Source organism: Oenanthe melanoleuca, chromosome 5, assembly GCF_029582105.1.
Source record: "Oenanthe melanoleuca isolate GR-GAL-2019-014 chromosome 5, OMel1.0, whole genome shotgun sequence".
Classification (NCBI taxonomy): Eukaryota; Metazoa; Chordata; class Aves; order Passeriformes; family Muscicapidae; genus Oenanthe; species Oenanthe melanoleuca.
The window spans coordinates 39,693,789-39,955,908 of record NC_079339.1 but is presented as its reverse complement, the minus strand read 5'-3'; the positions used below and the strand labels follow the sequence as shown (position 1 = coordinate 39,955,908).

The 262,120-nt window shown below is 42.8% G+C and overlaps 12 protein-coding genes, 1 long non-coding RNA gene and 1 pseudogene across 26 annotated transcripts; 9 read left to right on the top strand and 5 right to left on the bottom strand.

Annotated features, from left to right (window-relative positions):
- The first annotated feature begins 7,800 nt into the window (after positions 1-7,800).
- SNW1 (SNW domain containing 1) lies at positions 7,801-25,865 on the top strand. The gene is made up of 14 exons (XM_056493814.1): positions 7,801-7,905; positions 8,911-9,064; positions 11,360-11,521; positions 17,212-17,307; positions 17,398-17,504; positions 18,189-18,293; positions 18,393-18,462; positions 19,268-19,333; positions 20,594-20,710; positions 21,059-21,200; positions 22,860-22,956; positions 23,755-23,872; positions 24,881-25,044; positions 25,114-25,865. The coding sequence occupies exons 1-14, from the start codon at positions 7,892-7,894 to the stop codon at positions 25,316-25,318; spliced, it is 1,617 nt and encodes a 538-aa protein (XP_056349789.1). The 5' UTR covers positions 7,801-7,891; the 3' UTR covers positions 25,319-25,865.
- SLIRP (SRA stem-loop interacting RNA binding protein) lies at positions 25,802-29,521 on the bottom strand. The gene is made up of 4 exons (XM_056493816.1): positions 29,428-29,521; positions 29,213-29,271; positions 27,526-27,633; positions 25,802-25,930 (listed from the first exon to the last, which is right to left on the bottom strand). The coding sequence occupies exons 1-4, from the start codon at positions 29,519-29,521 to the stop codon at positions 25,871-25,873; spliced, it is 321 nt and encodes a 106-aa protein (XP_056349791.1). The 3' UTR covers positions 25,802-25,870.
- A 55-nt stretch (positions 29,522-29,576) lies between these two features.
- ALKBH1 (alkB homolog 1, histone H2A dioxygenase) lies at positions 29,577-43,844 on the top strand. Its single transcript, XM_056493815.1, has 6 exons — positions 29,577-29,710; positions 32,379-32,487; positions 36,756-36,918; positions 40,411-40,501; positions 41,615-41,808; positions 42,309-43,844. Exons 1-6 carry the CDS (start codon positions 29,588-29,590, stop codon positions 42,727-42,729), a joined length of 1,101 nt encoding a protein of 366 aa, XP_056349790.1. The 5' UTR covers positions 29,577-29,587; the 3' UTR covers positions 42,730-43,844.
- Positions 43,845-53,922: 10,078 nt separating this feature from the next.
- LOC130254369 (uncharacterized) lies at positions 53,923-58,481 on the bottom strand. The gene is made up of 3 exons (XR_008840692.1): positions 57,841-58,481; positions 57,539-57,661; positions 53,923-54,816 (listed from the first exon to the last, which is right to left on the bottom strand). It is a non-coding gene; the product is annotated as an uncharacterized LOC130254369 (long non-coding RNA).
- A 567-nt stretch (positions 58,482-59,048) lies between these two features.
- Positions 59,049-136,843, top strand: SPTLC2 (serine palmitoyltransferase long chain base subunit 2). Of its 8 annotated transcripts, none has more exons than XM_056493810.1 (14): positions 59,049-59,197; positions 70,122-70,316; positions 77,606-77,760; positions 78,804-78,952; positions 79,279-79,403; positions 83,865-83,958; positions 86,558-86,663; positions 87,496-87,715; positions 89,563-89,689; positions 123,560-123,695; positions 125,670-125,799; positions 130,825-131,690; positions 132,665-132,714; positions 134,054-136,843. In XM_056493810.1, the coding sequence occupies exons 1-12, from the start codon at positions 59,099-59,101 to the stop codon at positions 130,942-130,944; spliced, it is 1,656 nt and encodes a 551-aa protein (XP_056349785.1). In that variant the 5' UTR covers positions 59,049-59,098; the 3' UTR covers positions 130,945-131,690; positions 132,665-132,714; positions 134,054-136,843. The 8 variants fall into 8 exon arrangements, with proteins under 8 accessions (XP_056349785.1, XP_056349784.1, XP_056349781.1 ...); XM_056493809.1 differs by having other exon boundaries at positions 134,051-136,843; XM_056493806.1 differs by having other exon boundaries at positions 132,665-133,796; positions 133,841-136,843.
- A 1,549-nt stretch (positions 136,844-138,392) lies between these two features.
- On the top strand, positions 138,393-158,361 carry ISM2 (isthmin 2). 2 transcript variants are annotated; one of them, XM_056492978.1, is made up of 6 exons: positions 138,393-139,141; positions 152,228-152,464; positions 152,964-153,339; positions 154,100-154,240; positions 154,737-154,808; positions 155,258-158,361. In XM_056492978.1, the coding sequence occupies exons 1-6, from the start codon at positions 139,001-139,003 to the stop codon at positions 155,773-155,775; spliced, it is 1,485 nt and encodes a 494-aa protein (XP_056348953.1). In that variant the 5' UTR covers positions 138,393-139,000; the 3' UTR covers positions 155,776-158,361. The 2 variants fall into 2 exon arrangements, with proteins under 2 accessions (XP_056348953.1, XP_056348952.1); XM_056492977.1 differs by having other exon boundaries at positions 138,888-139,141; positions 154,731-154,808.
- Positions 158,362-162,765: 4,404 nt separating this feature from the next.
- Positions 162,766-169,182, bottom strand: AHSA1 (activator of HSP90 ATPase activity 1). The gene is made up of 9 exons (XM_056492969.1): positions 168,762-169,182; positions 168,259-168,449; positions 167,993-168,075; positions 167,207-167,324; positions 165,513-165,601; positions 165,051-165,185; positions 164,189-164,290; positions 163,588-163,639; positions 162,766-163,174 (listed from the first exon to the last, which is right to left on the bottom strand). Exons 1-9 carry the CDS (start codon positions 168,839-168,841, stop codon positions 163,002-163,004), a joined length of 1,023 nt encoding a protein of 340 aa, XP_056348944.1. The 5' UTR covers positions 168,842-169,182; the 3' UTR covers positions 162,766-163,001.
- Positions 169,183-169,201: 19 nt separating this feature from the next.
- VIPAS39 (VPS33B interacting protein, apical-basolateral polarity regulator, spe-39 homolog) lies at positions 169,202-184,279 on the top strand. The gene is made up of 20 exons (XM_056492968.1): positions 169,202-169,331; positions 169,442-169,534; positions 169,999-170,098; positions 171,357-171,500; positions 172,468-172,506; positions 172,850-172,914; positions 174,935-174,991; positions 175,912-176,004; positions 176,655-176,688; positions 177,130-177,232; positions 177,321-177,348; positions 177,492-177,565; positions 178,121-178,196; positions 178,484-178,618; positions 179,103-179,144; positions 179,539-179,628; positions 180,020-180,106; positions 182,653-182,742; positions 183,048-183,152; positions 183,401-184,279. Exons 2-20 carry the CDS (start codon positions 169,442-169,444, stop codon positions 183,419-183,421), a joined length of 1,476 nt encoding a protein of 491 aa, XP_056348943.1. The 5' UTR covers positions 169,202-169,331; the 3' UTR covers positions 183,422-184,279.
- A 1,095-nt stretch (positions 184,280-185,374) lies between these two features.
- Positions 185,375-188,268, top strand: LOC130254097 (uncharacterized; annotated as a pseudogene).
- SAMD15 (sterile alpha motif domain containing 15) lies at positions 187,946-192,127 on the bottom strand. Its single transcript, XM_056492975.1, has 3 exons — positions 191,672-192,127; positions 191,418-191,516; positions 187,946-189,106 (listed from the first exon to the last, which is right to left on the bottom strand). The coding sequence occupies exons 1-3, from the start codon at positions 191,810-191,812 to the stop codon at positions 188,840-188,842; spliced, it is 507 nt and encodes a 168-aa protein (XP_056348950.1). The 5' UTR covers positions 191,813-192,127; the 3' UTR covers positions 187,946-188,839.
- TMED8 (transmembrane p24 trafficking protein family member 8) lies at positions 191,513-207,889 on the top strand. The gene is made up of 6 exons (XM_056492970.1): positions 191,513-192,228; positions 193,261-193,339; positions 195,815-195,947; positions 196,820-196,958; positions 197,211-197,510; positions 199,118-207,889. Exons 1-6 carry the CDS (start codon positions 192,150-192,152, stop codon positions 199,333-199,335), a joined length of 948 nt encoding a protein of 315 aa, XP_056348945.1. The 5' UTR covers positions 191,513-192,149; the 3' UTR covers positions 199,336-207,889.
- A 1,064-nt stretch (positions 207,890-208,953) lies between these two features.
- LOC130253926 (uncharacterized) lies at positions 208,954-218,607 on the top strand. Of its 3 annotated transcripts, none has more exons than XM_056492967.1 (12): positions 208,954-210,260; positions 210,993-211,098; positions 211,586-211,708; positions 212,219-212,459; positions 213,437-213,460; positions 214,250-214,372; positions 214,898-215,085; positions 215,813-216,012; positions 216,305-216,396; positions 216,715-216,769; positions 217,452-217,549; positions 217,691-218,607. In XM_056492967.1, exons 1-12 carry the CDS (start codon positions 210,148-210,150, stop codon positions 217,903-217,905), a joined length of 1,578 nt encoding a protein of 525 aa, XP_056348942.1. In that variant the 5' UTR covers positions 208,954-210,147; the 3' UTR covers positions 217,906-218,607. The 3 variants fall into 3 exon arrangements, with proteins under 3 accessions (XP_056348942.1, XP_056348941.1, XP_056348940.1); XM_056492966.1 differs by lacking the exon at positions 208,954-210,260 and adding an exon at positions 210,313-210,735; XM_056492965.1 differs by lacking the exon at positions 208,954-210,260 and adding an exon at positions 210,313-210,846.
- Positions 218,608-218,611: 4 nt separating this feature from the next.
- On the bottom strand, positions 218,612-227,544 carry GSTZ1 (glutathione S-transferase zeta 1). 3 transcript variants are annotated; one of them, XM_056492972.1, is made up of 9 exons: positions 227,468-227,544; positions 224,237-224,288; positions 223,580-223,647; positions 222,695-222,775; positions 222,113-222,238; positions 221,521-221,596; positions 220,949-221,001; positions 219,651-219,700; positions 218,612-218,949 (listed from the first exon to the last, which is right to left on the bottom strand). In XM_056492972.1, exons 1-9 carry the CDS (start codon positions 227,483-227,485, stop codon positions 218,823-218,825), a joined length of 651 nt encoding a protein of 216 aa, XP_056348947.1. In that variant the 5' UTR covers positions 227,486-227,544; the 3' UTR covers positions 218,612-218,822. The 3 variants fall into 3 exon arrangements, with proteins under 3 accessions (XP_056348947.1, XP_056348948.1, XP_056348949.1); XM_056492973.1 differs by lacking the exon at positions 227,468-227,544 and adding an exon at positions 224,807-224,909; XM_056492974.1 differs by lacking the exon at positions 227,468-227,544 and adding an exon at positions 223,930-224,138 and having other exon boundaries at positions 224,237-224,262.
- On the top strand, positions 227,494-254,758 carry POMT2 (protein O-mannosyltransferase 2). 2 transcript variants are annotated; one of them, XM_056492964.1, is made up of 21 exons: positions 227,494-227,774; positions 228,443-228,527; positions 229,290-229,394; positions 230,549-230,657; positions 231,552-231,660; positions 233,028-233,187; positions 235,728-235,834; positions 236,742-236,824; positions 237,388-237,497; positions 239,456-239,522; positions 240,292-240,361; positions 241,793-241,871; positions 242,634-242,785; positions 244,406-244,497; positions 245,583-245,659; positions 246,791-246,862; positions 247,073-247,132; positions 247,311-247,416; positions 248,394-248,534; positions 249,152-249,266; positions 249,781-254,758. In XM_056492964.1, exons 1-21 carry the CDS (start codon positions 227,575-227,577, stop codon positions 249,884-249,886), a joined length of 2,205 nt encoding a protein of 734 aa, XP_056348939.1. In that variant the 5' UTR covers positions 227,494-227,574; the 3' UTR covers positions 249,887-254,758. The 2 variants fall into 2 exon arrangements, with proteins under 2 accessions (XP_056348939.1, XP_056348938.1); XM_056492963.1 differs by having other exon boundaries at positions 240,289-240,361.
- Positions 254,759-262,120: the final 7,362 nt, after the last annotated feature.

Below are 262,120 nucleotides of genomic sequence, written 5' to 3'. Positions count from 1 at the left end.
CTTCCTAAAAGATCAACATAATATTGGGAACATTTATTTGATGGGTACCTGTACTGGATTTCCTTGGCATGTGGTGGAGGGGGCTACAGGGTGGATTTTGTGACAACCTGATAGAAGCATCCCCCATGTCTGACAAGGCCAACACTATATGGCTCCAAGACAGACCTACCACTGGCCAAGGCTGAGCCTCTCAGTGACAGTGGTAGCACCTCTGCAATAGCATAGTTGAAAAAAAAAATTATTGTGCAGAAGTAATTGCAGTCAGAGAAAAAAAGAGATGAAATATGAGAGAAACAGCTCTTGCAGACACCGAGATCAATGGAGAAGGAGAGGCAGAAGGAGGCTATTTTTGGATCACAGAATGTCTTAAGGCATCCAGAAGGAACATCAAGTCCAGCTCACATTGGGATCAATGCCACAACCTCGGTGTTGTTAACACCATTCTCTAACCGCTGAGCTAAACTCAGGGTCATAAAACTCCAGTGCCAGAGCTGAGATTCCCCTGCAGCCCATGGAGGGCCATGGTGTATCAGATGTCCACACTGCAGCAAAGGAGGCTGTGACCCTGTGACCCCCTAGAGCAGGACCTGGCAGGACCTGTGGATCTATGAAAAGAGGAGCCCACACTGGAGCAGATTTGCTAACAAGACTTGTGACCCTGCAGAGGGGCCATGCTGGAGAAATTCATGAGGAACTGGAGGTCATGGGAAGGACTAACATGGGAGAAATTGCTGGAGAACTCTCCAGGGGAGGGACCCCACAACTAGTAGTAGGGGAAGAGTGTGAGCAGTTCTACCCCTGTGATAGAAGGACCAGCAACATCCATTCACATGTGATGAACTGACTACAACTCCATTCCCTGTCACCCTGCTCTTCTGGTGGAGAAGAAATAGAGAAAATTGGGAGTGAAGTTGAACCCAGGAAGAAGGGAGAGCTGGGAAAGGTGTTTTTTAAAATTTGGGGTTATTTCTCACTATCCTACTCTGATCTGATTGATAATAAATTAAAAATAAATTCATTTCATTTTCCTTAGTCCCCATGTTTTGCCCCTGACGGTAATTAGTGAGTGATCTCTCTCTGCCTTTATCTCAACCCATGAGGATTTTGTTATTGTCTCTCCCTGTCCAGCTGAGGAGGGGAGTGACAGAGCAGCATTGGTTGGCACACACCATCCAGATAGAGTCAAGCTGCCACAGTACCCCTTTTGTTTCCATCTGGCTTCACTTCATTTGTGTTTTCCTCACTTGTGCTCTGTGGCAGACCTTTATGGCAATGCCTGCACAGTGAGGGCTTCCTGCTAAGTATTATCTCTAAGAAACAAAGCAGAGACAAATTATGAAGGGCAGAGATAAGGGTGATTGCCCTCCTAGCACACTGAGGATACAGGGCCCACATGGCCAGTTGCTGCATCAGCCATATGAAGGCTAAACTGGCTGCAATCCCATAAGTTTCTTTCCCTTCTAGGACAGATGGGAGCTTTTGAACTGATGGGGGGGCAGTGAAGCATCACAGCTTAGTCTTGGACCATTACAAATTATGTAGGAAAGACTATTTGTTGGAAGGAAGCTTCACGGTTTGGAGGGAAAAGAGGAAGAAAATAAAAAGTCAGGGAGATGAGCACCTGATGTACTGCTGGGAAATGAGAGAAATAAATACAGATTGAACGTGAAATAACAACTCTGAATCTCATAATTTAAAAAGCTTGAAAATACAGGGAAAAGGTCTACTGTTCTTGTGTCTAATAAAGCATTTTTGTGTTTGCAATTCACAATCTCCATTTCTCAGGCTGATTGTGGTCTTAATAGTGGGGTGTCCATTTAAAGCTACTGTGCTATTTCATATAAAGATCAAAAATAGCAACTCTAGCCTCAGCACAACCACTGATTCCTGACCACAGCCCACTGCTTCTACCCGGGATGCTCAGCAGACTGCTGCCCGGGCTATCAGTGCCCTGCTTTAACAGCTGGATCCCACAGGCTGGCAGTGCTCCCAGCGCAGGGGGCAGGTCAGCATCCGATTTTTGCTGGCCTCTCCTGGGAAAGCTATGGCAGCTTTCTTCAGAATTATTTTGTTCCTTGCAGCTTTCTGTTAAACAGGCTGACACTGGCTCTGCTGCAGAGAGGGGAATAGAAAAGAGGCTTTTGTAGCATAACAATGCCGTGTGCTGATGTGCAGTGGGCAATTATGTAACCAACGCTAAATCTTTCTATAATTAGAACAAGCACCTAGTTAGAGTGATCAGAGCTCTTTTGTGTGCGCCTGCACGGGGCTGTGCAAGAAAAACCTTGGCTTGAAAGAAAGATGCTGGCTTGATTTCCCTTCTCTTTTCAACTGGTGAATAAATTAAATCTCAGATTACCCCAAATTGCTGTGAAAGACAAACTGTGAAAAGAGTTTCCTTTTCACTCCTATTGAAGACATTTGCATCCCAGGTGTGAATCTCATGAAATGCAGATGCAAACCCAAAGACTCAGCCTCTCTGTCCCAAGATTTGGAGGAACAAAAGCAGACAGACTGCCTGAAGAGAGGACAGAAGGTCAGCATCAGCCCTCCCTATTGAGAATGTCTTTTTTAGATTCACTTGGATGAAGAACTTGACAAGATGTCCACAAAGGCTCACTTATACTAGATATTCTTCGTGTATGGAGAGGAGGCATGGGAAAAGAGAGCAAAACAGTCCCAGAAATCAGGTGATCCTATGATTTTGTGGATCCAGAGGACCATCTTAGAGGAGCTATGAAAATGTATGGTGAGAAATTGCTACCAGAACACCTTGACCCTTGACTCTTCTAATCTCCATCCTGTGGATGGTCAGCAACACAAATATTGAGGCAGATCTATCTTCTACACCTATAAAAAAGTTCAACTCTAAAAATCACTGTAGCAATGCTAATTTCTACAAGTTAAAGATGTGGCTAGTGGGATCTCTACTGCTAGAAATCTGTACTTCTCAAATATTTTCCGGTTCTTTTCTGATTTGGTCAGGTCACCCGATGAAATATTACAAATACCTCTGTATAATGGTTGACAGATGTGCAAAGCAACATGGAAGATAGGAAATGCATCAGCCTCCTACCTGGAGGTAATTCCAGAAGATAACATACTCACAGAGGTCTTCTGATAGGTCACCCCATTCTTGGTCTAATTTAAATGGATATTGGCAGGTCTTGCCTTTATATCAGCAATAGAAAGTTCAGAGCTGACTGTGGAAGCCATGAAATTTTAAAACAGCACCTTCTAACCAATCATGCTGTACAGAGCCATGATTTGGATAAAACATCTCTTGACAAAAACATGCCCATTGCCCAAGGTCATTCAGTCCCTGTGACTCAGTAGTCACCAAAGTCTGAAAGTGGCAATGGAAAGTGATGTGCTCCTTGGAGAGCAGGGCTTTACACGATCAGCAAATTCCACTTCTACCAGTATTTTGTTCCTTCAAGGCCTTTGCTCAACCTTGTTGTGTGGCATCAGTTTAGACAATTGCATGCCACCTCCATACCTCTCTCTCATAATTTCTGTTGGCAAAAAAAATTCCCCTTACTTTGTTTGCTAAAGCTGTTGGTGCCTAAAGGGCACTCCACTTCCTCAGGTTGTTGGGAAGGGTCAGTGGGCCAACATGTCCTGTGGGAAATGATCTTATTACTTGGAAGTGGAATGTTTCCAAGGCCTTTGCAAAACACCTCCAGAGTCTGTGGTTTTTACAGAAATATGTGAGAACATTTTTGCCTGAGAAAGTTTATTTTTCTACAATATGCAACAAATAACAGAAATTAAACCAGCCTTCATTTCAGTCATTCCAGAGAACACAGACACGGCTTGAAGAATTTAAAGATTTTTTACAAAAGCACTAATAAACCTTGTGATCTTTTTCCCCCAGCTATAATTATTCCTTTTAAATGCTGCCTATAACCCCTAAGGGAATATGAAGTACAGGGGTTGTTGATGTGGTTGAACCTTTCCATCTAGTTAAATTTCTTCTCTTTCACTGTTTAGCATCCTATCTGTCCATAATTTATCCCTTGAATTAAGAAAAGTCGTTTATTTTGATCATTTTTATCCGACTATGTGCAGCAACTGGTAGGCATACAGATATCTGATATTAACAATAGCTTATTCCATTACTTTGTATCATCAGCTTCATTTGTTACAAGATATTTCATGAACCATTTAATTCTGGATTTGCAAATGTGAAAAGTGCTGAAGTAGATAAAAAAGGTGCAGAGGATTTAACAGCCTAAATCTACCCCAAAAGACTCCTCAGAATGCATCAGAAATATGTTCTTAAAACCAGCTGTGATATTCTCATTAAACTAAAAATGTCCCTCTTTCCCACCATGCCAAGACCTGCACAGAGCCTGAATTCCTTATTCACCATACCAAGGTTCATTTTGTGAATAGAGATGCATGTGGAAACCTGATATCATTATTGCCCAGAAAGATATTGTCCAAAAAAATATCCTAAAACAGATAGGATAAAACAGATAAAAACAGAAAGAAATTAATACCTTTTGTCTTAGAGAGAGATTTATATTTGTGGAAAATGCGTTTCAGATTCTCAGAACCGTTCCTTGTCTAATGTTTCTTTTGACAGAAGCACATAATAAGCTAAGTTGAAAGAGACACACAAGATCATTGAGTCAAACTCCTGGCCCTGCACAGGACACCCCAAGAATCACATCATGTACCTGAGAGCATTGTCCTGATGCTTCTTGAACCCTGTCAGCCTTGGTGCTGTGAGCACTTTCCTGGGGATCCTGTTCCAGTGCCCAGCCACCCTCTGGGGGAAGAACCTCTTCCTGATAGCCAACCTAAACCTCCCCTGACTCAGCTTCAGGCTGTTCCCTAGGGTCCTGTCACTGTCACCACAGAGAAGAGATCAGCACCTGTGTCTCCTCTTCCTCTCATGAGGAAGCTGAAACTGCAGTGAGGTCTCCCCTCAGTCTTTTCTTCTCCAGGCTGAACAGACCAAGAGACCTCAGTCACTCCTCAGAAGGCTTCCCTCAAGTCCCTTCAGGAACTTCTTAGCTCTCCTTTGAACATTCTTTAATAGCTTTATGTCCTTCTTACATTGTGGTGCCCAAAACCACACAGAGCACTCGAGAGGAGGCCACACCAGTGCAGAGCAGAGCATAGCTCTGCCATTTGAACAACTACCAGTCTGGTTCAGAAAAAGTCCAGACCTGGGAGTTACATGAAGATGCACAGAGATCATAAATTCAGAAGGGGATATTAACTTTTCTTGTCCCTCTGTGGTTGTGGAACATTAAGTTTCATCTGAATGTTCCTGTATGGACTCTGGTTGCTCAGGCTTGCCTAAAGCAGATCTGGTAATAATGAAACTGTCTCTTCCCAGAAGATTTCAGCTTTGATTAAAAGAAATCAAGGGATCAAAAAAGTGAGCATCTCCCACAGTTTTTCAAAGGTTAATCACTCTCATTGTTAAATATTCCAACCTAATTTCTCATTTGAATTTCCCTAATTTCCACTTCCAGTCACTAATTATTGTTTTGCCTTCCTCTGTGAGATTATGGCGTGGCTTAATATCTTGCATTTCTAATTTGTACAGGTACATATACAAGATGGTCAAATCTCCTCTCAATGTTTTGTAATGAACAAAATATACTAAATGTTTTCATTTGCTCCCTCAGGTAATTCTTCCTTGTAATGTAATGGTCAAACTCCATTGATAAATGGAGTTAACCTCATTCTAATCTGGCAATAGTAATGCTTACCTCTTAAACTTCACTACAAAACAAATTTACTTATTGTATTTCCCCTATACCTCCAACTAATTATAGCCTTATAATACATTTGTCATCTTTTAACCGTCTTCTACCTTCCAGCATTGTTTTAGAAACTTGAAGATCAAGACAAGAGTCCTTCTAGAGTTCACCATACCCCTACTTCTACATCCATGGCCTGCATGAGACGTTTTGTTACTTCATAGCACAAGAAATTTGTTCTAAACTGCTTGTCACTTGTAACGCTCATGGGGCCTTTTCAGAGTCACTGGTTCCTAGCACAGCCAGTACTTAACCCCACATTTCTTACAGATATATGTTTGCACAATGGCATGTTGAAACACAGCTCATTTAAATGGATTCTACTTACCAAGTAATCTAGCTCACACTGTATGACTTTCCTCACAGTACCCCTGAACATTTTGCCATTCATTTTGAAACACATAGACTTTATGAATAGCAATTTCATATTGATGAATATGGAAGCAAGCTGGTGAGAATGGTGACTAGTATAAATCCTAGTGTATCCCTTCCTCCCTAAGTTCCTCAGAAATATCTTATGCAGCATTGATCCACTGCTGACAATTCCTTTTTATGCTGAAATGCCAGCCACTTCCTGACCCCAGTGGCACACCTCTTCACATGTTGCACAGTGCTAATTCTTTCATCAAAATATCAGAAGCAGAAGATAGAAATAATTGTGTGGTAGCGCATTCCCCCCATACAGCATTAAATAATGTTCCACAGCAAAGGAAGAAGGAGAAATGTCAGAGTAGGGGGGATAAAACATAGTTTTTTCACTGAGACTAGTATAACAGCCTTGGCAACTTCTAAGGAGGAAAGAAGGCTCCTGAGCCAGGTGGCAATATTGCCAGATATGGCAACAGCAATACTGTTACTTAATGAGTGACAGAAATGGGTAGAAGGGATGACAGATGAGTTTTGCTTAGGAAAATTATTGATAAATGGTGGGTGACAAAGTCTTGTATCTTTAGCTTTGTCTGAAGTGCTCATAAGACAGCAGCTATCTCAGAGTGAAGGGGAAATATCTGTCATTCACAGAGGTGGTGACAGAGCTGCTGTCATCACAATGTTAAGCCAAAAGATGATCTCACTACAGATGACAAGTTTGGACATAGAGAGACTGCACAGGATTGCCCTTACTTTCTTCCAAATCTCCCCTGTCCTAGAAGTTGCAGCAGATTAATTTAGCCTGCAGGAGTAGTTCACCCTTCAGATTAGAAGATGATAAGTCAGACAAAATTATTAGAGGACTGCAAGACAGTTACTCTGCCATATCATATTCCTGCCTCTTATGGTATGATTTTTAATCTCTGATAGACCATGTTTGTTTTTTTTAGACATTCTACCATTTTCTTCCCTTTCTGGCTTCTGTTTCTCTTCTAGATGAACCGTGCCTGGCTCAGTGGGATTCTTCTGCCTTTGATTCACTAGATGCAATGTAACAATAGCAACCACTATTTAATAACAGGTTTTAGTTATATATGGTGCTATATATTGCGACTTTAAGTCAAATTGTGATTTTCCTGTGCCAAGTTCCACCCAGCTCCCATGTATTACAACTCCCTGAGAAGTATTTTTCCATGTTCCAAAGTTTAATTATACTCTAAAAGGTGCGCCTCTTGATTTCAAGAACTCCCATGTAATACATGGATGCCCATTTAACATAGATAGTACAACTCCTTTTTAATGCAGAAGTTTTTCTATTTTAAATCAATATTTTTGTGCTGCTTTAATTGTATCTTCTTCCCTTCACTTCCATGTACCAGTTCAACGATTTCTAAGCAGCAGGTATCACAATAAATGTTATTCCAATCCATTTGCTCTATATTTTCTGCCTTTTTACTTGAATATTTTCAGCTGGATGAACTGTGAAGTTACGGAACTTGTTGGAGACTGTGTGACTAGTGCAGGGGAGCAGAATAGGATTGAAGAAATGAACGGTGATACTGTAAAACTGCAACTCCCAGGACACCTTGCGGCCTATCCGCATGCGCAGCCATACCGCGAGTGGCGCTACGGAGACTACAACTCCCAGGACCCGCTGTGGGTGTGGCGCATGCGCAGCTGTCGCCACCTTCCCCCTCCTCGGCGGCCCGGCTGCCGAGCGAGCGGAGTACGCGGTCAAGATGGCGCTCACCAGGTGGGTCGAGCGGGCCCGGCCGAGCCGTGAGGGCGCTGCGGGCCCCTCGGCGGGCCCGGGGATTCCCCGCCGCGCTGCGGGGCTCCGCCGACGGCAGCGGCCGCGGTTAGGGAGCGCGCTGAGGGGCCGCGGCCTCTCCTGGGCCATGGGCCCGCAGGCCGGGCCGCGGCCGCAAGCGGGGGCCGGGCGGGCCCGAGGGAGCCCTGGCGGGAGCGGATGTTTGGCCACTGATCACGGCTCTGTCTCTTTTGCCTGTTCACTGCGGGTGGAAGGAGCTCCTCCGTCTCCGTTGGGTCCATGGGGTTTTGTCGAGGTTTCTTCTCCGTCAGAGAGGGCGAGCGGTCTTTGTTACGAGTTGTGGTGCCTCTCGCAGGGCATGGGAGTGCAGTTCCGGTGGCTGCCCCGGAATCCCGAGTTGCTCTGGGTGTTTTCTTAGTAAATGCACAAAAAGCTCTGTAGACAAGAAGAGCTGAAAAAGGGAAAGTGGAGAAATAGGGGTTCGATTTGCCCTTGGCAGGGAGGTGTCAGGCGTTGAGAGGGGAGGTTGTTGTCAGATCTGTCTGTGGGTGTTTGCCTTGAGAGAAAGGAAGAGCGAATCATTGAGACTAGAGACATGGGAACATACTATTTCTTTCTTACTCGTAGTAGTAAAGAAAACCAGTGACATTCCTGTTGGAAAACGGGCATTGTCACTCTTCTGTTCAAACACGATGTGAATGTGGGTGAATTTAGCATTAGTTTTTTTAGGAATCTTCCAGAATGCTGAGAAAGCACACATTGCCTTTGCCACTCTAATCTCAGAAGCTACTGAATCTCAGAAGTTGCTCTCACATTTATGAGTGCAATGCTCAAGTTTCATAAATAGTTTCTTAATCTGTAGATAATGATTGTAAAGAAAGTATTAACTTAGTAGTTGACTCAAGCATAGTTGAGTGTCCGTGAGTGAAGTTACCAGAATGAACTTTTTATGTCATTCTCTTTTGGTTGCTGTCTATGGATGTCCAGTTTTTTGCCAGCTCCAACCCAGCTGTCCCAAGATCAGCTAGAATTAGAAGAAAGAGCAAGAGCTCAGAGATCCAGGCAGACTGCTCTGGTCTCATCACGAAGGGAGCCTCCCCCATATGGTTACCGGAAAGGATGGATACCACGGGTGCTGGAGGTAAATATTTAAATTGATACAGTAGTAGTGTGTCTGCTAAAGGGGGAAAAAAAAAAACCTGGAGTGGAAATAAACTCTGGGCACCTTGAATGTTGCTGAGAATTGTGCAAAGCCTTGCAATGTGCATCACCCACTAGATTTCTTAAAACATTTGATGGTAAAAAGGATGGTCTGTGTCTACTTCTCTTCAGAGATTGCTGTGTTGTAATTTGGAAATATGCCTGTTGTCCTGTGGGTTTACAGTCTGTGAACACGAGGCTCCCCTGAGAAAGACATCCATATTGTTCCTCTGTTAGTGCTAAATATGCATTCTGGATTATAGCTGAAATAAGTGAAGTGTGTGTATCAGAGAAGAGAACATTCGTGTGTTCTGTTCAAAAAGATAGCTGCTATTTTGGGGGACAAAATTACTAGTTGGAAGGAAGCTTAAAAATTAGTCAAATATTTGTTGTTTAAGTATGTTACTGGCTGAAGGGTTTTGGACAATGTTGTGTTTCATTAGTTGTGGTCCTTGCCATTTTAATGTAATCTAAACTGGAACTGCTAAAGGTAGAAAGAAAATACAGATGTGTAGCTCTGATTACAAAACTGTTTCAGTACAGTCTCTCACTGTGAGCTGGAAAAATCGTGAAGTTTGAAGTGATCCTTGACAATAACTTCTGAGACCTGCTCTGATGAGGCACAAGCCAGTGCTCTTGGGAACAAGCATGCTGTTGAAGTTTTATTACAGTTTTTCATGTACAATCCTACATTGTTTCCAAATACCATAATTTCATCAGCTTGTAACAATGTTGCCCTCATTGATGTTTGAGTGCCATTTTTGTAAATCCAACACTGTTCTGTGGTGATCCATGTACTTCAAATAAGAAAACATTCCTATGTGGGTTCACCATTTAGTCATATGGTGCATATGTATGATGTTGAAAATTATGCTTTCATTATACCCAGTGTGGGTTTCCCTTCCTACACTGTTGAGTGCTGAAGTTAATATTTTAGAATGCTTATTCTTTCTTAATAAAGATATTTTTTAAGAAGCCAGGTGCTGAAGGTTTGCAAAGAGTTTCCAGCACTACTTATCCACAAATTAATATACATCTCAAAAAGCCTGTTAAGGGCTCCTTTGTGCTTCATAAACAAGTGCAAATTGCAGTAAATGCTTTCAAAGCCTAGCCTTTGTCCAGTGACTGCATTTGCTGGAAAATGCAAAACCTGTTCTTAATGCATTATGAGTTATGAAAAAAAAATTGAATAATTACTAAATTTGGTTTTGGCTAATACTTTAGCAGCTAATTGTTGAATATGGGACGTCCCATGGAAAACTTCAGATAATGTTTCAAGAAGCATCATTGTCCCTGTTTGGAAGTCTCAGTTCACTCCATCCAGTGGTGGTTACTACCTAGTCACATGGTGAGCACAGAGGGAGATTAATCTGCTCAAGACACCCCTTCTTATTTTTTGATCTGTTTTGTTACTAGACTCCACATAAGCCATGCCATTGCAGCAAAGGCATAGATGCTCATGCTGCTTTAAGCAAATGCTTCCTCCAAAGTGTTGCTTTTAAAACTGTAGCCTGAAGTTGTTTTATGAATGGTACTACTGCATCCTCTGTGGTATTGAGCCAGGATGATCTGCTTTAAGAAGTCTTTTGGTTATCTGTTTATTAAATGCTTTTACACCAAAAAATTGTAGGAGAGAGGAATAAACTGTATTGAATACAGTTTATATATAATACAACTGAATATTGGGCTGTTGGGTGCTGACCCAATTTTCAGTGTATTTACACATCAAAGTAAGGGAATGTTTCACACGTGTAGCATTGTAAAGCTGTGAGATACAGGCTTTGAGAGAATGGAATGCTTTTTTATTTTCTTCACTTCATTATGGTGTGAAAAGCAACAAATAACTAGTAGAGCTCTTCATAAAAATGCTGTTATCGTAATTTTAGTATTCACAGTTGCTTTATTTCAGAAGGTCAGTTTTTACAGTTCTAATTAATAACTCACATGAGAATTAAGTAACTAATTTTGTATTGTCTGTAGCATTGTATTGCCTGCACATTCTAGTCGTTAATATCTGTTCCTACTTTGTGCAGGGAATAATTACTTCAAAATGTCTTTACATTTCAGTGTCTTTTAATAACTGTAAGTTCTCTCATTAATTGCTCTCTTACCAGTGAAATAATAAAGTGACTGGAGCATTCTTGCCAAGTTAGTATTTGTTGAAATCAATCTGCTCTTCCATTCCATTTCGCATCCTTTTGTCTTTTGGGCATTCACTACTTTTTTGTTTCTGTAGGATTTTGGAGATGGGGGTGCTTTCCCAGAAATACATGTGGCCCAATATCCATTGGATATGGGCCGAAAGAAGAAGATGTCCAATGCTTTGGCTGTGCAGGTGGATGCAGAAGGAAAAATAAAATACGATGCAATTGCTCGACAAGGACAGTCAAAGGACAAGGTAATATTTCTTCCACTATGGCAGCCAGCACATATACTTGGAAAAGTTGTGTGTACACATTGCATATACTTGAACTCATTGGTCTGGCATTAGCCACATGGATTATGTCCTCTTATTTAAGAATTAAAATAATGTCAGACAGAAATTGTGAACTTCTCTGTAATATAATTAAAAGATGTGGCAAAAATAGTGAAAATCTCTACACAGAACTTAGTTGATGGCTTAGCAGTTTTCATTTTCTAATGAAGGCAAGAAACTGAAAATAATTTTGTGGCCTCATTTCAGTGTGTAGAGAGAGGGGGCAAAAAACTGGACAGAAAACACAGGTCAGCCTTTGGAATACTGCACCTTGTGTCTTACTGATCCAATATTTGAGGGTTCTGGTTGGTTTTGGTGGTTTTGGGTGCTCTGTTTCTGTTAATGTTGTTTAATTGCAGGAGAAAATATTGCCAGTGGTTGTATTGCAAAAGTTTTGCGCTGAGTTCAGAGACAGCAAGATTCTCAAGAAGTTTTTTAGGGGAAACTTCAACTTCCTGTATCCAGTAGCCTTTCTACAACCAAGAGATGACACCTAAGGTCCTAACTAGTTTTGAGGAGATCAGGTGCTTGGGTTTCCTTAGTCTACTTTAAGGAGTATTTACACCTGTCTTTTCAAGTGTAACCAAGTGGGCTATATGGACTTTAATTCTCTTAAGCAGGTGTTGGGGGCTGGAAAACTGCTAAGGCCTGACGAAGCGTGTGACCAGATGCTTCTTCCAGCAAGCATCTTCTGTAAAGAATAGGGTAACACAAAGAAAGTCTAAACAGAGTGTTAACTACAAAGAGTGTTTTAGCTAATAGATGTGAATAGCTGTTGTCAAAATAATTTGACTTCTTGGGCTTTAAATTAGGGTGCCTCAAAAAGGTTATGGTTATGTGATCCGCCCCATGTCTTACTACATTTGAGGGAGGGAGGAAACCAAAATACAAACTTTACCTCTCAAACGAAAAAATAGGATGGGCATTCTAAGAATATCAGGGGAAATACTTTTAACAGATAAATTTATTGTTTTGAATAGATTCTACAGCCAGTAGGATTTCATATTTAATTAATACTCTGATTGTCAAAGGATCACAACTTGCATATCTTTATCGTATGTGTCATATGTTACTACAGTACCTTTGAAAAAGATGAGAGCAAAATGGACTGCATGCTGTCATGAGGAAGAAAGTTAGACTAAACAGAAAAAAACAGCAGTGGCAATATTTTTATTGAGGGGACTTTTGGAGTTTCATCAGGCTTTATCTAATGTCTGGAATTATTTTTCAAGAGGAAGATGTTAAAATACTAGTTCTACTTGAAATTTTTTACTAAATATTTGATACTTCATGCTAAATAGAAATCTTGCTTTGTTGAAAGCATACAAAATAATGTCAAGCGGAAAATTAGAAAAGAAGTAATCATACCAATTTTGGGGAAGCTGCAGGCCAAACAATAAGAAAAAAATTGGTGTAGTTAAACCTTCATTTTTACAACTTGTCAAATACATCTTTACTTACTTGTAAGATTATCTTTAATTTTTATGTAATAGAATTGTTCAGATTGCAATCTTAGTATGTTTGAAAAATAACTAGATATGATAGTAAGCTTGAGGCAAAAGTGACCACAATCTTCTGCTCGGTCTTGTTTGGTTTAGAGTTAGGAAAATGCTTTTTAACAGATAGAGTTAAATGTAAGCTGATAGTGTTTGTCATATTTGATTCATGGAGATCTGTACTTACCATTAACTTTCCATATGGCATCTATAGTGAAGGCAGAAATACTCTCTTTCTCATTCACCAAGATGGAAGAGATGTGGGGCTTTTCAAAACCAGGCTCCATAGAACTGTAGAGTTAGGCTTTCCTAACCCTGAGCACTGCCTTCTGTGTGAGGTTGATCTTGATTGCATCCAGCTGGATGTAAATACTGAGTAAAGATTAAGTATTGTGATTTAAAGGGGAGTAAAGCTGAGGGAAGATCACATCACAGATTCATAGAATGGTTTGGGTTGGGACAATGTTTGTCAGACCAGGATAGTCAGGGCCTCATTCATTCTTGCTTGAACTCTTCCAGGGATGGGCTATCCACAGCTTCCTTGGGCAGCCTCAGTGCTTCACCACCCTCACAGTAAAGAATTTCTTCGTAATACTGATGTAAATCTTCTTCAGTTTAAAGCTCTTCCCCCTTGTCCTGTCACTACATGGCCTTGTACGACGTACCTCTCCAGCTTGTAGGTTCCTTTAGGTACTGGAAGGCTGCTGTAAGGTCTCTGTGGAACCTTTTCTTCTCCAGGCTGAACACCTCCAACTCTCAGCCTGGCATCATAGAAGAGTTGCTACAACCCTGTGGTCAACTTAGTGGCCTCATCTCGACTCATTCCAATAGGTCAGCATTGTCTTTGTGTTTGGGGCCTCAGAGCTGGATGCATCGGGTCTCACCAGAGCAAAGTAGAGGGGCACAATCACTTCCCTCAGTATGCTGGGCACACTGCTTGTGATGTAGCTCAGGATTAAATTCTGACTTTCTGTGCTGCAACAGGTATTTGAAACAATTTCACTGGAAACAGCAGAACGACTATTGCTTGATTTGATTTGCTTTACAGGATAAAGTATTGGCAGAGATGTCATAGGGAGCAGTTCTTCAGTGATCTGTATTGAGTTGAATGATATGGAATATTTGGAATATTTTCTTTTAAGAGCTTCTGATAGTACAGTGTCAGTAGGATTAGATACAGAAGTTTCATTTTCCAGAGAGCTGCGGCCATAATTCAATATTTCTTCAATCTTAATACTTAGAGCTAAAAGAAACAGATACTTAGCAACCTGCCAGAAATGAGATGGAGTTTATGAACCTATTCTAGGAGCTACTTGTTTGGTCCGCGTTAGGAAGCAAATTTTGCTTTCACTACAGTTTATGGATTTTTTGAAGTTGAATTTAGTATTCTGCCTTCTTGTAGAGGCAGGAGCTCCATCACCCAGCCCCTATCTCTAGATGACTTGTCAGCAGTTTCTACTATTGCAGTGGTTCATCTGCCTTGCATCTGTTCACTTATGTATTTAAAAAATAGTTGCTTCAGAGAATTTTCCTTGAAAAATACTGACATAAATGTGATAGTCTGACAAGCCTCCTGTTTGGGTTTGGCAGCAAGTCTGCTAGACACGAAATGCTGGATAACATTGACAAGCCTGAATGCGTGACCTTATGGATCTGCGGATGGAGTTCCGTCTGGTTGTCGAGATGAAGGATTTCTAGCCTAGCTGTGTGGTTAGCTCTTGTGCTGCTGTCAATTCTTTCAGTACTTTCTCTATTTACATTACTAAAAGCCAGGCTAATATGCATCAATAGTGATATATTTTGGTGAGACTGATGCTGTCCTCTTATTAGGAAAATAAGAACATGTAATTGCATCCTGTGTTTTTATGAAGACAGAAGGAAGAGTGAAATCAAGAAATGGAACTGTTAAGTCCCTTACTTTTTTTCCAGCAAGAATAACTTTATATGCTGAAGTTGGATTTCTTCTTCATGGGCCAAGGCTGTGTGGCTTATTTGTTAAAGCAGGAAAAAACAATCACGAAGCTTATTTACAGAGTATTTTTCCCAAGACTGTTGATTCAATCAAAACATTTGCAAGACAGTAGTTTCATTATTGAAGGAAGTCCTGTCACAGTTATGGAACAGGTCAAGAGAACGTGAATCTAATTCAAATAATCAAAAGTGTTACTTACTCGCAACTTATTTGCCTTTGTGGCAGAGCTTGTTTTGGGTATTTGTTCCCAGTTTTTTATCTGGTGTGTGTACCAGGCTTACAACCAGGTGATCTTAATGATTTCTAAAATTTTATATGCTTCATATGGAGAAACCATTCTTTGACAAGGAAGGAATTTATGCTGCATTGCTTGATAGTAAATTCTTGATGTGCATATAGGATTGATGAGCACTGTACAGGGCTAGTTGGGATATATAGAACAAAATATGTGGAGAATTTCTGTGTAGCAAATTAAGAAACTTCTGTCAAGATACTTGCATCTGTCAAGTGCCTTGTGAGACTCTGAATGTGATTGATGTCTAAATCCTGCCATATGGTACAGTATGTTAGCCAGTTAGGTAGTATTATTCTCTTTCTGATTGCAGTAGTGTGCAGATTCCTAATTGCTGCCTGTTAAGGCTGCCCCAGCCAGGGAATCACGTAACTGTAGGATAAATTGAGGTTTTTCTTTCTGCCTAAAAGGAAGTCCTGCTTTTCAGTAGCAGAGTGAAATATCTACAACACAGGCTGATGCTTCCTTTTTTGTAGATTTTGTAGATTGAAAAATGGTAGTGGGATGGGTATAATACAATATCAAACAATCCTAGTCTCTTCTTTATCTTAGATGAATGAAATGTCTCAACATTACTTGTTAAACAAGATAAATGTCTAGAAAAACAACAAAAAGAAATGTGAATTCCTTATCTGCCTCTTTGTATCACTTCAGAAAAGGACTACAATTAAAACATGCAAGTGTATCAAGTTTTTGATGGCAACAGAAATATTTGTAAATCTGTTAAAATGGATTAAATTATTTTAGAATAATTTTATCTATATTATGTATTTATTCCATAATAAAGCATCTTGCCATTTGCATGCAATACTTCAGAGTTTAAATAATTCATATAGATCATACAATGCCTCAGTGTAGTTTTTAGATCACTCTTGAACCACCACAAGGAGTACCTTCTTTTATTTTCTTTTTTTGTCTTTTGGGATGCTCTAAAGCTCCTTCAGCATACTTTGTTCTTCATATTCTTCAGCAAGACACTTTGACTTATGAGTTAATTACCTTAGAGGAACACTTCTCTTCATATGTCCTTCATTCAGCTCTGAGAAGCTAGGATATTACTGATACTAATTCAAAGGATTAAAATTTTAGGAGTGAAGGCTGAGAAGCAGCAAATGGCTCTTGTGTGGTTAATTAATGCTGTAGCTAATTTTGTTATTTAATTTTGTAGTTGGACATGTACTTTATAATGAACTTGAAATAATAGTTCTTGACTTTTAACTCTTTGAACTAAAACTTCCTATTTTGTTGGATACATGTGAAGCATGAATATAATAGAATACATTTTTCCCTGAAGGCATTTAATAATGTTCTTTCCCCATATTAAGAATTGGGACTTAAAGCTGCCAGCAGCTAGCTTTATGTTGTATGAAAACTCAAGTATCTATATAAGGGAAAGTGTCAAGACTAGATTTCTCAAGTATTTATTTTTTCAAGAAAATAGTAAATATAATGAAATTTTAAAATCCAGATGCTAGAAAATACTTGTATCAAATTACTGAGTTGTTCTTGAAAACAAAAGTAAAAATATGGAGGGTTTTATCAGCTTGGTGTTCCTAAAAAAGGAAGGGGAAGCAGAAAACTGCTGTCTAATGCCAGTTCTGAGAGCAACTTCTACAATTATATTTAATCAGATCACCTTGTTTCTTTGATTAGTCTGTCTGTAAAAGGGGGTCCAGAGTGTTTATGTAACCAGGTCTTCTATGAGAGTAATTGAAAAATGTGTAATCATAATTTACTGTTGTATATTAATTTTAATTAGTACCCGAAGTATGGTCTAAGCCTGAAGCACTTCCTTTGATATATGTACATTTATTCCTGTTCACCAGCACTAGTAAAATCTAATATCTTCCAGGTTATTTACAGCAAGTACACAGATCTTGTGCCAAAAGAGGTCATGAATGTGGATGATCCTGAACTGCAAAGACCAGATGAGGAAGCAATTAGAGAGGTATTGTATGCACTGATGTGCCTGGTTAGCAGTGGTGTGCTTTATGTGTTGTAATGGGATGAGATGTACACTGTGGTATTTTTTCTTCAGATAACAGAGAAGACAAGAGCAGCCTTGGAGAAATCGGTCTCCCAAAAAGTTGCAGCAGCCATGCCAGTTCGAGCTGCTGACAAACTAGCTCCTGCACAGTACATTCGGTATGTAGTGCTGGTGTTTGTGTAAGATAATGTGATATACAAAATGGATTATGGAGTTATGGCACTTTGGAGGGGTAATTGTTTTAGCAACAAAACACAGATTTGCCAGGGATCATTATTAATGATGCTGCCCTGAAAGCAAAGTATTTACTGCACATTTCAAGCCCCAAGAAGATATGTAGCAAAGTTCTTCCTTCACAGAAAATGAGCAGTTGGAAACAATTGGAATTGTGAGGAGGCTGATACTTATTTGTGATGATTTCCTGTTCAAACACAGAAAAACTTCATGGCAGAGTTACACTTGGCTTGAGGTTAATTCTGAAAAAAAAGTATGTGATGAGGTTCTTAATGAACAATAAGAAGACACCAGGGCTTCACAGACTTAGGTAGGGAGTATTGTGACAAGCTATGTGTACTGTACTTGTTTTTCTTCTGTTTCAGAATCAAGGTTGAAACAGGAGAATATAGCCTTGAAGAGAAGTTACATTCTGTCTGGTGTAACTGAGTCTGCACTCAGTGCAGTATCACCTGTGCCATTACCTGCTGCTGGCATTCATAGTGGGGTAGTCTTAAACTGTTGTGGATAAACTGAAACCACAGCTAGACTAGTGAACTGGGTAAAGATGGAGGTGGGAAAGGAATATGTAACTGTGTGCAGAGAGCTGAGCACTCTGTTTTATTCAGGTACACACCATCTCAGCAGGGAGTTGCGTTCAACTCTGGAGCAAAACAGAGAGTTATTCGGATGGTGGAAATGCAGAAGGACCCTATGGAGCCTCCAAGATTCAAGTAAGTATTCACAGCTTCTTCATGGCAAATAGAAGATTCTGAAGTGTGTTTCTGTGCAACATGCTGATTGCAGTTGTAATTGTTTTCTTAATTGCTCAGAATTAACAAGAAGATTCCACGAGGACCACCATCTCCTCCAGCACCTGTAATGCACTCTCCAAGTAGAAAGGTATGAAATGCCATAGCTGTTCTCAGTTTTGAATGCTTAGGTGGGTCCACAAATTCTTCTTCGATCTAGTTCATTTCTGTGTACTTTCTCCTTACTGATCTTTTGATGTGATGTTAAATTATAAACTTGGTGCCCAGTGCAGTCTTTTTGTTTGGTTGTTTTTTTTTTTGGGGTTGTTTTTTTTTTTTTTTCATTTGGGCAGTTCTGAAAGTAGCTGTCTTTTCAATTATCATGTCAAAGGTTGAGTAGATGTCTCATATTTTATGTAGGGCTGCATTGTTGAATTTGTTCATGGCATGAATGAGTTGACCAAGGCTTTAGCCTGGGTACTCTTATGTTGCTTTTAGACAGCACTATTAAGCTATTCCTTAATAACACTAACTTGTGTCATTAAGGGTTAGCTCCTTCTGAGAGATGAGTGTAGTGGTGGTTCATCAGTTTGGTACAGCTTGAATAGCTGCTAAATGTGCAGATGGTAGCAAGCTGCTTCTGAGTTACGGCCTGTGTGATGAAAGCTTGAGAGGATGCTGAAGAGCTGTCAGGACTTTATTCAGTGTTGGCAAAGATAAATCACATGGCAGAGGGTTTGGAACCAGCTGATCACTAAGGTCCCTTCCAATCAAACCATTCCTTGATTCTGAAATCTTACTGCTGCTAAGAAGAGTTGGGATTTTGCTACGGAGTCCTGAACTTTCTACTCTAACTTACTTCAATAGTTTCATTTCAATAGCTGCCTTTGAGAAAGAAAATAGTATTTCCTTTTACTATAAATCTGAAGATGACTTTGCTTCTTCTCTTAAATCAGATGACTGTGAAAGAGCAGCAAGAGTGGAAAATTCCTCCGTGCATTTCAAACTGGAAAAATGCAAAGGTAATTAAGTTGTCATAAATTTATTTTTCTAAAGTTGCACCCTGATGGGAAACTTCTGTGAATTATTTAAGCTTGAATAATAATGATTTTAAACATGTAGAGTTAGGTAAACTGGCTGCTTCCAGCATGGAGAACACATGATTATACAGTTAATTTTTCTTCAGTTTGGCATATAAGGGTTGTCCAATTGAGAGTATAGAATGGAGGGTGAATATGTTACTTCATGGCAGAGATTATAAAAAAGGAAAAAATTTTATTTAAAATCCCCATAATAGTGCAGTCCAAAGTCAAAATCTCTCAAGGTCACACAGTAAAGCTATCTAAACTGAAAAAGAGCAGAGTATCAGAGACCCAAGCATGTTTCTTTTTAATACTGCAGTCCATATTTCTGGAAAGTTTTCCTTGTTGCATTCTTTCATTACCCAATTTTTATCACTGGTCAGCTAGCTATTTTTGTTCCTTGTTTGAGTGGGTATTTCCTGTCCCTTTGATTTTTATCAGTCATTAAGTTTATGTTCTAGAGAGGAGAGAACTTATTTGCTGCAGTAACTGGTCTAATCATTCTGAAACTTACTAAACTGTTGTCCTGAGACAGCCTCTTCAATTGGAGGAAGGAAAAGCTGCATGTTTGGATGTTACTTTTTTTTCCCTACCCCAACACAGCTGTCTAACTGGGTCTGATGCTAATTAGGAGATCAGATTTTAGGTTACAGATGCTAAAACCAAAGCAAAAGTTTTGTAAAGCTCATTAAAAAATCTTGAAATATAATCTATAAATAATTTTGAATTTGAGCTTTGGAAAACCAAATTGGCATTTAGTGTGTTTTACTTTTGCTGGCTGCCTTGTCCCTTTCTTTCTCATTTTGAATCAACTAATCCCTTAACAGGTATGGAAACAGTTCAGGTAAAACAATTTTTAAGCACAGTATGGTAAAACAGGCTTAGAGACTAGAGAAGCTATTATCTGTAGTTCTTAACACAAAGCAAAAAGTGGACTTTATTGCTTGAAAGCTGTCTTTTGTCCTAAGATGAACCTTGAAGGGAAGCTGTGATTCAGATTTGGTGGGAGGGTAGAATTGGAGTGAAGCTTTGTATTACCTGGCAAGAATTTGAAGTACATATTAAAAGGAGATCCGTTGAGACATAATGATGGGCAGTGAATTTTGTATGTGTTTTTGTATTCTTACACAACAAATATAATAATGCTTGTTATTGCAAATATTGTTTCTCTGATTAACTGTCTCTCTGTTTCCACTGTAGGGTTACACCATTCCGTTAGATAAGCGTCTGGCTGCAGATGGCAGAGGATTGCAGACTGTTCATATTAATGAAAACTTCGCCAAACTTGCTGAGGCGCTCTATATTGCTGACAGAAAGGTAGTTCTTTAAACTGCTTTGTTCTATATAGTTTTGCCATCTCTGTATGTTAATTTCCTTTAGAAAATCAGCTGTGAATAGGCTATAGCTTTTTGATTTGTCCTGCTTCTTTGCAAACTCAAGACTTAAGGCCTTATCCCCACTGTCTTTGAATCATGGGCTCAGCGTGGGTTAAGTTATTGGAAGTCATGGGTCTTGTTTCTCAGCTCTAACTGCTGTGGCTGATGGGCTTTAAGCTTCCTATTTTGACTTGATTTCTGTCCTGTTTACTGGCTAACTCCGTGACAGATCTGCTTGTATCCCAGGTGCTACGCTTTCTGTATTTTTAACCGTGTCTTATTTGTGCAGGCTCGTGAGGCTGTAGAGATGCGTGCCCAGGTGGAGAGGAAGATGGCTCAGAAAGAAAAGGAGAAACACGAGGAAAAGCTCCGAGAAATGGCTCAGAAAGCCAGGGAGAGAAGAGCAGGGATCAAAACCCACGTTGAAAAAGGTACAGCTCTTTGTTATTTAGACACTATGGCTTTTTTTTTTTTTACACTCTGAAGTGTGGGTTTGGAGCAATAATTGGAGACTAAATACCAGCTGAAATTTCTAAGCATGACATCAGTTCATGTCTTTATTGGTTAATTCACTGGATGGTTTGATGGGATGCAGGTTTGAACCTCACATCAGTATGTTGGTATATATAGAGGTTTAGGACACTTGAGAATTTTGGAGTTAATAATGCATCATTGCAAGTGATGGCTTTCATGGACAGTTCTAAACTAATTTTTTAAGCTTATTGCAGATGAAGAGCAGCTTTGTCTAGAAGAACTGAACAATCTTTAAGTTTTCCAAGGTGGTAAATGCAGTATTCTGGCTCTTACACTGTTGTAACTGATCTTGCAGAGCTGCAATTTTGTTGGCCAGTAGGCCCCAATAAACCCTGATGCCATCTTAACTAAATTGTCTCCATTGTGACAAGTCTTACATTCTGGTTGAAATTACACTTCAAAGATCAGGATGATGAACTTAGCAGTTACGATCCCTCCAGAAGGTGGAGGGATATGATCATATAATGCCAAATCCTACAGCTGGGATGTGCTAGCCTCTTACCAGCAGGCTGGGGGCTGGCCAGCTGGAGAGCCACTCTGTTGGAAAGGACCCAGGAGTTGTAGTGGACAATGTGCTGAATATAAGCCAGCAGTGTGCCCTGGCAGCAGTAACGCTAAGGGCATACAAAGCTGCATCTGCAGGAGTGTAACCAGTAAGTCAAGGGAAGTAATAATTTTAGACTGCATCTGGAATACTTTGTGCAGTTATGAGCCTCCAGGTACAAGAAAGACATTGATAAACGGGAGTCAATGCAGTGGAAGGCCATCAGAATGGTCATGGGGCTTGAGTAACTGCCTGTTCAGGAGGTGCTGAGAGAATAAGGCTTGTTCTGCTAGGAGATGATGTGCCATAGGGGCCAGATAATGGGAAGGTTACCCACAAGGTCCTCCCGCAATGATTTCTAAATGATTATCACAGCTCTTCACCAAGTTGCCTGGTGCAAGAGTGAAACAGTGGTCAAGAGTTGAAGCAGGAGGTTTCAACTATGTGTCAGGAAAAAGAATTTCACCATGAGGACAAAACAGCAGTGGAACAGGTTGCCTAGGAAATCTGTCAGTCTATCCTTGCAGGTTTTCCTCACCTGAGTGGGAAAAAGCCCTGAACAACCTGGTTTGAATTCAGCATTGATAGCAGGAGGTTGTGAATTTGACTCCCTCCCAACCTGAGTGATTTTCTGATTCATATTGCATCACTAAATGTTCTTCAAAACACTTAAATCCCTGCATAATTCAATGATATTTTTAGAATTATGATATAATGATCTGTAGAAGTTTTAGGCTATTAATTCCTAGATGGACAATTATTCTAAGCTCTTGGAAGTTGGAAGAACATAGTTATTAAGATATATCTGCTTTGACTTACCAAGGACAGTCATTTGCTTGGGGCATAAGAAAGCCATGGTGTTTGTGTGTTCAGTTTATTTAAAGTGTAACATTTTAAATAGTGCTGAGGTTCACTACACTTCTGTAAAAAGAATACTGAATTGAATTACTGTGGCATAACTTATTCAAACTTCAAGTATTTGTTTATAATGAGCAATCTTATACTTGTTCAGAGGATGGAGAAGCTAGAGAAAGAGACGAAATCAGACATGACAGGCGCAAAGAGAGACAGCACGACAGAAATCTTTCCCGGGCAGCCCCTGATAAAAGGTGAGTCGCAAAAAACCCCTGGTTTATTCCTGCACTGGCTTCCCCACTAGAGAAGCTGTTACTGGGCTTTCCTTTTCTTAATGTAAGTGCCTGAATTTGTATCTTGTGGAGATACTCACTGGTATGAAGTACAGTTTGTTCATTGTATGAAAAGACATTACTGTGTTAAAATACTGCAGTACTGTCTTCAAAACATAGAATTTTCCACATGAATGGGAGAGAGGGGGGTGTGTTGTGTTGGTTTTGGGTGGGTTTTTCTTTACCAGGACTTCAGTATGTTCAGGTTTAATTAACACGTTGACAGCAAAGATTGAAACCTGAATCTTCTAATTTTGGTGACACCAGAGTTATCAATAGTGGCTTTGTTTTTTGAAGCTGTTAATTTTAAGTAAGCTTAGATTTATGAAGGTAGCTGAAGCCACTGAGATTTCTGAGTGCAAATGGTTTCTGGATGCTTAAAATCTCTAATAAGTTGAAATTGGATTGCTCGGCCTTTCCAGAATATAATTACACTGATTCTTGCAAAGAATAAATATGACATTTTAGACCAAGTCAGCTTGATGTGAATTGCAGATAGTGGAAAGCAAATTTAAATGTCATGCCCAGCTGAACATAAGTTTTCCAAATGTTTCCTTTGCCAGGAGACAAATTTTAAATGTTACCTAGTAAGGAAAAACAACAGTCAAAATCTGGCTCCTGAGGCAAATCGTTAGCATGGAATACACGATCAGGTTGCAATTGAGCATGTCAACAAGTATGGTTTACTGACCTCATAAAACTTTCAAATTTTTAATTCAGGTCAAAGCTGCAAAGAAATGAGAACAGAGATATCAGTGAAGTTATTGCCCTGGGGGTGCCCAACCCCAGGCCATCCAATGAAATCCAATATGACCAAAGGCTGTTCAACCAGAGCAAGGTAAAGTACCATTTTACAGCTGTGCAGCTTTCTATGAGAACATGCTCATCCTTTGTGGGTACAGCTAGAATACTAAAGGGAGCCTGTTCTCATGGTTGGTGTGATACATTAAAAAATAAAATTCTTTACATAAGTGATTAGGAAACTATTGATTTCCTTTATCCAGAGCCTATGCAGAAAAAAAAAAATGAATATTCTAAGTGTGTAGCTGGATTAAAGCGTTTTTGTTGTGATTTTTCTCACTTGGGAGTGGGGAAAAAACCTATTTTGCCTTCAAGCTGCAGTGACCTCATTTTCTTCTCTTGTACAAAAGTACTGACTGAATAGGAAATCTGCTTTCAGAGAGAGCAAGTAAATACTTTCTATTCCCATTACTGCTTGTGTTAATACTGTGAAGATATAAACAGTTAACAGCAACATTTATTTTCCCTGAATTTCAGACTATTCAAAGATGATAAAATAGATTTGGCTTCAGCAAATCCCTCAATAGACCTGCAGTTTGTCAATCACTCTTTTTCATGTCTCCAGTGAAAGACTTGCAGGCAAGAAGGGAAAGCTGATGAACCAAAAATGAAAAGCAGACACTTCTACTTTCAGAGTTTTTATAAGAGTTTTTATAAGCCTAGTGTGATTTGGATCAGTCAGCTTAAATCATGTTTTCCAGAAATTCTGAATAATACACATTTCTGTATGGTTGTACTTAGCTATTACAGACAGCTGTACTTGCAGGGCAGACTGAAATGATCCATTATTCTGAAACATGGATGGCCTGCAATCCTTCCTGTTGCTATCTGGAAGAGTAGGACTGAGGCTTGTAGTGTCATGTTCTCTGGACTTAATCCCAGACCAAAACCTACTCATGTCCTCATTAAGTGCTTGGACTCATTTGAAATCAATCGTAAATCACACGGTGTCATCTTTGTGTAACATCATCAGTGTATTGTGTTGTTAAAAAAAGTTAGGTGACATTTTGTCAATTAACTTGTGCTGTTCTGCTGTTCTTCACAGGGGATGGACAGTGGCTTTGCTGGAGGAGAGGATGAAATTTATAATGTTTATGACCAGCCTTGGAGAAGTGGCAAGGATATGGCCCAAAATATCTACAGGCCAAGTAAAAATGTGGATAAGGACATGTATGGTGATGATCTAGAGGCTCGAATAAAGACCAACAGGTGAGGAAATAAATTTAAGAAATACTTTAAATTAGTACGCAGTCAGCTGAGTATCATCTTGTCCTGCAGGTTTGTTCCTGACAAAGAGTTTTCCAACTCGGACCGTAACACCAGAGGCAGGGGCAGAGATGGACCAGTTCAATTTGAGGAGGATCCATTTGGTTTGGACAAGTTTCTGGAAGAAGCTAAGCAACATGGTGGTTCTAAACGGCCATCAGACAGCAGCCGCCCTAAGGAACATGAGCATGAGAGCAAAAAGAGGAGGAAGGACTGAATGCCTCTGCTCATTGAGAGGTAGGGAAATGGACTGCAATCCTGGACTTCATGCAAAAAGGATTTTTAATATTGGGTGTACAGGAGGATGGCATTGTAACACAAGAGTTCACAACTCTGGCCGTGTGGATATATACACATACTAATTCTTCAGCTACCCGAGGAGAGAGAAGACATGGAGATCACTTTGAAACATTTCATAAGGGAATTAATTGTTCTTTAGCAAGTTCTCTGACTTGGCTGATTTCCCATTGCCCAGCATCTCAGGGTAAGAATGTAGCCCCCTTCCTACAGCTTGAGTTTTTGTAGGTAGCTAAAGCTTTGACTTGATCTGTTAAAAACTTTCCTTCTGTATATAATGATCGTCATATGCTGTAACAGATGCTGGGATATTAATGATTCAGTGTTTTAGTGTGGCTATACAGTTTAGTTCAACAAGGGAGGGGAAACAGCTGGATTCTGTTTTAAAGCAAGTACTCATTCATAGTTTCTCAGTAATCTTTATTTTAGTTTCTTTACATTTAGTAAAATAAAGCCTCCTTCCACCACTCACTCACTCACTCAGATTCTTTCTCTGACTGCGTCTTCTACGGATCTGCTGTTTGAGAGTGAGCTGAAAACAATGGAAATTATTGAAATTAGCTAGGCAAGAAGGTTTGTTATTTTTCTTTTATAATTACCCAGAACATTGATACAGAAAGCAGAAGATACGTTTATAACCAATTCAATTTCAAAAGCCCCAAGCCAGAGCTTTCCTGAGAGGAAAGTTGAGCATATATGCACAGCAATTACTAGTTGCACCAGCAAAATGCATCTTAAAAGCTTGTGCTTTCACAACTGGAATTAATAAAAAGTGATTGTCTAAACCTAGCTTAGAAAAAAGTGGGAAAAGTGCTCATGTATTCTAGAACAGCCTGCCATTTTTAAGAAATAACTACTGCTTGCCTTCTGCTTTTTATTTCACTATAAAGAATCCTCTTAGCTTGCACCTCTTGTGAGAGTATAGTCTTTGAAGCTTAGGCAGATAGCATGTGGCTATCCTTACAGCTTCAAGAATAAAAAGTAGAAATTTTCAGAAAATTGACACTAAATGCTATGCTATTTCTTGCCCAATTTGGTAATTGCATACAGATAACATCCCAGTTCAGCACAATTTATGAAGGACCAGCCTACTGCCAATTTAATCACAGTTTAAGGAGTCTTAATTTCTGCTGCCAGTTGGAACTGGCAGGTTGGTGGCTCTTGGGAATAGGTACTGAAGGAACCACAACCAACGATGCAGCAATATGAACCATGGCAAGCAAAGTACTTTACCACAATTAAAATACTGCATCACATCAATTCATTTTACTATCTTCCAGCACTTAAAGTCTCAAAATAAGAAACTTAGTTGTCAAAAGGATATTGAAGAATTCAGGCAGCCATTGACTCACCATTCTTTATTCCTTATCTGTCAACACTGCTGCACACTAAATGTTGGGAAAGCGGTGAGATAGCTTTGCTCTGTTTCTATGCTGAAGTGAAGCTGGAGAATACAGTTGTCTGGCTCTAGCTGACCAGGCAAGGACATACACTTTTGTATGTGTACTAGACCATTACACTGTCTTGACACCATACACCAATGCACTGAGATTGCCAACGTGTTCAACTTTTTCCTTTGCTAACATTTAAAAAGTTGAAGAGAAGACCCTACACTAAAGCAAATTTAGAATTGTCTTGACCACATGAAAGCAAGCAGCTGATTTCTCCTGTATGAGATGGCAGCTGAAGAAAAATAAATTTCACTGAAGCTCAAAGCTTAGCATCACTTTCTTTATTCTGTTCCCTCTGCCAGTCAACATCCAGATCAGATGTTGGAACCCACCTGCAGAAACCTGCGTTACAAACTTACAAACTGCAAACGAGTTGCAAAGCATATCCCAAACAGTTTTACTGCACTCGCATTACTTCAGTATAGCAGGAGATTTTTGATCTCTTCAGTGCGATCTCGCTGCTATCTCTATGCTCTTACCCCTAACAACTCAAGCTGAGAGGAAGGAATAAACAGAAGTGGTTTTGATTTTAAAAACATTAAAAGCACACTGAGTGACAAAATCCTTAACCACACTTTGAAAAGATAATGTAATATTTTCATGTTACTGTGTCCAGTTGAAGGCAGAATTTGAGTCAACTCGTCCCATTACTTCATTAAAGGAATTAGCACATTACCTTGGAACCTTCAAGAATGTGGGGGTCCTTCTGTAACACATTCTGAACATCTTCTGGAGTTGAGAATTTAATCCAGCAATAACGTCTGTGGAAGCCTGTATTTCTGTCCTAATTATCAGTAAAAAAAAAAAGCAATTACTATAGGATATATTCACATAGGCTGTTTAAAACTTCATACAGATATTGAATTTAAGGATTCAGAAATTATCAGAGGAATTGGCACACTTGCTGTTTCAGGAGCCTTTTTCACACTAAGACATTTGCTGTCAGTGACAGCATGGGGGGTCTAGCAAAGGCTGTTTTACATCTCTCTCAATTTGAATTCAGCAATAATACAAAAGATCGTGATTTTAAGATATAGTTGAAGCCTGGAATAATGTATAGACAGTAGTCTCAAACTGCAGTATTTATCTACTAATTGAGCCAGTCACAACAAAACTGACATTTAAATGGCCACAGTACTTGGAAAAACATTCAGCAAGATAAAGCAGCTGCAAGCAGAGTGCAATTCAGAATGACAAGCACTAACTGCACTGAAAAAAAAGTTATTTTTAGAAATAATTTGCCAGTCAGAAAAGATAGTTGTCAATAAACAGATGATAATGAGGAAAAGCCAGGTATATCCAAGTGCCTTCTAACTCCACTCAGAGCTCACAACAGCTCAGCCACTCTCATCATCATACATAACTGGCAACACTTCCAAACCACCTACATGGTACTGCCTGATTTCAGTATCACAGTGATATCTAAATTGGGCTGTCCTACACTGGTGATTTCTGTACCTCTGATGAAACTCCTCAAGTAATCACTAAATCAGTGATGGAGGCAGGTTTGTGGTAAACTACCAGACTGCAACAAAAAAAACACAATCTGACCTGGGCTTGAGGAAAACATGACAGGAAGGCACCTAAGCTTCAAGTGTTAAAAACAACCAGTCTGTTTCAAACTTTCTCTGTTTCCAAACTAATCCTCAGTGGAGAGCGAACCCATCAGCTCACTAACTGAAGTTCAATTTAACAGGATTACTTCACATGGGGAACCACAAGCAGACAGAACCTTTACACTTTCAGCAATGGCCTGCAATTTACCTGCAAAGAAATACTTTTTTTGACTGTTCATCTCTAAAAAAGTGCACTAGATACCTATACACTCAGAAGATAAATAGCCAAAACGACAGAAGCATTGGCAGCACCCTGCAAAGGTACTGGTTTTGTTAGCCCTGTGCTCTGGATGGGGTCTGAATCCACAGCAGGAAACAACGGTAGGTTCATACCCCACCTTTAGTTTTTGGCCAGTGAGACCAGGCACACAAAAACTTTATTCTGTCACAAGACTAGTAACACCATGATAGAGAAGCTCAAAGCACTTTTAGATTAATTATTCAGAAATGGCAGCATCAACAGGACGTGAAGGATGTACTCTAAAGGTGTTTGAATACCAATGGAAATCACTAAGCTTCAGTAAGGCCGAGGGCTCGCAGAAAAATGGAAGGCGGCTCCTGGAAGAAGGAGCTAAGGGTAGAGAGCACTGAAAACCTCAACGGAGTTCAAGATGAGGCGACCAGAGTGCAGCCCCGAGGAAGCGGGGGAGCTGCTTGGGGAAGGCCTCAGCCGCAGGAGCACCCGCGGCTCTTCCCCGCCTCGCCAGGAGACGCGAACTGCGGCCCGAAGGACGCGCGGGTACTCACGAACGGCAGCTGGCACCTCTGCACCGACCCGAACTGGGAGAAGTATTCCTTCAGCTCCTCTGTGGGAAAACGCACTTGGTTACCCGGGCTCGGCGCCTCCGCGCAGCTGCGCCGCCCTGGCCCTACCCCCGGCATGTACCGGCACACGCGGCGGGGCCGCCCAATCCGCCTGCCCCAGCAGCGGTGAGGGATGGGAGCGGGGGGCGCAGACTTACTGCTCGACACCGTCCAGGGAATCTCAGCCACGAAGATGTCGAAGAGGTGCCGAGAGCGGCGCGCGGCCGCACGCACAGCACTGGCCGCCGCCATGTCGGGACTGCGCTGAGAGGGAGGGACGGAGAGAGGGAGGGGCGGCCCCGCCCCGGCCGGCCCGAAATGGCGGCGGCCCTGACCCGTGAGGGCGGGGAGGATGCGTTCCGCCGGCTCTTTCGCTTCTATCGGCAGCGCGACGCGTCCGATCTGCGGGGTGTGGTGGACTTCTCCGCGCCGGGGGGCCAGGTAATGCTGAGCTGCTTCTGCCCGCGCCCCGCGGCGAGCGGCTCGGAGCGCGTCCCGCCCTCCGCGCGGTGTCTCAGTGCGGGCTCTGGCGGTGTCGCTGCAGCCCGTTCTCTCCACCTGCTGTTTCCTTTCGAATCCCTAGTGCTGCCCCGTTTCTGGCTAGAGGGTGCTGTACTCGACCGCTGAGCGTCCTACGACTCCCTGAGATGTTTTAAAAGTGAGGGTGTAACCCAAGAGGAGCAGCTGGGAAGGGCCCGGAGCCGCTCTGCCCGCGGGCCCCAGGGCCGGGCTCGCCCCGGGTGCCCCTGAGACGCTGCCCGGGTCACAGATTTACTGCTTTTGCTTATATTTACTTCCATAATGTTTAATTAGCTCCCTACACAGTAGGGAGCCCTAGCAGTAGGAGATCTTCAAAGCCTCTAATAACACCACGTGATACTTAAGCAGCGTAACTTCTGGACATAAAACCCCAGGTTTCACTCTCGGAACTGACAGTTTCCTGGGCCTGCTAGCCCTTGTCTTACCCTGAAGCACCTGGGTGGGCTGGAATCTGCTGCTCTTTGCTAGGCTGCCTTCCCCCCAGTCAAGTTTCTTCTCCTTTCTCACTCCTGTATAATAAATGCTTGGCTTAGTCATCAGCACGAGTTCAGCTATTACAGTGGGTCGGGGAATACAATCATCAGCACAGCTTAAAGAAGTAGCCATCATAGTAGTTGACCATGTTTTCAGTGATGAAAAAATTATCCTTAAAACCTGTCTTCTGTTTTGTCACCTCACAAAAGGATGGCACATATCTGTTAAAAGTGTTGTTAACCAGGTTGTTAACCTTTTGGTTAACAATTGGTTGTTAACCAATAATCTGCTTATGAGTTTATGTAAAAAAAAAAAAAAAAGTGAGGGTTATAGTTAAAATTAAACTTCGCCTAATTTTTCAGTTTCGATGCTTAGTCTTTTCTTTTTGGTGTTCTGTTAAGCTATTTATTTTTCTATCTTTTTGGGCTGTAATTTTGCTGTTGCTAATGGAACACAAAACCTGACCCATATGAAATTGTTGCAGGCATTAGAATTAACTAAGGAAGTTGTTAACGTTTCAGCCTTTCTAGAGATTGCAGGAATCCTGTATTTGGTAAAGGATTACAGCATTATGTCTCTTCTGGGAAATTCAAAGTATTTGAAACCATCACAAGGATCTGTCTTCTCTCAATATGATTCTTTTTGTGCCTGTTACCTTCTGAGATCAGGTGACAGTTTACTAGTGAAAACATCTTTTCTCTTTAAACAGCTTTTCTCTTTAAGAGCTACAGGCCAGTCAGATTGGCCCAGATAATATTGCTTCTTTTTTCTCAGAAAACTGCTTCAAGCAGTTGAGCTCTTCAGTGAAGTGTGACATACCCCATCTGCCCTGTTACCAGGCTTATTTAAGTGATGCAGCACATGTATTTCTTCAGCACAGAAACATCTCCTGTTCTCGAGAAGCCCAGGCAATAGCTGGTGGGGAAGCACTTTGAGCAGGCAGTGAGGTGACAGTTTTGGTCAGAGGAGGAACCTTCCTGGGGACACTGGACAGGACTGTGAAGTAAGCTCAAGGCTGGCACTCACAAAGCTGCTTTTGACAAAAAGCTGAAAAAATGGGTAAAACGGACTATATTGCCAGAAGGTGCTGTCCAGCTGTAGTTGAGAATTTCTTAGAAATTCTGTTATGTAATTTAGTCCTGTTGCTCAGAAAATGTTAGCCAGAGCTGTCAGCTGCAAAGAGACTGATTTACAAATGCACCACTACAGAGGCTCTGTGCAAAGAACTTAATTTGATATATGTTTTAAGTTGTTATAGACAACGTCTTGCAGTCTCTGCCTGCTTATTCCTGCTGTGCTTGCCTTTCCTTATATGAGCCTGTACCTTTCCACTGCTGCATGGAGAACTGGACTGGGGAACTTAGCCAGAACAAAACCAGCCTGCCTCTACCTTGCCCTCCTCAAGACATTTCCCTAAGTGAAGAAGGGATTTGTAACAGAGTAGAATAAGTTTGGTGGATTTTTTTCATTAAATGTTAGCTTAAATACATGTCTTATTGCAACTTAAGAGCGTATGTCGAGTTAATACATCTTGTTGATCCTGCTGTTGGACAGAATTGGCAGGGTGGCATTCAGAATTGACAAAGTTTCTGTAGTCCTTCATATCTGAGCTTTGGCTACTTCATTGCTGTACTGTTTATCCTTCTGCAAATTCGAGATGAGAATAGTCATCTACCCTATAGGATCATGAGCAACTTGTATTTTGAATGCTCTTTGAAAGTAGAAAATGTTATGAGTATATTGCTCTCTAATGGAGGTTGATAACTACCAGAATGTTTTATAATGATGAGGCTGTACTGTGGAAATGCACAAATCATGATGATTTTTTTTCTCATTGGTGTATATTGTTTGGGGTGTTTTATAAGTGGGGGACAGCTTCTCTCGAGGTAAAACCTGTAAATACCTTTTGATTCTTACATTGAATGTGTCCTGGCTCTGTTTGCCCTGTCCTGATCACAACTGTTTGGACAGTAGTTCTGTTCTTTCTCGAGAGTTACCTTCAAGCATGGGAGCACTCTTCCTTTTTGATGCTATTTTTGGAAGAGTTTTGTGTTTCTCACTCTTTTATTTGACTAGATCCATTTTCTTTTGCCAGGTGTTCAGATCACAGCTCAGTATTTCTTCAGTCAGTGATCAAGATGCCTACAGAGCAGGATTACAGCCAGTTAGCCAGTGGAAAGCCTATGGCCTCAGTGGGTATCCAGGTAGGTACCTCTGATTTCAAGAAAAATGAAATAAAACCTCGTTGCTTTGAATTCAGGCAGTTTCAATCTTATCTTTCTTGTACTGCCTGAAAAAGCTATTTTGGTTTGCCTCAGTGTAATTTGATGTTGTAGTAAGTGCAGGAAGATGAACAAAGCAGCTGAAGGATGGATATAGCAATATTTATGAAGGTGAGAAAAGCCAATTGTTTCACAGTGAGATCAACCAGACCATAGCTCATGGGAATGGATTCCTGTGGCCTTTGGCAGAGATTTTATTTCTGTAGAACCCCTTTTTCCTCAATATATATAATGCACATTGGGTACGTGGCTGAAATACAGTAGTTTCACAGTTGAAGTGTGGCATCTACTTGTCAGTGTAGAATGTGGAGTACTGTAAGTGAATTAAGAGCCTTTTGGCCTATTCAATATGCAGAGTAATTTCATTAGGTAGGTTACTTCAGAAATGGAAATGTGTTTTAGATTTGCAGTTTACCTGGTATAGTGACAGAGAGGTATTAGGTGGGAAGGCACTTCCAGAGGTCTAGGCCAACACCCTGCTTAAAGTAGGATGAAGTTGCAAGTTAGATCAGGATGCTGAGAGCTTGGTATGGGTAAATTTTGGAAATCTCCAAGGAGAGAGATTATACACCCTCCCTGGGCACCTGTGTTAGTGATAGGCCATGTTTTTTCCTAAACCTTATATCTAATAAAAATTTGTCTTGCTGTTATTTGTGATTGTTGTCTGATCTTGCTTTGTACATCTGAGAAGAATTTGGGCTTCCCTCCTCTCTCATGCTTGTAGGTGGTGCTCACCAATACCAAGATGTGTCACTACCCCTCGCTGCTGCTCACAGTTTGTCCTCAAGGCAGCCTGGCCTTGGTTTGGAGCTGCTCTTCACCCTTGGGCCATACTGTTGTATGGGGTTGTTCTGCCCTAGATGCAGAATTACCACTGTTGAACTTCTGAGGTTCTCTTTAGCCCATTCTTTTCAAAGTCCTTCTCAGGGACAGCAGTAGCCTCCAGCATATCCACTGTTGCCCCATTTTAGTGTGATCTGTAAGTGAAATGAGGATGAACATCCCATCGTTCATGTTGTTGATGTACATGTAGTTACCAGTCTTTGCCACAGGATCAAAGAATGCTGCTCATAAGAGCTGCTGGCTAGATATGCATCATCAAATCACTGTTCTTTAAGCCTGGTGACCCAGCCACCTTTTGCTTACCTGTTCAATTTGCCCAAAAAAATTATAGCTCCCGATTTCGCTCCAATGGTGTTGTAGAAGACCAAGTGGAAAACTTTTCTTAAGCTAAGGTAAATATCATCCCCTGTTTTCCCCTTGCCTGGACATCTGACTGTAGCAGGCAGTAAGGCTGATTAGACAAAATTTGCCTTCCATGCTGTCTGTTCCCAACCACCGTGTGTCTAGAAGTGGCTGCCATGAAAGTTTGCTTCATAATTTTATCAGGGGTTTTGGTAAGGCTGATGAGTTTGTAGTTCCCCAGATCCTCCTTATTTCAGGGATTTTTGTTTGATTAATTATGTTTTTTCTCATGTTTCTTTTGGTTCATTGGGACCTCAGTCAGTTTCTTTGTGAGTCGCTTTGAAGCCAGCTTAGCATTTCTGAAACTGAGGCAGCCATGCTACCCATCTGGCATGTTTAATATATAGGGAATTGAATAACTTCAGGAGAAAGAATTCTGCCTGTTCTTGCATCTATAAATGTTTTGTTCCACTTACCTGTCATATTATAGCTGCCCTTGCTTGGTGTGCCTGTCATTTACTGTCTGTCTAAACGTCTTTCCTAGTAATTACATAGGGGGTGTGGGGAATCACAGTTGTTCCACTCAGCTGCATTTCTCTTCTGCTTTGGCAAAGGAAACCTTTTACTACAATGAAATACAAATGCATTGACAAGTTATCTGTCCTGTTTAGAATCAAGTCATGTATGGACTTGAAGAGAATAATATTTTATCATTTTTCAGCTTCCTTTATCTGGACATCCTAAAACAGTAGATGTGTAACCATCTGTCCTAATAGCTTTCTAAGTCAAGTAAAAATTTCTTTAGTTTTTTTATGAGCGAATGGAAAGGAAATAATTTGGTTTTGTCCCCACAGTAAGCAATGAAGTAGAAGACTAAGGAATCTGGGTGAATTTCTATCATGGTGTCCTGAGTTCTGTGAGAAGCATGTGATGCTGTCTTTGGGTCTTTGTAACTGACACTGGTTTTTGTTTTTTTTTTAAATGAGAGGTTTTTCTTATTGTTAGACAACTGCATGTTTTATCCTTCCTTTGACTAAGCTTGGAGACTACTTTCATTAGGTGCAAATTAATTTATAGTACATAGCAAGGTAGTGCTGCAGTAAGGGAATTGCATCAGCTTCCTCAGAGCAGTCTGCTTTAGTATACAGATTCACAAAGAATATTTCTTTTGCCCTTTCACCCCATATCTTTCAAGGCCAAGAGGTTCAATTATGTTGTCTTTGAAGTTTGTCTGTGGTGTTCTTCAGTCAGTTCAGAAAGATTGCTACAGGAATATATTTCTTATTTCTTATTCTTCTCCCTCCTATGTGTGCAAGTCACTGATTTTTAGCACTATTAGTCTTTGTTCTATGTTTGCATAGAATTTTATAGTAAAACTCTGCAACTGTGAGAAATTCAGTTTCTGCCTTTCTTGACACAATAACCATAGTAGTAACCCACGTTTTAGTTGTTACTGCTCTTGTAAATCAAGACCAGTCTAGCTTCTTAAGAGAAACCTAGGTCAAGGAAGGGTTTGAAGGGACTTGAGCATGTTCTAAGTTTGTGATATCAAAATCATAAAATCTTGATTCTTGTTCTCATTTCTGCTTGTAACTAACTCTCCAGGCTTCAATGCCTTCATTGATATCTGGGGATAATACATACATAGTGGAGTGTAATTTCAGGAATGTAGTAAAGTGCTTCAAGAACCCCACATCAAAAGCTGTAGACAGGAAGGGCAATATTATTATTCTGTTCTATGCAGTTCTGGTCTATGCAGATGCCAACAGAAAGTAAATGTAATGCTTCCGGCAGGGAAACTTCTTGTAGCCAAACCTATCAAAAGGCTGACATAGTCTGAAAGTGCAGGGAACAGAGTGAAGTGAATCACTGTAAGTTATTAATATACTGAAGGCTTTTTTTCTAACCAGTTACTTTAATCTTGAGTCTGAGCTATGCTGCCAGGTAGCTCTTTTTGTGTTTTTATTACCACTTTTATAAGGCCACAAGGCAAGTTTGTATCCTACTAAGAGTCCTAGCTTTGCTGCTTGTTTTTTAATCTGTTTTTGTCTCTGTTAACTTGATATGACTGAAAAGTTCAAAAAGACACAGTAGGCCAAAACCTTAAAACCTTCTTTTCCTTTGTTCCTCTTATGCCCTTATCTCTCTTTACATGTGAATTTTGTGTTGGTGAGTCTTACTGAATTGATAGTCTTTGAGAGAGTGCCTTGATTCTCAGAGTAGGTACAGTGCAGATTAATAGCATCTCTCATATGGGCTGCTGCTTGAACCCTGCCTGAGGTGCCTGGCTAAATGAATGTGCAGAAAGCTGTGTGTTTATTTTGTGTTAATTAACAATACCTGCAAAGTATTCGCAGTCAACAACAAGTTATTTGGGATTTAATTTGACTGTCATGCCCCTTTCTGAGTGTTACCGTATCAAATTGCAAGTATGGATACAGCCAGACTTACCTGGAAATAAGCATGAAGCAAAGAGGAGGATGCTTTACATTACTAGACACTTGGTCAGCCCAGGGTCTTCTTTCTGAATTAGCAATAGGAAGACAGTATGAGTTCAGAGACAGGGATAAAGTGAGTTTGAAGCACAGAAAAACTAGGCCAGAATTACTTTAACTTTGCTGAGATTAAGAGAAAAGTCATGCTGAACAATTTTAAAAATAAAATTTACTCCAAAGCAATTGGATTGCCATGTTCTTCTTCCTTTATCTCCTGTAATCAATATGCCTTACATAGGTATGTCCTTTATTGTAATTTTTGTTTGGACCAGTGTTGGCTGCCCTCTCTGCCTTCTGCCTTGTGCCACCATTTGTTTTTTCTGAAAAAAACAGTAAGTTTCAACTTAACTGTAATTATTTTCATCAGCTTTTATACACAATCAATGGTTGTGTGTCTAAGGGTTTTTTCACTACCTCTGACTCCTATCTGTTGCTCTAGATTTAGAAAAAAACAGGGAGATGTCTAATCCTACTTTATCTCCATCCTCTCCTTTTTTTTTCTGTGGTCAGGGTTTATTTTCATACCAAACCCTTTCCTTCCGGGCTGCCAGCGTCACTGGGTGAAGCAGTGTCTCAAGCTGTACCCTGAGAAACCCAATGTCTGCAACCTGGACCTGCACATGGCTCCTGAGAAGACCACTGACCTCTGGGGACAGAGTAAGGAGCAGCTGAGGTAGGTCCACTGTCACCTTTTGTGGTCCAAAGTAATGGTGCCAGATCTCACCTTTGAGAAGGTCTAAGAAAATTGAGCAGGGAAGGGAAGCTGAAGCAGATTGTGTACATGCTGGCAGAATGCAGATGGTGTCAGACATGCCAGGTTAAAGATGGATATTTCATGGCTTCATGTGCATCCTTGTTAATTCTCTGCTTTCATTCTCAGTGGGATTTTCTAGTAGCATATTGTTGTAAAGCCATTGGTGAAATGTTAAATAGTGACCCTGGCTGATGTGGTGCTTGAAGCTTGCTAAGCTCAGCTACAACTGGAACTGTGAAGTCCCTCTAGGCCTCAGTTTTCCTGAGGCAAAACAGATCTTTTCCAAAACTCCCCACTAATGGTAGCATTTCTTCCCAGTCAGCTCTTAGACCCAGTACACTGTAATTGAAACACTGTTAGCTGTACTTTCTTGAACTTCTCGAATCTACCAGTTTCTATATTCTTATTTTCTAAAGTATTTCTTTCGGTTTGGTTTTGTTTGTGGTTCTTCTAAATTCAGCATGACATTGAATTAAATGTATTAAATGTACCGTTTTAATGGCAATCCTGTTTAATCTGAAAGACTCCTTCAGGTTCAGAATTCTGTGGCTGATGTAGGTGCCTTTCCTCTACCTGATCTGGAATTTAATGGAGAATTTGTCCCAGTTTTGAAGTCAAGTAGAAAGTTTAAAAAAAGGAAAAGTCTTTTAAAGTTTGAGCTTTAATAAAGTCACCTGTAAAAATACATACAAGACGGATTGTTTGCAGTACAAAATCTTATAGCTATTTGCATATTTATTGTTACCTTACTGATTTCACTGCTCATTTTTGTAATGATTGTTATGTATGATGGTGCAACCGGAGTTCCCTACAATGCTCACCTTCCACCTCAGTCTCTAAGTGAGGCTGACATGCTGAGATTTTTCTTAAAAAAAACTCCTGACATCTGCAAGATATAGAATGGCAAAAACAAGATTGGAGCAATTCTTCTGTTTCCACCTAGGAAGGAAGTTATACTCTCACTTATGTTTTCCAGACTCAGTCAGAATTAGTTACAGAAATGTAGAAACCATTCTTGTGCTCTATCAAGAATGAAAAATTTTTCTGTAAAAGGATTGTGCATTGTACCCAATGGCTGAAAGAAGTGGGGTGCTGTTCCAGTTTGACAGGACCTCCTGCATGCAGAGAATGATCAGAACAGAGGTTAATTTGAAACTGAATCCTATTCAGTTGAAAACAATGTTTGAAAGAGTGATGGTTGGCAGCAACCCTGGCAGGTTTATGAAGTACTTACCTGAGTCTTCTAGAGGGCAAACTGCCATATTTGTGCTTATACCTAGGGACAGCAGATGAAACTAGCCAACCTCTCTTAGTATCTGGAGTGAAGGCCTTTCAGGGAGGCAAGAAACAGTGCTTAGCTAAAGAGAGGTCTACTTCTAAGATGGAAGTAGATGCTTTAGTGCTCTTTAAAGCCATCAGGATAATGTATGTGTGTGCTTGGGTCATGACTTCTCTGCTCTTTTCAGGATACAGGAATCACAAGGTAGGGTGAATCTATACAGTTCCTAGACATATATGCTATGCTGTCCTCACAAAGTGGAGCCTAAGTACTTTCTCTGGTGCTGAGGAAAATTGAAAGCATAAATGGGAATAGAGCATTCCCACAAGGGAGATATAAATATATGGATATATATATATAGATGTCCATCCTTGTGTATAAGGAGAAGGCTGGAGGGGTTTTATAGATGCAGTCATTACCAGCAAATAAATAAACAAGGGATCTTCAGACCAAAGCTCCCATGCTGTTCAGTAATTTTCTAACATAGTTATAGCAGACCTTTTCTGTGCTTTCTTGTGGGACCTCATTGTTTCCAGATACACAGCACTCATACTTTCCTTTTCTTAGCAATTGCATATGAAATCACATGCAAAATAACCAAGTTCTGGGAATAAAGGCTTCCCATATGCATTTGAGCTCTTGCTGCTGTGCAAACACTCCAGCAATGTAGCAAAAGAAGGGCACTTTCGAAAGGCATGGGCTAAAATAGTTTCATTATGAACATTGTTTGTCATTTGAAAGATGTACAAGAACAAGCTCTCCCTTTTTACCTGCTTGTGGGCTACACAAACTGTTCCAAGCAGCATATATTTGACAGTTACTGTGTTGGTGTTTATGGTAATTGCAGTTGCTCTTATCCTATGACAGATGGAAATTGGAAAGACTATTATCAGTAATGAGTAAGCTAAGAAAAATTACTAAAGGTAAAGAAACTGGCCTTTTACTCCTGTTCCTGGTTTATCTTAGGAGTTATCAGTATGGCATAGTTGAAGGATAGGAACAAGCTGCATATCCAGGTAGAAATGCACATTAAATGTAGATGTTTGGCTGAGACTTGACCATGGCAGCACAAATCTCAATCCTTTTTTGTAAAAGAGAACATGTCATGCTGAACCACGCTATTAATGAGAGCCAGCTGTCTGGTACTACTGTTTATCTTCTGATTATATTTCCCTTTTCTGTTCTTTTCTTTTTTTACATAACATGTGACTTGGCTTGACAAGAGTACGCTGGAATTGCTAGAATGAGTAGACTAGAAGATAGATGTGTACCTTCCTTTTTGTATTTGTCATTAACATATTTCTATCTGGTTTACTTTCTTTCACTCTGTAACTTTCCAACGGCTTTTCCACAGTCTGTACTAGAAGCCTCTCCTTGAAGCCTCTTCTTGCTTTCATGATTTCAAGTAAGAATGGTAAATTGGTGTGTGGCTTCAGACCACTCAGTCCCTTTACTTCAGGGCTGTCACATGAGAAGAACAATTCTTTGCCCTTCATAGCAGTCTGGATAAGGGGACACCTGCAGTCTAGACTTTTTGACACTGTGGTCATAGCTAGAGAAGTCTTGCTTTTTACTGTGAGTCAGTCCATCCTAAGGACATTTTATCAATCTACCAAGTAGTAGATTGATAGTACCATCCTTTGCAGTGTTAGGCAGCATGCTATGCTTCACTGTCAGGCAACTCATTTTCCTTTCTTGTAATTTTCCATTAAGTGCCTAGAATGTTTTTTCCTTGCATTTGCAGCTTTCGGATCTTCAGATTCTAGTCTTTCACTTTCAGGTGCTCAAATAGGACATGTTTAATTCTGATTTCTTAATCTGCACTGCTCATTGTGTTGCCATCCAACAATCTCTTAAGGTACCATGTTAAAAATACAAGCTTTCAAACTGACAACAGTTGGCAGTAGGCCACATAGCTTGCACACATTCCATGAACTAAATTTTCAAGGTATTTGGAGGAAGAAAGTATTGGCACTAAAAATAAAAATTTAGCATTGATCGGTTTTAATAACATTGACTGGTTTTAATAGGCTGTGAAATGGATGAGTGAATCTCAGTATTCTATGCTGCACTACCAGAAGACCCCTCAGAAATTAACACATATCCTATTTCTTTATATTTTATCTTCGTAGAAGGAAAGGTTCCAGTAAATGGGAGCCCAGGAGCCTATTGGAGAAGCTGCGCTGGGTGACCCTTGGTTACCATTATAACTGGGAGACTAAGGTATTGAGATTAAGTTCTTCTCCATTTTTCTTAGCCATAAGCACTTAGAATGGCAAACAGAGAAGGACATCAAGGAATAAAATGTTTATGATCCTACAAGACAGTCTTGAGGAAAAGCACTAACAAACCATGCTTTTAAGAACATTTAATCTGTATTGGTTTACTGTGAAGGGTTTAACAGCAAAAGTTCATTGCTGCATTCTTTTCTTTGAAAGTTAATATGATATCATACACTCACCTCTAAACCTGCAACTATTTCAGGGTAAGTGGCCTTTTTTTTTTTCCTACCAAAAGGGATGATTACAAAAACATTGCTAACTACTTCAAGCTTAATTTGACTTCTGGGAAACTACTTTTCTTTGGTGGGTTGAGCCAGGAGCAAGAAGAGAATGCTGCTCATGTGATTTTGAACTTAAATGAGTCTGAACCACTGTAGTGTGTTCTTACCAACTAACAGCTGTTTTGAGGATCCTGATCCAAATAAACTTGGTTTTTTTCATGAGACTGAGATAGATGGAGGCTGATAAACATTGGCAGAGTGAATATGCATCTTATCTGTATATTGCTGATAACCAAATCTGCTTGCAGCCTTTTATTTACTGGATCAACCTGTTACTGGATGGCCTTAAATAAAAGTTTGGTTATTATCTTCCAGTCCTCTCAGAATGACTTATGGGAGAGATAAAACTTAGGTTTGCAACTGATTCATGTTTGTTATTTATGAAGGAATAAAGATGCTTGTTTTGGAGTTGTGTTGATGAGCTACAGAACTGTCTTTCCATTGGCAGCTTCAGGTTGTGACTGAGAAAATCCTCAGGATGTTGGTACTAGTCTTAACTGATTTCAAGTTTAGCATCTAGATATAATGATTAACTTCACAATTAATTGAATCTCTGGCAGTGTCAGTCTAGGCCATTAATTTAATGGTAGGTGGGAAATCTGCTGTGGCTCTGCCTGTGTTGTAGTCATTTTCTAGTTAAATATGATGTCCTTCTCCATGATTATCAGCCAGGCTTTTGAGTTCTTTTTCAATGTTTGTTTCCAAGTGTATTTGCTGCTCTGATTTGTTGGGTGTGGCTTTCTTTTTTTTTTCCCCCCTTCTCCTCCTTCCAGAAGTACTCAGCAAATCACCACACTCCTTTCCCCTCAGACCTTGCATTCCTATCTGAACAAGTGGCTGCAGCCTGTGGGTTTCGGGGTTTCCAAGCCCAAGCAGGGATCTTGAACTACTATCATTTTGATTCTTCACTGGGAATTCATGTGGATGAGTCTGAACTAGACCATTCTCGGCCCCTATTATCATTCAGGTGAGTCAAGGAAAGCACACTTGAGTGTTACAGAAAGATGGGTGCCTTTTTTCTAGGACTGCATATGGTTATAGGAAGGCAGTATGATGTAGTTTGCTAATTGGGTATATAATCTTCACTCTCAGAAGATTTGAATAGCAGAAGGCTGTAGGTCAGGGACATAGGTTTTTCTTTAAGGACTGCTAGAATAGCATGGATATAGTGCCTGGAGTGAAGAGTTATTTTGCAGAGAGCAGAGTTCTGTTTTAAAGCAGCAGTGTCGTATCTAAGCACAGCTTCAAAGCTGGCAGGGCAATTGCTCACACTGTGCCTATTGTGAACCAGATCTGTTTGCCATGTTCCCAACTAAAAGTTGTTCTTAGGAGTCCCTCTGGTTTTTGTGATTGCTTGGGGTGTTTTTTATAAAGGAATTTAACTACTGATATTTTCTTACCGTACAGAAACTTGTTCTCTACCTGAATTTTTTTTCTCTTTTCTCTCTATCCTTATGCCATCTCTAGTTTTGGGCAATCCTCCATATTTTTGCTTGGGGGCCTGAAGCGGGAGGAGGCCCCAACAGCGATGTTCATGCACAGCGGAGATATCATGGTGATGTCTGGCTTCAGCCGCCTGCTGTACCATGCTGTCCCCCGAGTCCTCCCCAACCCTGAGGGGACAGCTCTGCCTTTGTGCCTCAACCAAGCTCCTTCTTCAGACCTCCCTGTTGGCTCAGTCATTGAGCACAGCTCTGATGAGGATTGGCAGGTGTGTGCCAAGTACCTGCAGTCCTCCCGCATCAACATGACTATTCGACAGGTGTTGGCTGAGGGTCAGAAATTTCCAGAAGAATCTGGGACAAATGGAAAGGGCCAAGCTCCCTCTGAAGATAGTTATCATGAGAACAGCAAAGCCAAAAGACATAAACCAAACACAGTCACCTGAGACCAGGTGATCATACTGATGTGGACCGGACAGGCAATCCCCATATGGAATTAGGAACTGGTGTCATACTGGAAGTCACTTGTCTGTATTGTGGTTAATAAACTTGTGCAGAATAAATGTAGTCCTTCTTGCTGTAACAAATAGGTGGGAGGAGAAAAAGAATTTAAAAGGAGAAGAAGGGTAAGTTCAGGACTGGTACTCGGGAGATTAACTCTATTGGCATTTTGTTGCAAATGTTTACTGTACTCTGTTTCCTTTAAAATACCTGCATGTCAGAGAACTTTAAGCTTGGTTAAGCTTAAATGGTTTAAGCTTTTGGTGAAGCGTGGTTTAAGCTTTAGGAGTGAGGCTTATAAAGTGTTTTGAAGTCATAGGGCAGAGTGTTAGCAAAAGATACATAATTGCTATGTGATACAGAATCCTGTTGGGATTGTAAAGCTCAGCTGAAGCGGAGTAACAAGTATAAATGAGAATGGGCTGCTATGGGTGTAAGATCTACCTGCAAGGTGTTCAGTATAATTACTTCTACAGCAAAAATGGGTTCAGTGATCAGAAACTGGTAGCTCCCTCAAGCAACACATGCTGTAAGCTTGCTGTAGTCCTGTGCTCTCCTTTCTCCTGCTTGCATCCCCTCAGCTGCTGCAGAATCTGCTTTATGGATGGTACTGAACATCTTATCTCAGATTTTAGAGAGAAATAGCTGGGAGCAATATCTGCATAGAATATCTAGTAGCTCCCAACTGGGTCTCCTCCCAGCAGTATGTGACTGAGCCCAACAACAACATTCTTTCAAAACTACTCTCTCCTAAGTGCCTATTGTGTTACAGTTCTCTAATCCCAAGCTAGCCTCTGTAAGGAACAGGATGACTTGCAAATAAAAGCTAGGAAGCTGTAAATTAAGTACCTAAAAAATTAATCAGTGACTATCTCTGTTACCCAAAGATAAATGTATTGAAACAAAGAAAAGCACTAGCTTTTGTGCTAGTTCTTTTTAAGATTCAGACCTTCCTATCTACTTTTTAATGCAATTTTAATTGTTGGAGTAGAATGCACTATCCCTGGGGTATTTTGTTGCACTTTCCCAGTGAATAAACCTACTTGGTTTTTAAATTAAAGATCTCTATCAGTTTTGGGCTGGTTATTTTCTTCTTTTCTTTTTCTCCCTGTTAGTTGTTTCAGTGTATTGTTAATGCTGCTGTATCTCTTGTGCAGTTCCCTCCAGGCTTCTTTTGGATCTACTGCCTCTGCAATCTGCCAGCTCCTGTGGAGGAGCCCTGCATATGTCTGCAGGGCTGCTTTGCTTATGGGCAGTTCAGGGTTTGTTGGGCAGTTGCAGAGGGGTGTTGCCTGCAGTATTAAAGTCCAATTTAATACATATATGGCAACTTTTCCTCATGGGTAAAGTGTCTGGTCTGCTTATTTCATAGGAGGTGAATGTGTGTTTGCATGCAATTAATTCCTTATATGATACTGCAAAGAGTTCCAGTAACTTAAGGTCTAAAATAATCAGGTATGAGTTTTAATATCTTTATGCTAGATGTGTGTCCTTCCTGTAGCCTGGGCATGGTATATTTACATCTCAGCCCTGAGTGAATGTATTACGCAGAGAGATTACAATATGACCAGAAAGTAAAGCTGAGTGAGTCAAGCACAGAAAACAACAAAGCTCCCTTAGTTTCACCTGAAGATGGAGAGGAATATCTGTTTTCCTAACTGAGAAGGTAAATTGACTGCTCTTCACTCTGGAAAAGGAAGCAGAGATTGTCCAACTCACTCATATCTGATGATGAGACAGGACAGAATCATGAAACTAGAAGGTGATGAACATGAGCTGATTTCTTCATTTCACAGGCTGGCTTGTTTATGATTTTCATGTCTTTTGTTCCCTATAAATATATTTGACTAGCAGTTGTTTATGCCAGGATTCAGTTGTTGCTGTGATTCAAAGACAAGAAACCGTATTGCAGTTAAAAATTCTAGTAAATGCTGCAAACTACTGATAGCAATTGGTCATGAGAAGTATCCAGTCCATTGAAGCCTTATGTTTAAAAGGTTTATGTTTAGCCACATGTTTAGATATGACTGAGTTGAGAATTTTCTGAGTTACTTACAGTCAAGCTTTTTTACCTAATGTCATTGTAAGACAGCCCTGATGTAGTTCTGTATCAGACACTCAAAAAATGAAAGGTTCATGACCCAGAAATGGACATATGGGAAATGGCCCAGAAAAAAAAAGCATCCATGTACCAAGAGAAACAACAACAAGAGAGAATTTCCTAGCAGGATCATTGGTTCTGTGACCAGAGCAGAGTGGAGTGCAAGTGAACAAACCACTGGACTTCTCCAGGCTCTGCAAACTATGGTTCCAGAACATAATTTCAAAGAGGCAGCAAGTCCTGGGAAGAAGGCAAGGAATAGGGCTGCATCCATTAATACACTCAGGAACCACTGACCTACTCTACACAGCTTTACAAGTCTGACATTTGCACTGCATTTGCTTGGGTTTGTGATGACATAGAAGGATTTTTTCATTGCACTGGTCAAATTTTTGTATCTATAGGTATCACAAATAATTGCTTGTGTTCATAACAATGCAGCATGCTGAGATAATCTCTGCAGTTTGTAATTCTTCTGAGGGAGAGGAGGGAAAGAAGAGGACATCTGGACCAATTCTGCAACAAAATTTATGTAATGAGTTGATTACAGGAAGATAAGCATGTGTTTCTTTCAAAGCCACCTGGAAATGAAGCACATTGTTTACCACATGTATGCTGTTCATTATGTGATCTATACATAAAGCTAGCCATCCAACAATTACTGCTTTTTTTAATCAAAAATAAAGGGAAAATAAATCTCCAGTTAAATGAGAAAGTGCAGTGGGATGAATACTGGAAGCAGAAGAGGAAGCTGCCTGCACCAACTAAAATTTTCAGTCCTCTTGAGAGAACTGTGCTAGAACAATTCAGTGTTACAACTGGACTGCTGGCTAGTGCCCAAGACAGATTTACTGCATAGCCTCTCCATGCTGCCAGGCAGTAACTTATGGGAAAGGTAGTCCCTAAAACTCTGCCTGCTACTGGAATGGTTCTCATCTTAGGTATTTTTCCTTTCTTTGAGAGCTTGTTGACATTTTTCCCTCACTGTTTAGCAACAGATATTTCTACCTATTGTAGTAAGGTGCTCCTAAGCTCCTCTATTTTGCTGTGTGCTCTGCTGAGCTAGTAGGTAGAGAGAAGCAAGTGGTTGGGGAAGGAAGCTGGGTAGGGAGTGCCAAGACAGCAGCAACATCACACTGCCCTGGCTGGAGTGAAGCTGGCCAGCATCTTAGAGAGTGCAGACAGCAGCTCAGATCTGTCTTGTTCTATTTGTATAAGTTATTCGCTGCATCACACTTGAAACAGGATAGATTTAACACAGAAAAGAGACTTGTCAGTGATAAGATTGTCTTCTACTTAATTAGGATGCAAAATTAATTGAGCAATAATTCAGTGTGCTCTAAGCATACTTTAGTTCTGATGAAATCGTAAAACTTGCCTGAGTCTGAGCACATTACCTCCAAAAGTTAACAGAAATACATGGCCTGCAGACATCAGTGATCCAGAAAACTATGCTGATAGAAGACTCAAAAACCCATATATAAAAGGCTTTTGTTTGTTTTTTTAAAATAATCTTTATGCGAGAGGCTTAGAGAAAACTAGTGACAGTCATACATGGTCTGCTAATGCCTCTGTAAATCCTAACAATCAGAGCTTGTTGAAAATAGTCTATAGTATAGTGCTACAGATCTATAGGAGGCATAAGATGTGTCTGACACAAGTTTAGCACTGTACAAAATAAGTTTCATTATTTATACTCAGCAAATATAATCACCTTAATAAAACCATTTTTCTATACAAGGGATTGAACAATGACTATGTTCATATGTCCTCTAGTAAAGTTGAGGTGAGATAAAAGTTGCTATTCTTTTAAGTGACAGCTTTGCTCATACAAGCTGTTTTCTTGCATCCTATCTGGATAGAAGGTAAAGGACCATAGAAATGGTGGTTGAAGAGACCTCTGGAGGTGTCTAGTCCAACCTCCCATTAGGAATGAGTGCTGTTGTCTACATGAGACTTAGAAACCTTCTGTGATGGAGGCTCTACCATTTCTTTCAGTAACTTGTACCCAGTGCTGTCATACTCACGAGGAAATTTCACCTGAGTTTCCCAGAATACAAACTCTATCCATTCTCTCTGCCCTTTTCTTACTATCAATTACTACAAGGAGTTTGCTGCCAGTCTCTCTGTAACTCTCCTACAAGTAATTGAAATCTACAGTTAGACCATCTCCCCTTAGTCTACTCTGAGCTGTATGGAAGGACCCCAGGAACCACATTCCCCCATAATAAAGTGCTCTGGACCCCCCATCTTTCTTCACTTTAGCTCTGTTCAGAACCTTGTCTGATTTCAGGTGCTGCACCACTCTCTCTCTGCTAGGGCTAGTTTCTGTTACTATCAGGGAGCCAACAACAAACTGACTTCTGAATCCTAGTTCCTAAATCTGCTAGATGCACTAGATCGACTATTTTACAGTGTTTCCTAAATTAAATAATTTTTCCTCCCATCTACATCATAACGAAATAAAAGTAGTAGTTTTGTGAGGTGCAGAATGAATGAACTACGCTCCCCTATGAATTTATGTTCCTGGAAAATTAAGTTCTCACTGAAGATTTTCATTTAGATTAGTACCCTTATGTCATTTTTTCCTATATGATGTCCCTAGAGTTTAATACATGCACAGTGCACCATTTTCCTGAATCAGGATATTTATAGGGTCCCCTCTCTTCTAACTGGCTTCCTATCACCTGCAGGAACTTTGCTGTGGAATTTATAAAATCTAACTAAAATAGAGCGACAGGTTTCAAAACTACTGGACAGAAATGTGAGAACACACCAAGTTTAACACATGCACAACCCATAAGAACATATGCTTTCTTCCTCTGGGAAACCAGTCTCAAAAGGATACTTTAATGCTCTTAATGCAAACTGATCTGGACTTCTTTAGCAGGTCCTGCTCTGAAGGATTCGGCTCTTGACTTCCCAGAGAGGAGAGAAACAATCTGGAATATCAGAGTAATTTCAGTCCAGCAGGCACAATCCCCATATGGTTCCTGCAATTATATCACCCCCTCCTTAGAAGAAGCTGAGTATGCACAAGAGACTGAACTTAATCAGCTAAATGCTTATCTCTCCAAGGTGGTGAATAAGTCTCTGGAGTACAACAGGGAGTCAGACCTCATTTTTATTCAAAGCTAGGGCTTGTATTCAGATAGGCATCATGGAAAGAACCACTTCCACTGGATCAGGGGTGAAGGAGAGAGGGGATAAAGTCTGGAAAAACCTGTAGTAGCCTTTCTTCTTTTCAGAATAGAGGTATTCATTCCTTTGTAAAAGGAAGCAAAAGCTTCCTTCTGGAAATACTTCCTATCTTGTTTTTTTTTCCGTGTCAGTAGAGATTATTCTGTCTCTGACCTTTTCCTGTGGGGCTGTTGAATGTCCTCTTCCACAAAATCCCCATGTGTAGTGGACTCTCTCCTGAGCTTCTCTGTGTAGCCTGACCTTTTTGTCCATGTAATCATACATCCCAGCACTGGGGTTGTGCCTTCCTTCACCATCACTCAGTGCTTATTTCCTTAATTCAAGAGCTCAGTGCTGCTTCCACCTGCCCACAATACAGCTTTTCTAATCTGTTTCATTATCTCAAAGCTCTTCCAAAGCATAGTTCAGGACCATTAGCCCCTAGAAGTTCAGAAGCAAGGCCAGTTTATAACAAAATGTGGGAAACAGAAGGAGAGGTAATGTGAGGTGGCATTCACACTTACGTGTAGAAATGGTGCTTAGGGACTTGTTTTAGTGGTGGACTTGGCTGTCAACTACAGCCAAGGCTTAGGTTTAGGTGTTAGATTTATGCTTGGACTTGATGATCTAAGAAGTTTTTTCCAAACTAAATGATGTCATGAATCTATGAGGCACAATGAAACAGTCTCCAAATATTCTTGTTAAACTATGCTTAGAGAATAAAAAGTGAGTCAGCCTAGAAGACATACAGTCCCTTTCTCCTCTGATTTTGAGAAGTCCGTATTTTACATTAACTTTTAGCTTCCTTGTAGGTGAATTTAAAATATTCACTCTGTGTTTACTGAGGAAGGCCAGAAGAATCAATAAAGGCCTTGGCTTTCTAGAGGTGATCGTCTCACCAATCATTCCTCCTGTGTTCTGCACTAAGGGCTTAGATAAGAAGGTTTTGTTTTTGTTTTCTTTCTCCTTAACGGATAGGTTTCTTAATTAGGGTGGGGGAAAAATGACTGCAATTTTGCTGTGGCAAATTAAAACCAAAATGAGGTAGCAAAGTGCAGGATCTAGAGGGGAGGGGAGGCCATCAGAGACAGCTATTGATTTGAAAATGATGGAGTAGCCAAAAGAGAGCACACAGCCTGGAAAGGAGACTCATCTTTCAAAGCACTGTTCTTTCTGAAAACAATCAGTCCAGGCAGAGGTGTTGGTTGATGCTAAAGCTTCGGAGTTAGATTTATTTCCAGACAGAACTTAAATTTTGGAAAGACTCACTGGTTCATAATGGGATTACTTCTTAACAAATTCTGAGATTACGAGAGCTAAGAATCATGGAATGGAGCTGAAAAAAAAGCTGAAAAACCTGAGAGGAGCATCAATACATTTTTAGCAGCAGAGGTAACAAAAAGAAGTTTGGAAATAGTTTCTTCCAAGGACAAAGTGTCACTACTCACCACAGCCTGGGCAGGCAGAGAAGTGGGAAAAAAATATACACTAAATATGAGACAAGCACCAAAATCTAACATACCCTCACTACCAGATCTTGATTAGCATGTCCCATCTTTTCTAGAACAGAGAGAATTGATTTGGCATCTTCTTATCTGGTCCCCGTGGCTGAGACCAAGCTTAGATACAGCTTTCTGCCACTCCAGTCAGTACATTTTTGTTTTCACTGGCCTTTTCCCCCTTGGCTTTTCAGACAACATTCGTCTAAGATTAGAGTCAGATGTTAGCCTGACCTTTCATCAAATATAACCTGGAAAGGCTGTCACAGAACTGCACCAATCTAGTGATGAGTGGTTTGAGTTTGTCACCTTGTTCCCATTGCTATGATGAAACCTGACTTGGGAGCATTGCTGATTGTCTGGTGTCTATGACAGGTCAGGAAGATTTTAGCCAAACTACTGCAAATAATCTGCAGCCATTCTAAAGCCCACTGAATGCTGCACACAAATAAGCCTCTTTTCAGTCCACACAGCTGAAAACATGCCTCAGGCCCTTTTAAAGCAAGGCTTTTGTTCCATCTTGCAGGAGAACTTCTGTTCTTCACAATGACATTGCTCCACCAAATCCTTATCACAAGGCTGGTGAAAATTGGCATCCCTTTTGCTTTTGGCATAGCATGTACCTTAGCATATCTTCCAGAAGGAAGATCTTCCCAGGCATAAAGGTGATGCTCAACAGTTCTCTAGTCCCCAGACGTGACTTGTCAAATATGAGTGTAGGGATTTGATTGTTTCCAAGCCCTTCCTGGCCCAACACTGTAATTATGCTTCAGGAGAGATCTGAGTTTGGCATGCTGTTTTAATGGGTCAGCTTTTACCTGAGCTGGAAGTGGAACAACAGACTGTCGCTTGCATAGGAGTCTTAAGCACCATAGCAAGTCTTGCATAGTCTTATTAGCATCACTGTCAAATTCACTAGCAATTCTTTCCTTCTCTTAGATCAAAATGATAAAGAAGAAATTAAAGGAAAGAAGGTGAGCGGGTGAGCCAGGTGAGCAAGCATAAAGAATTGAAGATACAGTATGTTCTTTCTGTCCCTGTGGTATAGTCAACCCCTGCAGCTGCAAGCATCACTGCACTCCATTCTGGAACAGCAGAGGGGCTCAGTGCTGAAGGCTGTAATCTTTGACTCCACAGATGCTTAATACTTTCTTTCCCTGAATTTCACTCTCGAAATGCTTTTTTTTTTTTTTCATGTGACATGAAACCTGCTGAGAAACCATGGGTCCCATCTGGAGAGTGACTTTGCAAATACTTTGTGTTTGATTCCATGAATATTATTTTCTGCAGCAGAAAAGTATAAGAGAAAGAAGCATTATTCACATACATGCTTAATTGAGATCTAATAGCCAAGGTCAGTGCTCAGCCCAGAATAGATAGCAGAAGCCTCCTGTGATATATTTCTGTGATGAGAGGTTCATAGCACACAGACTGATCTATTATTGGGTTTCACTATGAAAAATTTAGCTATCTCCTGGAATATGCTCAAATCTATTTTGCATCATTTCCTTGCTTTTTCATTTAAAAATATCTTTCCAATGAGACCTCATGACCATGCAAATTAGCAAGTCTGTGCTGTGTGGAAAGATTGCTGAACCTCCACTGAAGTGCAGCTATTTGTTCTTTTGCCAGCCTTCTGCAAGATGACAATACCTGTTTGTCAGTGTCTAGAATGCTTTTCTTTGTTTTAAACAAAAACCCTTACAGGGAAAAGGTGAGTACTCAAGGGAAGATGCTGCAATGGGCACATCAGCGAGGAGAAGCTCTGGACCTTTGCCTTGAGCTGTGTTCTGCATGTCTGCAAAATACCAGTGCAGCAGAAGTGACACAATGACCTACTTGCTGGTCTACAGCACCTCCCTGGTTTCCTGTGGTACTTCAGCTTACAGGACCAGCATGACCATCTACTTGGTTTCTTCTTTACAGCTTTTTCTCATGGGTCTGTGCAGATGCATCAGTGTTGCTCCCCAAACCAAGCATCTTCAAACATTTTTAGTCCACAAAGCCTTTCCTCCTTCAACTTTTCCTCACAGACCACAAAGTAACCAGCTCTCCAAACTGCTAACTGAGAACACAGGAGAAACAGGATTTATAATAGCTTCACAGACCACTTACAACTAGAGAACTGATGAAAGAAATAAGGCTTCTGAAGCTGAAAGGAGTAAGGTCTCTGGAGATGAAATACACAAATCTTTGAGGAGCACACCTTAACATCTGTGGTACGTGAAAGATGCAGCTGTACTTTCTTTGCCAGGAAAACAGCATAGGACATGATTAACAGAGAGCATGTTCTATGAGGGCACTAAAAGCAAGTGTGAATACACTAGGTGCAAAAAGGCTTTATGTTCTGGTGCACATTTGTCTGTCCTTGGAGTCTTGCAGTACCTATTGCAGGTGAGCCCGAGTTCCTGGTGGCAGCAGGCTTGGAGCTGTTCACTGTGATCTCCCTGGAGCACCTCCTGCAGCAGGTGTGATGTCCTCCAGCACAGCTCTCTGCACACATGCACTTTGTGCTAAGGGCTGGCAGCTGGCTCAGCCCTCGCAGCTCCTGGGGACACTGAGTGGACACACAGCAAGAACCATAGTGTGCCACAGCAGTTTGAGCCACAGCCCTTCTGTCTATGCACTGCAGTAGTGACCAGTGTAGGAGGTACCCAGACAGTGGCCCCTTCTACTGAAAGATGGAGTGTGCAGAAACCACTCCATATCCTGGTGTTTACATTCTCCCAGTCTGGAGACGGGGCAGGATGGTCCTCAGCCTTTCCAAAAAGAGGGAGAGAGAGTTTGGGGGTTTTAGAGGAATGCACAAATATCATTGCCTGGAAGCCTGGCATCTGTCAGCTAGAGGAGTGCAGTCACCATGGCAATTCTTCGCCTCATTTAACTGCCAAGTGACCTCGTGTGGTCATTTGTAGCCATTCCCAGCACAGCCACCCCCTGCCCTCAGCCCACAGCACATCACCTGCTGGGCAACATCGCTGCCCCTGCATAATGCACAGCATATATGTGCTGAGCAATTCACACTCCTTCACCTCTCTCCTGCTCATACCACCTGTGGCTCTAGAGAAGCACCCAGTCCCTGCTCCTACAGCTACAGGTCCCTCCACTGCACTGGCAAAAAGTCCCAGAGAAGCAGATCTGTAAGGAGAAGCCTGAATGCCTCTCTGCAGAGCCAGCCTATGGGAAGCTAGTGATCTGGTCATTTGGTGCTCCTGACTGCACCCTGCTGCTCACATTTCTAGGCAATTAACTACAGGAAATCAATCTCAGTAGTGTTTCTCCTCCAAGCACCCTGCAGGATCGCCAGGAGGCAAGCAGAAACTCCTCAGCCATACACAAATGCCAGCTCCAGCTCACAGGGTCCCTGGGAGTCAGCAGGCACAGCCTTGGGGAAGCCTCAAGTTCCCATATTCCATGGTGTCAGTGTCCTTTTCTGCCCCGTGCAGTGGTGAGTTTTAACAAGCAGGTGGCCAAGGCAGGCAGGCAGGGATGGCCCAGGACTGAGGGTAGGGCTGCTGACAACCAAGACACTTGTTAGTGTTACACAGCTTTTGTGCTCTGTTCTTGTGGCCTACAAAATGCTGGTAGAAGTGCTTCAGGAAAAATGTCTCCCTCAGAGAGCTAGCACGGGTTCCTCTGTATCCCTTTGGACCTTTTTCCTCTTTGTAAATCTTTGAAGCTTGTTGGCTTCAGGTCTCTTTCTCCTGAGGTCCCCTACCCTTCCTAAAAGCACCTCAGTGTCACCATCCTTGAGCCTGAATGCCCTAATCTGAGTATGATCCAGCTAACACAGCCAGACACCTCTATATGTGTGAGGATAAAACTGGAATGAGATTTCCCCGCCTGAGTACCCATCATCTCTGGACAAGACATCTCCAGTTCTCTCAGGACTGCACATCTCACCCTCCCCTATTCCCAGGAAGTGGGAGTGACAATTCCCTTTCCCACCTTGCTCCCCTCTCACCCCAGCCCCATCACTGCTGCCTGCACACTCGGCTGTAGCTGAGCTCACACTGCCCCCGAAGGCACTGGCCCTGTTTTCAGCCCTGCAGGGGAGGTGGGACCCAGGCACACCCATGGCGCTTGCAGAGCCCAAAGCCAGCTCATCTGGGCTGCTCCAGCCCAGAGAAAGCATCTAATGCCTGAGCACACACTTCCCTCTTATGGCCATGCCCGATACAGCAACCACGCAGCATCTTCACTGGAGATGGGATTTTCCTATGAATATTTATGAATTTCCTATGAATGTATAGCTTTGAAATATTTCCCATCATTTCCTCTTATACTTGTTGGATGCAGACATGTCTCCCCTGCAGTCGAGGCTCAAGCACAGGGTGAGCCCTGTCTGGCTGCTGCTGAGCATCACACACTGTGAGCAGGGTGAATGGGAAAGACAAGGGTTCTCAGTCCTGCCTGCAGCATCACACTGTTTCTCTGATGGAAGGCCAGGTATCGATCCCTGGTCTTGGGGTACACATCCCCTCTTGGTGGTGCACAGCCTCTAACGTTTTTCATCTCCTCAAGTATGGCTTTTACTTCATTTGACTTTGAAGGGAAAGTTTTTTTACTCCCTAGTTATGGGTAGTTAAGAACTCTGTTACCTTTCTCCTTTGCCCCATTTCACTGTATGGCAAAGTCCCTCTCTCTGTCCTATCTATAATAATGTGCTTGCCAGAAGGAGAGACAGCAGCCTTCTGTTCTCCTGCATTGACCTTTTACTCTGAACTGAACTGCAGGTTCTTTCTGTATTCCCATCATCCCTAATATCATATTTTGCAATTCCAAAGCAGATTGCTGGAAAGGTGGCAAATTGCTCCTTCCCTCCTCTCCAAGCTAAGGTTTGGTCACTGCTCAGGTACTAGAGCACTGTCCTCACAGTATGCTGTCTTCTCATATACCATCTTTGTAATAGCATCAGCACGGGATGAAGTGAAAATTATCAACAAAGACATTTTCAAGGGAACACCACTTTGAGTTGTTGTTCTCGTGGAAGAGGTGAATAAAGAAGAACCTGTCCAGTCTCCTGCAGTACTAACAGCACTGTCAAAAGCAGCAGCAGCAGCAATGTTGCCCTTGAAGTCATTGTGCTCTCCTGGCTCTGGGCCCTCTACCAGAGTTTCTCAGAGACCTCCACAGCCACTGATGAAGTGAGACCACATCTGCTCTGAAAACGTTTGCAGGGTTCTGATGGAAAGTGGGTAACTTCCATAGTCCCAATCGGTATGTGTGGCTCCTCAAAAGTATTTAAGCACCTAGAAAGTAGTTAGAAATTAAAATACTATGGGCCCTGAGGTCCTAATGAGGATGTAGTTATATTGGTATTCAGTGTTTTTTGCTGATAGAGCTGATGGTGCTCGGTAAAGTTCTGCTCAAAAAAGAGCCTCATTCTGCTGACATAAGCTGCCTGCACACAAGGAGGGCTTCGCTGCTACAACTCTGCTGCTACAGCGATATCACACGCATTTACATGTAAATTAGGGCTTTGTTTATACCGCACAGATGCAGCCTTTCACTTCATCCTGGATGGGGAGAGGGGGGTGGGGAGAGTAATGGGCTCACTACTCTCATTTTATGTACTGAGAAATTAAGGCACAAACAAAATGAACTCAGTTCAGTATCACCCAACATGGGTGTCAAAAAAGGCAGAGATCCTGATCATAGTTTATAACCATGGGACTGGTTTGCTGTAGAGAGTGGAAGACAAGTGAGTCATCATTTGGGTCATAGGAGCCTCACCTTTATGTGAGGTCAAATTCCCAATGCATTTGTGTTTGAGGTGGAGGCGTTAGGAATGGATGCACCAGGGAGCCCTGAACACCTGAGCCTGAAACAGGCATGGAGGCCTGTTTAGATGCACTGTCAGAAACTAACCTGAAGACCTAAAGTTTTAGTACACTGCTCCTCCACACACCAACCAGAGTGGCAACAGGCATGAGTGACAAAGCCTCCTTGGGGCTGAGACTTGTGCAGTGTTTTGAAATGGAGGTGGGCCAAATATCCAGAAAACTGAACTGAGGAAGGTGGGATGGGAACAAATCTTACTTTCCAAGCACTGTTTTTGTACAGAAGTCTTGGGGACAGGGAACATAAGTAAAAGCAGATAAGACGCTCCAAACAAAGCTATCTTGATAAGTCAGCCTGACTAAAGCCTAGATGAAAACAGCTCTTTGGTATGGTCTGAAAAAAGGTGTGGTGATGCATGTCCCCTTCCTCCCTGCCTTGGGATGCATGACAATGTAAGAAATGCTTGTGAAGCCTCAGCTATGATAAACCCAACCTGGGATCAGCTTCTCTTGAGCTTACCAGAAACACAGTCTGTTCCCAGGAACTCATGCTGTCTAATCAGCTCCTGCTTTTCAACAGTAAACTTGGAAATTTACTTTTCTTGCCTGAATAACAACCCAGGTGTATCTTTACTTTGAAAGCTTGATAGCAAAAACAACCAGAATTACAGCCAGCATGGAAAATTACTATGGCTAAAGCCAACTCTCTTGTGGCCCTACAAGTGCAGTCTTAAGTGAAACTCTGAGCTCTCCAGGACTGCAGTGGGCTGTGACCAGCAATCTCCCTCTGAGTAGGATGTCTCTCAGAGCTCACAAACTTTCAAGTCTGCTACCCAATTGCTCCTTCTGGAACTTGCCCCTTTGCCATCTCCAAAGTTCACAACTCACCTCTCTGATCCACTCCTGTGTTCAGGGCTTCCTGGTGCATTCATTCCTAACGCCTCCACCTCAAACTCAAACACAAATGTATCAGGAATTTGACCTCACATAATGGTGACGCTCCTATGAGCCAAGTGATGACTCGCTTGTGTCCCCTCCTCAACAGCAAAAAACTGTCCCATGGTTGTAAACTATAATCAGGATCTCTGCCTTTTTTGACACTCATGTTGGGTGATATTGATATTGTTCAATTGGTGGAGTAAGACAGTTTGCTCTGCCTGTTCACTGGAATAGTACCCATTTAAAATGTAATTTAAAACTTGAATTTGCCCTTCAGATTTCATTTGGCTTCCCTACTTTGGAACTGCCTAGTTCAGAGGTACAAGCTGCAGCCACCTGTGTACAAGGGTGTCTTGTGCAGTGCACAGAGGCACATCAGAGTTGCCTGCAGGTGTGATTCCAGGAGCTCTGTGGGTGTGTTTGTGGTGCCTGAGGCAGTAGCTGTGCCCTGGGATGGCATCCCCATGCTGCAACTTGTCTCCATGGATATCCTGGAGATATCCTGGACTCTTCTGTCACTGCAGCCCCAGTGAGAGCATGACCTTCAGTGTCCCCTGCACTGTGCTGGAAGGGACCAGATGCCTCTAAATCCCCAGGCTATGCTGGCCCCATGCTCAGAGCAGGGTGAGCTCCCTTGTGCAGGGGAGCACTGCAGCTACTGTGTGAGACTGCACAGTCCTGCATGAGCTAACCACTAGGTCCCTTATTGTTATTTACATTTCCCAAACCAAAACTGAAACCATCACATTCTAAGGCTTCATGTCAGTTGGGTGGAAGGACAGATAAAGTAGCCAATAGCCTGTAGGTACCTACATGTGAAAAGGGTTTGTGCTTTAATAGATAAGAGAGCAGTGAGATCCTGTGCCTGGCAGGTGAAGCAGCTTATCCTCTCTAGAAGTAAGGCACCAGCAGGTGAAACTCCTCCCTGTGCAGGTGGGTAGGCAGGGAGTGGAGAGTGCTTCCCTACATATGCCTGGTGAGTGTAGACTGATGGACCATCTGTACCTCATGGCAAAAACTAGTCAATATTATTCAATCTGTTTTGTTCAAAGGGAGAGGAGGCAGGAGGAAAATGCTTATAGCCAACTACTGCAACGGGGGAAAAATATTTCATAAAGCCTACTGTATGCAGTCCCTTAATACATTTCTTTCTCGCTCTTTTTTATTTTCATTATATTTATTAGTTTCCTCATAGATTACTTCAACTCTGAAAAAGCCCTCCCCTGCTCATCCAGAAATAAATCACCTGTACTTCTTCCCCACTGCACTCCCCAAGCCAGTCCACTTGCACGAGCACTTGAGTGCTAAGCAGGGGTGTTTGCTGCTTTGATCCCAAGGTCCTTCTACTAACACCAGTCTCCCCCATGGTTCCAACCTGCAAGACAAGAGATGGGACACGGCTCAGCTCATCTTAGCTGGTGGCTCTCTCTCACTGTATGTCAAAACCAGGTGAAGAACGCTTAGTACTGAGGCAAGTGCATACCTGCTTCAGTGGCAGTCCAGATATGGGAGTGGCCACAGACAGCAAGAAAGGGAACAAGGTCAAACACCCACCTTGCACTTGTTACTGCTGAGGCTGTGTTTGTGCCCCTCATTACAAAAAGCCCTCTTGTCCAAAGGGGACACGAGACATGAAGCAGCTTGGACATACACTGAAACCAGGCTGTGAAGCTTTCCTCCCTTCCTGAGGGAAGAAAAATAACTGCCTTTCACAGAAGATAATTCACTCGTTAGGTATTGCATGTTCATACCAAATTTGCAATAAGATCCACGACAAAGGCTCCAAGGTGTGACTATGATATATAAAAATAACAATTAATTGTAGCAAATGAGAGAGAAAAGGATGAGACCATTCTCTCAAATTCATATGATTAAACTCCATAACCGTTCATCTTGTTTTTCTCCTGTTGCTAAGTGCAAAGAAAAACCTCAGCCATTCCCTCTGAATGACACTGGAGAAATCAAAGGTCACACTCCTCCATCTTTTCAGTGTGTGATTAAACATGTCTGGCTGTTTCCTTGGACAGCCCGCCAGGTCTCGGAAGAACCGCTTCGTTCACCAGCTCCCTCACCCCGGAACAGCGAGGGGCTGCCCGCTGCCTCTCCCCACCGCACCCGGCCGCGTCCCCGCTCCAGCCACCCGCGTGCCCGAGGCAGGGAACGGTGACGGCAGCGGCAGCGACCCGCGCCGCGCTGCCCCGTCCGCACCGCCTGCGGGAGCGAGCACACAGCGGCTCCGCTCCCTCCCGGAGCGGAACGAGGAGGGCGGAGCAGCTCCCCGCAGCCCCGTCCCTGTCCCTGTCCTCATCCCCGCCCCGGCAGCCCCACGGCCACCAGCACCATGCCTCACCCTTCCCTTCGCTTCCCGTCCCGTCCCTTCCCTTCCCGCCCATTGGCTGCCGCCTCAGCCCCGCCCCACTCCTCCCGCCGCCATTGGACGGACGCTGCTCCCTCGCGCCCCTCCCTCGGCCTCGCTCTGTGATTGGCTCGCTATTCCCCTCCCCTTCGCGCCCCGTCCCATCTCTACCAAGTGATTGGGCAATGCTCACCCCCTGGCTCCGCCTCCCCATTGCGTTCCTCATTGTGATTGGGCGAGCCCCGCCCTTCTCCTTGCTCCCCTCCCACCCGGGTAAGCGCGGGCTCCCATTGGGCCGCGCCCCGCCCGCCTCGCGCTCGCGCCGGCGCGTCCAGGCGGGGCCCGTCCCCGCGCGTGACGCCCGCGGCGGCCATTGGGGGAGCGCGGGCCGCGCTTCCGGTGCGGCGCGGCCCGGCCGGGCGGGGGCGGCGGAGCGGGCGCGGCGGGGCCGGCGCCATGGAGCGGCCCGAGCGGCCCCGCGCCAACGGCTGCGGCGGCGGCGGCGCCCACGGCACGCTCCGCAACGGCTTCGTGCGCGGCCCGCCCGGCACCCAGGTGTGCGCGAGGGGAGGGGGCGCGGGGCGGGCGGGGAGCGCGGCGGCGGGGCCCCGGGAGGCACCGAGGGGTGGCTGTGAGGGATGTCGGAGAACCCAGGCGGTTTGTGTCGCCGGCCCTCGCCTGGGGAGCGAGTGCCCCGGGGCTGCTCATTCAGCGCGCTGGTGGCGGCGAGGGAAATGACTGTCCCTCGAGTGACGGCTGTAACTTTACTGCACGGCTTTTAGTGGTGGCAGAGCTTTGAACTTGAAGCTCGCTATGGCACAGTAGGTCCGTGGTTTGGAAGACAAGGCTTTAGCAGGCCTCCACCGCTGTTCGGCTGTTACAGGTGCGAGGCGCGGGCTGTGGGTACAGGTGGCCCTGAGCAGGGACTTTGCTGTGGAGCCGGCTGGAGGCTGGTGCAGCACTGCCCATCGGGCTCCATCAGCGCCCTGCGATGCACGTCTCTATTCGGGCTTGCAGACTTGGGTTGTTTCTTGGCAAAACGCTCCAGTTTTGTGTTATAATGTAAGAAACTTGAAGGCTGTCATGAAGTCAGCCTCAGCAGAAGGCAATAGGTTGTGTTTCCTTGTACACCTCAAGCTGCTTGAGAAAAGCCCTCCTCTGTCATCATCTTTCCTGCTGCTTCTGTTTTTCAGTCCTCTGCTATCTCCTATTTTTTCAGAGTAGGCTTGTGCACTCACTGTGTGAACTGGATTGGGAAGTGATGCAGGGCAAAACAAAACTTTTTTTTCTCTGAGTTTTCTTTAACTGAGGATACTTACTGTATTTCTTTGGCTGGACGTTTGTTCATAGTCTTGCCCTGGCCCTTGGGAGGTACAGCACAGTACTGGAAGTGAACAAATGGAGCGAGGTACAGTACCTTCATGTGGCAGCAGTGGCAGCTTGTGCTGCCTCAGGGAGCCGTGGTAGTCCAGCCTTGCAAACACCTAACTCTGCTGACTATAAAATCCTACATGTAAATCTTTGTAATAAGCCAAAGTGTGGTGATGCTGAGTGTTCTGTGTTTTTCCCCACCCTGTGCTTTCTAAAGAAGGTCTGAATACAGTTATATTCTTCTACTTCAGAAGAATAGAAAGTGGGGTAGAGAAGCATTTTCCGTTTTCTTCAAGGACTTTGTTCACCTGCATATCTGGAGAACATGGGTGATGCAGTGTGTGAATGGGAAAAATCATAGATGTCAAATTGAGGAAGCTTAAAAACCTTGCTGGTTTAAGAGATGATCTATTCACTTAGTAGCTTGCGTGTGATACTATGCTCAGATATGTTTTGGAGACCTGAGGTATTTGAGATAACTATTTCTAAAATGGGTCAGGGTTCACTGGAGAAGTGGTCATGAGAAATTTTGCAAAAAACCCAAAGTGTAGTGGCACTGTAGTAAGGATGTGAGAAGAGTGTAAGAAAGTTTGATATCTTTCTGGCAGCTGCTTGATGGTCAAGCAGAGATTTATAATTAGGAATATTACATTATTTTCTCTATAATTTTATGTGGGTTAACTTTCAAAGTGAGGGTCTGAATGTTAGAACTAGACTGGAAGAAGCAACTGTTTTGGGGAGCTAATTATTTCCAGCTTTATCAGCATCAGTGGTGGTAAGCTGCTAAAAGATGTGTTTACTGATATATCACAGATTTGGCTACTTGATTGGTCTTTTACCTTTTTTGGGCCTTTCTGCAGAAGAAAGGGAAGCATGTGAATGCTCACTTTGTGTTGGATATATTTATCTGTGGATGTATATACTATGTACATACCACATACAACACTTGAGAATCTGCAAGTGTAAGCAAGTGCCAAAAAGGAGGCAGCTTACAAAAAATGCAATTGTTACTTAGTAGGGAAAAAAAAACAAACAGAAAAGTAAGAATGAGGAAAACAACTTTTTCAAGAAAGCCTTTCATGGTTTTTATGCAAGAAATAAAAGGCAAAATGAGATCTAGCTAAAATGATGGGAAGAGGAGGGCTAAAGAAAACCATCAGTTTAAAGAAATGTTGCAGTCATTGACTCTTTATCTGGAAAACCATGGAGCTTCTGAGCTGAGAGCTTAGAGACAGGTTAGTGCATTACTATGCCCTCCAGTAGAGCTTGATAGTGCAGCAAAGCTTTACCCATTTTTAACTATGTGGAAAAAAAAAAAAAGAAGTCTTCTACCTAGGACGTTTCTGCTCAGGTTATCTATGTACATTTTGGGGGTTTTTAATTCTTGATTTGTTTATGTTGTTTTGGGAGATTTTATCCTAAAGAAAATGAAGCTTAAATTCAAAGGTTTCTTTATGATACTCCCTCCACTAAGGGTGATATTTAACATAGAGTGGGTTCTTCACTGTTACTCCAGCATGAACAAAAGAGGGTGAAATTGTTTGCTTAATTTTCAAAGAGGTTGTATTTGTCTCCTGAACTGCTAAAGCTTTTTGGTCAGAGGAGAGGGAAGCTTACTGCCTATGAAAACTGTGCAGTAACAGACTTTGGCTACCTTGGAGATTAATGAAATATCATCCTTGACTAGGAAAGTGACCATTTGAAGTTAGGGTTCCAGTATAGTAAAAACATTCTGCTGAAATACTAAGATAAATAACAGCTCTTGGCTTTCATGTGATGTCTTGTGTTCAAATTACTTGGCTCCTGCTTGAAGTTAATCTGTTCAGAGATTGTTGCATTCACTGAATTTCAATCTCATTATGAGCACCTTAATTACAAGAGGTTGAAGAACCATATAGAAATTAAAAATTGTGGAATGTTGGAGAAAAGTGACTTTTTTCTGACTGTGTGCAGTTAAGGGAGTTCATGGTTAGAAAGAATAGTAAATTATGGATGAACTTAATATTGATATAGAGCTCTGGTGTAATACTGCTCTGTGTAAGATAAAAACCTGACATCTCAAAGGGTATTGTCATGATGTGAGGAATTGAACATAGATAGGAGAAAGAGAGCAAATCTTAGTAAAAGAGATGTGAAGTTACCTCTTCAAGTCATGCACGATTCTGCTTTTTTATACCCTTCTGCTGTTTTGGAGAGAGTGTTGAGTTCAGTATAAAAATGGTATTTAGGAGCTATCAAGACACTTGTGGGAATAATAAGTGGGGGGAAATTGCTTTTTCTTTCTGCAATGCAGTTTAAAACTGGAATGTATATCTCTATTGGAATGTTTTGCAAATGACTAACAGTTTTCCAATGCTGCACCTGAAAAGATTTTTCTTGCTTAGAACAGGGAGATTGGCACATCTTTAATGGGAGAAGATGCCCTTATTTTCTAAGATAATTTATTTGAATCCACCTATTATTGTGAACGAATTCTTAGTAATATAATTGTTTTTCACTCCTTAATTGAGCTTCTCGCATTGGAATGGTTCTGTTGTGCTTCTAGAAGGTAAAGAAGTAGTCTCAACCTAAAAAAATAGAATTGGAATATAGGTTTTAGGGTTCTTAATTTCAGTTGTGTGCAGTATCTCCAAGTTAGTTAGATAGGAGCTGGAATTATATAAACAAATTTTAATTTCCCTGATGTTTCTAGAAGATTTTCAAATGCCATCCTGTAGCAACTTCCAGATAACATACATGCCTTTGTAAACAAGGTCTTGTACTGCTTCCTCAGGAAGACAAGGAATAATTTGGTTGAGAAAAGTGGGAGGACTGTGGGGTTTGCATTCCTTTAAGACTATCACAAGTCCTGAATTCTAACAGTTATTAAAATGACCAGCATAGATATTGTGTGGACATACAGAAAACAGTTTGTGTACTCTTGTCGTTTGTGCTTATTCTTCTTAAAGAGAGCAAACTGCTTATAGCTTCATCTTGTGGGATGCTTCAGGATGCAGGGGAACAATGACTTCATCCTGATTTTTAAGATGCTTTTGCTGGAATTCAGGTTAGTGTAGTTTCGTTCGGAGAGCACATTTAAGATAACTGCAGCAGATAGTGCAAGCTCTTCTTGTTATGAGTGATTTAAAGGTAGCAGTGATGTGCATCTTGTTTCAGATTAAAGTTAAGATAAATGTATTAAATAACCACCCTATCCACTGGTATAAAAAGGAATTGGAGTACAGACTTGAGGTTTTTTCACATCTGTGTGTAAATTTAAAATTCAAGTATTTCTGATGGTAAAAAATGATCCTGTGAATCTAAATCTCATTAACTTCTTCATGAAGTAGTGGTTGTTCCCCCTTACTCATCATCTGGGAGACTGCATCTTGCAAATGGTATCCAGTTTTGAGCTTCTTAGTAAGTTGGTGACATAACTACATCAATCTGTGAATCCAGTTCAGGTCCCCGGGAAGTGAAGAGGCTGTGAGAGCTGGGTTTGCACTACCTTAGGAAGAGAGAAGGCTTAACTAGCTGGTCTGCAGGATACAGAGAATTTGGGGCCAGACTCTTGGAAGTGTGTGGCAATAGTATGAGAGGCAACTCATGGAGTTTGGAGGAATGGGAAATTTTGTTTGCACATAAGGAAAATAATTTTTCCCACGAGGGTGGTAAAATACTGGAAGAAGTTGCCCAAAGAGGTTTTGAAATCTCCATCCATGGAGGAGTTCAAGACTGTTGGACATGGTCCTTGGCAATCTATTGTAATTAGCTCTGCTTTGAGTTGGGGCTTGGACATGATGGCCCCTGGAGGTGCCTTCCAACCTTGGTTATTCCATGGTTACAGAGATGAACTGCAGGAGAGTTTGTCCAGGTTTAGACATTAGCATTTAATCCCCAAACCCTTGTAAAAATGGGTGCCTTAGGGTGTATAGCAGGTACTCTGAGGCTTACATCTGACCTGAGGAAAGGAATCACTACTTTGACCCTTGCTTGGTTTTATGATTGACTGTATTTATTGCATCAATAACGTAGAACTGAAGTGAGAAGAAAGTTGTCTGATCTAAAAAAGACTGCAACCTTCTTCAGGTATTTTAATTGACAAAACTGTTATTTTTGTAAAAATGTACCCATGCACAACGATCTTTTTCTACTACTGAATTCGGTTATAAAAGACTGTAAGCCTTTGTGGAAGGAATAGCTACTCAACATTTTCCCTGGCTAAATGAATATTTCAGGCCATCATATTAAATTAGTAGGCATAGTGCCAGTGTTGTACTTGTTAAGAATTTGTGTGTCTGTGCTGGTGTGAAAACAAACGCCCATGGTAGCTGCTGATAGGATGGGCTTCTCTTAGATTTGAATATGTGCTACTGAGAAATTAGTTTGGGTGAAGCGTTAAAATCTATTGATTATATTTGGACTGCTGTTTCAAATTTAGCTGGTGATAAGCCTTAAATGCTCTAAGAAATGTTATAAATATATACAAGTTAATTTTTAAAATTATATCTACTTAAGTGATATAGTATTTTTCTGTCTTAATTGCACAAAAAACCCCCAATGTTTTTTCTAAATTTCATGTTTTCGATTTGGGAAAAAGGCTTTATCTGAATTATCTGTTGACTTCAGTTTCTCTAAATGAAATGTAAAATATGGGCCCATTTTCAGTGAGGTTTCCAGTTTTTTATTTTGCCATCATTAAGGAATAAATACTAGAAAAAGAACTGTTTTTAATTTGAATGTATAGTTTTGAAGAATACTTATAGTTGAGAAAGCAGGAGTTGGAAAGTTTAGGAAATAATGGAATTTAATGTCTGTAAAAATGAGAGCCAATTTAAAATATGTCAGGAAATGCTTTCAGGGGTATCTGAAAGCTTGGAGATTGATGAGTTAAGGAAGTGCTGCCAGCCTGTTATGTCTTTGGAAATATTTATTGTAAATCATATTTAGTATTCTGTATGCCTGAAATCTACTGAACATAACAGATAAAGTTACATGTAAGGTTTAAGGTAATTTAAGGTAAATTGTCAGAAAAATAGTATATTCTCAGTAGAATTCAAATTGTCACCTATATGTAGCAAGGGAAAAAACCCAAGTTTAATTGCATCCTTTAGTTGCTAATGGGGGGCAGGGGAGAACTCAAACAACTTTTAAAGATTGTGAAGATCTATGCTGTTTTTGTAGATGTGGTAAGTGCATCTTAAACAAAGACTATCAAATTTGTTGTAACTAACTAATTGTAAATAAAAATATTGGTAATACCTGTCAAGAAGAACAAATCTTTCATTTAAAATATACTCTTAAAGCCTGTTTTATAAAACAAGAGTATTTCCTGTGGGGTTTTTTTAAAGCTTAAAATGTGATTCAAAACACTTAATTCTAATTTTGGTAATAAATACTTGGTCTTTTTACCCATGCAACAGTCTGAGATTTGAAGTTTAAGCAAAGCAGTGCAAGGAAAAGGGCTGGAGGTGACAGTAAAACTACCACAGACTATTAACAGTTTAGAGCAGCTGCCTTTATGGAATTCTCACTGCTGTGCTTTCTGTAGTGCTGATTTCCTCAATCCTTTGTGATGAATGTGAGCACTTTTGCATACAGAGGCACACTCATGGATGTGGTCTTTCACAGTGTGTTTCTAAAAATAGAAGCGACAAACCTGCTAGTAAAATTTCTGCAGCATGTGTGGTATGTGGCAATGAGAAGCTACTAAATTTTAGTAAAAATTTAGCAAAATTGTGTTCTGGCATAAATAATCTTTTTAATGTGTTTACATAAAGTGTGCCAGGTTCTGAATTTGTTCTTCCTGTCAGCATGAAATGAAATGGCCTCTTGAATACAGAGTGCTGGATCTTTCCCGGTAGCAGCAGTAAGCAGTTACTGTGTGCTGCTCTCATACTGTGTGCAGCATGTTTTGCACCTGGAGCATCTTCTCTCCCTGAAGTACATGCCTGCACTGCAATGCAGTGCCCAGACTCCTTTGTAAATCCTGTGTGTTGTCTACAGTAGCATCTGCAGATGTTCCCATGTAGGCACATGGCTTTTGTCTTCTCACTCACAAAGGATATAGAGTGTCCAAAGGAGGGCTACAGAGGTGGTGGAAGGATCTATAAGGAAAGCTTTACCAAGAGTCACTGAAGTCACTTGGTCTGTTCAGCCTGGAGGAGACTGAGGACACACCTCATTGCAACATCCTCAAGAGAGGAAGAGGAGGGGCAGGCACTGATCTCTTCAATCTGGTGACCAGTGACAGAACCCAAGGGAAGGGTGTGAAGCTATTCTGGGGCAGGTCTAGGTTGGATATTAGAAAAAAGTTTTTCACCTAGTGGGTGGTCAGGCATGGGAACAATGTCCCAGGGAAGTGGTTACAGCACCAAACCTGCTGACAGAGTTCAAGAAGCTCTTGGACAACTCCCTGAAATGGATGGTGTGACTCTTGGGGTTGTGCTGTGCAGGGCCAGGGCTTGGACTCAGTGGTCCTTGTTTGTCCAACTCAGTGCATTCTGGGGTAATCATCAGACTCTGATGTGTTTTGCTTAGACCAGTGGAGTTCTTTCTAGCAGTGTGGTGCTGCTGCTGCTGCTCAGTAACTGCTGCAATACTGTTTCATGTGATTTGCTTCCCCAAGAGTTTGGGCCAACACAGGCGTTACCTGTGGCTGGTTCTCTGCTGCCTTCTATAACTGGCTGAGCTGTGCTCTCTGCTTCTCCTGCAGCTGAGCTTCTTAATGTGATGGTGCTCTTCTGCACACGTCCTCTGCACAGTACAGGGAGGAGAGGTGTAGGTGAGAATACAGATACTTGTCCTGAACTACGTGTTTAAGTGAACTCTGACTTTTCTTTGTACTTGGATATGCTGTATATTCTGCTTCAAAGGTCATGGCTCATTTTATGATTGTAAGGCTTGTTGAAATCATAAAAGTCTTAATCTTCCATGCCTTTTTTGTCCTCCCAATAAAAGGAAGTTATGCACTGAACTGTAGCCACCTTGTTTCTTTGTCTCTGGAACTAAAATTTGTGTTCTTTTGTGGCAGCTTTGGAGCTTGCAGCCTGTAAGCCTTCATTTGAAGGCTAATGTATGGATTTATAAGGCATTCTTAGAAAAACAAATAGGCTTGTATTTAATGTGACTACAAATGTCTCTTCTGTAGTTAAATTCTAGAGATTTTTTGCGGTCATATGCTTCATGAAGAGTTTGTGGAATTGCATTCAGTCTTTTCTATAATTTTTTAGTTCAGCTAGGATAACACAAGCTTCTCAGCTGATATGATAGCTGACATGCAAATTTAAGGATGTATTAGCGTGTAGGTGGAAGAACACTGAGAGGTGAAATTGATTGGAGTATGGGTTGAATCAATACAGGTATTCCTAAAACAGCCTTTCTTAGTGAAATATTGGGATTGGCTAAAACTAACGTTAGTTTTGGCACCTCCAAAGACCTGGACAAAGTGGATATGTTTTTATTCTGATTAAGTTTGCAAATGGATTTGGTTCTCTTAGTTAGTTGTTTTTTGGTTTTTTTTTCAGTAACTGCTTTTGGTGTTTAGTAACCTCAGATCCATTATCTTAGGATGTAGCCTTTCATCTCTTCCAAATGAACTTCCAGTTACCTGGGAAAGACATGAGAAGCTTTGATGTGTTCTCTAGTTATTCAATACTAGGTAATTTGTGAAGTAGTCACTACCAGTTTTCTGTCTGCTCATCCACGAAGCAGCTGCTGGTAGGCAGGCACAGGTGGCAGGTATGTAGTGTGCCTGCTCCTGAACAGCTGCTATCACAGCCTGATCTGACAGTGTGAGGATGCAAACTTCAGCTTGTAATTCCCCAGGCTGTGACCACCTCTGTGGTGGTCAGAGCTTTGGTGCATGATCTTTCTTATATCTGGATGCAACAGAATTCAATAGTTTTGTGTACAGGAGCCATAGTGGTACAGCTAAGCAATCCTGAGACTAATAGAGAGGAGGCAGCTTCCCTGGTTTTTCCTTTCCAGTGTTGGCTCACTGATTCTGCCATTGCCATGGTGCTGCTGCCCCTACTCTCTCTCCAAAAGCTGCTGCCTCTTGTTTGCTGAGCTCCGTCGAATGACTTTGTGGAGCAGTGCTGTAAAGACTATTATGGTCTAATGAATAACCTTCTGCAAACGATTATATTTTCAACTTGGATCGGTTCAGTGTTGAAGGGATGCTGTACTGATAATCAGATTTAGTTGCTCTAGTTGTGCAAGCTGGAGGCTGGTGCAGATGGCTCTAAGTGGGAGTGAGTGGGGTGGGGGTAATTTCTTTGGCCAGCATCGTTCATGAAGAGAACAGTGTATGAACCTTTGGCCTGCATTAAAGCCTTAAATTGCCAGCATTTGAGCTGCAGTGTGGTAAGCAAATGTTCCTACACTTGTGCCAAAGTCATGGTAATTTTCTACCTTGAACCACTGCTGTATGCAGTATGTTTTTAAAATAATACTTAGGTGTTAAATCTGGCCTCAAAGCACTGAAAGTTAGTTATGTGTCTGTCTTTAAGTGCTGCTGCAAAGAAAAAAAAGAGAAGTTCCTGATCTATCTTTGCCATTTTGTTTCCATACTTAGACACATTCTAAAGTCCCTACAACTATGGTGACCAAATCAAGGATTTGCTTGCTTAAAGCTGTGACAGCAGAAGGGAAGAGGTAGAAATGACTATCAGGAGGGAAGGTGCTGTTGTGGTTTATATGTGGTGACTTATGCTATAGCATAAGTGTATTGCTAAGAAGAGCCCCTTGCTTCTGAAAAACTGCTTTCATGATATTAATGACAGACTTGAAATACAGACTTGCTCCAGCACCTGAGATGAGTAGGTATCACTTTCCAAATAATGCATGTCTAGTGATGCCAGCAAGTGTGTATGCCTTATTGATTCATCAACTGTTGTAGAGGTTAGTACAATTCTACCTTACTTTCCCGTATGATAATATGAGTGACATAGGTGAATAACTGGTTTTATTCTGTCTGCTGGTCCAGACCCCTCAGGATTTATTTGCCATTGTCTTTTTTTGATGAATTTAGGTTCCATCTCTTTCCTAGGTGTTGATGTTTCTTTGATTAGTACATTTTGAGAAATACATTTCTTATTTTTATATATATTTGACACTACACAAAAGGGGATTTATGTCTTGTAGAGTTTTCCTTTCTATGTAGCTATTCTTTTATCGTGCAGCCATTTTATAACATAGCCATGCAGAAAGCAATTTGCATCTAATGTCTAGATTTCTGTGTTTTCCTTCATTGACTTACGGGATCTGATTTTTAACTTAACTATTTGAAAAAATAGTCTAGTTAAAACCATCTTTATGTGGAATCTTTTCCCCGAGTATTCATATTGGGTGAGCACTTGCCTTGTAGCTGTGAAGATTTTCTGTAATAGTTGCAAATATTGCTTATTCCAGTAATTATACTTGAGACAGACCTGATAGTAAATCTACCTTTAGATGACGTGTAAGTAGTAAGATGACTTTTAGCAGAAAAGTGGATTTTTTGCAGAAAGCCATGCTTTGTTCTGTGTGCTGACATATATGCTGTGTTGAGACTCTATATACAATGACTTTTTTGTCTGTGGTGTCATGTCCGCCTCATGGATGAGTGCAGTGTTTATGTCAGCATCTTTAGGCTAACAGCTACAGGGACACGTAGATTATGATTGTTTTGTTACACTAATATAGGCTTCCAGGTCTGAGAATATATTGTTTAGATCCATAAAACTATTACTTTCTATTTTGTTTTTCTCTGTAGTAATCCTGGGATGCATCACTACTCTGTTACATGTGCCCTCTTGGTGAAGGCACTTTTTTCATTTTGGTTTGCCTAGATGTAAGCAATGCTCTGTATGTAGCTTTGACAACTAAATATTTTAATGAGATGTTCGTTTAAACTGCTCTGGATTGGTAACTGTGACTTGGGTTATATCAGCAACTTGGCAACTTCGTATATGGACACTGGCAGTGTTTATCAGTAATGGCTGAACTTAACTGGAGGCAGTTTTTGCTGAGTGGTGAGGGATGCAGAACCTATAATTGACTGCAGGGCTGGGGACTACTCTGAAACATCTATCTGCCTTTTTTTCAATTAATACCTCAACTATCTCTCTTTAAATCTTTACCACAGATAAATCATATTGTGCACAATGGAGGATTATACAAAAGGCCTTTCAATGAAGCTTTTGAAGAAACACCTATGCTGGTTGCTGTGCTGACCTATGTAGGCTATGGTGTTCTCACTCTCTTTGGATATCTGCGAGATTTCATGCGGCAGTGGAAGATTGAGAAGTGTCAAAATGCAACAGAAAGAGAGGAACAGAAGGTAACCACTGGGAAATAATGTTTGGTGGGAAATGATGTGGCTGAGCCTTGAGTGTTTCTTTGGGGAGAAGCGGTGTTCAAAGTTTTCTGCTGTTTTCCTTGTCTTCTGGATGCCCCAAATAATAGTATTTGGGGCAAGTAGTGCTGTGTCATTAAAAAAAATGTTTCTTTTGAGTTATTTTTCCTCAGAGTAGTTTCCTCATCTGTCTCAGTGCAAAGCTGCATCAACAGTTACATCAATGTACTGAAAGATCTCCCAGCTGCAGGAACAAGACTGGGGAAGAGAGACTGCATGTTCCAGCATCAGTACCTAAAGAAAGGCTCTAGTTTTAGTTTGACACCAGTGGGAGGCTTTCTGATGTTGCTCTGGTGGCTGAGTTTTGATTTAGAAATGTTATTAATTCTCTTTATCTGAAGCAATTGCGAAGAGAAGCTTGTGGGTCAGATCCAGAGCACAAGCTGTATAACTTTAAATTCTTTTGAAGTCCAGAACACTAGCAGGTTAGCTGGTGAGTAATTCGAGGTACTGACTTGTGGCTCACTGATAGTGATTAGAAAGAATTAATTCATGTTAAGACCTCTTCACAAAAGCTTCTGTTAACAGGTGAGAGGTCTTGCCTGCTTCAGCAGTTAGCCTGGAATGGATAATTCTGATTTTCAGTACATGTAAGTTATCTTTAAAGATCTTTATTCCCACAGAGGTTAATTGTGTTTAGGAAGCTACTGTTGAAACATGAAGTTCGCAAGCTATTTTCTTAATGTGAGCCCTCTTAGAAGAGTGTGACTACCAGTGAGCTTTCTCCAAAGGTTTTACTCTTGCTGATTTGGTTTGTTTTTCTCAACTGCTTTGGAGAACCAATGTGGCTTATAAAATGTTAAGGGAGTTCCTTTTCCAGTTGCTAGTTTCTAGTTCTCTATGCAGTCACACAAGCAGTTGGCTAGCAGAAAATAGGGAGGCAGAAAGGACATTTCAGTAAGGCAAAGAAATAATCAAGGGTGTCAGGGAGGAGCTAAAAAAGGGAAGACTCTAAAGAGCCTTTTTTGGAGACAGCACTGGAGTGAAGAGCATGTCTTTTTACAGTAATTAGCTAAGGACCAGTGCCTAAAATTACCTCACAGTAGCTTCTTTCTGTGAACATTGTGAGGTAGAATTAAACAGATTCATAGTAGGGCACTAAATTCCATAACAGAAGCATTCTTACAGGAGTTTAATAAGTAAAAGGCATTTCATGTTGGTTAAAAGTACAGGAGTTTAAATTTACACTACTGCCAAAACTGACTTCTGGAATATGAAAGTGAAAATCTTGGATCCCTTTCAACAGTTAGAATATCTGTTTAAAGAATACTGGTTAAATCCGAACTTGAAACTTGATGTGTTCATTAGTGTCTTTTGAGCTACTTTGGTTTATGACACTTGAGAACACATGACATTTATATTTTTCTGTGTATAAAGTAGAAGTTGATATGGCACAGAACCATCAAAACAGTTGCAGAAAACTACCAAGACATTAGAATAAAAGTTTAAATATTGGTATATATTCATGGTGTTGAGGATTATAAAGGAGTAACTGAAGTGTTACTGTATACTGTAATTGTTAGGTTTCTTTTGCATGATTGTTGTGAATCATTTGTCCTGTTACCAGTGTGTAAGAACTGCTTACAGCAGCCCTTTTCTGTGGGAGCAGTCTTGGCTCTTAAATGAGTGAGTGTGAAAAAAGGGGCAGTAGGTCTAATTCAGTAACACATTATTGATATTAGGCTCTCAGTAAAGATTGCCACAGAGAAGCACAGAGGTTGTTACCAAAGATTATCCTAGTCCTAAAAGAAATGTAGCCTTGATTTTTTTCTTCTTTATAAATTAACTCAGCATTGCATCTTATCCTGAAACACATTTGCTTAACAAGTATGCCTTCTTGACAGCTGAATTGAAACTCTTTCAGTTTCTCTGTTGGTTCCAGCTTCCATGAAGAGATGCAGGTATTTTGGTTTTGTTCTGTACATAGGATGTCTGTGGATGGAGCTAATAAGAAGTGCCAGTGAATATTGCGTAAGAATGAGATATAGGAAATCCTGTTTAAAGTTTTGGTGTTGCAGAAATCTCAGCTTAGTGTGCTTCCCCAAATCATTTCTCTAGCGCTTAGATTGTAATAGCTGCTTCTGATATCAGACAAATAGAAAAGTGGTCATGTGAGGTCTAGAACATACAGTACTTATCCTCACCCTTTGCTGCTTTAAGCTTTGTTTGCTTACAAATGAATTGATGAGAGCATGTTTTAGCATGTCTAGTGTGGAAGCCAGGGGTTATTTTGGTGCAGGACGTGGAGGGGAGGTGTGTACTCAGTACTTGTTTTGAAATTTTCTCCAATATTTGAGTCTCTTTACTGGATGACAGGACAGTCACCTTTTGGTAATGGAATGCAAGTACTAGTGTGCAGAAAAGGCTCAAAACTCAACTTTTTATTATTATTATTATTATTATTATTACATGCAAATCAGAGAAACCCCTGTGATTACACTGGGGTGCTTCCTGGGATGTTTGTGGAAATCTTTCCTTTATGTGGAAAGTAACATTTTTTATTATTGAAATTCTGAAGATCCAGCTAGGTTATTATCATTTTTTAAAGCGTCAAGAAAGAAGATTTGCCTTAACTCTTTGAAATAAGTTTTAAATTACAGAGCTGAAAAGTTACAAAATTACATAGTGTGAGAAAGTATTTTGTAAAGGGTTAAAGGAACCTGTTCTGAAAATCATGGAATTGAAGTATGTGGAGTTGCTGTGGTGTGTTTCTGAAGGTCATTACATTTAAAAGCATAACATAAACTTCGGTCTAAAATAGTATTAAAAACAAACACAGGGAAAAGACTCAGTTTTTCTGTGTTATGGAGGGCAGTTTATTTCAGTAGAGCAAGTCCTTCCTTAAATTGTCACTTAATGATGTATTCTTATTCTGCATCAGAACTAGAAAACTGCAAGTGACCAAACTAATTTAAAGAGCAGAGCAGGATTTTGAACAGGTTTGAATTACAACTGTCTTTGATGGCAGGTAAATTCCTTGGAATTTATTAGAGCCATGCATTGATATGAATGATTCCAGGAAAACCTCACTGTTGAAACACATAAGGGTGAAAAGGGACAGACTCTGCTAATACTGATTTCCAGGAAATAGTTTCATGGGTTTTGGCTTTGTTTAAAATATATCCAGCTGAGCTTTTCCTGGAAACCAGTGTTGTGTAGCACATCCTCTCTGAAGCATTACTGCTCTGTTTTAGGCGTGAGTAAGTGGCACGATTAACAATTCTCAATTATCCTGGAGTCAATTTATGCATACCCATTTAATGTGCTGTCTGGTCATACTGCGTAGTTAAGTCTGCAAAATGCTTCCAGGATTTTACAGGCCAGATGAAAATCTCTTTCACCTTTCCTCCAGTCTGATTTGCCTGTTGATTACCTTACATGTTTTGTGTTTGGGAGTGGCTGTAAATGGGGCTGATAACTCTAATATACTGCTTCATGCTCTGTAGTTTGCCCAGTTAGAACATGTTTCTAGCATCTGGGATTTTCAAACACATGTTCACAGGAGTCCAGCTGCAGGAATATTTCAGGGGCAGTAAACTGGAGTCATTTGTTGGATGTTGTCTTAGCATCTGTGTAGCTCATCAGAGGCCTCGTGATGATACAAACGCTACTCACAGTTATTGCTCCACTTTTCTTGACTCACGTAACAGTGAGATGAAACTAGTCTTTCTGCCTCCTTTTAGAAACCTGAAATTTGTTTCAATTGTCTGCTGGGTTTCTGTTCAGAGTCTGTTATGTGTTATCAGAGAGCACATAATGCGAATTGCAAATAAGCCCTGCTGGTGCTCATGGCACCGTTTGTTAGCTTAGGTGCAATGCTGTGAAAACTTGGCTCTAAAAGTAGCATAATCACTGCATTTGCATGTCCCTGTGCCCTGAGCTAAAGGCTACAAAGATCTCATTATGACCTTCACTTGTTGCAATATTAATTTGGAGTATGATGAAATAATGGGTTCCCAAATCACCTATGCTAAGGTGTTGCACCAAAGGAGAATTTTATTCTTCCCTTCATTGGCTATGCTTTTCAGGCTTCTGGGAGACCACTAGTACTTTGGTTTCTTCATCAGGCATCCCCTCATTAATAGGGAATGTGTTCTTGGCTGAAATTTAAAGGAATAGAGCTGTTAAGAATTTTTTTTAGCTTGATAAATGAAAGAACTTGCTGCTTTTGCTCCTTCTTTTGGGTCCAGTGTTGCAGTTGCTTGACTCTTTTAATCAGATTGCTCAAAGAAGCAACTCCTAGAATATTTTTCCTCTGAATGAAAGTGTTTCATCTCAGACTGATATTCTTAGGGACTTAGCTAGGAAGAGTGTTGGATCTGAAATAAGATAAGAACTTGATAGAAAAATAACAAGACCTGAAGGCCATTTAAAGGTGATAGTGGTTGCTTGCAGCCCTAGGATGCTTGTTGCAGCAGAGTACTGTGGCTGCATGTGTCAAAAATTTGAAGTCACAATATGCTAAGTTGGAAGGCACCCACAAGGACATGAACGTCCAGCTCTTAGGCCTCCACAGGACATCCCAAAGAGTCACACCATGTGCCTGATAGGGTTTCCAAACTTCTTGGTCTCTGTCACGCTTGGTGCTGTGACCACTTCCCCTTGGCAGCCTCCTTCAGTGCCCTCTGGGTGAAAAGTATGGATTGATAGAGTTCATCCCTCCCTTCCTCCCTAGATTTTTTTTTTTTTTGGTTCAAAGATTGAAAACATTAAATTACAATGAGGAATTCAAGTGGTCTTTTTGTTGTACTATCTACTGCAATGCTACACTCTGGAAGGATGGAGGAGGTAAGCAACCAACCCCTAAAACAGCCAGCAGACCATCTGCTCCTGTATGCCAGCACCAAAAGAGGGCTTTGAAACTCCAAAAGTTAGTGTTAGTTTATAAAGGCACAGAATCCTTACCCTTTGTTTTTTTACATTCTCATATGCATGAGTCGTGAGAACCCCTCAGTGGGGTTAGGATCACTGAGGAAATAGACAATCCATTTTTGTATTATGCCAAAATAACACTTCCTGCTTGTCCTATTCCAAGGAACTTTTTCATGAGACCTATCTGAGGATGGTTTGTTGACGGGAACAGTACACATACAGATAACAGAGGAGAGTTGATAGTGTGCTGATACCTACAGTTAGAGCCCTTTACTATAATCCTACAACTTCATACCCTGAAAAAACTAAAGCTAGTGTCCCTTAATTCCCTTACCCATAATTTATTCCTTGAATTCTTGTTGACTTTTAAAACACATTTTATCCTTATCATAATCTAATAGGTTCAGATAACTTCTCTACTTCAGAATAACTTTAAACTTAGTTCTAATGCTGGCTTTTAAGTTCATGCTTGTGTTACATATACTGGTGGTGCCAACCTATTGTAGTTGACTGTCCTTATCTCACCAGTTGAGCTTGTTACTTGTCTGGCTTCGTCAGCTTGGGTTTCAAAAGAAAACTCATTTGATGAGTAATCTGAAGTGGGATTGGGCTATATCAATCCAAGCATACCTGCTTGAGTTGGTATAATGACTCATTTCCAGCCTCCCCCTCCTAGCCAAGAACCTTGGCTAAAATGTCAGTTGTTTCTTGGCTCACATAATTGGTGTGCTTGGATAACTATTGCAAAGCTGAGCTCTTGTGCATAGATGGTTAAGAGGAGTTGAAAATACTTAGAAGCATCTCGGTGGGTTATAAGTAGATTTAACAAGTTTCTCAAGTGTTGATCTTCTAATGTGCCAGAGTTTCTTTTTGATTTCACTTCCCCCACCCCTCTACAAGTAACATAGCAGAGGGTTTTAAACCCCTGTAGATAATTATTTTGAGTTTGTGTCATGAATTAGGATAGGAAGATGGAAGAAATAATTGCCCTTCTGTGCATCTTAGGTCCTAGAAATTTTATTCCCACAGTCTGTCTTTGAGAAAGGATGTACCTGTGGTTCTCTGAAAGAGTGATTGCTAGCTAAATTTGGGTTGTTCCATAATTGAATTCCATAGTTGAAGTCGTGGAAAGTAATATCTTTGTGCCTTTTTGGCTCAGGCAAATCAGAAATGTGTTTAGGTGCAACTGTATCTGCTTGCCAAAAGTTGGCACTTTTGGGCTCTGTCTTTTCTGTGCAGCTGCTGGTACGATGCAAAGGTGTGAACCTAAATGTTCCTTTACTCCAAGCTGCAACGGCAAAGTTGTTAAATCCTTAAAATAGGAAAGTAATGAAAAAAGTACTCCTCCTACAGGCAAGCATTTTAAGAGCATGTAAGTGCCTGTTGGTGTTTTTATTAAAAATCTGCCATAAACGCTCCCAGTTTTGCTTCATTGGTACAAATGTCTGACACCATAGTACTTGGTGAGATATTCAACCTTTCTCATACTGTCACCAAAAATAAAATTCCCGTCACAGTGTTTGCATTTTTCGTGTGAAAAACAGGAAGAAATGCTCTGCTCTCTCTTATCTTTGTTAATAAATTCTACTTTTTCCTTCTGTAAATGATTAAAAAGGCGCTTTTTTTTTCTCCCCAAGAGAAGCAAATTAATTATGCATTTTTATCTCTACTAAATGTCAGACTTTCTTTAATTAAATAGTAAAAAGGAAACTTGTGACTTTGGAGCAAGAAAAAAACCTTCTTGAGTGCTCAGATGTCCTTGCTGCCACAGTTAGTTTGACATTCTTGTGTTATCCGTTTAAGCCACTCACTCACTTTTCCTGGAAAACATTGGAAGGGAAGCTAAAATTCAGGAAAGGCTCATTCATAAAAATCATGTGGGACTTCAGTGTTGATAAGCTGTGCAGAAGAGAGGTGCCATAATGTAGCTCATTAGCTTCTACTGAAAACAAAACATTGTGGAGGGTTCTAATGGTAATGTGTAAAATAATGCTAATGATGCTATATTAAATGCATTCCTTATGCACAGAATAAAATATGGTAGAGCACCTCAGTTTTCAAAGTATTAATATATAATTTTTGTGTATTCAGTACAGCAATGCATACTGTCTGTTGCCAAAAAACCATTGCATGTTCACTTGCTCTGTTTAACTCGAAGACTGACTGTACCTCTCCTGCAAAGCTTATGTGCCCACGATTTAATGAGGGGGGTTATTTTATGTTTTGTGTTTTCTTTAGTTTTTTCATAACACCAGAATGACAGAAAAGAATTATTCCTCTTACTCTTATTTTGCTGCCATATATATTTTCCTTTTACTTTGAGTGCTTTTGATGTGTTTCAGGACTTTGTCCCATTGTACCAGGACTTTGAAAACTTCTACAACAGAAATCTCTACATGCGCATTCGGGACAGCTGGAACCGTCCAATCTGCAGTGTGCCAGGGGCCAAAGTGGACATGATGGAGAGGGTTTCCCATGACTATAACTGGACATTCACGTGAGTCAAAATTGAAGAAAAAACTTGCAAGACCTGTCTTGAAATATAGGGTCTCTAAAAGCAAATTGCAGGCTGTGAGGTTAAATGAGCAGTGAGTTATGAGCTGTATTATGAAAGTTTGAGCTTTCTAACAGCTTGAATCAATGAATTTTGCTCTTTTGAAATGCATTTAGCCACCAAGGTGATGATTTGTATATAATATATTGGCTACTTTACTGAATTAAGATTTCCTGGGCATACAACTGTAATAAAATTAATACCATTGTGCATGATGACAAAAACCTGGTGTGGATACTTTGGATTGCACTTCTGCTTGTGACTTTGTGTCGATTTAAAATTAGCTCTGCCACTTGAAACAAATGTTGCTGCCTAAACTGAATTTAACATGATAGTTTTGAGTCAGAGCCGAAGTAGTCTGTAGAAACAAAATGCGAATTGCAAGAAAGGATTTTTACAAATTGAAAATGACTTATCATATGTTTGATGTGAAGAGGCTTGCAGCACAGTGCTTGGTGAAACTAGTTAAATCTCTTCTTCGGTTTCAAGGGCAAGAGAATTAAAATTGATTTTTTTCTGCTAAACTTGTTCCCTATTCTCCTTTGTCACGTATTGTTAGCACAGAAGTGCCAGATGTGTTTCCTTTCTGTGTTTAGAGGATATCCCGCTTGAGGGGCTGCCAAGTTGATTGATGTAGAGATGTTATTTTGTAATTGAAAGAAAAGTTGGATGTTTCTGGGATGGAGGGAGAAACATGTCAGAGCAGCAGATGGTTTGAGAAGCCTCAAGCAATTTTATGTGTGATAGCAAATTCACCTGTAAATGTAAACTCTTCTGGGAATTAATTTGAAATTGTAAGATAGGGAGAGAATCTTTTTCACTGAACTGTTGCAGTTTGATGATGAGAGGCAGTACTGAAATAATTTATTGGTTAGTTTGAGCTTCTATTGAGTTTTAACATATAGTTTAGGAAAGTGAAAAAATACTTCTTGTAGATAATTTTTAAAATTTTGAGTGTCCTAACTTGTGCTGTTTTTGAAACACAGATACACAGGGAGAGTGATAAAAGATATCATAAATATGGGGTCCTACAACTACCTTGGGTTTGCACAGAAGACTGGGGCTTGCCAAGAAGCAGCTGCTAAAGTTCTGTCCCAGTATGGAGCTGGGGTGTGCAGCACTAGGCAGGAGATGGGTAAGTGGAGGATGATAGTATGTTCCCTGAATGTGTGTTTCAGAGTCTGTATCTGATTGCAGGTCTTTGAAACATTAATTGTTTTAGCATTGAACTTTAGTCTAACTGATAAAGCAGCTGTTACTTCAGTGAAGACAAATTGACTTCCTGGATTTAGTTTACACTGCACAGCAGTTGTCTTATTTGTGTTTTCATATATGGGGTTTGTTCAGGGCTTATGGGCTTTTAAATAAAGCACAGCATGGTTAGTGGAAATTCTCTTCGTAAAATTTAGCAATAGTGAAAGCTTCTCCTTACTCTGAATTTCCCATTTGTTTTATGTGCAGGAAACTTGGACAAGCATGAGGAGCTGGAAAAGCTAGTTGCCAGGTTCCTAGGTGTGGAATCTGCAATGGCATATGGAATGGGATTTGCAACCAACTCTATGAACATTCCTGCTTTAGTTGGCAAGGTATGGCTTAAGTCATGGACAAAAGCTCACCTAACAAAGATTCTAGTGGTTAATTTTTCTAAAAGCTACTTGTTTGCTTTTGTGTTTCCTCAGTGGCAGCCCCTGCAGATATTCTCTATGGAAACTGTAGGTTACAGTATGCATCTCTAACCATTGCAAAAATCTCTTTGGGAAACATTCCCTTTGGGAGCATCCTTGGAGCCAGTAGCAGCCCAGAACTTTATCTCTGGGAGAAAGCCTAGCATGTTAAAGCTTGCTTCCTCAGGCTGTTCCTTGGTGTGTGAAATGGTGGCTGATTAACAGACTGATTGGCTGAAGGTATTGGTGGTTTTGAGACACTAAAAACTGACTGTGTCAGCTACACAGACAAGCTGAATTGCATGCTGGTACATAGAGAATTTATTATCTTTGAATGACAGCTAAAAAATACTTCCTTTGAAGAAGTAGAAAGATTGTTTGAAGGAAAGAAGGTCAACTGTAATGACTCATGGTGTTTACTGTGTGCCCCATAAAACAGCAGACAATTAATCTGAATGTCCAGTATCTCCAGCTATGCTTTTATGCTGTATTTTACTTATTGGAAAATGAAATAAAAGTGAAAGTTTTCTTTGCCTCTTCTGATGCAAAATACATGATCTCTTAGCTCCTTCGAAGAATAAAATAGTGCAAATACTGGAACAGGTCTTTTTTTTTTTTAATTATTCATTGTCAGCTTAGTACTGCTAGTCTATTGGAATTCTTTGTCCCTGTGTAGTGAATTATTTTCCTTTTATTTAATTTATTTCTTTTTTCACTTCCTGAGATTACTTCATAAATCTTCTACTTGTGGTATCTATAGTTCATAAATTTTCTGCCTTGTTCTTCCTGGCAACTTTTCTTCCTGGTGATTTTCTTTTTTTTTTTTTTTTTGTTTTATTTTGTTTTGGTAACAAGGAAGTAGCACCGTCTATGTAATGTGCCTTTTCTTTCCACAATCTTTCTGGAGTCAAATACTTTTGCAGTGCTGTGAATCTGAGCAACATATGTTATTTCTGACGTATCTTTTACCTGCATTTTTTGGCTCTTTGTCTTTCCACATCTCTGTTTTAAGTTCAACAGAAAAATGATTCATGGTTTCTGTGAGACCTTTCAGATTCAGTACACGCTGTCAGATACATTTAAGTAGATTGCTCATTGTTGTCACTACAAATTACTCATTCCTGCAAACTTAATCTTTTTTTCTATGTGGAGGCCACTGTATATCTTCAATACCTTAGGAGAATACCTGTGAGACACCTTACTCAGATTCTGAGTTTTCATATTTGAGCTTCAGCAGGTTTTACAACCATTGAGAGAATCTGAACAATAAATTTCAAGGCATTTTACATACGCGTTTTTATGCTCACTTTACTAAGCCAGCTCTTGTCATAAATGGGTACAGCAGTCCATACTGGGTTAGTCATGAGCATACTTAGTTTCTTTGAAATAAAGTAGAAAGAAGCTTTTGTCTCATAACAATACAACTGCTCTTATACTCAGGTGAATACTCCAAACAGAAATTGCACTCTGGTGAAGAAAAGATGCCTTGTCAAATAAACCATCTTGCAGTTCAGAATGTTCACTAAATGTTTTTTTTAGCTGCCTGAAGTTGCTTCTTGCTGCACATTGGATTTCTTCATTGTCTGCAAATACGGACACATAAATCCTGAGTTTTGGCACCACCCAGTACACAATTAATTGTGTGTGCACAACCTGTTTGGCAATGCTTTGAAAGTGTTCAGTAAAGCTCAGAGACTCTCATGCTTGCTTAAATTCTTGGGCTTTTTTTTTTTTAATGACTGTTTGTGTCTTTTTGCATGTCCTGCCTACATTTTCAACTGCAAAGTTGCTTGGAACACAAGATATCTTTGAAGTTAATGGTATCTGGGCTCCTATATTACTAAGTAATTAGCTAAAAAGAAGCTGTTGAGTTTAGCTGCTCACATATACCAGACCACCTGTTCTTTTTCTGGTCTGTGGAATCCTGAAGCCCTTAGTTTATGTTCCTACTCAACACTCTTTTAATAGCAACATATACAGTCTGACTATCCTAGATCCATCTCTATGCCATAATTTGATTAGCATTAGTCAGCAAAGGAATTCAAAAGCTTCATCACTGTTTAGCTGGTCTTTATCCACTATCCCTTGTTAACAGCAGCCTCTACTAAGCAAATGCTGAAAATAGGTATAGTTGGTGTAGACTGAAAGTTGTATTTCAGCACTGTTAAAGCATCACTAAAACCAGTTCTTTCTGCACCTGGCAGTTTGCATCAGTAGAACCCTCTATTCACAGCCAAGTTGTCGTGTGTCTGGTACAGTCACTGCCAAGTATGCTGAGCACAGATAATGTGAAATTTGAGGGCTACTCAGTCAGAAGTTGTTAGACCATTTGAGGCTAAGCTAGACTCTCAAACTAGCCTGTTTTGGATCAGGTATCATTAATGTAGTTAATATAACTAGGTAATAACACCATTCTGTACTGCCTTTAGCACAGAGCTTTTCATCATAGCTCTGGATTGAGAGAGACTAGGCAATTGAGTTAGAACAATGATGCTTGAAGGATATTTTTTTTTGGTTGTAAGAAAGCAAATTAATTTTCATATATAGGTGCTCAAGACTAAATTACACAATTCATATATGTAACACTCTGTAGTAAAATGTGGTATTCACTTCAATTGGCATTGCAGGATGTGGTGGTAAGCCTGATCTTCACTGACATATTTTTCTAGAGTCCAAGTAGTGTTATCTCCAGTTCCTGTTAGCCTTGTCCTGGATGCTTTCTCAAATGCTAATTTGCAGATAAATGCAACTGAAGTCTTATCATTATAGTAGCATCACTCAGTTTTTCATCTAATCATCAGTGACTGCTGTACTGTGCCAATGGCTTTTGTGATCCATTGCTCTCTCTCTAGTGGCAGGCAATACTAGACTAGTTACTACTTCAGTTTCAAATTAATTTGTTTGTAATTGAATGTCCTGTTAGCAGAGGGTGAAAAGAGGCTGCTGCTGCTCATCAATTTGTTAAGTCTACTTTCTCCACCAAAAGCTCATCCTTGTTTTTACGGAAAAGCTTTTTCTAGGCAGTTAATCTCTTCTTCTTTTTTTTTTTTTAATCTTTCACTTTTCCTGCTTTCTACCTTTCAAGAACGATACTAGGTCTGGAGTGCTATATTCATGTTTTTTGATACAGAAGTGTTTGAAAGCAATGCCCTCTGATGTATACATACTCTGTCTGGTATAGTAGTTCCAAAGAGCAAGCACTAGTTGGAAATTTTGCCTTATAACAATATGCCAAAGCATATGAAATGTGTAATGTGGATGTTTGTAGCAGCAGTGTGAGCACATGACATTTGTTGCAGTTTCTGGGGAAAACCAATCTTGAGCTTTCTGAAAATGTAGAATGTTTCTAGGTGCATCACAGTTTCTTTTGTTCTGGAGAAAGTACTCCTGTTGTTTGTGACACTCCTTGTATAACTATAGGCAATGATTTTCACAGTCCTTTCTAGTAATTCCCATTGCAGACAAGAAATCCTCTTGATACTTCCCTCCATTACTTGTTATTAGCGAAGCATGGAATGAGAATGTTTTAGTGTTAGATCTTCAGCATCTTGACACCCTTTCTAGATTTTTAACTGAGCAAAGTCACTTCTGAAGTTTCAGCACATATGCATAGTAATTGGAGTGGGCCAAGGTTATTTAGAAATATTATTGCTTCCTTACATATTAATCCCCCAATATACACATATTACTGTAGTCCACAGTGACACTGCTGTGACAGAATGTTCAGCATATCAGTTATTGACCTGTAATCATCACTGCTTTCCAAACATACATATCTTGTTTTATAATGTTTGTCCAAGGATTTGTCTTCTGGGTTTATTTGAAAAATCAAATTAATTCAGTATCATGATTAATGGCTTCAGAAAACTACTCCATTTCACCATGGAATTCTGTTTTCCACTTTGTGTCTCTGGTATATTACCTTTACCTACACATGGGTTTAATCAGTGGTTGCCTCCTAATGAAAGTAACAGTGCAACTTTGGTAAGGCCTTTAACCTAGGCCTTCAGTGTCCTGTTTCCTAGCAGCACTGTCGACTTGCTGAGTGAACTGTGGCAAGCTGCTCTGCTCCCTGTTTTACCTGACTGCATAGGAGGATGAGTACTCATCAACAGCATGAGATATTCAGGCAGATTCAGCTGCAGGACTTCCAGGAAAAGTGAAACTTAAGTTATTCTTTTAGTTAAGAGCAGTTGTCTATTTTTATTTGCTGTACTAAGACTGCAAATTGGATCTTAGCAAGTCTTGCCTGGACTAGCTGCATTTGTGTTAGAATTTTTTTTTCTTAAATTATCTTGGAGCACTTCAGAGCTGAAAGGTACTACATGCTTGGCTGTGAAATATAACCTTTTCAATATCTTCCTCTTTCCCATTCTAATTCAGGGCTGTCTGATTCTGAGTGATGAACTGAATCATGCATCACTAGTGCTCGGAGCAAGACTGTCAGGAGCAACTATTCGAATCTTTAAGCACAACAGTAAGTATCAGATGGTGGACTCTGCCTTTCTGCAGGTGCTATAGATCAGATACAATATTTTCTGTCTTCTAATAGCTGGGAGTCCAATTTCATGCAAGGAAATCAATTGCTAGTTACATTAAAGGTCAGGAGACTGCTGCTACTGAAAGTTGAATCATCCTGAATCAAATTTTTTTAATATGTTCAGTACCAGCTAATAACACATCCTGAAGCTATTCTGGCCTACATCTTATGCATACTGAGAACATGCTGCCCTTTGGCAAGTCTAGGGGCACTGGTGTTTTAACATGGTTTCTTGTTCTACCATGCTTGGATAGCTCAGCATGGCTGAGTGTGTCACATAATAATGCAATCTTGTAGGGATCTAGATTACAATTAGAGAATAAGAAAGTTTAATTTTAGAACTAGATGCTATCATGCTCCTACAGTAACAAAAGTTTATGATTGCAGATGTCCTAGCTAAACTAGAAAGTCATGAATTGGCACAATGTAGTACTAAAAGAATTTTTGAGCCGTGAAGCATAGATTAAGTTCAATGAATTACTTGCTTTAAGTATTTAAGTATTTGTTTCCAAAATACACAGAATTTTAAATTTCCTAGTTTCATCTTCCTCAAAGGAGGTATTTATAATAACTTCCAGGTTAAAACTACCTAGGATATCCTTCTCTTTACTCATGATGAAAGAGGCACGTGGTTGTTCTTGATTCATAAAAACTATCTTCATTCTTCAGGTACTCCTAATGCTCTTTATAGTGTCAGTTTCTGAGATCTCGATGACTCTTGCTCTCTTAAAAGTGTATACTGGTAACAGCAAAACTTGGATGACTGCTATTATTTTTCTCTCTTTGTCCTACTTGATAGTGTGGATTCTCTCTGCTGTGCTTACTGTTTCTTTTGTGTGCGCTCTTTCTTGTTTTTTATAATTCGAATAATTTGTTTTACAAAAAAATAGAGCTTATTGTAACATTCATTTTTTCTTTTTAATGCTTCATAAATTTTGGTTGCTGGGCAAGATCACTAAAGTTTACATTCAACTTCTGCATTTGTATGGACATACTTCTGAACATTGCATCCGTTGGCAGAATTTCAAAGAACATTTGTGGCAAACATAGTTCTGGCTATGGGGAGAAGGACTTAGAAGCTGCTTTGATGAAAAATAGAAGTTTTGTGGGAATGGCCCTGGTGAAATTGGGGGATATTCATTCTAAGTTGTGGGTTTCTGTGGAAGAGGATGTAATGGCAGATTAGAATCAAGGCAAAATGTAAACAATGGTCTTGGCCTTTCAAGATGATATTCAGTTCATATTTCTGTATGTGTTCTCAGTCCTACTCTTTTTATACTCTGTGTTGCCTTTTTAATGTCATTTTCTTGAGATGTTAATGGCTTCATTCATATTCAGATTTTTAGAAATTAAGGGGGGGAAATGAAAAATTACCCTGAAATTCCTTGTTCAATGTTTTTATTTTTTTCCTGCCTTATTCTGTAGTTTGTCCTTTTTATTAAGCTCGGACTCATCTTCCCCTCCTTCTTGAAAAATTATAGTAGAACTTTATTTTCCATTGTTTTTCCTAACTGCACTAACCATGTCTTTCCTTCACTGAGAGACCTGTTGGAGAGAGGGACTACACTGCTGATTTCTTCATTGTTGACTTTCTGAACAGAAGCTGTCTTTTAACAGTCCATTACCTCACCTACTTTGCACTTTAGTTTTAGTCCAGATCTAGTTCACAATCACCTCTTGCCACTAAAGCTGCCCTAGTCTACCAGTTCTCCTTCCATGATTAATTTGTGCTCTTTTTCATGCCCTAGTGTTTCTATCTGTCTCTTGCTCAGTACTTGGCTTTTATGCTTGGATTAATCCCATCTTCACTCCTTTCCTTGGAGGTTTTTTTAAGGACCGATTCCACACGGATGTATTTGTTCACATTAGTTAGGCCTCTTAGGATCACATCAAGTGTTTGTAAGCAAAGCTTGCAAGATTTCAGAATACGTTTTTCATCTGTCTAGTTTCTGATATGCTGAACATTGTCCTCTTCCCTACACTGGTGATTCTCTTTTTTTCCTTTTCTCATTTGGTTTAGAGGCTTTCTATTCCCACTTCCAATCCCTTAAATTTTAAACAAAGAAGTAGAAAAGTACACTTGCCCTGCTTCTTTTCCTGCGCTTAGATCTATATTCTACTTATCTCTAATTGATTATCCTTGAACTTGTGTTCTAGCTCTATTCTGTTGTTCTTTTCTGAATTATTTCTATCTACAAGACATTCTTACTACTTAAATTGCCTTCTCTTTTCATCAGAATGAGGTATCTTCCTTTTTTTATCCTCCCCCAACTTTCTTTGTTTCTGCCTAATTCTCTAACTTGCACTTTTAGTTTAGAATGATGAAATCTGTCCTTGGAGTTCAGAGTCACCTATGCCCTTCAAATCTCATCCATGGGGCCTATAGGTAGATGAAGCCTGTGCTTGTTGACTTGTATATGGTCTGTCCTCCATGCTGGAGCAGTTTGTGCCTTTCTGGAGTATTGCTGTCTTTAGTCATGTCAAAGTTCAAGCTGGTAGCTGTTTTGGTACCATTTAACAGTAATTTCTGGTGCAGATATGCAAAGCCTGGAGAAGCTGCTCAAAGATGCTATTGTGCATGGGCAACCTCGTACACGGAGGCCCTGGAAAAAAATTCTTATCTTGGTGGAAGGAATATACAGGTACAAACTATTCTTTATATTCCTAAGACCCTCCACATGAGATCTAAATGCTTAGTGTTTGGGTTTCTTTGCCAAATCAAACTATGAATATTGTCACTTCATAGTTATTTCATTAGTCTCATCTGTGAATTAAATTACACTGTGAATGTCTAACATCCTGGGCTTTCTGTTGCTAGAATTGTAGCTGTACCTGGTGTTATCACAATGCTTCCCACATCCTGATCAGGTTGTAGAAATTAATTAATCAAAACTGATTATTTATATCAGAGCTGAGGTCTTAAGTTGCTTGTCCATTCCATTCTTTCTGTGCTCACTAGATTATGCTAGTGTGAATGGAATTGCACAAATTTAGTGTTTTTACTAAGAATGAATAGGAGCAGTAGGCATAGCTGTGTTAGGCATTTAAATCCTAGTGACTTCCAGTACAAAATGTGGTGTTTTGGAGTGTTACTAATGAAAACCTAGTTAGTTCTTAGAAACATCAGGTAAGTGGCTGTCAAGTCAGGATACTGACATTAGGGTGGAAGTAAAACTGAGATAATTTTATAAATGAATTATCACTGAACACGTTCCTGTGCCCTAACTTCCTGTTGCTGCTGAACAGCAGTCTGTGTGTCAGCATCCCAGAGATGCTGAACAGGTAGAAAGCAGAGATCTGGGCCCCAGGTGCAAGGAGGAGAGATGCATCTCTGCAGACTGTGATGGGTCTAGCAAATTTTAAGTGTTTGCAATAACAGAAAAGAGTAAAGAAATGAAAGTTTAGTGACTATAGGCTCTGTAAGGTGGTCCTAACTATTAAATCAACTTATACTGCATTTTTGTTTCTCAACAGTATGGAGGGATCCATAGTCCGTTTGCCTGAAGTGATTGCCCTTAAGAAGAAGTACAAATCCTATCTGTACCTTGATGAAGCTCATAGTATAGGTGCCCTGGGTCCCAGTGGCCGGGGTGTAGTGGAGTATTTTGGACTCAATCCTGAAGATGTGGATGTTATGATGGGAACATTCACCAAAAGCTTTGGAGCTGCAGGAGGATACATTGGGGGCAAGAAGGTAAAAAGCTGGGAATCTTGTGGATGGTAGTGAAGTCCGTTTGATGCAGGTGGTGGAATTCTTCATTAAGCATTTCAAATTTAGTCTATGCCTCAAGTACCCTTCTGTCCATTTGTTCCAGAATTTTACATGCTGTCTAATACTGTGGAAGTTGGCAGTGCAGAAGAGTCTAGTCTAGTATAATACCTCATAATTGTGTAGTTCTCATACAGTCAGTGATCTCAGTTTGCAGAATGTACAGTAGAAATGTAATATCTTTCTAGAAAGGGTTAGGAGTCAGGAAGCAGGGATTTCTTGATGTTACTTTTAATAAGACTTAAAGGAAAAATGCCAAAAGCTTAAGTTTTTCAATGCGTTTAGAGGAAAATCCTCTTAGGTTATTCTGGTAGAATTGATTTCCCCTGGGCACAAGCAGTTTGAAGAGTCTTTTCTGAAAAGACGCTTTTCCCCTTTCTTTTTTTTGGCTAGTTGATTGTTTTGGGTTTTGTTTGTTTCTTTTGGCATTTTGTTGGTTTGTGGTTTTGGGATTTTTGGGCCCTTTTTTTTTTTTTTGACTGCTGTATTTTTCAATTGGAAAGTACTGCTAGAAAGCGTTGCCCTTGCCAAACCTCTGATTCTCAGAGGAATGGTGTAGACAATTCCCTGTGTCACCTTTCTCATATCATAAAATATCTGATTTCACAGATCAGGCTTCTAAGCTTTATTGGAGGGCAAAATTCTACCATTTTCCTACCAGGAAAATAATTTTTTATGTATTGTGATAATTACTTCCATCCATCCAAATGGAGATGGAGCTTGGAGATATTCCTTGCAGGGTGTTTACTATAGTGAGATTAAAATTACTTCAACAATTTCCTCAGAAAAAAAAGTCATATAAATCCTTTTTCCAGAGGTAGTGAGCTAGTGGGATTGACTCCATGGCATAAGGTAAAGCAGCTAAGAGTCCTTTGCAACTGTTTTAGCTACTGATTGAGGGATTGCTTCAGAGGCCTTAAATCTTCTTACCTAGTTTATTTCAAAGTCCCTTTACAACTTCCTTTCCTTTAACTCTGATCCTAGGCAGACAGCAACAAAACATTTCCTGGCATTTTTATAATACATTTACAGCTTGTGAAAGCTACAGAGCTGTCATAATTTTATGGTAGCAAAAGATAGAATCTCTCCTGGCATTCATACTGATATTTATAATATTTTAGCATGGTTTTGTTACAGTTAACAAGCAGCTTAGATGTAAGGTGTGTTGGTCTTTTGCTCCTATATGAGCTGCTTTTGCCCTCTTAAGAAAAATAGAATATGTGTTTAAGTGGAAAATGCAGAAGGATTAGACTGAGGTTTGTGCACTCTTAAATTACATCTGCTGCTTTATTTATATTGTACTGATGAACAAGAAAGATTTTGTGACCTGTTCCTTGTTTGGTGGTTTTTGTGGGGAAAAAAAGTATATGAAGCATGATCCATAAACACCTATGGATCCTGCTGCCCACTATTTCATTTTCTTTATATTTGTACTGTTATAATAAACACTTTTGAAACTCATCCTGGGTACAGTTCAAGTAATGCAGACATAATGCAAACTGTTGTTGCAATCCACTGCTGCTGGTGTTAGCTAAACAAGTCTGTCATAGACATTTGTCTCTGATCAACACACGTCCTTTCCCTCTGATATTATTATGAGTTGTCATGTTTCTGCTGTTTCTTGTAAAGTTAATCCTTGAGATACTGGTTCTCTTACAGGGCATTCTGGAAGAGATTTTGTGTGGTGCCCTATTTTATTGTGATTAAAGATATGACAGAAGCATTTCTGAGTGCTGGGAAGGTAATGTCTGATGCCTCTTGTGTTTTGCTAGGAACTGATTGATTACCTCAGGACCTACTCTCACAGTGCTGCGTATGCAACATCAATGTCACCTCCTGTTGTAGAGCAAATCATCACCTCCGTGAAGTGCATTATGGGTGAAGATGGTACAAATATTGGTGAGTCTTTCTAGCAGTAAGCAGGTAGAAAGGGGAAGCCAGAAAGAGCCTTTATCCCTTTGACAGATAACACATTCAGTGGACACTTTCATAATTAACTATTAGTAGAATTATGGTTGGAATTTCAGGGTCAGTAAACCGGTTTACAGTTCTGCTTGGCAGATCAGCCTAATCACAGCATAAGGAATTTTCAGCTAGAGGTAAGTCATCTTAGTCCTGTCTAAGACACACTATTTTCTTTTACTGATTTTTGTTCCCTGTCACGGTATTTTAGCTACCTTCTTTTTCTTTCCATTGTCTGTCCTTTGTTATTTGCCCCACTTCAAGCATTGTTTTCAGAGTATTTTGCTGTTGTATCTTTTACAGTTGTGTACTGATTTATTGCAGGGACAGTGCTTTCAATTTTCTTCTCTAGTATAATTTAATGTTTGCATCTCAGTTAAAGTATATATGGAAATGTTTCTGAAATCCCTTTTTACTTGGGGAGCTAGAGGCATTTTTCAACATCAGTGAACGTAATGGACTAGGAGAAAAACTTCAACTATTTGTCTTTATTGTCTTAGTTTTCCTGTTTCATAATACAAATAAAAAAGGGGAAATTTGTACTACTCTCTGGGCATTCAAAGTCATGACAGATTCTTGTGTCTCATTTGCCTATGGGTAGCAGGTTCCTTCAGTTACAGCATGAAGTAAATAGCTTTTTAAGCTACCTTGGAATTGAAATAGTACAGTTTGCATATAGATTACTTTTCCCTCACAGGTAATTAAAAAACTCATACAGGATGCTGATGTAGTTTGTTGAGGGTCTGTTGGTGGCATTTAGTTTGGAGGCTCTTAGAATTCTAACTGCAGTATATGTTGAATTGTTGGAGCTTGAGGCATCTGGCCACGAGGTGGTGGTGGTGTATGCTGAAGAAATGAATTGGCTTTTGAACATGTGTCATCTGACCAGCCAACCTGTTGGATAAACTACAGTGGAAAAGCTCACTGGAGAAATGACTTGAGAATTTTCCTGTTATAACAGTTTTCATTTGGTTTGCTTATATGATCTGAGAACAGATTTAAGTGCCAGCAGTTGGTGTTGGTGGTTGCTCAGTAGAGACATTATCAGTGAGGCAAGTGCATCTGACAGCAGCCTATGTCTGTGCAAGCTTTGAGTGCTTCTGAGTGGCCCATGTGAGAGACCTGTACCAAGAGCCAGGAGCTGACTCCCTGCTCTCCAGTACAGGTATTGAGCATGCTTCACACTACACAAAAAGTTGTCTTGCTGTGGTCTTAAAAGTAATTGAGGTTTTTATAGCTGATGATTTGCCAACAATCTGTAGTCTGCTTAGGCGTTGCTTGTTTTGGGTTTCTTCCAGTGTCTGCTTTGCTTAATGAAGCGGGAAGCAAGGAATGTGTAACTGATTTCTGTTTGCAGTATTTAAACTCAGGCATTTTTGTCTATTTCTGAGGCTACAGTGTGGTATTTGTTCAAGCCAGGAGAATGGAAGTAACTTCCATTCCACACTCTTCTCCTGCCATTATGCTAGTAAGATCCATCTAAGCTGAAAAGCAAACCAGATTAGGAACCAATATAGCAAAAAAATAAAAGATCATTTTTGTTCTCATGTTGCTTAAAATGCATGTTGAGCTACATCCTACTAGTTTGTTGCCAAGAAGTACCAGAATTCCTAGGCACCTATTTCTACTAATAAAATGAGTGGTTTTAATGTTTTGACAGGTGTCTTGTTTCCAAGAAGTCTCTGCATGTCCGCTTTCTATATAAGCTTTAGCACTTTTTGCAAGTGATGGATATAATAGCTGGATAGCCAGAACACTGTCAAATCTGAAAGGATTTATCAGCTACAGATCTCGTGGAAGTGTTACTGGCTTTTTAAGCATTTTAACATTTAAGCATCAACTTTGAATTAAGATAAGCACTTTATAGGATAATTTCTGCATGAAAGTGCCTTCCTATTTATTTTCTGCAGAGTGCTGTTTCCCAGTCGTACATTTTTTAAATTGCCTTAAGTCTTTAGAGATACTATTACTTTGCAGACATTTTCTGTGGACAGAGTTGGCAAAAGTTCAATTGGGTGAACTAAGCAGCTGGTTAGTGGTAAGAAGTGTGATGACACTAAGGGCTGTCTATGTGATGTCTAAGGGCTTTGGCTGAAAAACTTCTGTTTGGATTCTGTGGCATTACAAGTGGGGCTCTGAAGGACCACTGCCTGCAGTTGGTTTGAGTATGGATTAATAAGGAGTCGATGGGTGCTGGTAATGGTTGTTAACTTTGAAATACAAGTGGAGAAATAGTGTTAAACTGGGTCACTGGTAAGCACCTCTGAATTGACTGTGTACTACAAAAATTTCATTGCTTTTAAGTTAGTCAGGCTGAACAAATCAGTAAAGGAAACTGAGATAGGGCAATGGTTTTACAACAGCACAGGAGTTGGAGCTGGAATCAGAACTGTAGATGGCTAGCTCCCAACCTCATGTTTTGAACCACATCTGAATCTTTTAATAGCTTCAAGAATGCTTTCTTGAAAAGAGCTGTTGTGGCTTCTTTGTCTGCCTGCTTCTGTTTACCATATGCTGTTTGTAAAACCTGCTGTACTCCATGGCATCAAAACTTCGTGGAAATTGTCATGTCAGATTGAGATAATCTGTAGCTGAGAAATAAGTGATAGGAACCAAGTAGTTTTTGAAGATAAAAGGGTTTTTGTCTATAATTTTGTAAGAATATGTTAATTTTCTAGGTTATTTCTAAATCTAGAGAAGTATCTGAAGACTCTAAACTTCCAATATAAGGTGTAATTACTGAAACTTTACATAACTAAAAACAGCGAATGTCTCCTTTCAGATTTTTCCAGCAAGTTGCCAGTGACTAAATTGGATATTGGTAAGAGGCAGCACAGGCAAAATACAGATGCTATGAGAAGCTTCTCTACAGAGAGTGTAAGATGTGCTTGTGTGTCAATGTGCTGCCTTAGTTGGCACAGTAGTTTCCTTTTTTATTTCTGTTCAAATTAATCTGTTAATTCTTTGTATGGTGTATGTATGTGACTAGCAGACTTAATCACCCTGAAGACAGTTATAGCAATCTAATTATATATTAATATATTACTTTTTCCTTCGTCCAGACTGCAAAAACTATGCCAACAGCTAAAGCAATGGCAGAACTACCTTATGAGTTCTTGGTAGTGGTGCTTCCAGTACTGCAGCTCCTCTACATTATCAGATCAATACTCTGTTTGTCCTATTTTACTTTGCATTACTTGTCTTGTACTATAATTGGGTAGAAGACCATCATGTCATCTTAAACAAAACATACTTGATCTGTGATCCCCTTGGGAATTTCTTCAAAGCAACAGTCATCCTCAGAAGTGTTAAGCTTAGAGAGCATATAGACTTTCTTCAGAGAACTCAGGTGACAATGTACATTAACATCTTGTATATCGTCATATTTGGCTTTAATATATGGTAGAGCAAGGTGAGCAGGAGAGATGGAGAAGTCTTCTTTCTGCAAAAATAAACTTTTGGAACTGTTTTCCAATTCAAAGTCTCTGTGGTTGAGAACTTCAATGAGAATGTGTTGCAGATGCTTGTCAGCAGTTTGGTGAATGTTGCTCTTCCTCTGTTCAGCCACAAAATGAATGAATGTCAGATAGTTTTGTAGATAAAGGATCTTTTTAAACAATGATAATAAAAAGACACAATAAGCAGACTTTTCAGGGTCATAGTATACATACACAAAGATGACAAATTGATTCTTGGAATGGAGTTCTGGAAAGCTGTAGCATAGAGCCACTTGATTCTTGCTGTTATTTAAATTGACTGTAGGGAAAATGAGACAGCTTGGTTCTTGTCATGGTAAATGAGACATTGTTGTGATTTATGATGTTAAGTACTTGACCTGTCTTGGTGAATTTTTCAGCATCAATGATTTGGTTTGAGTTAAAAGCTGGATTTTTTGCCGCTACAGTCTCACTAGGACTGGGAATCCAGCTGTCTCCTTTCTGTTATTTACATAAGAGCCAGTGATACATCCTGTACAACTGGAGTTCTCTTAGCATTGTAGCTGTTCAGGACCCAGCCTGTTTGTTGCTGTGATAACATTGCTGGGGGCAAGTGGAAGAAAATCATAAATAACCCAAGTGAGATGCAGGCAAATGAAAACATGCAAAGTGAAACCAGTCTAAGGACTGGTTACCCACCTTCAGAGGTGAAACTTAGTTTGCTCTCCTGTGTATTGGAAACTGAAGATGAACCTTAAATCCAGGTGTGTTTTAAGTTTCAACTAAAGCTGGCAGTACTAATGGCTTGTAACAGAGGTGAACTATTTCTTTCCACAGACCTTAACTCAGTGATAGTAATTATACCTCTTGACATTTGTAACAAGTTCGACTGACTTCCATGTGAGTTTTGGAAGCAAATATCCCACACTTAGTCACAGTGCCATACAGAGCATGTATAGAATAAGTCATGGATAGACCTTGCCCAAGATTGCTCTTAAATTTTGACTGAACATTGTCTTGAGCACTGTATAGAAATGAAGGATTATTATCCCACATAGTTCAGTGAAGGTAGCAGTTGTATTGGCCATCCCAGCTGCTGAACTGTTGGAAACAAATAACTGCTCTTTGAAGGCTGGTCAGTCAGTTGGCAGCACAGAGTCAGATTGGTATTTGTCTCAGGTATTTGCACCTCCGTTGTGAAGAGCCAGTAATTTATTCCATTTCATCAGTGAAAACATTAAAAGAAAATTTTTAAAAATTTCTACTCTTGCCATTGCTATGTGCAACAATATTGAGTGTGTTAAATCAGAGAAGGCAGAACCAATTATAACCAGAAGTAATAAGAATGTACAGCTGTCTTGGCAGAGAATTGAGAATAACTGAGCTGTTCAGAATTCAGGACCATTGTTATACTGTTCATATGCCCAGGGAGATGCATGCTGGCAAAAAAAACCAACAAACTAAGCTTAGATGGTCCATTTAAAGTCTGGAGGAGAAAAGACTGCAATTAGTATTTTAACTTCCATGAGGGTAATCAGATGGCCTCAAGTGAAGATAGGACCTCAGCAGTTCAATCATCTGCCTAATCAGCAGGTTTCTTAAAGTTGGACATTTTGTAACATTACCATTTCTGTCCAAAGACAAATAAACAATTATATGCAAGTACAAACATAAGCAGTAATGGAGGAATAGCCCATGTTTCGGCACCTGAAATTGAATTTTAAGTGGCTTATGGTATATTTATAAATGAAATCTGTACTTTGCCATTCATTGCCAGCAGTCAATCCACAAATGGAAGCAGTGACTGCTGTTGTACTCCAAGGGGGAAATACTCCTTCTGCAGGCGAGGCTGAAAACATTCAATTATCATTAAAATCGGTTCATTTGAATTTACTCCAATAATGCACTTGTTAATGAGGTGTTAAATTATCACCTTGGGAACCTGGGGACCAGTCAAAACTAATTTGAGCAAAGTGATTTTTTGTTGTTGTTGTTGCTGCCCTTGAAAATCTCTAGCTGAGCTGGGAAACTGTTGGAAAAACAAATACTCTGGGGGTCATAAAGAGAGTTTCCTGCTTTTCTCCAGGGGTCTAACAGTTTTAAACATCATTCTCTGTATTTGTACTTCCAGCTGAGGATCTTTTAAATCCAGCTTGTTGCTGCACCCCTACCTCCCTCCCACAGAGCATGGCAAGCTTCCAGAAAAACTGCTTTAACCTGGGCTGGGCAGGAGAAATCTTTCAGCCTTTGATGCTTTGAAGAGTGTTTACAGACATTAGCAGGGTTGTACCCTTTGTGTTGTACATTGAAATGTGAGAATTCTTCAGTTCCTCTTCTTTTGGGCTTTATTCAACATCATAGGTTTTGTATAGAGCTTACAAACCTTTATAAGTTTACACCTGCTTTGTTCTCTCAATATTCCGCTTCTTGCTATTTCTGTTAAGGTAGGAGCTGTCATCCTATGTCTTCATAGACTAAACACTGATCTGTCAGAGCAGAAATGCAACTAGAAATGTTGCTTTGTTGAAGTAATTTAATTTTTCTTCACTTCTTATATGACATCTGATTTAAAATGTGTGTCTCACTTTTTACTCTCAATAGCATATGAGGTGCCAGGTTTCTACAGAATACTGGTATGCTTCTCAGAGAGGAAATGGAGAAAATTCTGGTAGCAGTATTTTCTAGTATATATAGCAGTATTTACTAGTATATATAGTATATATTGTTAGCAACAGCACAACTAAAATGCTTCTAAATCAGTAACGTTAAGGTAAAGCATTTCAACAGGAGTAGTCACACATAAGGTGATGTGCACTCTGTTTTTCTCTGGGTTAGTGTGAAATAGAGTTCCTGATTCCTGAGGAGATACATGATTTACTAGAGCAGAGTTTTTAGGAAATACCTGAATGACCCGCACAAGCACTACCTCCTATCATAAGTCCTGGTGACCGTACCGATTTTCTACATAGAAAAAATAATACTGATATTGCAATAATGTGTGCAGTATAGAGACTTCTATGAAAACTATATAGTGTAATTGTTCCTATCTTCTTTGGAAACAAGCAGTAGTCAGTATGAAGCCCTTTCTGTGGGCTATGTTAGGCTAGGGATTTGCAGGCCAGCTGAGCTACTGTCCATGCCTGTTTTAGTGGGTTCTGATGGAAAATATTTTTGGCACAAGGTCAACTCATGCCATTTCACATCAATGCAGTTGATGTACCACAAATTCCCAAACACAGACAATCTTGACAATCTACAATGTGTACTTGTGTCCTGTTAGAGTGCAGATGTTTGTTAATGTTTCAGAATTAATAAACTTTTTTAGTACTGATTTAATCTTTAAAGGAAGAAGCTGTCTGAAAAACCTGTGTGCCAATTAATGTGTTTTAAGAGCATATGGCCAGAGGAGAGATTTGAGATTACTTTAAATAAGATTGAGCGGATTCTCGATTTTGGTATTGGGGTTTTAGTTCAAGACAAATTGACTCGTTAAGAATAGGATAAACCAACCTGTAGGGCTTCTTTCTTCCACAGTAAGCTTCTGTTAATGCTCAGGTTATTGCCTAATTGTTGCATAGTGGAAAAGCTGTGGTTACAATGCTGCCTACATGGGGGGAAAATGTGTTACAGAGTATGCATGCTTCTCAAGTTCATGTTGGCTAGCAGCTCCTAAGATTTCTTAACTGTTTGTCCATGGACACTGGGATTGCAAAAAAAAGGAAGAAAAAAGGCGCCAGTAAAATACTTCTGAAACTTTTTAAGACTTTTAAGCATGCCTTGCAGCTTGTCAGCTTAATATTGTATCATATAAGTGTGTTGGCAAACTCTAGCTCTAAATGGGTGGTGGAGAACTCATTTGTCCTGCAACTAGCATGTCTAGAACTAAGTACTCTGTGCAAACAGATGTGTCACTCTTATAGAATAACTATACCAGGAGCTGGAGGCAAAATGTTCAGTACCTCCAATCTGAAATATAGCTTGTCTTTTCTAGGATTATAGCTGTATTCCTGACAAGTATCTTTTTGGTCAGGGCATCACAGCATAGAAGCAATTGTGGGTTTTATGTGCACAACTTTGATCTTTCCATGATCCTTGGAAAACAGAGCTGTTCAGGAAAAACAAGTCTGTAAATGTCAGAGGAGAGACAAGTCCCCTTTGGGCCTTTTGAGGCACAAAGCCTGCTCTTCCACCTCACTGCATTTCCAGGTGGCAGGATACCAGAAGCTTCTTGCCAAATGCGAATTATTAACATGGGAAAGCTCAACACCCTCACTGTTAAAATTACTGCAGAGTTTCAGGGTAAATCTGAGAGCATACTGTAGAAGGACAAGTATGGCAACTGTGACAGATACACAGACTGATGTGAGCAACTCAGACTTGCTGGGAAATTTGCAGGCTATAGTTTTTACCATAAGCTGAACTTGGGTAGAAGCATCTTTGATATCAAAGGAGAAACTTAAAACATTGTAAAGGACCTCTTATTGGATCAGAGTCTTCACAAAAAGGTGTATAGAGGTGTGTTCTGTGAAAGATTTAGGATCTACCTTCTCAATGACTTCATACAAAAGCTTCCTATTAAAAAAAAAAACTAAAACAAAAAAACAAAACAAAAACAAAACAAAACAAACAAACAAACAAAAAAAAAAACCCAACTCATTCGGAGTCCTTAATTTTAGGACACATTAGTAAAGAGCACATACACACTTGCAGCATCCTGTCTCCCATCGTGCTTTGTGTTAGGTGAAATCTGCAGCAATATTATTTCAGGATGTATATCAAAGTCCTGTTGAAGAAAGAGCTTTGGAACTTAATGTGCTCTATTCCATAAGGTCCCATTTAGTACCACTGATGAAGAGTGGGTATTGAGGACTATTCTGTTCACTTTCTATAGCCCTGAAAGGATTCTTCTACGAAGAGACATAGTACAAGGCAGTCTCTTTGCCAGGCTGCTTGTCTGGATTTTCAGAGGTAAACTGCGGGAGACTCCTGGACTCTTTGTATCAGGGTGGACGCGAGGAACAAGACTCAGACGCTCTGTAAATGCTAAAAGCTACAGTTGCAGTTTATTATAAGGGAGTCTGCTAGGAGCTGCCCGGCACAGCCACGTGCAGATTAAAGAGATAAAGGGAGGGAAAGACAGAGAGAAGAGGGAGGGTAGAGAGAGAGAGTAAAGAAGGTAAAGAGGGGAAGAGAAGAGGAAAAGAAAAAAGAAAAGAGAGGAAGAAGAGGAGAAGAGTAATGGGATAAAAGGGTATTGGGGTAAAGGGAGAGGGAGAAGAGCAAGGAGTAAAGATAGGAAGAGAAAGAGAGAAGAGAAGAGGAGAGGAGAGAAGAGACTTCCCGTTTGTAACACAATAAATCCACTTCCATCATGAATATTCTAATCCCTAAGAACCAATCTAATACAAAATACTAATTCTATAGCATTTACATACAGCCTATAGGAAATGTTACATTAGCATAGCATGTGACATTCTAAACTCTAAGATCTAATCTTTGGGTGTGGGTCAGTCTTTTGTGTCTTTTGGCCTTGCCCTCTGGCCAAAAGCATTGTTTAGTTAAGAGTGGATTGGCTTCGGTGAGCCATCCCATTGTACACCTGGTTATTCAGTAACTAGGGCTTGGTATCTCAAACGTGGCTTTCATTTCAATTTCATTCATGGTTTCTATATTCCCAGAATCTGAGCATTCATATTTGCAAGATTCCTCAGTTTCATCTTCTCCAACAGTAAACACTTCTCATAGTACCCTACAGTATCAGTTACTGGTCAAAGCATACTTCTGTATAGGATCTCATTATCTTAAGCTCATGGAGCCTGTTTCATAGCACTCTTGGCATCATTTCTTTATAGAGCTGGCTTCTGTTCTGTTTGGCCAGAAGATGGTACTTAGTGTTTATGGCTGCCACCTCCCAAAGGAGTTTGCCGAAGTGTACGGTAGTCAAATACATCCCATCCCTCAGGTGGTACCCCCTCAGGGATACCTCACTATCCAGGTAAGAGAATGGATGCCCTAGCTCTATTTGCTGCTTTCTAGATGAAGCTAATTATTTCTAACCAAAGCTGGCTGTTTCTGACCAAAGGTGGACACGTTATAGCTGGCTGGTGTGTCTTTTCCAGTGAATGACAAGCCTTGCTGTGCTTGAACTTGAGCATTACTCCAACTGCTTTAGCAGCAATGCTGTTAGAAGCTTTTAAGGTGTTGACATGGAGTGTGACCAATCAGCTGACTTTTGCTGAATACTGTTTCTTGCACTTAGAGCATTCCTATCTGTTTTTAAGAGCAGCACTTCAGTATGTGGCTAATGCAGCTGCAGGGAATGAGGAAGAAGACTGTTGCTAGTCATCTGCAGTTGATTTGCACTGTTTCTTAGTATGCCCTATTGCTTGTGATTTATCTGGCATACAAATCCTTCTGTTTGGCTGAACTGGCTTTGAGTTTTAGAAGAATAGATTAAGAACTGTAAAACCTTGTGCTTTTATACTGATTTGATGTAAAATTCAAAAAACAATGCAGGAAGAAAAAAATTAATTTTTTTGACCAGCTAGCAAGAGTTTCATACGAAAGCTAGTGTGTCAAAGCTCAGTCAGAAGAGCTGCTAAATTACTGCTCTAAAGCTGAGTACTTGGCTATCTTGTCCAGTCTGTGGATTCTATTGTGAGCTCCTTAGAGATGTGCCTAATGGCAGGGTAGATATACTGACAAACTAAATGTTAGTACTGTTAATAAATAATAAATTTTCCATAAAACTGCACAGACTACACTTGACTACATTTCCCTGGAGACTGTTCTTGTATTTGAGAATTTTAGGGAAAAACTGCTTTTTATTTCTGAAACACAACAGAGCTAATTCTTCTTTTCCAGGTTTGGTTTTGAGAGGTGTTTCCTGTTAACACAGGTCATTCAGTGATATTGGGTATGGTTGTCAGACTCATCTTTTCTAATTGTATAGCTTTGTCTATGTCCTGTGTTGTATGCTGTAGTTTTTATAGGATTTTAATAAGTCTCATTTTTGTAGTACTTCATACTAGTACCCTCTTTCTTCATTATATTTTGAGAGAAGTGAGAACAGTTTGGGGTAGAAGAAGGCTACATGGCCACTTTGGGGGTTTTGGTTGGTTTTGTTAATTTTTTTTTGTTTTGTTTTGTTTTGGTTTTTTTGTTGTTTGTTGTTGTTGCTGTCCTTTTTTTCTGGGTTTTTGTGGCTTTTTGGGTTTTGTTTTGGGGTTTTTTTTGTGGATTTTTTGTTGTTTGTTGGTTTGGTTTTGGAGTGTGTTTTTTTGTTTTGATGTGGGTTTTTTGTTGGTTGGTTGGGGTTTTTTTTGTTTATTTTTGGTGAGATTTTGCCCTTTAGGAAGAAGGCGTCAGTAGCTTGTAGCCTGTTGATTCTGGATATGGTGCCCTAATAGCCTGGTTGAGTCCATAGATTTTGCTAATTAACTTGGAAATTTTAGCACCAAGGGAAATCTTTGGAAAGTGTTATGTCGGTAAAAAAAAAATCCACTACAAGTGTTTGGCTTGTCTAGGGATTAGTTCTTTTGACAATTCATTGTGAAGGATTTGCATAACTGTCTTCATGGTAGATACCTGGTAAACAAGGGTAATTACACTGTGTTCTGAGAAGTAGATGTGTAGGATCTGGGGAATTTGATATTTCTGTCATAGTGACATTTACTGAAATGGTGGGAGACACTGCTGCTGCTCAGGCACGGTCTTGGATCCATAAAATACCTTTGGTTTTGGGTTTGATGTATTCAGTGGGATTGAAGGCTCATATGAGGGACTTGGGGAATATTTTTCATAGCAGGATTTTTCCTAACACAGGGTATAAATGTCCAATGACTTCCCTTTAGATTTGAGGGGTAGTCTAACATCTTGCCCAAGGGCTGTATATTCTATACATATTTGTTTTTCTACAGTAGTAATGTACTGTGGAGTGTTTCAAGTACCTTTTCTTTTAAACTGTTGTCTGTATAGATCACACCTATTAAACTTAAGCATTGTGCTTTTTCTTGGAAAAGCTGGTGTGCACTGCTGCCTTTTTGTGTTCTGGGAAAAGAAATATGTTTTTCTGCATTATTTCCTGTGGTCTGTGCATGTAGAGAATAGCTGTGCCATATAATGTAGGGTGAACTCCAGCCTAACAGCAGCAGAATGGCAGGACATATGCTAGTAATACATGAGTACAATAGAGGCTTTTTGTTACTTGTTTTATCTGTTTTAATGTGGACATTAAAATGCTGTTCTTATCACACATGTTCAGCTGAAGGTGATAATCTGTCTGGTTGTGTAGGGTTTTTAATATCTGTATAATATTTTACAATTAATAAACACAGTAATGTTAGCTGAAACTTGGTGACTGCTACATTACGTGTAACACTTCCTGCTTGAAACAAGAGGTCTTCATCACATACTTTTGTATATATATTTAATAGCCATTCATGTCTTCCATCTTCTCTTGTACTGCTTAGGAAAAGGTTTCTTTACCCCTTTGTGTTGCTGTTTAAAATCCCAAGGAACAGTTAGCTTTGATACTGACTTCCATTGTAAAAAAAAAAAAAGTCTGTACAAAACAGATGGAAAATATAGTTCACGCTCTTTGTTGCTATGTTGTAAAGCTACTGAACTGTCTCCATGGAAGCAGATTATAAACATCCTTAATATAATATGCTTTGTCAAAGCTTGCACATTCCTTAACTTCTAAAGAAATGTGGTGTTTGTATGTGTTCCTGATGTTTTTGCTCTCTGTGGCTTCAATTTGCCATAAAGGCCTGCCAACCTATTTGTACTGTACAAAGGTTCAAGTCTTCTTTTTTTTTTTTTTTTTTTTGTTCTGTCTCTTCTTCACTGATGCTTTCTCTTGAGATTTTTAAGAACAAATACGTGTTTTTTAAATTTCAGTGTCTATGGTATCATAATAGAAAGAAAATAGATGGTTTTAAATGCTTACTTTTTTCAACACTTCAATTAACTTGGAAGGTAAGTTTCATTGAAACTATGTAAAGGTAATTTTTTTCATGATTCTGACTTTTTAGTGAAGGTGCCATGATTAGTTCAGAAGAACAGTCTGATGAGCACACATTTCTTTCTTCTCAGCAAGACACAAGAATAGCTGTCAAACAGGATATGTACAGCTGTCTTTTTAATGATTATGAATGCCTGTAAATGCCTGCATTTGTGATAATACAAAGTCTGTATGAGCTAATGTGTAAGTAGTGTTAGTACAATCCTACAAATCCTCCAGTGATTAATATGTGCAGTTAGATAATACACTTACCCAGGCAACACAAATTTAATTTCTTTGTTCTGGAGGGATAGCCCTAATCACATTCTTTAAAATTACCTGTTGATCTGAACCAATGCTTTATAAGTTCAATGACTGTATATTAGTCATGTGACAACAGTGCAGCCAGATACGGTGAGCAAGGTATAAACAAACAGGAACAGCTATTGTGAATTACATTTCAGAAATTGCTTTCTGGATTGCCTAGGGGGGCCAGGGGGGAATTCTTGCAGGCAATACTGCTCTTCTTCAGCAGATCCTTGAGCTAGCCAGAAGTTGGCTGGTAATGTGCTTTTGTTTTCACTTTCTAGCACAATAGATTTTCTTTGTCTGTATGGCTAATCTGTTTAGCTGTGATAACTCACTCTAGAGAGAACTTAAACTGCTTCCAGTAGAAATTTGGCCTCTGGAAAAGTTCTGTGTGAAAAAATATGGTGGTAGATGTGGAGCTGGAATTAGGGAACCCTTCTGGGTCTCATGAGCCTAGTCTCACTGCAACAGGGCTCGAAACATATCAGAGGAGATGAGTGCAATGTGACCATGAAATGTAACTGTTGTTCCTGTGCAATTCTTTGCATATGAAATAATTTTGTGTTCAGCCAGTTTTACTAAGTTTTAGATACACAGGCACATGCAAATGCTTTCTTGTTCTTTTATTTTTAATGGTAAAATAGAGTTCATGATGATTTTATCAACTTAATCGACCAGGCATTATCTTGAATTCTCCTTTAAGTGGAAAGAGCTTTCTGTGTTTCTGACAGCCTTCTGACAGGAGGCAGTGTTTTGGTTTGGTTTTGTTTGTTGTTGTTGCCTTGGACAAGATCCATTCTTCATCAAAGACCTTAAATCCTACTTCTCTCTCGGTGGATTTCCTATGAAGAGTCACTAAACACAAAAGAAGATCATGGGATCTTTTGCTCTGTGTTGCTCTACTTTAAAGTAGAGACAGTTCTGCAGTGTCTGGTATTCCATTGAGTTAGTATTGGGGGAAGATAATTAAAAGCAAATTGCCAGATATACATGGTTCTAGCAGTCATTCAGGAATCCAATGGTACCAGCAACCAGCAGTCTTTTTAGACTTTCCTAAGTGTTAAAAAAAGCAGGTTTCTGTAATTTAAAGTGCATTTTGACTGAAGTGGCAAGAGATGGTATTATGACTTCCCATCTCTTGAAAATGACTTATTGCAATTAATTGCAAGTTGGCGTTGCATTTTAGGATGTGGTTCTCTTTTACATGGATAACACCAGTAGATTATTTATACAGTGTGGATCTACTATTTTATAATTTGTGTCTGCTGAAGCTAAACTATGGTAGCAATTCCATTTTACTTTGCATGCTGTCTTGCATAACATAAAAGCCTGCATAAATGTAAATTGGAATTGTGTTTGTATTTGGGGCATGTTTTTGGAGGGGATTGGATTTTTTGTGGTTAGTTTGTTTTGTTTTTCCCTGGTGCCAATTTATTAGTAATTCAGACCCAAAGAAAAGAAATCAATGCTTGCTGCATGTTAGGCTTAAGTGAAACACTTTTATACAAAGTCTATTTCACAGCATTCTTTGAACATTCTCTATAACCACAAATTTTTCTGGCAGCCCAGGTGTTTTCAGGTTTTGAGAGAACCTCTAGTGCAGCAGAGCTTTTGGAGAGGCAGGCCTAGGGGACCTGCTGAATAGTCCTTCCCTCTTCTTTAGGTAATGTTTGTGCAGACTTCAAAGACTGCTTGAGGTCAGCAGATCATTTCCTCTGATTATCACACAGGGAGTCTGAGATGGTAATGACTCTGTGTCCCTGTTTTGTGTCATTTTCTTATCTATACAAAGGGAAAGGGCAGTTTTTAAAATTAGGGTAGAAGGCACTGCAGCTCAAGTGTTAAACCTTGTGAAGGTTGCTGCTGTGAGATCAGTAGTTCTTAAGATCTCTTTTAAAGGTTAAGAAATGTAAACACATGCATTTTGTTGAATTACAGCCTGATTAGGCTGTTGGTATCCCTTTAGCTGTGAATTCCTGAGGGCTGGATGTACGTTATAGGAAAAATAAATAGTCTGATGAAAAAGCTCCAGGTTCAGAGAGCTGATCTCTCCAGCCACCTGAATGTGTGGGAGGAGGTACTATTATGGCCAAAGCATCAACTGATGGAACTCACGTAACAGCACAGAACTTCACACACTTCAGTGACAAATATGTAGCATGTCTCAAATGCCAGACTTGCGTAGGAATTATCCTGGTATTAAGACAGCTGAAATGTTTCCATATTAAATTACAAATAATCCTGTCTTTTGGATGTACTAAAGAGTTGTCTGTTGTTCCTGTTGTGGAGCAATATTTTAAACAGAGATTTGAAAGTTCATCTGTTGAAATAGTCAGTGTATTCTATTTGCTGTAATTTTATCAGAATGCTGAAAATATCTGCTATTTTAAAAAATGCTAGTCAGTATGCAAGCCATGATGTTGCATATCAGTGGAGCCTTTAAAAATCTGTATTCCCCTGAACTGTACTGATATTCACTTCATTATAGCTCACACAAAATTCAGCAGAATCTATCATTGGTGCCTTGTGTATTTGGTTAATTGTGGGCTTTTCTGGGGAATGTCCTCGTTTCATTTAATTACATCTCAGTGCAGATACCAGTTTATCAGTTCATTCTATGTCAATAGGAACTAAGGTGTTTCAGTTAATAAAATAGGTTAATTCAGCTCCTGGCTCTAGAAAATTTGGATTAATAAGGAAATCTAAATTGCAAACTAGAAGAAAGAGTCATAATAAAACTTCCATGAAAACTGTTCATACATGTTTGTCCTTAGAATTGTATTACATGATTTTAATATGATCTGAATTAGAAGGTGATACCACTTCTTCAGTCACTTACTGGAGCAGGAGATTGATCAAGAGGAAGATTCTGAATGTACTGCAGTCTGGTTCTGCCTTGGTGTAAGTGCTGACATAATTAGCATCTGTGCTGTGGTGTAGCCTATGATCTTTGGCTTTATTTTTCCAAGTATTGTGCATCATTTGATATTGGTGTTTCTTAATATACTTCCTTCATGTAAAGATGAATGCCTTCAGTCACCCTTAGCTTGACTGGGGATTGACTGGTTTCTGTTTGCTCTACTTTTTCACTAATATTGCTTTAATAGTAGTGGCAACATTAATGCTTTCTATCTGTTGGGGAATCTCAGAATGGATGATACTCTCTGTGTAATATGGCAGAGTTGGAGATAACAGTATTGTACCAAACAAGAATAGTAAAAATGCTCTGTTATCAAGGTGAGACTGACTTTTGCTGGAAAACAAACAAAAGCTTCCAACTTGGAAAGGGCACTGAGCTTTTTCTTGTGTGCGTCTTTGTACACTGTGTGTGAGTTGCTGCACACCTGTGCCTGGGCTTTGGAAAAGCCTGCAAAATCTCCTTTAAGATTACTGCACAGGTGCAAGAAATGCTTAAAATCTGAGAACAGTTTTAAGTGTTAGTAAAAATAGATCTGTATGTCTGTGGAAGTTTATCAGTTGCTGTCTCTATTGTGCTATGTCCCCACTGCATGTGTTTATTAAGAGTGAACAACAAAGAGGTTTTCCAGTTATGCTTTAAGTTCTGGTGAGACTGGACCCTGGTGTCCTAAGGTAAGAGCCACCCTTGCTCATTCAGACAGGGAAGACAGCTGTTCCTTTCTCTCTGAAGCTTTTTGTTAATGCACATAACTGTACTTACTGGGAGAAGCAAATGATCATGCTTTATCTTCTACCCTTTTTCAATGGGTTGTGGTCTTCTGGATGATAAGTCATTAGCTACTTACTACAGCTTCTCGAAGTGATGACCAGAAAATTGTCAGCTGAGATTTTTGCAGTCTTGAATGCTGTTCAGTTGTTATGGTGGTTTGTTTTTTTATTTCCTATCATATTTTGCCTTGTTGTATTTTTCTTCTAAGACCATAAATCACACCTAAAATATATCAAAATCTATTATAGTGTCCTTCAGGCAACTGCTACATGAAGAGAAGTATATAGTGATTTGATCTTAGCTAGAGAGAGGGTCAATCAAAAGTAAACTGAGCTAAGATACCTTTTAATACATTTGTTACCACTGTGGAACTGAAATTGTAGGAATATTTCTGTTCTGTTCTGTTAGATGTAATTCTTGGAAATGGTCACACTTGGGCTTCCAGCTCATGTTTAATTTCCCAAGCTAGACAGTTTTTCTACTTTTTTGAGGTGAACAAAATGTTCTGGTGTTATGAAAAAAGGATGTGTTTCTTAGCCACTTCATTAAGTATGTACTGTTGAAAGAAGGACAAGTTGAAAGTCAGTTTTTGGCGTGGAAGTAGGCTCAGAAAATGCTTTGAGTGTTCAAATAATTACTGCATTTTATTTGGCGGGGTTTGAAACTCAAGGGGAAATTTAGTATGTAGTGAAATTCATCCAGTTTCTTGCATTGCTCAAAGTGAAGGTGCCATTTGGTTGTATTCTAACTTGTTTAATTATCCCGCAAGGTCCAGTCCTCTGAATTACTCCAGTATGATTGCCATGTGTTTCCAGATGTCAGAGGAGTGTCAGCCTGGTAGTGCTTTGGTGTGTGAGACAGCTTTCTGTTCTTTAGCATTGCTTGCTAGTTAATTTTGGTTCTCTGTGATTTACAACCTTTCCTCCCAGAATAAATGTCACTTCTCCAACTTTTGAGATGCAGAAATGCAAAGCAAAAGAGGTGCATAGCAAAGCAATGAATATCTTGCATAGTTTACCTAAAAGGCCTGGGACAGAGGTGGCATTTTAATACAATATAGCTACCTTTGCTATAAATTTGGTGATGTAAAAAGGTCTATGCAAAAAGCTTTTAAAGAAGATTCAAAATGCCTTTACTGTTGGGTGTTTTTTTTACTTGTATGTCATCAATGTCCTCTACGACACTTGTGCTATGTTTTTAACAAATGGTCTCCTTCACGTCTGTGAGTCTAATGAATCCTGGAGCTGCACAGTGGGAGTCTTGACAGACTGGAAGTTGCATTAAACAGCTTTGGGTTTTTATTGAAAACATTGTCCTTGGTTCAAAGGAAAGGTAATTATTCTGCCCTGGAATGATAGCAGCCCCTCCTTTATTGACAGCACACCATCTGGTTGTGATAAATTACGTGGCCATGGCAAGGCTGCAGCTTTTTGGTAGTGATGGGTGACGTAAAAGCTTTGTGTCCAGATGGTAGAAAATAAGAAATAAAGATTGTTTATGTAAATAGCACACTTCCCTGTGTTTGGTGTCATGGCTTAGCCCCCAGTAAGTTGCTAAGTTTTTGGGGTTTTTAACATTTTTTAGATGTATCTCTAAAGAAAGATTTCAGAATGTGTAGAATTTTGAGGAACTAATTCTTGCTGCAAGGTAAATTCCACTAATCTCTTGAGGGAAAGCTTGAAAAAAGGATGATGGAAGTCTTGAGTATTTCAGGTGTAATTGGCACAATTTATTTTACTTTGCCACCCAAGACTCTTAGTGTAGTTCTCATCTAGTAGTAAGAACAGTGCAGATTATTAAAGGCTTTTTCTCCAGAACTGGTTGTACTTAAACTTGTTTGTTGCTGTAGCTTCAGGGAGGTAGGTTCTTTTTCTGAGAGCTTGGCAAGTAGTCAGTTTACATCTATAAGTAAAAGTTCAGAGTGCTGTTAGGTAGTTTGCTTGCAAATTGTTCTCCTGACAGCTACTTCTTTTTCTTGCTAGCCAAAGTATTATTTCTTCTTCTAACCTGTTTAATTTTATGATACCATTTAATGATATGATACATTCAGGTGCAGTTCTTGTGTCCTGACAAAAATAAAATCTCAGCCACTGGTGATTATTAAACAGAAATATCTGCAATACTTGGAGGGTAAAGGCAGTTTTGGTTCTCATAATGTCTGAATTAGAACTGTAAGACAGGTTTAAATGTTTGTGAGTAAAACATATTATGTGTGACTTCCTATATTGTCTGATGTGTTGAGAACTTCTAGACTTTATTTCAGAACTCAATTTTAAATTATCTTGCTGCACTTATTGCTTAGGGGTTAGAAATTTCTTCCATTTGTTGTTTTTATTTGTTTTAAAAACATAATCACAGCACACTATGATGAGGCTTATTCTTGACAAGTTCTTCTGTTATCTCCTAGCTAGTTGATGCAGAGGAAAGTGTCATCAACTAATTCTGTAAAGCATTTAAGTCTTTTTTATTTGGGCTGAGGTAGCGGTAATACCACTCATTACTAGTTCTTGCTTTCCTACTGCTGCTGTTTTTGGAGTTGAATCCTTGCAGTTGTATTTGCACAATGTGGCATGAATAACATTTTTCTGAGAGTTAGATGTATAGAGGAAACACTTTGAACCTGGCATTGCTATGCTTGTTTTTTCTGTGGCTAGGCAGTTTGGACATGTATGTGGGGATTGGCCACAGGTTAAAATAATTCTGAAGCCATGTTGAGTTGTTACTAAAATTCAGTCAAGAATTCTGTGTATAATGAGTAAAGTGCCCTGGCAAGTTTGACTCACTGTTTGACTGCCAGGGCACATAAGAAGCGGATGTGTATTATTCTGGGGTTTGGCAGCTCAGACCTTCACCTTTTGTGGGCAAAATGCCTCAGCAGCTTCAAGCTATTTAGGCTAATTCCTCATATCTAATATGCATAATTTATGGATGAGCAAAAGTTACAAAGTGCTCGTTATTATTAGTCTCTCAAACCAACAGATTTGAAATTTTGTCCTCTGTTGTGGAAGACAGCTTTAAGTACAAGGTAGAAGTAAATGTATGTAATTATAATGTGTATTAATTAACGTGTGTAATGTTTTCTGCACCTAGTAAGTTGTAAGTCTTTAAAAATTTTACCAAAGAGGGAAAGAGTTTCTGAAATCTCAAACTATGAGGGTGCTCAAGCACTGGAACATGCTGCTTATGGAGGTTGTGCAATTTCCATCTGTGAAGACAGTCAAAACCCCAACTAGACACAGTTCTGGGCAACCTACTCTAGGTGGTCATGCTTAAGCAGGCAGGTTAGACTCACTGATTTCAAGACATCTATTCCAACCTAAAGAGTTAGTGAAAAGTGAATGGTACTTTGCATGTCAGTAATAGCTTTTTTGATCACTTGGGACATTTTATTTTTTTACACAGAGAATCATAAATCTGCAGAGCTTCTTTTACATTAGGCCAAAACCTTTTTCAGGGCCACAGGGAAGGTGCAGAACAAATGTTTCCAGAGTCATTTTCTGTGCAAGATGCATCCTGAAATCACCTCATTGTATTGACACTTGTAATGATATCAGTTCCTGATGCTTCATAGGTGATTTATGTTTGTTTGCTTAGGGTCAGAGAAGCTGACTTGTCCTCTGATGAAATTCCTTCTGATGGGCTTTGACAAGCCAATACAATGTGTCAGTTAGCCCATCCTACTAGACCTGCCAAGTGAGGAAAATTCTAGCACCTCATTTCTTGGGCAGACCCTAGATATATTGCACACTCTCAGATCTGATTGAGCAGAATCACATGAGATCATCAAAGCATTTAGAACCTCTGTCTGGAGTTGGATGGTGCCCAGGTGTAGAACACTGCCACACTTAAAAAGGATGTGCCAATTGGTAAGCAGGCAAGACTCAAGGGGGCATTCTTATCTTGCCAAGTCGCCTGTTTTGTGCCGTGTACAAGTTATGTGTCCCTTGCTCAGCAGTTCTGGAGTAGCTGTTTGATTACTATCTTTCAAATTTACCCACTGTTTGGATAGGTTTCTTGCATCTCTGTCAGCCCCTTATATCTTTGAGATGCCATTTTCTCCATTCAGTTGCTCTGTAGTCCTGAAGTACCAGAGCAGTCCAATAAAGGTGTTTCCTTCAATAAAAAACTTCTGTAAGGCAAATTCCAGTTTTCATTCCTACTATACTTACACACCTCATAAAGGTCACAGTCAGTTTCTCTTCCCTTCTCTGAGGATTACTATTTTGGTGATCTTGCTGCGAAAGAATGACTGACATCTTTTAGGGTTTTTTTTGTTTTTCTTCCTAATGATTGACTTCCATCCAAATCATCTTGCATTTTTGATTTATTTAAGCTCTGTACTTCAGAGACTGAAACTTCCAATAATAGAGAGCAATCAAATCTTGTTAAAGGCTTCAGTTTATCAGTGGCTGCAGCCTCCATAAACTATCAGGATTGGTTACAGAAGTCTTTTGTAGTAGTAGAAGCACACTGCTAAAACATTCTAACATAGCCCAAAATAACTTAAAAATGTCTTTTAGACACCCACAGGTCCATCAGTCTTACATTTCAGTCATGGCTTCATCAGGATCCCTGTTACTGGTACAGTATATGATAGTGATACTACATTTGATAAAGTAGCCCTCTATTCATATATATTTTAAAGACTTGGACCCATTGTTGACTAATTGTAATGATAGGGAGTAATTGGAGTCTTCTATCCTCATTTTTAGATTTACCTTTCTTACCATTTGGTATGTTATTTTCATGCATAATAAGCTTTCTCTGAGTCCTTAGTAGATTACTGAATTCTGTAGTTGGGAGAGTGTAGAGGACTCATGTAAGGCTGAACAGTAGCCTTGTCTCAATCACATGGGGGAAGATGCAGGTTGCTATACAATTGTGCCAGCTACAAAGGCAACAAGTAAAGAAGATTATTACTAATGATGTGTGTGCACCCAGAAGATTAAACCTACCTGCACACAAGATAAAGAATTGGGTTATCAAGAAGTAATTTTCCTTCTATTTTAATGATTATGGACTGATAATTTGTAAGTTTCAGCTATCGGCATTTTCAGTGGAATTTACTCATTTTATGTATTTTCAGCTGTTACTAAATGTTTGGTGTATACTTGTTTTAGGAGCCAATTTTAGCTAGACTTGAGGCAGGATGAGCTGTTAACCTGTTTTTTGTTTGTTTTTTTTTTTCTGTAGGATCAGTACAATTCTACTGGTTTAATCTCTTTCTCTTTAAAGCTTGAATTTTCAAGATCTTATGAAAAGTATTTTGGCTGTAGAAAAGCTGACTCCTGTAGTTTGATAAACATTGTCTCAGTTTAAATCAATTCGTTTTAATACTGCCTTTACTCACTCCTTAATGTTTATCCATGCTGGTCTCCTTAGCACATGTATCTTATTTCAAAGTCTTTCTGCTCACTTGATGAAGCCTGCTGTTTGAAGCAAATTATGACTAATCCAAAAATTATAATACTGTCATGGCTTTGCACAGAGGAGTGGCCATTTTGGCTGATTTTATTACAGTGTCATTTTGTAACATCTTTGTGTCCCCATACTGCAGGAACCCTTTGACATGAGCTGAGACTGTTTTGGTAGGGCTGTTGCAGTAGGACAAGAGGCAATGGCTTTAAACTAAAAGAAGGGAAATTTAGACTAGATATAAGGAAGACATTTTTTTGCAAGGGTGGTGGAACACAGCCTCAAGTTCCCCAGAGAAGTGGTGGATGCCCCATCCCTGGAATTATTCCAGGCCAGGGTGAATGAGGCTCTGAGCAACCTGGTCTAGTATTAGGTGTCCCTGCTTATGGCAGTGGTGTTGAAACTAGATGATCTTTAAGGTCCTTTCCAACCCAAACTGGCCTGTGATTCTAACAGATTGCATCTTTCCAGTCACATCAATCAATATGATCTCTTCTTGGTGAGAGCTGCATCTTTTTATGATGAAGTTCAAGGGGAGAGCAGGCTGCCTTGGAGTTCTCTAAATGTAGCTGGTAGTTGCAAACAAAATCAGAAAGTGCAAATATAAAAATACTCCTTGGGCTCTGGAATATGCCAAAGGCTTCAATCTCACCAGTATATATAAACTCAGTGAATACACAGTACATGCACCCAGCTGTTTTTTGGCATGCCTTTAGACTCCACTGGAACTATTTAGTTTGATAGCAAATGCAATGACAGATACTTAATATTAGCATAAATTTTGTTTCTCTGAGACATTTTATTGCCAAGAATATCAGCCATCATTTTTCTTTTCTCCTTTTTCCGTTTCTGATTCTCTTTGGCTTTACTGTTGCCAGTTTTTAAAATCAGATTTAGCTGTTTTCCTCTCTCTTTTAAAGCACTGAGCATTTTTACCATCACCTCTACAGTGGCTCCATGCTGAGAACCCACATAATCCAGGCAAATCCCCTGCATACAGTGTTGTTAAAAGCCACAGTTGTGGGGTTAACACAGAATGGTCATGAGCCAAGCCCTTCACTGCTCCTCCTAAAATAAATGGTTGCTTATGCTGCTGCCATATGGCCAAAGAACATGAGCTCACAGCCGTCTTCTGATCTGCTCGTCCACGCTTTCAAGTGCGCTGACTCTTAAACTGGTCTTCTCCCCCGCGTTATTTGTAGTTCCTCCCCTGAGTGGTGAACTCAGGAAGCATGCAAGTATGTCAGATAAATAACTGACTCAGCTGTCCCGTTAGCCTCTCCTGGGTGAATTCAGTGCAGCCCGTTACTGGGGAGCACAGGCTGCGAGCAGGTACCACGGCTGGGGACTCCTGGGGTGCAGCGCTGGCCTCTAGTGGAAGGTGCCCAGTCCTTTTGGTGAGCTTGGGCTTGAGACATGCAGCCCAAAGATTCTTCCCATTCCCAAACTTGCTTTAAACCTGGATTCCCCACCAGCCCTGCGAAAAAATCCCAGTGAGTTGATTCTGCCTTCTGACTGGTTTGCTGAATGCTACAGTTTGAGCTGTTAAACAGTAATATAATAGCACTGAGTTAAGGAATTATTCTCATTACTTTCTTTAAATTTCTCATTGTTCTTGGAGGTTCTCTTGGCATTTGCTGATGTGAGCTGGTTCTTCCTAATGTGAAACTGGGGCAATATAGTATTCTGGCCTATTCTGGCCCATACATTTTAATATATCTGTGCAATCTCAGGTTACATTGTATAATTGGATATAATACTTTTCTGAATATCTGTAATGAAAATCTGCAGACAGCATGTGAAGGGGAGGATGTAAAATTCTTACTACAAATACTGGCAGTGATGCAGTGTTCCCATAAGTAAACTTGGAGGAAGCAGACTGAAACATGCAGAGTCGCCTTGTCGCTGGAACTTAAACAATGAGATAGGAAAAGTATTCTGAAAGATAAGAAATCTGTAGGTAATGTATAATAACATTTTATTTATTATCTTTTATAGAGTGATCTCTCAGAAGAAACCAGCAGAACCTTGCTTTATACCTCCATCTTGTTTATGAGCTGTTGTAAATCCCTTTTTTTAGGCTGACAGAGTAGGCTGCTGTAGGAGGTCCTTTATTATATTGGTGAGTGATGCCTTTGGGTTGTGCAGGTGAATCATTGTTGATCCCTCTTTCTGCCTTGAGGTGTGAGTTTGTGTCATGAGTGTGCTTTCTGAGAGATTATGTTACAAGTGTCTAAAAATCAACTCAAAATCAGCACATGCTTGATCCTTAAACATCCATTACAGCATTTTTAACAATATTGTGCTCTCTCTGTCTCTTAGTGCAACTTTGCCTTAAAAGGTTAAAGTTTTGGCATTTAATCACTGTTGAAGTGGAATTCTGTTTAATGTTCTTTTTTTGGTTTAAAATCTTACTCTACTTTCTCTGTTTTTAAGTTACTCACTGTGGCCCCTAATAGATACTACTTTCTTTCTAATCTGACCCATGCTTCCAGTCAGATATTCATAAGTTGTGCTTGTCCTTTCTGCTAGTTGGCGGATCCAAAAACATTTTGCTATTTTTTTCATTATGCAAATATTATAAGAAGTCATGCTTGACATGTGCTCTTCAGGAGAAGACTTCAAGAGTAAAATTTTCTATATCTTCTGTGAAAAACATGCTCATTGCAGTAAAAGGGTAGTAGTGCTTTTATGTCTTCTCAAAAAAAGACACATTGGCTGTTGTGTTGGTTTTTTTAATGTTGAGGTATTTACAAGTATAGTGTCCAGAAAACAACTTGTCTTATTATGTTAACATTGCAAAAGTTCTTCATAAGCCCTTGGGAGGCAACTTAGCTTCTGAAAGCTTAGTGGAGAATCTGTTAAATCAGCAGAAGAATATTGAATTCCTGGTTGAGATTTGAAAAATGCTTGTTTCCAAAACAGAATATGCTGAATTATGTCTTTCACTGAAACAGCCAGCCAAAAGATGGAAATGTAGGAATAATAAACAGAATGAAAGAATAAGCCTTTGCAAAAACAAGGGGGTTTTAATGTGGAAAAATTTACAAGCTTGATTGTATAATAGCATCACTCTGACTTGAAGAAACAAACTTCTAGAGAATGATATATGTAACCAAATTTTCCTTGCCAGTTTATTTTGATTTAAGCACTTCCCAATGTCTGAAAATACGGGCTTTTTAAAGTGGAAATTTTATTTTCTTTTGTTTGGCCCATTGATAGCAAGGTATGTGGAGAAAAAGCACTATAGATGTTAATGACATAATTTTTTATCTTCTCTGTCATTGAGACTAGTGCTCTCAGAAAAGCAACAACAGAGTATTGCAGCCTGATCCATATCCTTACTGTGTAGGTTGAATGTAGCCATCATCTGTTTGGGGAAACAGGACACAATGGCATCACATTGTTCTCTGTGCCATTGAAGTGGATTGTGATTTCCTTCTCTTTGTTTTGTTTGTTTGTTTCTTGTAATGGAGGACTTTTAATTGTATGCATGTCTGCTAAAAATTGTAGTAAGCTTATATGGTCAAGGATTTCTGTAAAATTGGAGTTTAGGCTGGTCATGTAGTTTGGGAACAGTGGTGGATTCTACAGAACCTACCGTTTCCACAAACTCTTTTTATTTCACACAACAGCCAGTAAACATTAATGCTTAGGTTATAACATGTCTTTCAGCATTATTTCCTGAAAAAGTAGATTGAGATCTGCTGCTTTGATCTCCTTTCACACCATATGCATGCTGCTTTCCATCAGAGCTGACGTGCTGGGAAGCAGCTCTGTGGAGAAAGACAAGGGGTGCTGGTGGACAACAAGTTGTCCATGAGCCAGCAGTGTGCCCTGGGGGCCAGGAAGACCAGTGGTGTCCTGGGGTGCATCAGGAAGAGCATTGCCAGCAGGTCCAGGGAGGTGATCCTGCCCTTCTACTCAGCCCTGGTGAGGCCACAGCTGGAGTGCTGTGTCCAGTTCTGGGCTCCTCAGTACAAGAGGGACATGGAGCTTCTGGAGCGGGTCCAGGGGAGGTGAAGGGACTGGAGCATCTCTCTCACGAGGAAAGGCTGGGAGAGGGAACTGGGCCTGTTCAGGCTTGAGAAGAGACAACTGAGAGGGGACCTCGTCAATGTACACAAGTATCTGAAGGGAGGGTGCCAAGAGGAAGGATCCAGGCTCTTCTTGGTTCTGCCAAGGAAAAGGACATGGGGCAATGGGCAGAAACTGATGCACAGGAAATTACACCTGAATAAAAGGAAGAAATTCTTTATGGTGCAGGTGACTGAGCACTGTAACAGATTGCCCAGAGAAGGTTGTGGAGTCTTCCTCACTAGAGATACTACAGAAATTTCTGGATACAATCCTGTGCAAAGTGCTCTAGGCTGACCCTTGCTTGAGCAGGGCAGTTTGATGAAATGACCCACCTTGGTCCCCTCCTTACCCATTCTGTGTATACAAGCACTCAGAACTCCCATAATCTCCAAAACATTTAGTTGGCCAAGTAACTTCTTTTAGTTAGCTTGATTTTTATTTTTAGTTCTAAGAAAGACCAAAACTTGTTTAGTTCTGGGAAAGCATTTGTAGAAGGAAGGGAAAAGTTTTATTATATTCTCTGGGTTGTGGCTATCAGGGAAGAAGACAAGAAACTTGCTCAGGTAAGCAGTCCTATAAAATTCATAGGCCTCCTACCAAAGTGTATCTGCAGAGGTCATGCTAACATCGGTAAAGTTGTGGTTTTTGACAGGGTGAACTGATGGCCAGATAAATCCCTTCCTTGACTTAAATAAGCTCTACTAAGATAAATGATTCTGCCACAAATTAGGGATGGCACCTCTGTCAGTAGTTAATATAATGCTTCTCACCTCCAACACCTGGCAAGAATTCATAAGATGGGACCAGCTTGAAAAACAGTGTGAAGAGAGTTACAATAGAGACTGAAAACAACTTTTCCACAAAGAATTAATAGAGTATTTTCAGCTTAAAGGTGCCTTATGGATCTAATATGAGCTTGCTATAATCTTACAGTGATTTAAAGCATCTTTAATATGCACCCGACAATCTTGTTAACAAAACCTATTTTTTGTTAGACACATACTGAGTCTTGCCAGAGGCCGTGTGCTACTGTCAAACTACATCTTCACAAGTTCTTACAGAATTCTTACAAATCTCTGCTAATAAATGTTTTCATTTCCTTGATCACATAATGAAAACTAAACCTGAAGGTGTTTGCTTGCGTTACAGCATGAGCTGTTATTGAAGGATGAAGTAATTGGGCCAGTAAATATGTATCACAAGTGGAATGTTTCTGCATGTACTGAATTCCAATCTGTTTGTATCAAGAGGGTTTTTTTTTATTCTGCATTTTTCATTTCATCATTAAAAACAAATATTTTAGTTTTCCACCAGTATGTAAGGCAAAGGCATGAAATTGCTTAGTTTAGCTTCTCTTTCCATGTTGACAACAAAGTTAATAGGTTAAATTAAGGCTGCAGTAATAAAATCCTAATATTAGTTTTGAGCATCTGTAAGATTGGTTAATGAAGGAGTATGGAGTAAATGTAAACTGTTATTTGTTGACCAACAAGAGCTTGTGCATACAACTTAAAGTTTCACTGATTAGCAGTCATTTTTCAAGATGTGTCCTACTATTTTGTTTTGAAGTCTTTGTAAGAACTAATTAAAAATGTAAAGTTTCCTTTATATTGCAGTAAGAATCTTTGTTTTAGATCCAGGAGGCAGTGATCCCTAGTGTGACAAGCAGATAAAATCCTGTCTGTGTGTGGTTTTGCCTGTCTGAAGTTGGTTTGCCCCTCTGAGTTCAGTGTCAGAGGGTAGTCTGTCTGTGTATAATGCAACATGCTTTTTATTTCTCAAGAAGCTGTGCTGATGAAGTGTTGCACTGTTTAGAACAGATTTGTGATTGCTCTGCAATTACTGCATAGAGATCAAGGCAAGGGGAGGGAAATGAGTACATCCTGGTTGAACTGAATTTTCTTTTGTGTTGAATACCATCTATGATAGCTTATTTATCAACCTTAATAGATGACAGAAATGTTATAAATACTAGATTTTTGTGAGAGAGTAACTTCCACAAATTCCTGGGGTTCTTTGTAGGGATTTTTTTTTTTTAACATGGAATTGAGAAGTCAGTTGTGAACATCGACTCTAATAACTGTCTTCTTTTTTTTTTTTTTTCCCAAAGGCTAAGTTCATCCTGGCCTTGCAAAAATTTTTAATTGCTGAGCAATTGTTTATTTGTTAAGATGACTTTCACAAATCTGGGGTGTATGAGAATCCTTGAGTGTCTGGACTGTTAGTTTAAGCATGAGCTTTTATGAGAAAAGTGAGGTTAAATACAGGTGACTTACTCTGTTGATGTGTGTCATTGCAAAAGGAGTTTAGATGTACTGTGGTGGAATGTGCAGCTCCCTTTTTATCCTGCTGATAATTATAGTCAATATAAACTCAATTTCTACTTCAAGAAGAAATGTTTTTAAATATCTCTTATATAATAAGAGAATCACACCTTAGGTAAGGTTGCAAAGGGTCCACAGTGGGTCATTTGGTCCAACCATCCTGCTCAAGCAGGGTTACCATAGAACACTTTGCACAGGATTCTGTCCAGACATTCTTTAATATCTGGACCCCTCAGTTTAGGAAGGATGGTGAGGTGTTCGAATGTGTCCAGAGGAGGGCAGCAAGGCTGGTGAGGGGATCTGGAACATAAGCCCTGTGAAGAGCAGCTGAGGGAGCTGGGATTGTTTAGCCTGGAAAAAAGGAGGCTCAGGGGAGACCTTACCACTCTCTACAACTGCCTGAAAGGTGGGTGTAGCCAGGTGAGAATTGGCCTCTTCTCCCAGGCAACCACCGACAGAGTGAGAGGATAGTCTTGAGCAGCACTAGGGAAGTTTAGGTGAGATGTAAGAAAAAAACTCTTCACTGGAAGAGTGATTGGGCAATGGAATCCTCTGCCCATGGAGGTGGTGGAGTCACAGTCCCTGGATGTGTTTAAAAAAAGACTGGACATGGCTCTCAGTGCTGTGGTTTAGTTGATGGGGAGGTGTTAGCTTAGGTCATAGGTTGGACTTGATGATCTCAAAGGTCTTTTCTAACCTAGTTCATTTTATGATACCTGGTGAGAGAGAGACTCCACAACCTCTCTGGGCAGCCTGTTACAGTGCTCAGTCACCTGCACCGTAAAGAATTTCTTCCTTGTATTCAGATGGAATTTCCTGTGCATCAATTTCTGCCCATTGCCCCGTGTCCTATTCCTTGGCAGAACCAAGAAGAGCCTGGATCCTTCCTCTTGGCACCCTCCCTTTAGGTACTTGGGGAACAGGTATCCAGCTGGAGCCTGTGCCACTGATTACAGCCCGATGGGGTCTGCCATTCAGCCAGTTTTCAGTCCACCTCACTGTCTGCTCATCCATTCCATACTTCCTGAATTTGCCTGTGAGAATATTGTAAGAGATAGTGTCAAAAGTCTTGCTGAAGTCTAGGTAGGCAATATCCATTCTCTCCCCTCATCTGTCCAGGTAGTTGATTCATCATAGAAGTCAATCAGGTTCGTCAAACATGATTTACCTTTAGTGAATCCATGCTGACTACTCCTGATAACCTTTTTGTCATCCATATGGATAGAGATGGTCTCCAGAATGAGGTGCTCCCCCATCTTTCCTGGGACTGAGGTGAGGCTTACTAGCTGGTAGTTTCCTGGGCTCTCCTTCTTGTCTTTTTGAAGACCGGGGAGACATTTGCTTTCTTCCAGTCCTCAGTCACCTTTCCTGATCACCAGGACTTTCAAAGGTGCTCATGAGCTCCCTTGCTGTGGTGTCCACCAGCTCTCTCAGCAGATGTGGATGCATCCTGTCAGGGCCCATGGACTTGTTGATGTCAATTCTGCTTAGGTTTTTTCTAACCCAATCCCCCTTCACCAGGGGAGAGTCATCTTTACAATACTCCTTTACCCTTCCTGGTCTTCTGGGCCAGAGGTTCCTGAGGACTGGTCTTGTCCCTGAAGACCAACAAGCAGGCATTCAGTAACTGCCTTCTCTGCTTCCTATTTTCATTGTAACTTCGGCCTTTTGAGCATTATGACCTCTAAAGCAGGCACCTTCACAAGTGATCAAGTATTATTCACAGATTCACCATGTATCCTGAATTGGAAGGGACCCAGAAGGATTGTGAAGTCCAGTTCTTACATGAATGGCCCATACAGGTATTGGACCCACAACCATGCTCCAATCATCTGAGCTAATCTCAAGGTCATTGTTTTAGCCTGTGGGAACCTGTTCTGGCAGACAGTAATTTACTTCCAGTGATTACAAGGAATATGCATCTCATGTGCTTTCAGATTCATAATGGAGTACTTCCTCTAGGGTGTTGGATTTTTTTTTTCTTAGGTACATACTAGCTGCAGTTTTAAAATAATATTTCTTTTACATTGTATATTTGTGTCAGGAGAGTGTTTCTCGGCTTTCCATGGTGTGTGACCTTTACTTCTTTTTACTTCTGATACAATGGCAGCATGTTCTTTGGGAGATATATGTGCACTTTAGACTAAATGATGCCCAGGCTACTACAAGCAAGGAAATGTTTCACTAAATTTTAAGAGCAATCTAGATATGACTGCAGTAAACTTGCAAAAGGGTGTAGAAGTACAGGAAAAGTTATTAGTTATCCTCTAATTTCAATGTTGCTCTGTCAGTAGCAAGTTTAAGCCATTTACAGGACCCATAAGGGACTTGAGATGAGTTGATCTGATAAACAGTTCTAGTTTTTTTGACCTTTTGAAGAATTCGGTTCCAGTAACCATCCTTTTCTTCCCCCTTTCCTTCCTTTGCTGAGGGTCATCACATTCCAGTTTCCTAGATGAAAGGATGTTACCAGAATAATTGCACAACCTCTATGCAAGAACAATTGGCAGGATGATGTCTGATCTGGCCTTTTTTGCATAGTCTTGAAAATGCAGCTGCATACTGCCAAAAATGCCAGTTGCTGGAGAATTTATGCAGTCCTGACAGTTTTTCTAGGCCTGCAGTTGAGCAGTTGTGGACAAAGCGCTAACCTTCAGGAGATGCTTGAGCTGAGAAGGGATTTAGAGGTCCTGTTTCAGTGCTCAAGCACTGTTTGGGTTGCCAGTGGGATTAGCAATGATACCTACTCACTGCTGTTTCCAGCACTGCTTTGTTTGTCTTTGTGGTCCCAGAAAACATGGTGGAACTGTACTAGCAGAACAGCCTGCTACACCAGTGTGTCCAAGGGGGCTGAAGCAGTAGAGCCAAACACTGGATATATGCTTGTTGCAAGCCTTATTCAATTAGCATGTGGAATCACTCTTCCAAGTGTAGGATTTTATAGTGGAGTAGGAGACTAAACATTTTGAAGTACAAAGAGTACTTGCACAGAATGCAGGGAGAAAGGCAAGCAGAGGACAAGGAACCTGTGCTCAATTTTTTTTTTATTCCTGGTGCTTTGTTTCACCCACAACTACAGTTCTCTTCAGATGGTAATGACATGTGATGGGTAGTGAGCTATTGGGTAGAGATGCCACTGAATAGGTTTTCAAGTTCTTGGTAATATTATTGTAGCCACAAGTTTTTAAAGTAATAATTGCATGAAATTACTTGATGGCTCTAGAGTGAAATAAAAGCTGATAGACTTTTGAGACCCACAGACCTGAAGAAGGCAACATCTTCCAAATCTGTCAGTTGCTTTTAATAGGTGATTACATCTCTGTAGAGAACTAAAAGACGCGTTCTTGAGACTTGTTTACATCACAAATTGTGCTTCAATCTATAAGGACAAATCTAGAATCATAACCTTTTTTTATTGGTAGGAGTTTAGGGAAGACTGTGAAGCAGTTGCCAACTACAAATTAAGATTGCTCTTTAATCTTTAGTCTGGAAGGCTCCCAACAACATGGAAAGGGGTGTGAATGTATAGAGGGGAAAACCATTAGGGTGATGAAATTCCTTCTGCTTCAACACTGTAAACTCTATGCCTTATGGGAACACATAGAAGATGTACGTATGGCAAAAGCTGCATTCCTTTTCCTAGAAGAGGGGCTAATCACAGCAGCTGTGTATGTTACCTTATTACTCCACACTGGTGAAATCTGATTTCTGTTTTGATGCAATTGTACATCACTGACCTGACATCAGAAATTGTTGCATTTCTGTGTGTTTATGAAGATGCAGCTTTCTCAGAAAATAGCAAAATAGCTTTTTTCCTGCTTGTAGTTTGCTGTGGACACTTGTGTGTTTATTGATTACCTCAATGTTAGAAATGCAAGTAGTGACTTTTGCCCACTATTTTTAATATCTTGCAGTAAGCCTGATCATTTTAATTTTATTGAGTTTGTTTCTTCTTTTCAACTTCATTTTGCAATCTGGGTTATTTAAAATGACCAAATAATTGATTTGAAAACATAAGGGAAAGCTGGGTCTGCAGTATAGGATCTGATCTGATGTGAATAAATTAAAAATTTAGTTTCATAAGTTCAAGAAGCCTATGTGTTTTACTGAAATCTTACTGCTTTTTGGGGAAGAGGAATTAAGCTTCTGAAGAAACTCTGGGGGAGAAAATATTAAGAAATAATGCTGTTAATGGAGAAGAAGAGATATCTTAAGTGGCAGCCAGTGCTATTAAAAATACCAGCTTCTGCCCACTAATGATAGGCCAAGTTTTGCAAACTTAGCAGGTTTCACCTTTTTTTCTTATGCTATGCCTTTGATGGGTTTTTGCTTTTGATTGCCTGGTTGTGGGTGGAATGTCTGATACTCTTGGCAACAAATACTACATCGTATTATTTTGTTCTGGCCTGGAGCAGAGCTGTGTGGGTGTTGGATGTTTCTCTGAGACCTGGCATTCCTGTTAGCTAATCACCTTGTGTTATCTACAGCTTTAAAGGAAGATGATTCATGTCTAGCAGCCACCTTCACTGTGTGGCACAGATCTGCATGCTGTACATTTAAGGGTTCAGTTTATGAATCACCCACATGGGCAAGGCAGTGTTTGGGTAATCATTATCCAGAAATATACTTTGTGGACCAGAGACAAGTAAGTCAAGTGTATTATAGTCTCATCAATGGCATTGTGCTTAATCTTTTAAGCACATTAGAGTATTAGTTGATCAGAAATTTATTATGATCTGCTTAAGTGAGATGATCTGAACCTTTTTCTGGGCAATACAGGAATGTAGTACAGTGTGCTAGGCTAGAATTTAATTAACTGATAAATAGGTTATTCTGTGCATATATCTGAACATCTGAAATATTTAAATTGTACAAGCTGTCTAATGTTCTGTGTACTAATTTTGACAAATACCAAAAAATCCTTATGGAGATGGCTGAATACGTGATAAATTGGCTGCTGCCACTTAAGTGAAGTGTGCTGGATTATCAGAAGTAATTGGTTTAATTTAAACCCAGCTCATTTTAACTGGAAAAGGTTAGGGAGCAGCCACGTGATAGTTCAGCAAAGAGATCTAAAGAGAAAAGTAGTAATTTACAATAGTGCAGGGAAGCAGGATAAAACATGGTGAACAAGACCAGCTGATTCAATAGGTATTCCATTGATTATTCGAAGTGTAAGCAAACTCTTCTTCAAGATGCAGTTACTAGTGAATTCTGATAAAACTTTGAATTCTGTTTAAAAGAAGGTAACTGCCTTTTTTTTGCCGGTACCTCCTGATTGAAAGAAAACCTGATATGAGAAAACTAGGCAGTGCTTGGACTTAATAATTGTGCTTTTCCTGGTCCATTCAGACTTGTCAGAAAATGCATGATTAATCTTAGTTACATGAAGGAAAAGAAACTGCAAATCCCAATTTGCATTTATTTTTAACGCTTCCATAAGCACAAGCAGGACATTAATGTCTCATACTTTAGTTTGAGGTCTTGTATTGCAGTTATGGATGTGACTTAGGACAGTTGAATTCAGTCTCACCTTCAATTCTTTTCTAGGGAGAGCACGTGTGCAGCAGCTAGCAGAGAACACGAGATATTTCAGGAGACGACTGAAAGAGATGGGCTTTATCATCTATGGAAATGAAGATTCCCCTGTTGTGCCTCTGATGCTGTACATGCCAGCAAAAATTGGGTACGTTTGACAGCATAACTTCTTACCTATCTTCTTTGAAGCTAGGTTGGTGGAAGAATATGAAGAGTTTTCTAAAGATAAGAAAAGATTAGTTTGATTTTTTTCTTTTATGATCATTACTGAGTCTTATAAAATATGGAAACTGAGAAAATTGAAGCTTGTAGCATCAAGAAGGCACTTCAGGGAAGCAATTTTGCCTCTTTGTGTCATGTTTTAAAGGCTGGGTTGTGTGTTTCCATTATATTTATATGTAAAGTGTGTAAATTTGCTACAGAGGAGCTGAAATTGAATGGAAATTAACATTAAAAGTCACTGGAGGAAATCTTTCAACTAGTTCCTGGACCAGATGGAGCCAACATTTTCATTGATGAACTTTGAAAATTAGAAAATTAGTGGGGCAAGACATGATGGGACACAACAACATGTATTAATGAAGTTTTTAAGAGGTCTAGATATAATCACTCAGGTATTGGTACTGTAAATACTCAAACAACTCTAGCACACAGGTTTATTAATGCTTGCCAATTTGTGGGGTGCTGTGTGGATAATTAAGGCTAAAATTCTGCAAGGAGGGTATATAAAGTATATATTGAAAATGTTTTCAGCATAAACAAAAACCTGATTTCAAGGACAACTTGGCTTTGATCGGTACTTTTCAGGGTCTGTATAATGCAGTGCTCAATCAACACTTTCAATTTTGGAAAACATAATTTCATTTTTAGCTGTGCTGAACATCTCTAGTCCTTGACTAGCTCAGGCTTCAGTCTGGCACTTCTTATGAAGCTAGATACAGTCGTTCTCCACCCTTCTCAGTGTAACAAAGTTTTAAAAGGCTTGTTACCTTTATGGGTGCTGCTGACAGAGGACCAGCACACAGTGGCAGCTGTTTCCACTGCCCAGCTTCTCGACCAGTCAATACAATCTTTTCCTTGGAAACGTACACGGAAATATTTATTAGCTGAGCAGTTGGGCAGTATCTGACTTAAAATGAGCAAGAACAGAGAGCTCTGATGAGAGTTGGCCCTTGGGATCTGCATCAGGTCTATTTGATCCTTTCTTTGTCCCTTGTAGCCTGTTTTTAAAATAGTTTGAGAGTAGTAAATGGATACAAAATGAAGTGTATCAGGATGCACCTATATATAAGGGAAATAGTTCTGGCAGAAAATTTAAAGACCTAGTAAAAGAATATTATTTTTATATGTCCTTATAAACCTCTCAAGTTAATTGCTACTTCTGACAACAAGGTCAGTTTAAAAAGGATTAACCATTTCCTGTGACCTACAGAAACACCCCCAACTGCACTGCCATTACAGATCTGATCGAGGTCTTTGTGCCTCTCATTGTATAAGTCACAGCCACTTTCTTTAATCTCCTTAAGAATTTGCTTTGTTGAAGATAATTGTGTGACAGTTGTATGATATTTTTGCACCTTCTTTAAAAATATTAGGTATCATATTAGATTATCTCAATTTACTGTGGTGATTCAGTGGTTCCTGTGATACTTATAAAGTGGTACATTCTGTGATGCAATAATGTACTTTAATAGAATTAAATTTATGAAAACAAAACATCTTGAAATTGCAGAAACATCCATTTTGGGGCATTGCAGCATGAGGTATTCCTTGTATAGGCAAACTTCTGAGCCAAAATCACTCTTTCCTATTGGAAACATTTCCAAGCTTAGGTTACAAATCCATTTAGAAATAGCCTGCTAAAGGACCAGTCTCTGCCACATATAATCTTTCATCTTTGTTAGAACTTAATACACTGAAACTGTTTGAGAAGGACCACCTTGGGACTGAATTTTAAAAAGGCTTTTGTGATCAGGCATTTCTGCCAAAGCACTGGAAGCTCCAAACTGTGATCTGACAGCCTTGCCACAACAAAAGTCTGTATGGGTTACCATTCTGAGTCCTTCCTGCTCCTGCTTTGCCAGCAGTGGGCTGACTGTGACGATCTCGTTCTCTCTGGCAGTGCGTTTGGGCGTGAGATGCTGAAGCGGAACATCGGCGTTGTGGTTGTGGGCTTCCCTGCCACCCCCATCATCGAGTCCAGAGCCAGATTCTGTTTGTCTGCAGCTCATACCAAAGAGATGCTTGATACAGTAAGTGTCTCATCTTCCTTCTGCTCATGTCTGCTAATAAACAGATACAACAATTGTCTGGGATTTGTATGCTGGTTCAATGTTTGGTACATGACATAATTGAACTGAATCTTCAAAGCCATTAGTAGTAGAGCTGGCAGTGACTCCATCTCTTTCCTTGCTTCAGCAGTGCAGAATGGCTGCTTAAAGTAAATCTCAGGACTTTTCTTGTCCTATTTTAAAAGGAGACAGTCTCATTCCTGTGAGACAATGCTTTTTACTCTCTTTAAAGGCCATACCTTGCTTTGAGCTGATTAGAAGGAAACATTTTGTATCTTCCGACCCTAGACGCTAATGGCAAGGAAAAAAAAATAAGAGGGCCTGAGAACCTCCAAAACATTTATATTCTTCTCTAATGGAAGCCAATAATTACTAGTGAGAATTTGTATTCCAGAGATTACTATTTCTGATCTTGTTTAAAGCTTCAGAGCACTGTATCTTAAATGAACCTGTCCTAGTCAGTCTGTACCACATGCAATGCCTTACTTACTCTTACCAGCACTTGCAGAGGGAATAGAGGTCCCCTCAAAGGAGGCCTTGCATCACAGTTAGGAGATGCTGCCTTCAAAAAGTAATGATGGTGGTTACTCTCTGACTAACAGAATTGAAAGAGAATTATATGGATGTCTGACTATTCTTAGTATGTCATGGTGTGGTAGTGGCATTCAATTTTGAGTCTTCTGAATAATCTTTTTTGATGGACATATGTACATGGGCTGTCTTAGGCACTGCCAGAGTTCTGCATTGCACTTTTTCCCCACTTTGAGAGTCTGGCTCAGAATATAAACTAGGTTGAGTCGTGAATTTGGACTTCATGAGAGTAGACTCTGTCCTATCAGAGACTTACTTGAGAGAATTTCATAGGATACAGTCTCAAAGAGCAGAGGTGTCCAGGACAGTGAATTATTTTTCCTTCCCTGAAGAATGATCTATCCTGACTTAAAGGAGAGCGAATGTAGTGGGAAGCCTGCAGGGATGAACAAACCAACAGAAATATACCATAAAAGTGTGTAAGAGGTGCAAGCACAGACAGGTGACCAAGGAAGAGCAGAGACACAATCCTGAGCATTTAGGGATGGGGTCAGGAAAACCAAAGCCCACCTGCAACTCAGTCTATCAAAGGACATCAAATTCAGCAGGCAGAGCTTTAATGAGATACTAGTAACAAAATAAAGAGTAGAGAAAATGTGGAGGACTGCTGCTGAATGGCACAGAGTCAAGTGAGAAATGCATGCAAGAAGCAAGGGTATTCAGTGCCTTTGTTGTCTCAGTCTACTGGTGAGACTTAGGAATCCTGTGACCATGAGATTAGTGGAAAAGTATGGAGCAGTAAAGACTTGCCTTTGGAGTGAAGGAGGCTCCAATAAGGGAACAATTAAACAAAATCAACATGCACAAGTCCATGGGACCTGATGAGCTACATCCACAAGTGTTGGCTGTCACTGCAAGGCTGCTCTTGATTATCATCTTAGGAGGAAGAGTTCATGGTGGTTAGGGGAGGCTCCTGAGCAGTGGAAGAGAGCAAATGTCACCTTCTTCTTGAAGAAGGGCAAAAAAGTATGAGAAACTGCAGGTTGAAAAGCTTTGCCTTTATCTTGAGAAGATTGTGGAGAAAAAAAGTCTTGAAACTGTTTTTGAACATTTTGTGGACAAGGTGATTTGGAGTAGTCACAGAGTTAGGAAGGGAAATTATGCCCAATGTCCAAATGTGATCAGGTGGTAACACTTCAATATGTGAACAGCAAATAGGGTATCTAACAGATATTTACTAATGTTTTGTAGAAAAAAGAATAGACTCAACCTTTTCACACTTGTCCGCTGCAGAACTTACATAAAAATCAACAGCTTAAAATTACATGCTTTCTAAATTTAATTTCTGTTAAAAAAATTAGTAAGGTAGTGTGTGGTGTCAGCAGTTTTGTAATGTATGTGTAGTGTAATTGAGTAGTATCAACCTGCTGTGTATCTGTGGTGCTGTACTTGCTGCTCCTGAGTTGTTTCTGCCTTCTGAGAGATTCCCTAATGTAACACTCCAGCAACAAACTGCTTCAGGAATTCTTTCTTACCTACTTGTACTACTACTCTTTCCTTAATTATTTCAATTTAGTTGTTTTCTGTTTCAAAGAAAGGTTTTGAACCAGTATGTTCAGAGAAGACCCTCTCCTTTTTTTCCTTTCCACCTGTATAAAATAAATAGTATCAGACTTGGCTCAGAGCGTGGTAATAGACTGAGTTCATTGACACAAATGAGGGAGCAGTAACTTCTGGGCAGGTGGACATGGAGTGGGAATAAATGGATAAGAGGTGGGAAGAAGGAAAATAAAGAAAACTGAAGTCTGAAATCATATTGCTGCAAATTGAGCTAAAACTGTACAAACTTGATGTAGTACCTGAGCAATCGTGCAATTCTACAGTTGATTAGGTTCTTGGTCTTCTCTTTCAGTGACTAGCTGGGGCCTTTGCCATAATAAGGTGCTTTTGTAGGGTCTGTATAGGTACCACATTTGCTTTCTTGCAGAAATCTATCTGTAACTTTTATTACTCTGCTTTAAAAACCTCTTTTCCTGTCAATTCTTTCTTCATTTTCCAAAAATTGTTTCAAATTTTGTGCATTTAGTATAATACTCATTGCTAGAGTACGTCTGTAAGTGTTAAATGTACCAAATTGAAGAAATGCTTGTTCAATATATTAGAGCTTGTCTGCTAAGAAAATTAATCCAGAGCAAAATGAGGTGTGAATTTTGAAGTGAATGAAGAAATCCTGATTTAGCTCAGTATGTGAAGGCTTTTTTCCAAGTTAGCGTAACCCCCTTTATGGTTCAAAATAGCTGCATGCTCAGAACCCAGAACATTGGCAAGAGGAGTTAATAGGGAGCAAGTCTGTGTTGGTGACTTTGTGCTGTGTTTTCTTGGGATGCAGTGGAAAGGGATTGATTTCAGGCAGCTAATTATTAAGGCAGACCTCAGGTCTAATCCCTCTGCTAACTGTGGCAACAATATCCATGAGCAGGAAGAACTAAAATGAATGGACTTGGGGAGAGCTGGCAGACAGCTTCTTCAAGTCACTGACAGAGAGGACAACTTGGTATCCCATCTGTGTATTCATGAATGCTAACTAAGGCTCTTGTGGTATTTTTTAAACAAAACTTATCCAGGTTTAATGCATAGGGAAGAGAAGCTTGTCTTACAAACAGTGATATTTGTAATGCTTCCTTGTTCTTATTAAATACAGCCACATGATGAGGAACAGTTCTTAGTTAAAATTTTAACTGTTTTATGTAAATAAAACTTCCTTGCCTAAAAATATTTGGCTTAGGATCAGAGTGAAGTCCCTCATAACCTGCATCGCTGTGGGCTGTGCTTTCTTTTCAGTGATGAAAAATATATTACACTCTCCTAAAGTCAGAGTACACCAATGCCATTTCCTTTGTAGTTTTTGCTGGTCACATGGCCCTTTTTGTTTTAAATTAATAAAATCCTAAATCTGCATTCAAGAATAACAGTTAACATACTCTTTCAACAGAAATTCAGCTTTAAATTGCTTCCATATGGGATCTTTACTTAAAGCTCTGGCAGACTGTGCCCACACTTTTTGTTTTGTTTTGTTTTTACCGAGATCCAACTTCTGGGTTTGTCATTCCCCTAGATTTTAGAGTGCAGAGGTTTTTGCTGCCAGATATAACAAGCATGAAGGGCCATTGTTTAAAGAAACAAAAACTTGAACTATCTATCTAGGAAGAAAAAACATGTAGAGCTATTAACCCCCATCTGCCAACTGTCCTCAAGAGACAAGCATTTGACCCAGATTGGAGCATTAATGTTGAATTAGTTGAATTCTGAAGCAATGCTGAATGTACCTATCTCAATAAATTTACAATTCAAGACAGCAAAAAAATGCCAACCTTTGAATTCAAAAACATCGCATTGAACTTGGAAGTGATCTTCTGAATTAATTTTTGTCACTTGCCTGTATAAAATAACTAGCATCACGTGCTATCACAGATTTGTCTGCAGCAACTGATTTATTTTGTACTTTGCTCTAGGAGCATTCTGTAGAGAAATGCAGTTTAGGATTTGGCTTTTAAGAGACCTTATTGTGTGTGGACCAATGTCTTATCAGAGATTGCAACATAATGGAAGTATGATGAACTGAGCTGGGACTTCCCTCATTTCTTACGCAAGCAGATGTTTGATCTCTGGTAAACTTCATAATATTTGAGTTCAGGTCAAAATGGTGAAAGGCTGTGCTAATTCAGTAGCAGTGTTCTGGGTCATCAGTTGCTTGAGTGCTGCCTTTGTGGCAACCTCAGTGGGACTTGCTTTCAAGGACAAAATGCTTAGAGTCCTACCCAGAATAACTTCTTATTTTTCTTGCCTTGGATTTTCTGGCAAAAATCTCCTGTGCCATGTTGTTTATGAGATATAGCTTGCATCTCTAACTGTATATGGACAATGCAAATTAACCAAATGTAGATATAACAAATGAATCTATAGAACTTGTTAGCTCACTATTGTAGTTTGCCTTTGGTATTTTGCAATTTAAAAAATACAGTAGATCAGGTTTGCTAACACAGGTTGTTTTCAAACTGAATAATACATAAGGAGGAGTCAAATCTCAAACAAAATGTACATTTTTTTTCTAATTCAGCCTCATTACCTCCAGGAAGGGAAGAACATTATTCTGTTTTTCTGTTTATGAATAGTCATAAGGTTGTCTGGTTATTGTGATCCTGTTCTGAAACTGGAGTAGTCAGGCGGATGCATAGGCACTCTCAGTTAAATGACTTAATGCTGTTGATGTAGTCTCAAAATTTCTGAGCACTAAAATAATAAAAAATCCTATGCACTTTTGAAGGTACTGGCTTCTAGCACAGTAAAATCTCAAGTCAAATGTCTGTCAGAATAGTCTGCACTAGTATGCATAAAGGAAGATGTGCAGATAACTTGCATCTGTCTCCTGCTGATCTGCTGTGGTCTCTTTGTCAGGCTTTAAAAGAAATCAATGAAGTTGGGGATCTTTTACAACTGAAATACTCCCGTCGCCGTTTGGTACCTCTGTTGGACCGGCCGTTTGACGAGACAACATATGAAGAAACAGAAGACTGAACTCCCTCCACGTGCCTCAGAGGGAGGGACACACCCCATGGGACACTCCGTGGCACACAGGCCACAACATCTGTGAACAACACACTTCTGACTGCTTACTATACAAGACATTTCCTCACAATACTGAAGTGGCCACATCAGCTCTAAATGGCATTCTGTAAATAGGGAGAGGAGAAAAAAATTCTTTGATTCCTGTGTCTTCAGGGTCTGGCCCTTGAGGTGCTTGGCTTTATTTTTTTCCTGTTGCTTTTTTTTTTAATTTATTTGTCTCAATGAATTCACAGCAACCCAAGTTGGCTGTGGCTGATCAGTTCAGACTTTGTATGCACCATTAGCCTCCCAAATGCTGGCTGAGATGTTGTGAGCATGTGTGATGCTGGCATGGCAGCATTTTCAGTGTCACTGCTAGGTGTCTGATCTTCCCAATAAGGAATGAGCTGACCTGTTTCTGGAGACTTCCTAGAGAAACTGTTGATTGCTAACTTTGACATATTTTAACAAGATGGGTAATCAACCAAAGTTGGATTTTTTTTTCATTTGCAGTTACTTATGTTTAAAACTTGAATTTAGCCTTTTTAAAATAAATGTGTTGATGACATGTCACTGACAGGACCATTGTTCCCAAACATTATTTAGTTTTGTAAGCCACAGGCAAAAGGACTTCTGGAACTGTAGCCTCTTTTCCTTCCCAGTATGGATGCCAGATTGTCTCCTGGTTTTGACACTAATTGTCCCTTTGATAGAGGGTAAGTGATGGAGAGGGGTTTGTTTTGGTTTTTTTTTTTAAATACTTCTGCTTAAAAAAAAGAAAAAATATGGGTGTTATGTGTGTTGCTTTCTCATAGTCAGGTTAGTTTCTCTTGCATAAAGTCATTAATAAGTCAGTAAGTCCTAGAAGGGTGCTCTTGGGTTTAAACAAACTAGAGCAAGTCTTGTGCTTAGTCTTAAGACTAAGCCCCCTCAATGAGCAAGGGATGACTGTTGGGAGACCCATCTATTTCATGCAGATCTGTGAAAGACTGCTGTCCTTTGCTATGCTAACTCACTGTTTCTTGTCATCTGTGAGGTGTTCTTCACTGACCCTGTCACACATATGGGCAGCTTGAATCTTGTAGTCATACATTACATTTTGGCTGACCAGCAGAGTCCCCATTGGCAGCTGCATGTCTGTAGGCCTTCCCTGAAGAGAGACAATGTCCTCACAATTGCATTTAGTTTGATATCTTTATTCTTTTGTACTTCTGTTACTGATCAACACTACTCAAATGAGTGTTGGCTGAGCCAGTTGCTGTTCTGAGCCTTTATTTGCAAGTTTAATTCTGTCCCTGTTTGAAATAGATGCCTTTGCTCTAACACACCTTAGAACTGGTCTGCTACTTAGTCTTTACATCTTGAATTCTTTCAATTAACAGAATGGATCAACAAAAAGGTACCAAAAAATTTAAATATGAGTCAATTGCAGTATAATTTTTTTCTGTACTTTATATTTAGACATACACAATTTCTGCAAAGATAGTAAAATGTTAACATTGTGTCAATTGAGTTGCGCCAGCTCTTCAGTTTGGGTTAGGAAGATACTTTTTGCTGGTTACTGAGGTTTTAGAAACGGACTTATCATCATATAAATACTAAAGCAGAGAGCAACTCAAAGCTCTTTATGTGGTGCTGAAAAAAAATTATTTCCTTTAAAGTTCTTTCATGTTCACTCTTTAACTAACAGGGAGGGAGTGTTTTGGCCACTAGAACCAAGCAGTTCTGCAAATACACGTGGTGAGTTAAAGCAGAATTGTCTCCTATTTTATAGACTATCTAACTTCATGCATTTATAGATCTTGTTACATTTTAATGTAAAGGAACTTCAAAACACTGGTTCATTTTTTACCATTGAATTTCAGAAATTTAATTACATGAGAAGAACTGAAATTGACTGTTTGAAAATAGGTCCAGATAACTATTTCTGTCTTAGTCCATTAATGCTGGTTGGCTCTTCTTCTGGAGCTGAGTGAGTGCAGAGTCTGAGAAGTCTGTATGTGCATCTTGGATAGCTATGAAATAATCTCACATGTTCAGCCAGAGTGAATAAACAGCAGTTAGCTGAGCTTACTTTCTCACCTGTGTTCTGCCCAGGACTAGCTCTTAACATTCCAGCAGATTACCTGCTTTCTGACTTCAAGAAGCTTTACCTCAAAGAATTACTGACTTTTTTCCTCTCTGGATTGTACTAGGGAACAAGAGGAGGTTTGAAGCCCTGACTTCAGCCCTGATCCTATTAACTTGATCATGATATGGTTTATGAGCAGACAAAACTGACCAATTTGAAGACTTGGATCAGTAGGTAGCTGTTTATAAGCATTCACAACTGTACAGTGTGTTTGTCTGCTATGTAGTCAAGTCAGTTTGAAAACTGTGATGTGTATTAAGTTAGAAATGGGTTATCATAGATTCCACAAGTGTTGACTCTTAACCTCGTCTCTGGGAATCAGTTTTAGAGCAACTTGTCTTTGGAAAGGAAAAAAAAGCTTCTGGAAAATCTTCATAATATAGATAAATCCTGTGTAATACTTCTGAAATGGTCAGTGTTTAAAAATTACTAGTGTGAATTTGGTTTCTGGTTGCACCTGTTGAGGAAATTGTGTTCAAGCTTCTGCCTTTTAGTATCTTTCTGCTGTGTCACACTGTCTGCATATAACTTTGAATTTGGGTTGCAAAGACACTTGAGAAATAATTCTGGCAGTTAGCATGTGAAAACTGCTTGGTTACATTTCAGCCTTGCCATATCCTTTTTGGGAAGCAAATCCCCCCACTCCTCTCTGAGGCCTTTTGTTCAAGAGAGACTGTTTTGCCAAAGTCTGGTAAAAATAATGAAACTTGTTGAAACTGCTTCTGAAAAAGTAAGAGTTACAAGTCCAAGATTTCACACTTTTAATTTAGTAATTCAGTGAGCTTGAAAGCCAAGAAAACTATTTTGCATCTACTAAAAAAACTCAAATAAGGGCTTGTGCTAGGCAGCCCTACAGCATGTATGCTGTCACAGTATGTGTAGGATGGATTGCTGCTTTGATATTTATGTACTGACCAGAAATCTGTCTCCTTTTTCTCCTGGCAGTAGAAATGAATGAAAGAACCAATCTTGAGAGATCACAAAGGAAGAAAAGCTGCTTAAGAAATAAAACTTCAGTCCCTGCCAACTTTTCAGAGACATTCTAATTGAAAATGACTCCTGGTATTTCTTAAGAGATGCAAAATTGAAAAGAAAATGAAGGCTGCTTTTGAACAAAGGATTTTTGCCCAATACTGTATATTGGCTAAACTTACTCATAAATATACAATAGTTACCTTCCCAGTACCTCTCTGAAGAGCTAAGCAAGCAAGTTTTTGCCTCTGTTGAGCAGAGTGAAGAGTTTAGAACCATTACTATTTTTAAGGCTAATGGCCATATTCTTTCAGTCATAAGAAAATTGAGAAGCTCCTATTACCGAGCATCAGCAAAGAGTGGGAGATCTGCTTCTTGTTAGAAACTGGCCTTCCCAAGTAGACCTTTGTCTTAGGGAACCTGATTCATAGTTTTCCTTTAGTTCTTTGGCAGAGAAGAAACCAAGTTTTTTTGTGTCTGAATATTCATGGCCTTCATTTTTGTTTTTTACATGACACAAACTTTTGTATAGTATGTATATGGTATATTTAACTCTTTAGTCGCTGTATCTTTTCCCTTCTTAGTAGCATCCCTAATGAACAGTTCTGGTTCTTGAGTTATGGGTGTAGTATGCTTCTGCTTTAGGCAAAGACTCAGGAGCGAGTTGACCAAACATCTGAAGGAATTGCATTATCTATCCTCCTCTTGATAAGAGTGCAGATGTGGTACTCACCTTCACAAAGAACAGGCAAGGGAAGTGTGCCCATCTGTGCTGTGTGGATAAAGGACTGATACAGCAGACATGGAGAAAAGGAGTAGTCAATCATTGCTTATTTTCAGCTATAAAGGGATCTTTCACGTGTACTTGAACAAATATCCCTAAATCAGGAATGCAGCTTTCAGTGCCTGAATGGACACTCCTCTAAAACTTTTCCACACCAAGTAAATACTTCTTCTCCTTCAGTTCAAGTTTTTATTTCTTTACCTCTGAAAAGCATTTGGCTTACAGCTGTTTGCTTGTTCAGAAACAATGTTATCCATTCAGGGAGATCATAGGAGAGGTTGGAGGAAAGCATGAGTATGACTCTTCATTTCATCTAAGAGAACATCTTGCAGCACTGGATCTGGAGCACCATGCATGAGCCCCCTTGCTGCATCACAGAGAAGGAAACTTGTGGAGATATATCCCAATATACAATGCTCAGTCAGAATGTATACAGTTTATATATATTATTTTTTACAGTTTATATTCAGCCTATTAAAGTGTCAAACATGCTGGGATCTGTGTGGATGGCATCTTCTGCATGGAGATTTGAGGCACCTGCAGTCTGTTCAGCACTAGTGAAGTGCAGAGCTGTTTAGGAATGCTTAGCATGACCCCTCAGCAGGTGCATTGTTGGCTTTGGTGCTGGACCTAACACCCAAGTGGTATCGGACCACTATTTAGGAAAAGCATGAGTCATTTGACCTGTATAACCCTAACATGGTTTTAAAAGAAAAAAAAAAAATCTCCAATGCCATTCTGATGGCTTTGTATTCCTGTAAACATTCCCAGCCTTGCAGTTGCTCACTTGTTCAAGGATTCACACATAATACTAGAGCACAAACTTAAAGAGTTTGTGTGAAGTATTGTACTTTACCTTTCACTAAAAAGAGAAGCATTTGTTGCAGACATTGGACCTGTTGTGCTTATATCCCCAAAAGGGGCTGGGTGAAAGCAGATGATGACTGTGGTGTGTGTTGAAGGCCTTAAAACTGTGATTCTTGGTATGAAGAATTAAGACTGACCTTGAAGAATGCAGTGGATTTTAACCCATGGATGAATACTTGGTGCTCTTAATTCAGCAAATGTACTGCTGTTTCCTTGGGAGGGAGAGGTTCAAAACTCAGTTTGTGCGTGACCCTGGCTAGCAGCTGTTTAAGGAGCTGTCTGTACGTGGGAGCAAGAGTAGCGCAGTTCTCTGCACTCTGTTCCTGTGTAGCTTACATAGTTCCTGCCTAGTTCCATCAGTCACTTGTTCCTGGGCTGCTGGAAGTGGGAGGCTTACTGAGATGGTCAGGGATTTCAGAACCAGTGGCAGCTAGCAAATTCATTTCCTCAACAGTAGGTGAACAGGTCTCACAGCAATATGCCAAGGGTTGGTGCCATTCCAAAAATACCCACTGTGAGGTGAAACATGCACCAAAACATCTGACCTTTGTAAACATTTATTTTTTTTTGCCAAGGCTCATCCTATTCAGACAGTATTTCTGCTACCCCCTAATGGTATATTAAGCTTAATGCAACTAGCCTCCCAATATTAACTTCAGACCTATCTGAGAGAGGACTGAGGAATGCTGGAGCCTGAGGCTTTAGGCTAGTAGCCCCAAAGCCAATGGTGGCCCACATTTCCACAAGCCCTGGGCAGAATTACCAAGTCACAGCACTTCATCTTAAATTGCACTGTATTCTTATGCCTCTGTGTTGCTATAATGTACATATATATTGGAATTTTTTGTAGATAAGACATTTTAGATAAAATTTTTAAATGGGCTCCCCCCCCCCAAAATATTTTATGCCAGATGTCTAATTTTTTTTACACTTGTGATTAACATGAATATGGATGCTCTATGGGCAGGGAAAAAGATAAATAGATGGTACATTGGCTTTAAAAAGGTAACAATGCATGTTTAAAAAAAAACACTGGAGAAAAAAATGCTTGGGAAAAAAATTCATTCAAATATATTCTATGTTCTGCATAATAAAGACTTTGAAAAAACACTGTATCGTGATTTTGGCAAATTTTTTTTCTTAATGAGGCTTTTCCCTATTAAGGAGACTGAACCCTCTTCCTTTCCAGTCCATCTCCCACCCCCCCCCCCAAAATCAAAACCTCAAAAAAATTCAGCACATGAGATTCATACAGGAACGACTGGGTAAAACCATAGCCTGTTTGAGAGCTCAGACAGATCACTGTTCCCCTCTAGCCTTGTACTTCAGAGCCAGGAAACCTTGCATGCGAGATGGATGCTTAGCTGGTTTTTGGCAGTCTCTGCTCCGTCGTACAGCAACAGCTTTGATGTGCGGTCTGGAAAAGCCGCCTCTGTTGTGGAGAGACGCCTGCAGCCGTAGCTGCTGCTCCTGATGTGCAGCACTCCCACGATGAGTGCCCGCTCTAGCTCGGTGCTGGCCCCAAAAAGCTGCTGTGCTTGAAAGCTAGGCTGCTGCCCTTGGGTGCTGTTAGTGTCAGGCTGCTCTCGGCTGCCGTGCTGCTAATGAGATATTTGAAAGGGCTTCTTGATCCATCTCGCATGGGATTCTTGACCTCACATCTGTCTTGCAGTTTGTGTCTTGTTTTAAACATTTCTTTCCATTCATCTCAGCCCTAAGTCTGCATAAACCAGATGTCGGTATTTGAAAAGGAGGTGCAGCTCCTGATTTTAGCTGTGGGTACACAAATGGGCCCAGGTAATTTGCAGCTTTTTGCTAAGGCTGCTGTAGAAATGTTGGGTTTTCCCTTCTAGGTCTGCCTTTCTGAGACCGTGCCAGCGCTAGCGCTTCTCAGTGGGCTGCAAAGCCCCCTTTCACTTGTCCTTCCCTAATAATTTTTTCATAGTCCTTTTCCTAATTTCCTTCGTAGGCTCACGAACGCACGTGGAAATCCTGGAACAGATACTCTCTACACCCTAAATAAACAGCCAGTCCATGTTTCCAACAGGCTTTAAAGGCTGGAGAAGATGCTGCCGGCGTACAAGAGAGCGGAATAAAGACGTTTTTTGAGTGGTAGGAACTTTCTCTCGCAACTGGGGAAGAGCCGGGGCTTTCAGCGGGGAGCAGAGCCCCGTTCTGCCTGTGGCGGGGCGGGGGAGCCCCAGCGCTGGCGCTCCGAGAAAGGGAAGAGGGGCGCTTTCTGCAAGCTCCTTTCGCCGGGGCAGCGGCGGGAGGCTCCGAGCCCCTGCCCGGCCGCGTCCCCGCTCCCGCCGCTCGCTGCAGCGCCTCCATGTCCCTCCCGCCTGGCGCGGCCGGGCCGGAGCCGCGGGGCCCGCGGCCGCCCCGCCCCGCCGGGAGGGCGCAGGGCGGCGGGGCTGCCCGGCGGGGCTGCCGCTGCCCGGGGCCGGTGCGGGCCGGCGCCGCCGCGGCGCGGAACAAAGGGCCGCGGGGCCGGTGCCGGGCCGGGCCCGCCGCAGGGCAGCGCCCCGCGGGCACCGCCGGTGAGGGGGCGGCGGCCGGCCCGGCCATGCAGCTGCCGGAGGGAGGAGCGGAGCGGGCGGCGGCGCCCGGAGGGGGCAGCGCCCGCAGGGAGGGGGGAGGTCTGGCCGTGCCGGCAGCCTCGGAGCGGGGCAGGGGCGCGGCGGGGCCGTGCCCGGGGCCGCAGCCGCCCGGGAGGGGCCGGAGCGAGCAGGAGCCTCTCCCCGCCGAGCGGCCTCCGCCCGCCCGCCGGTGCCCGGCGCTGCCTGCAGAGCCGCGGCAGCACCGGGGAGTGAGCGACTCGGCGAGGGGAGGAAAAGAGGAGGAAAAGAAATCGGATTGCCGAAAGGATTAGGAAGTGGGGTGGGGAGCCGAAGCTCTCTCCCTCCCTCCTTCCCTCCCTCCCTCCTCGCACACATTTGTGAAGCTTTTCAGAGTTACCCTTCAGCATCAGTACCGGCAGCGACCCGGGTGAGCCGCGACAGCGGAAGGTGCTCGGCAAACTGCAAGAGCGATCAGAGGGAGCGGAGTGGTCCGGGCCGGCAGACCCTGCCCTGCCCCGGCCCCTGCCCGCGCCGCGGGGCACCGCGCTTCCCGGCTCCGCTGGCTAATACACACATACATATACATATATATATATATATAAATACGCTTTTACTGCTCCTCTCGGAGGACAGGATTTGGAGCATTAAGGGCGGGAGTGCTGCCAGACCGCCTGCCCTGGACGTGCGAGGTGGGGAGAGAGGAAGGGAGAGATGCCTCTGATTAGAGGGAAAGTCGTGCTCATTCTCGGATTCGTCTTCCTGACAACTTTCCTGGCTGCGGTGAGAGGGCTGCCCGTGAGAGGGAAACAGCGCAGCAACAGCCCGAAGGAGAGGAGCTCCAAGCTGGCGGAGGTAGGGCGATCTTTGGGGCAATATGGAGAGCCGGGGGGTGCTAGGCCGAGCTCTTCCTCAGCCTCTGCACCCCCTCCCGCGCCCGGGAAAGCTGAGGGGTTCAGCCGGTCACCCGGGCGGTCGCTGGGGCTCCCTCGGAGGGAGCCGTGCGTCTCGGACGGGAGCAGCATCCAACACGTGTCCCGGCCCGGCCGCCGCAGCTCCGGGGAGAGAAGCGGCAGCGGGGAGAAGCAGGGTTTGGGGCACCCCCTCTTACCGGCTGTTTCCTCACTCGCTGACCGGCAGAGCCCGTTCCTGGCCTGCGCGGTTCTCGGGAAGCCTGAGGTCTTCGCACTGCACAGAGGCTGAAGGAAAGGGGATGCTTTAGGCTCTCTGAGCTCGGGGCCGACTGTGACCCAGTGCCCGGGAAGATCCCCGGCCAGCATCCCAGGTGGGAGAGAGGGGTCTGGCTGCAGTCGAATTAGCAGCTGGTGCCCTGCCGGGCATGCCAAATCTCCTCTGCCAGAAACCTAGGACACGATAGATTTCAGGCACCCTGTCCCCTCCCCGCCGAAAGGCTCCCTGGGCAGGGTCCGGAGCGGCCGTGCTCCCTTCCCATCCCGGCAGTGTCCCCGGGGCCGGGCCCTGGGAGCCCCCCGGCCCCAGCAGGGGATGGCAGTGTCTGAGTGCCGGGTCCTGCCCGCGCTGGCGCCGAGCGCGGACTGTAAATGGGCAAACTTCAGCAGGCAATGAGGGACTGGTCAGACTGGGAGCCACTGGTGGGACCTGATGGGGATGACAGGAACGGATTGGGAAGGAAACTACCGGGAGAGCGGGTAGTACGGAAGACTAGTGGATGGTTAAAACAAGCTGTTTTCCATCCTGAAATTGTTCTCTTGAGGAAAAGTCATTCGGGCAGCAGAGCTATGTTTAAAAAGTACTCTTTCAAAGAATGCTGCTGCTAAAAGTAGGTGAAAGGAAAGATTGAGGAAAGTGGTGATAGGAGGAGTTTGAGCAGGACAGAATAAGAGCAGCTTGCTGGCGATACACAATAGTATGGAAAGCAGCAGGTTTGATCTCCAGTGTCAGTCAGACTGGGAGAGGAGGTGCAAAGTGATAGGAATACACCGTATTGCAAGTTATTGCCAAAACGGGGTTTGATCTGTGGATTAGTCATGCTGGCAGCTCCTGTCAGATGCACTAAAACTCCATTCCAGTGTGAAGCCCAGGGCACAAGTGTGAGGAGGGAACCTGCCACATGGAATGCTTGGCCAAGGGGCAAGAGAGGGCACACGCTGCAGCCAGCCAAGTACCACTAGTCAAGCCTGGTGATGGTTTTGAGTGGAGCGTGGACTGAGCAGATGCAGAGAGAACCTGCTGGGGATGATGTGCTGTAGTGCTGGTAATACCGTGTTGGTGCTGTACTTTGCTAGTGAGGACTTCAACCAGAGATGTAGGTGCTGCTTCAATCGCCAGACGAATGTCAGGCAGAGTGACCTCAGACTCCAGCTGCAGAAGAGTAGGGATTTTCACTGGAAGTCCAGGGAGGATGTCAGCCCTGTGGCAGGGACCAAGGATAGGACAAGCTGTCTGTTAGAAGTTGAGCATGCCCCCCCACGGGACCCTGCAACGCAGTCTCAGGCTCCTTTTTATCTGTCATCTAAAATACATGGGAGAGCCTGTGAGCTGCTGTCAGCGGCGGTGTGTGAGTGGCTGTGAATGGGGAGCGTTGTGCGGCCAGCCAAAGATCACACACGGCACTTACACAGCGCGGCCTCTGTCCCCGGGACCTTTGCTTCTCGCAGAAATACAAACATGCAGGAAGGCTATAGGCAAAGGTTTGAGGGTGGAGGTTAGAAGCAAGGAGGAAGTTGAAGAATGGATTGCTCTGGCAGTCTGTTGGTGCACCCCGTATCCCTCAGAGTACTGAGATCACAGCTCTCATGGCAAGGACAAAGCAGGAGGCATTGGCATGTGTCTCCTTGCTGCTTTTTGGGATGAAATCCTCTGTTTCTGGTGCGTGCATGGGACGACTTAGAGTAGTCATGCCCAGCTGTTTGAACTAAAGCAGAGAGCACAAGCACAGCAGCATGGTGGTTAAAAAAAATCCAGAGTGATTTTGGGTCATACACACAGATGGTTCCTGTTGCAGCACTGATACGTCCTGTCTCTATGGCAGCAGGGCAGCCACAGCTGGAGTATTGGTTACACTATGGGTAATGCCCTACAGATGTGGGTAGGATGAAGGGGGCTGTGAGGAGAAAAGTAGAAATGACAGAGCAGAACAGATAGACAATCAAAACAATTAAACAATTACATAACTTGGACTTACTTTAATAACTTTGTTTAAAGCAAACATTCTTCCTTAGCTTAGAATTGAATGGGAATTTTTATAGTCTGTGCTGAGCCTTAGAGTTGCAGTTCTATACTAAAATAGCTAAGAAAAATTAAAACAAAGAAGTTTTCAGTAAACTTTTTGAGATAAGAAGTCTTATTATTGTAGGAAGGATGGAGGGAACACATGCTTTATTTTTGGGTGTTAGCCTTATCGTTATGTCCAAAGTTCTGTACCTCAGTCAGGATCCAGTATTTCCAGCCATTACCAAAGGAGCAAGCACTCTTGTTTGCATTATCTCAGCAATGACACTCATCAGCAAAGCTTTGCCTGAATTATACTGTGCTCAGCATAAACAACAGATGTAGTGAGAATATTTTGCTATTTCTTCAGTCTATTTGGCCAGAAATTGAAAAGGCTGGGTGAAAAAGCTGAAAGGCAGTTTTCTTTCCAAGCTGTGGCTTGAATCTAACAAGAGAAGAAACCTGCTCATTTGGGGGTTTGTTGGTGATGTTTGGGAAGGCAGGTGGGTTCAGAAGCAGCAGACAGGTGTACAGCAGGGGTCTGAGAAGCACTTTTGCAGGTTGGGTGCATCATACTTTGATGTGGGCAGAAATGTAACAGGATGGAGCACTGACCGTTAAGTGGCTCCTCAGATTTGGGTAACAATATTTGGAAAAGCTTGTGTCCCTTGTGGTGACAAGGTACAGCTCATCACATCACTTAATGGTTTATTTGTTTATGAAGTTAAGAGGTATAAATGAAAAATATGTTTTGATAAACTCACTGGATTTCAAAATATTGGCTCTGAACATTGTTAATAGATGTTTGGATTCTTTCCAGCTGATACCAATCAGTTATGGTGCTCTTCTAGTAAACAGAAAACAGCCACAGTACTAACATGTTACAAATATAAACATTAGGAGCGTGAAATCTGTGTCAATTGACACAAGAGTTTCAATAGTTGTGCATAGGAATAATCCTGCTGGGGAAATGGTGATGCGAGTGCTGGAGCATCCTGGTGCTGACAGGGTGGGGCAGAGCAAGCCAGCAGTGTTTTATGGAGGGTCCAGCCACCCAGTCCAGGTCTGGTGGGCTTGGTGGGTGCTCTTTTGCAGGAGGGAACCACACTTGAGAGAGGAGCCCAAGAGCAACGTCAGCAAACTCCCCAAAGCACCCAGAGTGTTACTGCAGGGCTGGGACAGGGGGCAGATCCAGGCTGGAACTTGCTGTTGGATTTCCCCTGGTCTGAGGCTGTGAGCAAAGCAAATCTGGCATCTGAGATAGGAGATAATGGAAGGCAACAAAAGAAATATCAGGCATAGCATAAAGGCTGAGTTGGCTGCAGTCAGTGGGTTTGTGCAGTACCTGATATGACTGGCACCTGGCCCCTGGGAAATAAGGAAACAAGTAACGACACTACACATTGTTTACTGGTTCAACCAGGTGGTGAGAAAAGCGATGGGAAACTACCTTTAAAACTGAAGGTCTGCACTTGATTAAAAATCATTTAAGAATTAAATGTATAATAGTGATGTGGTGCCTGGCCGGAGATACCAGCAGACAGAGAGTGAAGGAGCTCCAAGGTGGTGTGGTGTGGCTGTATTAGATTTAAAAAGTGTTAAGGGGAAAGAAATATCAGCTGAGCTTGAGAGGAGTTTGTCAGGAGGGGTAGCCCTGTCAACTGGGAGCCCTGATGTAGCGTAGACAATTGGACTGGGGAGATCAATGGGCTGCACAGGCACAGAGGTCTGCGGAGCCTGCCCCGTGCTCTCCCCAGCTCTTGCTCCGTCTCGGCTCCAGGGCTCTGGCCAAGAGGAGCATCGGGGTGTCCCCAGAGCTGTCGCCCTGCCGTGCCGCGGTGCCCAGCTGTGTCCCTGTGCGCCCTGCGGGCTGAGCCCAGCTGCGCCGGAGCGGGCAGCACCGCCGGATCCCCGCCGCCGCCGCGGGCTGTGTCAGTAGCAGAGTCATTCTGCCCGAGGATGTGCTTTTTACCTTTTCATTTCTTCAGCAATTAAGCGTTCTTGTCCCTGGCTTTGTCCTTGGCGGAGGTCGGATTTGTGGGTACAAAACGTTCACTGAAGCATCCTTCCGCTCTGAAAGGGGCTCTTTGTGCGCAGGGAGGTACTTCGCCCTTTGTAGCAAATTCCCTTTTGAGAAGTGCCAAATTATCTTAGTCAACACAGTTGAAAACCCTCCCGCCCTGGGGCTGAGACAGCAGCAGAAACAAAGGAGAGCCGGGTGTAGGGAAGCTGCCCAACAAGGGGGCTTCTTCCATTTTCACTGCACAAATAGGTCTGCTGCGTTCCCATTGTTACAATCAAAGGGGTTCCTGTAAAAGGCACATGTAAGGGGAAGAGATTAGGCATAAATCACCCCACAGGGTATTGCCCTGCACTCTCTCTGGGTTCCCAAAACTGTCCAGCTTGTGCAGACCCTTTCCTCAAAATCAGTCAAACTGGAGGACTCATCCTGCCTCCAGCCATGATCCTTCCCAGTAGGGTGATAGAGGGAGCGTGCTAGAGGGTAATTCCTGCTTTCCTCCTGTCAGTGTCTTAGGGGTGGGGAGTGCAAACTGGTCCACAGTAGCAGTAAGTACTCTTCCTCTCAGAATAAGCCTCAAATCAAGAAGTGTGATATTTCCCTTAGGGAACCCTGAGGACAGTCTGAGCTGCAGACAAGCCGGCAAGGTGTACCTGTGCTGTCCAGCTCCCTCAAAGAAAATGTTATCAGCCAGAGGCTCAGGTTTCATATAATGTACTGGAGCAAGGAAGAGATTGCAGTGTATTTCAGTGTTAAATCAGATTTGTTTCAGACAGAAACTTGCAAAAGTGCAGTGTAATGAGTATTTTTTTGTTTGTTTGTTTTGGTAGAATGTTTTTGCAAGGAACCTTCATTGGACAGGCTGATGCTTTTATGTGGCCAGCTGTAAAAGTCAGCTTGCATGGTGTTGCTTCCAAGCAATTCAGTTTCTCCATGTTTCTTCTATGTGAGGACTCTGGGGGCTTGTCTGAGAAGCTGTTTGAGATGTACTTTCATCTCAGCACTTATGAGATGAAGACACCACAAATATGGTGACCTACCTGCCTCTGAGTCCTAGGTGGCCCTTGGCATGAATGCCTCTTGGGGTTCAGTTTGGTTTAGCCTCCAGCTCAAGGATACAGCCTCAAAGGGAACAAAATGCAGTAAATTGCTGCCTTCTGCTGTCCTCTGGTACCACAAGACAGGCACAGAGTAGAGACCTGGGTACAGCCAGGAAACATCCATGCATGCAGGGAAGAGGTGGTGAGGCGTGGGTTTATCTTGGATTAGGATCTGGTGGTTGGTCTGGTCTTTCAGGGTCTTTATTACATGCTAAGGCTGCTAGCTCCTTAAAATCAGAGCTGGCTGGGGAGGGGAGTTGAGCTTGACCCCAGGCTGGGGGCTGCTGGCTCAGGGTCACCCCAGCTTTGCCCCTTCAGGAGGACAAGATGCAGCATCCCTGCCTGGATCCCTTCCTGTGCAGGGCATGGAGATACTCTAAGTCTGGCTCAGATGCCCATTTTGTCTGTTGTTGATGGGATCCCTGATGGATTTGCATTTGTTTGGTTGGCTGCATTCCTTGCCCCAGAGCCTGCATGGAGGGGCAGCCTGTTCACCCTTTGTGGGACAAAGGGAGCAGGTGACCCTGCACTCCCTCCTGTCCGTGATTCCCTCCCTCACCTCTTCTAGCCTGCAGGGGAAGGAAGGCTGGTGTTGATCTGGACATGTCAGTTTCTACACCTGCTTTGCAATATTTGGGGTTTTCTTCCTTTTGTAGTTTTGCCTGGGCTGTGGCAGGCGAGGAAACAGCAGCTGGAGCAGTGGGAGGGTTATGGTGTGCAGACTAGCAAATGCAGATCATTAGCTGGAACAAGTTAATGGTTACTGAAGTACATGGGGTTTAGAGCTGGAACAGGTTAGCAGTGACTCTCTCTGATGCATTGGGAGCTTATGTGTATTACTGCTCAGCTATGTTAACAGAAACCATGTGCCCCAGCAGGAGCACTTGCCAGAGAGCACCAGAGGATGTGGATGTGTCTGTTCATCTCTCTGGGGGCCCTCTCCATGCAGTCTCTGTGGGGGCCCTGCTCCCACACCCATGGCTGAGCAGAAGTCTCTGGGTGTTCAAGTGACAGGAGCCTTGCCACCAGCTGAGTCCTTGCAGCAGGCACCACCCATCAAGGACTGGCCCCTGGGACCTGAGTGCTTGGGCAGAGTCTGGTGTGAGGTCTGCCCCATCTGCTGTGCTGGGACATGTCAGTGGTGCCAAGGATATGCTGCAGTTTCTCCACTACAAGGCCTCTGTGGTTCATCTGTGGAAGGCAGACCAGTTCCCCCTTTGGGGCAGGTGGGGAGAGGAAGCTGAGTTGTGGTGAACCTTCTCCAGTCTTCTCCAAGTATGACAGGGGAGGCCCCCATGTATGCCTGGCCTTGCCATGGGCTACCTGAGAAGCATGTCATTTTCTTTGTCTGCACAGTGGGAGTTTTGCAGACAAAGAAATGTTTCTCAGTGTTAAAAAGGGAGAAGATGTTTATGGTAGAGAAACATCTGCCAGTGAAACAGCCATTATTTGCATGAGGAGGGCAATAGCTTGGCATGGGGAGGTGGAAAGCCATGAGGCTGCTGGTTTACCTCCTTGTGTCACAGGAGATCAGTGGAGTGAGGATGCCATGGGCAGGCTACTCATGAGCACACCCAGAGAGCTGACTGCTGAGAGGAGCTGGGCTGTGCCAGCAGGATGCATGGTGAGCAGCATTCTCAGTAGCCTGGACAACCTCCTCACTTTTGGTCTTGCACAAAGTCAACTCTGCTGCATCCTTGCTCTTCATGGTGCTGTGTGCTGCTGCCTCTCTGTGCTGTGGTGTCTTCTGCTCCAGGGCTGGCTCTGCCTCAGGGCAGCTGAGTCACCGACCTTGGAAAGAGTTTTGAGATTACAGTTGTTGCAACTGTGAGACATGAAAGTAAGTGTGAAACTTGAGGAAGCCTTTGATGCTGCCTCCTGCAGCTCCCTACCCAAGACAGTTGGAATGAAGCTAGTTAGAAAAGAAAGTGATACCATATGATCTGAAGTATTTTGATAACTGCATAAAAATTATGATCATGAGGGCGTAATAATTATCTGCACAGCCCACAGTTTGTTGCTGGCTCCTGCTGGTCTGTCAGAAACAGGATCTGCCCACATAAGCATGATAACCAAGTGCCTTGTCTGTTCCATGAGCACTTGCAGAACTCTCCTAAAACCAAAAGGGAGTCTTTAGTAAAATAAAAGAGCAAACCAACAAAAACAAACAAACAAACCAATAACACTTCCCCCCTCCCCTGCACCCATGTACGTTGATCCTGAGTTGGGCTGGATAGCACAGTTTTGGGAAGCCTCTGTTCTGCTCTTCACCTGTGCCACAGCCCCTTTGCAGGCAGGAGTGTAACCCAGAGCACAAGAGGGAGGCATCTGGAGGTGTTGACTTCTTTAAATTAGATCTTCCAGAGCTCACATGTCAAAATCCTGAGTGATAGCTCCTGCTAAGCCACCTGCCTGTAAGTCTAAATATCCTGGATCTGATGGCTGGGATTGTGGTGCAGAAGGACTAACAGACAGTAACAGGAACTGAGCAGCATGTTTGCCTTCCTTCTTACCTCATAGGTGCCCACCCAGCTCTTGACACCTCTAGAAGATGCTGTGCTCTGTCACAGCTCTGGGAAATCCCTTAAATGGGTGATGAGCTGATGGGTGGCAGAGGTCACTTGCCTAATATGAGTCCCATGGATTTTCCATCTGGCTGAAAGGCTGCCAGTAGACAGGTTATGTGCTGGTGGATGGGTTATGAGCCAGGAGGATCAAACTACAGCCCTCAGGAGGCTGCAGTGGTTTCAGCTGACTGGGCTAAAAAAGCCCTTTATTTGAGCAGTGCCTCATAGAGGAGAAAGCATGTACTATGGGAGGGAGGCATTATGGCACACTGCATTTATTCCTGGTGATTACCCTGCTGTTCAGCCTTACTTTATTTTTAAGAGACAACAGTGTTAACCTGTTAGCACCAGAAAAACCTCCCTTTCTCCCCATCCCACCAGCAAAAATTGTCATGAGCCTTTTTGCAAACTGCACCCCCAGAGCTAACCCTAGACGTGCTGGGCTTCCTTCTAATGCAACCAATCAGCTTTCTCTACTTCCATAGCTTTATAGTATGGCTTTATAGGAAAATCCTGCTCTGGAGTTGTTCCTCCCCAGTTTAAGTCCAAAAGTAATTTTTTTAATACTTTCTCCAGATCCTTGCAGCCCATTTAGGTAAATATAAAAAGAAAAGTTTTATGAATTAAGAAAAAAAAAGTACTTGACTAATTCATAAGTAGGCAACTTTGCAACAGACAGATTTTAAAATTATGTTGGAGAGAGCTTGGGGAAAAGAGAAGGAAGGTCTATTCAGGAAAGATCAATAGTTCTTCTGGTGGTTTCTTGTTTCAATACAGCATGGTAAAACTGTTCAAAGGAAACCTAACACAAGCAGTAATGATTAAGCAACAAAAGCCCCCATTCCTTATAATTATAGCTCAGTGTGATACCAGCCTTTAGCAAATACGTCATTTTCTTCACTGCAGTGTTAACAAGCCCAAAGCACAGCCTGAATGTTGCCTCTGATCCCACTGCCGTGTGCACAGGTTCCTTTGGTTCGAGTTGAATGAGTTTATGTGCTCGATAATTGGCTTGGGATAGGTGTGGCTAGAAGCTGCATCCTCTGAGCTTGTCCTGTGCTTGCTCCACAAACTGCTGATGCACGAGCTCTAGCAGTGCTTCACTGCCAGGGGAGTTCTCTCAAGTGTGCTTGGATTGTTTAACCCCATGGTGAGGGGCAGCTCTGCTCAGCAGTGTGTGTAGTTACAAAGAGCAATGCTGTTGGGTGCTCTGGCAGCTTGCAATGCCTACAGAGATGCTGGAGGGACAAGTACCTGTGGCTGTGTAAGTGGCAGTGTGCTGGTGTCCCTGGTTGCCAAAGGGCAGTACAGGAGCTAGTCTGATGATATTTTCAGGTTTTAAACTGCTGTAGAATCTGAACTGTCATGTCTCTAATGGTAAGAGCTGCAGCACATGAACATTGGTCTTTTGCTTCTTTAACTCAGATTTAGTTCAAAGCCTTACAGACATTTCTGGCAAAATCACAGATTTTAAACGCAGAAGAAATTACTCAAGCCTTGAATTTCTTCCCTAGTGCAGTTGCAGTACTCACATGTGGAGCCCAGTGATGTGGGTTTGACAGTCTCCACAAGAGAAATTGTCACTTTTCTTGTTAATTGTTCCTGAGGTTAATTACCTGTGGCATTAAAAGCACAATCTTTATTCCTCAGTTAAATTTGTTTGGCTTTGACTTGAGCACATTTCTTCCTATTATGTGTTTCTGTTCTGGATTACAGAGTCTCTGGTACTTTATGGATTACTGCCTTAAAGAACTGGAAAACTGAGTCATTGCTTTCTTTTTTCAGCATGACAAACAAATTGAATTGTACAAGTCTTTCACTGGAAAAGTCTTTCCATCCCCTGAAATGTTTTTGTGGCTGCTCTCTTCATCATCTCCAGATTTTCGAGCAATTCTAATAGAGGTGTATGGACTAGAAATGGAAAAATGTCAGCCTTTAATCTCTAGAGCAATGGTGTATGGCCTTTTCCCACACCTTTTCCACACACCTTGTTGCCCGTGTTATGACACTGGGGTGAATTGATAATGAGTTACTTCCCCTTCCAAATATCTCTTCTGAGCTTGTGCCTCAAGGTGTTTCAGTGGTCAGTCCCCCATGTGGGACAGCCTGGACTATGTGGGAAGGGCTCCTGGGCTGGTAGGTAGGCAGGTGTGATCCTGCTTATAGCCTTCAGTCAAAACATGATCTTCAGGAATGGAAAGTCCATGTTCTTTCCTGAGTGCTGCGCCAGAGTTTCTCTCAGGTTCCTGCCCTGGGAACCCTTATTCCCAGCCAGGTAGGACATGCCAAGTCTAAACAGGAGCAGCTGTGGCAATTCCTTGTTCAGCTTTTTCCTCTGCTTGGTGCTGGCTGGTCACAGGAGAAGGCTGGAACTTGGCTGCAAGACACTGATGGCTTCCCAACAGTACACTCTGCTTCCATGGTGGTGGAAGGAGAAGGGAGATGCCGATGACCAGCTCTCCAATGGTTTGCAGGCTTTCTCCTGTGCTCTGTAAAGAGCAGGGGAATAGAGTGTTACCTCTGGACAAGCAAAGTTTTCCATTAGCCCACTGCAGTGGCTTGGCTCCAGGCTTGATGGCTTCATCCAGCTACTCCTAGGGTGGGTGAGTGTCACACAGCAGGAGTGCAAACCTCAGGGGCAGCTGCTGTCAGGGGACCCTGATGGCTTGGAGAAGACACATCTGATGCCTGGAGGGATGCACTGGGCCTCCTAAGAGCTTGTTAAATCCATGGATTGATTGTCTGGGGCAGGACACTGAGCCTTACACAGGAGGGACATCTGATGCAAGGACAGATTTTTAACCCAGCAAAGCTTCAGAGCGATGCAGAGAGAAATGTTGGGTGGTACATTGTAGTGACCATTGCTGAAGGGCTCTTGGCCATCCATGGTGGCCACTCCTGTCATGCTTATTCCTCCAGAGTATCTGGGAGCTGTGGGAGTTCTGTTTGCCCTGCAACACTCTTGCAGCCAGTTCCCCTGGAGCAGTTTTACATTTTCCCTGTGGGAACAGTACTCGGAATTTCTTGAGCTTGTTTGGGCGTAAAATCTGAATTAGGCACTGAGTGTAAATTTGGAGACTTTGTGTCTGTTCCTGGCTTGCTTGCTCTGGTGTCCTTGGGTGAGCTCAAATCTTGTTGCTAGAGGAGACCTCACTTTCCATGTGTATGAAATTCGGGTTGTGTGTCAAATGAGCTTACCCAGCCCAATAAGCTCTTTGCAAATTAGGCAGGAACGCCAGCCTTGCAGGGCTGTTGCCAGTCTCTTGTGCAGGGGTTGTGTTGGGCATGTGCAGCTGGCAGCAAACCCAGCACCAGCAGGCAGTGTCATGCAGCCAGCACTGCTCAGATCCTCTTAATGTCTTTGTTCCACCTGGGCTCCTTGCTCCTTGTCAAGGACTCCTGGGACATAACAGGAGACCTAGCAAGAGGCTAAGGCACTGGGAAATAGGCTGAGACAGAGCTAGGCATCATTCCCATGCATTCTTCCCAAAACCATTGTGGTTTGGATGGGGACAGAGGGAGCTGGGAGGGGAAGGTGTATGCGGGGGTTTGCTACCAGCAGTGCCACAGGAGTCCTCCAGGCCAGGGAGAGGGACAAGCCCCACATGCTGCCTCTGGGAGCACAGGTTCCGTTCTCCCTGCAGCCCTCTCTCCTCCGGGCCCATCTGGTGAAGTCTGTCACCGGCCCTTCCCTGCCTTCAGCCTGCCCTGGGCAGCAGCCAAGGGACCAGCAGCGTCCCCGCTGCTCTTTTCCCTCCCCCGGGGATGGAGGCATCGCGGGCTTTGATGTACAGGGACAGGGCTGGGGACGGGCTGTGTGCGCTCATGAGAGTCTGGCTAGGCTCCAGCTGCCTTTGAAGTGCTCCAGTGATCAGGATGAAAGGGAGGGGAGTCCTTCCCCAAACCATCTGGCTCTAATTGCAGGTAGAAATGCCTCTCTGCGTGCCCCCCTCCGCCCGGCGCCGTGGGGAGGGGGTACTCCATGCTCTTCGTTAATCCCACGGCTCTCGACTGGGCTGAGCGAAGGGTGAGAGCTTGGGAACAAAAGGGGGTTTCAGCTGGGCAGCCAGAAATAGGCAGACACTGGCGGAGATGCTGGGAGCTGGGGCACCTCTGCTCTCAGCCTTGAGCTGCGGGGCCCTGCAGCCCTTCCCAGGGGCGCCGTGCCTCGGGGGGGCTTTGCCACTTGTTCCCGTCTCGGGTTTCGGGGCACACTGGAGCCTGCTGCCCCGGAGTCCCCGCGCTTCTCGTGCCAGTGCCACCGAGGGTGAGCGCGGTCACTTGGCAGCGTTTGCTGGCCACCTCCTGGCCCGGGGCTGCTGCTGCCTCTGGGCAAGGCTCCCTGTGTGCTGCCAGCCCCGCTCCTCCTGCCCTGCAGTGGCAGCAGCACTTGGAGCAACTGGCAGCACTCACCAGTGAGTTTTGTTGACTTGTTTGGCTGGGCATCTTCCTTTCCCAAAGAGCTAAAGGGTAGCTGGGTTATATCTGCCAGCAGTTTCTTTCTATCTTTGTGGTAGCCTTTGGGCACCATCAGAAATTTCAATTAAACCTATGTTGCTTGAAGTCATCTGCCCTAATACCAATACCACAGAACAATTTATTTGGGTGGTTTTCCCCTTTGTCATAAAGCCCCGATTATAAACTTTTAATATAAATATATAAAATTATTAAACATGACCTGTGGTAACTCTGTGACCAGAAGCAACCCTTGCTGTTAACCCATTTCCAGGGACTGAGAAATAGCGCAAAAGGGAGCGTGAGAAGTGGAAAGCCAGGCAAGATGGGTAATGGGACAGCAGATGGATGCAGGGAGGGTGTTCATGGGGCTGGGAGGTACCAGTCTGAATAGACCTGTAGGTTCAGGTGCAGCAGAACTGAGCACTGGGCGCTTGGTATTAACTTGATTGATGAACGTGTTAATTGCTATCCTGATGCTGCAATAAGATGGGGAGGAGGAGCTGTTTGGGGCAGGAGACCAGACCCATCTTTTCTGGGTAGCGGTTTGCTCCCTGCCCCGCCCTGCCACCCTCAAGAGATGCTCTCTGTGGCTCTCCCTCTGCAGGTGTCAGCGTCACCCGGCCCCAGCTCGGCGGGGGACGAGGAGCTGCCCCCGTCGGGCCGGGCGCGGGGGCTGCGGCGGCACCGGCGCAGAGGACTGCCTCAGCAGCCCGCCAGGAGCCCAGCGCTGCCCCAGCCCGGGGCTGCCGGCCAGGACGAGAGCCTGCCCTTCATGCTGGACCTGCAGAACCTGCCAGGGCTGGCCAACGTGGACCTGAGTGCCCAGAACCCCAACATCCAGGTGGGGAGTGGCTCTGGTAAGGCCACGGGGGGATGCGGGTGAGCGCTGTGGTGAAAGTTGTGCTCTCCGGCCTCAGTTGGGTCCTTAAGAGAAAAGATCTCATGAGCAGGGTCTGTGTGGCCGTTGTCATCTGTTTTCTTGGTGACTGCCAGCTGCAGACAGCTGCCATGGAGGAGCTCCTTGACTGAGGAATTTGCTCACAGCCTTTCCCCTGGCCCCCCCAGCCCCTCTTCACAGGTCAGGAATAAACCCTCCTAACATGGGTGACCTCTCAATTTCTGAGGGTGGCGTTGGCCCTTGTGGGTGACCACCAGCCGCCCTGTGCTTCCCCCTCTGTCCCTGCTCAGTCCCTCTGGATGAGGAGAGACCACCTGCACTCCTCATACAGTCCTGCAGCCCAGAGTGTCTCTGGCCTCTTGGGCTGGGAACCAGTGCATGGTCTGGTGGGTCTGTCCAGGGCTGTGCCCCAGCTCATTGTCTTGCCTCATGTCTCCACCAGGTGACCATTGAAGTGGTGGATGATCCTCAGGCTGAGATGGAGATGGACTTGTTGAAGGAGACAAGCAATGACTGGTCTCTGACATCCTCTGAGTGGTTGTCTCACAAGGACCTGTTCTGGCCCCTCTTCTGGGAATACACTGACCCTGCTGAGGGAGAGGAGGAGGAGGAAGATGAAGAGGAGGAGGAAGAGGAGGAAGAGGATGACAACCTGGATGTAGGAGACAGGGAAGAAGAAGAAGAGGATGATGACGAAGAGGAAGATTACACAGCAGAGTATGAGGAGGAGGAGTCCATGCTTAGTGGAGTAGGTGGTAACTGGGACCAGCGATGGCCTGGGCAGAAGAACTGGATTTTTAAGGAAAAATACAATTACGGTGAGTTCTCCTGGCACATGCAGCTGCCCTGCAGACCAGCAATGCCCTCCCCTGTCCTGCCTGGCCTGCATCCCTGCACCAGGAATCACAGCACACTAGTGCTCAGCTCCTACTTATAAAAAAAGCAAGGATGCCAAGGAGCAAGGCCAGCATACTCAGCTGGGGCTGCTAGCAGTCAGACATGCAGTGTCCCAGTGGGAATTGTCCTTGCCTGTAATCACACTGGAGCATGTGTGAGCCTTCTAGCGAAGGCATGCTCACATGACATACAGTGTAAATGTTTGATGACAAGTGCTGCTGCCATTGACTCAGGTCCCTGTAGTGACATCAGTGCCAGAAGCCTTTTCCACAGACCAGGTTGACCCCCTAGAGAGGAGCTGCAGAGAGCTAGATGGCAGATTCTAATGGGCAGATGGGCCAGGGTACCACAGCAACTCCCTCCTGCAGCTTCCTGGCCATGGTCTCAAAACCAGCCAGCCTTTGCTAATATGTCATGTTCAGCATCATGGCCAGTGTGCTGGCCATGTGGGGCTGGGCAGCAATACCTGTTTGGGTTGGTATGACTGGGAGCAAAGCTGTGAGAATGAGAGCATTTGCTCAGGGCTGCTGGGGCTGGCAGTGAGGATGGGGTTGGCCTTGGCATTGTGTGGCTGGGCACCTCTGTGTGCCTCAGGCAGCACTGTCCCTGTTCAGGGATGGAGGCAGCTGCTAAAGGATTGCTGAGGTCCATCACCCTCTGCCTCTTCCCTGCCATGCACAGACTATGAAGATGAGGAGGAGTGGAGCCCATGGTCCCCTTGCAGCATCACCTGTGGCAGTGGCAACCAGAAGAGGACCCGGTCTTGTGGCTATGCCTGCACAGCGACAGAGTCAAGGACCTGTGATCTGACACACTGCCCTGGTGAGCCCCTGGCTGTATCAGTCCTTGGCTACTGTCTGACTTTGATGTGGGCTGGTCCCCCACTGCTGCAGGCTGGGCATTGCTCCTGCTTCAAGAATTAGTTATCACATTAATGTGATCAGGGCTAATGGCCATGGGGCTATGATTTGGCTTCATGGTTCCCCAGGCAGTTGTGTGGGGCCCAGGGGTGATAGAGCTGGTATCAAGTTGGTGTGTGACTTCTTGCACCCCTCTCACATTGGGAGCTTTAATTCCTCTCCTGGGTCATATTGAGAGCCAGTTCTGTCCACTGGGATTTGCATAACTAACAGCCTCTGTTGGGCCAGTCTTGCTGCTGGCCCTTCCTTCCAAACACAGGGCAATGTTACCAAAGAAGTGCAGGAGAGGGGCTGGGAGATGGATGGTGTCTGGTGCACATACAGAGGGGGAAAAAACTCCATTCCTGCTGGTGTTCAAGCAGGCTCTTTGTTTTGTTTTTTTATGTCTCAAGGAGCAGAAGGAGAAATGGTCTTCCCCACAGAAGAGACACCTTTCAAAAGCGACAACACCACGGAGCTGTTCAACTCAGGTCAGCCCCTACCTCTGCTTTGCACTGTGGGCTTCAGTGGCAGACCTTGGGAGGGTTGTAGTGGCTGGCAGGAAGGGCTCAGCCAAGGGTCCTGTGTCTGGTGTCCAGCCTAAGTCACCCAAACCACTGCCTTGTGCCGGCTTCAGTGTTCATGCTGGGAAACCCGGCTGCTCCCACTGCCCTGGTACAGTCCTGCTTTAGGGTTCAGTGGCTGAGGCCAGCCTGCCACATGTCCTCTTCTTGAGGGAGTCTTGCCGACTTGGCCCCAGCACAAAACCCGTTCCCTCTGTCACTGCCTTGGGGTGGAGCCTGGTTCCAGCTCATCCCAGAGCCCTGCTGCTCTTCCTGGCGCTCGCAAGCACCATGGTGGTGTTGGCACGGCTTCAGGCAGATGGGTAAAGTGGGGTACAGAGTGGGCGTGCCCTCACCCTTTTGGTCCCCTCCCCCAGAGGTGGACAGCTGTGAGAAGTGGCTGAACTGCAAGAGCGACTTCCTGACCAAGTACCTGAGCAAGGTTCTGACAGACCTGCCCAGCTGCCCCTGCTCCTACCCGCTGGAGGCCGTCTACAGCGCCGTCAACCTGCGGGACGAGCAGCGGGGCAAGAGCTTCCGCTGGCGGGATGCCAGCGGCCCCAAGGAGCGCCTGGACATCTACAAGCCCACGGCACGCTTCTGCCTGCGCTCCATGCTGTCCCTGGACAGCACCACCCTGGCTGCCCAGCACTGCTGCTACGACGAGCACACCCGCCTCATCACCCGCGGCAAGGGCGCCGGTGTCCCCAACCTCATCAGCACCGAGTTCTCTCCGGAGCTGCACTACAAGGTGGACATGCTGCCCTGGATCCTGTGCAAGGGGGACTGGAGCCGCTATCACGCCGTCCGGCCCCCCAACAACGGGCAGCGCTGTGCTGACAACCCCGCCGAGGAGGAGTACCTGTCCCAGCTGCAGGAGGCCAAGGAGTACTAGCCACGGCCACTCAGAGGTGCCATGACCACTGCTGGCTGCACCCTGCAGCCTGGCCAGCCCTGACCCTGCTCATGGGCTCCTCAGTGGTGCCAGGCAAATGGGGAGGATGCACCATCTGTCCCATCCCCTCAGAGGGGTGTCTCAGCCCCCTCCGGTTGCTGGGGGTGCTGGAGGTTATTGTGGTGCAGTCCCTGCCGTGCCACCCAGGGCAGTCCTGTAGTCCAGGGCTCCTGGCCTGGCATGTGGAGAGCAGCAGGGGCTGGGAAGTATAAAGGGAACAAGGGGCTGCTCCTGTCTGCTTTTATTCTCTGTGACCTTTCAATGCAGCCTGAAAGCTGAGCACAGGGTGAGTTGGGCTCAGCTCCTGCTGGCTTCACACCACATCTGAGGAGCTGCCGCAGGCATGGCTGCCTGCTCTTGTGTGTACACCTGCCCTGGCACATGCTGGTTTGTGTCTGAAACTGGGGGTAGGTCTTACTAGAGAGTGCAGGGCTGTTCCAGCCATGCATACAGAGCAGGGCCTCCCCCATCCTTGGGTTTGTGCATGCAGGGTTGGCAAGGAGCAGGGAAAACCTTATCAGGGTCTGTGGGTCTGGGGGAGGGGGCTCTAGAGGGTCTCTGGAGCACTTGTGACACAGCCCAAAAGAAACTCCTGTGTTTTCCACTCACTGCCCTGCCAGGGGCAGGAGGCACCTTGGCCACTGCTCCTGCCATTGCTGGTGAGGAGCAAAGAGCACTGAGCCAAGCTAGGCCCTGCTCCATGCTGAGTCTGTCCAGGTCCCCACCTGGGGGCAGACACACCAGACTGAGCCATGGACCCCTCAGACTCACTTCCAGGCCAGGCTCACAAGTGTGGCTCCAGAGGAGGAAGACACACACGTGCTAATAGTGTCAATACCTGGTGTCCACAGATCAGGGATCCTCATGCTCTCTGTTGGCACTTGGATCTTGCCTAGGTTTTATTCAGCTTTTCACAGGTCCATGGCAGTGTCTCCTAGCATATTTTGGAAGCTTTTCTGCAGAGAAACTAGGCTGAGCACCTTCATCCCTGGACATTCAGTTGCTGAACTGGCAGAAAATTTACAGCTTTTCTTTAAAAATTTTTATGCATGAGGAGAAATAAAAGTCAAGCACACATAAAGAAGAATGGAGTAATTTCTACACTAGAGGTTTCATGCAAGTCTGCTAGCTACTCTGTGTACTTCTGCAGGGCACTGTTGAACCAAAGCAGTGGTGCCAGAGGTTGACCTTCCTGTGCCATCAGTCCTTCTTACAGGAGCTTTCTCCAGCCTCAGTGAATATCCTTAGTCTGAAAAACTCTTTGGGGAGTCTTTCTGGGGGCATCTTTGTGTCTGTTGAGTGTATGTGGATCCATTTGCCTTGGTTACTGCTAGAATATTGCATCCTTGGTCATCCATACCTAGGACTTCATAGCTGGTAAAACAAAAGTATTAATGAACTTACTTAGCTATTGGATACACCCTTGTATCCCTAGACTCTGGATATGGGTTCTATTAAAATACAGGCAGACATCATCCTTTTCCCAACAGAGATGCAGTCTGAGGTGACCAGTGTTCTCTAAATGGTGAGAAGGAAGAGAAACAAATAAGCATTGATGGAGACCTAGAGATCACTACATGCTCTCTAGCCCAGATGGTCATTCACTCACTAGTTTCTGGCAAAGAGGTAGGTCAGGAGAGGGTGACAGTGAGCTGGTGGCTTGGTCTGGGAGCCAGGGATCCTCAGCAAGAGACATGGAAGGAAACAAATTGGGCATCTGAAGCCATGGAAGGATGAGCTTGGTAACTGCAGTCATTCAGCACTCCCATACCATATGCCATCATTAACATCATCAAACTCTCAGTGGAGTTTGTTTACCATCAGGGCAGATTTCTTTAAAGAAACCTCCTGTTGAAAGTGCCTAGTGTTCATTATTGGACCCACCCATGGAAGCAGGACTTCTACAAACAGTCTTTCTTGAAGAAGACTTGCCAAAGCTCAGCCAATTTGTTTGTTAGACTGGCTGCTCTCTAGGAAGTGCTCTTACAGTAAGAGTGTTACCCAGGATTTTTACTGTCCTCCTCTTTACACTGGCTATGTCAACCCAGAAAAACTTGTGATTTCTGTAATAACTGGAGTTCCTGTACAAGGGCAAGTAAAAAAGTTTCCTTCATTGATACTCCCCCATTCCCTGACACCCCAACAAAAGCTAGTTGAGAGCCAAGTAGCTGTTCTGCTTTGCTGCCTCTGTGGTTTGGACAAAACAGGCACAAACTGGAGCATGAGAAACAAGCACATTGTTCCTCATACAAGCACCTTACACACCAGGAGACTTTGCAGAACACCATGAGAAAAGTAGACATTAAGCAAGTGTTTATTTTTATATCCTGTCAAAGATTCTGTCCAGCCCCCTGCTATTTAAGTTATGAATCTCTAAGCTTTCACTTCTTAAGTTTATTGGTTTTTTATATATATAATATATATATAAAATGTCTTTTATTCCTACAGAATTTCACAGAGAAGAATTCTTTAAACTGATGCTGCAATAAAGCACTTTATACATGTATATGTCATGCTGATGTCATTGAGTTGTGACTGAAGCATGTGTTGTTATTTATTTGGGTTTAGTGGGATGAATACTATGTTTAATGCTATATGTCTTGGGTTCCCAGGCCCAGGTGGGGGGGTCCTGATGGCTTTGCTTCCTGCCCTTAACATTTGTATTTGAAGTTGTCCAGCTGCAAAAGTCACAGGTAAGAAAGATTATCTGGAGCCTGTGGGGTATGTGAAGTTCTGCTTACAGAGAAGGAAGCCTCCTAAAAGACCCACAGGGTCAGTGCTGAGAAGCAAATGCATTGCCTGTGCCCCAGCCCTGACCTTGGGTTTTATTCCATGGTCAGCCTGGCCAGAGCTGGGTACTGGCTGATGGTCCAGCACACCACTTTAAGCAGGAGTATTAAGCGTGGAAGCAGGGGAAAAAAACCCCAGTATTATCCCAGCTGAAAAACTGGTATGGCAAACCACCTCCAGAGCCAACAGCTAATTATAGCAGGGGGATTTGCAAAGCTTCCCAGAGATCACAACGTTTTGCTGCTGTTAATTTAGTGCATAAATCATAAACACTTCCAAGCTCTTGCTGTTTCCAGCTGTTTTCCCTCCTCTCTTGCTCCTTTTGCTTTGTACTGGCTGCACATGTGTCAAGGGTTATTTGCTACTCCAGCAAGGGACTCTCCTCCACAGCTGCCTGGCACCATTGCTGGCCCCTGCCTGGGGGCAGCAGGTGCCTCCTCTCAGTGAAGGATGCTAGGGGCTTCCCATTGGCCTTCTGCAATATCAAAATCATTGTTGCATGGAGCCCAAGCCAGGGGGAGCAGGCAGAGCTCCCCTCTGCTCAGAGAAAATCACTCTTTCCCTGGAGGGGCAGTCAGCAGTTACTGCTCTGTATGTAACATGCCTAATGTGCTTTTATCCTCTGCAACAAGGTCCTTGCTGTGTTGGATGATGAACCCTGCTGTGAAACTCCTGGGATGTAGAAATCCCACAGCCAGAGGATGGAAGCAGGAAGAATTCCTGCCCTAGCTCTGCAGGTGCTGAAGACGTGGAGATGTCACCTGAGATCACAGAGTGAGTCTGTGGCAGTCTTAAGCTGCACTTTTGTCCGCTGCTTTGACACAAAAGTTCTTGACCAGTTGCTGTTGAGTTGTCTTAGTCTGCCAGCCTGGACTGGAGCTGAGCTGGACCAGTCCCCTGGCATCCATGTGCAGTGGTGTTTTCTGCACACAGGGGCTGTGCCCAGATTTTGGTGGGGCACAGGTGGGGTGAATAAAGCCCATCTCTCAGGATGAACGTGAGATTTTGTAGGAACATATCTACAGCAACAGAGATCCCATCACCTGTCTCGTTTTTTTGGGGCTCCAGCTCCAAGAATCCACTTCTTATAAAGCACACAGAAAGCTGGGCTCAGAAGGATCTCCTCTGGAAGGAGAAACAGAATGATAATGCCAGGAGAGTTTAGCCAACTGCAATGCTTGGTAGTAACCTTGGAAAGAGCAAGGTGTGGTTGTGGGATGTGGATCTTGAGTTAGACCTGTAGTTCTAGAAGAAACAAACCTTTCAGACACCCCTGTTTTGGCTTGTGAAGGGACACACCCCACTTTGTGGCTACATTAGTCTTCTGTGCTGGTGGCACACCTCTGGAGCAGAAAACTAGAAAAAAACCAAACCCCAACATGCTGCAGGTTTTCAGCTGTAGTCCTGCTCACCTCACTTTTCCACTTGGTCAAGATCATTTTTGATACTAAACTTGTCTCCTAAACTTGTCCTTTTTCCTAAACTTGTCTTTTTTTTTTCGTTTTTAAGTTATCAAGTATATTCTCTTCTATACCGAAATGTTCTGGATTCACTGCAGGTTTATTAAGCCTTCCCTTATTTAATAATAAAACTATTATATAGAGCATTGCCTACAGTCTTAAAAAGGTTCAAAGACCCCTTTTGGTTTGTTTGATGGTTGCTCCTTACCCATCTCTATATGCCTCATAACAGCATAGTCAGTGAGGACCCACCTCTGACTTTCATCACTGTGAAAAATTCACTTGTTTTTTGTTTTTTTAACCTTTGTTTTCTTTAATTTACAAGACTTCTCCTCTTGTCCGATGTCAAATTCTTAAAGAACCTTTAGGCCAGAGTATACTGAACCTTGCTTTTTTCCCTAATCTTACACCTCTCCCTTCCCCAAATAGCTGAAGGGCTACTAAATTGTGACTGTCTCTCAACACTTCCAGGTAAAGGAGAGCTCTGGGGTTTCTCGTTAGCATCATGTAGCTGCACTAGAGGTCAGCTGTAGCTGAAGGAAATAGGCTGCTGGAAATAGGCACATGAAGTGCAGCAACCTTCTCTAGCATGACTTAAGGCTCAGATCTCCTTCACCAAGTAAATGTGTGAAGTGGTGTAAGGCCTTAATTACCATTGCTGTGCCCTGTTAGAGCTGCACAGGCTGGCACACTCTGCCTGAGTGCACTTTTAGCACAAGCCTTCCTTCACTGCCAGGTTAATCCAAGAGATTCACGTGTGAACGGCAGCCAAGGCATGGCTACATTACACAGACTGTTCTGCTGCTGTGGGGATGGTGATTTCCAGCCTGCAGGGCAGGGAGCCAGCTGGGGAAGCACCAGCATAACCCAGGGTAGTCAGTTTTGCTGGAAGAGCCCTCAAATGTCCTCCAAGCAAAGCCCTGAGCCCATGAGCCCCATGCATGTGGGTTGCTGGCTGAGGCCAAAGCGTGCCCTATTAGAGTAGCAGCAGGATGCCTGAAGTAAACCCTGCTTGTGATGAAAGTAAGGCAATTAAAATTCCACTTCAGTTGCCTTCCTGTCCCACTTCCTAACCTTCCAGCAGCAGGTGATTAGCAGGGCCTGCCTTCTGCTGCCCTGGGCCAGCTGTGCCAGCAGAGCCTGCAGCAGGCGAGCACTGCTACCGCAGCATAGCTGCCAAACACAGCAAAGACCCTGCAACTCAGCTGTCACTTTTGTCTCAAGTTGACTTAGAACAAGCTCTTTTTTTTCCAGTTTTTAAATAATTTTGCTTTTCTTTTACCATATTTTTGGCTGTGAACTTGCTAGCCCTGCTGTTTAAGGTTTCCATCTTTCTGTTCAGGATTTCCCAAACAGAAAACCAAGCATACAGGCTGTACAGTGAGATCAGTGTGGCTCCATCATGTTACCCACCCCCCACAGCCTACCAGGTGCATACAGTAGCTCAGCTGTGAAAAAAAATCCTGGCAAAATACCTGCATCCATTTTCCCAGCCAGACAGTGCTTTAGGGAAGACAACCCTGCATTGCACAGGGAAGCTCTACCTGATCTACAGCTGCCTCTTTGTACAACTTCCTTTGCTCTCACAGGTCAGCACAGGGATGACTACACACTACAGAATTTAGTTCCATGCTTCATTCTTGATGTTTGTCTGTACACACTTTGAGTTTTTCATGCTCCAGCGCTTTGGAGTAGTGAGAACAGGCAGAATGCTCTTCATAGTTTAAAAGGAGACTCCAGCAACTACAGTCACGAGTTTTTTTAAACAGGCACTGAAGTTTTTTTCCTGCCTCCTCTGTTGAATGAAACAGTTACCACAATACAATTCAAATTTAAAAAAAATAAAAAAAAAGAAGAAGAAAACCAAGAAAAATCCTCAAACCAGTAAATTTCACCCAGTAACATTACTCTCTTCTAGCTTACTAAAGCAGCTCTGCAGGAAACACTAGGAGAAAACAAGGTATCCAAGAGAAGCTCCTGCCTCAAAAAGAAAACCAAACCCTTCTGTCACCCTTGAGGTTAAGCAGGTTGACACTTCTGATCAGTCAGATTTTCACCCCTCCTATAAACAAGTTTATTGCTTTTGAAGACAGCTCCAGGAACTAACGTATTAGCAGGTGAGAACAAACATGTTTTTTCTCTCTCACCTGTTAAAGCAATGGCTGAAGTAAGATGAGCAAAAAGTACTGCACTCTGTAGACTCTAAATAGAGGTGGGATTTATTTCTGAAGAAAACCAATTTACTTTGATCTGAAGCTCTAGGAGGCAGCTGGTGCTGGGCCCCACAACCTTCTAGAACCATTCTGTAAGTGGGAGTTTCCCCAGCACTGGTTTGCATGACTGTCGTTCTTGTAGAGCAGACTAGTGGAAGTGTAAGAAATGACTGTGTTAAAGGGGATATGCAAAGGAGATGAACAGCCTGAACAGGATCACAGATCCCTTCAAAAAATGGGAAGGGTTTGAAACATTTACTACCGGCAGATCAAAAGCAGACGGAAAATGTGCAGCTGCTCAGACTAAAAACTGCATCAAGCTCATGCTCTCTACTCCTCCAGAAGTGAGGAGTAAATCACATTGGCATCAGCAATTCTCATTGATCGGTGTTTTTCCAGACAGATCTTTCCCTCAGCCTATCAACCAACTCTTTGAACTCAAGCCAATTTGAGGACACAAATTCCAGTGTTTTTTTAAGTTAGGTTTATTTAGCAATAGAAGTATGTACATGTAAGAGAATCCCCTGCAGCACAAGACATGCATAAAGCAGTGAGGGACTGAAAGTGGTGCTGCTCCATGGCCTTCCTCATCACCTGTCATCCCACTTTACTCAGCAGCAGGGCCAAGATTAGAAAGGAACCGGCAAGAAATTTATCAGTCCATGTGGCAGAGTCTTCAGGCAGAGCCTCCCAGCAACCAGTATTAAAACAAGCGGGCACCGTAACCAAATGTCTGTTTAATGCCCTCAAAGTAGTAGCGCTGCCAGCCTTGCTTTGTTCTTTCTTCCTCACTGGCAGGAATACCCTTGCCTTCCAAGCACACCTCTGTCTCTCCACCTTTGTCATTGAAGTTCAAGGTAATGGTTGCAAAGTGCCCTAGGGGAACCAAAGCAAATCTGTCAGCAGTGTGTAGTACAGTATATACAGCCCCTGGAGGCTGCTCTGCCCCTCCTTTCACAGGGCACCATTTAAAAGACTCTTCGGAGTCCTCCCCAGAGGGTTTACTGAGGGCAGCTGTACAAACACAGCTAGGAGAGGGCTCCCTCTTCCTGCCGTTTGAAGCAGTTGCAGCTACAGCTGCACAAAGCAGCTACTTCATCCTTCCTACCTGGTCACTGCTCTACACAGCGGCTGAAGATGCAGACATGATAATGTGGGATAGGCAGTTGGGATAACACTGGAGCAGCTCCCAGAACATTCTGTGCTCCCTGATCACGAGCCACAATAAAGTGTGGCAAACAGGGCTGGTATCCTTCAAAGATAGGCAAGTCCATTTCTGGACTACTTACCAGCTGGCCAAGATTTAAATCTCCATTTCATAACAAGTTGCTTCTCAGGAACCTTGAAAAGGGAGACAAAGACTGAGTAGTAATCTTTTGTAAATCCTGCAGTCTAATAGAAAACATCTGGAATTGAGTTGGTATGAATGAAGCCTTAGAGATCCCTTGAGAAATATACACATACAGGGAAAGAGATTTTAAGTGTCCTTTTCAATCTCCTTCTAGAAAGGTATGCAATAGTACAGCCCCAAATACTTCAACAGAGTCCCTGTCCAGAAGACTTTAGTGACAATTGAGCCAAAGAGAAAAAGGGTCAGTTACTATCTTTAACACTCTCCAACCCCTGATAAGTAAAATCACACAAAGACGGGGGTGTGGGGGGGAAACCTATGACTGGAAGCCACATTTTCTCCCCAGACTGAAGCGCCATGCATTAATCCATACTACTAGGAATGCTTCAACAGCCACAGAAATTATAGATAACTATTGGGCACCAGGTAGAACCCCATAGTTAGCTAACAGAAGCATTGTAAACAGAACCGGTAATAAGTTACAGCCTGGTAACAGTGCTACCTGTGAGCAAGAGGCACTGGAACTGGTTAGTACTTACTAGGTCAACAAACTCTCCTGTGACACTGCCATCCAGCAACTGAAACTTGCCTCCTTTATCGGCCTCCAAGGTGGCTTGTGCGTGGGTGAAAGCTTGGACCATCTGAAAAGAATTCAGGAGCAGACCTCTATTACTTCACATTATCGTCCTGCAAACTTGTTGCCTAATGCCTCCCACCCAGCTACAAAAGTTCTGGAAGAGGAGGTAAGTGCATAGTGTAATGTCTTCAACAAAACCCCTGCCCTGGCCAGAAAAGCAAGTTTTTAGTCACTCCAGCAACATTTCACCTGCCCAAGGAAAAGAACCTACAGCTTTGTAGTGCTATGCAATGTTCTGAGTCACATAGTGATTTACTTTGTTGATTTCTTAATGAAACCTATCTAAGAAAAAATATTCTTTGCTTTTTCATTTTTCTTATGAAAATAGGAAGAACAAAAGACTCAGACCATGTTTAAATAATGATGCAATGCTGCTTTCTCATCTTAAACTATATAATAGTGTGCAGAAAAGTGGAAGTTATTCCCAAAGCACACTTTTGATATCACCTAACCTTAAAAGGAAAAAACAAAACCAAATCAGAAGGACACAACTGTAAATCCCAAGTGATGTGGCCACATGCAGTAAAGCATACACCTACACACAGGTGCTGACAGCTATCTGGAACTTGCTTCTGGTTGGCATTAATCCCCTCTTGTCAGCTGTGTGGAAAGATACACACACAAGCTTCCAGCAACTACTCTGCAGAACAACTTTCTTACTCCATTCTCACGGATTGTGAGTGTCCTACAGAACTTCTTAAAAAGTTTATTAGGAAGAGCCTCCTATATGCAAAGATCAACTCTGAGAATAAGCCAGGCATTACCTCCTGAGTCACAAATACGCGGTAGAGCTCCTCAGGAGATGTTAGGAAGGTGTCCTTCAAACTGATCTTACAGGTTGGGATCTTGACTCCTACGGATTTGGGCTGCGATGTGGCAGTACTGCTCTTGGCAGCCGTCTAACAAAACAGGGAAAACAAACACACACTTTTTTCACCAAAAAGCCCAAACCAAAAATGAACAAATGGTTCATGTATCCAAGGAGAAAAACAAAGGCTCTTGGTAAAGATGCAATTAGATACAACCATACTTAAATGTAAAAAGTAGATTTATCACTTAGCTTGGAAGAAACATCACGTGCTGCCAATGGAAACAGTCACACCTATTCCACAGACTGTCAGTTCCTGAATGTATATATCCTATACACAACACAGGCTGCTCCTGTCAGTCCCAGAATCTAATACCTTTCTTCACTGATCCCAAAGCATGTTTGCAGTTTTGTTTACCTTGCGGTCTTCTGCTTTAGGAGCCAGTTGAGGTGCTGTTTCCATATGTTCACCATTCACTGTGGGCAAAATCATGCCCTGGGTGAATTCTGGAAAGACAGGAATGTGACCATTAAACCAATAAAAGATCAAGTAAACCTTTTGACTGTACTTTGAAATACACAATCAAAAAGGGCTTCCTGGTTTCCCCCTTACTCTTGCTAGCACCCATGACTTGAAACAGTTTTCAAAAAAAGTAAACAGACCTCTTTTTATAAGCAATTAATCCTTTCCCTCCCTACTCTCCACCAAAGGCCCTGTCGGAACCTGCCTATGCTAACAGTTAGGAACTTACCTCCTCTTCACAGCCTAGACACAGCATCTTCCACATGCTGCTCTCACATTAATGTTGGTTAGCCTTGGACTTACATAGCTGTTTTCTTCTTTCTAATATAAATTGCAATCACACTTCAAAAACTTTTGCCTTGTTGGCCTAGACACTCCAAACAAAGCTTTTCCATTTCTTTTCACACTGGCTCTTCATTTCTTGAATTACTGCAGTAAATAACAGTAACTTCTAACTCCCTCTTACTGACACCAGATGCCAGGAAAGCCAGGCAAGCCTTGCCTATGCCTTGTCCAGCAGCACTAACACTTTTGTAACTCTATCACAACCTCCAGCTTCCTTCAGAATTACATTCGCTTTCTCTCCAGCTCAGTCATTTCTGCTCTTACTGATTATACAACATTTTGCTCCTTTTTCTTCCTCTTCATCTGTTCAGAGTAGCAAAATTCCACTAGAAAGCAGAATTTTATTATATGTGCATAAACCTGTATCCTGCAATACTTGGTTCCCAATTAGCCTCATTTATTGCAGCCCACAAGATCATACAGTTTTTTTCTGACTAGCATTCTTATCTTTCACTGGGTGACTGAATTTCCCAGCCTGAACACTACAGCACCTGAAAAAAACCCAAGAGTACAGAAATTTGATACTGGAAAAACAGCAATCAGTGGTGGTTTGTACCCAGCATATCTAGAACATGTAGTGTAATACAGGTAAATGGATATAAAAAGCAACTACAGCATTCCCAGCATTTATTTGAGAGGAAAGCCAAACTCAACCAAAGCACATTGATTTAACTCCAACTGCTGGACTAAGATTTAACTTTAAGAAAAATAAATTTGATCCAGTTGCTGGGACAGCTCATTAAAAGACACCAACAAAACCTGTACAGTAATTTCCAGACATCAGTTATTCTAAAATCTAAGTAACACTAGATGTCTTTACCAGTGTGGCAAGAGGGAAAAAAAAAAACAACAAACAAACCACAAACTGAAGAAGATATCATCTTCCAAAGGAGTAAGCAAACTGAAAGTCAGATTGTGCCACAGGCAGTCAGTAACTATGTCACTGGGGTAATGTACACAATTTACTGGCTTTCATGTTCTCTACAGCTCCAGGACATGAAGGGCATCCTCAGTTTTAAAACATAAATTCAAAAATACTGTTTATTACTGTGTTATCACCAAAACCAATCTTTCTGGGCTTTGCTATACTGTGTAGAGCCAGAAATGCTTCTTACCAAAGTTACTGTTATTGCTCTGACACCCTTCCGTTGAGATGGAGTGAGCAATTCCTCTCTTTACCCCATCCCTTCTTTAGAATTAGTCCATATGGGTTCCCATAAACACTCTCCCTCTCAGTTACATACCCGTTTTGAGAGTGCTGATGTAAGTTTTTATTGCATCTCTAATTTTCTTTGCACCCTCTTGTTTCATCAGGGTCTTCAAGTTAGTGTCAGGCTCATCTTTAGCAAGGCTGACAAGGATCTAAACAACAAGGACAAGCACTGATTAACAAGGACAAATGTGCACAGTTCTTTTATTACTCAATTCAACATAACAGACTGGCTAAACTTTCGTAAGTAGCCCTGCAGTTTCATTCATCTTTCATCTCCCTCAGCCTATAGTACAGTACATGTGTGCATAAATACCTTCTTGTGCTACAGAGCCCTTTGCATCTAGAAGACAGGAATTAATTTGATAAAGACACAGCCTGATGGGAGAGCAACTCTCTATTAGGGAGTGTAGTGACAGAATGAAAGAAAACGGTTTTAAATTGAAAGAGGAAAGATTAAGATTAAAAATTAGAAGGAAATTCTTTATTATAATTCTTTACTCTAAGGGTGGTGAGGACTGGAACAGGTTGCCCAGAGAATCTGTGGATGCTCCATCCCTGGAGGTGTTCAAGGCCAGGCTGGATGGAGCTCTGAGTAACCTGATCAAGTGACAGATGTCCCTGCTCATGGCTCAGAACTTGGTAATAGACAACCTTTAAAGATCTCATCCAACCCAAACCATTCTTTGATTCTGTTAACTTAAGCAGTGCTTAGCAGTAAAAAATTCTACACAAATGTTCTAAGAAAGGTCACAGAGAGGGAAATATTAATGGTGTGGGTATTCCTGCTAGAGTACTCCAAACATCCAGCTATGCTTACCTCAACTTCATCAATGTCATTTTCATCCGAGAGATTAGGAATCTCCACATAACCTTTGTACTTCACTCCTGTCTTTGAGGTTCCTGCAATTATAATTCCATTGTTCAGATAGACCTTTCTTACTCTGGTCGTTGACAAATCAAACTTGTATTGTATCAAAATACAATACTTCCTTTTATTATTATTTCCCAAATGAGGTAAGTATCCTTACCCTTGACGTTATACATGAATCTGACCTTGAAACAGGAGGGGTGCACATCACTCACCAGTCCATGCTAGCTTGATAGCCCACTCATAGAAGAAGATAAGTTTCCCTTTGCGGTTGTTAATGGAGGCCTCTCCATCCAGTTTGCTCACTTCTGTCACCTCACACGCCCCTTCCTCACCCTCCACCCTGACAGGCAGGAGCAGAGCTTTCAGCCTCTCCGTGGACCAGTTGGAAGCATCCCTCTCCGTCCTGCAGGAAAACCGAGCAGGGTGAGAATCTGGGACAGGCCACGCTGACAGTGTATATTTGGGTTATCCAGTGTTCCCCAATCTTGTCTCCCTGCAGTTATTCCCCAGGCCACCTTCACGCATTCCCCCGGCACACCTCGGCTTGAGCACAGGCTATAGAAGCACGCAGGCGGGGGCAGCCGCGGAGGATCAGCCCGGGTACCCCCGCCTCAGCAGCGGTCCATGAGGAGGGGAGGGAGGCGGCCCCCCTGCCCGCGACTGCCCCTCCGCGCCGGGGCCTCCCGGCAGCTCTGGGAGCAGCCGCCCCGCTCACCAGTGCCAGTTGTTGACGTTAGTGGCGTCCGCCCGCTGCTCCACGATCCAGCGCGGGTCTCCCTCCCCCCACTTAGCCATCGGGACCGGGAATGCCGCCTCCGCTGCGAGCGCCCGTGGAAGCTGCTAGAACCGCCGCGCCGCCTCCCGCCTTCCGCCCGGCGCGGGCCTTTCCGGCACGCCCCCCCACGCCGCGATCCCGGCTTATTGGTTCCGCCGAGCTAATGGGTTCCGCCGCTCCGCAGGCAGTAGAGCTGGGGCTCTCTGTCCCGTCCGGTCCCGTCCACGCCGACCCACAGCTCCCGGAGTCAGCCCACAGTTCCCAGAACCCCGATGCCGGCTGCCGGCCCAGATACCGCAGCGCAGCACCGCAGCCCGCTGGGACTGGTAGTCCGAAGGCGCGTCGATGCGGCCCGCGGGGCACGCCGGGACTCGTAGTGCGTGAACGAGGAGCGGCCGCGCCGCGCCGAGCGGGAGAACTACATGTTCCGGAGTGCCCCGCACGGCTGCCCCGCCCCGCCCCGCCCTGCTGTGAGGACGCCGGTGCTGCTGGCGCGGGAGGGGCGGCGAGGTGAGAGAGGGGTCGCGGGCGGCGGGACCGGGACCAGGGGCGGGGGCGGTGACACCCCCGAGGCAGCCGCTCCCTCCCTGTGCTGAGGCAGCCGCGCGGTGCCGTTGCAGATGAGCAGGGTGCGGGCGGACGAGGAGGAGTACTGGCACAGCTCCAAGTTCCGGGCCTTCACCTTCGACGATGAGGATGACGAGCTCTCGCAGGTAGGGAGGGTCCGAGCCCAGGACCGGCGGTAGGACACCCTCTGCGGGTGGGCCCCGTAGCCGTCCCAGCCCAGGCCTCGGCGCTGTACATCGCGGAGGGTTGGTGTTCTGTGGGTGGATTGTCACCTCCTGCCCGCTGCGGAGGGTACCAAGGGCTCCCGTCCCTCCACAGTAGCCAGTCCGAAATCTCACTAGGACGTGGTTCCTCGCCCAGTAACCAAACTGCATCTCCCGCTGGCTGGGCTGTTAGTGCCCGCCTGGGTGTCCTTGGGGTTCCCGGTGGTGAGGAGGGGCTGCTGTGTCTGCTGCACACCTACAGGACTAAAATACCATCCCGGGAAGAAGCAATGGAAGCTGAAGAAGCTGTATTCGAAGTTCTTTGGGAAATGTTTGATGGTAATAGGAAACGAAGTGTATTCTGCAATTCTGATGGTCCTTATGCAAAGTCACTCTTTTGTGTGTAGTTAAAGGAATCCAAACGGGCAGTGAACAGCCTTCGGGATATTGTCGATGATGATGATGACGACCTCGAGAGGGTCAGCTGGAGTGGTGAACCTGTGGGAAGTAAGTGTAGAAGTACTGCAAATTATCCTTGAGATAGAGGGGGTTTAAAATTGCTGCTTAAGTCAGGAGTATTATTTGCTATCTAATCCTGCATATCTAATCTGATTCTAGTCTCCCAGGTCACATTGTGAGCTGCTTGACTTACCTGAGCAGATCCACTGAAAAGAGGGCAAGCAGAAGCCCAAGTTGTGTAAAAAGAGGAGTGCAGAGGGAATTCACTGTTTTTGCTGATATGTAGCCAAGCTCAGCGCAGGTGTTTCGGAGGTTATGGATTGATACTAATCATGCTTAGGTGGTCTGTAAGATTCTAGGTGATCATTTCCTTCATACCATTGCCTGAAATGACACTATTTAAAGTTTCTGTGTTTTGACCCTACGGCACTTTAAGCAGACAATCCAAGGTTTAATGTGTGTTTATTGAATGATTCTTATGCTTGAAATGTGAAAGGAGCTGTAAACGTTAAGCAGATGTGTTTCTAGTGACAATGGGAGCGAGCTCATGGTCCACAAACAATGCTGTGTGCTGTGTTTTTGAGTTCATGACCCACAGAATTGTGACACTTGCTAGCCAGTGTCAAACCAGGAAAATTTACATATGGATCACCCAAAGGATCTTCAAAGACTGATCTTCTTGTCCTTTGCCGTAGCTCCTCCCTCTGCTTTCTTTTCCCACCCAGGGTCTCTCTACCTATTGTGGTTTTTGGTCTATCATTCTGATCCTAGAATATGTGTATTGTGCAGCTGTGTGAAAACAAGGAGAAACTGTATTGAACAGGCAGGAGGGAGACATAGGCATTGTTGCCAGCAGAGGCAACAATGAGAGCTGTTTTATCTGTGTGGGGAGGAAAACTATCTTAGTCTTCAGAGTTCGGGAAAGAATGCTCTTAGGCTTCTGCAATTTGAAGTAGGCCAGGGACTCTGTCTTGCTTTGTACTTTTAGAGCAGGGACTGTGCTTTGCCCCATGCACCAATATATAAATGATGGGGGTGTCTATGTATTCCTTTTACACAAGCTGTAGCCAGCTGTACAGCATTGATGAAACCAGCCGTGTCTGGAGGACAGCCTGCCACTGCTTACAAGCAGCATTACATGAGAGTGGAACTCTGTATGGAGAGATGCACGTAGTGCTGAGGGTCAGACTTACCAAGGTGTGTGAGTGCAGAAGTGACCAGCACATGTCTGGTAATGTTTCTGCCATGCCAGAAGATCATTCTTTACAGGCTCTTTCTTGGTTAAAAATGACCTGTCTGCACACAGGTATCTCCTGGTCAATCAAAGAGACAGCCTCTGGCAGCACGAGCTCCCTGGATGGCCGAGACTCGAGCCTACAGAAGGGCTCTTCCTCCTATGCTGCTCTTCCCAAACAAGCTTCTTCCTACTCCCTAAGCAGCCTGTTCAAAGGTGAGGTTCATTATGCCATATTGACAAATGTATTTTTCCTTAAGACTGTCAAGGGTCAGCTGTGTTATCTTATGTAGATTGTTTTATCTGAAGTGCATTGCAAGACAGAGAAGCTCCAATCTCTGCTCAGGGTGGAAGTGTATTGCTCACTGGTCAGAAATGGAAGACTGTCTTGTGCAGTAGATCACATGTTTTTGTGGAGTGAGAAAGGGCTGTGGAGATTATGGCTTCTTAAAATCCAGGTTCCAAAGAAAGCAAGATAGAGCACAGCAGTGTGTGGCCATCCATTTGGTTGGTGGAAAAGAGCAGGCTGCAAAGGGACTGGCTTGACCCATGTAGCCCTCATTTGGTTTTCAGGTTTCAGAGGAGACAGATAGATTATCTTTTATTTGGAGCTCAACTGGCTGCTGTTGGTTCTGGTTCAGCAAATATGTGATGGGCAGCGGCAGTGTAGCTGGTTACAGGGGAACTGTGCATCAGGCCATGGGCAAAGACACAGCTTGCAAGAGTTCAGCTCTGTTCTCTCACAGCCAGACAACAAAGCAGCTTTTACTTTGTCTCTATTTCTTTGTGATGTTTTTTTACTCTCAACTTTGGCAATAAAGTGATGAAGAAAGGCATCCCAATTGCAGCCCTGTTGAATGGAGCTGTCCATGTTGCCATGGCCTGTGTTGCAGTGCCGTGTACTTGAGCCTCTGCTGTGCAGGTAGATGAGTGAATTCAGGCTCTAACCTCTCCTGGCCTCAGCACCAAGAGAGCAGGTAGGGATGGAGTGTGATATGGTTTGCAATGCCACAGTTTCAGTGCCTTAGAATGTAAGCAGGTGAGCCCCAGTGCTGCTGTAGTGTGTAGGGTTGTTCTACAGTGGCATAGCTGCAGTAAACTGGCTTGCAGTCTAGTCTTATGTTCCCTGAGCGGGAAATATTGCTGGCGAAGGGTCAGTGCCTCATCAGTGTTTTTCTTTCAGGACGAAACAAACTCTCAAGTTTCCAGTCCCTTTCAGATGGTAAGTTTTGGATTCCTGCCTCATTCTGGGAGAGGTGCAGATTTACATGAAACAAAACATTTCCCAAAAAAAAGGGAAGTGTCATTTGCCTTATGATGCAAAAAGGGAAACTGGGTCACGTGCTGTCTAAAAGTTCATGGGTGGTTCTTTCCTCAAAGAAATTAAAGAATTGGCATGGTGATTTGGGGTAATTACTTAATGTACAACAGACAACTGTTTGTTTTAGAGTAATGCTGTATTGGCATTTGGGTCTTCTGCCATGAAAACCAAGAAAGAGATGGATTTGGAAGAGGATATGAATCAGGATTTTGATGTACTACTCATCTGTGCCTTTCCCTCTCAGCCCTCACTGACACAGGAGTTAAGAACTATGCCCCCGAGCTGCGCAGACCGAAAGCTGAGTACAAGGTGAGCAGCCTGTGCTTGCTGTATGCCAAGATTAGTGAACTTCTTACTCTGCTGGTTTCATGGGAAGTGATTATTTGCTGTTTCAGACAGAAGAGGGCAATGCAGGGAATAGAACAGGGAACTGGCAAATGCAGCCTTGCAGTAATTTAAGCGTTCTCTGCTTTTGCTCAGAAGTATGGAGCTTTGCTGGGTATCTTGATTTTGGTTGCTACTTTTAATGAATAGCCCAGCAGTCTTTGTGGAAAGGATTTCAAAATAGTGCTTTTCCTGTAGGATACTTTCATGCTGGGTCAGATAAACTGGCATCATATATGGCTTTTACATTTTTTTAAAAATGAATGTTTTGAAATTTCCTGCTCATGAAGCACTGGGGCAACACAGAGGGAGTTGTGCACAGGCAATATTCCAGTTGGCAGGGATGTTTGTCTACCAGATATGCAGTGATAAGTGTTGGAGAATCTAGAGGATTTTAGGACTGGGTGGATTCGTCTTGCTAGGTGTGAGATTGTGGTTCCATGTCCCTAGGTTCAGGCAGTAACAGGACTGAGCCCATATTTCCTACAGATACAGATATGCACAGTGCTAACACAGCTGTGTGCATGGATTAACACAGGCAGAAACCAATGCCATTATGAATAGACACATACAGAAAACACTCAAGCTTGATCCTGAGCTTCCTTTCTGTCTGACCAATTCCCTTAGTGAACATATACACACTCTATGGGTACCTCCAGTAGCTGGTCTTTGATATGCGGTTTGTTTTGTAGCTGAATCCCAGACCCCAATCTCCTCCAGTAGCTGGCACTTGCATCTTTGAGCTGCTGGGGGTCATGGTCCACCTGTTCTTGGCCGTCTGATCCTCCTCAGGTTGGCATATTTTGTCAATTAGCCATTAACGACATAACCTAACAGACAGCACTTCCTCAAAGAACAGCAGGAGAAACAAGACTGCCCTATTGTGTTCTGTTCTGGGCCTGCAGAAGCAGTGAAACAGGAAGAAGGAGGATTATACAGCCTCTTAAATGCAGACAGAAGTGGTGTAAGAGGGGTGGAACAAAGAAGGGAAAGTTAATGGCAGCTTTTGATAAGTGTCCTGACAGGCTGAGAAGCTGCCTCTGGCCAGAGGTGCTGGAGGGAACCCTGGTGGTCAGAATATTTGACACTCAGCTATACATTGCTTTGAGAAACTCATATGCAGAGGTCCCCTAATAGGACTGGGTCAGACCTTTCATCCTGAGATTCGGACTTCCAAAAAATCTTCAATGGATTTAAAATTCAGTGTCCTGAGCGCTGGTTCTTGTTGCTCCCTTTCTCTGGGCCTTTTGAGGCAGAAAGCTAAATACAGCCACTGGCTTGAGTGCCTCACAGAGACCTAGATGACTTTATGGTGTCTGAGTTAGGAGTGGCTCAGGCCACCATCACTTTTTATCTAGTGCTTCAGATCATAGTGTCTGCTTGCTGCAGGGGGAAAATTCTGGTTGTTGCAGCAGTGGTAACATATTAGTTAAGATGATCCTCCTCCAGGCTTCAATGCCCTTGTCACATTGTCCTTGTCTTGTGCGACTTCCAGGTGCTTGCCTGAGGCTGTTGTCCCTGTGCTCTCCACACTGCTGTGGAAGGCTCACCAGCAGAAGTCTGTCTGAGAAACTGACTCCTTGCCTTTCAGTTTTGGGTTAGTCTGTTTTGCATGTACTTTGTCCCGAAAGTAACATCGTTTGCAAGGAGAACAACCTGTTGCAATGCAGTTCTTATAGAGGATATGATAACAGACCTTACTGAGGCAATAGAAAGGCAGTGATAACATATGAGCCTCTAGCTTCCCTCCACACCAGCATATGCAGAGTCTGAGGGCTCAGCCTGAAAAATGTGCGTACACATCCTACTAACACCTTTCCTGGAGCAGCAGAATAAGTGTAGGTAGCTACATGTGGGCCATCACTGATGCAGCAGAAGCAGAAAGCAGCTTGGAGAATGCTGAAATGATCTGAGGCTTAAAAGTGCTTTATTTTTCTTGTGGCAGGATTACAGCAATGACTGGAGCCCAAAAGATACAGTCAGGCGAATGCAGAGGGGCAAGGTAAGGACTTTGCACTCCTACTTGCTTGTAAGGGATGGAGGGTGGGTGGTCCCAAAATGCTTTACACTTTCCTGTGCTCCTGGCTGTTCTGGGAACAAGGAGGGCATCTGTGTTGCTTGCAGCACCTAGCAGGGATGGTGGTCTGCCTGTCTGTTACTTTGCCAGGTGGCACTTCTGGAATCACACTAGCTCAGGAGCAGCGGGAGAACTTCAGGGTTTTGTTGCTTTGTTTACTTGAGTTGTCCCCTCAGCAAGGCTCTGATAGTAGGTATCCTGTACTGCTGTGTCCCTTTCTACCCTTACTGCTCCCTGGAGCTGGGTTTATTTTAAAAATCTGAGGAGTTGAGGCTTTATTTCCATTCTTAGTTGGTGGCAAATGGAGGGAGAAAGACAGAAATGGTTTCACTGGAGCTTTAATCTTAGTCTCAGCTGCCTCAGTGTGCACTGAGCACGTAGGGGGATTGTGGTTTCACTCTGCATGTGTTTCCTCAAAGGCTAAGGTGAACTAAAGGCTGAGAGAGGCCACAGATGTGGGGTAAGAAGAAGGGAGGAAAAGTTATCACTCTACTTTTTTGGTCTCCTTTGTTGAAAGGGGCCTGCAGAGTTTCCTCTTCCTGTCAGGGCTAGTGGTTTGTGGTGTGCAGGAAAGTTTTGTCTTGTTACAAGGGTGTTTGTGCTGAATGTACCTTGTGTGCTGTCCCAGATTGGGCAGTAGTGAGGGTTGACTGCAACCCCTGTGGACAGGTTTCCAGGAATTATGTGGGATGTGGTTTCAACTAAATGAGAATTTCTCCACTCTTTGAGAGGGCAGTTGTTCATGTTGCTGAAGGGCTTATGGGAGATGAATAAATAATACCTTGGATTCAGCCTAAGGACTGTCTCATGTCCCACATGCCTACTTCTTCCTGTTCTATCTCTAGGTCTGTTCTCTAGAGAGATTTCGGTCCCTACAGGACAAGCTGGTGCTCTTGGATGAAGCTGTGGCAGGGCATGATGGGAATGTCATTACAGCTGTGAGTCCTGCTGGGGCTGTACTGGGCTGGGTCTTCTGGGTGGCCCCACAGAGAGTGCTTGTGAGAATGCAGTCATCTGGCCACCCAGTCTTGCAAGACTGGGGGGTGTTCTTTAGCTCAAACCAGTTACTGGGAAGTGTCAAAGCTTAAGTCTTTAAGGGAAATTCTGTATTTCTGCTGTCTTTCCTGCCACTCTGCAGAATTGATGTTAATAAGAAGGAATGTGATCCATCAACCTTACAGATTTTTGCAACTATTTCTTGAAGGTTGAGGTTTAATCTGCTCATTGCAGCACAGAAGATCTGGGACTTGATATCTGGGGCCTCACCAATTTTTTTGTCTTTTAAAGGAAATGGGATTGTGTCAGAGTTTCCTTCATCCAGGTCTTTTAATTCCTTGGATTTTGCATGGAAGGGTTTTCCTTTGTAAATTTTGGTCTCACTCATCTAAACTCCGGAGTAGGAGCTTAGGCAAGAATCTAGGCAGCTGTGGCCCAGGCTCCCTGCTTGTCTTGGGTGTTGTGGGTACCAGAATTAAGTTCAGTGCTGTAAGAGCTGTGTTTTCAGAGGCCTTTTGCAAAAGCTTCTTTAGGCCTTAACCAGTGTGCTGTTTGTCTGTCTTAATTCTGAGTTGTCTGTCTGTGCTCACAGGTCCTAATATTCCTGAAACGGACGCTAAGGAGAGGTGAGTATGACTGGGGCTGGGATTTCTGTGGTGTGTTTCAGTGAGGGATGGAGGGAGTAATTCTTTCACTGAGTCCAAGTTACAAAGAGATCATCTGGGGTATTGCTTTTTTACTAAGCAGGAAATATTTTTGTAGCAAGTGTAATGTGGGAGGTGAGGGGGATGGTGATGCCTACAAAAGCTCCAGAGAGAAGCAGTGGTAGGTGGTGGTGATGGGATGAATGAAAATGGATCTCTAGAGGTAGCACATGGATGTGAATTCAGCTCTTAGCCCAGTGATTGGGCTCTTCTGTGCTCCAGCCTCCAAGACTGTGATTTGAGATGGGATAAGGCTGTTGAATCCTGTCAGTGACTTTCAACTCCATGCACTGTGCTAAGTCTCATCCGCTTGGTAGTGCTATCTTACTTTTTCCACCTGTACATAAACTCTCTCCCCTGTAGAGATCTTGTTTCGGGAGCTGGAGGTGCGGCAGGTAGCCTTGTGCCATCTGATCCATTTCCTCAGAGAGACGGGTGAGCAGAAATTCCTTCTGGATCTGCTCAGGTGAGGCTGTTGATCTATCTTGTGGCAGGGCTGAGCACAGTGCTAGGAACCTGCCTCTGGGTTAATGCTTGCTAATTCCCTTTTGCAGGTTTTTAGACAGGACTGAGGAAGTTGCTGTGAGTATTCCCAGGAGCATAAGCTCCCTTACTGCAGAGTGTATGGGAATCAGGCAAAAGCTTTTTGTCCCCATTTCACCCTCTGGAATACCGTATCTCCCAAATCCATGAGAACAGACTATTTCTTTCCCCTCTCCCTCCAGCTGTCTCAGTACCGGGAGCATTTGAACATCCAGGATGTAGAAAAAAGGAGGGAATTTCTCAAAGGTTGCATCGGGTAAGAAAAAATGCAAAAGCGGGGGAGGGATGTGGATTCTTCACAGATGGTGGTAGTGAAGAAAATTAGATCTCTGTGCCAGTGCCATGGCTTTTGTGGTTTGAGAGCTGTTGTTGGTTTTCCCTTAGTGGGGGGTGGGAGTAGAGTTGTGGATGCAGTGTAGACTAGAGAGGAATCATTTGTGGTGATCACTAGTCCAGCAGCTTTTGCTGTTTATTCAGGAGGAAAGATGCTTCAAGGGACTTTCTAACATTCACCCTTCAGATTGTAATGGGTCAAAATCTGGGTGCCTGAGCACTTGAGCAAGTTGGTAGCATCCACTTTAGGTTATTCTATGAGAGGTCCCACATAATGTTTCTCTGCAGCCGATCTAGGAGAGAGCCAGTTGGAGAGGGCAGTGGGCCAGGAACTTGAGTACCCAACAGCCATTTAAGCTGGGAAGAAAATGAGCTTGTTTGGTAGAAAAACAAATTCTTCAAAGTGTACTTACTAGTAAATGAAGGATTCTTTACTTAAGAGCTGGTCACAGTATCTCTTTCCTTCATGTCTGGCCAGGCTGCCATTTTCAGCTGAGGACACCTCCCACATCCAAGACCATTATACCTTGTTGGAGCGACAGATCATCATTGAGGTATGAAATCTTCTCTGCTGGTCAGGAGATGGCTGGGACTACCTGTGAGATCTCTTGCTGTCCCTAACTTACACCACTTTGGATCTAACAAGCTTGTCCTGATTTTCGTTGTAATTGCTGTTCAGGCTGCTGTGCCAGGCACATGTGAAATACCAGAACTGAGACTTGTTAGCATGTTGGGGCTGTGCTTGCACATTGCTGTCACAGCACTCTCTCTAGGTCTTTATCCCACAGCTACACAGGCAGTTGTCCTGGCTCATGTTCACCCTGTCTTCCTGATTCCACAGGCTAATGACCGACACTTGGAGATGGCTGGGCAGTCAGAGCTATTTCGAAAATACCCTCGCAAGGCTTCAATTCTCAACATGCCACTAGTGACCACCCTCTTCTATTCCTGCTTCTACCACTACACAGAGGCTGAGGTGAGGATGATGTGACAGAAGATAAGGTTGCATCTCATCCTTGTAGCCCTCAAGATGTGGAGTGGTCAAGCTGTGGCAAGTTAAGGAATGAAAGGGAAAGAGAGGTTATATTTAATCGCTCAGAGAGACTTTGTCCCGTGGCACCAATTTGGAGTTTGAATGTCTTGGAGCACAACCAGCACAGTTTGTCAGGGAGCTGCCCCCTAGAAATCACTGTAAATCCCATGAGGCTGAGGTGCATGGTACTGGTCTTAGAAGTGCTGGAGGTGCACCAGTTAAGGATGTTGGGAAACCAGACAGATAGTGGGGTGGGCTAGTTGCTTTCTTCTGCCAGCTGCTTCCTCCTGTGGCACTGGCATGAGCAAAAAGCAGTAAAATCTTGAGAAGATTGACTCTGGGCAAGGCAGATACCTTACAACAGGTGTCTGAACCCCTGCTGTGGCCTGCCCTTCTGAGTTTGCACTGACTTGTCTGCTTTCTCTAGGGTATGTTCAGCAGCCCCACCAACCTGAAGAAAACATTTAAGGTGCGTGAGTCTCTTCTGTTGTGGCAGCACTAGCTGAAAACATGCGCAGACTAACCGTGTATAATGAAGGAGCTGGGAGGAATATAAAGGGCTCAACACTGAGCTAAGGAGGGGGCCATGGCATTCTTTTTGAGCAGGGCCCTTCTGGAGTCTCAGAAAGGCCAGTGGGAGCTGTGTGGAGATTTTCAATGGATGTACCCTATCTGCAGTAGCACTTGTAAATTCCCAGTTACTGCTCTCTGCAGTGCTGTGTGTGGCATCAGGCAGCATCTTGCCTCTTTGCCTGGGTGTTGGTATGGGTCCTGACAGGGCTGCGGCAGATGCCATTCTTGTCCAGCCCTCACAGGCCTTCTGAGCTGTGCTACTGTTCTGACTGCAGCTTTCTGCCTTGCAGATTCCTGATAAGCAGTATGTGCTGACTGCCCTGGCTGCCCGTGCCAAGCTGCGGGCCTGGGGTGATGTGGATGCCCTCCTCACCACCAAGGTGAGCTGCAGAAAGCCTTGCTGGGGACACAGTCCCAAATAGTGGTGTCTGCTACTGATAGCTGGCTTGTTCTGGAGTTACTGGACAGACTGGTTTAATTTCAGCAGGGCCCAGCACCTCTGCTGTAGGGTGTCACAGTACTTCTCTCCCAAGACCTCTGCTGGGCCTGGCTTGGCTGCAGCAGTAAGGTCAGAGAAGGGGGCTGCCCCTGAGCTCTGTTACCAAAGGGATTGCAGCCAGCCTGTGCCCAACCACTGTGTGAAGGGCACTGCCATTGGATGCATGTGGTGGCTGTGGAGTGTGTTGCTGGCACTGGGAGAAAAAAAACATGTTTTCTTGTGTCTGGGAGGATTGTCCTTTTGGGCTAACATAGGTTTGATTCTCATTTCAGAACTGGCTGGGTTACACCAAGAAGAAGGCACCTATTGGCTTCCACCGGGTGGTAGAGATCTTGCAGAGGAACAATGCTCCTGTGCAGGTAAGCCAGGAACCTCTGCTTATGTCTTGCTCTTTGTTGGGATTTGGTGTATGAATGACTCCTCAGGTGAGCTGCCTCCTAGCTGAAAGTGGGAGAAGCTTGCTGATCTTCTGGCTCTGCATTCAGCTGAGTGACCCATGCATCAACAGAAGATGTGGGTGATATTGAGGGCTGGATCCTAGCTCTAACTGTAAGAGGGACAGCAGGCCAAAGTTGGCTGGGCACTCTATTCCTATGTGCATTGCCACCTTTCTTTGCTACATTAAATTTTCTCAATATGGCTGGCAGTGGTTAACCTGACCTGTAGGAACCAGGTAGCCTAAGACTCTGTTGATAGGAGGAAAAGTGCCAGCAAAACCTTAACTCTGGACGTGAGGAAAACAGAATTCAGGCTGCTCAGGGAAATGGTAAGGTTCCCTGGAAAAATGTTTTTGGAGGCAGTGGGGTCCATCAGTCACTTTTTAAACATGACCCTCTAAGGGTACAGGAACAGGCAATTCCCAAATGTTTGAAGTCAGGCAGGCAAGGCAGAAGGCCAGCTTGACTGAACAGGAATCTTCTCTTGGAAACAAGGCAAAAAAGGAAGGCATAGAAGCAAGGTCAAATGACATGAGAAGAATACAGAGATGCTGCTTGCCACCATAGGGAGAAAATTTTGTGCAGCTGAAGCTCTACTGAAGTTGAAGCTGTCCAGAACTGTGGGGAACAATAAACAGAGTTTTTACAAATATTTTAATGGCAATAGGCAGTGTAGAAATAACATTGGCCCATTACAGGATGAGGATGGTCACCTCACAAACAGATGATCAGTTGGAGGACAATGACTGTGAAAATGGTCAACTCCCAGTTGACCCTGAATCTATTCAGGATCTACTGCTTCAGTTGGAAATCTATGGGGCATGATGGGATTTATCAGAGAATCCTTGAGAGCCAGCTGATGTCATCACAAAACCTCTCAATGATTTTTTGGGTCTTGGGAATCTGGAGAGATCCCAGATGACTGGAGACTGGTTAATGTCCAAATTTTCCAGAAGCCAAGAAGGAGGACCTTGGAGACTTCCTAGTCTTTATTCCAGTGCACGGTAAAGTTATGAAGATTATTCTGGGATATATTGGAAAACCTGGAGCACAACACAGTCATTGGTCACAGCCAGTATAGCTTCATGAGAGGAGAGTTCTGCTTGTAAAATCTGATTTCCTTTTATGATAAGGTAACCAACTTGGTTGATCAAGGGAAGCCACTCCATGTAATGGTTTTAGATTTTGGTAAAGTTTTTGATGTCTCTCAAAGTATCCTTCTGGACAAAACGTCCAGCACACAGCTGGATAAACAAGTGATGAGATGATTCGTGAGTTTGGCATAAAGAATTACAGTGAATAGGGTGACATCAGACTGATCACTGGTCACTAGTGGGGTTTCACAGGGCTCCAGCCTCAGCCCTGTGCTCTTCAACATCTTCATAAATAACTTGAATGCAGGACTGGAGGAGATGATACGCAAGTTTGTAGATGATACAAAACTAGGAGGAATTGTTGATTCCCTAGAAGGCAAGGAGGCTCTGCAGAGACATCTCAACAAATTAGAGGGCAAAGCAAAACTAAACTAAATTAAACTAAAACCAAAACTAAATGGAGTTCAGCAAGGGAAAGTGACTGACTCTGTATCTGGGATGGAGCAACCCAGGGTGTACAGACACACTGGGGAATGAGAGACTGAAGAGAAGCACCATGGATCCTGGTCACTGGCAAGTTGAATCTCAGCCAGCAGTGCCCTGGCAGCCAGGGAGACCAACCCTGTCCGGGGGGGCATCAGGCACAGCATGCCCAGCCAGGCAAGGGGAGGGATTGTCCTGCTCTGCTCTGCACTGGGGCAGCCTCACCATGACTCTTATGTGCATTTTTGGGCACCACAATTAAAAAAGCTTATAAAGCTATTAGAGAGTGTCTAAAGGAGGGCCATGAGAATGGTGTAGGGCCTTGAGAGGAAGCCATGTGAGGTACAGCTGAGGTTACTTGGCCTGTTCAACCTGGAGAAGGACCTGAGGGGAAACCTCATTGCAGCCTATAACTTCTTTGTGAGGGGAAGAGGAGAGGTGACCAGTGACAGGACCCAAGGGAGTGGCCTGAAGTTGTGTCAGGGAAGGTTTAGGTTGGATATTGGAAAAAGGTTTTTCATCCAGAGGGTAATTGGGCACTGAAAAAGGCTACCCCAGGAAATGGTCACAGCATGAAGCCTGACAGAATTCAAGAGACATTTGGACAATGCTCTCAGGCACATGTTCTGACCTTGGGGATGGTGCTGTGCTGGGACAGGGGTTGTACTCTGTGATCCTTGTGGGTCCCTTCTAATTTGGCTTATTCTGTGACTCTGAGCTTTGTAAGCAAAGCCTCTGGAATCCTGAACAGTTTTGTTGAGGTCACTTTTTCCCTAAAGAAGGGACCAAGTCTGTGTGACCAGCAACCTAAAAAGGTTTTGGGACTGGGGTGAGGGAGTGAGGCAGGACATACCTGTGGAAGGGAGCTGAGACATTCTCTCTCTCACACAGGTGCTGCAGGAATATGTGCGCCTGGTGGAAGATGTGGAGACCCGGCTGAACCTCGCTACCAAATACAAATGCCATGATGTTGTTATAGAGGTAGATTGTGTGAAGAGATGGGACGTGGGCCTGCTTTTTCTCTCTAGCTTTTCTGTTCTCTGCCACGTGCCCCTTCTGTCATGTGCCTGGTGGGGTTTATTTATCCCTGCAGTCTGGGAAAAATGGTAAGGTTCCCAGTAGAAGTCCATGAGCCAAGAGAGTGGCTCCTAGCGTTTGTGCTGTGAAAATTCTGTGTTGGGAACTGGATGGGGGATTGCAGAGTTGCCCTGCCCATCTGCAGGAAACATCTAACCATGGAAGTGTCCCTTTCTCTCAGCTGGGTGCTGGTTTTGCCCTTTATCTAGACCTACCGGGATCTAAAGGATCGTGTCCAGCTGACAGCATATAAAAGCAAGGTGGAGCGGGGCTCTGCAGAAGAAGAGAAGATACAGAGCATTCTCAGCAACATGGTAAGAAATGCTTACTCTTTCTTCCAGACACTCTCATCAGAAATAGATACAGATTAGGTGTAGGGGCTTGACTGTCCTACATACTTTCTGTCCCTGCTGTGAAGGTAATCTTCTGTTTGGGGTTGCATTCAGGGTAGGAATGAATGGTTATACTGATAGAAATGGCACACTCTGGCTGAAGCTGTCCTTGTCAGGGATCACTAAGTTGGCCTCTAAGGGTGTTAGTCGTGTCTTGTTCTCTCTTTTAGCAAATCCGGTGGAAGAACTGATCACCTGTGAAACCTGTTTGGCCATTGCCTTGTCACTGAAAGAGGGAACTGCAAAACCCAGTCCAGTGCCAGCAGAGCAGCTGTGCTACTACTCATTGCATGATCAGTGTTCGTCGGTGACAGTGGGTGCCCGTGGCTGTGGGACCGTGGTGTTCAGGCTGGTTGAAGACAGCTACTAAAATAGCTGGCGAAACCATGGTACTGATCCATCAGGGTTGATTCTTTTTGGAATCTGATTGTCTTTGTGGCTGTAAGCCAGGCATCACCTGTGTGTATGGAGGGAAGTTGCTGGGCACAGCAAGATGAATATTTGCTCTGGATGGTGCGTGGGCTTATTCTTGCAAGAGGAATGTGTCAGTCACAGTTGTGAGTCTCTCCACCAGAGAGTGCTGACCAGTCCCTGTAACAGTCAAGCTGGCTTGGCATCACTAATCATGGCTGTGGCTGGAGTAAAACCTACCTGGACCATGTTCTCCCTGTGTGAAAGTGTTGGGGGAAAGGACCAGTTGCACTTTTATTTTAGTTCTGGCTCACCCAAGGAAAAGAAGTGTGTGAACTCCTGCAGAGAACCAGGACAGCAACCTCTGCCTTCTGCTAGGACTCTGCAGCAATTGGAAGATCCCTTTATCAGGGAAATACCTTGTGGTCAGAGTCCTGATGGGTTGCATGGAGAGCAAGCAGGGGACCTCTCTCAGTTAACACAAGCCTGCTGGCCCCAGCAGCTCTTTTCTCAGAAAGTGTTATCTGCCATGAAGGATTGAAATGCACTTTCTCAGAAACATAACTCCTCAGGCAGCTGCTGGCTTCATCCTTTCAGACCTCACTTAATTTCTGTAAATAAAGCTGTCTCTTTCTCTGTGGGCTGTTTCTTTCCTTCCCCCACTAAGCACGTTGCCATTCTTGTATGTTAATCCCGAGCAATTTATCACCTCCCACAAAATGAGTTGCAGGATGTTGTTTTAATGTTCTGAAAAGCACAGTGCCTATCACCATAGAGTGACATTGCTTGCAGCAGTACCTTATTTCACACCTTTCATGCCATCAGACAGATGAATTAATTTTAAAGAGTTTGTAGGATAGTTTGCTGCTACAGGGGGTCAGATGAGAGTAGATTTGGATTCCAGCCTCCCTGCTGCACTGTGAGCTGTTTTCTTCTGTTGATGTTTTTTTCCTTATGGAATCATTTGGGTTGGAAGGGACCACTTGATCGTCTCGTCTACTCCTGCTTTAGCAGGATCACTAGGAACAGGCAGACCAGGACTGTAGCTCTGTGGATTTTCAGTATCATCACAGCTGGAGGTGACTCAGCTTCTCTGGGAAACCTGTTCTGAATTCAGCAACACTCACAGTAGAAGTGAGTTTGTGTCTTAAGATGGACCAGCACATTTCAGTTTGTGCCCAGTGCCCCTTGTCATCATTGGGCACCACTGAAGGGAGTCTGGGTCCCCTTTCTTCATTCTCTCTCATCACATACTTGGACAAATTGATAAGATTGCCCTTGATCAAGGACCATTTTAGGTGAGGGATGCTAAAATTAATAGTAACAAATCTAATACAGCTTGTATTTTATGTAGCTCATACTAATTGAATAAACAGAAGTTATTTACAGGCTCCATATAAAGTTCTATAATCCCATAAACTCTTAGATAAAACAGACTGGGAAAACAGTCTTCTAGGGACATGTTTGGAATAAAATTCTCTTTCTAGTCACCTCAGAGAAGGGATTATTAAATAGCTTTTTATAGATCTTGAAAACTAGCCAGATCCCAAGGCTCAGCTGTTTCAGCTAAAGACTAAATCTGCCTGCAAGAACTGGGCCAGGCAGTTGAGCTCTTTGTATGTTTATCCCTTTGTATCACTCTGCTGCTGCTCTTTGCTATGTCAGAACAGTGATGGACCAAAGTCCCTCTGTGCCACTTTGGGCAGGCTAACAGTGCTACCAGTCTGGTAGCTATGGTTTGTGTTCCACCTGCTTGTGGCAGAGCACAGGTAATTGTGCTCCAGTGCCTAGAGGTGCTGGTTGGTCAGCTCTGCTATCTCTCTTTTTATCTGGGCTTTTGAGTCCCTTTCTCCTTGCTTAGTGCAGTAGTCCTGCAGGAGCAGAGCTTTATATGCTTTTATAACAATGCTCAGCTTATGGCCTGGGAAAACACTGTGTTCCTTCTGCCTCCTGTCACACATGCTGTCTGCTGTCCTGTCACTGTACAGCCTTGACACCTCCATCCCTGCCCTCAAGAAAAATGGACCATTTCATTTCAAAGCCTGGAACTGTCACCAAACCCAGGAAGAAATTAAACTCTCTGACCCTATCTTTGAGATGACTGTGAGTTGCCTTACTTTATTCTGGCCAGGATGTGCAGTGAAAATCATTCCAACTGCACATATCCCGTACAAGACTTCTCACATATTTATACATTTATCAGAAACAATTTTTGAGCAAACAAACTTTATGTCATGGGTATCCCTATGTCAATTTTTAAAAAATGCTGGCAGACTCAACACATAACTCATTCTTCTTCACACACAAAATATTGACATACTGCATTGAACTCATACAACTCCCTTAGACTTAAAAGAACTCAAAGCATCTGAGCAAACTCCGCCATAAAAGCTGCTAACTTACTAACTTACACGTGGCCTAAGAAAGTTTCACAGTGCATCTTTCACCAGAGTGTCGCTACAGGATTTCCTGCAGGACTCAAACCTGCAGTTTCTGGGTTTTACCACTGGATGGGACTCGAACTCATTGTTTCTACAGAAAGGGACCCAAAGCATCGGAACAAGCACCCTGTAATCAGTGCATTGCTTGAAGCACCCGTGATGCTTACCCTGCTGTCATGGCTGAACAGTCAGATGACTTTATATGCAGCCTGTCAAGGATTTCTGTTTACTCAATTAGTATGAGCTACATAAAATACAAGCTATATTAGACTTGTTACTGCTAATTTTAGCATCCCTCACCTAAAATAGTCCCTGATCAGAGGTTTCAAACCAAACAGGTCTGGTTGTCAGTGTGATTCCTCACAGCAGTGTGAGATGAGAATATCCCTTCATATCTGTGTGTACACTGGTAATTGATACTTGATTTTGTTGACTCTGCAAGGAAAATAAAATTCCATTAATAGCTGGTGGTTATTTTTATGCAAGCCTGAACAGCATCAGGTGGCAGAATCTGTCTCACCAGAAGGCACTAAAAGCAAGCAATAACCTCAGCTTTCCTTAAGGCTGCCTCATCTGTGCAAAGCAAAAACCTTCCTGCCCAGGTTTGTGTGCAAGAGTTTTGTCAGCAAAGACTTTTCAATTATACAAGAGGAGAAAGTAAGACAGTTGAATGCTGAGGTACTGCTTGTGTCTGCTTTGCAACTTGCCTCATCTCACATAAAATGTGGGCTGCCTTGTTGGCTTGGAAGGTGCTGAACTCTCTGTTGTCCTTAGGGCCACATCTCTACCCTAGGAATTGCCTTATATGATGTATTAGCAACAGAAGACCTGGACTGAGTTATTTAGTCCCTAGATCCTACTTAGCAAGGTCTGAAGCAACTGATCAAGACTAGGGCATTGCATGAAGAAAAAAAAAAATTCCCATGGGAATGTCTAGAGGGGACAATTCTCGGGGGTAATGATCATGAACAGTTCATGAGCTATGGAGGATGTTAAGTCAGGGGAATGCTGCTTAAGGGAAAGGATTCCAGCTTTTGCAGGATTATTTTAGAGCCATTAGTCTCAGTTTTACTTCACTTGACTCAGTGATGCCTGGAACATTTTATATTCAAGTCTCTGAGTCTGATGGTTTCTCGAAGGCCCAAGAAAGAGTTGTAGTCAGACACTGAAGAAAACCACTATTCGTTACATTATTAGCAAGCTGCTTAGGACTGTTGTTACGAGTAAATGTTTCCACTTGTTTTCCCTTCCCAGAACCTTCCCCTGGTTTGACTGACAGCTGTGCCACTGAGGAAGTCTCTCTTTAGCCAGCTGCTAGAAAAGAGAGAGCTTGTCTGGTGCCATCTGAAGCCTGGTGCTCTACTGTACCAGGCACCCTCTGGAGTCTGTCCTACAAAACAGTGTGGGCTGGTCAGCACCAAGACATCTCTCACTTCAGCTGTAGTAGAGCCTGGCATGATATTGGATGATAACTCTCCACAGCTGCTTCCAACAGTTTCTCAGAAATTCCAGAGGAGAATGGAGATTATGATTCTAAATCTTCATAAACCATAATGAAGTCCATGAGGAATGCTTTGCTGAGATCTCATCCCAGCCCCTTCATGGGACTAAGTGGTGCAAGAACCAGCATTGTTAACTCTCAGACTCTTTAAACTATTCCAGCCAATAACCCCATGTACACATTTTGTTCTATGAGTTTCATTCTCTACTCTGCTCAGCAAACTTGCTTATCCCTGGTTGTCTAGCTTTTTTACAAAACTGAATTACAAAACCAAATTTCAGTTATTTTGTAGTGGCTACAGGTTTGATGTAACAAACTAAACAGGATCAGGCCCAGTCTTTTTTTTTTTGTATTTTTTTATTCCCCTGTGGGATCTTGAGAAAGTTATTGAATCCTGACAATATACTAATGATTTAGTCAGGTGCACTCTTTCTGCTGAGCCAGGCTTTCATCAGCACTTACTTCTACTTCCTTGCTGGTGATAACGCATTCCACCCTCACCACCACAGACTATATGATATGTCCTTCAAGGAAAAAGGAGGTAACTGGATACTCTGTCCAAATCCACCTAGGACAAAGAAATTTTTATTCCCTAAATTCTTTATTCAGTGTTCTTTTGTACCTTCTGCCACCATGTATCATTGTGTTTCAGTACTGTTTACCATAATAAAACACTGCCTTCCTAGTTTTGCCTCACAGGAAATCATTTACTGGCCTCTGAAGTGAGGCCAAGGATTAGTTATGCATGTTGCACCTAGACTCCTTGCTTAATTATTATTGCTGACAGCAGCTGTCACCACACCTGTACACCTATTATTATATATGCCATTTATCTTACATTTGGGTTTCAGAGCAAGCCCAGTCTGCAGACACTGAAGCCTGGGAGAAATCTATTCACTTGAGCATCTGGGAAGTTCTTATCAATCACTTGTGCCTAAAATATTTGCCTAATTGTGTTTCTGGTCTTTTTTAATCAACTGTGAAGCACAAGTGAAAGACAGACAATGGTACAGTCTGATCTACAACCTCCACTTCACTTAGTTCCTGTAAGCAAATGAAGTATTGCAGAAAAGAGACAATGTGGAACGGGTTTGGTGTAATAAAATGTCTAAGAGCTGCAGTAGTGGTGCAGTGCACAATTTTTTGTAATTGTGTGAAGGTGGAACTTTACCTCCTTGAACAATCTGCAAGGTAACAAGGGTACAGTGGCTGTAGCTGCTGGGCTTCTTACAAAGGCAAAAATTTAGCATGAGTCTCTAATTCTGCCTCTGCATGTCCTGTGATGCAGGGAGAGCATCCATTCCCACCATGGTCTGGGATCCTTGCAAAGAAGGAACTGTAGTATAGGGCTCCAGTCCTGCTTTTTGGACAAACTGTGAGAAAGTGAGGGCATCTGCCTTCTTTCCTGTTGGTGCCTTTCTCTCTAGGAAGAGACCCATATTGTCTCTGTATGGGAGGGCAATGGATCTGCTGAAGAGAGGCTCCTCAATCCCCAGCAGCTCTCGCACATGTCGTGAAATTTCCTGAAATACAAGACAAAACACCAGAAATTCTCATTTCTCAAACCAACACAATAGGGAAATGGCTAAAACCATCCATTCCATGTCAGAGCAGCAGGAAAAAACAAGTGATATTCTAAATTTTGGTACAGTTTCATGCTTCAAGTTTCAACACAAAGGGGATCTGAATCCATAAGTCCCATGGGACACTGTAAAAGCAGGGCATATCACCTCTCCAGATTTACTATCAGGGATGGCATCACATCTGGTCTCTTAGTGGCATAAATATAGCTCTGCTTTCATCCTTGCACTTCAAGGACAAACAAGTTATGGGTGAATGAACTCCAGTCTCTCCTGCTTATTGCAAAATCATTGGTGTTTGTTAAATTAAAATGCGAATGACAATCTACACAAAGGTGTAAAGAGTAATTAGCAAAAAGTCATATTGTTAATTTAGAAAATGATGAATGTACAGTTGTCTGAACCAGCTGGACCTGGAACTGTGAGTGAGCAGAGCCTTACCATTGTTTTTGAAGCAACTTCTGATAATTTAACTGTCTAATTTGGTTGAAGCTTCAAAATACAATTTGCAAGGTTTTACTGATCATTCACAGTATTTGTCCAAAACTTTCCCCCAACTTTATCTTGACTCTGAAAAGTAGTGCCCTAATTTTTGTGATAACAAAAGAACACCAGACTTGTATCTTGAGTGGTTTAGATATTTAAAATACCAGTACAGTGGGATTAAAACCAGCAGTTTCGTCATTTGTCCATGCTGCATAGCTTCCACATAATTAGCTGTGTAATTCTCTACCAAATTGCCATTTCCCCTAAACTGCAAACAGCTTCTGTCTCGCTGACCTGATGCTATCACTCTTATTTCTATAGTAACTGTATCAGTTTCAACTGCCTTAAACTTTTCACTGTTCTAGTAGACACTTCCTGAAAGACCCACAGGGCCACATCCTGCAGAGCTCTGCACACTTGGATCCTCTTAGAATAAAATTATTTAAAACACAAATAACTGACAGGATAGGGCATGACCACTGAGAACATCTAGGTTCCACTGAAGTCTGTGAGATGTTCCTGATTTACTTGCAAACTTTAGAAAACATTACTGAGCCAGTCTCACTTCCAAGCTTGTGGCAATATCCTGGCTGTCTATTGCTTATCTGGAAGAATTTCAGTTCCTATGAGAGGAAGAATGGGTTACAGTTGATATGTCTAACCCATGGCCTAATATTACTCAGCAGTTGAACTGACACCATACATAATCCCTATATCCCAATGAGAGGGTGAAGCTTACAAAGTCGATAAAATTCTTCCACTTTTGGAAAGCACAAATGACTATAGTCTTTATATGCTTGTACCAGATATATTCATGAAGGTTTGCTGTCTGAAACACTTAAACAAAGGCATCAGCCTTTCTCTCAAAACAACAGGCAAAGTCATGGCACTAGTTGATGTTTTTGGTAGCATATTTAGTTTCAAACAAACAATTAAGATTGTGCAACCAGATAGAACTGTGGTGAAATTGCATTTTGGTACTGTAGAATAAAATAAACAGTATTAATACTCTAGTCACTGGAGCATAAAGCTTCTTCTTTCTTCTTGGTTTGAACTTCTACCTTTCACTTCTGGTGAAAGCAACTTCAAATTGTGGTGCAAAACAGATCATTTGGCTTTGTAAATGCAGTCCCTCTGTGGTTTCCACTAGGGGAGGGAAAGAATGTAATTAAATTTAAGTCAACTTGTTGATTTTCTGAAGTTTTAGGAAGCTTTGGAAGGTCAGGTTGTAGCCCGGAAGTTCAGCCTTAACTACCAGTGTTCGTTAAAGAAAATATGTAGGTTTGAAAGGAGAAAGAGCAATTACATGTTCATAGAATGAGGAAGAGCTCCCAGTTGTGTCCAGCAAAGCGTAAAAGGAGGAAATAAAAACAAGTGGCCCCTTTGCTGCTTGAGTGGCTCAATTGCTGCAGGTTAAATATAACTAGATTTTCATAAGTTCTACAAATCAGTAAGTGGAAAATTATTTAAAAGAAATTTGGAAGGTGCATGCATATTGCTAAGCAATTTTATAGGGCCAGAGGGCAACACACACTTAAAGAAAGGCTAAGCACTTATGGTGCTCCAGAGAAGCCCAAGATCTGCAGCCAGCTAAAGACCTGAATAGATACACTCTAATGGTATGACTGTTTGTATAAATCGGGTTGTCTAGTTTCGGGTGCACTTTTTGAATCAGCCCACAGGCCATGGCCCGGGCGGCTGCCAGCAGCAGGGCCAGCGCTGGGCGCCCAGGGAAGAGCAGGAGCTCCGGGAGCGCAGCCGGGCGCACCTGCATGTGGCCGAAGTCCGTGACGCCCATGGCGGGCAGGTTGGAGCAGTTGGCATGGATGAGGCGGCGGCCGGTGATGCCGTTGGCCCTGAAGCATTCCTGGGCAGGGAAGCGGAGAGAAAGGCGGATCGCCTCTGCCACTCCCGCCCCCCTGCCCTCACACACGCACACGCTCACACGCGCACTGAGCTCAGGCCACCGGCCCAGGCAGCGCCGAGGGCCGGGGTTTCCCGTTCGGACCGGCAGCCCCGCACCTCGTACTGGGGGAAGCCGAGCTGCGCCACCCACTCAGCCACTTCCTCGGCGCTCCAGGTCAGGAAGGGGCAGACGGACCGCGGTCCCCCCGCGCCCTTGGGGTCAAGCTGTGGCCCCGAGGGACCCGGCCGCGGCTCCATCCCCAGGCCACCACGGCAACGCGTCTTCCCGGGACCCCGTTACCGTGGCAACCATCACTTCCGGGAGGTGTTCCCCCTTCTCCCTTCCGCCACTGCCTCCCTGCTGTCAGCCTGCGGCGCCGCCCGCGCCCCGCGGCTCTGCAGAACTAAATGCTGATTGGCTGCGTTGTCGAGGGGGGAGGCTGAGGCATGAGCACCGAGGCGCCACCATCTCCCTGCGGCCCGGCTCACACGCACTCGCTCGGGTGTTTCCGTCCCCCCACCCCCGCTCGGGTGTTTCCGGCCGCCCCGCTCCGGCCGCGCTCGGGTGTTTCCGGCCGCCCGCTGAGCCGTGCCCATGTCGGACGCGCTCTTCGCCGCCGCCGGCGCGCGCTCCGAGCCCCCGGGCGGCGGCGCCGCGTCCCGGGGTCCCGCAGGTACGGGCAGGGCAGGGCAGGGCAGGGGGCAGCCCGAGTTTCCTTTCCGTGGTGGGTTAGCTCGTTTCTGCCGGAGAAGCCGTGTTTCCGGGGGCAGCTCCCTGCGGTGCCCGCTGCGGACAGCAGCGCCCCGGGTGAGGGGCTGAGCGGAGGGACCGGGCTGTGGGGACCGAGCTGTGGGGACCGGGCTGTGGGGACCGGGCTGTGGGGACCGGGCTGTGGGGACCGGGCTGTGGGGACCGGGCTGTGGGACCGGGCTGTGGGGACCGGGCTGTGGTCTCTCCGCCTGCTCGCCTGCCGCTCGGGCGGCTGGAGCTGCAGCAGGAGCTGCGGTGCTGGGGTTTGTGCTCTCCCCGCCCAGCCGGGAGCGGGGCTGTGCCGTGGGCTGGCGCCCCTGGGCTGGAGCTGTCTCCTGCCCGCCCTGATCCCGGCAGTGGCCAGCGGCTCCGAGGGGCATCAGCAGCCTGCCGAAGCTGGAACTTGTCCGTGCCCTGTTCGCTGCCTCAGCGCGAACGAGAGCAGGGCTGTGAAGCCCGGACCGCAGTCGTGTGGGGACAGAGCTTTCCCTGAGTTCGGGAGACGGGAAGATCCGGAGCCGTCCTTATAGACGGCCCTTTCAGCACTGACCTAGGAATTGCCATCTCCTCAGTGCCCTTTGTGAGCTGCTGCACGATTGCTTTTTCCAGGGCTTTGTCAGCTCAGCTTTACATGATGAAATTTGGCCTTGTTCTGTCCTTCTAAAGCTAGAATTAGTAGTTCCTGAATGAGCTCTGCTTCTGAGAATGGCTTTACACCAAAAACATGCGTAGGTTTTTGTTCTCCCTTTCGTAGGGTTGAGGCCATTAAAAATCTTTGTTCCACAAGGTTCTAGATGCAGCTCATAACACGAAAAACTGGTTGGCACAGGTCTTTGTTCCACAGCTGTGTGACCTTGTCAGTGTTTGAGTGCCGGCTGCAGTTTTTTTCCTGTCAGTGTATTATAAACACCAATATTTATTTTCCCTTCTCTTCCTATATTCTGTTTGTTGTTAGAAAATGAAGACTCAGCCCAAAAGACAGAGATTGCAGATCAGCTAGTAGATTCTTTGGAGTCCAGTACTTCGCAGAGCAGGTAGGAAAACCTTTTTGTGTGTTGTGGCCCTCATGCATGATAGTCTGCTTCATTCCTGTGACCTCTTCTGTATGGCAATTTGTTCTGTGCAGGTGAAAAAAGGGACTGGAGACTGAATTGTCTGCTTTGGGGCAGTATATACTGGAATCAGTATGGGAGGACCTGTTTTTACAGGCTTTAAGGTTGTTTTGAAGCTTATGAAATATCGTTCATGGCTCAGCTATTCAAATCACACAGTCATTCACCTTGAAAGGAACCCTATGTGGTTTTTTAATCCATTATAAGAGCTACCGCATTTTCAGGGGGAAATTTTCTATATCCTATAATATATCCTATATTAAGGATACCTTAATAATTGAGCATGCTATTGTCTGTAAATCTGGTGGAAGCTGTACAAGAAAATACCTTTTACTATTTTCTTGCCAATGTTTTGTCTTTTTTCTTTGTCATTTGTTTTCTACGTCTCTCCATTAATGCTGCTGCTCAACCCTTTTATCAGATGTGGTGTTTGTGGCCAAGTAATTTCATTGGTTACAAGCACTAATACTGTGCAGTGCAGTTTCATTTGCCATTATGCATTTGTTGCACAGGATACAATTTCAGAAATGTGTGAGTTGATTACAGTAGGTAAACCACAGCTTCATCAAAAAAAAGCAAAAATCCAGGAAAAAAAACCCCACATCACACTACCCTTCTTCCCTAAACAGCAGTTTGATGCCATCTTGGTTTGATGCTGCTGACCTCTTTATCAGACTTCCTGACTTTAAATGAGTTCTTCTATCTTTTTATTATATCCTCTAATTTTCTTTTAAGAGGTTAATACACACCATGAGCAAAAGAGCCAACAGATACTTGTGGACATTACCTATTAAATTTGTCTTAATTTAGATCTTCTTTGAAAGGGATGGAGATGGTCCAAAAGGTTTGTATGAGGAAGGATCAGCTGAATTCTTATCTTTGTAAGTCTGCTTGCAAAGCTTGTGTAGCTCTTCCTAATCTTTCAGTGAGACTCATGGGTATCAGTGGTATCTAGAGGAAAAAATTCCCAAACTGTAAGCTGCTGTGTTGATGGGGAGCTTTTTGAGCAGATGTGTGCACCTATGGTAGCAAATGATCAAATAGCCCATCTAGGTGTGTTCATGCAACTGCTAAACTGAAATGCAAATAGACTGGAAAATGATAGCATAGAAGTCCAAGAATTCTTCCTTTAAAAAATTGTTCCCACCAAGTGTCTCTTCTTATCTTGTCCATCTGCTGCCATTTTGTGAACCTGCTATTCATTTCATTAGAGTTGTTCTTACAGACCTTCTGGTCTATCATGCCAATTCTAGGAAAGAAAATCACACTGTTAAGAGAATGTAAGTAAAAAATGTCTTTGTTTCTGGACAAATTCTGTAGTGCCATAGGAATAAGAATTTGAAAACAAAGGCCACATTTTCCCCGTTCAGGTCTGCTCTCGGGATGCAGAATATGTGTATATTTTAATTTATTTTTAATCATTCCAAGCTATACTCATAGTCTGCTTCCTTGCTAATGAGAATATTTCTCATTTCTGAAAGGAGACATTTTAAGAAATGTTTTTTTTTTTTTCCGTTTATGCTGTGTTCTCATGTTTCTGATCGTTTAGAGCAAGGCAGTTGACATTGGTTTTATAGTGCTATCAGAAGGTTTTGATTTTCAAAAGTGCAAATATTTCTATTCTTATTTAATACTAGGTTGCTTCCCATAGAAGTTTCACATATGTAATGAGAGCATTACAGAGGACACTCTTCTGGCACCTGAGTTCATTTGGGTTTGGAAGTCTAGCTATGGACAATATGCAGCAATTTTTTTCAATATAACTTAGAAGAAAACCCTCAGCAGAAAATAAATGCCAGAGGTGTTTGCTTTCTTGCCCATTTTTTTCCTGCTATGTTCCATTCTTATTGTTTTAGCGCGCCCATTTTCTTTTGTTAGAGTGCAGTACTCAGATCTCTTTGCTTAAGTTATTGTGCTGCCCATTGTATGTCTTACTGCTTGCTTATCTGTGGAGTGTATTTCAATATGGAGAGAGACACTTGGGTACTTCCTGTATCTCTAGGGATTGCTAGTAGGAAAGGCAAAATGGACCACTTACATAGATGGCATTCTCAGGATGGCTGTCAAAATTGTTCTCAATTCTTTCACTGATCCAGTTGACCTCTGAGGAAGTATGCAGATGCCATGCAGTAGCTGGCATAAAAGAAATTGTCCTTTCTTGGGCAGAAAAGTTGCTACTGATGTCTGTCCTTAGTATAGTGTTGTTGAGCTCACATGAAAGGTAATGATGCAGAGATGGCAGGACTGGGGTGGGCAGTGGTTCTTTGTCCAGCTGGGAGGTGCTGACCACAGAAGCTTGTTCCTTCAGTTCATTTGAATTTGAGTTCCAGAGCAGTGATTCCTCTGCTGGCTGTGCCCTGTGTGCAAGTGCTGAATTGTACTGTTCTCTTCCTCCAGAAGGTCACAGGCTTGGGCACACCTGAGCACAAGCACAACAGAGCATTCGAAGGAAGAAATTGGCACTCTGGGGGACCAGAAAGTGGCTGAACTAGAAGAGAAGCTGCCTGACCAAATCCGATCTCTCAAAAAGGTAGATGGGTGTTTCTTATGTCTGAGAACAAAGACAGAAGTGCAGCAACAGTTCTCCCACCCTACTGCTGTGCTTGCTGCTATGGGATTGAGGCTTTAAGAGTTGTGTTAAGATAAAAGTAGCATTAACATAGATTCAGTTACATTTTATCCTGTACATTAGTGGGAAATAAATGGTATCAGTATAATTTGCAAAATCCCTCTTGTGTCTTCAGCTAGTCCTTGCTTCCTTGCTCACTGAGGCTTCAAGGTAATTCTCACCTTCTGCTCTTACCTGGTGTTTCTGGAAATTCCATTCTTGTGGATTTATGGAAGAGGGAACTGGAAGTCCCTTGTTTCTTCTTGTGAGCAGCCAATTTGTTTGCCTTACAGATAGAGTCAGGAAAACCTGTGCAAGTGACACTGAGTTCAGGACCTGTGAGTTTGCATATATGAGAAGATGAACTTCTAACTAGGATGCAGTGATGACAGTTTGATTGTGGCTGTAATCTAGATGCTGAAAGGCTCTCCCTAGAGAGACTGTGTCTTGGGAATTCTTTCCATAAATAGTTGGCTAAATCTATAAGACTGTTGCTTTCTTGAGGGGTGACAGTTAACTCTGATGCAAGTGCAAAAATGTGCCTGTGCAGGACTCCCGGGGAAATTTGTGACACTAATGCAGCATTTGACTTCAAAGTTCATGACTTTGGTGCAGTGGGGGAAACAATGCTGAGAGGTGTCTCAGAGCTAGCCTATACTAAGAGCAGAAGCTTGTGCAGATCTGACTTGGTTTCATAAAGATGCCTGAGTTGCTACTGAGTTGTTTCAAATCTAGGCAGAGACTTTTTAACCAGAACAGTCTTTGTGACAGTGATTCTTATCTGCTTTGTGCAGGAAGCTGTTCCATTAACCAGCTACCATGTACCTCAGGGAGTAGGGGACATAGTCATGATTCAGTCAGATCACACTGGTGCTGTGGATATCCTTTCAGCTGAGCTGGAGACTGCAGACCTCCTTGGGGAGCAGAGAAAAGGTGAGTCCTGAAGGCAGAACTCTTTTTTGGGTAATCTTTTAAGTGCCTGCCCTGGCTAGAAGAGCAGAGACTATCTTGGAGATACTTCTAATTCCTGCTGGAAATTTGGGCTCATGGCTAGTGAGTGGAAAAGCTTCACATCTGGGGCTTTTGGGAGCAGACCCCTTACCAGAAATAGCTTCACTGTTTTCAGGTAACGGTTTGTCAGTAGTGCAAAGTCATGTAAGCCTGTGAAATTTTCCCTTGTCTCAGCTCAGCCTCCTCCTCTGGCTGCACCCACCATGTGGACCACTGAGAAGATGAAGGAATTCAAAGCTAAGATGGGAAAGGAGAAGAATGGCAGGATGGTGGTGAAGCGAGGCGAGGTGGTGACAGTCCGTGTGCCAACCCATCCTGAGGGGAAGTGCATTTGCTGGGAGTTTGCTACAGATGACTATGACATTGGGTTTGGAGTCTATTTTGACTGGACCACAGTTACTAGCACTGCCATTACTGTTCAGGTCAGTGAATCCAGTGATGAGGAGGATGAAGAGGAGGACGAGGAAATTGAAGGTTAGTGCAGATATTATAAGGCTTAATTTGTATTGCTTGTTGCCATGTTTCTGAGAGTATCTAACAGATGCTATAATTTCCATCTAGTTTGTTTAGTCAGCTCATTTGCTATCTCTGCAGCCTTCTGGGCTCTTGGTTAGAGTGATAAGAAAGCATTTGGCCCTTTCTGCTTCAGCATATATCAATTGAACACATGGAAAAATAAAATCAGAATTCACTCAGTGAATTCAGAAATTTTAACATGACTGTTTTTGTTAGACTCTCAGACTGAGAAATTTCTGGTGGTGAGTGGAGCAAGATTTTGCTGGTTTTTTTGGGTTTTGTTTATGTTTTTTTATGTTGGTTGGGTTTTTGTTTGTTTTTTGTTTTGTTGTTTTGTTGGGGTTTTTTGGGGGGGATGAGTGTTTGTTGTTGTTGTTGTTGTTTGTTTTGGGGAGTTTTGCTTGTGGTTTTTTTTTTCTACCATGTTTGCTACCTGTGTCTACAGTGTTTGCTACCTGTGTCACTGTACTTGGAAACACACAGTAATGTTGCGTGTTCTGTGGCTTCAGTGTATGTGTGAAAAGTGTAGGTGGGAGGTTTGTGTCTGAATTTTGCAGGCTCTATAAGCAGGGGTAGGTTCCTTTATAAGGAATCCTCTTGGAAAAATGAATTGAGGACAAAGACACTATGAGGTAACAGCTAAGAGCTTTTCTGCCTCTCTTTGCTTCCAGTCTATATCACATGCTGTTGTGTGTATAAAAGCAGTGAGGTGTCTAAAAGGTAAGCTAAAACAGAGAGGAGACTGGGCTAGCAGGTGTCCAAGTTTAGGACAAACCTTGGGGGGAAACCTCCAAAGAAGCCCCCCAGAATAAGCCCCTCTCACAATTCCTCCCCCCCACTGGGCTCGGAAAGAATTGTACTCGGGGGGGAAAAGTGGAAAAAACCTATTTATTAACAAACAAAGAAAAACACTTCCCAGCAACAGGAAAGTACAATCCCAGATGACAAAAACGTTTTCACCAGTGTGAGAGACGGTCGCTGCTGGGAAGGGTGAGAAGCTTCTTGGGCAGGCTCCGGAGGCAGTCTCTGATGCTCAGGTCCCGTCCGGAGCCGGTACAGATCTTGGAGCTGAAGGAGAGAAAGGGGGAGGGGAAGGCAGCAGCCGGGGCAACAGCGAGGCAGAAGCAGCGGGGCAGCGGCCGGGGTAGCAGCAAGCGGGCAGCAGCAGCAGCAGCAGCCGGGCAGCCGAGCAAGCCACGCAGCACAGCTCCCGGGGCACCACCCCCCCGGGAGGGGGGAAAGGGCACCGGCGGCAGCTCCATGCAGACAGAGAGGTGTGGGGGCAGGAGAGGAGCAGACACAACACCAACCCAGGACAGCAGGTTAGTAAATACTGTCTCATCAGTATTCCCAAGAGAACTGGTACTTGGTATGACCTTTGTTATGATAACGAAGACTGGACTTTGTGGGAATATTTGCAGAAAGGTTGGAGGAGATGCTCTGGGTAATGCTACCACAGGTAGCCTTCCACACAGCTGCATGTCTGTGTTGCATTCTGGTCTTGTTGGTCTTTTCCTGAATTATGTAGTGGTTCTGGCCTACTGATTTGTCTCTCTGCCATTCAGGCCTGTCCCCTGTGGGTGATGTGGAGCGGGGTTCCAAGAGCTCCCTGCGCAGCCGCTATGGAGAGATCATGCCTGTGTACCGGAGGAACAGCCACCGGGAGGTGCAGGCAGGCAGCCACGAGTACCCTGGTGAGGGCGTCTACCTGCTGAAATTTGATAACTCCTACTCTCTGCTCCGCAACAAGACTCTGTTCTTTCACGTCTACTACACTAGCTGAAGAAGAGGGAAGGGGCAAGGATGGCAGGCAGGTGATGGTGAGTGCAGCAGGCTGCCACCCAGCCCTGGTACTGCCTGATGGGCACTGCTGTGTGACAGAACCACGGAGCAATTCTGCCAGCTCTTCTTTGGACACAAACTGGATTCTCTGCACACCCTTCTTCCCCACTGTCCCAGGGGAGAAAGGTAGCTGTGGCTGCCTGGTTGTTCCCAGGCAGCTGCTCTTTCTCTAAAAACTTTGAGAGGTCTGCTCCATGCAGGCATTGGGCTGGGCCTTCACATCACAGCTGGCAATTGCCCAGAAGCCACGTTCAGTGGTTGTGATTCTGATCTGTTGTGCTGGTACAAAATGAAGTGAAAATAATCTGTTACTATTTTGTGAATAACTTTTCTAACTCTCCTGCTGCATCTGCATCACTAGGTGGCAGCTGTTAGCTTCAGTGAGCCAGAAGCACAGCTGGCTTGTCACTTAGCCAGGATAACCCCATCACCTACCATCGCTACAGTCACCAGCAGTCAGTGCTTCCTTCACTCACATGAGTGGGTGGGAGTGCAGCCCATGCTGCAGTGGCTTGGCAGTGCTGCAACAGCTGGGCCCCAAATAGCAGTTACAGCTCTTGTTTGAACAGGGGGTGGGAGCAGGGTGCACACCTCATAGTCCACAGGAAGGCTTTTCTATAGATTAGGAATTGGATTTATATCTATTGATTGTAGACATATATAGATGATTAAAGCCTCAGTGATTTCCAGAAGTTTTTTCTGAATCCAGATGTAAAGCAGAAGACATTACTTACTGCCCTGAATGAATACAAAATGGTTGGAATACAGCCAATAAATATAGTAGCAGGATGGTTTGCTGGTATTGCAACTATATGTAGCAAGGAAAAAGCTTCCAGAGAAATGTAGTTTGTCAGCTGCTATTGCTGTTGCAAAGGTATTGTTAGAAAGTTCCTTGGAATGTTGCAGTGACTAGTGATGGTATTAGTTATCACCTTCTGCTTAAGCAGTGGCTGAGTTGAACAAGGAGAAGTTAATCCATCAGAGAGGAATTTTAAAACATATTTATTTGTAACTGTTGTTTATTTTAATATTTTTAACTTGAAATTGTTCTCTTTTCTAAGAATACTGCTGTATTTACATTTTGATACCTCTTTGCACAGGCACAAAATGACTTTCCATGATGATACTAGAAAAGTTCTGAGTTTTATTTTTAAATCATCCAGGTAAAGCACCTCTATTTGGTCCATTCCTTCCATTGAGAGGAAATGATGGACAGAATTATTTGGGGTAGTTAAAGCCAAAGATTTTGCTCTCGTAGGAGGGCTGCATATTTTGTATTAAGGGTATATTGTAATGCTGTACAATCTGCTCTATAGTCAGGCTTACTCCTAACCATCTCTGCTTAGTGATTCACTGCTCCAGGGCACTTAGCAGGTCAAAATGGTAAGAGAGGAAGCAGTCAGTCTACAGTAGAGCAGCCCAAGCTGTGAGCAGGAGGAGTGGAAATTGGAAGAGCACTGCTTGGAGCACAGTGGCTTTCTGGGGGAGTGGGCAAGGAGCAGTGTTGTTGCTGCTTTGGGCCCTGAGAAGGGGAGAAAACAGTCACCTTCCTCATAAGAGAGTGTGTATTCACCGGGGTGGGGGGAACTGCAAAGCTGCCATAGTCAAGCACAGGGAGACAGAGCAATAGGGCTTAGTATCTGTCAGAGCAAGATGCTCTTTCAGTTAGCAGCTTGCAGAGGGCTGTTCCTTCCTTTAACCTCTCATGGATGAAATGAAGAATCATCCTGTGTGGCCTTTCTACAGCACTTGAATCAGGCCTGAGCAATTTAAATAAGGTGTTTGGATTTTTTTTCATCCTTTGTCTATCAAGTTCCTACTGATGGAGTGACACATTTCACTTCTAACAGAGAAGTATGTTTGCTGATACAAAACATCAGTTTAACAACATTTCATAGTTGATGTGTTGTCGGTAGACTAGGAATGAGAGGCTGGAGAGCAGCCCTGCAGAAAGGGATGTGGGAATCCTGGTTGATGGCAAGATGGGGTGCATCAGGCACAGTATCACAGCCAGGCAAGGGAAGGGATTGTCCTGCTCTGCACTGGGGCAGCCTCACCTCGAGTGCTGGGGCAGTTCTGGGAGCCAGAATGTAAAAAAGACATTAAGCCATTAGAGACCATCCAAAGGAGAGCCACAAGGATGTTGAAGGGTCTGGAGGGAAAGCCATGTGAGGAGTGGCTGAGGTCACTTGGTCTGTTCAAGCTGGAGGAGGCTGAGAGGAGACCTCATTGCAGTCTACAACTTCCTCACAAGGGGCAGGCAATGATCTCTTCAGTCTTGTGACCAGTGACAGGGCTCAAGGAAATGGCATGAAGCTGAGCCAGGGGAGGTTTAGGTTGGGTATAAGGAATTTTCACCCAGATGGTGGTTGAGCACTAGAACAGGCTCCCCAGGGAAGTGATCACAGCACCAAGCCTGACAGAGTTCCAGGAGTGTTTGGACAACACTCTCAAGCACATGTTCTGATTGTTGGGATGTTCTGACAGAGGACTTGGACTGAATGATTGTGATGGGTCTCTTCCAACTCAACATGCTCTGTGATTCCATGAAGCTTTTGTACTGAGTCACTGGAAAACACCTTAAAACTATTTATGATCACACAGAAAACACTATGGGCCAATGCCAGAAGAAAAGTTGCACATAAAATACAGAAGTTGGTTATGTCCCAGAGCAATAAGATCAGCCACATATATCTGTGGTCAATGCCAAGGTTCTTCAGTCTGTTCTGCAGCCTCTGGGAAATCTTGGTGATGTTGAAACTCAGTGGTGAAGTTCTGCATGACTGTTGAAGGAAATAAAAAAATAAGAATTACATTTTTCTTAGAGGCTTCACCAGGTTGTTCCTTACATTATTTTTAATGTTGTTAATTTGGGAAAAATACTTTTGTTCATTACTCAATGCACGTTAGGAATTTTTTTTTTTAACTTTTTTTGTTAAAGTGGGTACAAGCTTAAGTCAATCTGTGAACTCCGAATTGTCACAAGTTTATAGGATTTCGCTTAGTTCCATTACTTAAAAGACTGTATCAGATGGAACCTTACAGTAGAGTATTATACTAATAATTTTCTTCAAACAGTTGATGCAGGAAGTAAAAGGTATCAACAACAGGGAAATGGCAGATTTATTTAGTAAATGCTTTAACAACACAAGCCAGTCTCTGAAAATAAGGTCAGTGCCAAATTGTCAGGAGATGGGACTATATTTCCTTTCTAGCTTCAGTGGGTCTTATGAGAAAGATAGAGACCATAATTTGTAACTGTAGTAGCTGATGTGAAGCAGGAAAATCTGAGGAAGTGCAATAATTCACATTCAGATAGAAATTGAAGAAATCCTCAAAAATTTCCAGGCTCTTCAGGCCTTTAGACTCAGAAAACAGTTTAAATGACTGGTTTTAAGAAATGAAATTTTTTTTAATGGGCTGTTCTGTAAAAGAAAAAAACATTTCAGTAAAAGTTTATTGAAACTGTTATTGTGAATAACATCAGAATTTTTGAAACCTCTAGAAACACTCTAAACACAGCAACTGTTTCATTATATTTTGCACAACTATTCATACCCATATAGTAAAATAATTCCTTAAAAAGTTGATAACCAAATCCAGCAATAGCAGTTGAGTATTATGAAGATACTTCTGCAGCTCAGGCCACCTGAGTTACCACATTCTGCAATTAACATTATCCTTTCATAACAGCTTCTGGTTTAAAGGAGAGTTGACTTAGAAAAGCAAATCACAAGCAAATCTGTTTGGGGATTTTACTCTCCCGCCCTTTTTAAAGTATTGGTTTGAGAATAATGAAAGTTACTGATTAAAAATGTGACGAAGAGATTAATGAAGCATCATTCAGATAGCAGGCTTCAGTCATGTCAGTCAGCTCACACACTTACTTGGGCATACAAGGACTGTAAGGCAAGGCTGTGCCAGAAACATCAGCAGTGGTTGTGACATGGCTGCCATGTGCAACTCCTCCAGTACTGAGGGAGTACAGTACACTTGTGCCTCATGAAGTACTACATGCAGCAGTAACTGGAACATGCCCAGTTCTCCCCAGATGTTCTAAAAGCTGTTCTCATGGCTTCCAAACCCGTCCCCTTTTCCCCCTTCACCAGGTATCCTGCACTCAGCTCAGTGCAGTGAACCAGGTATAACCCATCTCCTGCACACAACCCCACAGGTACAGCACCTCTCTCCCACACAGCCCTGCAGGTACAGCAGCCTGGTCTAGTTGAAGGTGTCCCTGCCCATGGGAAAACAGTTGGAACTAGATGATTTTCAAGGTCTTCTTCCAATCCAAACCATTCTATGATTTTATGAGTAAATGTGACAATAATTTAACAAGATATGATGGCAAGGTGTACTTAATTGTTTACTGCATAGAGGACAAGGTCAGACAAAACTGTCGGGGAGACCCTCTGCTGAGTCATGAGGTTCAGAAAGGACCCCCTTATTTTTTAAACTCCCTTCTTAAGGAGAATTTAGGTGTCTGGATCCAGACTTAATCCCAGACTTGGCCAGCAGTTTACATCTAAAGGATAATGTGCATAGTCAATCCTGTATCTCAGCTAAGGTTTCAGTTTCGTATGCTATTAAGCACTTAATGAGAATTCCTTAGCAAGGAATCTCTCAGCCTCAAGAAGTAAACCCTAAGAGGCATCCCCAGCTGAGTGGAGATCCTGGAGCACAGCATACTGCCATGCAGGAGAGGGTAACAGACCCTGGGCTGTCCACTATCTAGACTAAGATGATTGATTTTATTTATGAAATAAAAAGTCATATTTCCATACAAGCTGTATGTTGGGTTTCCTTGTGCCCAACTGGCCCTAAGCTATTGAGCAAGATTTATGGCCCTTAACTGTCGTGTTCTTATCTGTCAGAGTCCAGCTTGAGCCAGATACAGTCCTGACCACCACTGGTGGCTGGCTATTGCTCAAGCAGACGTGGGAGGGGAGAGCACACTGTCACCCAAGGCACCAAACAGAAGAAGATGAAGACCCTTCAGTCTGACCACATTGCCCAACTCAATGACTGCTATTGGTCCTTGGCTGTGAGATCTGCAGAACCCTGTTAACATATGATGGACTATTTGGCACCTACTCCACTTTCTAATTAGGACTTACTTATGTTGAAGGGAACTCTGACCTGTATGCACATGAGATATTCCAGAATTATTGATCCTCAGCTGCACAGCTTGTTGCAGGCTAGTGGGTTATCTCCATTTAAAGCTATACTGTGGCCTCCCTGTTGCTAGCTTACAGCTACTTCCCTCTTCTGTCTGTTGCTCATAATAAGATTTGAAATACATTTTTTCATGTTTTAAAAAATTAATAAGGCCTGCCTTACAACCAGTTTGATCCCATGCTGACATAGAGATAGTTTTCAAGTGCCAGTTTTCAAGCCATTAGTTAATGTTTTTTGTTAAGATAAATTGCACTGTAGATGGCAAACCTATTGTTCAGTTCTTGCTTTCTGAAGTCTGGACCAATTTTTAATAAGGCTTGGGTCACTCTTTTGGAACTGTGTCCATCTGCCTGGTCTCACTGACTTAAGCCCAAAAGCATTGAATGTGGAATGTCATCCCAATGAGTGTGTGCCCAGCCTGCAAATGCAGCCTGCCCACAGACAGGCCTGCTGCAGTGGAACTGAAAGCATTTGGTGTGTGTTCTTTCACTGCTTAAGTTCCCAGAACTATCTGGTATATTTTATGAACACAAGATAGTTTTAGGAATATTTAATCTTTAGGAAAGTTTCACAGTTGTACAGGATAATTCATATTTTTGTTTATTTTCTTAAATTTCCACATTATACAAGTATGTTGTTTCTCAGGTATTCAAATAGCATTCATTATCAAAGTGACAACTTCTTTTTGGAAGGATACACAGTTTTTATTAACTTTCTGATAAATCCAATAGCTTGGCTATGTGATTAGAGATTAAAAGCAGCCATTCCCTTTCAATATCAAACCCACAATTGTTTCAGAGAAATAATCTATTTTGTGTTTGTAATTTTTTCAGTTTGGTATATTTCCTGGATTTGTATTCAACAAATCCTGCTTAGCTGGCTTAGGCAGTTATGGAAACCCTTCTTATTTAAATAGAGATCTTTTGAATTAGACTTAGCGTCAAGAAAGAAAAATAAAATTTGAATGCAGTTGAACTTCAGAGAGGGAAGTTAATTCTCAGGAAAGGAAAATTTATTTCTTTGTTTCTGTGGAAGGAAGATTTCAAATAGGTTGTTAATATGTGTTTCCTTTCCCTCTAAATTATCTCTAGAAATTCAGAAAGCTAAATCAAGAAAGCAGCTTTTTTTTGCATTTTGGGTTTGCTTTTGTGAAAGCACAAAATTGTTTTCCATTTTGTTTTGAATATAATTTAGATCTAAATAAAATATATGTGTTCAGTCAGAGATATATCCTGTAGCAAAGCACTTGTATAAAAACTACCTTGTATAAATGTTTAGTTATAATAACGGTACTAATCTGTAGGACATTTTTTATGTCAGAGCAGCTAATAAGCTGTCCATTGTTTTCTCTTTTTTGCTTTAGGTGTAATGTAGCAGCAGGAGTTTAAAATGTATGTGTTTTATTGAGAACAGAGAATTAAAATTGCTTAAATCAAGGACCACTAGTGGTACTCCTTACCTGTACTGAGGCTCTTTGGAGATAACACATGTTCTCAGGAAAGGTTACTGGTGTCAGACACAGGCTTGTAGCAAATTAATGCTTGGGACCCATTTAATATGCACAAACAGGTAAGATGAAGATGTGTTCAGAGGAAGAGCTTAGCCACCTGACTTCAGGTGCTAAGGAAGTCAAGTTACTATGCATCGAGTCTAGAAGGCAGCCACATGCCTTTCTTTGCGGCTCTACCCTGTCAGCTTGTCTCCTTGCACCTGTGTGTGCATGTAACCTCCATCAGTGGCCTGCAGTGGGTCAGTTATTGGGGTGCTAGACCTGGGGAGGTGAATTTGAAGTAAACCTTATTTCAGGTCTAGCTGCTGAAAGATTTAGTCCTTGTGGGGAATTAGGGTAGAGAATGAATCCCCAAATGAGTTCACTTTCATCCCCACTCTTCCTTCTTGTCTCATTACCCTTATTAAAGCCACTCTACAGAGGATTTATCACAAGGTGCCTTAGGAATAAAGAGCATGTCTGAAATAAGAACCATAGGTGTCATTAACACAAGAGATTTCTTATTTCTCTGCCCATTTGGGTAGGGGGTGGTACTTGCTAAGGTCAGGCAGGGATAGTCCCTCTAGGCAGTTCCTGGATATCTAATCTGTTCATGGACTGCCTTGTTGCTGTAAGATGAGTAGTACAATGGTATTTGAATTTCCTGGTGCCATACATTCTTTGCCTTCATATGCTGCTGCCAGATGTCTAGGAACACCAGAGGACTACTCCTTTTGATACGCTGACACTAAACCCAAGGACCAGAGGAACACTAGATAGACATAAAAGAGTGTTTCTTATGGTCATTGATAATTTTCTCTGAAAAGAGTGTTGAAATTCAGAGTTGTAAAAGTGGTGTGTGCTTATGCATATTGAGTGTGGTTGAAAGATCAAAGCAACAAAGATTTTTGTTTGGGTTTTTTTTAAAATTTATTTCTACAAGTGTAAAAGAAAAGACTATTTCTCCTTATCTCATATCTGGGAAAATATTGGATGTGACAATGTCATGTAGATGAATGAGAACTTCACAACTGGGAGAATTAAAACCTGGGAACTGATTGTGTTAAATACATTGCTAATTAGACTGTGAAAGAAGACAGGAGTTTAGCAAGAGTCAAAGTACTATAGCATTTATCTAATGAAGTTAATTAGCAATAAATACCAATTAAATAAAGTTTTAGAAGGTACATAAAACAGCAGAGTTCAAATGTATATTGCCAGGAGAATTTTCTGGGTGGATAGTCCACATTTGTCTGGAGAGAGTCTCTGGCTACTTATTCTGAAACTGTGGTACTGTTGCAGGTGAAGGGTCATCAGGCCAGGTGGATGGTGGACCTGAGTCCCCTTGGCTTTTCTAGGTTCCATTCTGGATTTTACATGTTGCTTTCTCAGAATCATCATACATTAAATGTAGCCTTTATTGGGAAGGGAGAGAGGAAGAATTTTCTGATGCATCAGTGAGGGTTATCTGTTTTAAACCCATCTGGACTGGTGAGTCAAGTCCCTTGGGCAAGAAGCAGGATGCCAGACACAAAATTCAGAGCTAAGAAGACATTGCCAAGTAATGACCCTGATATTTAGGAGCTGTGTTTGGAAATGATAAATAGCTGGAGATGGCTTCTTGCAACCTCCAAGATGACCTGGGGACAGCTCTCCTCAGAGGGAAGCACACTGCTTCCCACTCACAGCTCCAAGCCATTAGCACAGGCTTGGATAGGGAGCAGCTTGTAGCTGGTCATACCTTTTTCAGACCTATGTTCTTGTGAACTGTGATGGTTGTTTGTCAGTCCTTATCTATGTTATGTGAATATTTTTGATGTCCTGTGATTTCAAAATTGAGTTCTCAGCGCCAACTGTTTGCTTTTCATGTGCTCACCAAGAGGTGAGTCTTAAATAGAGAAGAGGATATTTTAACAAAATGTGGACTCTTTCTGAAGGGCACATATGAAGGCTATATTTATGGTGTGCTTGCATTCCTTCTACAATTGGTTTGTATTGTTTATATTTGATGTGTTGTGGTTGATTTGTAATAATATATTGGAACTTATTCCCTTTAAATAAACTTTTCACTATGCAACCAAGAACTTTGTCTTCTGTTTAAGGCAAGTGAATATCTTGATATGAAAAATTCAACCACAGATCTTCCAAGAAAACAAGGATAGCAGTTAGCTTTAGGAGCAAAGAAGAGGCAAATACATAAAATATACTTTGCAGTGTACAGGAGATTCTTATGCAAATGGATGGAAAATGCTTTGTCATCAGCTCATGATGATGGTTCCAGCTAGGAAATCTTTTGTCTGTTATAACAACTGGCTGGAATATTTTTCTTGAGATTGTACTGAATGCCTGAGGAATTGGAGAGGAACAAGCAAGTACCCAAGTTCATATAATGGACATAGGTAGAGTCTGAATACTTTACCCTCCAGTTTTTCATACTTGTCATGTCCATTTGCAGAGGTCCCCTAGCTCCTTTGTTACTTCAGCTTTCAATCTGGAGGATTTAAAAACATCTCTTCAGTTACCAGACACTCATTAAATTGTCTAAAGTGTTTGCCCTTCACAGTTCCTCACAGCTGCTTTGCCCATCAGCTTTATCATACCACAAAGGCTCTATTTCCATGGCCTGACAGAAGCACTTGCTAGTCAAAATGAGGAATGATGTGGGAGTCATCTTTTCTCACCTATCTCATTTTGAGTTTGGCAGGACAAGTGCTGTAGAGATTCAATTCTCTGTTCTAGTCTGACGTTCCATTGGAGCACTTTTATAAACTAATTGATGAGTAGGAGCAATTATAAACCAAGCTGATCCAAAGGCTAGATGATTCTGCCAAGTTCAAAATGTTTCATTGCATTTTAAGACCACCAAAGGGATACAGTGCTACAGCTACTTTATTACGATGCACTCAGGATACATCATTGTGCTTGGCTCAGGCATATGGCCAGAGGAAAAGTATGGCCAGTGGGGATGGAGGGAAGTGATGCAAAATTTCACATTAGTTCTTCCCATCCACCCCCACTCTGCCACTCCCCTTCCCCCTTCTGTAACTTTTGTGGATGGGCTGCAGCAGTAACAATGAGATCATGAGGTGCTCCATGAAGGCCTTGCAGCAGGCTTTGTTGCCTCTGCTAGGGAAGTGGCTCTTCCCTGTTTCAGGAGAATAGGGAGAATATTGTACTTTGACTGCTGAAGTCCTGTCACTGCTTTTAGTAGTGTTTGATTATCAACAGCAGTTTTAAGCTTAGCAGATCTCATTGTTATACAACTATCAGTTACCCAGTGGAGCATCTGTAGTAACACACACATACACACATGTAATTACTGATTAAGGAGTATCTGCCACCATCCTGCCTTCAGTATGAGCCCTGACTGCAGAGGAAGAGAAACAAGGTTCACACCTTTTTCGTGGAGGCTACAAGAAATGTATACAGATATCATCATTTAGGAATCAGCAAGCAAATTATCCCTCTCTGGAAAGGGTAATGTGGCTTGGGCTCTAGAAATGGTGAATGTTTGGAGCACAAGTTCTTTGAGGAGTGGCTGAGGGAGCTGGGGCTGCTTAGGCTAGAGAAAAGGAGGCTCAGCAGAGATCCTATTACTCTACAACTGCGAAAGGAGGCTGTAGCCATGTGGGAATTGGCCTCTTCTCCCAGGCAGCCAGTGACAGGACAAGAGGACCTAGTCACAAGCTGTGCCAGGACAGATCAGGTTGGACATTAGAAGGATTTTCTTCACATAAAGGGTGATTATATATGGATTGTACAGGGAACTGGTGAAGTCACCATCCCTGGAGGTATTTAAGACTGGATGTGTACTGCCTATGTGTAGTTGACATGGTGGGGTTCAGTCAGTGGCTGTTCTCGATGATCTGAGGTCTTTTCCAACCTAATTAATTCTGTGATTCCATAGAGGCTAATTTGGAAGGCAAGGCTGGTCCGGCTTCCGAAGGCCTGAGCAGCCGGCCCCATTCCAGCATGCGGCCGGCCTGGCAGGGCGGGCCCGCCGCAGCTGCGGGGCCGGGCCGGGGGTGCGGGGCCGCGCCCGCGGTGCTTTAATGCCGGCGCTGCGGCCCCGGCCTGCTCGCCGCCATGCAGCGCTCCCGCCGCCGGGGCTGGCCGGGGCCCGCGGGCAGCACCCGCCAGGGCGGCCTCGCCTTCTACGTGCTGTGGGCTCTGCGGGAGCCGCCGCGGCGCCTCGGCTGGTGCGGCCCGGCCGGGCCCTGTCGGGGTTGGGCTCCCCGCGGGCCGGGGCTCCTCACAGGGTGCCTCTGGAGATGCCGCTGCCCGCGTGGCTGCGCTGCTCCAGCCCCTGGCGGCTCCCCCTTCCCACCGGTTGTTTCCGTCCCTGCATCCTTGCGTGGCTTCATCTTTAAATGACACAGGCCCTCTGCTTTCACCCTTCCCTGGCATAAACGCGTTCTGAGGCGTTTCCATGTATTTGTTCACCTTTTGTTTTACTCCTTGATTACTACCTGTGATTTCTCTTCCCTCCCCCTGCAGCCAGTCCAGCCAGATGGGTTTCCAGGCGTGGCTGCCGCTGCCGTTGCCACGGCAGCTGGTGGTGTTCGGGCTGGGGGACTGGAGCTGCTACTCGGCGGACACGAGCATCGCGGTGGATGTGCTGGTGGCCCCAGGCGTTGCCCCGCAGCGGGTCGGCACGCTGGAGCCCGCCCGCAGGTTACAGCAGGAGCTGCCACGCTGTCCGGGAAAAGCTTTCTCATTTCTGCTGCTGCTTGAGTCTCTTGCTGTTATCCAAAAGCTTCTCAGGCCTGCTGGTCCTCCACCATGGTGTTTCTCTCTAGTGATCATTCCTTTTGGCTGCTTCCAGGGTTGGATCTCTTTTGGCTTTGGGCTGTTATCATCTAGTATGGAAGCAGAAATTTTGTCCTGGTCAGTGTCACTTGTGAGCTGAAAAGCCATGGTCCTTTGTGCAGGTCTCTGGTGTGGGAAGATGACTGGAGAACAGATATTTTCATGGCCTCTTTGAAAGAGATGGACAAAGGCAACCCTGTGAGGCTTGTCCTGACTGTCAATGGAAAGGTAAAAGAATTGACACTCCTTTCTTCCTGCCCAGGGTTTCATATGTTGTCACTTGTGAGCCCTTGAACCTCTTCTCCCTGCTCAACTTTTCTTTCTGTGCTACTCCAAGGTAGAGGTGACAAACATGGATCTGTTAATGCACATCTGTGCTGAGCCTGAAACCTCTGTGATGCTCCAGGCCTATCCTCTGAATGCAGTTGTGCCAGAACACCCTGTGTGTCACAGGAGATGGGCAGCAGACAGCTATTCACTTCCATTTCCACTCTCTCCTGAGTCTTTGTTGTTTTTACCTTGAGCTGAAGACAATTTAGCATCTTGCAGTGCCTGGCTTTCCTTTTCCTAGTTTGTTTTGGTGGTGTGGGAATGAAAGGCAGGTTGTTCCACGGCAGGGTATTTGTCTCTTGCAAGACATATTTTTGCTCATGCTTTGTGTGGATGGAGGCTAGCACACTTATGGCCTTTTATTCTGTTGCTGTTTCTGCTGCAGCTGCTCCAAGGTGTGTCCAGCAGTACACCTGCCCATCCCTTCCTTGTACCAGAGACCACCCAGTCACCAGTGCTCCCAGTAGATGATAGGCCTCTTGGCCAGAACCTGGAGGATCCTACTGGGGTATGTGTATTTTGGGGCCATCTTCATGTTATTTCACCTTTTTCTTAGTATCTTCTCCCTTACCAGTAGCCATTCAGTTGATGTCTAGCTGAAACATTTGATGCCATTTTTTTTCAGTGGAGATATGGCTAAGCAAGTTCTGGAGCCAAAGTTTCTCTTGTGCTGAAGAAAAATAGATTTTCCATTGAAATGCCTTTTTAAATGTTGAATGTTGTAGTCCTTGTGAGGTAGTCAACCAGCCCATTCATTTGTAGTACAGATAGCCTTTTTGCCCTTCCATGTTCTAGCTGTGCCCGGCAGCCAGCAGTCTGAAAGCCAAATACAGCACACAGCAGCAGACAGCTGCACTGCTCAGTATGTTTGGCAGCTGATACTGATGGCATGTTGACCCTTAAAACTCAATGGGAAGATGAGTCTAAAAACAGTTACCACATCTCTGGCCCAGGAAGATGCAGTTCACAGTAACCTCAGATATCTTCTGGGCTGATTTGGCTGGGACTCATGTCACAGGTTAAGAGTCAGAGCTCAGAGGTGGCTGCCAGAGCATCCAGGCCTGTGAAGAAGGATGTCCAGCCACCACTGAGGTCCCCTATGGTGGTGCCCTATGCCCTGAAGTCACCAGCTGGAAAGGTGGAATCCAGTGAGGCCTGGAGGAAGAGTCCTGACCAAGGACCACCAAGAGTCCCCTCCAAAAAGCCCAGGAAAGTTTTATTTGAACCCACAGCATCGGAGAGAAATCTTGATGAAGAAGGTAACTCTGATAGCTTCCAACTTTATTTTACAGATCTTGTCTGAATGACATGTCAATGCTCCTGGGCTGCACCTTCCCAGTCCATTTCTCTATGTACCTCCAAAGCATGATGGGCTTGTATGCTTGGCTTTGAAATACTGACAATGCTCTTTATTCCTGGATTGGCTGCTTGATTAGTTTTTGTCTGCTGGGAAAAGGCCAGAAATAGAACATGGGATATTCTTAGTGCCACCACTTTTTACTGTGACATTATGCCTATCTTTTAATACAAGTAAAAGTGTTTTATAAGTTAAGGCAAATATTGTTAACCATGTTTTACAAATGAGTAAATTGAGGCACAATAACGTTACCTACTGTGATGTTCTGTAACCTCTGCATTAGTACCCCTACTAACAACATACCACTTGGTCCATAGAAGACACTGGTTATTATTACAGTGTAGAGAATACAAAAAGGAAAAAAAAAATGTAAATAATATAATTGTACTGACTTTTGGTAACTGCCAAGGGGTTTGGAAACAAAACCTTAGGCTTTTGGAGTGGGAATTCCAAGTCAGCTCCAGACTGTGACCAAGTTTATGTGTAAAAGTTTGGCAATAACTTAGTGGTGCCAATAAGAAATTCCTCATTGGGACTTGCCTTCCTTTTCATAAAGGCAAATATATCTCCATCATGAAGTTTTTTCTGCTGCAGGCAGTGTGAGAAGGGGGGAAATGAACTTCCATCAGAGGGGTAAAATGCAATGGTGACAGTATTTGGCAGTCAGAGGAAGTGTGCCCTGCTTTTACCTATCTTCTGCATTTCTTCTGATGAGAGTTTATGATTCTTGGTCTTGCACCTTGTTTGTTGCAGTGAGGTAGTTTTGTATTGGAAGTTGGAGGGAGGAAGGTCAAAGGGCTCTTACATAGTGGACCTGAGCACTTTACACAGTATGTCTGCTGGCTGCTTTATGGGGCCATCTCTGTGTTCCCTCTGCAGATCTGGCTGTGAAGGAGCTGCAAGGTGAGGATTTGGTTACTAGACCCTGGTTTATCTTTTCAGTCACTCAGTGATGATATTCCTTCCCTTCAACATCAAAAGCCTCTCATGCTTTATTCTGTATCTCCCCAGTGATCAAGAACAACAAGTAGGTAGTATGTATATACTGTTCCTCTTCATGCAATTGCCATCAGTGCTTCCAGTACTGTCAGGCTCTCAAATATGTTTCTTTAGCCCCTCTGAATCTCAGGCACACCTCTGGGTACATAGCTCTTTGAAGAAAAAAGGTAACATAAGAAATAGACTTTGATTAAAAAGTAGTTTTCTAGCTTGCTCAGCCAACTACAGGGTAGGATGGAAGGGGAAGGATGGAGGAACAGAGCAGCACAAAGAATACCCCTGGAAGCAGCTCCAGGCTTCTGATTGTTCTATCTTAGGCACTGACAAGCTGTCCCTGGGTAGCCCTCCCTCATGAGGAGTAGTGTGGGGCGTGTAGCACAGCTGGGATATCACTTCTGGAGATGGGGTAGTAAATGGGGGACAACTAAGCTGTCTGAAGTGGCAGTCTGAATGCATCCTACATCCAGCTACTCCTTGCTCCTCAGGTCTAAGTACAGCAATTATTTCCCCAAGCCAACTAAGAATATTGCTCAGGGAGGTATGTCTTTTTCCCCTGCAGAGGGAAAGGACCAGGGGCCCTTGCCTTACCATTTTTCCTCTCTGAGCATTCAGGTGTCTTGTTCTCCCCAGCAGAGAAGGGAGCTGAGGGTGCCTTGTCTGACTGCTCACAGGCTTGTGTTCTTCCCTCCCCAGGCAGTCCCAGCCCTCGGTGGTGCCATGCCATGTGCCTCAGTGATCTGGGGACAGCTGTTCTCATTGGTGGACAAGGTGTCAATCAACAGTCCTGCAGGGATGCTCTCTGGAAGCTGGAAATTGGTGGGGACTTTAGGGTGTCAAAAGCAATGGGGCCCGTGGTACTTGAGGACAGCTTATGCAGATGGGAGGGGGTACTTGGGCATATGTGCATATGGAGGGGACAGCAAAGGCATCACATCTGGCATGTCACCAGGCTGAGCTGACAGCATACAATGTCTTATGAGGCTCTGGGACTGTACTTGAGAGCCCTCTAGGAGCTAAGGTACAAGTTCTGGAAAGAGTTGGAATTATAAGGGGTAAAATCAACAGTGCAATTTGCAGTCTTTGTGTCGTGACTAGTGGGGAAGTGTGAGACAATTCCAGTGCCTTGTATCTTTCTGCACCTCACTGGTCTTCTCTTTCACCTTGCTCTTCCCCATCATTCCTTATACAAACAATTCTGTATGTGTTCCCTCTAGCCCTGAATCAAAGGAGAGGAGAAGAAAAGGGAGCAAGGTTTTGGGTAAAGATTTTATGGCATATTCTTCAGAGAAATCAAGAGCATTTTTAAACTCCCCCACCATTTGTCTGCTGTTGCTCCCACAGACAGTGATTTATGGCTTCCAGTGGGTTTCCAGCTACAAAATGCCATGCCATCATGCTTGCATGGTCACACAGCTACCTACGATCCTGACACCAAGCGTATCTACATCTTTGGGGGCATAAGGGAGGACAAAAACTACAGCAGCATCTACATTTTGGACACAGTCAACTGGAAGTGGCTCCTTGTGGCTGTGAGTACTGCATCTCTTCAAGACAAAAGTGCAGGAGGGGTGGCAGGTTCTGCCTGAATGTGGCAGTCCATGTGCCCATGCCCTTAGTCCAGTAGTCCTGGTCCACTGTTGCTGCAGGTTGTCTGAGATGCATAGCTGGATTTGACCAGTATTAGGAGGCTGTGTTGAAAAGCCACATGCTGAACAGAAACCAGGAGCTGTACTTACAATGAATGAAGCAATGTGGAAAAATGGTTGCTGCAGAGGGCTGTGCCTGACCAAGCTCAAGGGTGGGAGGTACTCTACAAGCAGCAGAGGGAAATGGCCTCCCATTTTATGTGGTGTCATTGAGAGCAGCAACAGATGCTATGGTGAAGAGCTGGTCTTCTCAAACCAGGAACTGCCCTGAGCACAGCAGAATTCTGAGCCCTTGTCAGCATGGGACCGTGTCTCTTTCCTGGTAAAGCACAAAATGGCTTTTACAGAGCAAGCCTGGATGAGATCTTTCTGTTCCCTGACATCTTCCAAGGAAGGTGTGAGAGGCTGACTTCCTTTTCTGTCAGAGCATTCTGGTGGTGTAGAGCATGCAAAGAATATACTGTCTGCCTGTGCAGCAGACATCTGGCTGGGGAACCAATAAAGTAAAAACTGAGACTTGTCAAACTCACTGCATAATGTAGGCCCCTTTCCTATGTTATACAGCAAATAATGCACTTCTTGTAACAAATATATATTGAACTTTTTCTAGGCTAAAGGGAAGATACCAGTGCTCACCTACCACAGTGCAACTATCTACCACAAGGAGCTCTTTGTTTTTGGAGGGACTTTCCCCAGAAAGGCACCACTGGCAGCTGCACCCTGCAGCAATGTGCTCTATGTCTTCAATCCAGAGCATGAAATTTGGTATCAGCCCATTTCAGAAGGGGAGAAGCCTCTGCCTAGGCTTGGGTGAGTGCTCTAATTCCAGCTATCCAAAACAGTGCAGGAAACCTTGGCTTACCTTCCCTCCCACACCAGTGGGATTTCCTAAATACTAGGTGGTTGTTCTCCACTGTGTACCCCTTAAGATAGGGCTGTGTTTGGAGCAATGGTATTCTCAGTACCTCCTGAGAATTCTGAAGGGATTCTGTCCCAGGTGTAGACTGAAGCTATGGCAGCCCAGTAGAAGAGGCCAAGGCTAAAATGGAAGTTTTGGGAACATGCTGAAGTTGTTTTATTAATTTGCTTACTCTCTGCCCAGGCATTCAGCTACTCTATTGAAAAACAAGCTGCTGATTTTTGGAGGTCAGAGGTCTTCTCTCTACCTCAGTGACATGCACATTCTGGATCTGGGTAAGAAAGTCTGTGCCATCTGGCTGCCTTGGGAAGGTCTGTTTCAAGACAGGGATTTGGGAGTGAGGTGTGCTCAGTGGGAAAACAGCAATAACATTATAGAAACTCCTGACTAGGCAATAGAGATGAAAAACTATGGGTTTAAAAAAAAACCCTTTCTGGGGCAATAAGGGGGGGGAATGAAGAAAAACAGTATCTTTTCTGGAAGAAGCTGGGCAATAGGGAAGGCAGGTTGTTGATGTGACAGAATATCTAAGTTTTTGTCTAGTTATGAGGTTGAGGTTTTTGGACATTTCACCTGCCTTTTCTGTCTATCAGGTTTCATGGAGTACACACCAGTCCCCCTCCTGGCAGGACAGCCTTCTGCACGTTGGTAAGATTCTACTGCAGAGCCAGGAGCTATCTTCTGTCATTTCTCTTTGAAGGTTTAAACAGTGCTTGTGATCAGACCCAGCTGCATATCTCTGTCCCACTATTCAAAATACAGTGGATCTTCTCTCTGCTGTGGGCCCAAGAATTCCTATGCTGTCCCTGTTGGTGCCTGTATGCTGTGGGGGGATAGTCCTTAGTCTCCCTGGAAATCTGTCTTTCAGGCTGGGATAAGTTTTCTGCAGTGTACTAGTAAACTGTATGGCCTGCTGTTTGGTCTTCACAGTGCCTGGAGAGGTACTGTGCCACACAGAGGAAGAAACTCCTGTACCAGGACTATGCTGTTCCTAAAGGGACAGAATTGCTCACCAGAACAACGGTCTAAATCAATGCAGAGCCCAGCTAGCCTGTTATCTCACCCTACAGAGCAAAGCACAGAAGTTTTGATAGCTCCTTCTGAGATAATGAATTACTTTTCAGGCCTGATTGTAGCCTGACCTGCAGAGGCAAACATCTCTTTTAGGGCTATTCTGCAAGTCAAGGCAGAGAGAAGCAGAGGTCAACTTTCTTCCTGCAGCTTAAGTCCCCAACTTCATTACCAAGTCTGCCCATCTCTGCCCATTGCTGACTGAGGCCATCCCAGCAGGTTTTGTTGGACTCACCTTTTGACTTTGCTTTGGTCACAGTTTTCATGCAGCTCTGGCTGTGTCGGATCAGAAGGTTCTGATCAGTGGAGGCTGCAATGCCAGAGGAGCCTTGCATGATGCCTTTGTCTTCCACCTAGGTGAGTGACTCTCCTGCCCTGTTTTGATAGCTGAAGGTGACTCTGGGGGTGCAGTGGTGTTTCTGAACTAGTCTAGTCCATTTGTTTCTCCCTTGCACTAGGAATGGGCTTGTCAGTATTGATATCCCCTTTCCACTTCAGATACTCTTTCATGGAGCACAGTGATCCACCACGACCTCTGCTCTGTTCCCCGAGCTGGCCACACGTTGCTTGACCTGACTCCTCGCCACTTGATGGATATGGACAAGGAAAACAAAGAGGAGCAGAACCTGCACACAGTGTTGGTCTTTGGGGGCTCCAACTGTGCTGGGACCTTTTATAACACCACAGTCAAGATCCAGCTGGACCTAGGATAATGCATGATTCTCAGAATGAGCCTGAACAGCAAGGCTCTTCACCAGCCTAAATACAGATATGGATGGCAATAAATGAGTCCAAGCAACATGGCAGTCCAGGAATCTGTATGTAGGTGAATGCCACTTTGGTACAAGAGATGTTTGGTTTCATTTAGGATGAGTGGAATGGTATTTACTGCTGCTATTTGGAAAGTCCTCACAGGCATGATTCTGGTTTGGAGGTATCTGGGGTAGGATTCCCTTGGGCAACAGTCTGCAGCTGAAGGCTAGGAAAACACCTAAAGCAGTATCTGAGGATGGGGAAAAGAACATAATTTTCAGTGTAGAGGAGAGAGCTGGTTGTGCCTTGCTGTCTATGGCACAGTCACCTAGCTTTGCTCTAGGCAGACCTTCTGTAAATTCTGTGCACTTCTTATTGCAAGGGGTGACAGAGTCGCTGACTTGGCTGTTTTAAGACCCCAACAAGGGTTAAGCTATCTTCCATCAGAGACTAGATCTTAATGTTTATGTTCATGGAACTGATGACTGTGCTGTGGCTCTAAGGCAGCTCCAAGGATAAGCACACTGTGTACACTGATTCCCTGATGCTCTTTCTGTAGATGGTAGAAAGAAGTAGCCCCTGTAGAGAATACAGGATTGGCTCAATGCCTCAGAGTTGTTTGTGGCCACATTCCCCTACCCAAATCCATACAGAGGGAACTTCTGATCGTTATGGATACTTCTGCTTTAATCTGCTTCATGGAGATAGACTGCATAAAAAAAACGAGTAGCTGCAGGTGTTCCAGCACAGGCATAGCTCCTGTCCTCTGTCCTTCCCACCCAGATGACAGGGATTCCTACTGGCACTGAAGTTCTACTCAAACTGTAGATGTCTTCTTTATCATGCCAGCTTTCTAGATTTAATGAGCAGAAAGGCTTCAAGCTCGCAGCTCTGCAGGAGTATCTGGCTGCCGGGAAGGGTGGCTTATTTTGAAGGCCTCTAACTCCAAGAGAGCTTTATTTATTCTGGTTATTGTGGGATATGGACCCATGTCCACTTTGAATCTGTAAAAGGGAAAGAATTTGTGAAGTACTGTGAATTGGAGAGCCAGTGCAGCAGTTAGCAGAAGTGCAAAGCAGCATGATCGGCCTGCCTAGTATAGGAGAATCTCACAGGCATTTACACTAACAAAAAGATTCATCCTTGTAGGTTTAAAAACAAATGCTAGAGAAATTTATCAGTGCCTGGAGATGTTGTAAAGTCTCCTTCTCTAGAGATACTCAAAACCCAGCTGGATGCCATCCTGTGCCACTTCCTCTAGCAGTGAAATTGGACTGGATGACCTCCAGAATTCCCTTCCAATCCCAATGATTATGTGATTGTGTGATCTTCACCAGATTTTTACATAATGTGCAGCACAAGGTAAGAAGACAATGCTTTTCCTGGGAATCATGCAGCCACTAGTTGTATGGGTTTAATGCTTTAAACAAATAAAGTCTGATTAATCTTTTCCTCAAAGAGGGACAGAGAACAGGAGTGTGGGCAACCTCAGCTTTCCTAAGGTCATAATTCAGGTTTCCTCAGGGGTCTCCTACAGGAGGGAGACCACAACTCCTTACTTCTGAAAGAGACAGTATTTATGAAATAGGAAAATTAGTGGAAAGAAGAAACATAAGTGGATACAGCAGGCAGGAGGGATACTTTCTAACAGGCACAAGGTAAGCTCTGACAGTCCAGCATAAGTAGGTGTGTAAGCCTTAATTACCTTTCAGCATTGGCCACTTGAGGCACTAAACACAGATCAGCCACGGAGACCTGCAAATATAGCAGAGAAAAGGGGTTAGAGTAACTCAGAGCCCGTCCCCTCACATTTCCCAGTGTTTGAGATCAGGACAGAAATTATTTTATTAGCCAGTATAGAGGAGTTGTGATGATGATCTAATTCTTTAATTCAACATTAATACTACAGCAACAGTACAAGAAAAAACTTCATTGCAGTCATTAGTAGAAGCCATCAGCTTTTAAGGAGCTTTATATTTACCAGCTGATCATTATGACCTCAAGCACACTGTGTTTCTATGGCAACTGCCTCTGAGCAAACAGGTCTGCTGGCAAGCTGCAGAGGGAGGTGATGGAGGGAGAGGGGTGTTTGTATGGCTGGGAAAAGTTTAAGTAAATTTTGCTTGTTTGCACTGCAGGAGTATCAAGCAGGTCCTGCCAATATCAAGACTTGATATGTAGAAAGGGCCTCTGCAGAGGCTCAGGGACTTGCAATCTTAAAGGAACACTCAAGAACAGTGCTGCTGGCTGCCTACCTGCACAGAGGCAGCTGCCCCTACCCTGCTGCCCAGGTCACAAAGCCTTGGGTGCCTCTCAAAGCACGTTATTCTCCAACATTGGATCTTGTAAGTAGCCTTTGTCTACCAATAAGGCTGCTACTAGACAATCCTCAGCATCCCAGGATAATGCAGGTGCCTTCCTTTTTTCTAAGGCTTTTATAGGAAAGATCTTTTGTCTGGCAGCAGAACTAACAAATGGAAAAGGCCTGAGCTGCCTCAGTTTGGTAAGGGTCAGAACAGCTTTCATGTGAGCTCTGTGAAATCTGTCCATACTAAAACTGGATGATCAGAGCAGAAAAATACAAGTTGGTTAAAGGTTCCATAGAACTAAGAGCTAAGAACTGAATCAATGTTTTTTTGAGCCAAACTTTGCTCCTATGACAGGTTATGCTGAAGTCCAAATCCCATAAAAAATGAAATGATATATCATCTTTTTCCACATCGTCTAGTACCAGCCACATCCTAGATACAGCTGCAGAATCTGGCCATTAGCAGGTTATAGGCAGGGAAAAGTAAACATCTCCATAACTCCTCTCCCAGTCAGCAATGGCCTAAGTAGGATCCATGCAGCTGTTTTTTGTTATGGTAAAGGCACTGCATGTAATTCTGGGTACTGGATGGAGTTGTGCTCTTGTTTCCTCAACTAATTTTCTTTCCTATTTTAGGGGATGATACTGGGGTTTTCAGTTCTGTGATGGCACACAGGGCTCTCTCAGATACTTACTTCATTCCCCACACAGTAGCGTCCAGCAGTGTGCTGCAGAATCTGCTCCAGTGCTGCCAAGAGAGGTGGTACACTGGAGTGAGGCATTGGAAAGTCAACTGAAAGGGACACAAAGCACTTTCTAGACTGGGAATTATGAACAAAGGCATCTTAACCATGAGCAGAGTATGAAAAAGGAGCATTTTGGGACAGAAACTACAAGGAACAAAAATCTTACTATAGTTATGGTAGTCTTTAGGGTCCTTCAGCTTTTTTGGACACAGGGTGATTTCAGCTGCTTCAGACAATGCGCTTGAAATACTGTGAGGATAATTTAGAAATACTTGACCGGGGAGGGGGAAAATGCAAAAATTCCATGTTCTGTGTACATCTTTCCTCTAAGATCCTGGGGAGCTACCAGACCTGGACAAGAGACTGGGCAGGAAGAGCACTGTCTCTGCCAGCAAGGCAGGACCCCAGCACACTACTCTAGGAATATCTGTGTTTCTACTTGAAAAGGCAAGTAGCATGTCAGCAGTGCAGAATTTTGTAAGGTCAGCCAAAATACTGATCATTTTGTATGTGGGATGTACCTTGAAAGCCAGATGTGATACAGTTCTGAGCCCATTCCATTTTTTTCTCCCCCATTTGTTTCAGGACACTCAGGTTCTGTGAAGACAAAGCAATCTCTAGGTTAGAAGACTACAGCTGGCTGGATCTCACCCACTGTGTCATTCAGTGGAGAAGAAGGGAGATGAGGAGCTGCCACGGCTGAACCCTGGCCTGAGTTCAGTTGGTTGACCTCACCTGCACCAAATCATGCACCCTGCTGTATCTTTCTCTTGGCACTACCCTTCTGTAACAGTTGCCAGGGTATCCCTTTGCCTCTTCCCTTTGGGACGCTCAATTCTCCTCTTCCTAAAATATCCTAGACTCAGCAGTTAAACCATATGGATTCATCTCTTTCTGGACAGAACCCTGCGATCCTGTAGGATTTGCTGTGTTGGAAATACTGTATTGTTGCCATTGGCAAATCAGGCAGAGGTTAAGCAGATGTTATCTGCTAGCACACCAAACTGAAGTTCTGCCACCCCATTGGCTGGCAACAATTTAAGGAGAATGAGAACTTCAGAGACAGAAATCCTTTCTGATTTTTTCATTTGCATGGATCTGACAAAGCAGTACCTGGAGTGGCTGGATGCCAGAGGCAATGTGATCAGCGATCATTCTGACTTGGGCTCTCTTCTTTGGATCTTGGGGCAGGAGCCTGGGGTTAGGATGTGTCTCTTCTAGGTAATTAATTATAGCTAGCTGTAATGAACAAAGAGATAATGGGAAGTTATTGGAGAGTCAAGTTCACATCCTGAACACCTGGGAAAGGGGAGCTGATCCAAGAGAATACAACAGCTTTTGAAGGTAGCCTGTTACTAATCCAAGGAACAGAATAACCCCTCTGCCTGTGACCTTATTGTAATTTGTTACAACTGTAATTTCAGGCAAACCATGAAACAGTCACTGAAGTCAGACTACAAACTGCTTAGTGAAAGGTGGAGTTATGAACCAAAGCAGAAATGAACTTAAATCCTTGACAGTAGTTTTCCATCAGGGACTATGTGCTATTTCTGTTCCCAAATGGGATCATAAATGCCATCTCCTTTCCAATGTATAGGTGAGAGCTCTGGGGAAGAAGATGGGATAAAGCCATCCCATCCAGATTGGGCAGCAGGCTGGAGTGAAAGGTTAACAGGGAGTTGGCTGATAACTCACTGACTGAGAAATGGTGATGCCATCAATTTTCAAGGCTGGCACTTGCTGCATAGGATTCAATGCCTTGAATTCAGCAGAAAACTGTGGAAAACAAACCTGAGATTACTGTACAGCAATACGAAATTCTTCTTCCTTGTTTCCTTCTTCCAGAGCCCAGAAATTTTTTCCTACCTTTTCTTCTCTCTACCTTAATACTAATCTTTGCAGTAAATTATGCTGTACTATTAGCCTACAGCAAGCTCTCACTGGGGCTCAGGGATCACTGCATCCAGGGCCAGACTGCCTTATCTCTTGATAAATCATCACTGCAATGCCCAGAATGGGTGGTACTGCATCAGTGCCACCATTACTGTCCCAGTTGTCTGCCCATATCAGACCATTGAGCCAGTGGTACTATGAGGTACACAACTCCATCCTATAGACTCCCAAGTGAAGATCTCTTTTGGCAACCCATCTGTTCCTTCTGCAGACCTTTTACAGCCCCCTGCAATATCATTTAACATCTTTTGGACACCTCCTATTCCCACCTCCATGCATTTTCTGGTGCTAATTGAATGAGGTTGAGTCTGTTTAAAGTGCAGGGCAGCTTCTCTGAAGTCTGTGCTCCAGATATATTCAGCTGTATCACGGTAAGCAAAAGATCTTCAGCCTTATAGATTCAGTCACAAATGTCTGAGAGAAGAAAAAGCCTCTAGTTTCCTGCAGACATCTTCTCCTGTCTCACATGCCAGGGAATACTGAATGGCTGAAAGCAACTATTACTTACAAAGAAGTGGTGAGGAATTCAGTAACTTTACTTGTGAACTTTCTAGTGCTAATCCCAAGTCTCCTAATGATCTCCAAGTTCAGTACCCCTGGAGAGAGCAGTGGTATTTTTATCCTTACCTGCTGTCCTCCATCCTTAATGAGGTTCACTGGGACCAGGTCATAGGAAATCCCTTTCAGAGCCAGTGCTAGGGAGAGCAGAGTGTACAGCTTCAGACAGCAGCACTGGGACCAGTTTCATTGGCGGTGGGCGCAGGGAAATGTTAGCATCTACATTTGAAAAAAGACCCTATTCCTCAAGGAGGGTGGCCTGAGTCCACTGAGAAGACAGTGGTCTGGCAAATGAAGGACCAAAGTACTGAAGATCAATCCTAGCAAAACCACTACATTTTTCAAAATAAGCTTTGCAACTCTTTGCAGCACAGGCCTTCCTGATTTGGCTTATGGAAGGCAGGGGACCATGTGCTCACCTGTAAAACCTTTCTGTCTCAGTACAAGTAGGGACCATTCCCAGACTTGTTCAGCTCTCAAGACCTGGGCAGGCCAGAGTCTGAGGCAGTATCATGAAGCTCTCTTATCTGTTCTCCTCTATTCCACCTGCTCCAGGTAAGCTGCAGTCTTCCCCTCCCTCCCCATGGGGAGATGCCTCACTGTTCCAGGCTCATGTTTGCTGACCTCTCTGTTAATAAGTGATTGATTAATTTGGTTAGTGAAGGGGAGGATACTGCAATACTGAGACAAAAAAAAAAAAAAAGAGAGATCAACACTTAATCTTACCGATTCGCACTCTCCAAGAACAGGAACTTCGGAAATAGCTGTAAAGTACTGGCTGAGAAGAGAAAGATCAGAGTTATAAGCTGGGAGCACCAGAATATTGTATATAAGGAGAATAATGCATGAGCAGAAGGCATTTCGGGAACTCTAAGACAGGGGAGAGCAATGTTTGGAGGAGAGAGAGCTCATTTCTGCAAGTAGCTGTTCCTGATTTGGGCATACAGGTAGCATCACTGCCTCTCATAATAGCTTTTTCAGTATCCAGCTGCACCTGATGTTTCCAGCAATGCACAAATGACCTTAAAATTATTCCCTATAAAGCTTCCCTCTTTGTCTCTGTCCAATATTACTAACTTCTATCCTATCTTAAATTTCTACTGATTGTGCCAAGCACCTGCACTGGGTATTTGCATGGCATGAAACAGCTTTTCCAGCCATGCAGGGAAAAGCCAGATCTCTTTCCAAACAAGAGCTTCTGCTGTTTGAGATGAAAGCCACAGACAATTCATCTCTACCTGAACTATAACACTAAGGCAGCCTTCCCAGATGCTTCCACCCTGTCCAAACTCTCACCTTTTCAGATGCCATGGTTGTGCAGTTGTTTCCACAAAATAAAAACAACTCTGTGTTTTCCCTTTTAACTCAGATGGAAAGGGGGAAGGCTTATCTCCTAAAACCAATGAGGAAAGGACTATGCCCCTCAGTCTGTGCCCAGGACCCAAAAACCAGCCAGTCAGGTTCAATCCTGAGTCACCTCTCCCAGCCCTGCTATCAAAATCATTAACCAGATTTAAGCTTAGAAGCACATTTGGGAACCATTCTTATTTTCATAGCTTTTCATACAGAAACAAATAAGATATCTGGAGAGCCTCCCAGGCTGTCACCAGTTGCCAATGCAGAAATCTAACCCTGGAGAACAAAAAAAAATAAAACCAAAGCTACATGCAGAATTTCTGTTCCACTAGGGAATGACTGCTAGCTCTGTGAATGGGCTGCCTTTGCAGGGAGATTCCTTATTGTGCTCCTGTAGCCCCCCTCCTACCAGTACTGACCATTAGAGGGGATTTTCTACATTGCAGATATAGGAGAAGTAGCTATTCTGCTCTCAGATGAACTTAGTGTAAAATAAAATATTGCTTTTTTTTGTGGCACTGTCCTTTCTTTCCACACAGGAAACTGGTACCCATGTATGTCTCTAAATAAGCCTATAATCATGTCTCTCCGTGCTTACACAGATCCTATGGCATGGATCTTTCTGTGTCTCTACCCTCCTAAAATGCATAAAATTTTTTCCAGAGACTGGCAGCAAGACAAAAGAAAGCAGGGATATGCTTAATTATAGTCTGTCAACAGAAAACCAGAGACACTGATATCCTTGTGCTCCAGTCCACTTTGTAAACGTCGTGCTTCTTTTACAGTTTAGATTGGCTCAAACAACTTCAAATGAGGTATGTCTTTGACTAAATTACTCAGATTTATAACTGAGGAGGAAAGTGATGGCAGTACTGGTAAAACTTTAGTGGACAAAGTATTTACTGATTTTCTGAAATTCTCTTCTGTTATTGGGGCATTAGAAGCATCAGCTATGTTCATTTTTCAAATGTCTAGCCTGCTGAGTTTCAGGGAAAGAAACAAAGCCTATGGCTTCAAAAGAGAAGCACAGAGCATTCATGGGATACTAACTTTACCTGCTTTTCCTGAGGACCTTGCTAATGATTTTTTGGCTCAGAACACCACATCTGTTTTGGACTCTGGCCTCTCAGCCAGCAGAGACATTTCTCCTGATTCTCTCTGCACTTCTTTTTTGGTTTTACAGCCTATGCTATCATTTGGAATAAACTGTGCTAAGCTAATTGCTTTGCTTTACAATTTCAAGGCACCTAAAAAGAACATGGAAACCAATCTATTGTTCAGCTGGGAACTGTCTCCAGAGGCTGGGGCTTGGAATGATCTCTTCAGTTCATACTGTTTTGCTCCTAGCAGCAGTGTAGATCACAGGCAAAAATAATCAGCTAAGTAAAGACTAGAGACAGCAGAGATGTTTTGTCCTCAGTGGATAGACCCCAGAGTGACACTGTGTCTTTCTCAGAGGAAATGCTGAGCAGGGTCCAGGGAAGTCTCAGAAAACAATTTCCTGCATTTACAATCCTGTGGGATAAAATCCCCAAAACCTGCAGTTTAGACTAGCTGGAGCTGAGATTATAGCAGGATAGGATTTGCTTGATGTCTACGTAGAGATCTGCTTTGGTTCTGTTTTCATTTCTGGCAACCAGTGTAGAAAGTTTGCACTTAAATACCAGTCTGGAGTAAAAAATTGGGAAATGTGCTTCTGTGTTGTGAAAGACAGAAGAAACACCCATTTCAAAAAAACTCTGTGTTGACCTCTTAGGTTCCCTGTCTTCTTCACTGTCTGCTCTGGATCCCAGCTCTTTGCAGGCGGTATCTGGGATGCACTTGGGAATGCCCGATCTCTCACCTTTGCTGAGCCATCAAGCCCAGCAGCCTGCACACACCCCCTGCTCCTTGGGGACACCTCGGGGCCTGAAAGGCACTGCTCGGACTCTGCTGCGTTCAAATGTACAGCCGAAACAACAGATTTGCTCTAAATTCTCAGTATCTCTGCAGCAGGATTTGCTGTGAACAGTGCACGCGAATAAAACATGCTAAGTAAACACCACCGCGAAAAGCATTAGCACACTAAAGCATTTTATTTAGCACGGGGTTTAAATGCTTTGCTTTCCACTGCGACAGAGACACGGGTGCCGGCCGGGGCAGCGGAGACGCTGGGGCGCGGTGCTCCCGGGCACCGCCATCCCCCGGGCACCGCCATCCCCTGGGAACCGCCATCCCCCGGGAACAGCCATCCCCCGGGAACCGCCATCCCCCGGTAACCGCCATCCCCCGGGCACCGCCATCCCCCGGGAACCGCCATCCCCCGGGCACCGCCATCCCCCGGGCACCGCCATCCCCCGGGAACCGCCATCCCCCGGGCACCGCCATCCCCCGGGAACCGCCATCCCCCGGGAACCGCCATCCCCCGGGAACAGCCATCCCCCGGGCACCGCCATCCCCCGGGAGCAGCCTTCCCGGCCTCCCTGGGGTGCCGGGGCACCAGACGCCACAGCCGGCGACAAGGCCGAACCGCCGCCCCCTACCCCGCTCCCCCGGCTCTGGCGCCGCCATCGCCCCGCTCCCCTCCCGCCCGGCGGGGAGAGCGCGGAGCAGCGCCCGTACCTTGGCGGCGGCGCTCATGGCCCTGCCGGCCTCGCTCGGGGCCCGGCCCGCACCCCCGGGACTGCATCCCCCGGCGTGCCCCGCGCCGCCCGCGCGCCCTGCGCAGGATGCGCCGCGCCCGGCGCGCTGCGGCGCGCGGCCGATGCCCGCGGATGCCGCCGCGCCAGCGGGAGCCCCGCCGGGGCCCGGGGGGAACGGCGCGTCCCGCCGCCCCGCCCGCCGCCACCCGCCCGGCCGCGCTGGCCCTCGTCACCCTGCTCAGCTTCGCCTCCCGCTTCCACCGCCTGCGGGAGCCGCCGCACGTATGGTACGGGCACGTCCCGGGCCCCGGGATGCGGGTGGGTGCGTGTCCGCCTCCTCCCGGCCACAGCGGCCGGCACCGCGCCCTGCCTCCCGGCCCGCGCCGCTTCCCCGGCCCGGCCTTGCCCGGCGTGGCAGAGATCCCTGTTTATCCCAGGCAGGCGGAAGGATGGGACATGCAGTGAGGGCCGCAAGGAAGAGCTGCGCTCTCAGGCCGGCCCGGCCCGGCCCCGCTCCCTCCCCGCTGCGCTGTCAGGCCGGCCCGGCCCGGCCCCGCTCCCTCCCCGCTGCGCTCTCAGGCCGGCCCGGCCCGCGCTGCTCTCGGGACCTGCTGCAGAGAGGACATCGGCTCCTAGCTGGTCGGTTTTGGAGATCTTTTTGTTAACCTCTTTTTAACCTCGCTAAGGTCAATTTGGAATCAAAAGGACAAAACAGAGGTCTTGTAGTGATAGTATCAAACTGTTCTTTAAAAAGACCTTTCCTACAATGGTTGCAGTGTTCTCCATGATTCCCACTGAGTATAATGCATTGTCGCATATGGAATGTACGGCAGTAACCCTCTATACTATAAAAAGCATAAGTATAAAGACCTTCCTGGATTTTTTTTTTTACTCTTTTTGGTATTGTAGCAGATTGGTTATTGTAGTTTGTGTTTTGTTGGTGTGTTTTTTCCAGTTGGGATGAAACTCATTTTGGGAAGATGGGAAGTTACTACATTAATCGGACCTTCTTCTTTGATGTCCATCCCCCTTTGGGGAAGGTAAACTGCTTTTCTGTTACATGTTTCAGAAGCCACAGGAGTGGGCCAATAAAAGTCTGCCTCTGCCTTCTGGCAAAGGATGTGATGAACAACAAAGTCCTTCCTAACTGTTGTTGACATCAATTTGCATTCTGTGTCCAGAGCCTCAACTTGCAACTTTTTGTCTTCACAAAAAATGCTTCAAATATATGAAGACCAAACAATTTGCATGTTGGGTTTTTGAAAGGCTTGACATGAAAAGATCAGTGTGACACTTGGAGGGTATGTGTGATAGAAGCCTAGATTTTAAAGGAAGCAAACAGTTCCTGATAACTTGTGAGCAAATGAGATGCCTGTCACAAATGACCCTGAGAGCTCTGATTTCCTGTTCTGTAAATGAACTTGTTTTAGCAACAGTGTGTAGTGTGGATGAAACTGCATCCTCCTGCCTCATCAAGGTTATCTTCCTTTCAGACTGGGTCTTCTGAAACTAAAGGAGGGAGACTCTACAGAATTCCCTCTGCTCATTTGCACACCTGGTATTTTTCTTGAGCTTGCAGTCATCCTTAGTCTGTTACAAAAATAATTCTGATTTTGTCTTTAGACAAAGGGCAGTATGTCTGCATATAATTTCTTTAAATAAACTCTTTTTTGGATGATGTGTCTGAATTATTTGTCCTTTGGATCAATGTGGCTTCTATAAAAATCTTGCCTGCTGCTAGCCTGGATACTTTTTCCTCCAATGTGATTTTTCTGACCAGTTTTTTCACCTTTCCTCTTCAGATGCTGATTGGACTTGCTGGCTACCTTAGTGGCTATGATGGTACATTTCCTTTCCAAAAGCCAGGGGATCGATATGAGCAGCACAACTACATAGGGATGAGAGGGGTAAGGCTCTACAGGCTAGGGTCAAGCTGGTTAGCTTCCCTGTGCCTTTCAATAAATACAGAGTCTTGCATCTCAAGAGCAGCTCTCCTTGATCAGGTCAGAGGTCTGTTTAGCCTTATTTTTAAGCTCCTTTGAAAAGTATTAGTGGTTCTATTGTAATAATTGTAAGAATAAGTCTTAATGTGTTTCTGTGAGAGGCCAGGTAAGAAATTAAGGTGAGAATTGAGGCCAGCTCTTCCTGCTAATTAGTGAGACTTCACTCTGTAAGGGATAGGTATCTTGCCTGTTCTGCAAAGCAAACATTGCAGAGTTTGAGCTTCTCTCGCTCCATTGTGCCTGGCTCTTCTGCTGGGGAGCCAAGGATATCAAAAAGCCAGAATCATCCACTGTCACCTGCAGCTTGCCACCACGAGTGACCCTGAGCTGAGCATGCTGGTGGAGCCTGGGACAGCAGGGCAGAATTCAGAGTTGTATACGGTCTGAAACCCTGGCTGTACTGCTATTTAGGAAGACCAAGAGCCATATAACTGACAGAAAAGTCAGAAGGAGAAAGAATGACCAATTGCTACTTCCTAGAAAGAAAACTGAAAACTGGGAAGGCATGTTTTCTTAGTTTAGTTTCCAGAAGTTCACAGCTTTAGATTTCCCTGAGCCAAAGGTGGGGGCGGTGTTAGAAACAGACATTAAAGATAATGAATTTTACTGTGGTCTTGTTTTCTTTTGTTTTGATTTCTCCTCTTTCTCCTCCAACTATCCTTGGTCTCATTTGTGTAGGAGAAGGGACTCTGGTCTGCTAAAGATACAAGGTGCAAGTGTGTTTTGTTCTTAGCTTTCATAATCTAGTATCTTGTTAAAAAAGGCTGAGTGTAGTGGATGTGTAGTGGACCTACTTGACACATCCTTTTATGAATATCTGGTGTAGTCTAGCAAGAGTGTGACTGGCTGTCATTACTGACACCTCTGCAGAACAGAGTAAGCCTCTGTCCTCTGAGCAATGTCTTTGTTCAGCTGGATTTTGTCTGATGTTCTTTGTGACTCAGTTCAGCTGCAGCAACACCTCCTGTTTTAAGTATGGAAGATGAAGGAAAGGAAAGGGTGTGAGCTCTTGTTCACCATAGGTGGGTTATAACTTCTCTCATGATCTTTTCCTGCAGTTTTGTGCATTTCTTGGCTCCTGCCTGGTTCCCTTTGCCTACCTCACAGTGTTGGAACTGTCAAAGTCACTGCCAGCAGCCTTACTTACGGCTTTCATCCTTATTTTTGGTAGGTGTTCCTGCTACAGCAAAATCGAGTGTCAATAGTTCAGATAATTTAATTTCTGGATTACCATATGTTACCTAACCAGGAGATATTTGGGTTAATGAGAGACTTTCTCAAAAGCAAAGTAATTCTGCTTTTTTTTAAAATGGATATATGTATGAGGCTTTTTAATTGGTGGTACCCTTAAGAACTTTACAGTTTTGTTTAGTTCATAGGTACTTCTGTTATTTACATAACCGCAGTATTGGATTAGATGGCACTTTAATTTTAAAAAAATTTATAAGGTGGATGGTCAGGAATGATTTTGCCCACTAGTGACATATTAATGTTTCCTGTATGAATTATAGAGATGTTTAACAGCTCCTGCATTACTTTATAAGAGCTCACAATAAGAAATGAATAAAGTTCCTTGTTGAATTGAGCCAAGTGGAGAAATTGACCTGCAAATGGAGTTACCAAAATAGGGGTTTTGTGAGGAAATGTAGGTATTGAGAAATGGAGTCTTAAAGTACCAAAGCCATATTAATTTTTTATAGGTACCATCTGAAAGATGACTCCTCTGGCCTCCTCTGGCACTGTGGTGGTGCCTTAGGTAGATCATTGCTGGCTGTAATCCTCTCCATCTGAATATGTTATCAGCACTTTGCAAATGGTATTTCACAGATACTGCTGTACTGCCTTTTGTTTTTGTATTTTGTGTTTTGTGTTTGTATTTTATTTTTGTTTTGTTGGATTTTTTTCCCTTTGTTATGCAGGTAGCAGATGAAATGTGATCTCCTCCTGTTTCTAAAATTTCCCGCCTTCTTCTTGTCTTAACAACACTGAAGAAACTGAATTCCCACAATCTTAGATTCGCTTTGGAACTGCAAGTCTTTCTGACATTGTGTCTCTTTGCAGATACAGGCTGTATTACATTGTCCCAATATATTCTGCTGGATCCCATTCTAATGTTCTTTCTCATGGGAGCTGTTCTGAGTATGGTGAAATGTAACAGTTGTGCAGACAGGTAAGATAAGGATGATAATTTTATTAAACTATAGGTATTTAACTTTCACACAGTTAAAGTAATGTCTGCCATTGGTGATGTGTGAATTGCTGAAATGAGATTATTTCAGGAAATTTGAAGGTGAAAATGACTTTTGGTAGCAAAAAGAAATTTTTACTATGAGGGTTTGTGTAGTTAGGGAGAAAGTGTTGTGGCTGGAGTACACCAACTTACCTGTGACTGTAAGCACCTATAAAAATCCTGCTGTCTGAGGTAAATAGTGTAATTTGTTTGGTCTAGAGAAATGGCTACAAAAACTTAGAGGGAAATATAGGCAGGAGGATTCTGAATAAAGTAGTCAAGTTGCTGAGGACACTTGCTGTAGAGCCATCCAGAGAGGGTGGTTGTTACAGGTATTGGGATATGTCAGAAGGCTTCTTTGTGGCTGGGCTGCACAGAATAGTTTCTTTGAAATGCATCCTTAATCCAAAGACATTAAAAGTCGAAATTCTGTGTTATATAAGAGCAGTTCTTAATTTAATGAAACATTCAATAACTGATCATATCAGTCTTAGTGTGTCTACAGTTTGTGTGGCTGAAATGCAGCCTGCAGCATTATGTATGGTATCCAAGGCCATCCTTATCTACAGCACATTCCTCAGGGAATACAAGCATTAAATTGCAGTGCTTGATCAGCTCTGTGTGCCCTAACTTGAATTTATTTTTCATATCTTAGTACTAATCGTCTTGTCAAAGTAGTTGATATTCTGCAAATTAAAAGCCAACTCTAGCTACTGTGTTGCTTAGCAGGTCCTGGGGATTTTATCTAGTTGAAATAAAAGCATCAAGGCATTAGGAATCAGAAAGAAAAAGGTTTTAAATTCTGCTGTAATTTTTTTCTCATCTCTCTTCTATGATTCAGTTTTATGTCAGTTAATAATTTGTTTGTTTTTTGCTGCAGCTTTTGTTTGTGTTCTGGATAGATGTTTTCTGCTAAAGCTTTCTTGCTTTAGTAAGGGTGGCTGCTCTTTGCCTCTTGTTCTTCTGCATGTCCTTAAATTTCTGAGAGAAGTAAGATTGCACTTTATGGAGCAAAATTCTTGTTTCTGTTCTCAGAACTTCCATGTGGTCAGACTTTCTTCACACTAGTATTTTAGCCTATACATGATGTCTGTGTTTCCATCCTTGAATGGGAGATCTAGGGTTGGTCCCAGCTTAAGTGTACCTAAAGCCTGTATCAAGGCTTCACAAGCCTGTATCTGAAACCAGTATCCTTGTGTGACTCTAAACTAAATGAAAAACTGATTTGTTATTTATTTTTGTGATCAGAGGCTGCCCATTCATGTAGCTATCATTTTATTTACTGACTTGCTCTACTGGTCCTGCAGGCCATTTTCTGCCTCCTGGTGGTTCTGGCTGAGTCTGACTGGTGTGAGCCTTGCTGGAGCAATGGGGGTAAAATTTGTTGGCCTTTTTGTAGTCCTCTTGGTTGGCCTGAACACAATCTATGACCTATGGGACTTGCTGGGGAACCTCAGCCTGTCACTGGTGAGTTTCAAAGGCTTTTCTTTACTTTAAGAGTTTCTTTGTTTTGTTTGCTTTGTAATTCTCCTAGTATTTGACAACCCTGAAAGTACCCAAACAGAGATACTCTGTCTGCAGCAAAGAAAGGCATCTCGTGTGGGTGATGAAAAATAGAGATTAAGGTTATAATGAAAAATTATTGCCAGGCTTTTGAAAAAACCTAACACACTTATATCAGCAGGACACAATTGCATGCAAGCACAGCAGAAATATTGTTACTGTTTCCTGAGAGAAACTGTTACCATTCCAGTTCGCTAAATTTTCATTCTAAGCCAGAAGTGCTCATTGGGAATGGCTTTACATTTATATGGGAGTGGCCCAATGCAAGATGTTGTTCAGCACTGTTACCTGACCTTCTAACGAGTATGTGCTACCTGGCAGACAGGCATGTCTTGCAGCATTTAGTTTGCATAAGCAGCATGAGATCAGGCTCTGCTTTGTGAGAGTAAGGGGGCAGAGGCTGCATAGCAGGAGCATCACAAGTCATAGAAATGCTCTGCAATACAGTATCCATAGCCAGTTAGGAGGATGAAGGCAGCCATAGCCTGCTTGATTTCACACACATTTAGTTCTTCTAAGCCCTAAAAAATTTGCTAGTAAGTTTGAGTGTCCTGGTATAATATATTGCATTTTGTGTTTGCAAAGCGTGAAATCTGCTATTTGGAGAAATGCCTTGGTTTACCATTTGCAGTCTTGCAACTGGCAGGAAAAAAATTCTTCAGTCATATCTTTTAAAAGGTGTTCAGTTCTCCTCTTGTCTCAGCCTCTTTTGAAGCTTGAAAATTCTATTTCTTTTACTTACTGTTTTTGTCTTGTTTGTCTTATAAACAGTGGGGACATGAGGGGGACTTCTGTTACTCCTGTGTGATTTGTTTTCTTTGATTAATGTGAATCAATATGGGCTGCAAAGATTCAGTGTTCCAACCCCAGAGAAACAATTCTTGAGCAAAGTCAGTTAATTGCATTTGAAATAGGACAAATCCATCATGTCTAAGCTTTCTGCCAGCAGACAGCTGCACAGTGATTTCATTTGTGGTGCTGGCAGCAAAGGCAGCAAAGCCAGCTATTTGGCAACCCTGGTGCTTGAGGAGAGGGGAAAAAAACGGTGAGGATTAATGTCCTGAAAACCAGAATAACTTATCTCTGCATTTGTTAGGAAGCTACTCATGATTATGTACATGCAATTTTTTGGGGACTAACATGATTTCTAGAATTCTCAACTTGTATTTTTCCATTGTTCTGGTTTGCTCACTGCTGTCTTTCACATGGACTTTCTTTTTCTTTTTTTTGACTTTGCATTGAAGTCTTTAGTTTAAGAAGACAATTTCATGAAAATTGAAGCATATTGAGGCCTTTTTAAGTAGGGAACTGGAGGTTCACATGCCTCTCTACTGCCTATATTTGGTTATGTACCATCAATCAGCGTTTTTCTAAGTGTCCGGTGGTTATTAAGTGTTCTGCTGAAGTACTTGAACTGAGCAGCTCTTTCCTGTATTGACTTCAGTGAGCTTTGCAATGTGTTCAGCTTTTTCTATTCCTTCTGAATTAATTGGGTACTAAGGGATGGAGAAAGATTAGCTTAATGATTATATGATAAATATCATGTTAAAAAATATGGAGACTAGCAAGTGGATCTGTTTTCATCCACTTTGAAGTTAGTGTGGGCATTTAGAAAACAGTTTTTGCTATTTAATTTTTCTCTTCTTCCACAACTATTTATTATCTACCGACTTTTACATTATTTAATGTCTTTGTTTAATTTAGGTTTGCTAATTTTAATAAAATCAATTACCACTACCAGCAGTATCAGTAGGTTCTGAAAATGTAATAGCTTCTTTGGCATCTGTTTGCAAAACAGGTTTTCAATTAATTGAAATAAAATATGTGCATTCATTTTGGGATTCTGAAGAAAAGGTTTTGCTGCTGATTTTTCTGTAGCTTCTGGCTGAGCAGTACTAGAAGTTGCAGTGTGAGAGCATCCTTGCTAAGCAAGGTGATTTCTGTAAGTGAAGCATATCTGGATCCCCAGGATGTCCTGGTTACTTTCACATTTGCATTGACTTATTGGGGCAACAAATTTTCATTTTTCCTCTTGCTTATCTTTGGTAGTTACTATTTTGAAGGCCATGCCTTTGCTGAGATTTTGGGTCAAGATGTGTACAAATTAAGGTCCTTGCTCTCAAAGTATTTTCAGTGTGGGCTACCCAGCCTCCTTTGCCAAAGTTAGGGATGCTCAGCACTTCGGAACGCTAAAATCTCCCATTGCCTGTTTTTGTTTTTTTTCCCATGACCCTAGGATTCTGAGGTACCATAGCTCCAGCTTTTGGCGATACACAGCAAGGTCTGCTTCAGCTTTTACCTCTCTCTGGGCCTTTGAGGTAATTCTGCAGCCTGGTGGGCTTTCTTGCACAGCAAGCTCCAGCTATAGGACTGCTGCTCAGAGTTTTTGAAATAAGGAGCGAAGTTGTTCCTGCACTGTTTGATCCAGACTGTGTTTGTTGCAGGTCATGTTTGGGAAGCATTTACTGGCTCGTGTACTCTGCCTCATCGTGCTCCCGCTTGCCCTCTACACAGCTATGTTTGCTGTTCATTTTGCAGTGTTAAATAGAAGGTATTTCACAACATTTTATCCAGAAGAATTGCTTGTCTTTGCTTTGAATTAAAGGCTATTTGTTGGTTATATAGTGCTCCACTTTCAAAGTCAGAAGTACAGCCACAAGCTGTGTCTTTTTTTAATTCTCTTCTCCAACTCGCTGGCCAAGCTGGCAGTGAAATTGAATTTGATCTTGAGACTCTGAAATGCCAAGCAAGTAACCTAAGCAAACTTCCTGTCTCATTTTTTTTCTCTTCTCTTTCTGGGACCTGAAAATATCTCAACTCCTTTCTTTGTCTTTTTGTAATTAAAAAAAGTCATTGCGTTCCTGAAAAATGGCTGTGATTAAAAGAGTCTGAGTGTGCCTGAAGGGAGGGCTCTTTCCTGGATGCTTGCAGCCAAGAGATGCTTTTTACAAGGAAGGAGCTAGTAAAATGGCCAAGTAATGTTTTCCATATGCCAGCATTAAAAAATGAGGTGAATAATCATTTCACTGTAAAGAAAGAATAGAAAAATAAATCTCTTATTTTTTGTTTGAAGTTGACTGGTCTCACCACTAATCTCTTAGCAGAAGTAAGACTACAGGAGCCAGAGAGAAAGGTTTTGTTATATCTGTCCTGACAGCAGGTCAGTTTATTTGTAAGAATAACTCCAAAGACAGCTTTGTGCAGAGCCAGCATTTGTACATTTTTATGACCTCAAGCTCTTGCTGCACTGGACAACTTCCTGCAAGACTGTCTCTATCTGCTGTGGTTCACAACATTAGAGAAGTGTGCCTCTTAAGGGAACTGCACCCAGTCTTCTTCTTCAGATGCCCAGTCTGGTTTTATAATTTTTGTTCTGTAAAAACAACTTGGTAATGCATGACAGGTGTTTATATGCTGTTTAGACTTCTAATTGTCATATTCTTTGCTCTCTTTTGTAGTGGTCCTGGGGATGGTTTCTTCAGTTCAGCCTTTCAATCCCAGCTGATTGGGAACAATCTTCATAATGTCTCCATTCCAGAGCGTGAGTATCCAAATGAATAAAGCACTCCAGATGCTGTCAGTGTACATGAGAGCTTAAATAAAAATGGTGTCCCAGTTTTTCCTGCTCCAGAGCTGTCACTGGGGGAGCATCAGGTCTGTTCTCCAAGACTGAGTTTTCTCACTTGCATTGGGGGCATAGGAGGGAAGATGTCTTCAGCCTGTATATCAGTTCTGCCTCTCTTCCCTCTTGTATTGCTGCAGGGGTCAGCAGCGCCTTAATTTGACTGTATGCTTTTAGGGGAAGCTATCTCAAACCTCTCATTATGAAATTACAAACAAAGAAATGCCTTACCAGGTCTGTTTATGTTAAGACTTGTGGGAGTGTTTTAAGTGTTTCAGCCAAATGTTATGTAACAGTTTTACTGAATCCTGGTTAGGGATGGGAGAAAACTTGCAATGAGCCCTATGGAATAATGTGTCAAACAGGAAACAAACTTCCATCAAAACAGTGGAGAATGCATGCCTAATTGAGCACTGTACACTACCTGGGGGAGATACAGGAGAGCTGCCTTATGTCTTTTTTCCTCCTCCTTTCTCATGCAGATTTGGCATATGGGTCTGTGGTTACAATGAAGAACCTTCGGATGGCAGGGGGATACCTTCACTCCCACTGGCACCTCTATCCAGAGGGCATTGGGGCTCGCCAGCAGCAGGTTTGTGTGCTGTGCTAGTACTGCCTGTGACTACAGCCACTGACTTACTCTTTGCATTTAGCATTAGGGGCCAAACTGATAGGAGCTAGAAGTTTACTCAGCATCTGTTGCCTTCTCAGTGCTACAGCTGTGCACTTGTCTTGGAACTCTAACTAAAAAGGAGGCTTGAAGAGAGCCTACCACACTGCACTAGAGGGGTGACTTACAGTAGCAGGGTTTTGCAAGAGCACTGTCCATAAATTGAGTCCAAGAGGAATTCAGAATAGTCTTCCATAATGAATGATACCTCAAGGAAGGTTGTAAGACAAGAACATTATCTTACAGCTTTTCTGGCTGTATATTAAAAGCAAGAGAATAGAGCTGCTGTATATTGTTTTTACTCCAGCCGCTGGCCTCTGTGACCTTACATGAATCCGTTTCCTTGGTGCCTTGCTTCCTTCATCTGTCACCAAAGAATTTGTAATGCTTTGCTCATTAAATTAGATACTGTATGTTTGTAAGCCAATATAGCCATATGGAAACCATCTGAACTAGGGACTTCTCATTAAATGCAATTAGTGAAAGCAATAAGCAATTAAGTGAAAGTAGAAATCAGAAATCATGTAACTATCTCTAATTAAGAAGAACAAACATTAAGTGGATTTCTTATTTTTGTCCATCATCATCATCAAGCTTCACAAATCTTTGCTGATTCTGCACATTCACCAAAATGTATTCTGCAGTTTGATTATTGGTGTCTAAAAATTGTTCTGAGATCCTTGAAAGAAAGTTGCCAGAGAAACACAAGTGTTTGGTTTTTAACTCCTTGCTGTCTCTGTGACTAGGAGGAAGTTTTCAGAAGTGCGAACTTTGTCTTGAATCTTCTTTCCCTGCTGCTTGTCATAATCAGAATATCTAATACTCTAGCATGACATTAATGTTTATTGCAGTATATGGCTTGTCATGCTAAACTGCCTCAAGCATAGGCAAAATTGGAGTGCAGATCACGCTTTATGACACTGAAAGCAGGGAAAGGCAATTTGGAGAGGACACTAATGGGAGTTCCTTGTGGAAAATGGGAAAGGGTGGAGATTTCTCCCTGTGCTCCCTGCCCTGGTGGTGGGACAGCAGTTGGGTTCTAGGGTAGTTTCAGGGCTCTGGAGAGGGGAAGGGAATTTAGAACTTGGAGGAGACTTAGAGAGGAAAAAGTGATCTCTCTGCTTCCACATTCCCGTACTCCTGATGGCTTGACGTCAAGGTATGGGATTCTACGTTCAGCTCTCACTTTTCCCCATCATCAGACACTCCTCTGTGTTCTGCCTCTCACCCACCCCCTGGGCCATCGGCTCCCAGCTAAGAGAGAGGCACAGGTGGGGCACTGGGCTGGGGTCCCACAGAGCCAGGCTTGCTGCTCTATAGGAGGAGGGTGAGCGAAGGGAGTACAGTTCCACATGCTCTGGGGAGCAGCAGCCTGGAGTAAGATGGTCTTTGTGTCCATGGTAGCAGTAGATGCAGTTACTCTGTGTGAGGCTGAGCAGGCTGGCAAGGATTAGCTGTGTAGTGTGTGTGGGTAACATAGTAATGGGTTATCCCTGAATCCGTACCTTGCCTGGATCTTTTGGCAGATATTGTGGTTGTCACAGTCAGCCTGTTGTCCTAAATCTCTACTGTCTGTAAAACCAGTGCTGCTTCAGTCTCCTGGTTCAGGTAGTGGTCAGTGATTATTCAAGAGTTCTGCTTTGGATATCCTGTTGTTGTTGAAGGAGTCTCTGGAACAGGGTGAGAGAGACTGTGTTTGGAGGCTGTTGGTTTATGTGAACTACCATGAAGTGTAGTGCTTCTGAGTATGGGCTATATGATTTGCTGGTGAATGTGTGGCTACTATCAACAGCTTTTTTTTTTTTTAGGTAAAATAATTAATCCTGTCATTTCAGGTCACTGCCTACTTACATAAAAATTTGAATAACTTGTCATTTCAGGTCACTGCCTACTTACATAAAGATTTGAATAACCTATGGGTCATAAAGAAACATGATTCAGATACAGGTAACAAATACCAGTAAAGTGCCTTTTGTAACTGCTTCTGTTTTTCACAATATTCTGAGTTCTTTCTAGGGCAGAATATCCTTCATGGATATGAGGGGGAGAGGAGGAAGAACAAGAGGAAGTTGTCTCCATCTTGACTTGCACTGTGTGTGTCTGCTGTGTTTATAAGCTTTTCTTAGCTGAAGGTTGCATTGACAATTTTTCAGCTGTTTAGGGCTGCAAATAACAGCAGAGAGAAAATTTGTCTGAACTGAGTTAATAATTTTTGCAATCAGTTATTGTGGCTAAGAGTCTTGGGAAGGCTGGGTCCTGTTACAGTCTGGTACATTGTGTTTGACAGATTTTTGTGGATGATTGCTTGGGACAAGATAAGAGTACTGAATGTGCTGATCTGTGGTTTGTACAGAAAGCCATTGGTTTGGATTATGTAGTGTATGTAGCTGAGGCATGCTTGGTGTGGCAGTTTCCTTTTTTTTTACCTGCCTCATGAGTTCATAAAAATTAACAAGAATTGTCTAAAGAGCAAAAAATGTAAATAATGTAGATATATAAGAAAAACTATAATCAATGTTGCAAGAGTCATTTATAGTTCACATTCTATGGAGTAGCTCTCAGGGTAAGAGTCTAGAGCAATGTTTTACACCGGGCTTAGAGTCAACACAACTTTGTTTGCTTTATTATCTGCTTGAGGCATGAGCATCAGCAAGAAACTAAGACCCTGCTAAGTTTGTCTGTGCATTGATATAATCAGTTCATCTTCCTTCAGCAGATCTGTCTGACCCCTCAAGCCCTGTGGAGTTTGTGAGGCATGGAGATATTATTCGTCTGGAACATAAAGAGTAAGGATGATTTTTGGGATTCAAAGAGATTATGTGATTGAACAGAATTGGAGATTGTGGTTAGACCAGCACAAGCAGGCTGTGTGAAAGAGGTATCTGTATATCCGAATTTCCAGTGTGAGGTTTGTAGAGTTTTTCTTCTATGGTTTATGTTTTGAAAAGTTTCTATTAAATGAGAAACTTTAAAGAGAACCACACAACTTTATTAGAACGACCTACCTAAGCAGAAGGGAGATTTGTTCTGCTGTGTGAGGTGCAATAATCAGGGTAACTTTTCCAGAGTAGTATTTTCAAAACCCTCGTTCTGTTGCCTGTCTCCATGCTGAATTTTCTAGGCAAATAGAATATAGGGTTTTTTTTATCAGTGTGCTGTAAGTATCTTGTCCCTTGTTCATAGGCAATATCCACCCTCTGAAGTTCTCACCAGCACTGGGATCACAGCAGTTAAACACTTTGAATGAAAATGGAAGCTGATCCCTTCCCTTTCTGCAGGGAATACCTAAAAGGAAGCAAGGGAACTGTAGTGACTTGATATTTAGTTTTTATCTAGTCTAATGCCACAGTGCCAAAATGCTCTGAGCTTTCACAGCTTTGATTTCTTAACAGAACCTCTAAACTCGTGAGCCAGGAAATCGTGTATTGTATTCAGTATGGCGCATGCACGAATCATTGCTTAGGTTTCCAAAATGATTATAAGATTTATTTTTTTAAATTTTGAATTTGTGAGTTTACTGTCAAATACATGGAAATGAGGATGATAAAATCTTGATTAGGCAAAATGGGTTAAGTCCTGGCGAGGTCTCTGGCGTGGGAGTGAATCGGCGGTGCTGGGGAGGGGTCTGGCAGGTGTCGCAGGGACAGCGGTGTCGTGCCGATGGCAGCAGCGCCCTTGACGAGGACTGACGGGCTGTGGCCAGGTTTCTCAGGTTACCTCCGTTGGCAGACCCTGCCAGTGTGGGAGGCTCTGTGTCTGCAGGCTGCTGGTGCTAAAGGGTGGCCACTGATTTCCCCCTAAATGATACAGTCTTTCCCTGCAAAAGTAAAACTGATAATCACAAAAGGTCAGGATCTTGCTTTTCTTCTTATAAGACAGGGCTCTGTGTTACACTTCTACTGTTAATAAAAAAAAAAAATCCAGAATAAACCAAAACAAATCTCTTCCTTTTAGAGATGGTAGATTGTAGTTTGAGGGTTGGATTTATTCATGCTGTCATCCATTTCTGTCACTGCCCAGTGTGGCATAAGCTCAGAGTCACGTGCTGGGAAGTGACAGTTTCAGTCTATGTCCCCCATCCAGTTAAGGCTGTATTCTGCTGTGCCCTCAGCTAGAATTCAGTGGTTAGAGTACTGGCAGATCTTTGAATGGCTCAAACCAATGTTTTTATCACAAATGGATAAGGTTCAAAGGTTTGACTTCTAATTTCATTTCAGAACTTCTAGAAATCTGCACAGTCACCAGCATGAGGCTCCCCTGACAAGGAAGCATTTTCAGGTCACTGGCTATGGAATAGTAAGTGAAGGCAAGATAAAACAAAAGCTTCTTCTTTTGGGAAGAGTTCATATCATGCCAAGGGAATTTATTGTTGCTTTTTTTAGTTTGTTAGCCAGAATGATAGATGGACATGTGCAATCCTCAAGGCAAAAATTGATGTAGTATGAAATGCCTTATCTCATATTTAAGGTCTATTTAACCTGAACACAGATTAAAAAATAATTTAAACTTTTACTGTCAGTCTAGCTTTGGCAGCATTCAACTCCAGCAATGACAAACTGAGCAACCTTGAAGTTGCTCTGACAAGTATTATTTTAGGTATTTGGCCTTGTCACATAGACAAGTGTTTTTTTGACAGAATGATGACAGAATTTTGAATCACAAAGATGAAATGTGCTTTGAGGGCTGAATTTCTAAATGCAAAGGTCTGTTGCTTAAACCCCTTCTGTGAAGCAGCCAAGTTGCCCCTGTTTATGCTGTAAGTCTGAGCTACAGTCAAGAATGAATTGAAAGCAAACAAAATTAAGGTTGGCAAGATAGAGATGTATTTGGGAGTGGTTGCTTATATCTAGAATGATGTCTTCCTGATGGGGAATCTCTTCTGTGAAGTGTGAGTGAGGCTGGTCTGGACTAGTTTTTTTAGCTTTGCACCCAGTGGAGTTTCAGAATTTCCTGTTTGCAGTGCTCCAGTTCTATGTGTCTTCTAGTTTGGGCACTCTTCAGTTTATTTTTTCTATTTTTCTGATTTTTTTTTCCTCCAATGGTATGTTTGCATGATAGAATGGAACAGGAGACTCCAATGACTTCTGGAGGATTGAAGTGGTCGGCAGAAAGACTGGGAAGCTCATCAAAGTCCTGCGGAGTCAGGTCCGGCTAACCCACGTGGCCACGGGGTGTGTATTGGGATCCTCTGGAAAGACTCTGCCAAAATGGTAAATAGTTTGTAATCCCCATCCACCCCTGCAGGGCCTTGAGATGGCATGTTCCTTCACTCAGTGGTACTTGTAGACTAAGCAATAACTACATTTCTTCTGTTTCTTAAAAAGAATAAAAATGTAACTAGCAGGTACTAAAAATAGACCAGAGGGGAAGATTTGGGTTAGGGTTATGCAGTCTGCTACAATGAAGGTATACAGCTCTAAAAAATAATATCCCTTGTTAAGAGATCCAAGAGTGGCGTGGACATAGATCTTGTCATCTGGTAAGGCCAGGAGGGAATGATAGACGTGTTATTTAATGTGTTATCTCTCCTTGGGGTTTGCAAAAATCACTGGAAACTGGGACAGTTCATGCTGTTCTGTACCACAATCTTCAAAATTGCTTTCTATTGGTATTAATTTACCTTGTGATTAGAAGATCTTGGCAATTTTTGCATGCAGCATCTGAAGCGAGGTGTTGGTTACAAGCTGCTATTAGTAGGGGTTGGGATTTTATATATCCTTGAATTATGCATCTTCATCATTCAAATGAGGTGTATGCAGACATCCAGGCTGATGCCAAGCAAACTGCCCTGTCTGTAAAGCTGCACCATGTGGGATACTGACATGGATCCTCAAGCAGAGGCTGTGCATTCATGTTGCTGCTGTTTCAAGAGCTGCCTCCCTTTCTGCTGCTCTAGGCTTCCCTTCACTATGTTGTGGTAAAACCAGATTCTAAGGAATCCTATGGGATGCTGAATCATGGAGCAGGCAGGTACCTCTGGCAACTGCCTGGCCAGGAGTGCAAATGCTATTTAAACATCACCATAAAACTGGGCTCACAAGTACATAATGTGTTCAGTTAAAAGAAAAAAGCCAATCTCCATCAAGAGTATTCACAAAACATTGTGAATTGTGTTCTTTTTTTCCCCAGTAACAATTTATTATATGAATGGAAGTTATTGCCACAAAATATTGATGATAGTAACAGCTGAGGGGGAAAAATACTGGTTAACTGCAAATAATGTCTTTTTATTTAATGTGTAGTAATCACTGTCCTTCTGATAATTTAATGGTAATTATTTAATGAATTACTTAATTAGTGAAATTTGCTAAGTGGTGATTGATAGAAAATTCCCTATTAATCTATCATATTACTGTCTGATTTGATACACTTTCTCCCAAAGTCTTTGATGTGACCTGCTAGACATAGGATGACAGACTAAAGAACAGTTTTTAGTATCCTCTAAGGTAATTGTTTGGTTTCTGTAATACAGTTCTTGTAGATATGGATTGACTTAAATGAATGATGGTGATTTTCTTTGGAGGGACTATAAGGGTTGAATTGGAAGTATTTTCTAGTTGGCAAGGTGCATAGTTTTCAAAAATCCCACATATCCATCTAGGGCTTTTTAGGAGAGAAAGTGAGAAATGTGGTTCAACTTTGCTGTAGAATTTTGATGTCAGCTGCCTTGCAGATCTGGTTTGGTTTCTGCATGGTTCTTATAGCATGTAAGAATGCAACTGCTGAAGCATTGCAGAGAAGTATAAAGCTAAATGGGGAAAAACTAATCACAAAATGGAAATGTTGAGTGTTCCTGTGGGGTGGTGATGAACTGTTCTGCTGATCCCCAGGGGCTGGGAACAAGTAGAAGTCACCTGCACACCATACTCGAAGGAGACACCCAATTCCCTCTGGAACTTTGAAGATCATATTAACCCTAAATGTAAGTAATTGATTTCCTTTTCTATTGAGAGTGCATCTTGGCTTGCTGTTAAAGGAAGGGATGAGCTATCAGATAGCAGTAGCTGGCATTCTGTGTTTGAAGTATTTGTGTTCTTTCCCAGCTTAAGTGTAAACTTGCTGAACTTGAATATGTGCAGGGATGCAGAGCTTTTCTATTTCACTGTTTTTACTGGAAGCTGATGATAATGCTTGGAGTGTAGTGGAAGTACAAAGACTTTTTAAAGGATTTTGAGATTTTAATGTGATACAGAAGTGTGAAGCACTCCAGTACATACAGACTGTTATTTCTAACATTGTTTAGTTGAGAATTGTTATCATTGGTATGAGCATGTTATAAATATTTCAATGATTTTTTTAAAAAAATCTTGGATGCAGTCTGTTCTGGTGTGGTTTTTTTCCTTCTCCTGCTGGAAGTGTGCTAAATGATGACTTTGCAGTAATATCAAGGAATGAATAGTGTGTGACAGAGATCTAAGTTTGCCAGTAATGACAGGTGGGTCTTGCAGCCTCATCCAGGAGTTACATATGTTTCACAGGCTCATCTGGCCCGGGGTTGTTCAACACAGTTTTCATCCCATGAATCTTGGGTGACTTGGGCTGTGTTCTGAGTTAAAACACTTACTGTTCTTCCTCCGGTGAGAGCAGCTGTATGCAAACCAAAGGAGAGAAATCCTGGGCTGTTGACTTAGTAGAATTTCCTGTTCTGTTGTAATGCATTTTACATTCCCATGCTTATGGCTTATTTACAGATAAACAGCAACCTGTGAAGAGTATATCTGTCCAGAAATACAGATCTATTTATTTCACAGACTTTTACATATTTCTATTGCTCCTGGAAGTAAAGGAGGAAATTTAAAAGTACAACAATTGTAAAGTTCACTGGGGGATACTTCTGACTGCAAGCCACTGTGTTTAGAGTATGAATGAATCGCACAGACAACTAAAAGAGATTCTGGAAGCAGATTTGTTGTAGGAGGAGAGAGTTTAGTTTATTATGAAAAAGGCAAATAAAAGTAAACCATACAAACTTCTCTTTTTTTTTTTTTTTTTTTTTTTTTTTTAAAGTGCCCAATATCAGCCTGGATGTTTTGAAGCCTTCTTTTGCAGAAATTCTGCTAGAATCCCACATGGTTATGATACGGGTAGGATATAATTGATTCCAGATTATCATCTTCTTCTTCCTCTTTCTTGCATTCAAAAAGAAATATCACTTTCTGAGAGATCTGGGTGATGGCTGCAAGCTAGGGCAGAATTTGCATGCCCAAGCAACCTACTTGAATTTATACTTAGAAAAAAGGTTGGTCTCAGAGCTAAATCTTCCAAGTCCAAGTTTGGAAGCCAGGGCTTAATCCCTGGCTCTGCTGTTGATGTGATCTATCTACAGCCTAATTATGAAATGTTTTCCCTACCTTCCTGAAAGGCTTTAAAGGAAAATTAGTCTTTGTGAGGCAGGAGGATATTACTGTGGTCAAAAGCAGGAAAATCAGCTAAACAGACTTAAAAAAACAGTGTTTGGATTGAAAATGGAAAACTTGATTTTTTTCAAGTTCATCAAGGAGCTTTGATTTCTGGTTTCCTTTTTATCTCTGAATATATATTTTTAAAAAAGAGAAGATTTAGTATTTGCAAGGTGGACTGCTCTTGCAGTCTTTTCCTGTGATTGTTCTTTGTACTCTTGGCCACAGACCTTCTGCTTCCAGCTCATCAATCCTTCTTCTGAAGAATGAGAAGTTAATATTTTGAGAAAGAATTCAAGGGTATTCTTTGCTACTGTTTGTGAAGCTCTTCTCAGATTTTAAAGAGAAAAAAAAATCAAGCATATTATTGTTAGTACTTAAAAGTGTTTTTGTAAAGCGTTTCCATAGCCATCAGTGATAATACTGTCTCAGGTAAGGAAGCACCTTCATGAGTTTCCATGGAAATAATCTCTGAGGCTTTTTTTTTCGTAGTGGAGGGATATCTGTCACAGAAGTCTATAATGAAAGAAGGTCTTGCTTATGCAACAAACATCCTCAGTGGCGGAAAAGCTGAAGAAGAGAAATGAGAGTGTACTGCCTCTTTTGCTACCCAAAAACCATTTTCACTTGCACAGTAGTATTAAAATATTCATAGTTCTAATTGTGACCATCGTGAAAGATGATGTGTTTATGTAGGTCAAAAAGAACTTCCACTCAGGAAGAGTATTGATGTATGTTTGTGTACACAGACATATCTGGGCAGACATTGCAGAATAACTACCTGCTCATTTAAGTTTTATGTTGATTTATCTGTAGGGAAACAGTGGCCTCAAACCGAAGGACAATGAAGTTACATCCAAACCTTGGCACTGGCCCATCAACTACCAGGTATATTGATCAGTCTGTATTCCTTTTTATTTTCAAGTGCTTTTGCAGTGCCTTTTGGAGCACAATACCTTGTAATTGCATTGAAGATGCTGTCTACTTTTGTAGTACCTGAGATGCATGGATGGGAATTTGTCTCACCTTAGACACTGTGCAAAATACAGACTGGACTAATAAATAACTCTTTCTTTCCCTTCTGATCTCTTTCCTCAGGGACTGCGTTTTTCTGGTGTCAATGAGACGGATTATCGGGTTTATTTGCTTGGAAACCCGGTAAGTTGGAGTGAGAAGTTCCAAGCCAATGTCTTTAGCAAATTTTAGCTTAGTCTTGATTCTGCCAGTTCTCTTCCTACTCCTTTTGGATTGTCTCTCTTATGGTACTCTTAATGTTTGCATGTCACATGCACTTGTCCAGCATAAAGTCCCAAATCTTTCTTCTTCTCTTATATAGGTGATTTGGTGGCTAAATCTGGTCACTATTGGTTTATATCTTCTGATAACAGTTTGCACTGCAGTAGCACTGAAGAGAGGTGTCCAGCTGACAACTGAACTCAAAGGTGAGGTCAGTCTTCCTTTTCATAAATGACTTTTGCAGGAACCTTAAAAATGTGTGGATGGCAGGACTTTGTGTGTCAAGGGTGGGAAACCACTGAGCTTGGATTATCAAGCAGTGTCCACAGGGAAGAATGGGAACTTCATGGCTGTAGTTTAATAATGAACTCCACAGATCTTCTACAAAAATAGTGCATGGCTACTTACGTTGGCTGTGAGGGATAAAGGCCAATTAATCAATGCCCTGCTATCAAGCTCTGCATATGCTCTGTACTTGGTAGTTTGCATAGTGTTTTAAGACAAGAAATGTTTTCTGATATTTATGCAAAGCAAATGACAAATGCAAGACATAAAATTATCCTTTATTACATCCATTGCCAAGATTTTAGAACTTTTCACAACCCCTAATTAGCCATACCTTCACCATTCCTGTTTACATCAATGGCTGCTTCATTTTGTAGATCTCTTTGTGGAAAGTCAGTTCTAAAATGTGGTGGGGAAACTACTCAGTTATATAATAGATTATTGGCTAAGCTGTATACAGACACAGAGCTCTTAGTCCCTTCCCCAGGCTCTGCAAGCTAGGTACCACTTCTTTCCAGGAAGAGCTGACAGAGTGATCATCAGGATGGCTCTCATTGCAGAAACAGCGAAAATCATCAGAAACCAGAATCACCTGGTTAGTCTGATGCACATCTGGAGAAACTGCACATTTGGTCTTAACATAAAGCATGGTCAGCCTCCTGACATACCTTGAGACTTAGGTCTTTGTGTATCTCTTCTGATAGCTGTTCTCCTGAAGAGTGCTTGTATGCTTACAAGAAATGCAGCTAGCATATTGCAGAGGCTTGAAGCAATTTCAGACCAATACATGATTTCCTTCAAAGTTCATTCCTGTTGAGTTTACTGAGCATGTTAAGGTTTGCAAATAGGAACTGTAGCTGAGTTTTTCTCTTCTGAAGTCTATTTATTTGTGGTCCAGAACTGTCCAGAGTTGTGCTACATGCTGGAGGGCAGATCACATTGGGCTGGCTCCTTCATTATCTCCCTTTTTTTATGATGGGACGAGTTCTCTACTTCCACCACTACTTTCCTGCAATGCTTTTTTCCAGCATGTTGACAGGTAAATACGAGAGTCTTAGAGAAGACAAGGTAGGGAAAAAGGTGATATTCTGTTAAATTGAATATTTTTTTAGCCAAGAAAGTTTATTATTTTTATAGGCTTTTGCGAAGTGCTTGAAAGCATTAACTTACTCAAAATGTTTTTCACAAAGCAGCTTGCAGTGCCAATTTTTTGTTTGTCTGTTTGTTTTGCTTTTTTGGTGGTGGTTGGCTGGTTGGTTGGTTTTTTGATATCACCCTGAAGAAGAAGTCATGTCTAGTGCTTAGGGCATTTAAATTTAGACATGGGGTTCCTGATCTCTGCTATTTTACTGTTCTTATATATTCTTGTATATAAGTTACTTTCCTCTTGGTTTACTGCCAACGCTTTTCTGTCATGTCTGTTTATAATTTGGCCCTGGTAGTTTATCCTGTGATTTTATAACAGCTTCATTAGCATTTGGGACTTTTGCATTTATTCAAATGGAAAGGTAGAAAGGCTGATCTCTGTGATTCTGAAGGTTACCAAGGTAAATGAATTTAAAAATTGACATGGTCTTTTAGTGTTAACAGTTTCATTAGCCTAGTCTGTGAACACATCAGTTCTGTTCTTCTGACTTCTACCTCTTCCCTCTCCAGGAATCACCTGGGATGCACTACTGAAGTTCTGTGCTGTGTTCTTGTCACCCAGCACTACAGCTAGAAAGGTATATGGAGGTGGATTCCTGGCACTGGTTCTGCTCATCCTGTACAGGTGAGAGCTAAAAGCTGAACTTCTCATGAATGGAATGTGTGACAGTTGCCATGTCAGTAGAAACTTTGCTGCCTGTTAATTATCCTTTTCTCTACTGAATTAGTCAGACATCCTCAAGGCCAATCCTAAACCTTCAAATTTGATTCGATTCAGCATCTGTGTCCCAGTAATGCATTATGAAGCATCTTTCCATTGCAGGGAATCTTTCTTTTGTTGCAGGACACAATGTGAACACTGTTCTCCTCCAAACCCACCATTCAATGGTTTGTGGTTCTAATCCCAATGATGGTGACATATTCCTCAAATACAGGCGAATTTACCATTATTGTAGGTTTTATCAGATTCTGAGAGAAAATACATCTGATAACTGTGTTCTATGTGTATATTGGGTTCAGCAGAGATTAGGTTTGCAGTAGAGCTTAGAGCAGCCTGATGACAAAGGTCCCATGGTCTGGGAACTTCTTGAGACAGAGGACTGTACTGTGTTTGATGGGCATTTGGTTTCTTTCCACAGCTTCTACCTCTTCCATCCACTTTCCTATGGGATGATAGGACCCATGGCCTCCAACCCTAGCAGCCCCATGGCAGGGCTCCGGTGGATGGACTCCTGGGAATTCTAGAGCAAAGGAAGCCTGGGAACAGCGGATCAGAAACATGAGATCTGCTGCATGTCAGGCTGATTCTGGTGCTTTGAAGACATGACTATAAAATACCCTCTCTGGAGAACTCTGGATATAGTAAGCCTGTTACTTTGGCATTTGTTTGCACTGCCTGCATTGGAAGATGCAGAGGATGAGAAGGTCCCCTTAAGTTAAAAGACTCGTGTCCTGGATCCTTAGGTTGTATTAATGGACAGCTGGCTGCCTAAATGCCAATTCCTTGAAGCAGTGTATGTCAGTCAAACAGCAGTGGCATTCCAGCAGCCAGAGCAGTACAACTGGGAGGCTGTCTGTGGTTGCATGTACACTCTGTGTGTATGTTTGTATCTTCCCTCTTGTAATCTAAGCACCACTACAGTTTGAAGCACTATAGGACTTTTATCATGATTAACAACATTTTTATCGTGAGGTTTTTGAAAGCTTACTGTAAGTATATGGGGACCTTCATTCTACCTGCCTTGGCTGTCTGAAGGGTTTTTTATTCTGACCCTGGATTTTTAAAATTTGACTGAAAGGGTCTGTTTGAAATCTCCTGAGCCATTGTGCCTTGCCTGTCTCCCAGGCCTTCTGCAGAGATGGAAATTGCTTATTCCTATATACTGCCTTGCTTCTGGTCACCTTTAATAATTTATACAACTCACCTAGCAGGCCTGTTTTTGGGGCCAGACTGTTCCAGCTCAGCTCTTTGTAGCTTCTTTCAGTTCTGTCTGAAGGTGCCAAGGAAATTACAGTAGAAATGGCAGGTGATATATTTTCAGTCACAGTGTGCTGTGGAAACCAGCATGGGGATGTACTAGAGACTGTAATGATACCTTGGAGGTCTTACAGACAGCTGTCATTCAGCTTTTGTTCCCAGCTATTTCAGTGCCAGTGCCTGTGCTTTTAGGGGAAGGCTTCATCTCAATGCATGTGGCATCTGCAAAACTGGCTGCTGGTGCCAAAGTATCTGCTCAGTGTTCCCATATTGAACAAGTTCCTTCTTTAGACTGCTGAACATCAAATTACAAGGATATATGAGGCCAGGCAAAAATTCTTTGTCTGTGAAGTGTCAAGAGCCATTGGATGTTGAATCTACCCCTTCTAAGAAAGCAGAATTTGATTTATCAGGTGCCTTTGTCCTGTGTTAGGTCTATTTTTGTCTATGTTTCTTTTATTCAGTTTCCTACTCTTCATCCAGTGTCGATTTCTTGTCACAGTTCAAGTTGTTGTCTTGTAGCATTCAACATGAATGACACTTAGATCACAGCTGTGTTCCTATCTCAAGAAGTAATATTTGAAAAACTCTTCTGTGTGTGTTTCAATTAACTCATGCCTTTCATTTCAGAGTTCTTGCTTTGCTTCACAGCCTTGCATCAAAATTACAGTTAGACAAAAAGTAGCAGGTGGGTTTGTCTGCCTCTAAACATGGACTGTGCATTTATTTGTCCTTCCAAATCTTGGATTCCAATACATTTCCTACCACACAGAAGGGCTGCATTAGCATAGTTGTTCTGCAGGAGGACCTAGACTCCAGTCAGACTTGCTTTGGTTCCTCTTTAATAGAGATCCATAGCATTGTTCAGTAAGGCAGCTGCTTGCTTTGTAAGGCTCTGGCTTGGTGTGTCACATCTCTCCAGAGACTGACTCCTAGAGATACTAGCTCAGATGGGATGGAGCTGTGCTTTTGATTCTAAAGGTTTGAGTTGGTCACCTGCTGCTTATACATGGTGGGAAGTCATTGCAGTAATTAGCTGCTGGGTTTGATGATTCTTTTCCACTTGTTATTGCAGGAAGTGCTCCTATCTGTGTGAGCCAGGGGTTCACAGAGGTGAGAAGGCAAGAAGGATGGCAGGGATAGGCAAGAAGAATGTGAGGGAAGGCTGCAAACTTCTTCAGAACCTGCCAGATCTGACAGCAGTACAAATTGTTAACTGTTGGCAATGTGGAAGGTCGACAGTGCAGTGCTGCCTTGTAACAATGTGATCCAGCATCTTCTACTCTTGGTGAGATTATCGACTTAATACATTGCTGTCCTCAATATGAGCTTTCCGTAAGGTATTCCCATTGTCATGGGGAGGATTTGCTAGAATAGCAGGCAAAAGCCATGATTTAAAGTCCAGTTTTCCCCACTACATACAATTATTCACTTCCCCTTAGCATTAGCAAAAAAAAAAAAAAAAAAATCTAAGAAATTTGTGAGTGTTTTGAATTTACTTTTTCTAACACCCTTTATTCATCATATTAAACCTTGGAAATGTAAAAATTCAGTCAGTAACCTTGATTTCTTCAGTTATTACGAAGTGGTCAGTTTTGTAGGAGTTGCCTAAGGAAGATGAACCAGTCTGTTCCTTGGCTAGGAAGGAACTCTCCATCCTTTATTACTGATAATCTTTTGGATGTGGATTGGCTGCTGAGTGCTGAAGGTGGCAAATTTAATGCTCCCATCCCACCTTGCTAGACACAAGTCCAGCTTCTGTTTCAATACAGACAAAAGGTTTATTTTTCTTTAGGACTGTCACTTCAGGAATTCTCTTGAGAGCATTTGATTGACATTGATACTATTTCTTAGGTCTTGTGTGCTGGTAAGGGGGTGGAGGCATGCAGTGAAAAAAAATCTTGCTATTCCACAAGAGGGAGCAACTTCTAGCAGAATTTTTATTTTTTGATCTGGAGTTAAAAGGATTGAAAAGTCTACATTGAAGACTAGAGGGCAGACATTTCCTCTGCACTCTCTGGACTGCAAGGGTTGTGTTTTCAAGTAAGTGTATATTGATGTAGCTCTGTCTTCTTTCAGGAGAAAAATACTGAAAAATTACTCCAGTTAGAATTTGACCTTCAGTATTTGCTTCTTAAAACAAAACCTGTCCGGCCATTGCTGAAGCATAATAGTAACTGATATCTTGAGAGGTCAGTAAAATACAATAATTTGGATTTCATTCCTGACTCTTTCTTGAAATATCTGAGTGATACAGACATGAGGCAATGGGTGCAAGGCACTCTTTGCTTTTGGGATGGAATTTGGTCTGCTTCAGTTCAGTTTTTCCAGTTGTGCTTGGGGAATGAGTTCAGGTTCTTTTTGAGAACTGCTCATTAGTCGTCTTCAATCATGTGGAAAATAGCTAACAGTGCTTTCTGAGGCCAGAAGGTGCTGTTCTCTGGAGCAGCTGCTGTCTTTGAACCTTGCTTGACAGGGCTCTTTTTATCACTGACAAAGAATTTCATCAAACTGTATCCATGGATTCAAATCACAAAAAGCTGCAGGCTGCCACGTTCACTGCTTCAAATTCTTCTTTGTGTGTAAGCTCTGTTTTCAGCTCTTCAGTCTCTGAAGGATAGATGGAGGGCCTCTAGGCTCATCTAGCTTTATCCTAGGCAATCCATCCCTCTTAAAAGGTTTCTGCTAACAGTCGCTCCAGGACATCGATACGCACACATCTATTCCAGCAGCAGGGACTGGCCTATTTCCAGGAACTGGACCACACATGCTATGAGACACAGATGTGACTGTGAGGAGGATTGGAATGGAGGTTTCTGTGCCAAGGTTGCCTTTGGTCCAGGTAGAGGATTTTGTGTCATCACTGTTTGCCACAATTGTTTGCAGCCCTGGGAGCCACCACCAACTCTTTAGTCTGTACAGGCTTTTCTTTTTGCATCTTGATTGGAAAGGCTGATTGATGCACAAAGGGCATTGCCAGAATATACGTTTTTGTATCTTCCCTCTGGTTCTTGAAGAATGCCCAAAGAACAAGACATGTCTTTTTTTCCCCTAATTTTTGGGCTATGCATCCATTTCATGCAGGTGCCTGAACAATGGATACGACAGGGCATCTTGTAGTAGCCTGGGTGAATGAATACCTGTCACATGGTCTGAGAGCAAAACCAGAACCTTGTTATGGAAGGATAAACAAATATGTTACTTGATAGTTCCCTCCTGAATCCCTCAGAGAATTATTTTTAAGGGACTTGAGAGCAAACCAGCTGTTAACAGGGAAACACAAGGCATTTACTTGAAATTCTCTATTGCCACACTTAGCAGCTTCTCTTCCATGCTGTGACTGAGTTACCCTCTGGGTTGGCATTCTGCACAGCCCTGTTTCCTCCTTTCAGGATCCTGCTGGCAATGTGAAAACCTCCTTAGCAGTGCCCTGTGTCTCTGCCAGCTGGGGAATGTAGGTAAGACTTTTTTTCCCCTCCGCTTTACAGCAAGTGACCCCATGACCCCACACATGGGCAAGTGTGTCATGAAAGCAAAAATGTGTGGACTGTTAGAAGAACATAAGGCTCTTCCCTGCTGAGAAAGGAGCAGTTTATTCGGGGTAGGGCTGTTGGCTGCAAGCAGTCAGGGCTGAAAATTCTGTCTTCTTTAAAGTACTAAGACCTTGGTTGTGTGGTTGGTTGCTTCACTTTGTAAACTTTTTTTTGCTTTTTACTTGAATGTCAAGGGCTATGTTTATCACAAATAATATCTGAGGTGATCATGTTAGCATAGATGCCACTCCTGCTGAATTTGTAATTGATTTTAAAACTTTGCCAAGTGAGCTTACTGTGTTTTACAAGAGACACAGTTTAAAGCCATCCTTGGCTTCTTTAGCCACCCTGGCTAAGCAAGAGTTTGGAGCAGCAGTGAGAGTTCTTTGGTAATTCTGTTCTATATCCTGAACCTTTCTTACTAATGGGGTGTGTGTGCGTGCATTGTCTGTGAACTGAATTCTTTTAACTACAGTGCAATTACTGTACCATATGGTGTGGATGGGAGAATGTTCCCTTGAGCTATAAATATGTTTTGTACAGGTGATAATGGAAAATGAGGTAGAATTTGGAATTTAATTTTATAATAAATATCTCTTCTTTGAAGCAATCTCTTTGTGTTTAGATTTTGGGATGGGTTTTTTCCCCTTTTTCTTTTTTCTCACATACATGCTTGAAGTAACAGCATGAACTTTAAATGGGCCCCATTGGAGAACTTAATCTAGGATAGTGATTAAAGCTTCTAGCATACAAGTATGCTAAAATTGCTGGACTGCAATTCTAGGAGATCAGATTTTACTGCAATCCAAGCAATGTATTGGTAAGCACAACAGGAAGTGAAGCTTGTACATTTGGACAAGAATAAAGTACTATCTCTATATATGTATGTGTATATACAAATAGGTATAATATGTTAAGTTTAATGGGTATTTTAATCAAGCTTTTGATAGGTTACCTATGAACACTTCATTTGACAAGTGAAGCACTTTATTCAGAAACCTAGCATTTTTCTGTAAGTCATGTTCAATGTGTAGCGCTCCAGACTGGTGCACAGTTTTGTACAAATGAGGCTCTTACTGTGAACTAAATATGAGAATCCAGAATAAAACTGGAACACTGAAAATCAGAATCTTGCTTTATACAAGGCTGTAGTGAGGGGCTGGGATATGCTTTTGAGTACAGTGTAATAAGGGGTTGCTTGGGAAAAAACAAAGCCACCTTACCTGGGACTACACATTGATGCCCAGATGAGTGCTGGAGGACAGCCAGCCAGTCTGTTTGGACATGTTTCAAGGGCTGCTGAAGGACAGCCAGGACAGCTAGAAACTGGACTGTGGCCTGTACAGGGGGATACAATAGGCTATTAAATGGTTACTGAAAAGCCTATTGACTTCTTGTATTGCTTCACACAGTGCAAGTTAGTCTTTGGATTTTGTCTGATCAGGGCTATTGTTCTGGAAGGGAGCACTGCTGATACAGAAGCTGTGCTAGAATGTAGGGTGATGACAAAAAAAAAAAGGAAGTATTGTTCATAAAATGCTGATGATACCCAAAGTAAAACTTTACTTGTCACTGCCCTCTAGAGGAAGAATGGCTTTTTTCTGCAGGTAAGTGATCTCACATGGGTTACTGATTCCAATTTGCATTTGATTTGAACCTGCCAGATTTGTAGGCTTCTAAATTCCAGCCATCAACCTGTTATCTGTTCCTCAACAAGAATGAGGCTTTTTTACAGCCTGGTGTTTTAATATAGACTTTGTTCTCTGTCTTCATTCTTAATCTTCTATTTTCTGACTAAATAGAAACTTTCAATGCAAGTTGCTTCCTTTGGCCCTCAGTCTGCCATGACCTCCTTTTCATTTTCTTTGGTTTACCCATAAGGTTTCCCAATCTGTACCATGTCTTCCAACACCCATTTCCTTAGGTCCATAAGCTGAAATCATATGGATTTCATCTTCACTACAACTGCCACTGCTGCCTGGTTTACATCCAAGGATTGTGGTTGTACACTTTGGAGTTGTTTTCTAATACACCACCAACAACTGTAACTCTGGCCATGTACTGCATGCTCTGGAAGTAGAAAGTTTGTGGTTTATAGAATGGGTGTAAGTCTGAGAAGGATTATAATTGTTGTAAATTTCTTTCCCATTTTTATCCTTCTTGCAGCCATTGCTTTATCTCTATATTGCATCCAAAGCCAATAATCCTGTTGTCATACAGCTGACAAAAGGTAGGCTTAAGGTTTCATTCACCTGACCTAGTTTTTTCACCCTGTATTTTAGGATGAGGTGGTTCTGAAGTACCTGGGTTTCTCCATTGACCAGAATGGCAGTTTAGATTACATGTCCTTATTAAAACATGTGTGTTGGATCAGCTGAGTCACACCCTGGCAATGTGCTGGTGCCTTGCAGTGCTTTGGGGACAATAACTTCCATTTCAAGGTGGAGAATGAAAGCAGCTGGGAAGTGAGGAGAATCAGTTGAGAATGTGAACATGTATTAAGATGGTACATTCTTCATGTGCATCAGAAACAGTGTGGCCAAGCAGGACCGAGGCAATAATTGTCCCCTTCTCAGCACTAGCACCTCAAATCCTCTGTTCATTTTTGGGATCACTCACTTTGAGAAAGACATTGAGGTGCTGGAGCATCTCCAGAGGGGGGCAACAGAGCTGTTAATGATTCTGGAGCACAACTCTTGATGAGAAGCAGCTGACAGAGCTGAGGATGTTTAGCCTGGAGAAGAAGCAGCTCAGGGGGGACATTATCTCTCTCTGGAGGAGAGGAGGCTGTAGCAAGGTGGGGGCCATTCTGTTGTCTCAAGTAAGAAGTGACAGGATGAGAGGAATCGGCCTCAAGTTGTACCAGGCCAGATTTAGATTGAATATGAGGAAAAATTTCTTCACTCAGAAGGTGGCCAAGCATTGGAACAGCCTGCCCTGGAAGTGGTGGAATTACCATACCTTGAAGTGTACAAAAACAACATAGATGTGACACTTGGGGATATGGTTTAGTGGTGAACCTAGCAGAACAGTTTGCAGGTGAAAAATTTCCCACTGAACAGGAGAATTATTTTTGACAAAGCCTCAAAGCTGTAATGGCTTAGGTGAGGAGAAGAAGGTCTCAAGCTATAAATGTCTCACACATAGAAGGAGCAATACATGGGGTTTGCTTTGAGACCAGATGGCTGAGTGCAAAGCTGAAATGTGGGATTGCTGGCGCAGCCCTGACAGGAAGGAATGGGTGCAGTAAAACACAAAATCTTTGTTTAAATAGATCAAAAATGCTATTCCTGGAGACAACTGCTGTAGGTCAAATGTTTATAAGAGATGGTCTAATCAATAGTGTCAATTTAAATTGCAAGGAGGGAGAGAACAAAGAGAGGTGAGATCAGAGAGAAGATGATCAATGACCACCTGAGAGAGCAGCAGTGCTTCTGAAACAAGAAGTCCAGGGGGGAAACTACAGAGGAGACTCCACAATGAATAAAGCATTATTTTACAAGCTTTTGCCATGATGTTTCAGCAGCTAAAGGATGAGCCAGTCCAGAAGCATAAGGACTACTGGAGGAAGATCCAAGACCTTGTGCATCATCCCTGGGTAGGACAGAAGCCATGTAACTGTGCTAACACAATGCCTGCCAAGTTGCCAGGTGTATCAGCTAGAGCACCATGTTGAGCTAATGAGGCTGGAGAGCTTTTTGCTTGCATCCCACCAGCTTTGCAGGGACCTCCATAGCTGTGCCTTATGACCAAATTCAGCTTGTGTGTCAAGACTGACGTGGTCTTGAATTTTTTGAACTCACTTTAATAGAGTGACTTACAAAAGGCAGAGGTTGCTTCTTGGATGGTCAGCCTGGTGGTGTTGGGTTATCATTGTGCTAGGGAGCCCAAGGTGAATAATATCTGGGGTAAGGTCTGAGCATCTGCAATGTCAGACCTGGTCCAACAGCTCGGTGTGATCCCCTTGGACTTTTCTCACCACTTCATGTCTGGTCATCCTAGGACTGTTTTCACCTGCCTGTACAAATACTTCCTAGCTGGCCACAGGATATTCAAGATAAACCTGAGGATGTCTAGCAAAATGAATTCAAAAGAAGTTTTCATTTTATTATACTGTTGAATCCTCCTTCTGCCTATCCCTCTCCCCTTTGCCCAGACCCCCATCACTGAGGGTGGTAGTGCTGCCCTGCTCTCTCCACAGTCATGGTGACAGCAAGTAAGCTCAGCACCTCATCTTAATCATTTTATGGACAAGATTATTTCCTCCTGCATAATTTTGATTTTTGTTATGCAACCGTATTTCGTGACTTGCTTTGCTACTGAGCTGTGCTGCACCATGGCCTCAGGGGGTAACTTGAGAAGAATTTTGGGAACATTGCATGATTTCTGCATCCACCTGAGGATGAGATGGGAGGAATGGGAGTCTGGGAAAAAGAGAACCTGTCATAATCCATGGTTTCAAGACTGGGGACAAGGGGAAACAAAGGAGATTAGCCAAACCCAGGACTCTGTATCCTAAGTGAGCAGGGAGCCTGAGGCAGATAGATCAGAGTGTCATTATTCATGAAGACTCACAGATACAGAATTGGAAATGAGCAGGAGTTCAAAGGGAGATATGAGTTTGTTAGTGCAGCAGCTGGGGTGAAAACTGAGAGTGCCACAGCAGCACTGTTGAAGCAGTCACCCCTGGGCCAGGCAGATAGGGCCTCCCTGGGCAGGGAGGGCTGTTCTCTGGGTGCTGTGAGCCCTGAGTGCTGGGCTGGGGGCTGGCATTTGTGAGCTTACTCCTAGTTGTCTCACACTGTTTTATGAGATTGGGCAACTTTCTTTCCTTGTGGGTAAACTGAGGCACTGAACAAGTAAAGTTGATGTACTGTAACTTGAAGTGGATATAGATTATAATGAAACCTGCTGTAAACTAAAAACATTATAAGTTTATGTTCTCCCAAAGCACAAAAGAGCATTATCATCCTCTTTGCATGTCAGTGAATTTTTCAAAAAACCTCCCTCCCCTTTCCTCAAGTGGTCTAGAGATGATTTTTGAGCAGTCTGTGCTGCTGACCTGGTTGCTCTTCACTCATGAGAGCTCCAGGGATAGTCTTGCAGAAATTGAAGAACAGCTCAGAAAAGAGCTGAACTGCCAGGTTAGGTACATGGAGCCAAGGAAGCTGGGAACCATCACAGGAAACCCTCAGACCATGGAAACATTTGCAGTGCTCAACCTCTTGCTGAGATTCTCATGCTTGAAGGCTCACAATACATTTGGAACAAGAAAAGAGATTTTCTTGTTTGCTTCCTTGTACTTTAAATCCTCTCTGGACTCGACATGTGCTCTCAGCACCTCAGTGCTGTGACAGCAAGAGGAGCTCTGAGAGCCACATAACTACAAGGGGCAAGCTGCTTTGCACACAGGCAAGAGCACTGTCTCTCCCAAACCCCCAGTCTTTTAAATTTGAATGGTGGTTTGAATGTTTCTTATCCCTGAGTTCTCCCTGTCTCCCATCTCAAGTCCCTCCTTGCACCTCCTTCTTCCTGTGCTGAAGACCTATGCTACTGTCACAGGGGTAAAAATGCTGGGTTTATTAAGAGAATGGAGATATATCAATGCCAGAAGGCGACAAAGGGATGGATTCACTGTTCAGACAGTCAGGGAAGATGGGGAAACTGCTCCTGAGTGTATCCTGCCCAGAAGGAGCTGTTACTGGGGGCCAGGGAAGAGTTCTTGACCTCTGCTGTGTGTCATACCCGTGTAGGGTTGGGGTACCAATGGGTGGGTGGGGATATGGCCAGACCACGGCTCCTTTCATCAGCTGAGGCACTCCTATTTTCCATGGAAGGAAGGCATAACAGGCTCAGCACTCTCATTGCTGCCCTTATATCTGCTCTGTTCTGACACTTGTGCCTTGTCTGTGAGCGTTCAGCTGCCACCTGCAGCACAAAGGTGAAGTGCAGGGGAAGCATTTTGGATAAGAGCCACTGTTTTCTTTTGCCATCACAGCTTCACTGCTGTTGTCTGAGACACCCTTTCTATCAGGAACAATGGCTGAACCTGTACTTTGTGGTTGCCCTGGATAGGGTAGTTGATATGGTGCCCTATGAGGATGGCAGTAAAGGTGTCTCACATCCCAACAAATCTTCAGGAACAAATCACTCTTAGCTACAACTTGCTTTTGTGGAGTTTCTCTTCCTTCAGTATCAGCCAGCTCTGAATATATTCAAAATGTTGTTAGGCGAGCAATCAGCCTTGGTTGCTGCTTTGACTGCACATGTGCTTCAACTCTGCTCCTCAGTATCCTGTGACCTGGGATGACTCTCCATGCTCCTTTCCAGTACCCTGGCAGCACACCACTGCCTATCTGTTCTGCTCTTTATTGTTAGCAGGGCCAGGCTGAACTGTCCAGCCAGGCTCTGGTGAAGCTCCACATCGGCATCGTTGTGACAAGGGACTGGAATGTCAGAGTACCTTGCACAGATGACAAAGGATGACACTTCGTGCTCGTTGCTGGCTCGCTCGATCAGCCGCGAGAGAGCTAAAGGTTAATGTTTGCGTTGGCGCTGCCGGGCTGCCCTTCTCCGCCCTGCTCGGATTAACCCTGTATTTCCCGCTGCTCTCCCAGCTGCCCTTCCTGGCTCCTTGCTGCTTCAGCGGTTATCATGGCAGCGACTTATCATTATCTCCCGGTGGGAATATGCCCTTTAAAACCACACAGCTAAGATGCTGTTTTATCTGATCCCTTAATCCCATCTGACAGTTCAATTTTTTTTTTTTTTTTAGTTTGCTGGGCTCTTCTTTCAAGTGCCCACCTTTAGGACAGGGTTCTTCAGCTTCCTTTAACACATATGGAACTTTCCCTATGCAGTATCTTGTCTGGTCTGGACTGAGAACACAAGGTCTCAAAATCCTGGGAAAACAGATAATTTATTCTGGTGCTTTCAGAGCCATCTTGGGTGGCTTCCTGCTGTCACTGCAGCCAGTGCTGTCACTCCAGCTCTATAGGAGAAAGGCCCCTGGGAAACAAGCTGGGGCTGAGAACACCACACTGAGCCTTTGAACTTGCCTCCTCCCAGGGAATGTTTTCAATTCTCCCACAAGAAGAGCCTCCTTTCTGCCTGCACTGAATCAATGTGCCCCCGGGATGGGTCGGTGACTTCTGTCTTTTCTTCAGATTACCAGAAATGTCTGATGTACAGAAGCAGAACCTGTAATAAGATCAGCACAATTATTATTTTGGTGCAGACTGTGATGGTTTCAGTAATAGTTGCTCTTTTGTATTGCTCTTGTCCTTCTGGAAACTTTAACTTTCCTGACTTCCCTTGTGCTGCTTGAGACCTCATTTGCCTTTTCTTGCTTTGTTTCCTCTGTGCTGTGTAAATCCTGGGGCCAAATTAAGCAGCGTCTGAACAGCAAAGAGAATCTGTGCATCCTGAACACATTTGACAAAGATGTCATGTCTTCTCATCTGTTATTAACAACTTTGCCTGCTTCAGCTGGCATAATTAGCCTTAAATTAGACGCGTACCTTGCAGTGTCTGGACTGCATCTGCCTGTGGAGATAGCAGGTGGCTGCGTGGCACCCAGTGGAAGTGGCCAAGAGCAAGAGGATGCTGTGGAGCAGCGCTGAGGCCCTCGCAGGCAAAGTTACGCTCAGGGGGAGCTGTGCTGATGGTGAGCGAAGGTGGCCAGGCCCCGGTGGTCTCCTGGCCGGTACGGCTCTGCCCTGCTGCTTCACTTGGAAAATCAGGACGACGGGAAATGTCAACCGTGAACTTTCTGCTCTGCCCCGCGGGCCCGGCATAGGGAAGTTTGGGCATTTCGAATTTCTTTTTTCTTCCTTCCATTCCTCCTTCCTTCCTTCTCCCGAGTGGGAAATACTCGATGAGATCTTCCCCCCGCCGGCGGCGCGGGCGGGCGGAGCGCGGTGCGGCCGAGCCGGGGGCGCGGGGGCGGGACCCGGGGGCGCGGGGAGC

What these genes read in the sequence shown, in the direction of transcription:
- POMT2 (XM_056492963.1), top strand. Translation starts at nt 227,575, where the DNA reads ATGCGCCGCGCCCGGCGCGCTGCGGCGCGCGGCCGATGCCCGCGGATG. An exon ending in TGTAACAGTTGTGCAGACAG is followed by an intron (nt 231,661 to 233,027) that starts GTAAGATAAGGA and finishes CTGGTCCTGCAG; the next exon opens with GCCATTTTCTGCCTCCTGGT. An exon ending in AGGTCACTGGCTATGGAATA is followed by an intron (nt 241,872 to 242,633) that starts GTAAGTGAAGGC and finishes TTTGCATGATAG; the next exon opens with AATGGAACAGGAGACTCCAA.
- LOC130253926 (XM_056492965.1), top strand. Translation starts at nt 210,572, where the DNA reads ATGGGTTTCCAGGCGTGGCTGCCGCTGCCGTTGCCACGGCAGCTGGTG. An exon ending in CCTGCTGGTCCTCCACCATG is followed by an intron (nt 210,847 to 210,992) that starts GTGTTTCTCTCT and finishes TCCTTTGTGCAG; the next exon opens with GTCTCTGGTGTGGGAAGATG. An exon ending in TGCCTTTGTCTTCCACCTAG is followed by an intron (nt 217,550 to 217,690) that starts GTGAGTGACTCT and finishes TTTCCACTTCAG; the next exon opens with ATACTCTTTCATGGAGCACA.
- AHSA1 (XM_056492969.1), bottom strand. Translation starts at nt 168,841, where the DNA reads ATGGCTAAGTGGGGGGAGGGAGACCCGCGCTGGATCGTGGAGCAGCGG. An exon ending in AACGTCAACAACTGGCACTG is followed by an intron (nt 168,450 to 168,761) that starts GTGAGCGGGGCG and finishes GTTTTCCTGCAG; the next exon opens with GACGGAGAGGGATGCTTCCA. An exon ending in ATTTAAATCTTGGCCAGCTG is followed by an intron (nt 163,175 to 163,587) that starts GTAAGTAGTCCA and finishes TGGTTCCCCTAG; the next exon opens with GGCACTTTGCAACCATTACC.
- SPTLC2 (XM_056493812.1), top strand. Translation starts at nt 59,099, where the DNA reads ATGGAGCGGCCCGAGCGGCCCCGCGCCAACGGCTGCGGCGGCGGCGGC. An exon ending in CAGAAAGAGAGGAACAGAAG is followed by an intron (nt 70,317 to 77,605) that starts GTAACCACTGGG and finishes GATGTGTTTCAG; the next exon opens with GACTTTGTCCCATTGTACCA. An exon ending in CAGCACTAGGCAGGAGATGG is followed by an intron (nt 78,953 to 79,278) that starts GTAAGTGGAGGA and finishes TTTTATGTGCAG; the next exon opens with GAAACTTGGACAAGCATGAG.
- ISM2 (XM_056492977.1), top strand. Translation starts at nt 139,001, where the DNA reads ATGCCTCTGATTAGAGGGAAAGTCGTGCTCATTCTCGGATTCGTCTTC. An exon ending in CCCAGAACCCCAACATCCAG is followed by an intron (nt 152,465 to 152,963) that starts GTGGGGAGTGGC and finishes TGTCTCCACCAG; the next exon opens with GTGACCATTGAAGTGGTGGA. An exon ending in TAAGGAAAAATACAATTACG is followed by an intron (nt 153,340 to 154,099) that starts GTGAGTTCTCCT and finishes TGCCATGCACAG; the next exon opens with ACTATGAAGATGAGGAGGAG.
- TMED8 (XM_056492970.1), top strand. Translation starts at nt 192,150, where the DNA reads ATGTCGGACGCGCTCTTCGCCGCCGCCGGCGCGCGCTCCGAGCCCCCG. An exon ending in TCCAGTACTTCGCAGAGCAG is followed by an intron (nt 193,340 to 195,814) that starts GTAGGAAAACCT and finishes CTCTTCCTCCAG; the next exon opens with AAGGTCACAGGCTTGGGCAC. An exon ending in AAATCCGATCTCTCAAAAAG is followed by an intron (nt 195,948 to 196,819) that starts GTAGATGGGTGT and finishes TGCTTTGTGCAG; the next exon opens with GAAGCTGTTCCATTAACCAG.
- VIPAS39 (XM_056492968.1), top strand. Translation starts at nt 169,442, where the DNA reads ATGAGCAGGGTGCGGGCGGACGAGGAGGAGTACTGGCACAGCTCCAAG. An exon ending in AGGATGACGAGCTCTCGCAG is followed by an intron (nt 169,535 to 169,998) that starts GTAGGGAGGGTC and finishes TTTTGTGTGTAG; the next exon opens with TTAAAGGAATCCAAACGGGC. An exon ending in GCCATGATGTTGTTATAGAG is followed by an intron (nt 182,743 to 183,047) that starts GTAGATTGTGTG and finishes CCCTTTATCTAG; the next exon opens with ACCTACCGGGATCTAAAGGA.
- GSTZ1 (XM_056492972.1), bottom strand. An exon ending in TATCACATCTGGCTTTCAAG is followed by an intron (nt 221,002 to 221,520) that starts GTACATCCCACA and finishes CTCTCTTGGCAG; the next exon opens with CACTGGAGCAGATTCTGCAG. An exon ending in GCTACTGTGTGGGGAATGAA is followed by an intron (nt 219,701 to 220,948) that starts GTAAGTATCTGA and finishes CTATATTTGCAG; the next exon opens with GTCTCCGTGGCTGATCTGTG.
- ALKBH1 (XM_056493815.1), top strand. Translation starts at nt 29,588, where the DNA reads ATGGCGGCGGCCCTGACCCGTGAGGGCGGGGAGGATGCGTTCCGCCGG. An exon ending in TGGCCTCAGTGGGTATCCAG is followed by an intron (nt 32,488 to 36,755) that starts GTAGGTACCTCT and finishes TTCTGTGGTCAG; the next exon opens with GGTTTATTTTCATACCAAAC. An exon ending in CGGCCCCTATTATCATTCAG is followed by an intron (nt 41,809 to 42,308) that starts GTGAGTCAAGGA and finishes TGCCATCTCTAG; the next exon opens with TTTTGGGCAATCCTCCATAT.
- SLIRP (XM_056493816.1), bottom strand. Translation starts at nt 29,521, where the DNA reads ATGGCGGCGGCCAGTGCTGTGCGTGCGGCCGCGCGCCGCTCTCGGCAC. An exon ending in AGAGGTGCCAGCTGCCGTTC is followed by an intron (nt 27,634 to 29,212) that starts GTGAGTACCCGC and finishes ACTGATAATTAG; the next exon opens with GACAGAAATACAGGCTTCCA. An exon ending in ACATTCTTGAAGGTTCCAAG is followed by an intron (nt 25,931 to 27,525) that starts GTAATGTGCTAA and finishes CATTGTTTTCAG; the next exon opens with CTCACTCTCAAACAGCAGAT.
- SAMD15 (XM_056492975.1), bottom strand. Translation starts at nt 191,812, where the DNA reads ATGGAGCCGCGGCCGGGTCCCTCGGGGCCACAGCTTGACCCCAAGGGC. An exon ending in TCGGCTTCCCCCAGTACGAG is followed by an intron (nt 191,517 to 191,671) that starts GTGCGGGGCTGC and finishes TTCCCTGCCCAG; the next exon opens with GAATGCTTCAGGGCCAACGG. An exon ending in CGGACTTCGGCCACATGCAG is followed by an intron (nt 189,107 to 191,417) that starts GTGCGCCCGGCT and finishes CTTGTATTTCAG; the next exon opens with GAAATTTCACGACATGTGCG.
- SNW1 (XM_056493814.1), top strand. An exon ending in ATGAGGAAGCAATTAGAGAG is followed by an intron (nt 17,308 to 17,397) that starts GTATTGTATGCA and finishes TTTTTTCTTCAG; the next exon opens with ATAACAGAGAAGACAAGAGC. An exon ending in CAAAACCCACGTTGAAAAAG is followed by an intron (nt 21,201 to 22,859) that starts GTACAGCTCTTT and finishes ATACTTGTTCAG; the next exon opens with AGGATGGAGAAGCTAGAGAA.